The sequence below is a fragment of the Coffea eugenioides genome, chromosome 6 (assembly GCF_003713205.1).
Source record: "Coffea eugenioides isolate CCC68of chromosome 6, Ceug_1.0, whole genome shotgun sequence".
NCBI lineage: Eukaryota > Viridiplantae > Streptophyta > Magnoliopsida > Gentianales > Rubiaceae > Coffea > Coffea eugenioides.
In genome coordinates this window covers 7716565-7995690 of record NC_040040.1, presented here as the reverse complement: position 1 = coordinate 7995690, position 279126 = coordinate 7716565, and the positions used below count along the sequence as shown (strand labels likewise).

Here is a 279126-nt window from a genome sequence, read left to right as displayed (position 1 = left end):
CAGAGGTTGGGGCTTTTTCATCAAGAACTGCGTTCCCTCACTACTGGGAAATTGATGTATGCCCAATCTCGTTTTCTCAAGTTGACTTGCCCGGTTAAGCGTTAGTAATTTAATTCTGATTTCTTCGTTAAAAGTTGAGTTGCCTGACGGGATTCAAACCATGAAGCTGGGCTGGATTCTGGAAAGGCACCACCCCCCAACATCAACAAACACCAAGACAAAAAAGGAATTTTCCAAATTCGGCCTGCCCAACCCCCAAGAATCTAGATTGCAGGTGCCGTACCATAAGCAACTAATGGGGCAGAATAGTAGTACCATAAATAAAATAGAGCAAGCAAACCTATTGTATTGTCTTTATACCATCCAACCCACGCCAGGACAAGTGAAGGAGTTTTTTAAACAAGTTGATCTTTATCAATGAAGACTACATTGAATCTGGTCTTTCTCAATTCCAATTCCTAAATTCAACAAAACCCATTTGACCAATTTAACGAATTCCCGTGTCTTCAGCAATTGTCTTTTGCCATGTACATTCGTTGAAAGCCCCTCCGCTCCCTCATTATCTAAGATAATCCTTTTATATTTGCACATATATATAGTAGTGTATTTTTGCAAAGCTAATTTTGTTTTCTGCCATTTATTTTTCTCTTCTTTCACTACGCCATTGGAACCTCTTCTTAGTTTTATTAATGCTCAGTTGCGTGCCTGTGAAATCATCCAGAGTCATACGGATATTATTCTTTTTCAATTTGTGTTAAGTTAGGATCCCATCACATCTTCACAGCAGATTATATTCGATTAGATAGCGATCACTCAACAATTACTTTATGATGTACACAAAATTTTCTAAAAGATCAAAAAAAAAAGTTTGATGCATGCAAGCATATATGGTTTTGAACACAACGTGGATTTAATGGAATTGAAACCTGCAAGTGCAGGAATTCCTATCGCTTTTGCTTTTGGGTTAAGCAAGCAAAAGCATGCATCTCCAAATCCATGCACCATTTCTGACATCGAGATCAACACTCTTGACTTGACAGCTACATATATTTGCCTTGTTCATGGAGTCTGTGAAGAGCTTTCATTTTTTTTTTAAGGTGTCATGGACTCATATGGGGCTGGCTGCGTGTAATAATTAATAATTTTTGTTTTCTATTTTAAAGACCTGCAGCTGAATTAAACCAAACTGAAAGTAACCCTACCCAAAGAATCGAATTAGTTGATAGAAACTGATAGATAGGGGCATTTCCTGTAGTGTTGATCAGATTAAGATGAAATCAAAACCCCAAAAAGAAAAAAAAAAAAAAAAAGGCCAATGCTGCAGTTCGACACATCCAATACGATTGCACGTACTTAACAATTTAATCTTGCCATCAATGCCGCTAGCTGCTGCTGCAATCTATCACAAGAATCATAAAACGGCGTACTGACCAGAAATACATGAAAACGTTTTAGAACGTCAAACTTGGAAGCTGGGGGGGGGTAGTCCGACTTACTTGTTAGCTGCGTTCAGTGAGGAGACCTGGGCAGAAAAACAAATTTTTTTTTTTTTAGAAAAATCAAAGGAATGGGGGTTGCTTCCCATGCATTGCTGCTACGCATCCTATACTAACAATATTGGTCCTAGATTCTTGTAGTCAATCAATCAAGTTTAATGCGGAGGAGCAAATTGGTTCCCTTGCCGGCAAAAATTGCCTGTACACCGGTCATCAGGTGGACAATTTATACATGCAGTTGAACATAAAGGTGCTGCTATTTACGACGTATAGCAAAAGGTTACTTGCTTCGAGCTTTGGTCTAACTCAAATTTGAAAAACTAATTAATTTTCAAGATCCCATTTAGCAAAACAGTCCAAGTTGGTGTGGTTTAAACCAAACACGCGGTTAATCTTTTTTTGAATATCCATCTCGATCAACTTATTAGATTCCTTGAATTGGCCCTCTTTGTGCATAATGCCAATGGGACCACGGTTATATTTTTTAAGATTTACTACAACACAAGTGGGAACTGGTAAGTGATAAGATTTATTAACATTTCGCAGAGCTGCTGCGGTTCCACTGAATCTGAACCATCCTAGCCCTTCCGGTCCTTCTTCTTCATACCTACCTTCCTAATCATCCTTTGTCAGTACTTTTTTTTTTTGGAAAAAAAAAAAAATATATCTGCCCATTTCTTGAGAAGGACCTGTAAGGCTACATGTCATGCCCTGCAGAGCTTACATTCAATGCACACACCATATTCCACAGCGAGAAAATTCAATGGATAAACACGTTTTACGTCACATTTTCTCATACGAAAACAATTGTTCTTTTCTTTAAGGTGAAGCTAAAGATTTGCAGCCTTGTTGCAGGAAGGCGCCCCCGCTTGTTACGGCTTCGGATTGATAAGACTTGGAGGGGCAGACTGCTTTGCCAAACGGACTTAAACTATGGAGAGTTTGCGATGCCCTGAACAAGATTTTGAGATTGCCAAAATATTTTGCCATGTACAGTCAGTTTAATTTATACTAGTTTTTCCGGATACTTTTATTTTGATTTGTTATGAACCAAGGGATAATATTTCAAGAAAGAGATATCAACGATATTTTTACATGTTTATTCTGAGATATTTATCATGGAGTGTATGGATAGGAGATTATTTGGAATAATTACTGTAGTATTTTTTGTGATGTAAGATAAAAAGATAATTAGAAAGATAAAAAAGTGCGTTGAAAATTGTGTTTGTAATGCAAGTAAATAATTTTTTGTCAGATAATGAAAATTGTATTCTTAAAATCTTAATATCATAACATGATAATATTTATCAATAAACTGCAATGTATAGAAAAAAGGAAATGAAAAATTTGCCTCGAGATGATTATTATACTTTTAAAATGATTATACACCTCTAATTACGTATTTGCTTTTAGTTAAACACCAAAAAAAAAAAAGGTGTAGCAATTGATTCTCTCATGAGCAAATTTTCAGTTTTCAGCGAAGTCAATAAATTTAATGATGTAACAATTTAAAAATCACGCGTGTGGACTAGCAAAGTAATTCATTTTTATTGAACGAGATAAAAGTTATTAGAAGAGATAGAAATCATAATAAGTAAAATTAGTTTAAAAAAGAGTTAAATACCAAATTAAATAAAATCCAAATATCTATTAATCCATTAACTCTCTTTAACTAAACATGGCAGCTAAGAAAAAGAAAGCGATTGATTAAATGAACCGATTTCATTTATATATATATATGTACATAGACGTTTTGCCAAATATATATCGCACCTTAAAACGTACCACTTGGTGGCCAATGCACAAATTTGAGCAAATGGGATTACCATTCCTTCTTTCTTCTTATATACATTTGTAAAATAAGCCAAAAGCTAGGATCAATACAGTTTCATGCTTCATGATCATAAGTGGAATCCTACAAGATTCATGCATTTTGGATTTATACATTTTCAACCACATTATTATATGTAATATTTTTAACTGTCTTTCCGCATTCGAAAAAAGTTAATTGCACGTTGATTTGGGCGACTGAGCAGAACTTTCCAAAGTTTGACAAAGTGCTCCAGAATTTGCATGGCAGAGACGATGTACAGCATGACGATGACGAATTTTGTGTCCATGTTCTCACCCTTTTGAATATGTTTGTATGGAAAGAGAGCTCAAATCTCAGGGGCCCTGGATGAAAATTAAGACTGAAAGACTCACTACTGATTAACCATCTGCAAGGAAATTGAATGAAAACGATGCATGGGGTCCAAGTCCAACATGGAGAGGAATCAAGTTCATGAACGAGAGGGATGGGACATCCAAAACTTACCAAGGACGGCGGACGAGTTCAGCTAACATCTCAAAAAGATGGATGTCAAATTCTCCGACTGTTTCTGCTCGCTTGGTGACCAACCAAATTAAGGAGCAATTCATGAATCCCTTAAAAACTGTCACATTAACATATTAATTGCATGAAATGCAGACTACCGCTGCAAGTTGGGTTTTGAGTTTTGATTGATTGGCCTTGACGCGGCGACTTTCATTTTCTCTGGACGTACGATATTTATTGTTACTTCTCTGGACGTACATTCTGACACGTGCAACACCTTACGAGCTGCAAATTACTGTCCTTTTAACTAATTATATGAGTCTTTTACACTAATCATTCGACCCTCATCTTTTAATCAACACAAATTGCGTGGACCAAATTGATCCACCCGACCACACCTTCTTCCGTGTGCTCCAATGCATTTGTTTGTTGCTGACCATATATGTAGCAAGTGTAGAACAGCCTTTTTGTCCCTCGTTTTCTGATTTTGAAACGCTGATTATAGTTAGCTTTAAATTTTGCTGCGTTGATGAGGAGGAAAATAGTAGTGGGTTTATTCAGAGACAGAGTATTATTTGAAATAATTTTTTACTGTAACAGTTTTTGTGATGTAATACAAAATGTGAGATAAACAGACAGTCAAAAATATATAAAAGATAAGTTGAAAAATGTGTTTACGATACAAGCGAAATATTATTTGAAAAAATTTGATATCCAAACAAAGCTGAATTCACCACCAAATGGATAACTTGAAAACTGGGTTAATACATTGTAGGAGTTTCAATACTAATGATGATGACGATGAAGTTGATCAATGCATCAAAAGTGTGAATTAAGATTTGAGAATATATTATATTCTTCAAATAGTATAATAGCTAAGGTAGAATTTGGATGTGTAATTATCGGTTTCTTTATGAACTTCTCAATTACTATTTGGTAGTGAGTTGGTGGGTTGTACTCATTATTGTTGTTGCCAGAATAAATGCTCCGGAGAAAAAATGCTGCTAACAATTAATTAGCCCAAAAGATCCGTACTAATCACTAAGAGTTACCAAGGACAAAGAGGTAAAATTACAGTGTGGTTCTTTGAGAGGTACAATTTTGTCCGGAAAAATGAACAACTACTAGGGCACAAAATTTCCAACTATAAAGCGTAGAAGAAATTGAAGAATTCAAAGGGAAGAAAAGTAAGAGAATGTGAAAATGTCTCAATCAAAACATATCATAGGCAGATACATGATACCAAAATCAGGATCAGGTACGCGTGTAGAGACCGGCTGTCTGAAACAGGAACAGACAGAAACAGCAGCCCACAAAACGTTAAACTTTTTGCCTTTTTTCTTACCCTCCCAAGTCCCAACCCAGCCTGGTACATTGAACATATTATGACCCTCTTATGGCAGGGTTAGTTGCTGCCCCCTTTTCTTTCGTTATTTTCGGCCATGCAGATTTGCAGTGTGGACTTTTTGTTTTTTGACACCCCACCAATTAAGTATTTTTTTTCCTCCTCTCTCAAAAAAAGTGATAAGCAAATTGGCAATTTGATTCATCATCACCAAGTTCATTGTACCATACAAAAACACACACCACCGAAACTTCCTATGTGATGTGGGACAGTTGTTCGTTTCTTTCGTACTACCGCTAGCTAAACCAACTTTTTGTAGTTTTGTCTCACTTCAAACCAACACAAATTTCTTTCTTTCTTGCGCAGGTAGTCGCCTATATAGTACACACACCTCGAGAAAATGGAGGGATTTTGGCTGCTGTTTGGTTTTCTTAAGTCAACAAATCAAACTTGGTTCATTTCATTTAACTGAGACGACTTTTATGGATGGATCATGGATGACTTCTCTGCTGCTGCTGCAAAAAAAAAGTGAGAATTATTTAGCTCTGGTTTTACTGTTCTATTCCCTCGAACCAGACATATGTACGATAGCTCTTCTGATAACTACTCCACTGACTAATAATTCTCTTCTCTTCTCTTCTGGCCGACAATATGGTATTTTATTATTTTGGTTTACATGACTAATAATAATAATCTCGGAGAAGCCTATGTGTTCAACGTGAAACTAGTCGAGACCTCTTCTCACCCCACTACCTAGTCATATACAATTTAATTAATTCATGCCATCTTGATCCGGGTTTTTTAACTTTGCTTGGACTTTTACTCAAGTGGTGTTTCACATTTGAACGTGTACGTCTAATTTTCAGGCAAATGTCTCGACTCTTGACCAACTCAACTCATATGATTCGACAATTTTTGTTTGGATTGTATTTTTCTGAATTTTTTATAGAAAAAATACTGTAGCGATTTGATATATATGAGATAAAAGGATGATCGAAAAATATGTCCCCGAAAAATGTAACAATTTTTCAAACAAACCCTAATTTCTTCTATGAATGTTAATTTTTTCCCCCTCTTCTTCCTGGAAAAGAGACATGTTTATTGGCACCAGACGCTAATAAATCATTGAGTTACCAAGCTGCAAAACTTTTCCCGGCATAAAACGAAAACATATTTCTTTTGTTTCTTTGGACTAGCAAACTTGGAATTAATTTCACACAGAAAAAAAAAAAAAAGGTTAAACAGCATGCTTTTCCCTGAAATTTCAGTCCAGATTCCCAGAAAAGTCTGATGCAAATCTTAGGTTGTGTTTGGATTGCATTTTTCGTGATTTTTCATAGAAAAATTACTGTAGCGATTTGATGTATGTGAGGAAAAAAGGTAATAGGGAAATGTGATTACGGAAAACGACGTAATTTTTCGACGGAAACCGGCAATCCAAACAAAGCCGGCCCAATTCCAGGCCATAAATGATTCGTTTCATTCTCAAGATTGAAGAGTAAGTTAAACGTTAATAAAAACAAATCAAGAAGGGTTGTTAAATGAATTTAAAATCGCCTGATATTAGTCACAGGAGTTGCTGTTATAAAAGGACCAAGTTGCAGACGCGCTTTTGGTTTCGGGGGGACGAATGCGGTGTACTGACCACTTGACTTTACAAGTTGCAAATAGGAAGGCATTTTATCATCCAAGAATGCATGCAACTTCAGCGCGCCATTGCCTGTCAATTATGATTGATTAGGTTACCAGTTACTGATTTATTAGTACCGCTTAAGATTTTCAAGTTGTATAGTAGCTGTAATTAACTTTGTCACGCCCAAAGTTTTACCTTGTAAGGTTGTGGGTTGTGGACACAGCCCACTGATTTGAGAAAAAGAAAAATCCATCAGGTATTGCATCTTGCCGTCCTTATAATAAATATTATGTTAATCTTATATATATATTGATAGTACGTGCACTTCGATTTATTTGAAGACTTTGTGCATAACCTATTGTTTACTTTACTATCGATGGAATTAGGAGCATTCTAACTCATCTGAAACATAAACCCCAATTTCCAATTTTATCATCATTTATTCGGCTGAGAGTTGTTATCAAAATTGCGGTTGAATCTTTCTCTAAGTGACACCTTTGACAACAGCGCAAGTGGAGTCTTAATTCTCTTGGTAAAAACTTGAATAGACCTAGTCTTGTAAGTCGTGTGATCTAAATTTTGTAGTACCAACAATTCAAGAATTGAATTGTTGAGATGGTGTCATAAAATTTGGATCACATGATCTGTATAGAATGGGTCTACTCAAATGTTTGCTGAATCTCTCCCCCTCTCTTTTTTCTTTTCCACCATCGAAATTAAGTTTTTCTCAGTTTTCTTTCTCTTCCCTTTTCCTTTTCTTTTCACTTTGAAGAATCAATATAGTTTCTACATTTATTTAAAAAAAAAAAAAAAAAAACCACGACACCACACCAAAACATGATTGGCAATACTAGCATGCCATTTCTTAGGGGTGGCAATTTTCGACACGACCTAAAAACACGACACGAACCTAACACGAAATTAATGGGTTTGGGTTGAGGTTTCGGGAATTCGGGTCAGAATCGGGTTGGACCCGATGAACCCGAAAAGAAAACAGGTCGATTTCGGGTCAACCCGTGGTGACCTGATATGACCCGATATGACCCGTTTACGAATTAAAAATAATTTAATAAACATAAAAATAATTTTATCTAACTAAACTAAGTTATTCTTTTTTTCAAAGGCATTAATTACTTAATCCTAAATGAATTTATTTAATTTGTGTGAAGTTGAAATTATTATATTTGGACAAATAATATATTATATTATTTTTTACTTTTATACTGTTTTAATTTATTTTATATTTTGTTTGGGATAAAACACTTTTACGGTGTTTAATTTATTTTAGATTTGGTTTGGAATTATTTATTTAAATTTTTATTACTTGATTATGTAATTAGTTTTGTGAGAAATTGATTTTATTAGAAATTACAGTGATAAATTAATAAATTAAAATTAAGTTTCGGGTCATTTCGGGTCGACCCGCCAACCCGTCAACCTGAAATTTTCGGGTTCGGGTTAACAGATTTTCTGACGGATTGACCCGAACCCGACCCGCCAACCTGATTTGGACCCGAATTGCCACCCCTACCATTTCTTGGATTAGTTGGGGTCCTTGGTAGGAACTTGAGCTTTATCTTCAGGGAAGTAAATGAAATTGGTAGGAACTTGACCTCCTTTGTTAGAGCTTCATCTTCTAGAAAGTGAATTAAACGTTTTTACCAACTTTGAAATTTAACACGTTTAACTTCTCCATTGCATTAACTTACATTCAACCTAATAGGCTGGCGAAGTAAATTCGAGTGAATTGGACCACCAGTTTTGTTGATCTAAATCCTCTCCGTAACACAAATTTATCTGTAGTATCCTTTTTCACATAATTTGTGCTTCAAATTCATTTTAATTAAGGGTGAAAAGCAGTATTGAAATGAAAACTTCTAGGAAAGGAAGACCAGCTATTAAAATAAAAAAAAGGAATTTAATATTTTTTTGAAATAGTAACATATTTAAGAGAATTGAAAAAGAAAGTTTCGGAGAAAAATGATACATCATCTTCTAGATGAAAAGTGTGATTTAATTCAAATTACATGGTTCTTAATAACATATAAACCAAATGTCAAAAATTTAAGAAGTTAATATCTTAAAAAATAATATTATAATATTTTTTGAAATGTGATGTAAATATGAGATAAAAGATAATTTAAAAGATGGAAAAAATTAATTTAAAACATATATTTATGATACAACCAAAATACTTTCTTGAAAACAAAAAGATATCCAAACAAAACACTCAACATTAGGCGTTCTAACTACAAAAAGAAAAAAAAAGGGACTTCTAAGTGAGGATGAATTTCCATAGGAAAAGCCAAACAGAGCGAGATGGGTTGCACAAAATAGGGGATGACATAAGAAAAAGAAAAAGCAGCCCGTGGCCGGTAAAAGACGTGGGCAAGCAGGGGGGAGGTATCCAAATTGAACACAAGTGGCAGGCCTCCAGGAATAACCGAGCAATCCGGTTTTCGGGAAGGATTCATTGAATTTGTGTTAGAATAAAGAAAAAGAAAAGAAAGAAGAGGCAATGGTTTGGCCTGGGCTGGCCTTCCCTCCCCAGCAGCAGCACACAGCCTCAACCTCAATAGACTCCATCAATGTATCCAAAGACTTGACACCTCACCCAAAATACAGTGGCATTATTATATTCTTTTCCTGTACTGCTGCTGTTATATTAGCAGCTGTATATATAAACATGACTTCCCATCGATAACTGTTGTGAAGCAAACCAGAAAGTCCTCTCATCCCAAGCTTCTTTCCTTCTTTCTTTCACTCTCTTCATCTTTTTTTTGCCCTACTATTTCGTGGGGTTATTTTTTGAGAGGTCTTCAGCTTTGTTTTTCTGTAAATGCAAGTTTTGGTTGAAGATCTGATCTGGGTTGTGCTCTTTTTGGTGAAAAGTCTCATCTTTTTTGCTCTTCCTCGGGGGTTTTCTAGTGAACAACAACAACAACCATGCCTGCTCTTGTTAATTATGGTGGTAAGTTTCTGAAAAACTTTTTGTATGTGTTGGTTTTGACTCTTTTTCAGCTTTTGTTTCACGTTCCTGTTTATTTGGATGAATTTTGATTCTTGGGTTCTAAGATTAAAATTATAGTCTTGATCTTTTCCTGTCTGGTTTCTGCATTTGTTCTATTAATGGAGTGTGCATCAGGTTTGATTTAGATAAGTAGTATTATTCAGTTTAAGATTGGCTTATCATCTTGTGGATAGTAATGCTGTATCTTTTTGGGTTTTAATGCCTTTTATGTTTTCTTCTGCCTTGTTCACATCACTCATATGTATGACTTGTGATCTAGTTGTGGTTGGAGATAATCTTATTTTGGTTGAGAATCTAGTTTTGCTTTTGAATGATGATGTGTGGTATTACTCTTTTGCTTTTGAACAATTTATGATATGGAGTGCTACTTTTACTGTCAAAATCATATAAAGTTCTTCATGATGGGATTTTTTCCCTGAAGATCTTAGTTAACGATACTTGAACATGGTTTCTGTTGTGACACTCTTTGCGATATGCATAACATAATCTTGGTTGTGTGACCTAATTTTGATTAGCTAAAAGGAACAAAGATTAGTTTTCACTATAATTTAGTATCTGTTTGCTTGTAAAGAGATGAACTAGTAAATGAAATTGCAAATCTGAACATGAAGCTGCTTTGATTGCTATATCCATTTAAGTGCATTTGGAAATTTCTTTATTAGGAAAATTTGATAGATCCAGAATAGAGGTTTTTATAGGGAAAAAATAGTTGATTGGTGGTTGGCCTATTGCTGTAGGTTACTGTGAAATCATAGCTGATATTCTGTTCCTGTTGTTTAGCTGGAAAATTAGCTGAACTAGTTGTCGGGTTGATGTGAAATCATAGCCGATATTCCATTCCTGTCATTTAGCGAGAAAATTAGCTGATAACTAGTTGTTGTCGTGTTGTTGTGCATTAATATCGTAAAAGTAGCTGATATTTAGTTCTGTCATGTTGTTGCAGGTGATGATGATTTCTACGCTGGGCGGTCAATCTGTTCTGCTGATTCAGGGCTCGTGCTATCTATTGCTGATGTTTATTGCCCTCCTAGAAAACGTTCACGTGTTAGCGCACCATATGCTGTTGACAGTCGTTTGTTTGACAAAGAGCGGAACCCTTCCATTGAAACTCTTCCTGACGAGTGCCTATTTGAGATCTTTAGACGCCTTCCTGGAGCACAAGAGAGGAGTGCCTCAGCTTGTGTTTCCAAACGCTGGCTCATGCTCTTAAGTAGTGTCCGCAACTCTGAATTTTGCAGGAGCAATAGCCCTCAGGAACAATTAGCTACTAAAGAAGTGAAGAAAACAGAAAGTGATGTGGAAATGATCTCTGCTGATGGAGATATGGAAATAGAGTGCAATGGTTACCTTACAAGGTCCTTGGAAGGAAAGAAGGCAACAGATGTTAGACTAGCTGCTATTGCTGTTGGGACTGCTTGCCGTGGAGGACTCGGTAAGCTTTCAGTCAGGGGATGCAACTCTGTTCGTGGAGTTACAAATAATGGTCTATCAGCAATTGCCCATGGTTGCCCTTCTCTGAGGGCACTTTCTCTGTGGAATGTCCCAGCTATTGGGGACGAAGGTCTGTTTGAGATTGCAAGAGAATGCCATTCATTAGAGAAACTTGACCTTTGCCAGTGTCCATCAATCTCTGACAAGGGACTAGCTGCAGTTGCAAAGAATTGCCCAAGTTTAAGTGCTCTGACTATTGAATCATGTTCAAATATCGGGAATGAGAGTCTGCAAGCTATTGGAAGTTATTGTCCTAAGCTTCAATCAATAACTATTAAGGACTGCCCTCTTATTGGTGACCAAGGGGTTGCAGGTCTCTTATCATCAGCCTCAGTTGCATTGACAAAGGTGAAACTCCAAGTTCTAAATATCTCAGATTTCTCTCTGGCTGTGATTGGTCATTATGGCAAGTCCATCACAAACCTTGTGCTAACTGGACTTCAAAATGTGAGCCAGAAGGGCTTTTGGGTTATGGGCAATGCTCAGGGTCTACGGATGCTATCTTCTTTAACTATTACTTCATGTAGGGGGACTTCAGATTTGAGCCTCGAAGCATTGGGCAAGGGGTGTCCAAATCTGAGGCAGATGTGTCTTCGTAAGTGTTGCTTTGTGTCTGATAATGGGCTGGTGGCTTTTGCTAAGGCTGCTGGATCTCTCGAGTGCTTACAATTGGAGGAGTGCAACAGGATCACTGAAACAGGAATTCTTAATGCGCTTTCAAACTGTAATTCAAAATTAAAGTCTCTTTCTATTGTCAAGTGCATGGGAATCAAGAGCATGCCTTCAGAAACTCCTGCCCTTTCACCTTGCGAATCTCTTCGATCCTTGTCCATCAGAAGCTGCCCATGGTTTAACAGTACTAGCTTGGCTTTGGTGGGGAAGCTGTGTCCCCAGCTGCATCACTTAGATCTTAGTGGCCTTTGTGGAATAACAGATGCTGCACTTCTCCCACTTCTGGAGAGCTGCGAGTCACTTGTGAAGGTGAATCTAAGTGATTGTGGAAACTTGACGGACAAAGTAATTATAGCATTGGCTGAGCTCCACGGTGCAACACTTGAGTTACTAAATCTTGAGGGTTGCAAGAAGGTTACTGATGCAAGCTTGGTAGCGATAGCGGACAGTTGTTTATTTCTCAATGATCTTGATGTTTCAAAGTGTTCCATCACTGATTCTGGTGTTGCTGCCCTGTCCAATGGAGTGCACTTAAATCTGCAAGTCCTCTCGTTATCCGGTTGCTCCATGGTATCAAACAGGAGCTTGCCTCATCTTAAAAAATTGGGAGAGACTTTGGTTGGGTTAAATCTCCAACACTGCAATTCCATAAGCAGCAGTAGTATTGAACGGCTGGTTGAAAACTTGTGGAGATGTGATATCCTCTCCTAGCCAGGCGACTAGGAGTTTGTAAAGATGTTGATCTGAATGGGTTGCAGAAGAAGTAGAAGCATATGTGACACAGCCTCGTACATCTGGCTCAGAGAGGTAGCAGCATACTGAAACCAGTTTTTAGGCCATCATCAGTGAGACTTCTGGTAGCTCAGTCAGTGGCTTGGTCATTTTCCAGCAAACCATGGCGACTACTTTTCAACCTTTTTAGCAGGCTCCATTTTCTTGTTGAACGGCGGCCTGTTGCAGCTCTTTTAGTTCCCCCTGTGGTCGGGACTGCCTCTTTCGAGCGCCATGGCTTGCTGAGAATCATACAGTTACTGGGTCCTTTTTTCAGGTTTCCACTCATAGCTACATGTCATCTCGAGTTTGAGGTTCTAGGGTTGTAGTCCCCTCCACTCTGCATGTTTTAGCTGGTCATGCGTTTCTCGTCCTTGGTGCTTTGAATAAGATTCCTTTCTGGCTCTTCCAGTTATGAGGGATTCAAGTAGGAGGTCAATAATCTATGTATGTATATGTAATAATGTTAAAAAGCGTCGAGCTCTCTTGTTGGGAGTTCACTGAGTGTGGCAGCTCTGGGGGGCAGGTTCTGGAGCATGAGTGCCTGATTTCATGGGGCTTTGGCAGCGGTAGCTAGTTCATCTTTGTTTGCCGCAACGACCAGCTCGCTGGTTGTTTTTCATCGCCATAGTCCTTGTTTTTTGATAGGGTCTGTCGGGTCCCTATTGTTTTCAGGTTCCTTCCATGCTTATGATCTGTGTACCATGAGTCCTCTATGTACTACGAGACACCGTGCGAATTGTGTTTCAGTCTGTCTGTTTATACAAGTTTATTTTCTTTCAAGTGGTAGTAAAATCATGTTGTGTTCTTTGAATGGTTTCCACCGGCCATGATCATGACAATAATGTTTTGAATGCGAGATTTTCCTTGATGAGCAAATGCGACTACTAGGATCAACTTTTTTTCTCCTTTTTTTTTGGTTTTTGGGGGGGAGGGAGGGGAGAGAAGGGAGTTCTTACACGGTTACTGGTCGGAAAAAGAGTGGCTGCTTTCATGAACGTGAAGAAGATGCCGCATCACAATAAAAATCAAGAACCCGACAACATTAAATTAAGGTTGCTGCAGCAAATTTTAATATTCAAAACTAGGACTGGAGGGCTTGACATTTCTACACCTTCCATATCTGCTTGAATCTGCGTGCCTGCCTGCAGATTCAATGCATTGACGGATATCTCAGGGATTTGTTCAACCAACCTAATCCACTAGTGTAGTCCCCATTTCTTTCTGAGATTACTCTCTGTCTTGTTCTAGCTCTAAGATGTAAAACTTGCGGGCACACAGAGAGAGAGAGAGAGAGAGAAAAGAATATTAAAGACAGTAAGTAGTATTATGCTCGTCATCAAGGAAGGTTCAGGTCTTCCCCAAACGATTATAAAGCATAACTAGAATTTTGATAATCAAAGTCAAATTTGACAAACAAATCCGTCCGAACTCTAAACCAAAAAAGGGACCGACTATAAACGCAATTCTTGCGAATTTGCCTACGGAACATGTTAGTCTAATGCTTATTAAATTTCAAAGACAAAAAGCCATCACTTTACCATCATCTCTCGTTCATTCATCAGCTAGCATCACTTGAACTCAAGACTATCCTACAAAGTACAGAAACGACATCTTAGATTAGCATAAACTTAGCAAATCCTTGCCACACTTCTCAATGACATGATAACACCTTTCTCTTCTACTTCTTATTAAAAAAAAAAAAAACAAAGTTGCAGGAGGGAAAAAAAATGTTCAACTCACCTCTAGTTTCTTAAAGACGTTAGGAATATTTTCATCATCAAATGGGAGGTGCCATAGAGAAGGGCATGCAAAATAACACCACGGCTCCATACGTTCACCTCAAGTCCAGAATATAGATTTCCTGATATTAGCTAGGTACATGATAAACATTATGGTTCTAATCCACTAATGAAACAAAAACACCGCTCACAATAAGAACAATGAAGGGTAAATTATCTTTTAAATTCCCTGTGATTTGGTGCTTTATCACATAACTCTTATTTGGGTTTAAAAACCTATATATCTTTACCCTTTCATTACTTCTTTTTCTCCAAATATAAAAAAGAAGAAATTAAAATGAAAAATAGATAAATAAGAACTAGAAAATACCTTTAAAGATTTAATTTTAAAACCTATAATAATATTTGTAGTCAAAAAAGATTTGGTATTTTTGTTTCTTATTTTTTTTTATTTCCCTTCCATCTCTTTTGCATTTGAGGAAAATTAAGATTTTGTGGGCCATAGTATAGGTTTTCAAAATTATCTCTTCTCTTCCCCCAGAGAGAGAGAGAAGGAAAAAAAAGGGGGGAAAAGTAGTGAAATGATGAATTGTCAATTTATTTGTTTGGCTTTGATTTTTTACTATTGACTATTAGTTTTAATGGAAAAACTAATGGTGACACTTTAACTTAAACCATGAGGGGGCTATATATAGGTTTTTAAATTATAGGGGTGTTATGTGATAAAATACTAAATCACTGGGGTAAAATGTAAATTACCAAACAATAAACTTGGAAATTTCAAGGCATTTTTTGTAAAAATCTGTTGCAGGCCAACAAAAGTGTTTGTTCCTAGTGAAACCTCCGGAGCAGCATAGTTTGGATTTCCACAACTGGCCTTCAGAAAATGACCATCGTGCATGACATTACTTGAGCCAAAATCAGAAATCTTTACATTTTCGTTGGAATCCAAGAGCAAAATTTTTAGGTTTAAGATTCCGATGAGCCACCATGTTTTTGTGGCAGTACTCCACTGCAGGAATTGTCTGGTCTCGCAAAAGTTGCATAAGGTTTTTCGCTTAAATAAAACAACAAAATCCTCCACTAGCTATAGATGATGAATCAGCAACAGTTGCATAAGGTTTTTCCCCTAGCAAATTTCACAGAGTAATCTCCCTATGTTCTACCATAATTTTATAGTAGAATTCGAAACCTGATATTTTCTACTCCCAAAAAGTAAGAACTACTATCTATAATGTAAAATGAAGAGCAGAAATCTATGCAACGTAAATCATGTCAGATTCTTTACCTGCTGAAAAAAGTTTCGGCAAAATGGATCAGCTGGTGTGAATTAGCAGGCTATTTCTTAATGGGCATCTTAACATGGTTTAGAATCCAGACCCAGCAAACTATGGATCTGGAGCCGAAAAGACGTTTGGTGTTTGGATAGGAGATTATTTGGAATAATATTGTATAAAAAAAAAATAGTATAACAGTTTATATGATGTGATATACGTAAAATAAAAAGTGATTGAGAAAATAAAAAAAGTTATTAAAAAACATGTTTGTGATGCAATAAAAAAATTTACAAAAATGCTCTATCCAAACACGCTAATTTCCGTGGAGTTCAATTAAGCACATCAAACTCCAGAGTAATTGTAGAACCGAGCCCAACTAGATTGAATACTGAAGCCAGTCGAGCACAAATAATTCACAAATCAAATTTAGAATTTTTAGCGCATTTCTTGTAGAAGAGAATTCTTTTTTGCTTTTTTTTTTGTTTTGTTGGAATGCTTTATAAGGCCAAGTTTTTCTTCGTAAAGGGATAATTTCTTATACCTTTCCAGTTCAAAGGTAAATTCCTTTTTCATCATCAAAATTTTGCAATTTCAATAGATACAAAGGGAAATTCGCAAGTGAATTTGGCGTACTCTGCCCCTTTCCTCGTACTGCTGCCATTCAATTGTTAAACTACCATTCGTTCATACAGCACTACCATCACTACCTTCCCGCCATACAATAACTTAATATCGTGTTGTATGAAGCATTGAAGCATGGAAGGGGCCAGTTTGAGAGTTGAATGCTAGTAGTACAGTGAAGAGGTACAAAATTCCGCATAGATTGCTTCCAAGAGTCAAAACTCTGCCAAGAGGTGGATGATCCACGAAGCCAACGAAGAGGGTTATGTTCTTGACAGTCTACAAAAACAAAAATCCACATGATAAACCCTAACGAAAATAGTAAAAATTGAACACTACTTATTTCCTGTAATCCAAAGATATTTACATAATGGACCTATTGTTCATATAAAAAGATAGTTTCCTTGCATTTCATACATCACGATGTACACATCTTGAACTGGGTACGTCATTTTGTGGAGGATACAGCTTCTCTTTTCACAATTATGGTTGAAGGAAGCAGCTTGGAAGGGACCATGCAAAGAGCCAGTACGTCGATGTACCGCAGGGCAATACTAAAACAAATCTAGTACCCACACAGGAGGCTACATATTTCACGCTATATCAAATTTATTCACCTGCACTGGATTTGACGCTACATCAAAGCCCAAGCGCCACTTGCTGATATCTTTGTTGTACTTGTTAATGGGGATGGGCTGCTAACTGATTTGCTTCACACCTGCACAACCGGATCGGCGAGTCATAGTTCCAAGCAGAGCAGTGTCTGAAACACCCTCCTTTGTTTTCCAAATAATATGATCAAGCTTAGCACAGAAGTTCTTGTAAAACTGCAACAAATAAGCCATATAAGCAGCATTAACTAGCAAAAACAAGCAAACTTGCCTGACAAAACAAGCTAACCTTATGATACTCAAGCGTATCCCCAGCAGCCTTTCGGACATCCACCATGAAAAGAGACGGTGCAACTTCAAAAACCTTAACATACCAAGCAAAGTTAAATCAGAAAAGAGGATTCAAGCTGCTAGTCAATGGTGGGCCACAGCCAATGGGATGGGCTCCTCAATTTCTCTGGGAGGTTAATGGTGGGGATATGACTATATTCACATCAGAGATTCAGAATTAGTCATGTACACCAACTGCTTGGGTGTGTAGACCATTTTTCTTCCCTTACTGCAACTTATCTAAAATAATTCACTATGCCCAACATCAACCTTCCCAAACAATTGAAGGGGCAATAGATTGGGCCTATGATCCAGTAAGGACCTCATATTGAAAGAAGTTTGAAGTAATTTATTCAGGAATACCTCCAGAACAACAGCAAATTGACCAGCCTTGTTTGCAGATACACCTTCAAGTCTTGTCTGTATAATACAATAAGTAAAATTCCTTGGACCACAGTGAAAAGTTGATTAAAAGAAAAAAAAACTTTGCGAACAGGTTACTTTGCCGTGTTAAATAACAAATCTAACTCTAACTAGCATCAAAATATTTCACCAGGCATTTGTGCTTTTGATCAACTCTGATATCAAAGAACTTGTTATAACCAAGACAAGCACAGAATTCAATAGTTATACTGGTAAATATTGATAGTTGGACTTGCTTATGCTTCAACGTGTACCTTGTAGTTTCGTGTATGAACCTTTAGACCGAATGATTCTCCAGCTGCTTCAATTGTTGCAATTATCACTTTAGCAGGTTGGCGTGAAACAAAACGGGTTTGCCGCTTGACACAGTCCTGTATCAGGTAAAGGTTTAGTCAATTGCTTCTGGTTCATCAATGTACAGCATTGTTAGGGGAATGGAAAACGAAGGCACTGGGATTAGCATGTCAAATAGGTGTACAAAATGAAAGGGTGAAACTTCCTAGAAAATAAGTCAACCCTGCAAATGCAGAGACACACCACACCCACAGAGAGAGAGAGAGAGAGAGAGTGTGTGTGAGTGTAATTGTTTATGTGTTATGTGTCTAACTTCAGAAAGGTGGGGAGGAACGTATCACCAATTCCAACCCAAAGATTCCCCAACTTGACGATTCCACCCTTCAGAAAAAATAGAAGTTGGAGAAAGGACATTCAGGAGAGGAAGAGAAGGAACAGAGCTGTAATCAATTGGGATGTGATTGGTTCGTATCTACCATGGTCAACATTACAAAGGAAAAAAAAAAACAATTAGCAATTGATGAGCCATTGATTTCTTTTGTCTTCTGCTATTGATAATGAGCTGAAGAGAAAACAAGTCTACCTGCTGCCTGTCAAATAAGACTGATAGGTTTAATCCTTGAGATAGAGTAATCATCTCAAATGCGTTCATGAGGAGAGGGCCACTGTCCTTATTTTCAGATTGTTCTTTTACATAGTGATCCTGCATAAATGAAGAACAAGACAACCAATTGAAAGCCAGAGACCTAATAAGCAAGCAACTTTTGTTGGGTCTAAAACAAAAGGTTTTTAAAAGAAAAATCGATAATCTTGGTCCTAAAAGCATCTTGTTATTCTATCTCCAGTAAGTACCTACAGATCGAAGGATGTTGCAACACAAGACAAAATATTGTCGGAAAAAATACCAAAACCGAGACATCACATGAGATGTTCTCAAAGGCGTGTTGAAACCTCACTTATAATTCTCTACCAAGCTACATATTTTGCTCGGTAAATTTATTTTTATCTCATATAAAAGGAGACAACCTCGATGTCATCAAAAACAGCATCAACATCATCCAAATTCACCGCTTCATCTTCTTTGTGTCTGACAGCCACGTAGTTTTTCCGGAACCATCGGTCTCTTCTTATTCCATCAATCTTAATTCGCTGCATTTACAATTGATTCAGTTACAGAATAAAGAAGTCAATCAGATTTCATAAAAGGGAATCACATATTAGAATGATGTCAAATCCAAACACAGGTGACAAAGTTTGGACACGACTTTTCAGTACATAAGAATAAACCACTTCAGAAGTGAGCATAAAATTTGCTGGGTAGGGGCTCGTACTACCAGATCAATTGCATCAAGACCAAAACATGCTGGGACATTTATGAGCTAAACATGCAATACAGACTTGTCAACCATTGTATGGTATGGAGATTATATGAGCCAGAGAAAAGAGGCATCTCTTCATGCTTTAAATGTCTCGTGTCATTTCATCATAAAAGTGTTTTCTGATTACTAGAAGAGAAGGAAATTTGTCAGTGACTTGGGTGGATTAACTTTTCCATTTACATTTGGTAAAACCTCTCTCAGACAATCAATGACACAGAAGAATCATTTCATGAGTCTACTCTATTTTTATCCAAAACCTTTTCATCTACCATGTAACTCTGCAAATTTTGGTACATTTGTCAAACTACCATTGTGTCTTGATGCTTCATCTCAATATAGTTTTCTGCCTCATTTTCAGTTCATCTTAAATTGTTCCACTACTATTATAATGTTCTGTATAGTGATAAATAAAACTGGTATCATTTCTTGACCTTGATTTCGTCAAAATTGTGAAATTTAGAGATAGAATGCATTAATTTCATTGGGTAAAACTTCAAAAGTATGTAATGGTATGTAAAGATTTTCAACAACGCAAGCAAAGAGTAAATACAAAGCAATGAAAAAGGATGCTACTTTTATTTGCTTGTTAAGAAGAGAGGGCCAAATACACAAGAATAAGACAAGAAATTTCCTAGCTTGGCCTATACAAGAGAGCAAGCTTGGCCTATAAAAAATTATTTCACTTCATCCATTCCACTGAGCCTAATTTAGAAGAAACTTGCTTTCTTACTTTCACAAAAAGAGAATTAAAGTTGGTGGCCTTTGTGAGGAACATTTTTCAATTGGCATATCAATGCCCTAATAACAACACAGGATCTTTATTGCTCCAATTTCATTCGATCATTCATAGTAGCCTCTAACACATCTTGACCTTTCTAGCTCTCCAAAATAATTATTTTCCTCGTGAAAACAAAATAAAGTCAGAACAGATCTATTCAATCCTTTTTATGGTAAATTTCTTCTAGCACTACTTTAACATTTTAAAGCTACAAGGACATAAAAGGAATCAACAAATAACGACCTATTAACTTCTGGTCCACCTTAATATTAAATACAAAGAAATGATCTGTATTAAAAGCAGATATGATATCTTCACTCACAGTTTCAGGGTTGGGATCAAGTATTTTAAGTAACAATGCTGCAACACCAGGAGAAAACCAAAATGGACATGAAAATTCTGCAGCGTTGATCTGCATATACAAAAAAAGAAGTCAGAAATTTTACATGCTAGTGCAGACACTAAAACATGTTCAAAATAGTGAAGAGATACCATGGTGGAAGGTATACCTACGTCAGCAAAAACATGGAGAGGGACAGAGACAGAGACAGACAGACAATCAAATGAACATCAAGGAAAAGATGGGCTACCAGACCAACCCAGTCACATACAGGAAATGAGTTTGCTGAAAGGCTCAGACACAGTATATGTGGTTCCACTGCCAACAGACGGACAAGCAGATAGACATGGGGGAAAAGATGGGCTGCCGACTGGGCGCGTACAGAAAATGAGTTTGTCGAAACGCTAAAACACAGTGTATGCGAATCCATTGTGAAACAGTTTTGACTTCCCTATGCTAGGTTACTGTAAAATTTAAAAAACAGTTTCTCAAAGCTATGGTTCAAAGCTCTCTTGATGTATTCACAAAAGCTCAACTTCAACAAAATAAATGAATGGACATCAAGAAGCATGACAAGAGGTGGGGACTTAAGCATGAGATGATAAGCCAAATCAGATCCAGAACAAGATATAAAGGTCCCAAACATACAACGAAGTAATAAAATACAGATCACCAACACTCTTCTGTGTGACCCTCCAACAAAGTAAAAGGCCACGAATTTCAAAAAAATGCATCACAAAGGTGTGTTAGAGGACCTTCTATAAAGCAAATTGGTAAGTTGAAATTTATTTCAATATTACTCATGCATATTTAACGTGCTCAATAGTATTAACAGTAGCTGACCTTTTGATACAAGGTTGGAAGGTCTCTCTCATCAAAAGGGAGGTATCCTGCTGTCAACACATAAAGAATAACTCCACATGACCACAGATCAGCGGCAGCACCATCATAACCACGGTGGCTTAACACCTGAAGAGATAGAATTATTTAACTCCCAGGAGATTACGAGATGAAATGAAGTCTAACCAATAATGCATAACAGTAATATATAGAGATTAAAGAAGAAATGACTGAAGGCACAAAAAAGCAGATATTCTTTTCACCTCCAAGCTCAATTCAAGCCATAAGGCAAACCACAAGTGTTGAGAGAGTTATTAGGTTAGGAAAGACCTAGGAACAAGAATGCGCAGAACAATTTAGATAGGAGGAAAAAACATGTAATTTCTTGTGAAGACGACAAACTTCCTCAAATATTGACTTAGGATTGTCGTAGCCCTTCCCATGAAAAGTTAACAAAATCTGAGTAGGCACATGAAAAGGTTCTATTGAGAAAAAAAAAAGAAGATATACTGAAAAGCCTGCCGCAGCTTTAAGGACCTTGCAAGTTTGAAATTCCAATTAAAAGAAGTTTAAGAAACATGCCTCAGGTGCCACATAATTTGGAGTTCCGCAAGTTGTATGTAGAAGATCAACTCCCTGCCAACGAATTTATGCAAAGGAATAGAACCATTAGTTTAGTTGAATATCCACTGCTTTCTGTGTCCCCCAACTTACCGAATGGAGAAAGAATAAAGAGTTGACAGAAAGAAGCATAGAATATAGAGAAGCTAAAATTGCATCTATACAGTATATATAGGCTAAAATTCAAGAAAATGCTAATCGATTAGGTCATTACTTACTTGTTGAGGTAGTGCACTGAGTCCAAAATCAGATACCTTCAAGTTTCCTTGGGAATCAAGGAGCAAATTTTCAGGCTAGAGATCCAAGATACACTTTCAAAAATTAGGATCAAAACCGGGAAAAATATTACTTGCTATATTGAAGTCAAAAAGTGCAATTTCGAACCTTTAAATCTCTGTGGTATACACCCTTACTGTGACAGTGTGCAACTGCATCTATAAGTTGCTGAAAGTACCGCCTGGAATCATCCTCTGAAAGCCTTCCCTGGTGAACCTGTTCACGCAAAAGAACTTTGAGGTAGAGTTGCAGCTGAAAGTTGCCAATCAGAAGAACAAAGCTCTGTGGACCAAAACAACGTCAATAAATTGAAACAGAAACCAGAATAGAGCTTAAGTTCGACTTTAAATTACAGAAATAACAGAAACCTGTGAATCCTACTTGTGAGAGAACTTCATTGGCTGCAGAAATGAATATCCAAATGCATTTTATGCTTGATAGTGTTATTAATTCACGATCCAAGAAAAGGCTTATGCATAATGATCTTAGGCTTGAAGTTTTTGCTTTAACCATGTTATTTTATGTGTCAACTATAGTGCAAAAGGCTTACAATTTTATCAAAGAGTTCTCCTCCAGTAACAAACTCAAGTACAATGAATATCTTCGTCTTGCTTGCTAACACCTACAAAAGAAAAAATAAAATACAAAATATAAGCAGCAAGCCGAACAATGACAGCATCATACACAGAACTCTTAATTTGTGACAAAGAAAGAAAGAGAGATAGATAGATAGACAGAGAGAACGGTAATCCGGTAAATCATGGAAAGTTTAAGCTTACCTCATGAAGCCTGACTATGTATGGATGTCTTACTATCTTCATTATTGAAATCTCTCTTTTTATCTGGTAAAGGAGTAAGCAAGTCAGTAAATTCATCCACCCTGAGAGGAAGAGACAAGTTAAATATTAAAAAAAGAAATCTTTCACAACGTTGATTCACCTCAAATTAAGGTGGAAGAATTATCAATTTGCGACTTACTGTTGTATGCATAAGTCTAGGTAAATTATATAATCCCAAGTAAAAGAAAATGAATTTCCTCTTGGGCTCTTACTCTCACTAAATCTTCTTCTTTCACGTAAAAGTTGGACAAGAATATCGAAATATTTAACTTTTGGAAGGCATTGCATGTATATTAAAGAATGTCTTCCTTTTCTTATCATTTTCCGCTTTAATGCCCATAAAAGTCCCATAAATGTGGAGTATCTTTTCTTCGAATCAAAGCGCACACACATATTTAATCAGCTGATATTTTACTTATCTATACAATAATCCGAATATTCAACAATGGATTCTGACACCAACTGGAAAAAGTAAAACTCTGTAATTTAGGGATATGCAGCTATAGCCATTTTAAGAAATGCATCATCCCCTTTCAAGGTAAAATTTTGAAGAGGAAACCGAAATTGGATACCTGATCAACCATTTTGTGCTTGAGAATAGTACTCTTGGCCAAGACTTTGACAGCCACGCTCTCGCCCGTCTCGGTGTTCTGTGCAAACTTAACCTTTGCAAAAGTTCCTTCTCCAATGGTTCTTCCCAGCTCATACTTGCCTAGCTTTTTCTTCACCACCCTCTTCATTCTGTCTCAACGCTCATTTCCTAACTCCCACCACCACCACAACAAATATCTCAGTTCTCAACCAGCATATAACACACCTCCTTAAGAATCCGTAATAACTCCAATATAAAAAAAAAAACTAAAATAAAAAATAGGTGAATAATTCCCCCGAGCCCCCAAAAAAAAAACACAAAAGCCCCCAGAAATTCACATGATCACGACATAAATTCCCCAAGAACAAATAAATCGCCATATAAAATGGTCAAATACATGTACAGACGAAGAACTCTTAGCACGTCCATTCACAGAAGCATGTTTATAACCTCGCAAAAAAAAAAAAAAAAAATTGCACGATAAACATATCAATCTAATTACTGTCATTTTTTAGAAGGAAGGAAAAAAAAGAAAAAGAAAAACCAAACACAAAAGCTTAAATCGACATCATTAGGCTAACATCAGCTAATTGAAGAGACAGATACATGCCTGTATAATCAACGTCGAGCAGATGCGACCATTGCGTGTTTAAAAGAAAATGCGAGAGTATTATGGAATATTCCGGCGAGAATTTTTTCAGAGAAGGAAAAGATTCGACAGAATATATAGCACGGAGGCAAGACTCGATCGTCGGGCCGCAGCTGAGTCAGTCAGTTGGATGCAGCTGGACGTGGGCGGTCATGTGGAACTGGAAACTTGAGAGAGACCCGGAGAGGTCGGAGATGGATGGAGATACTCGGGTTGTTGTCTACTTTTCCTTTCTTCTACTACTCTTTTGAAGATTTAACTTAACCGCTATTGAAGTACTCGTCATATAATATAAGTACTCCTACTTGTAGTATTTATGGTAATGCCATAAAAACTGTCAAAGTTTCTGTAAGGTTTGATGCGACTCTAAACAATTGTCAACTTTGTAGTCTATTCATTTGAATATGTTAAGAGCATTCATTTGTCAATGCATTAATAATCTTTTACGTGTCATTTGTTCAAAACTTAATTTCATTAACCGACGTATTTGTTACAAAATAAATTAATTATTTGTTCAATTACTAAAAGTTTCTTATCACAATCCTGAATCCTCCTTATGGGTTTCATGCAATTCCTCCAGAAGAAATTTTTTCTGTCAAATTGCAAATAAAAACAAATTCTCATAAGCTCCAAGTTTTTGTTACCTTTCGTGATGTATATATAATTTTTTCTATTATAAACCAGGTGCAACGCGAACACAAACATGTAAATCCCGCACACTTGATCATGAGTCTCACATGTTTGTCCCATGGTGCAGCTGTGCACCAAGTCACAGCAGATGTTGGATAAATGATGGATTTTCAAGAGGTGGGTGGCATAAAAATTCAACTTTAGATGACGTCAGTTATCAAAATTTGCATGCGTTGAAAATTTTACTACAAAATCATTTCAAAACTTTAAGGGACATTTTACACTCAAAAAGAACAGTTAGATAAATTCCTGAAACTATTTTTGTGAAATAGCGTACATCCGTTAATGGAAGATGCTCGAGTTGTCAACGTCGACTAATTAATGGATTACTTGCTGACTTGGCTACCCATCCATATGGAGAAATAAACCTTAGTCGGTCATCGACGTCACGAACAATTTAAGCGTGCAATATATTTTCTTCCTCTTATATTTACTGTCTTTTCTGTCTATGACACAAAATGCATCAATGTCTTTGCTTTTTTTTTTTTCAACTCACTAGCACCAAACAAGAATGTCTTAATACATTAACCAAAAAAAAAAACAAGAATGATTTGTATGATACTTCATTATTGCTAGGGAGGGGGATGAAATTTTTAATTGCGAATATGTTTTTAAATTTTTTTAAAAAAATATTTTATTCATTCTCTCGTCAAACATATATCATGTTACAAAAAATGGCTACAGTATTATTATAATTTTTAAAAATAATATTCTATTTAAATTTATCAAATAATCTTCTATCCATACCCGCTTTGTTATTTGGCTTTTATTATTAACCAACTCAGATAGTTTCCGACAGTCGGGACCCTATGGCATCAAAAGTACTACTACTTAAGACCAACAAACAATAATTAAAGTTTAGATTCTTTTTAAATGAACTTTGAGCAAATAACAATCAATGGAGGAGATCTCATCATTTCCTCAATCCTCAAAGATAGGGGTGTCAATTGAGCTTTTTTGAGTCGAAGTTTGGCAAATTCAATCTCTGACTCACAAATTATATGGATTTTTGGATTTCAGGTTTTGGGTTCATATTAAAAGGGTCGAACTCAACTCACATTGTTATATGAGTTTCGTGCTCAAATCTGTTTTGGCCCAAATTCATAATTAAATACATAATTAAATATAAAATATATTATATAGTTATGAATAAATACAAATTTATATATAAATTATCAACATTTTATGTCGTAGTATGTATAATTTCAAATTATAGATATTATTTTATATAATTTACATATATATAATTATACTCATATAGGGGCCGAGTTTATTCGGATTTGAATCGAATATGACCAAAACTCAACTCATATTAAGTTCAGGCCTAACATTTAGGTTCAAACTCTGTCCGAACCAGTTAAAACTTAAGCTCAGTGAGCTTTTCTTTGGATGGAATGGGTCTGAGTTCGAGCTGAACCAATCCCCTGAACAATCCTACTCGAAGGTTTTTGCAAATTGCACATAAAGTGGTTCCGTCCGTCCAAAAGAAACATTGCAAATATGCTGGCATGACAGTTAAAGGTCCACTTGTCTCATCAGAGAGAACCCTTCACAGAAGAAGTATCTGAAAGGCCCCAAATTGAGTGCGTTTCTTCATGCAACTAATCCTTGGCAGGCCTGGGGTAGGTTTAAATTTAAAGGGTCTGATGTCCAATCTCTCTTTGTCATTTCTGTTTTAACCCTTTTAATACTCCAGCAGGTCTGATGTCCAATCTCTCTTTGTCATTTCTGTTTTAACCCTTTTAATACTCCAGCAGGTTTTCAACTTTGTCTCATGTTAGTCATGTAGTATCAGTAGTACATCTAAAGTGTTGATCAAAGAAAGTCTTGATTAATGATGTTAATTAATTTGCTCTCTAGTGGGTTGCATTAGCATTTCATTCAGATGGTTTAAGAACTCAAAAAGTCACAGCCAAAACCATCAATATAAGAAGAGGTATTGAACCAGGACAGTAGACTGTGAAAAGCCTTCTCGTGCATATGGGTATCTGGTTCCTTTTGGCATTTTCTTGCAAGAAAATTTCAATCAATGCGATGGCCCATGCATAGGGTTGTAATCGAGTCGAGTCGAACCCAAGTATCGCCATACTCGAGCTCGACTCGACATAGAGATAGGGATGCTCGAGCTTGAGCGAGTAGTATTATTGGAGCTCGAGCTCGAGCTCGAAACTTGCTCTCAGTACTTGAGCTCGACTCGTGGGCTCAAGTCCATTTGAGCATTCGAGCCTTATCGAGCTCTATCGAACTCGAATTATTAAATTTCATTTTCTTGATAATTTTTGAGTGAAAAGTCATTATTGCCCTTTTAAAATTTTTATATAATTTGAAACATTTCGTAAATTCGACAATTTTTTTAGGTATAATGGTAATTTTATATATTAAATAATATATATAATTTTAATAATAATATATTAAATAATTAAATTTAAATATGCTCGATAAGGCTCGTCAAGCCTCCGAGCATCTCTTCTGGATGCTCGAGCTCGACTCGATGGCCTTATCGAGCTGCTCGAGCTCGACTCGAACTCGATTTGACCGAGTTCGAATCAAGCAGCTCGGTTCGATTACAACCCTGCCCATGCACGAGGGTTGGGTCTGCCACTAGCTTCGAAATCCAAAGTATGTAAAAAGACGTGACTAGAGCGGCACCTGTCTAATCCACTGTGGAGCTGTTTTCTTTTGACATTTTTGTAGGGGATGATTAAGATTTGGCTTGATAATCCGCTCAAAAGGAAAAAAAAAAAACCCAAAAAAAAAACAAAGAGAGTATAAAAAGGTAAGAAGAGAAGAAGAGATATATGATATCACCTTTACTCTGATTAAGTGAGAATGAAAATTAAAAATCACATGGTCAACCTAGTTATAATAATAAATATATCAACGTGGTTCTTATCAACAAGGAGAGTTAAGGTTTGAAGTAATAAAAAACCTAAAGCTTTGAACAACCTATATATGCATGTTGCATACAATTTTGCATCAAATGGTGTCAGCAACTCAGCATCTTCCAATTCATTTGAGCGCTTGAAGCATCCCTTGAACAGCAAAATGAGCTTGAAGGTGGAAAATGAACTAAACTGAGGTTCGTCATTTGCTCTCCCTCCCTCAATAGTGAGATTGTCTTAGTTTGGTTTGCTTCTTTTGAATTCAACTGTTAAAAATCTGTTTTTGTAGAAAGTTTGATTTACAATAATCAAGATATGAAGAATTTGAGAGCTAGCAGTTGAATTTTAGACTTCTTAGGCAAATCAGAGTTGGTCTGCATGCTTATCAATGATAATAAAATGTTCTATTCCTTTGAGGCATGGATAACCTTCTGGCTGCCAATAATGCTCAAGGATGTCACCATCCAAACCAGCTTCACCTGCCGAGGGGACCTGTGAAACAAAGACTAATAGGAAACTGCAGAGGCCCCATCCTGGGCCTGTACACGTGGCAGCCCAGGGTCGACCCGAGCTAGGGCTTGCACCCCGGGCCCGCGGGGAGCCAGCCCAGGGTGCGCGGCGGCTAGGGCTCCGGGAGGCTCCCTAGGGCTACCCCGCAGAGGGTGCGAGGAATCCCCCTCAGTGCGGGGCTGGGAGCTATCCACGGCAAGTCCCGGAACGTACGGAGGTCGGACTCCTCAACAGGTATAAATGGTAACACATACCTACTGTACAAGGTACGCTCACTATTGGCAACTCACCCCGACTGCTTTACCGTTAGTCCTTCTCTTGCTCACCAGACAACTAACTTGACCGTCGGAGTGCCCTCGGGGCCCCCTTTATGAGATCACTTCTTTCTGTTTTGCAGGCTTGGGACGAGCTCTTCCATCAGCACCCCGAGCTTACCAGGTCAGCTCGGCTAAGGGAAGTCCCGTGCTTCTTCAGTTGGCGCCGTCTGTGGGAACCGAGGATACGAGTATTTGTGTTGATGGCGAGGACGCGTTCCAAGCGAACCGCGGATAACACCGATCCTGGAACCGGCGAGGGATCCCGGCGGCTGGAGACCGAGGCAGCCCGAGGCGCCGGGGGCTCGACCCTTTCTGGGGAACGGAAACAGCAGATCTATCAGTTTGTGACCGAGAATCTCCCCATGCTGGAAGATATAATCCGGCAGGCGAAGGAGGGGGGAGAGGCTGGCGGGGCGCAGACCTCCAAGGCGAAAGGGAAGGAGAGGGGGCCGCACCCCATCCCCTCAGAGGATGAGTCGCGGGACCAGCCCCCCAGGAGGAAACGACCGCGGACTCCTCCCAGGCCGCAGGCCTCGATGGTCGGGGACAGCGAGAGGTCTTATCGCGACCGGTCCGCCGGGGGTCGGCTGAGGAACCCCTCCTCATGGAAGCTTGCACGGAACGAGTAGGAGCGCTCCCCCGCCCGGTTAATCAGGAGCCGTCCGCGGGACCTTCCCCAATGGCAGCCCGTCCGGGACGAGCTCGAGCAGATCCTGCGACCGCAACCGTACGAGGACAACTACGCCGCCTCGCCCTTCACTCGTGAGGTTGAGGACTACCCGTTACCTCGGAGGTTTAAGATCCCGAACATTGAGCTGTACGATGGCTCGACTGACCCGGAAGACCACCTCTCGGTCTTCCTGACGCACATGCGCCTACAAACCGCCGCGGATGCCCTCCGTTGCAAGACCTTCCCCATGTTTCTTAAGGGAAAAGCACGGCTCTGGTTCCAGGGCCTGGCGCCGGGGTCTATCCGGAGTTTCACCGAGCTGGCCCGACAGTTCGCCGCCCAGTTCGTCTCCTCGAAAACCTACTCGAAAAACGCGGCTCACCTGATGGCCGTCAAGCAGAAGCCGGACGAGTCCCTAAAGAATTTCATGATGCGCTTCAACACAGAAAGCCTGCAGATCAGAGATAAGGATGAGAAGGTGGTCATGGCCGCCTTCATGAACAGGCTAAGGGTAGAGGAGCTCTACTACAAGCATGTCGAACAACCCCCGAAGAATCTGGGAGAGCTCCTGACCCGGGCTCACGCTGCTGCTAACGCAGAGGAGGCCGGCCGCCTGAAACGAGAATCAGATCGGGAGCTCGGGGACCGGAAAGGACGGGCAAACCACCCTGAAACCAAGGATGGCCAAGCCAGGAAGAACGTCTTCGATCGCCTCTCCAAGGATAGGGCCCCCGCTCCACCGCCGCTCCCTGAAAAAGGGTACACGCCCCTAACCCGGCCAAGGGCGCAAATCCTGGCTGTCATGGAGACAGAGGGCCTGGGAGACCGGCCGCCCAAAATGGGCACACCTCGAAATAAGAGGAATCAGGACCGGTACTGTGCCTTCCACAGGGACGTCGGGCACGACACTGAGGGGTGTTGGGCCCTAAAGAGGGAGATCGAGGACCTCGTTCAGCGCGGTTTCCTGGGTCGGTTTGTGCGGCAAGGTCGCCCCGGCCAGGAGCCCGGACGCGCCTACCGAGGAGAGAGAGTCGAGGGTCAGCACCGTGACCGACCTGATCGGCGGGGCGCGCCCCGGGGTTATTCACCCGACCAGGATGCCCAGAACTTGGCAGGGGTGATAAACACCATTGCCGGCGGTCCCACAGGGGGGGACAGCCACACAGCTCGGAAAAGCAAGCGATCTCCCCCTGAGGGGGACGACTCCCTAAAACGCCTGCGCATGGACGAGGAGATCACCTTCGGGCCGAGGGACGCGGTTCCCCTAGCATCTGGGAACCATGAGGCCATCATCATCGATATCGTAACCAACAACTATCGAGTGAAAAAGGTATACGTCGACCAAGGGAGTGCGGTCGACATTATGTTCTATCGGGTGTTCAAGGAGCTCGGCCTGGAGGATGGACAGCTGACTCCTGTGCGGACACCTCTGGTAGGCTTTACCGGACCGCCTGTCCACCCGGAGGGAATGATCAACCTGATGGTCATGGTGGGGCAAGCCCCCAAGTGCCGGACCATCCCCGTCAACTTCGTGGTGGTCAAGCAACCATCCCCGTACAACATATTCCTTGGCCGGCCCGCTTTGAATGCCCTCCGAGCGATCCCCTCAACTCTCCACCTTAGCGTCAAATTCCCCACCCCGGAAGGAATTGCCGAGGTGCATGGAGATCCGGAAGTGGCCCGAACTTGTTACCTCGCCCTGCTCAGGGGGCATGAGAAGGTGGTTGCCCAGACGGTCAGCTTGGAGCCCTATATCCCGGGGGAGGAGGAGCGGCAGCTGGATACTCCGGATGTGATCGAGGAATTCCCGCTGAAGGAGGGGAGGCCTGACCAGACAATCCGTATCGGTGCATCACTGCCGCCCAAAGAGAAGGATGACCTGAAGGCCCTCTTAAGAGAGTACGCCCAGGTTTTCGCTTGGACGGTAGAGGACATGCCGGGGATTCCGACCGACCTGGCGGTCCACCACCTTAACATAGATCCTCGCTTCAAACCGGTGAAGCAGAAGAAGAGAAACTTCACTCCCGAGAGGAATGAGGTGATTAGGAAGGAGGTCGGAAAGCTGCTGGAATCCAAAATTATCATGGAGGTCTATTACCCGACCTGGTTGGCCAACCCTGTTCTGGTAAAAAAGGAGGACCAATCCTGGAGGATGTGCGTTGACTTCACAGATCTCAATAAAGCATGCCCAAAGGACTGTTTCCTCTTGCCGAGGATCGACAGGTTAGTAGATGCTACTGTTGGTTTTGATGTTTTGTGTTTCTTGGATGCCTTTAAAGGATACCACCAGATAGAGATGGCCGAGGAGGATCGAGAAAACACATCCTTCATCACCGAGGAAGGGACCTACTGCTACCGGACGATGCCGTTCGGGCTGAAGAACGCTGGAGCTACCTACCAGCGTTTGGTCAATAAACTGTTCCAGAACCAGATCGGCCGGAACATGGAGGTTTACGTGGACGACATGATCGTCAAGAGTCGGGCTGGACCCCAGCTCGTCCCCGACCTGAGGGAGATCTTGAGCATCCTCCGGGAGAGTCGGATGCGGTTGAACCCGAAGAAGTGCACCTTCGGAGTTAGGTCGGGCCGGTTCCTCGGTTTCTTGGTCTCACGAGAGGGGATCCGGGCCAACCCCGAAAAACTCCAGGTCATCATGGACATGGCCCCTCCACGGAGTGTGAAGGAAGTCCAGCGACTCAAGGGAAGGATGGCCGCCCTGAATAGATTCCTCTCTCGGTCCGCGATAAGGGGGCTCCCCTTCTTCCGGATCCTTAAGGCACCCAAAGACTTTCAGTGGACCGAGGAGTGCGGGAAGGCCTTCGCTGACCTCAAGGCGTATCTAGCCGAGCTACACACCCTGACCGCCCCGGAACAGGGGGACACCTTGTTCCTGTACTTGTCCGCCTGCAACGAGGCCGTTAGCGCGGTCCTGGTACGGGAAGACAGGGGGGCTCAGAGGCCGATATATTATGTCAGCCGAGCTCTACACGGACCGGAGACCCGGTACACACCTGCTGAAAAACTGGTCTTGGCTTTGGTGCACGCCGCCCGAAAAGTCCGGCCTTATTTCCAGGCCCACAGCATCGTCGTCATGACCGACCAGCCTCTACGACAGATACTCACGAAGCCCGAGGTCTCGGGCAGGATGACTAAGTGGGCTGTCGAGCTAGCCGAGCACGATATCGGCTACCGGCCCCGCACAGCCATCAAAGCCCAAGCCCTGGCGGACTTCCTCGCTGAGGGGGCCAGCTTGACACTAACTGAGCTAAGCTCTCTGCGCGAGGGGGTGCAGCCGAAGGAGCCATGGGTGCTGTTCGTGGACGGGGCCTCCAGCAAGGAGGGAAGCGGAGCCGGCCTACTGCTCATCTCGCCAACAGGGGAAGAACTGACCTATACTCTCCGGTTCGACTTCCCCGCGTCTAACAATGAGGCTGAGTATGAGGCCCTACTGACGGGATTGCGATAGCCCACCAGATGGGTATTGCCGCGATCAGAGTCCGGAGTGACTCTCAGCTCGTCGTCCTCCAAGTTCGCGGGGAATATGAGGCCAGGAGGAGGTCATGAGGAGGTACTTGGCCAAGGCGCGGGAGGCAACGGCCCTGTTCGATTCATTTGAAATCGAGCGGGTGCCTAGGTCACAAAACAAGCGCGCAGACGCCCTGTCAAAGCTGGCATCCTCCTCGTTCGCGCACCTGAGCAAGGAAATCCTGGTAGAAGTTGTGAAACAGAAAAGTATCGATCAGGTCCAGGTCCTGGCTATAGACAGCTCGGCCACCTGGATGACCCCTCTCGTACAATTCCTCAGCTCGGGTGCCCTCCCCGAGAACAAAACCGAGGCTCGCCGGGTCCAGCTCAAAGCTGCCAAATACGCCTACGACGGGGGGACCCTCTATAGGAGGTCTTACTTGTCTCCCTGGCTAAAGTGCGTAACCCCCGAGGAGGGCGATTACGTCCTCCGCGAAATCCACGAAGGGATATGCGCGGCACACGTGGGGTCCCGGGTGCTGGCCAAGAAGTGCCTTCTTCTGGGCTACTATTGGCCCTCCGTCTTCCGAGATGCTGCTGAGCTGGTTCAAAAATGCCGAGCTTACCAGGTGCATGCCCCGCTGCGCCACCAACCCGCCCGGGATATGGTCCCCATCCACAGTCCTTGGCCTTTTGCTCAGTGGGGGATAGACCTCCTGGGTCCCTTCCCCCGAGCTCCGGGCAGGTACGAACACCTCGCGGTTGTCATAGACTATTTCACAAAGTGGATGGAAGCTGAACCCCTGGTCACTATCTCCGGGAGAGCAATACAGAAGTTCTTCTGGAAGAGCGTAGTCTGCCGCTTTGGAATCCTTCATGTCCTGATATCCGACAACGGGCGACAGTTTGCTGAAAATCCATTCAAAAGTTGGTGCGCAGAGCTCGGGATTAACCAGCACTTCACCTCGGTCGGGCACCCTCAGGCCAACGGCCAGGTGGAGAATGTCAACCGAACCATCCTGCAGGGACTGAAGACTAGACTGGAGCTAGCCCGGTCTAACTGGTTGGATGAACTTCCTGGTGTCCTTTGGGCTTACCGCATTACGCCCAGGACGGCAACCCATGAGACCCCGTTCTCCCTAACTTACGGAGTAGAAGCGGTAGTACCCGCGGAGATTGGTCTACCCTCGCCCCGGACACAGAACTTCGTTGCGACAACCAACGAGGAAGAGCTGAGATATAACTTGGACACGCTGGAGGCTAAGCGTGAGGAAGCAGCTGTGCGAATGGCTAAGTATAAAAGTCAACTCGCCCGCTATCATAACGCCAGAGTGAGGATCACACAGTACCATCCAGGGGACCTTGTTCTACGGAAAAACTCGGTCAGCCGGGCACATGCCTCCAACAAGCTTGATCCAAATTGGGAGGGGCCGTACAAGGTCTTGGAGGCAAACCGAGTTGGGTACTGCAAACTCGCGAAGATGGATGGATCCGAGGTACCCCGCATTTGGCACTTCTCCAATTTGCGACTGTTTGTAGCATAGATTAGACCAGGATTGTCAGTTGTCTGATTCTTTCGAATTCCAGTTACCTTTGCAGTTATTATTTCATGTGTATTTGTTTGTATTCTAAGTTTTAATCTTACACTAGCCCACTTAGCGTTCCCTCGCTAAATGTCCTAGTGGGGGGCTAGGGGGTAAGACGAGCGGGAGTGCTCGGCCCAGAAGGTCGGCACAAGTGAAATGTACTTTAAAGGATTCTGAAAGTTTAAACGTTCGACCCAGGAGGTCGGCGTGCGTGATTGCCTTGGCGAAATGTTTGTTGCTCGACCCGAGAGGTCGGCACGTGTTTTCGGCAACCTGGTTCCCTCTAATGATTTAGTTATTAGATTAACGGGGGAATGCATCTGGTGCTCGACCCGGGAGGTCGGCACCTGGTTTTGGTTGTTGCAGGGGGTGCAGGAGGAAATGGCAAGGGAATCTATTTCGAATTTCATATATGTATTTAAGGCCTATCTATTACAAAATTTCCGAGCTTGTGGCCCGGCCTGTCTATTACAATGCCAACCGAAGAGGATGGGAAGGGTTTCGGGAATGGCCGCCTAGACTACCGGCTCCTTCCCCGAAACTCTACCCGGGTCCCCGTCCTCCTCCAGGGGCAGCTCCTCAAGGTCGGCCCCAACGTCCTTCCTGCGCACCAGCTTTTTCAGGGCATGCCCCTTGCAATACCCGTCGAAGAGCCAGTCCACCTTCTCCTCGGCCTGGGGGTCGTACTCCTTGAAAGCGTCCAGGTCGAAGCCAGGCAGGCCGAGCACCTTGACCTTGTTCAGGGCTCGCGCGAAGCCGACCTGGGCGACGGGCCCGTTGAGAAGCGCGACGTCCTGGATGAACTGGTTAGAGGAGATAAACTCCCGAATGGCCTTCTTACGCTCCCGGCTGACGGTGCCCGAGAGCTCGATGGCATGGTCCTCCCTCAGCTTTGCCACGCCGGCCTTCTCCTGGTCGAGCTCTGACCTTGTGGAGGCGAGCTGAACTTGGGCTGTTTCCAGCTCTTTCTCGGCCTTGCCCAACTTGGCCGCGAGGGAGTCCGCTTCCTTGAGCTTGGCCTTGAGGGAGTCCGCCTCCTTGAGGGCCTGGGTGAGCCTCTGCTCCGCCTCCCGTTTCTGTTTCTGCAACTTCTCCAAGTCGGGAGATAGCTCGGAGAAGCGGGACAGCAAGGCGGCTCCAGCGGCATGGGCCTGAGAGAAGAAAGGAGTTAGCATTATGCGCGGCCGAACTGGGAGTCAAAAGCGAGGATGGCCTGGAGGCCGGAAAGCCTACCTGGGCCTGGGCGGTACAGAACACTTCTTGGAGCTCGGAGGGGGAGGCTAGCTCCATCCACTTCCTGTCCCGGGGGAGGACCGAGCCTGTCACCCACTGGCGAGCCACCTCGGGGAATTGGGCTCGGTCATTGATGGAAAGCTCCCAGGACGGGCAGAAACGCCGGGGATCGTGCATTGTGGGGGCCTGCCCCGGCTTCAGGGGGGCCACGTGGCGGAAGTGCCACGAGCTCGGGGGAGTTGCCTGCAGGGCGTGCTCCTCGGCAGAGCCGACGCCCAGGTGAACGGGACCCCCCGAGGACATCTGGAGGGGAAGGGGCTGTGCCGGAACCAGCGCGAGCCTCTTCCCGGGCTGGGAGGGCTCATCAGCTCGGCCCCTCTTTTGCCCGGTCGCCTTCTTCTTGTTGTTGGCGGCCTTCTTGGAGGGGGAGGAGGTGTCTTGCGTTTGTGCCTGGGGGGCTTGGCCTCCCCCCGAGGTCGGGGCCGCCCCTGGGGCCTCCTTGGCCGCCTCCAGCTGAGAAGCGGGGGTGTCCTCCTCGGTGGGCAAGCCCAGCAGCTTGGAGAGCTTCCTCACTGCAGCAAACACAGCCAAGTCAACAAAAAGCAGGACAGTTTAGGAAATTACGACATGCTGTAGATACAACAGGTAACAAAGGCAAAGTCAGCGTTACAGGTGTCGAGGTTGGGCTCGGGGGTCACCACCTCCCCGGAGGACTCGGACAACGTCCCCATCAGCCCGGCCGCGGAGATCTGCTTTGTAGAGAGCTTGGTGGCATCAAGCTTCACCTGGGAGCCCGACAGCTGGCTGAGGGTTTCGTAGTCCAGGTCCTCCGGGTAGGAGTCGGCCTGGACCTTTCCAACCTTCCACACGTTAGGGGGAAAATGTGTGGACTTGACAAAGAAGAAGTCCTCCTTCCAGTTTTTCACGGAAGAGGGGACTCCATGGAACAACTCCTGGGCGCCTTTCCCTCCCCGGGTTTGGGGACCGCGGCGGGAGAAGTAGTACCATCCAGGGAGGGCGGCCTTAAGGATGAAGGCAGCCCGGAAAAGGGAGAGAGAGTAGGGGATATCGCAAAGCAGGCAGTAGATCAGGAATCCGGTGATGATCCTGATGGAGGTGGGGTGGACTTGAGTGATTCTGAGCCCCCAGTAGTTCAGAATCTCGGTTAGAGCTGAAGGAATAGGGAGACGGAGCCCTGCGATGAGCTGCTCCCTATAGATGGCAACGAAGCCGGGGGGAGGTCGGCAGGCTCGGTCGTCGGGCCCGGCCGCCCTCGGCTGGTAAGCCGGAGGAATGGAGTAAAGCTTGGCCAGCTCGGCCACGGCCTGGGGCGATAGGGTGGCCTCCTACAGGTCAGGATACTCGTAGGAGAGCTCGGGATCCTCCCCCTGCTCGGAAGCAGGGGTCCCCTCGGAGGAACCCCTGTCCTCCCCAGCTCCACCCCGAGCCAGGGGAATCGTTAGGAGACTGGGGGGAAGGAATGGAGGTGGCCTGCCGCTCGATGAGGGAATCGAGCTCGGCCACCTCCTCCAAGAGCCGGGCGGAAGGGGAATGAGTAGAATGAGAGCTCATGATGACTATGGGGTCAAGCAGATCAGGGTTGGAAGCAGAGGATGAAGAAGGAGAAGGAGAGGGAGACGATGAAGATGAAGACGAAGACGAAGAGGAGATGAAGATTCTGGTGGCTCTACAACGGATTGGAGTCTGGGAGGCGGAGGAAGTGACGTCAGAGAGGCCCGACATAAAATATAAAGGATGGCAGGGGGAGGAAAGAAAATGTGCAAAGAAAGGGGGAAGGACTTACTAGCGGACAAGGAGTGTATTGGGGTTGAAGCGGAGTCGCCGGAATCTGGGTGCTGTTGGCCGAAAATGCACTACTGGGAGTTGGAAACTCGCGAGAAAAGGGGAAAATGGCAAATAGAGTTAACCGAAATTTGGCAGCCACTACTTATAGGGAACCAAAATGGGGGGAAAACGGTTACTTGAATTTGAACCGTCCCATGTGAACGCATTAAATGGGGGTACGGAGACCGAAGGGACGCGACAACTGAAAGGACGCGGGCGTCACTTCCCAATGTCAGCACTGCACCGGGGTGACCGCGGCAGAGCAGTGTGATGATGGGCTTCCACGTGGCTACATGGTAGATCAGGTCTGCCCGGGAGCCTGACCTAATCTGGGGGGCTAGTGCAGAGGCTCCATCCTGGGCCTGTACACGTGGCAGCCCAGGGTCGACCCGAGCTAGGGCTTGCACCCCGGGCCCGCGGGGAGCCAGCCCAGGGTGAGCGGCGGCTAGGGCTCCGGGAGGCTCCCTAGGGCTACCCCGCAGAGGGTGCGAGGAATCCCCCTCAGTGCGGGGCTGGGAGCTATCCACGGCAAGTCCCGGAACGTACGGAGGTCGGACTCCTCAACAGGTATAAATGGTAACACATACCTACTGTACAAGGTACGCTCACTATTGACAACTCACCCCGACTGCTTTACCGTTAGTCATTCTCTTGCTCACCGGACAACTAACTTGACCGTCGGAGTGCCCTCGGGGACCACCTCGGGGCCCCCTTTGTGAGATCACTTCTTTCTGTTTTGCAGGCTTGGGACGAGCTCTTCCATCAGCACCCCGAGCTTACCAGGTCAGCTCGGCTAAGGGATGTCCCGTGCTTCTTCAACGTGGTTTAGTTTTTTCTTTATTATCTGTAAACGAAAATTAGATTTTCTCTCACACAATTCTCTTTCAATAAAATCCTGGAGCGCCCGATTCATTCCAACTTCCAACAGAGCTACCATCGATGGAAATGGCCTGTGATGCGTGGAACACGTTAAATGGTTCCTGGTTCCTTCAAGGATATGACTCCGCTGCCCGATGGGAAATGGTTGGCGGGGACCTGTCCAATCTCAGTTGGGCCATTGTAGAAGCCCTGCCAAAGTAGCTTTCCAATTATCGTCCCAAGTAGGGCTGCAAACCAACGAGCCGCTCGAGTCAAATTCGATCTCAAAATATTAAGCTCGTTATATATATATATATATATATACATATATATATTATTTTTTATTTTAATAGTAAAATTACATATATATATCTTTAATATTTTATTATTTATTAAGAAAAAATATGATTTTATTTATTTTTTTAAATAAAATAATTATTTTTTATTTTTTCGAATTCGAGATCGAGCTCGAACTTTAAATTGTCAGCTCGTCGAACTCGAGCTTGAGTTCGAGTTCAATAAAACTAAGTTAAGACTCGACTCGATTAGACCAAAATTCGATTCGACTCGACTCTTTTGTAATCCTAGTTCCAAGCCAATGCAAGTCCCCAGTCTTCACTCTTCCACTTTTTTTTTTCCCCATTTTTTGGCGGTCAAACTCCCTCATCTTCACCACTCCCCCCCCTCCCAAAAAAAACCCAAAAAAACACCTTTTACCCAAAAAAAGAAAGTGGATGAGGCCATCATGTGTAGTTTCAATGCGAGACAAACATTGGCATTGCACAGACGAATGAAAAAGTTGCAACAAACCATTAAGTTTATTTCCCCCCCTTCTTTCTTGGGGTTTGCAATTGTAGCAAATAGAGTCAACGCTGACTTTAAAAATTACGACTTGATTTAAATTTAGCTTTCGAGAATGAGAGGCTGGAGTGGTAAATTCTTGACACAGCCCACAACCTCAAAACACTCCTAGTCACATGCAGATAAAGAAATCAAATTATCCAAGTTTGAAGGAGGAAATACTGCAAAAGGCCCAAATTAAGCCATAAGCGAACAGGTCCAAGAATGAAGAAACTATATAACTCATAAAAAATTCTGCTACGTAAAGTAAAGATGCATTTGCAGAAAAGACTAATTGCGTTATGCAGTTCGAGATTGCATTCTTCCATTCTCTTTCTTATGCTTTCTCTGCTTGCTACTTGCATTCGCTTCTTCCCCCTTCTTATGCGTTGGCTTTTGTTTTCTAGAATCGAGAGCACAGAGCTAGGGATAAAATAGCACAGCCTCGTTTTCCAAAGCCCACTCCTGAAGGCCCACTATTAGGAGCAAAGTTGAATCACTTCATAAGGCCACATCATCTATGCCCCCCTTGGCCCCACATAAAGTAGACAATCTAACGCCCAGTGGAGCCTGTAATAGCTGGAACGAACATGTTTCGGTAATAAGGGAAGAGTAGGGATGGCCTGTTCTTGGCCTACAAACAGATTTCCGACCACAAATTTGCGTGTTGTTTTGTGACTTTTTTTTCCTCTTATTTTCATCTTTTTTTTTTTGATAAATAAAAGTTTGGAGGATATTAGTTCCAGTCACTACCACAGATTAAGGCATGTTTTCGGACCATATTTCATTTATAGCGGTATTTATAAATTATTCATCAAAACGGTTCACATAACGATAGCCAAATTTAAACGCACACTTTTTTTTTTTTTTCAGTGAAGTATACTTTTCATAAGAAACTGCTTCTTGGGGCTAAAATTTGACCTGATAACTAAATCTATTCTCGTTCACACAAGTTACTTACTTGATTATAAAGACTCAGAAGCTTTCCCTCTCCAAGTGGTCCAAAAATGATTTTCACTTGAGTAGTTCTCAAAACTTTTTTGTTTTCCCCCATTAGTATATAGGCGTAGACGGAGGTTGACATTAAAAGCTGAAACTCTTATCCATTGATCAAGTTGGAGCTGCAGATTGACAATCATTTCCAAACTACGAGCTGTTAATGTTTGAACCATTTAGCCGTGCGATGGCAAAAAAAAAAAAAAAAAAAAAAAAAAAAAAAAAAAAATATATATATATATATATATATATATATAGAAAATGATAAAAAAAAACTATGATTTTCCTTTTTTTTATAGTATTCTGGAGTCGGCTAATGAAATAGTCCACTAGTTGCTCTTAACTCCCAATTTCTCCCTCGTAGAAAAGAGTTTGCATTTCCTAAATCAATTCTAAATAGCGAGCCTACACCACCATGACCGCCTAGCACCTTGGCCTAAAAGCCTTGAACACAATTTTTAGGAAAAATATCTTCTTCTTTTTTTTTTATCAAACTTTTGAAGTTAGTTAATTAAATCTAATCTCAAATTTAACCCAAAAAATCGGTAGGAAAAATATCTTTAAAAGTATGAAAGGGACAATCTTTCCCAAAAAAAAAAAAAGTATGAAAGGGCGAATCTTTCCCCTCCCAAAAAAAAAAAAAAGGGGTGGCATGAAAGGGACAATCTTAGACCTTGACGGCCGGACGCTTTAAATTGCAAGTTGCAATTGTCACTTCCTATGAATAAGACAAGATATTTGGATTGGGCCAGCAAAAATCTGCAAGGAGGAATGCAATCATTTACGCCCATAAATAATTTCCGTCCCGTGACACCTCCAAATAACCATGATTAAATGCGAATCCTGGACTTGGAACAAAATCTCCTACGCCCACCGTTGAATCCACCCCTGGGCTCCACCACTTGAAAGTAGGTTTTCCAATGTCGAATGGGGTTCATCAACAATTTGGGACCGCTAATATTCAGGAGTGGCAGCCACGTAAATACGACGAACAAGAAGACCTAACTGGGGATTCTCATTTAAGTTACACTAGGAAAAAAATTTCCATGTCTTCATTTTCAAGCCCTCAATTATTATTATATATCAAAAAACGGGCGTGCCAACAGTTTTGGAGGAGGGTCATCACGTGACTCGAGGAATCAGGACCGTAGAAGTAACTTTTGGGGTTCGAGTGGAGACGGCTTTGGCGGGTCCATCCCATCCATCAGCACCTGATTCAATTCGACTCTGGAGGTCCTAATTCATTCAAAGTTGATAAAGTAACCTGCTAAATATTTTGACCAAAAACAAAAAGGTAAAGAAAAAGCCTACATAGTTGATTGAGATACAAAAAGGTTTAAGGAAATCCGCACATGGGATCAAAAATTACAAAATGTGCTTCAATGCTTCCTCTAGTTTGGCTGTCCTACGGTCTGCGTTATTTCTTTCCGGATCAAGCCACGGTCTGCATTTGTCAATCCACTTACTTGTATTTTGAAAGAATTCAAAAATTTTTTTTTTTTTTTTACAGCTGATACAAGGCCAAAGATATTGGGGGAAGGATTGGGTTGGGTTGGGTGATAAAGTAGGAGGGATTATAAGTAAGAGATTTTGGATTCAAATTCTTTCACTTGTCAACCAAAAAAAGGCCGGAGATACACGTATCAACGTAAATATAAACACATGAATTAGTAGTTTCATAAATAAACTTTGTCTCAATAAACTTTTGTAGGGGAGATGAATATAGATACATGAACTTTTTGTATGGGATGAATATAGATGTGCATGAATTTAGTAGTTCCACAAACGATTTAACAAATCAATGTACCTTACCGTACCAATCAATTTTGTAGAAAGATGATTTTGTAGGGGAATGAATATAGATAGATACATGAATTTAGTACCAATGAACTTTGTGTTTTGTGTGTGTATAAATATATATATATAAATTTGAATTTAGATAGACAAATATATTGATAAACTTTGCAGGGGATGATTATAATAAATACATGAATTTAGTACTAATGAATTTTGTAAGGAGAGGAATATATATAGATATATGAATTTAGTAATTTCACAAATGAACTAACCAACTATAGGAGATGAATATTCCAATGTACTGTCTCTTAAGGAGATAGAAACAACATCCACACTATTGAAAATCTGTCTCATTCCAATATTGCGTGCAACATCCAGATGATCCAATATCGACAAGAAATAAAAATTTTCAACCAGATGAGCAAATTGATGAGTCAATTTGACGCGAACTTGTACTACAAATTCAATCCAATCATGACGCAACATATGAATACATACACATATTGGCCCACATTTAGAAAATATTCAACGCATATTTGCCTACATCTTTTCAAATTTCACAGGACTTCTTTTTAATCTTTTTAGGTGCTGAATAAATTTTACACGCTCACCCTGGCTATAAAATGGTGAGCAAAACAATTTCTCCTCTTGATAGTTGATCCATCCATAGAGGGAGGAAATCTCTCACTCGCCAGACTCAACCCACAACAGAAAGGCGCGAAAGAATCTCACTCTCGCTTCCCAACCCTTTTAGAAAACACTTTCTTAACTTAAAATTACAGCTCCTACAAGCTAGTTTCACATCATACGATAAAAAAAAAAAAAAAAATCATCATCATCATCATCATCATCATCGACAATCAGAATATTCATAGCCAAAGGCCAAGAAACTATAATAAATAAAATGCTACTCCGAAGCTCTTCAACGCCACTGCTAAACTCAAGGCTTTCACACCACTACTGCAAGGACGTCTTCTCATCAGCATCGTCGTCGCCGGAGCCAGAATCCATACTGCACATCATCAGATCATCATCATCATCATCACTATCATCTGATCATGGTTCCATCAAGAAAATGTCAAGAACCCTTTCTGAAAACGATCTCAAAGATGTCAAAAATCCGCCGTCGAGTACTGCTAATAAGTCAAAGTGCATGCGCATGCATGGCTTACTTTGGGGTGTTGCAGTTGACGAAGAGAAAGATGATGAGCTATTGGTGAGCGATGAAGTGGGACGACTCACGGATCAGAGGTTGTTGTTGTCGAACTCAGGGTTGGATTTAGAAGAGGGGTGTGAAGCTGGGAGGCTGGCGGAAGCTCTGGCGGTTGGGGGTGGCAGTGGAAGTGGTGGAGGAAGGATTTGTCAGGGTGGCGAAGGAGGGTCTTGGGGTGGCGATGGAAACGACAGCGGTGGTGGTTCGGATTATTGGGATTCGGATCATAGACATGATAACACCGACGTCTATTACCAAAAGATGATTGAAGCCAACCCGAGAAATTCTCTGCTTCTTAGCAATTATGCAAGATACTTGAAAGAGGTATGCACTGTATATTATAAGTTAAAATTCGTCCATATTTAACTACTAGAATACTAGGCATTTCAATGCACTATCTCACTGTATAGCGCATTTGTTCGATAAAATATAAACTGCCAGATTTGTGACCTATTTCGCAGCTGGCCTTAAATATTAAGGGTGCATTTGATAAAACTGAAACTTTCGCAGTTGGCCTTAAATATCTAAGGGTGCATTTGATAAAGTTGATAATTAAAAATTGAAATCTGAAATTTGAAGTTCGAATTCATTAAATTATTAAATATTAAATTTAATATATTTGAGTGCATACCACATTCAAGTGAATATCTAGAAAATTTTGTGTAGAAAATTCAATGTCACTTAATTAATTCAGATATTTAATTTTTTGTTATTAAACGGTTTGAATATGTTAAAATCTAATTTCATTATGTTTAAGTGCTTAACTAGATTATCAAACAGGATCTAAGTGATGAAAGCAAATCAATTTTTGGACACGACTTTTCAGTTTTGTTTATTTAATGGAATAATTTTAGAAACTTCTCCTAAGGTTTTTGACTTTTTTATTTCACTGGCTTCCCTTTAGGTTTTAAAAATTACACTAATCTCTCTTGAGATTTATTATCTTGTAACATCTAGATCCAATCAATTATTAAAAAATGATATTAAGAGAGAGAAGATAATATGATTCTATTATTGTCTCTCATCTACTAAATTGTTTAATTAATCGAATACCCGTCCAAATATTAAAGAAAACATTAGAATTTGCTATTTATCATCAGAAATTATATTACATATGGCATCAAAAATAGTATATTATTTTATATTTTTTACTTAATATAAGATGTAAATTGCTTTTTTTCGGTTACAAATTTATTATCAAACATAATCAACAAAAAATAATCAAAAAATCTGTAACCAAAATATTATAAACAGTGAAATTTAATACCATAAAAATTTCAACAGCTAACCTTAATACGTTGAGTAAAAGATCAAGTTAATTGGAAGCTTTCTTCCGCGGTGCTGGTTAATTTTACTTTTCGTCTCACTGGAATACTACTAGTTATTATTAAGCAACTGTAACGCTACAGAATATATACAGTAACGAGTGGAATAGTACAGTATATGATTGCAGATTCATACCATATCACAAGTCACTTGTGGAGCAGGAGCATATAGTTCTACTAGTTAATTCTTGCGACTATATATTTATATTGTGAAATACGGGGGAACAGGTTCGTGGAGACTATGTGAAAGCAGAAGAGTATTGTGGAAGAGCGATACTGGCCAGCCCCGGCGATGGAACTGTTCTGTCATTATACGCCGACTTGATATGGCAGACGCATAAAGATGCATCCCGTGCTGAGACTTACTTTGATCGGGCACTTCAAGCTGCCCCTCAAGATTGGTACGCTACTTGACAGAAGTATCTTACTGAAGAGTAGGATTTTTTTTTTTTTTTTTGTTTAATAAATATGGGGATCATCTTTAATTGGTTCCAAGTATAATCAAATAAACTACAGATTAGAAAATTAACTTTATGCTTAAGGCCGGCTTGTTAATAGTAATATATCCCATATCTAATTAACATGCATGTTCTTAAACTTGATTGGATTTTGTTGTGGTGGTGGTCGCAGTTATATTATGGCTTCATATGCTCACTTTCTGTGGGATGCTGAGGGCGACGATGAAGATGAAGAAGAGTTGAAGGACAGAAATGATGCTAACAAGGGGTCACAACCAAGAAATATCTCCTTGGGGATCAACGGTGGTGCTCCGCCATCAGTACCTCCTCCTATAGCAGCCGCTTCTTAATAATTTGTAGGCTATACTGCTAGTAGTATTTGCCTGATCTGATCCTCCTCCTCTGCTTGGTGCCCTCTTAGTTTCCCCGTTCTGTTCCATTCAACTAGTCACAGCTGCTAATTTTTGTATAACCTAGAGATTTTGTACTGTACCCGACTCTGGAGCTAATTAGTTAGCAACACGTAAATAGGAAATCATTTCACTAGATGAGCATTTTTCTTCAACCCAGTTTCATTCGATTTTAGGCTCGTTCTCGTATCTTTTGAAACTATAATAGCACAGGTAGATTGGTGCTTACTAACGAATGCATGTAAATAGTAAGGTATTGGTGTTTTCAGAACATTAAAAAAAAAAAAAGATATCTAAAGCCCGAAGCTATTAATGCATATATGCTATGTTTCTTTATTTGCACGTAAAAATAAAACACCACAGATGATAGCTGATCAGTTATAATGGGAACATTTCGTACAACTAAATTTACCACCATATATCCTCCGGTCGCCACCCCGGACAGAACCACTGAAAACCTGATGCTAAGGATCAGTGGCTACTTGATGCGAATCAGGTCTCAGAAGCATCTAAATAAGCCAGAACCAGCCGAGAACTGAGCCTGCAACTAATCCTACTCCGAGGAACACCACCATGACAATAGCAGCTATTTCTGCCTCTGGAGCTGCCACTGCTTTAGGAGCAAGAATCATGATACAGCTTGTCAGATATCCATTGGTGAGTCCAAGCATTACTGTCAAAAGAGCCACTGGCACCTCAGATTTTAGCCATTTGGGCCCATGTAAGCAGACACTAAAGAGAGGATAGAACAACAGCCTTGCTATACAACCCCATGTAACCTTTCCAATGCCTTGAACAACAAAAATTGCAGTGAAAGACTTCCCCACTAAATCAGAGATGTTGTATAATGTGATTAGCATAATCGGATACCAATCCCTTAAAAATCTTGAGTCGATGTTTTCTGCTAAAAATCCCGGAAAGATGGACAAAGTCACGGTGTAAATCATGAAAACTCCCAGAGCTGGCCAACGAATTATTCTCGCAACTTTCCAGAACTTTGGCGTCGAGTGCGGTAGAACCTTTTGAAGATGCTTGTAATGCTGTTGCATAACTGGCAACTTGTCCAATAGGTTGCTACAAACTATGCAACCCGTTAAAATTATTGTGCTGACTATAAAATATAAATGTGCACTGGTTTTAAGGCCTTTAGGCGTGTGTGGAAGTGAGGCCTTTGTTAAAATCCTCAGCACTGAAACAAGAACACCTGTTGGAAAACAGTAAAGCTAGTAAGAAATTAGGAAATAGGGATTATGCACCCTATTCTTCTACCAAGATTTCAGTGTTTAATCTTGAGGGCTGAGCACATGTAAGTGAATATTGCCGTCGATATTTCTGTATCTAATTGCCAATAAGAACTTTTGCTGCTCAGAATGTCAAGGACACTATTTCAGTACTTGATTTGAGACTTAAGTAACCTCTGCAGTTTTCTTTCCCCCCCCCCCCCCCCCCCTTCCAATGTATACCTTTTAGTACTTTGTGAAAAGTACCACTATAAGCCACATTCTGTTTCATTAGCGCATGGATTAGACAACCATTTTCTTTTTCTTTCTAAACCAACAATAGTACACCATGAAATGCAAAGGTGAGTTAGAGTTGTTATCCTAACATGCGAATCTTGGAAAACCCGTGTTTTTTTAACCAAATCTGAAATATCTTACTTCTTGTGTCATGGATCACTTTGTTCATGATTTTAGATTGAATCTCAAAGATCAAAGCTAATACTAGGCAGCAAACCAAATTGTGGAATTTACATCGTCATATTAACTTTGCCTTTAATTTCCTGCTCTGGGAAGGAACATTTAAAGGTATAGTAACTTTTTACATTGTGAAATACATGCAGGCATTTCTGGTAAAATTAAATAAAAATATGTACACCTCTGTTAAATGAAAGAAGAGAAGGTAAAAAGTTGCTAAAAAGTGTAGTAGAAATATGTATACCTGAAGAAGCAGTTCCAGCAAAAATTGCTTGCATGTATCGTTTTGGCAGCTTTCCTGCAGATCCTATCAAGCTTCCTGCTATCAAGCCATCAGCCAAGCCACAGATCACAACTGATGAGACAATCATATAGTAGGACACACTTGAATTCACCTTCGTCCCATTGCTGTGTCGAGTCCAGTCCATTGTAGGGGTAACCATTAGGGAGAAAACAAACAAAGAAAACCCAAGGCTCATTCTGAATCTAAGATTAAATCTATTGCTCCATTTACCCCAGCTCAGCATCACAACTAAAACTAGTACAGAAGAGCTCATGTAGGCCACAGAGAAGACTTTTTCTACATGCCTGTTGGGATAAATATAGCTATAATAATCAATAGCTGTGATTAGTGTGTTCCACGGAAGCAAATTGCCAGCACCAAGGAAGAAGTGGAGAATATATGCAATTCTATATGTGTCCCTCGGCTCAGACTGATCATTGTTACCCTTTGAACTCTCCATTTGACCTTCCTCCATTGCTCTCATGTTGCTCCAGGCTCAAGCAGTGGTCATTTAAAGCATTCCAAAGTGGGCGATTGGACATCCTGAAATGATTTGTGATTGAAAATACTCAAATAAGCCGAGCAAAGCCACTTTACGTCAATGGTAATGCGTAATTTAGCTATGCAGAGTTACTTGCATCACAAAACCAGAGACCCCAGCTTGACTTGACAAGGAAGGAAGCTGAACCAGTTTTGCCTGTTCAAGCAAGCAATCAGTTGACATGGATTTGATAGATAGATTTGAATTTCAGAATCAAAATGGAATTTGCAGGCAGCAGGCGGATTGTGCTTTACCTGTAGGGACAACTAACGGATGGGTGTCATTTGAAGTACCAACTGGCTTTATTGTTCGGCAGAATCATAAAAAGCAGGATAACTCTTTGATGTATCATATAAATATAAAAAAAATCAGTTAGCAATTTACAAGTTAATTCCTCCTGTTAAGTTACTCATCTCTTCACCTTTATGAACATAAAATGCTTGCGGTAGGAAACATAATTGTACTCTTGTTGATAGCAACATAACCTTGCCTGCGAGACTCTAGATCAGATAATGCATAAAGAAACCAAATACAAGTCTTGAGCCTATCAAGTACAAAATTTTGTTCTCGCAAGTCGCAATACTTTGAATACGATGGAAATGTTGACAAACTCATTTTGTTTTTCAAATGATATTTGGACTTTTGGAACAAACCAATGCTTATGATGCGAACTCGACCCAGTAAGAATCTGTTTTGAAGAAGCAAGTCGATCAATTAGCGCAAAGATCTATCTTAACCAAATTATGGAACAATAACTAATGTGCTAGATTTCAAGAGAACTCGTCTCTGAAAATCTAGTGGATTGGTTATTGGTCTGAAAGAATAAGATATGTGATCATCTTGTTTTAAACACCACAAGTATCCAACCTAAATACTTAATACAGTTCAAGAAGGACCTCACGTTCCATCAAGAAACTCTATAAAAGAAGAACAACTCACTTTTATTAATTCATCTCTCAAAAGTTTATTACTTTACTGTAAAAAACGTTGCAAGGAGCTATATTTGTAACGTTACAAGTCACGCAATTAACCAAACTCAACTTGAAAAAGATTAAACAAGACACAATTTTCTAACTAAACATGGAAACCCTATTTCGGCCCTAACTTGAGACTTAACTTGGCCTCTTATTTCACTACTAACTAATAACTAAATTATCATTAAAATAATATAAAATAACATAATGATTCAAGACTTAGACATCAATATAACTCCGGCATTAAATGTGACTCCTCCACCACTTGAATGAGATGAACACGCTTCCAATCTTCATTTTCAAGTCCTTCAATATGTTTGGGGACAATTTCTTGACTTCGAACCAGGCAAACCAGAAGACTTCATGCATGTTAGACGTGTCCACATCTAACTCAGTTTAATAGACCCTGTACTCACATCAGTTTATAATTATGCCTCAACTAGGAAATACTTTCTAAATACTGATCCTGTGGCACATCATTGACTCTCTCCCATTTTCTTAACATGATGAGGTAGGCTGAAGAGCAATATGAGGGTTGAACTCATAGTAAACTAAGTACAATTCTTAAGAGCATTTGGCGTTTTGAGGGGGAATCAAGGAATCAATTTCAGGGTTCAACAAATCACTTTGTACCGTAAAAAAAAAAAGAAAAAAGAAAAGGAAGTTAAAGGGGAAAAAAGAAAAGGTTGGGAGCATGTTACATTTTTTGATGATCAATAGCACTATGAATACTGCAGTGCAGGCTGGCACTAAATAGACCATTGAATAGACCTTAGATGCAGCACTTTCTTACAATCGCATCGTTAGCCCTGACCATTCACAAAAAAATTAGCGGGGAAGACAGAAAGAGAACAATGCCAATGCCCACCAGCATTACCCGTTGCTCCTTTAGGCAGTGCCTCTATTCCTTAATCATGCAAACAACACTAACAAAACGCAGAAAATGCAGAATTAGCTTGAACTGAAAAGTGATGAATAGATTAAAGATTAGGAACCTCGTGATACAACTTGTAAGTAACACTTCGAGGGTAATTTATGAATTAGAGTGCCATTCTTTTGAATTACGAGATAAAAGTGATTTACATAAGATCTTTTATCCCGTGTAAATTTGTAATACACATATTACCCTTGTGATTGTAGGGATGAATAATAATGAATGTGCTGGTAATGATGTGAAAACGATTGGCAAAATGGACGGCTTTTGGCCACTCAGCTCAACCATTCCATGTTTTTCGGGGGTAACTCCAAATCTGTGGAGCCAAACCAACTGGCTATTGCTCAGGGATGTAGTTCAAGAAGATCAAATTTCAAAGGAAAGGACGTGTCATGTGTTATGGTGTGACCAAAAGCTTGTCTAATTCATGAACCATTGGAATGTGGAACTTGATTCTTTCTTTCATCAATTATCAGTGTAGCACTGCTACTACCAAAGGATCTAGGAGCTATAATTATCCCCTCATTGAAAATGTGTCATTTCAGCTCCTGCCTTTTGCCTTGGGATGGTATTTGCTTGTCATGACCTTCCACCTAACGACATTCTACTTTGGGCTTTTGAGATTTTGATTTGAGGTCGTATTAATCTTAATTCTCAACTTAAAGCCAGCATATCTGCACCATAAATATGATCTGTCCATATTTTTACTCCAATCAATCTGAAGATTTAGGAAAGTTACTGGTTAAATGCTGGATTGTGTTGAAGGCCAATTTTCAAGTTAATTAGCTACCTGTACACATGAACCGTAGAGAAGAATTTACTCCATTTTACTAATTCAACTTTGTTTGCTTAAAATACATCAAAATTACAGCTTTTTGGAGTCTAAACATTATTGCCTATCACTTACATCTTATGGATACCCTAGCCGTAATGGGAGGGGAAAAACCGGCTCTCAATTCCTTAAATCCACATCCTATCCAAGCCTTGGTGCCTGTAAATACGTAATTGAGTCGTCCAGGAAATTTTTGAGATAAAAACACCATTCCAAATGTCTGTAGAATTCAATCTTTATTAGACATGTCTAAAGGGAGACCTCAAAACTTACAAGAGAAAAGTAGAAAGGAACCTCATGGTCACCTAACGAATATTCGTACTCGTTGAACTGGGATTTAGGGTCTAGCTATCAGCTTTCACTATTCTATGGACAAACTAATTTTGCTCCGCACGCTTGTAAGCTCCCCAGTAAGAGAAAAGAGTTGAACACTATAATACTCGTCACTTAAGTATCCTTTGATCATTTTTCTGCTGCATTGTCTGCCAAATCTAGGTGAAGAAGAACGTATGGGGAAAAAAAAAAGAGATGTCCATCATTTTCTTCGGTAGGACCTTCTCATAGTTCCGTGGCGATGCTTCTGGTCCATTTGCGTTTGTGATGGCTCCTGAGGAGCTAGAAAGTCTTCCAGCTACAGGAAATCAGGAATATCATCATGACTTTAGCGATATAAGGTGCAAAAGAAGCGGCATGTAATGTAATAGAAGAAAAATGGTATCATGTTTAAAGAGGCTGTTGCACGTTCCCCTCATTCAGTCATTGGATCCTGAACATTAGTTGGCAGCGGATGGTTACGTTATACTGTAGAGGTGTCTATCCATACCGACAGAAAATGCAGATAGTATCTAGTCAAGTAGCTGGAGATGCAATGTTCAATCTGCCAAAATGAAGTTTAATATACCACATACATATTTGAAGTTCTGTACCTGGATTCAGAAATGTGCATCTACCGGCTGGGGACACGGTGGTTGAGCCATCCTAAACTTCCAGGCATGGTTTTTTCCCACATAGCTCATAAAGTCTTGCCTTCCCTTCAATACCATAACCTCGAGCATTCTCATCCAAGCAAAAAAGCTCACGGTTTGAGAGCGTAGCACTTGCAAAATGCATCATATCCTAGATGCATGAGGCATAATACGGTGCAAGTGTAACCAATAAAAGGAACTGCAGATTCATCTGAGACCACGTCATTTTGTTCCAAAAGAACTTTTTTTAAGTCTAATTATGAAATCTCATAAAAGCAGCTTGAAAATTCTGATTTTCATTCATCGAGGAAAAAAGATACATTTTGTCACAGCTTCTCAGCCCGGTATAACAGCAAGAAATCCTAATTTTGCCAGTTGAGTCAGTCCCTGAACTTACCTAACTTATGATTCCAGAAAATAGAAATAAGGCATCCTGATTCTTCAATTGGCATCCTGATTCCCTTTTAGCAATTCCAAATTTACTTTGTACCCGATGGACATTCCAGAAATTTTCTCCTAGCTCCCTTCCAAAGGCTATTACTCCGTGGGTGGACTAAAAACTTTTAGAGAGAGGACTATGCTCTCCCATTCAATTCAGGAGAGCGTTTCATTTGAAGATGAACAATGACTGCATTCATTCAAGAATGAACTAGTTGAAGTGCATCGCAAGCAATTTGTGTGTCACGAATTAGGTTTATGTTGCTAAAGACGAAAAAAAAGAATAATCTTTCAGATTAATTCACACCTAAAAGTGATTATGAAAATTGTACCTTACATGAAATGATGAAATCTTCCCTAGAACTTAGGGCATGTTTGGATGCCTTGTTTTTGGTCCAATTTTTGATAGACAAATTTTTTACAATTTTTTTACAAAGTTTTTAATATACACACATCAATATATAAAAAAACACACAAAATTTTTTTAATTTCCTTTTCCCCTCATTGTTCTTCCTTCCTCTTCCCCTCCCCAATCTCAACCCACTATCCTCTATCTTTTTTTTCCTCTCCTCCTCCCTCCCGCCTTTCCTTCTCCTTCTCTCCCCCCTATTCTCCCTCTCCCTCTCCCTCTCTTCCTCTCCTCCCCTTCCCCCTCTTGGCACCAGAAGAACCAACAACCATGGAATTTTTTTTTTGTTTGCTTTTTCTCTCCCCCTTTTCTCCCTTTCCCTTCCCCTCTCCTCTCCCACTCTCCGCCCTTTTCTTCTCCCTCTCTCCCTCCCCTGCCACCCTCACCCTTCCCTGGCTGCGATATGGTCACACGACCAGATCTGGCAGAGGGGAAGAGGGGAGGGGAGGGAAGGGGAGGGGGAGAGGAAGAAAGAAAAAAAAGGAGGGGAGGACTAGATTGGGCAAAGGGGGAGAGGGAGGGTGGTGGGGGAAAGAGAGGGGAGGGGAGGAGAGGGTGAGAGGGAGAAAGGGAAAAAAAAAAAAGAGAAGGTTAGCACTAGAATCAGAGCTGGCAGAGGTGACCGGCGCGGGAATTGGCAGCGGAGGGGTGGCCGAGAACAAAGATGGTGGTGGGTTGGGATGGGGGAGAAAGAAGAAGAAAAGAGAAAGCAAAATTTTTTTTGTGTATTAGGCATTTTGAAGTATGTAAGTTAAAAAATTTGATGATTTTTTTGGATTGGGAGACAAACTTGGCCAAAAATCAGTTATAGTAAAATTTATTATAAATACTTAAAAAATTCACCATCCAAACAAACCCTTAATTAAAATATACCCCTGCCTCTCCTTATTTTCCCCCGAATGAAAAAAATGGATAAAAAAAAAAAGGAGGTGCGGATGGAGATTGGAGAATGACAAGAAAAGTAGGAAAGAACTTTCCATCCTGCGGGGACCCAACAACAATAATTCACATGTTCGGATCACCGGCTCAGATCTCTCCATTTTTCCTCAATTAATTCAACGCATTCTTAGGCGGACCCACTTGGGGTGAAAAACCACCACTACCAGTAGTGACTCTGGACTTTACGCTTTCCTCGTCCTACGGCTGACTGACTACTCATGTTTGGGAGTGCTGCGTGTGTGTGTGTGTGTTTGGGGAGGGGAGGGGGGGGGGAGTTGGTGGTGGAAGATGGGGTGCAGTTGAAGTAGGTTTCTATTCTTTTTCTACTAATAATAATGTATAATTAGGGCTTAATAAAATAATAATACAACGCAGATCAAGCTAACAAATTAAACCCCTGCCCCACCGCACCCAACATCCTAGAGGTGCTAGAGCTTGAGAGAATGGAGTCCAAAACGACAACGACGTCCCTGTACGGAGACGGTGATAGTGAGAGAGGCGCCGGGGGAAAGCTTAGAAAACCGTCCACGAGGAAGTCCCAGCCCACTCCCTATGCTCGTCCTCCTACGAATCAGCTGCGCCCCAGCCGCGCCGCCACCGGAGGATGGTTTTCCAAGATCGTCGACCCTGCCTACCGCCTTGTAGCTGGCGGCGCCACCAAATTATTGCCTTTCTTCTCCAAAATCCCCGCCGCACTTCCTCCCCCTTCTGAAAATCCAGGTAAGCAACTCCGGGGGTTGTTTTCATGATCTTCCTGCCAGTCAAATTGTTAAATGATTAGCGTAATGTTGGATACATGAAACACGAATTACTCTCCGAGCATTAGTAATTTTCTCCTCCTTAATCTGCTTCTTGCTCTTAAAATCTTTACAATGTCGATAAGTTATTGAAAATCTCTCAAGATTAATGACAACAACTCCAGTATCCAATAGACCGCAAAAGGAGGAGGGTTTTTGGGAGGTAACTAAGTTTAACGATTATCACCAGAGAGTGAGGTATATACGAGGTATTTATCATGGTAGATGTGGTCACTGCAAATTGTATCAGGGTAGAGTGAGGTATATCACTGCAATGAAAGAAGAGATGAGTATAGAGGTGATAACCGTCAATTTGTGATCAAGTCTCTTAGGATCGAGTCTGGCTGCCAGATTGCGTCAGGTGTTTGAAAGATTTCCAAAGCTTTTCATAAGCTCTTCATCCATACATTAGATAATGCGTAGAGCTGTTAACCTTGTGTATCACATAGAGAATGGGTTAGAGAGTTGCTGGAATTAGGAGCTCTAAGTACTAATAAGTTTAAGTTAGAACCACAGATTAGAACCACGCATCCATGAAAACATGTGGCCTTCCTAATTTGATTCGACTCAGAACTGAAGGCAGATTTGCCGTCAGGAGTTATTTTCTCATTTGAACTTAGGGTGAAATAATGCACCAGACTTGTCAGTAAGTATTATCAAATTTGAAAATGAAGGGGCTTGTAGGGTGTTAAGTGTGACTGCTTGGTCATTTTTCAATTGACTCACTTCTGTCCTTTATTCTTGAAACTATTGAATATTGACAAGGCATGGACATTTGGGGGTAGCAGAAGAGAATGTAGAGAAGCTTTAAACTTTAACTGAACTCTCCATACGTGAGAGCAATTCTGGAGCCTACCGTACATAAAACATCCGATTTGTCCCTTTTCATTGTGTGTAATTTCATCATCATGGAATCATTTTTATTTTCTACATTATTTTCCTGTAATTTTTTTCCTAAAATAAACATTTGATTGGGAGCTTTGTACTGTGTTCTCCCTCAGTTTAGATTTCATTTTGTAAACTTGGTAAGCATTGTTGTTGACAGATATCTTGGACGGGGTTGTAGCAACTATTGCTGAAGCCAATGAAAAATACACTGTGAGTGCCAGTTTGTTGCCTGCCTTTATATTTGAGTGGGTCCTTTTTTTGTTTCTTTCTTTTCTTGGTTGATGGTAGGTGGAACCAGGCAACAATTTTTTCACAAAAACAAACCTAAGCCGACAGGAAGGACTTGGTGTCCACTGAGACCATGCAACAAAGGGTGCTTATTGCAGGATATTCTTCTTCTTCTTCTTCTTCTTCTTCTTCTTCTTCTTCTTCTTCTTCTTTATAATCTGGTTGCTTTGGTGTGTTCATTATCCTATGTTCAATGTAATTGTGAGAAAGGAAGTGTTTTGGAATCATGCAACGAGAAAATGAGAAAAGATTGACAAATCATATTAACTTTGAGAAGACAAACATTGTCATAGTTGAAGACTGTCTTGATGATATAGTTTGTGTTGGTTTTGCCTCTGAAACCTTTTGATTTAAAATTGAGCACTTTAGTGGCTGTTACTCCTGCTATTATGGTATGTGGTTCTAATAGTGATATAGAAGTGGTTAAATTACTATCACTGCTGCTTTATTGCTACAGTGAAACTGTCCAAGTGCATTGAATGAGAAATAATGTTGTAGCTTCATCTTTACATACTCCCATTTTGAACTTTTGGAATCATTTTGATGTAGAATGATGTACCCCAGTCTAATGAAAGACCTGGTCCAAATGAAGTAGCTGCGAATGGCTTAAAGAGAAATTGTCAGAGTGACACGTTTGGACAAAATAAGCCAAAGAGCTGTGACAATGATTCTCAAATTTCCAAAATTGAGCAGCTCATAAAAGGGAAAACTTTTTCTAGGTACGTTGGTGTCTTTTTTGTGTTTATCTCCAGTTATTTTTGTTCCCTTCATTATTTTTTGTTCTCCTAGCTCTTCCCTTAATGCACCATTATGGTAGCCTTACATGAAATATTTCCCTTCTGAATTTGGCTGCTTTTTGAAAGTAACAATATTAGAATGTTGAATTTGCTTGCAAGTGAACATTGAAGAAGATTTTATTTGAAAAGGTAGAAACTTATCGGTCTTTATCAGCAGATTTGCTATAATAAAGTATGGTAAAGAATATTGGGAGAAATATTTACTACATATGTTGTTCTTTCCAACTGCCAGCTCATTGAGGAAATTGCAGTGAAAACCTTGCTTATGAGCCTACTTAAAATTGTTTATGTCTTTAGAGTCTTCATTTGATTCCTATTTCTTCCAGTACAAAAAGTTGCAACAAATGGCTTAGTAAGCAATGAGCTTGTCCTATCTTGCTTTCCAAGTAAGCCTTCCGTCATTGTCCATGAAGCATCCTGTGGATTATTCTTCAGTATTTGATGTATGCAGACATTATAGTGAATATGTATTTAGTTTGAAACAGCATGAGTTCTAAATAATTTAAGGGCCTAGCTTCATATTTTAGACGTTTGCTGATGATGAAGAAATTTTGTTGATATCTCTGAGTCATCATTGTAGATGCAAAAACTCTTCCAGTCCCATCCATCTTTCATACATCACTTTTGTGGGAGCTGTTAAATTTTTTTGCAGATGCTCTGCTGGTTACATGTCTATCTATAAATTCAAGTATATATGCATCATCACAAGCATAGTTTGTCACTAGTTGTGGTTAAACCATCTGCATAACTACTCTTCAATCCATGTAGAGATGAGATCAACCGATTGATGGAGATAATAAGCTCTAAGGCCGGTGATGTTTCAGATGTGGAGAGGCAAGAAAAGAACGAAATCCTGGCCATTGCAGGACGTACTGAAGGAGGTTTGCTGGCCCCATTTCCAAAGATGTCAGATGAACGAGATCAGGGGGATATGAAGACAGCTATCGTAAGAACTGCGACAGTTTCCCCGCAGCCGAGTGTGAGTATAATGACTCTTTCACTAGTCCTATTTGCAGCATGTTCTTGTTGGTAAATAACCTGTTTTAGGATTAAAATTTCTGTTGCAGAATGAGCTTCTAGTTATTTTAATGGAGTTAGCAAATGCATGTGCCTGCAAAAGTTTCAATAGTCTACAGCTTTACTATCATCTTCTTATTTTCAATATTACAATATTTGCTGAATTGTTCCAAATGAATTCTGTAGGTGCAAGATGAAATTGGCGCATCACCTATAGATATTGCTAGAGCTTTTATGGGAAGTCGACTATCAGAACGGGGTGGTGTTCCTTATTCTGTAGGTGCTCGTCAAATTGGTGATGAATTTGCATCAAAGCACTTTATTTCTTCATCTTCTCCTCGGTTATCAACTTGTTGGCCAGGTGCCATGGCACAGGAAAAACATCTTTATACAACACCAAATCACAGAGGAAGACATGGACTGCATGATTTTCCTAGAACCCCATATTCTAGAACTATTTATTCAAAGTCCAGGGCCAAGGTATATGTGAGTTCATTAAAGTTTTGAACTGATGTAACTTTTCATTTTTCACTCGAAATGATTGCTTCTATTTTCTCTTTTATGTTGTCAGCTGACTCAGTCACAAGCTGATAGCAGGTACCTAAACACTTCGCCAATCTCCACGAAGCAATCTCAAATGCCGATCTTTGGACAGGTATAACTCATTAGTGGGTTATTATTGTTGCATCACACATTGCGATCTTTTTCTTCTGTAAAATTCATCTTTCTCTATAGCGACCTATGGTCAACTCTGTAAGAGATGCTTGTAGAGTCAGTGGTGGTCTATCCTATCTGAAACGTCAGATATTGATTGAGCTCTTCTTTGATGAGTCGTATAGAAGTAGATTTAGTATCCAAGCTGCAATCCTTCTATCGACTATCATGACTCAAATTGCTGTAGCATTCTTTATGTATATATAGAGTAGTTTGTTTTACTGTTCTTTTTTTCTGTTTTTAAGGTAAAATCAAGACATGATGTGCTTGATAGTGGCTATGGATCAGTTGGACCAGTCCGTCGCATGCGAAATAAACTTGCTTCAGACGCCAGACCAAGAGGGTCTATTCTTTTTAAGCCTTCTAAAGATGCTCCTTCACCAATTCAACAGCCCATTGCCTTTCAAGGCCTCCTGCCTGATTTACAGAAGAATCTGGAACCTGGTGAAGCTAGTACTTCAAGACAACAGCAAGGCAACCATGCGGGAAAGGGCGTTGGGAATAACACCCATGTGAACCCATCATGCAGTCAGGCAGTAAAAAGAATATTGGAGCAGCTTGATAGTCGCAAGCCCACACCTCAAGAGAAGGCAGCAGAGATACGGCTAGCTACTGCGTGGAAGAGATCTCCTCCTGGGGCTTCCCATGCTATGCTGAAGGAAAATATCAGCTTCTTAAATCCTGAAGAATTTGGTTCTTTAAAGCAAACTGATTTGCCTGATCCGAAACTTATTTCTGAAGGAAATAAACTTGGAGGCAATTCAAAGAATCAAGTAGAATCCCAGGAGAGAAGTAAAGAAGCTAAAGATGCTATAGTCGCAAGTAGTCAACCTCCTGGCATAAACGATGGTGATGCTACAGTGCAAAGTGATACCAACAGTGGGTCCTTGTTTTCTTTGAAGAGTACTTCTTCTCAACTAAAAAGTTTCCAGGAGGTATGTAATTCTTTGTGATCATGTTACGCTTGTGTGGTTGCTTTTCATGGTTCATCAGGTTATTCTTTTGCAGTTCGTATTGAGCTAGATGGATCTCACACTGTGACTTCGTAATCTTAAAATATTATCTCATGATAATGTATGTCTGAGTTTGACCTGGCATTAATATCATGAAAGATTTGGATAAAACATATTGTGAATAGTAATAGATCACATGTTGGACTAGTGTGCCAGTTAGTTTTAAGCTTGAAAGAGAGAGACTAAACATGCGAGGCCATTACATTAATTCTTGAAGTAGTTTGTTGATTGGTAGTGTCATTTGAAGGGAACGGAGGGTAGAGTTGCCTTAGTGATGTGGTGGCCTTCTGACCAGCTGAATCTGGTTACATGGAGAAACAGGATCCATGCTTGCTGAATTGATTCGGTATGACTATTGTTGAATATTCTGTTGAATCAAACTCTTAATGTCTTTATGGCAGAGGTCGAGTCTACAAAACCCTTCCCAGCATCAGAGTAATGGGAAGCATGTCAGAACGTCACAGAGTGAATCAGGCCTTGAGCCATCAAAGAAGCCACCACCACACTCATCTGGGACAAGGCCGACTTTGCCACAAATTTCTGTTGGGAGGCACGATCTGAGTCGTGCCGTGTCATCTGATAATGGCTCTGCATTTGCCTTCCCTGTATCCGCCTCGTCCAGTATATTGTCAGAGCCACCAACACCCTCCGTCATGCCATTCTCTTCGAGTGAGGTGGTATCTCAGCCAAATGAATTGCCTGCAGTTCCTGCTTACAGTTTTGGCACTAAGAGGTCAACTCCAGCGCTTGTGTTTTCATTCCCATTCCCCTCGACAAGTAGTGCCTCTGCTCAAGTTGATGCAGACGATCTTAAGTTCAGCTTCGGATCCGACAAGAAGACTAGGCTGTCCTTCGGTTCGTTAGGGAAAGATGCTATCTGCTACTAAGATGGCGATATATCCATAGTAAGAGTTCCTCTTTCGTTATTGGGACGATGCTGATTTCTTTTCTTTTAAATATTGATTCACATTATAAATGTTACCTCTCAAATGCGCTCAATTTTAGGAATCGGTTAAACTAATTTTCCAAAAGAAAAAAAAAAGGGGCATTGGTTTGATTAATATATCGAAATTGATGGGTTATCTGTTTTGAATTTATGTGCCCTTTTTATCTACAAAAACTGGGGGCTGTTTGGTCTAGGGACATGGGCAATATGAATGGGTATATCAAAATATATGATACCCATACATGTTTAATAAATCACAATTCTATATGAATAAGAGCGTGAAGATCTAGGTTTCAAATTAATGAATACTGAATGAAACCGATTAACGTCAACAGAAATTGACTCTCTTCGTTTCTAGCATAAGGATCAAGGAGAACAGCCTGTTCGAAGAAACGTGTAAGATACATATGGTCCAAATGTATTTGGTGGAAAATGCATCCTTTACATAGGCGATGGGTGGATCAGCACATAAGTGTTGTAATTTTTCTTGACACTCGAGTAAATGAGCGTTTAGGGCGAGGTGGAAAGGATGGGCGTTTAGGATTGATCAGCCAAACCCAATCTGTAACGACAATGAAAAAGAACTTTCCTAACCTTTGATCTCAAATCAGAGTCTTGGCCGATGCCTTTAGTCGGATTATGATTATGATCATGACTAGTATTTTGGTAATGTACGAGAACATTAAAATATATTTTGATTTTTTTTAAAATTATTTTTGGGGGGGGGGGGTGTGTGGATCGGATATTCGGATTAGTCATCCAGCTACTGATGCCGTTTGAGGCAAGTGGATCGTGCACGCATCTATTTGAGTCCCATGGCGACGAACGTCCCAAGTGTCCTTAGAGGCCCAAAGTGTGGCATCTCCCACGATCCATGTCCGCCTGGAGGACAAAATAGACTTTTGGATTTAGCAGCCAGCCGGTACCTTCCCTGACACGACCGACGGCCAGATCTTTTTCTCAGCATTTTTTTTTTAACGCGCACTGTACTAGTACAACTACATCCATTCATCATTATCCACCTACCTTCTTCTTCTTCTTCTTCTTCTTCAAGCAGCTTGTCCGCCTTTCAACATCGAGTTAGACAAATTATTTCGGCATTCGAAGCCTCAAATTAATATTATGGCTTCATACTTTCTTGCCTTCTTGTTTTGCAATGGTCAGTTAACTGTTCTCAACGTCTCATTTTAATCACCTCAAAGCGATCATCCAACTATGGAAATTGAGATAGTAGCAAGTGTTAACTCCATGCAGCTCCATAGGAAATAACACGATCGAGATCAATTAAATTATTTAATGTCATTTAATCCTACTCTGATCCATAGAACTCAATTAATTAAGAACCAAACAATTAGGGGATTAGCGGAACCGAAAGTCTTCATTAATTAGGAGATTATGAGGAAAACGAGAGACAATTTACATTATGCTGGTTCAAAGGCAAGCCGCCTAATATATCTGTTGGCTTTCACATGGAAAGATGCAATGGAGGATCAAAGAACAATACTAGAAGAACATATGCCATTGTTTTATTTCCATATCCATAATCCATGGCGTCAAGAGTAAGCGACAGCAACACGTTCCTCAATACCCTCCCTAACAACCCCCCCCCCCCCCCACACCCCACACACAAACAACAACAAAAAAAAAGAAATTTTTTTTTATTTGTTCCTGCATTACTACTATATATTTTGTTAAAACCAGCTGAATCACATGAACCCCCCCAACAACAAAAAAAAAAAGAGATGAGGTTTGACTTAATTAAAACCGACTCAGACAGTCTCACATGATCAAAGGAACTCTCTCTGATAAAGCAGACAACATTGTGCTGCTGCTACTACAGTATCAGAGCGTAGCTGCTAGAAAGTTGTTGAATGAATGAGTCTCGCTTACACTAAACTCTGCTGTACAGTATAGTAGCCTGTGGATGTTCATTTCGGATGGAGACGGCTGCTCCTATATAGGCCTCATGAAAGGAAGAATATCATCCAGTAACCAATCCACGCCATTAACTTCTCAGCTTGAATTTCTTTCCTTTTTCCTTTTCTTGATTGCTTGGGAGGGGGTACCATCGTGTGAGGACTCTGAAAATACTGGTCGACCGGCAATTATTCCTTCAACATGTGAGAATGCAACATTTCGCATCTCAATATGCACAAAGAAATTGCGTACGTAGAGTCCTTTGAGGTTATAACACATATGATATGAGCCGCGGTCGATTGGTAAGTCCCATCCACGTCCCGAATAATGGACGTCACGACAGACGCTGCTAACTATAACTGTTACTCATCCAACTATGTTTTCGTCCCAATCTCTCTAGTCTCTAGTCTCTCACTCTTGACTCTTGACTCTTGAGAGAGAGTGAGTGCAGCACATGTATAAAGCAGTACAAACATGAGCAATATATATTGTGATTCCTCTCTTCAGATAGAAAAAAAAAAAAAAAAAAGGGGGGGGGGCAATTATGTCAGAAACTTTTGGGATTTAATGTGAGAAGAGAAAAGGCATAGTAATAATTTGCTTCGAGCTATACATTGCTAGATATGTTTATTAATTCATTTCTAAATTTCGGTGTTCATTTCTTGTCTGACTTCTTTTCATTTTTTTTAATTATTGGGAAGAGGTTTGAAGGGCCAATGTGTTAGTTTTTGACCACTAACAATGTACATCGAGTAGAGTGAGCACACAATCACTCGAGTACGAACCCAGCGATTCGTTCTCCACATTAGAGAAAATTGCCATCATAAGAAGCGCTAATGCATGCAGCTATTGTTGGCCAACACATATCAGATTAACTTGTGAGCACGGATCATTTCTTTGCAAAAGGTCCGCCTGTTAGGGTTCTACTGTGGATTTGAGGGTTACAATTTTTACTGTAGACTTGAGGGTTATAATAGTAAGTGATCTATAAGCAATCTTGTGAGTAACTTACAGTTTCGGAGACATGTCTTGATTCATTGGAGCCAAAACCATCCAATTCTTATCAAAGGAAAAAAAATGCTGTTGTTGCAGATGATCTAGTCCAAAATACATTATCGGATTGAAATTAAGTAATAAATTTGGTTGCTAACGAATTCCTAGCTTAGTTTTCTGGTTCAAAAAGAACAGAACCAAACTAGAAAGCTAACCAAGAAAGTTGGTGCGACGATGTAGTCAGTATTAACAAAGAAAGCTCATGAAAAGACACACTGTTCGAGACATCTTTTAGGGGGTATGCGGATCAGTCTCATCAGCGAAGGGAGGGGCACGCCTTTCGCTTTCTCTCCGTTTTTATTGTTCCTTGGCTATAAATTCGTTAGCCCTTTTCATGTTTCTGATTCGTTTCTTCAGCGCATAAAGGGAAATAGTAGTATAACTGAGAAGTAGAAATAGTAGGGTAGGAAGTAGGAAGTGCAATTCAAGACTGCGGCAGAATCAACATCTGTGAATATGCTTGCTCGCAGGCCAGCCTTGTTAGCAGGAAATAGTGGCTTCTGCGTCAGTGTTGGCTTTAGTAGTTGTAGTTGTAGTAGTAGTCGTCTTTTTTCTCAATCCTTCTATAATTCTCAACTTTGGCTTCCCACTATTCCAGACATGAGGCTCCACCAGGCAATAATGTTTGTTTGGATGATTCTTGGCGATTTTTCAATTTTTTTTTTTCAGGTGTCTCTAAGTCTCTGCTCATCTTGGAGCCTATAATACATCTTGAGGGAAAGCATTTCAGAATGTGGCAGGGGGGCAGCAAATAGCAATGCTGCCGCAAAAAGTCCCTATTTTTTGAGTTTTCATCCAACTTTTTTCTGTTTGGTTCGGATTCTCTTCAGAACTCAATCTTAATGATCCTACCATTCACCCCATAGCCCTTATTTTCTTTCTTTCTTCTTCTTTTTTTTTTTAAAAAAAAAATTCTTTTTTCCCCTTTAATTTTTATGGCCAGGACTGGAGTAGTAGTGGTTCAACTCCTTGTTAGTTCTAACCATCTACTCTTGCTATGATGTATACTTTATGCATGCCGGACTCTGGTAACTAGAAGTAGCTAAAAATCAACACCAATTAAAGCGCAGCCGTGAATTTCATTCTTGTTCAAGGAAAACCAAAACTTAAGCAAGTAGGAGGGGATTATAAGCTTCTACCATCAAGCTTTCAAAACTTCAGTTTTAAAACGATGAATTCATTTCTCAGCCTGCAAATTAAACAAAGTTACAGCTGTGGGGGTTACAGTAGAAAACTAGAACCTATATATGGACGAGGGGAAGTACGTAACCCCTTAGGCACTTCCTGCTCAACTTAGCAAGTATGTATGTATATCGTCCTCTATTTAATTTGGAATATGGAACAGTATATTGTCGGCGTTAACAATCGATTTGGATACGCAGGAAAATTTGTCTGGACATCAATTTATCAACTAGCAAGTGTCTATTTGTACGAGTATCATATGAGATACTCTAGCTAGTATACATGTGAAAATTGTGTGCTTCCATAACCAAAGAAATCCAAAATAGTTGTATCCATTGCCCCATGGTGAATCCAAATCGCAATTACTTCGTATTTATACGTGCCACGATTGAAAATCCAGGTCTTCCCAACCGACCATGGATAAGAAATCCAATGTGCACCATAATATATATAGGTTGAGGTCCCCCACTCTCCCTCTCCCCCTCCCCCTCCCAAGGAGAGAAAGATCAAAGAGGGGGTTGGGTGATTCAATTTTTTTAGCTTTTTACTTTTAAGTGACCCTATACTATTCAAATCCATGGTTTAGTTGATACTGATTTTTTTAATTACTTCTAATTGACTTTCTCTATTAATGCAAGTGTTCAAACGTCCACATGGATAAGCTGAGATAGAATTTCTGCATATTTAGTGTACTTGAAGTCAAATGTGTCTGAATTAAGATTGCTACTTCGATCTACACTTTCGTTAAACCTGAAAGTAACAAAACTACAGTTTCATTTTGTCCTTTCAGCTTCTTTTTTGTTTCCGGGGATCCATGACTGACAACTGTTGCTCAGCATTCAGCAAGTACCTTCCAAAATCCAAGGTTGAAAGTAAACAAAACACACACATTGAGGACGCCCAAGGAAGTTATGCCCAAAGCGATTACGTTGTCCCAACAGTTGTGGTAGATTGATCAATAGATTGCTGAACTACAGGTAGATAAAACTACAGGTAGATAAAATAGTGGTGACGGATTTAAGACAATTAAGGTCGACCCTTGTCTTAATCGAGTCATGATCTAGTTGGTCGCCATATAGTTTAGACAAACGGTACTACTAAGTACAAAATCGTTTATGCGCTCATGACAGATTCATTTGTGGTTGTGGTTGAGAAAGAAAAAGAAGATCTTCAATGTATATGTGATGCTCAAGAAGAAAAAAGAACACAAATGATACCTACAATTTGGTGAAACAATGATTAAACTTCAATTTAAGCCTTAAAGGCGCCGAATGAACACATTGCAAGGACTTCCATGAAATAACGTACAAGACCACTAGCTCCAACTGAATAACAATAATCCCCCCCACCCAATTACCAACCTCCCAAAAAAAAAAAAAGAAGGGAAGAGAATTAAAAAAAAAATTGAGGCATTGAGCCTCTTGTTCATGCTTATTTATTACTCCAGACATGGAAAACGACCAAAGCTCAGCAAGTTGGGTCAGCCGACGGAGAAATCTTGATAATGTTTTGGTTTTTTTCATTGCTCATGCTATCTAATAGCTCTGACAATTTCGTCATCTTCAACATTTTAGTTGAATGTGAACACGGAGAACAGCAGATTTAGCTATTAGAGTTACAAAATCGCAGCCCTGACATTTTAGCCGAATTTGTTGTGCTTCAACACGTTGAATGAATTGGACTATTTCCTTCTTCCTTTTCTTTTTTTTTTTTTCATCATTGACGGAATGCACTCTTTTTCTAGACATGTACAAACTCATTGTTCATCCCAACAAATCTTTGTGTTAAGGAAGGGTACGGAACGAAAACTCAGAGGTTGTTTATTCTCTTTTGGTTTCATTTTCGGATGGTGTTTCCAATGGAGATTTGTAAAATTTAATCCAAAACTAAACTATTGTCTCACTCCTAACTAGAGGTGTCAAAATGAGTAACTCAAACAGGTTTGGGTGGATCATAATTAGATAATGGTTATAATTTGATCAACTCATTTATACCTATTTAAATAAATGGGTATAAATAGGTATCAATTTATATCCATTTATCAGTCACTTAAATTTCTTTTTTTTTTTAATTTGTTGCATGTTGTTTGACAAGAAATAACAGTATTTTATTGTTATTAGATTGATAAGAAATTCAAATTTATTTGTTTGTCACTTGCTAAAAGTTCAGTTTAAATGTATAATTAATTTTAAATAGGTATACATGGGTGAATTGAGTCAGCCCACTATCTACCAATTAAATGGCTTTAATGGGTACCCATTTAGACCCATTCAAAATTAATGTGTGGGTTTGGGCGGATTATTGATCCATGGACGAATTTGGACAAATTAATATAACTAAATTGTAATTGATACCTCTACTCCTAGGATGGCATTTGTCTAGAGAAGAGAGGAATGAATTAAGCTAATTTTGGAAGGAACTTATTAGTTTCTTTTTACTATTGCTATGTTTATGTACATATAAATTCAATCAAAATATGACAAATGATATTTGCATTCCAATAAAAGCCTCTAACACTCCACTCATTGTTTCATGTTCATTGAGTTTCAAAAGTGCCCTCCATCATCTATTATTCATGGCACTTCTTCTACTCTTGTTCATGTCTCAATTCATGCTTCTTATTTTTCTAAATCAAAATCATTTTTTTTCATCAACTCACATAGTTTTTACCTCAATTAATCTCTTTTTCATATTGATTTTATAGTGTTGCTTAGAATCTAAACCAATCACTGTCTCGAAATTTAATTTAGCCACAGATGCATCCAACTATCATAAAAAATAACCTTCAATTACAATGTAAACTATCACTCTTGCAAACAATCAATATTGCCAAGCTTAACAAAAATCCATTTTGCAATACATAGATTATTCTCAAAATCTTTACTTGACCATAAATTTGAAAAGAAAAAGAAACACAGCAAATACTTGTGCCAAAAAAAAAAGTGGAGGATAATTTCGTGCATTAAATCGTAATTTGGCATCGTAGGAGTACTAGAAACTTTTTTAGGTGTGCCAATATTATGCGTCTCAAAGTACTTAGGTTATCTGGTCTATGGATCAATAGAGAGACCAATTCCGACATACAATAATATATGGCTTATGATGATGTAAGAGAAATGCTGGTGAATAATGTGTGATGATGATATAAAAAAAGTCCATGTGACTATTGTATATTGCTATTAAAGTTTTAGGTCGCAGAGAAAACTTGCCTAAGTATTTGACATTTAAGTTGTACTTTCCTAGGTAATAGACATTAAAGTTTACTTTTCAACTCCTGAGATTTCAGATGACCAGATGGATATTTCCTTAATTGTAGGAATAATTAAGTAACGAAAGAATGGTTAAATTTCAGGTGGTTAAGCAGTAATTTGACCATATTGTAAATTTCAAAATCACAGGCTTCTAGGCCTAGCTATCAATAATGTATGTTCTACAGCTATGTGTAGGTGGTGTTTATTAGAGATAACCTCCTCAAGAAATCAAATAACAGGAGATCACAACTGCGCGCTTTTGTTGGCTCCCCTATTCCTACTAAGCAATAGAGATGGATTCTGACATAGAAGTTAAAATTTTAATTTGTCCTCTACGTGAATGAATGCTGAAAATTAAGTGATTTTTGTATAACTCAAGAACAATTTTATATGAATTCTTTTGACGAATTGGCGTTTTGCAGATCTTGAAAAAGAAAAGTTATATATAACACATCAACCAGTAAAGTATCATATTATTTGGGTCTCATATTTTATTAGCTAGTGTTAGAACACTTCTTCCCTTTGATCAGTGTACTAATTTACTGGTAAAGTTTTGCAGAAACACAGTGGCCTGAATAGGTAAAGATCATGGGCATGTTTAAAACTTTAAGTAAAGATGTAACTCTCCTTTATAAACCCCTACTCAACTCAACAGGTATTTGTTGATATGGTATCATGTTCACCAAATTGAAAATCCACAATTACATGGTCACAAATCATTAACTATAGGGTCTTCGTATATGGATTCTCATTCGTCGTCAGTCATCATCATCATCGTGTTCACTGTGGATTGTCAATAAAGGCTCCAACATTGTGCATCACTAATTCCTTCAAGAATAAGTACAGAATGAAATCGACAAAACCACCAAGTTGGTTCACATATTTTGGTCAAGGACGTCTAGTAGTCATCTTACAGTTAAGACATTTATATCAGGTTTAGCGAAAGCCCAGGTATAACTTGTTCCGTGAAACATTGCTCTAGCTAGTTCACTGGTTACCGGCTAATGAAATTTGTATTCTTTCGAACAAAAAGGGTTTTTATCGCTACAATTCGACATCAACTCAAACAGCGGATGAGCGTCCTTAATCAAACACCTTGTTAGTCTTGTTGCCTTCTGTTTTTTAGGAAATAACATTACTGTATTACTTTAGCAGAAATGGACAAAGTAGAATCCTCTAAGATTCAATTCCTGGATAAGTGAGTTACAGTATACTATATGAAAAATATCTACTCTTTTTTTTTTTTTTTTGAGACTACGAAGTATATCTACGTTAATCCAATCAGATTCGGGCCCTAAACTTTTTAAGTTCAGTTTTAATTGGTCTATGCCGGGTAAGGCTGCAAACGAGTCGAGCCGAGTCGAGTTTTGGCCTAATCGAACCGAGTCTCGACATAATTTCATTGAACTCGAACTCGAACTCGAGCTCGAGCTTGACGAGCTGAAAATTTCAAGCTCGAGCTCGAGCTCGAAAAGAATAAAAAATAATTATTTTATTTTTTTAAAAAATAAATAAAATAATATTTTTTTCTTAATAAATAATAAAATATTAAGGATATATATGTAATTTTACTATTAAAATTAAAAAAATATAAAATATATATATACTTAAAATAAAAAATAAAAAAAATGTATATATATATATATACTCGGCTCACGAGCTAACGAGCTTAATATTTTGAACTCGAGTTCGAGCTCGATTTCGACTCGAGCCAACTCGAACTCGACTCGAGCTCGATATTGAGCAGTTCGGTTCGTTTGCAGCCCTAATGCCGGGAATCCTATCTATATGGATTTATTTTCTGCGAACATGTGGAGGCCGTGTAACTGAACCAAACGCTAAAGATGCAGTAGCGACTCTCTAGTATTTGGTCTGAATCCTATTTAGTTTCTTCAACTAAAGTTTTTCTTCTCTTTTTTTTTTTTCAATCAGTGAAGTCTCTCAATCAGAGAGAGAGAGAGAGAAGGGGGAATGGAGAAATGCAATTTTAGTCCCCAATATTTATCCCTCATGCAGTTTTAGTCATTAAAATTTTGATAAAAAGCAAATCTAATTCTCAACATTTAGTACATGTACAATTTTATACCCTAAAATTTTGGCAACAACAAATTTAGTCCTCAGTGTATCCAATTTAAAATAGATTTAGGACATTTAAAGAAATTTTCCCAATTAATAATACAATTTATTCATGTCTAGTCATATGTCTGTTATAATTAAATTTCAAAATAAAGAAACAAACTAGTAGCTAACTTTAAGCAATAAAATTAAGAATTGATAACTTAATTTTTTTTCATATAGGTTAACAAATTTCCTTTCTTTTTTTTTATTTCTTGGTTAATTAGTTGCTAGAGTGCCATGACATGAGTTATTTTTATTGTTCAAAATTACTTGCTATGTTACTTCTTCTCTAAGAAGTTTAATTCAACAAACATGTGACTGTACATGAATGATTCCACCAATATTTGAGAGAATCAATCAATTGTCCTAAATCTACTTTAAATTGATAATATTAAAGGCCAGAACATTTTTGCCCAAAGCTTAAGAACTAAAATTGCACCAAGTATCAAATATTTGGGACTAGATTTGTTTCTACTCGAACTTTATTGACCAAAATTACACAAATACCAAGCATTGAGAATCAAAACTGCATTTCTCTCTAAAAACAAACTAAACTTTGTTCACATCTAGCTTGATCAATTAAAAAAAAGTGAACGAACTCTTATCAAAATAATTATCATATGTCGATTATTTTTTAGTCTTAAGGTGATATTTATTCTTTGACAAATTGAGAATGTTGATACTAGCTTCACCAATTTACTCAATTACTTATTTGTTACACATAAGATAAACTATTTATTATCATGGAACAGGAATTAATCCATAAAAGTAAGATTTCAAAAATGGTTGAATCAACCTATAATTCAACTTCAACTAAGCATTTGTTAAACAAAATTTTTAAATTTACTTGATAGAACAAAAATAGAAGAATACTTATTTTTTATGAAACTAGAATTTTGTTGTTGCATCCCAGATTTATTATTAGGCAATGGTCAAAATGCAAAATATAACATTTGTGCTTAGGAGTGGATTATTGGCAGTCATAGCAGTGTACGTTAATTGCACAAGACAGTTAAAAGATAGTGAGGGGTTGATTTTAAAGGAAATACATGACACTGATTGTGCAATATAACTTACAACAAGAGACAAAGTTTATTGTATTTTTGGATATTACTTGTCTTAGAATGCATTTGATAAACCTAAAATTTGAAATTTGAAATATTAATCTACTAATTTATTGAATTATTGAGGAAGAAATCTGATAAAACTCGTTATCTGAATCCAAATATTGAATACAGTATGCTTCTTTGATAATTGTAGACAATTGTATACTAAATTTTATATATTTTACAATTTTGTCCTTATTCTAATTTATTCATTAATGATGCTATTATATATTATATATTTTATTTTATTTTAAATAAGAATTAATTATTAAAATAAAAAAATAATGAACCATAAAATGAAAAAAATATTCATAACAAAACTATTTGAGGAAAAATAAAAAAGCTAGTCGATATATGTGTAATCTAGAAGATGAACAACAAGAAAAGAAAATAACATGTTATTTTGTGGGTTATTTTTGTCATATAAAAAAATACTTAAACCTTAATATTTGATCATATTTTATATTAAGTGATAAGTGAACAGTTTGTCTAGACAATTCAAAGTCACTTAATTATTAAGATGCCCCATTTTTAGTTATCAAACAAGTATGAATATATTAAGGTTTAAATCTATTAAATTTAAATACTGAATTAAATTATCAAACAGGACTCTTCTATTTCTATTTTACAATCATTGAAATTCTAGATCCTTTGTGCAAAACATTGCCCAATAAAGCAATTTGAGTGTAAAGCTGCAAGGAATTGAGGTTGAAAATTGCCCTTCCACTTCACAACTTTGATTAAATCATAGAATTGGCTTACAAAATTTTCGGTCCCATCATATATATTAAAGTTTGTAAAATTCCCTCTTTTATCTATGTTACCTCCCTAAATAATTCAATATAGTATTGGACGTACTTCAAATAAGACAGAATACCATTTTAGCTAAGAAGAAAACTTTTTTTTTTGTTCTTAAATCAATTCAAATATATAGAACGATCTTCTTTCTGAAGTTTTATCATTAGACTCAAAAATATATGTGACACAGATCTCTTTGAATCAATTTATTCGCGCTCTAGTCTTACCAAGATTAAGAAAATATTTTTATAGAATTAGAAGATATATAGGTTTTAATTGGTATTTCTAAAGTGTAGATTGTGTTAAATTACAAGGGATGCGTGATTCAAGTGTATGAACATGAAACAAACAAAGAGATACGCATAAATAGAGTATTGAATGATGGGGAAATTTCGCCCCCCTCGTCCGCTGCGGTTCTGAAAGCGGCCAGCAGGGGATGGGGAAAGGGAGTGGCCACACTTTTACGTTTTGCCCACAGTGGCTAAAATCCACCTATTTATGGACTCATTGGCTAATGCTGCCAAAATGCCCTCTCCTTCTTTTTTTCATGAAAACCCTAGGCCCCTTTTGGCTGGCAAATATCAGACGTTTAAGAACAACTTTTTCAGCTATCTAAAACCCATTTTGTTATTATTATTTCTTTTTTCAAAAAGGAATTTTTCTCAACCCGTTGAACCGGTCACCCCTCATCTTAATTTCCTGCAATATCTTTCCCTTTCCGGTCCAGCACCTCCTGGTAGCCGTGGCCACAGCTGAACCCAGTATTCTTTTATTGCACATTCCCTATTGATCACTGCCCTTCTCTCTGTGAAGCCACTTTGGATCCAAACCCTACTTTTCTTTTTTCTTCCCTCTCTCTTTTTATCCCTCCCTCCAATTCCTGTATTTTTTTTTCCAATTTCTAAGGGAAAATAAAGATCCCTTTACTGGTATACTAGTACTAGTATAATCTTCTTTTCATATACACGCAAAAGTCTGGCTCTACTGTTGTGATACACATTTACATAGAACTTCTTGAAAGAGAGCAAGAGAGAGAGAGGAAGAGAAAGATAGATAAAGAATATATCGTAGCCTTTTTCTCTCGTATATATTGCTTGCTTTTCTCTTTTGTGTGCTTGCAGGAGAGGGTCTGGAGAGTTGGTTTTATATTTATCTTCTTTCTTCTTCTTCCTCTTCGTTGTTTGTTTTTTCTAGCTCCATTTTTTGGTGAAGGACTAGACAGTCATGTCGAGCTGCAGCGATGTTTCGCCGCCACCACCTGAGCAACTCTGCTACATCCCTTGCAACTTTTGCAATATAGTTCTTGCGGTATCCATCAATTAATCTCTGAAGCTCTTTTGGCTAGTGGGATCTACTTCTAATATACATCCTCAAACTATCTATCCATATTTTGTGTCATTTCTTGCACGATGAGTGCTTCTTGTTATTCCCGCCGGGGGGGTGGGTGAACAAGAGAGAACATCATAGTTGCTGGAAAAGGCTAGCTTTTGATGCAGAGAGATCAGACTATTTGGCGTTATTATACCGAATTCCATTAATCTTCTTTTGTACAAATTTTTGCTTGGTTTTTCTTACGGACAAGTCTCCATCGTTCGGACTTTCCTTTTCCCTTCTTTCTTTTGCAGTCAAAGAAAAGTCTTACTCTGAGGTCTTAAAGTTTCAAAATGACCAGAGAGAATATGTGAGAGGGTGCGAGTCAGAGAGAGAGCGCGCGAGTAGTGAGAGGTTTTACTGTATTGATTTCCTTTAAATGTTTAATTTGTCGCCAAAGTAAGGAAATTTTGACGATAAAACTCTGATGAAGACAAGTCTTTGAGCCTTGGATTTCCTCCCACTGTGCCATACCTTTCCTTCAATCTCTACCATCAGCCCAAGAGCAAGGGAAGCATCCAGAAAACATATTATTGTTTCTGTGGCTGGTGGAGAGGTGAATTTACTCACCTGCCGCTGGTTTTATATGGAAAACTCCAGCGAATAGCAATATAAAGAACAATTACTTCCCCTCTCTCCATTTTAGGGTTTCTTTTATTATTATTTTTGAATCAAAGAGGTAGCTATATTTTTTTATTAGCCCCCTTAAACCCTTTAGCTATTCAATAGTTAGCCCTCAATTCATTGGGAAAAAAATCGCTGCTTTCTTTTTTCTTTTTTTTCGGGATATGGATTTATATTGAGTAAGAGGGATCTCGAGGTAGAAAATCGTATGTTTCTTGACTTTCGGGACTGGTAACTTTATAACAGCGGCTTCTGAGAAGTCTATTTTGGTGGTTTTTGTTGAAATTTTCAGGTGAGTGTTCCATGCAGCAGCTTATTTGATGTCGTGACCGTCCGATGTGGACACTGCACCAATCTATGGTCCGTGAACATGGCAGCTGCATTTCAGTCGCTGTCCTCCTCCTCCTGCTGGCAAGATGTTCAGGTCAGCACCCCATAATATCTTCAGTATGGCAGGCAGGCAGTAACAACATTGATCAGCTCAATTTGTGGGCGATCCATCTACTTAGGCTTCTGAAATCTAGGGTGGGAGGGGTGATTTTTCCTTCTTTTGAGGGAATCAATCTCAATTCTCTTCTTCCCAAGTCTTCTCCATTAACAAACTTGAGATGCAATCTTCGTAGATCGAGTCTTTTCTTTTTTTTTCTTCCCCCCCTCACTGCGAGCTTTTATAGCATCTCTGAGACCTGAGACAGAACCCTAACAGCCGCCAGAATAATTTTTTCTAGTCTTTGTAGGCCGTATTTTTGCGGCTAGACAGTGTAATTAGTCAGGCAGTGTCAACCTCCTGCCCCATTAAAGTAAACTAGGATTATATATCAGGGGATATTTTATTTTGCTTTTGGATCTGCTGATTTGATGTTTTGATTGACATGTATGTTTTTGTTGGTTGAAGGTTGCTAACTTCTTTCTTTCGTTCGTTTTTTATTTTTATTTTTGCCACCCCATGATCTCTTTTCCATCAGGGCCTTGTCCTCTACTGCGGAAACACAGCCCCATATAATCCCGCATTTCCTTTAGTGGGGGGGGGGGGGGGGGGGTTTCACTTCTTCTCTGGGTTCCATTCTCATCGTCATATTCCTAACTAATGTTGTGATCCTCTCCTTTCTCTCTCTTTTCTCTCTCTCTCTCTCTCTCTCTTTTAAATGTCTCAGTCAACTCTCCCTTCCTCTCTCTTTCTCACACTCAAAGCACCCAACGCCAAGAAGATTGACCCCCGCCCCATCCGGCCTTCTCAACTCAGCAGAGTGCAGACGTAGTAAATGAGTGAAGAAGTGAGGGGCCAGCGAGCAACAGATGCAGAACTCCTGTCTTTCACATTTGCTGATAGTATTTAATTAATGATGCTTATGAACAAATCAATCCCGGCCGAGTGTTTCTTCATTAACTTGGTAACACGGGGTTAATTTCAGGCTCAGAACTCCACTCCACCTGATCAATACAGGATCGACTTTGGTTCCTCCGCCAAAGGTTACAACATCAAGCCAGCAACGCGACCATCCATACCAAACCGCGCTGAGGAAAGGATTGTGAATCGACGTGCGTGCGTTAGTAACTTGAATAATTTTATTTCCCCAGTTTTCCCTACTTATGCATGTTTTTAATCTCTTTCTTTTTTAAAAAAAATTATTGTTTCTCCCATTTTGTTCATCATATCATACGCACGAGTTCCTTTTTTCAGCTCCTGAGAAGAGACAGCGAGTACCATCTGCATACAACCAGTTCATAAAGTAATTGCACCTGCGCCTGCCTCAGTACTCATCACCTGAATTAATACTAGCCACTCTTTAATCATCTGTTTTTCTTGGGCATTGCCACATGGAACTTATTAGTAGCAATAAGTGATCTATCACTTTCATTACACCAACTTATTGATGGGAGAAACAAAAATACGTGCAGAGAAGAGATTCAGAGGATCAAAGCCAATAACCCGGATATTAACCACAGGGAAGCTTTTAGTACAGCTGCCAAGAATGTAAGTGTGCACGTTAATCTTAGCAAACTTTAATTGTCTCGCCTTTTCTTGGATTGCACAACAGCAGATATCAGAGCAGTAATACTACTTTTGTTGAATTTGGCTGATGATGACTTGTGAACTTTGAATTCTTGGCTGTAAAAGTGGGCGCACTTCCCTCACATTCACTTTGGGCTCATGTTGGAGACCAATAACAAACCCAAACTAGGCGAGGTACGTAACTCCAAAAAATAAATAAATAAAAAGACTATTTTTCAGCTTCTAATTATTATTTGTTTTGCTCTCTCCGAGTTTTGGGTTTATGCTGCAATTAAAATTCATAAAAGATCGTCATTTGGAGCCTCTAAAGAATCATAGCCAGCTTGGCCCCCTTAACACATTGAGTAATTGAGAGATCATGGTATATTTATAATTAATCAACAAGGTTGTGTGTATGAAGTAGATACTAAGAGATACATCAATTTTTTATTTTTTATTTTTTGAGGAATTTGACTAAAAATTTTTCTTTTTTGACTGAAGCAAATAGGGGTTGTTAATTTACTGAGTCGGCATGCGAAGAACTATGGATGTGGTTGCATGCATGCATAATATCCCAAGCTTTTCCCAGCCAAACAAGAAAAAAGAAAATTAACAAAGAAGAAAAGAGTCGGAAGTTTATTTTTCTTCTTAGAGATGCATGATACGTACTTTAGCTGTGTAGGTTTAAGTTTTCTGACTTATGTACTGTCCATCGTTCTGGCGAAATGCCTCTTGTCACTTGTCACCATAAGTATGCAAATCATGAGTAGCTATTTGATATTTTAGTCTGAGGATAACTTGATCAAAAAAGAGAAAAAAAAGAGCAAGAAGGAAAGAAACGGAAAAAGTACCATGTCAAATTTAGGAGCTAGCAAGGGCTATAATCACAGCATCCACGGTTCGGGAGACATAGGGTTCTTATGGTTTTATGCATCTGGTTCTCAATCTCTTCAAATGCATGTGATTAACTAGCTAGATGCGCATTCTGCTTCAAAATATAAAATTGAGAAGATTCTAATCTCAATTCTAGTTGCACAATCATTGCGAAACAAGCCGATTAACTTTTTTTTGGTCTTTATATTCGAGGTTGATGACTTTTAGGTTTTCCATCTTTGGCAGGATTCTGAGAAGCGCCTAACGCCAAGGACTGCACTATTGAACAAATGAGAGCGCCATAATTCCCCCCCCCCCCCCCCCCAAAGCTTGTCAGTGATTTCAGAGATCTTCAAATGAATTGAACAAGACTTGTGACACTATTAAGCTTTTATTACTATCACAATATCCCAGTCCTGCGTTGTACTTGTTACAAAATGCTTTATGGAAGATGCTACCAGTGTGCTGTTGCAGTAAGCTACTTTCTTTTGCTTATGTATTTATGGAAGTGATAAAAATAACTCTTCAATCTGGCCTCTATGGATACCTGATCCCTTTTCTTTGTTTGTCCCTTGTTTTACAAGTTTGTGGGAGGTATATGTCTTTAGGAAAACATTTTACAGAAAGTATATTCCGACTAATCATCTTATTTGATGATATATGCAAAATTTGATTGCTCCTCTTCGCGATTAGCACAAGAAAATGTTAATAGTAAAGTCCTTTCGGTTACAACTCTAGTAGTGTTTGTTGGACATATCCTACATTATTATTATAGAGATATAGGCAGTTTATTCGATGGGCATTTATAATATCTAAACGAGAATGATAGTATCACTTGACTGCACAGGCAATTTGGATATTACGCGGGGCACTGAAACAATTGACATGGTAATTTAATAAAATTTGGGCGATCATCCTTGATTTTGCTTTCAAGTATCATACAATCCTTCCTGAGCCTTGTTTCTTGCCAACAGCTAATGAGGCATACAAATCCATGACATGCTCAGAAACCATCCTTTCAATCCGCCAACAGCTTGCCTCATGCCATCTTTTAGGTCTTGAATGCTAACATTGGTCGTCGTCTCTAGCCACTAATAATTTTACCTTTTGGGGTGCTAAAATCTTGCTCTAAGATTACCTAATGGATATTAATATAGAGCATCGTTTAGGTGTTATATACATGTAAGACTAATTGGTAAAATTTTCGAGTTTTCATCTGAAATAGGGACATGAAGTTTATTCGATCGACCTCTATCTAAATTTTGTAAAATACCACTGAAAATAGTGAGTTTGTAAATTCTCAAAAGTTTTCATTTCCTTTTGCGTGACTTCCAGCCCTTTTAAATTAGCAATCAACTAATCATATAAGAGAAAACCTGTAACAATGTCTCGATCTTCCAAGACACAAAAATAGTTAGTGTTGTATGATAGCTTTCAATTGTTCTAGTTTCGTCAAGTTTCTTGTTATGACCAAGTAATTGGCATCTTTTGCTTGAAGTAGAAAACGAATTAAGAATGAATTCATGGCAAACTTCTACTTTAATTACCAGCTTTGATACGTGCATTACGCGTACCTAACTTTCAAAGCTACAAATTGGATCGTGTTTAGAATGGATGGACGAGTGCGGGAAGTGAAGGTTCAACATCAACAAAATTGAGATTCTACTCCTGTGATAAAATTTTTACTAACCTTATCAAATGTCTCGTCGATGGTACTTTCAGTGTACAACTTTAACCAAATTTAGCAAGGCAAGCCACTAGCTTTTGAGACATTGAACCAGAAGGGAATCAGGAACGTAAAATTCCCTTTTCGAGTGGGTGGAAAGAGAAAAAAAAAAACTAGATTGAGAAGTCACAAAGTTCTGCATTTGGTAGAATGCTCTAGGCTTTTTAACTCTATCTCCCTATACTCTTTGTAACCCCCCTATCATTTTCTGGTGGTCAAGGAGAGGGAAGAGGGATTTTGATTAAACAGCTAGCATGATCTCAGGGCTTTGAATTTTTGTGGGGAGGGGGGAGAGATGGCGGTGAGGGTGCTTGAAAGTTAAAACCCAAATTCTGGTCCCCTGGTAGCCTTTTACCAGATTATACTTGGTACCATGCTATGCCAATCTAGCATCTGTAATGAGCAAAATGCCATTGGTGGCAAAAGCTTTTTGCTTTTCATTTCGCTATAGCTGAAAAAATATATATATATAAAAACAAGGAAAAGACCTTTTGCGTCAAAGCATAGGTACAAACGCATTCCCACAACACATGTAATCCTGGTGATAAAAAGGAGTGATCGATGGACCACCATTTTAGTCATCTGGCATCCATCCATCATATCACACTCCTCTACGGCCAACGCAGCAGACCACTAAAAACCAAATACTACTTTGCCAAGCCAATTTGGCTGCATTGTTTCAAACAATATCGCCCATTTCTTTGTTTTTCAGTATTACTTGATGATATTGAGAGAGCAATTTCGCAATTAGAAAAAAGAATCAGAGGGTTTCATACTTACATTCATCTGTTGTCCAACAACAACGGATTCATGCAGGCGTTTCAAACAGTTTTGATGTACGAGATATTAATAGTGAATGCTTCTTTTATTTGTTGTAACAAAAATAAAAAGGTGTATAAAAAGAAAATTAGAGCGGAAGCTGAAATCTAGGAAAACTGTGTTGTATTCTACAAAAAAAAAAAAAAAAAGGAATGAATCAAATCAATGTTGGTCCTTGGGATCTGAAAAGAGGGTTGTCCTACAATGTACATTACAAGCTGGCAATAAATATTATGTTTTCTCCTAGAAAATAACCGTACACCGGGAAACTTGGGGAAGCGACGCCAGTAGGATGCTGGGGCTGCTTCTTTTTCTTTTCCTTTCTTTCTTATTAAATTTAAAAGAGCTGTGTCTGTGTGAACGAAAACGGCTGGGACAGAATCTGAAACGTCAAATCCATGACTGTCAAGCATTCATTGCATTTCTTGTCACTTCATCTCTCTGACTATGGCCCGGCCGGCGGCACCCACTCAGCTCTTCGGCCCTTAAAAGCACAAAATAAATAAGGGATAATATCAGAAAGCTCTTCCAAGGTTTCCCTTAGTATTACTTAGCGCCTCTAAAATCTTAAAAACAGTCGCTTGGTTCTCTTTATTTTGTTATTTTTGTGTAACAAGATTTTTAAAAACTCTGAACTATCCTTTTGCTCATATTACTAAATAAAAATACTCTTAAACCACTTTGTTTACTCCAAGAAAAATCACAACATTAAAAATTATTTTTAGCAGCACCACAACATCATAAAACTATAGTTCATAAAAATATAAATTTAAAAAGTAAAAATAGATATTTGTAAAGAAATACACTAGCTCCAATTCAACTCTATATGCTAGCTCAATTTCTCATGAATCTTATCTTTTTTTCCCAACCTCTTCTCAATGCATGATATAAACCTTTAAGTTGCACTAAATCATTATAAAAATTTATTCAAAATAAATAAAGAAATCATATCCCACTCTATCATGATCATAAAAAGAAAAAAGATAAACAAAATTTAATTACTATATTTACAAATAAAAAATTACATAGTCATCCAAAAAAATGAGTAAGAGAAAATGTTGGAAAAAAGTAAAAGAAAAGAAAGTGTATTCTTGTTTCTTTTTCCTTTAATTTTTTAAGCTCCATTTATTTGACATGTGAATTATATATCTAGTAAGGGATAATATAGTTATTTTGCAATTTTGAGAATGGGACGTAAGCGATACTTTTAAAATTTTAGGGGTGCTAAGCGATATTAGAAAAAATCTCCGGAGAGGTTGAGATTTTTTATATTATCCCAGTAAATAAATAATACTAAGTGAAAATCACTAAAGTTTCTGATGCCACATATTCTTGGGTCGGAGAGCATCCCTACTCCTATATCAGTAGGGCCATATTATCATCAACTTACCCCAGTTTGAATCCTTTTTAGCCTAGGGTGAAGGGTGAGTAATAAGGTAGCAGGCCAGCTATGGGTAGAAGTCCCACCCCAACCCAAAAAAAAAAAAAAAAAAAAAAATCCCATGGAGAATATGTTGTAACATTTGGAGCACTACTAGTAGTGTTTGGTTGCATGTCATACAACAAGTTAAATGCCCAGAGAATTTTTTTGTGAATGTGAGACCATGCAACTCATATTTCAACAGAATTATTGTGCCACGATGATGAAGCTCTGGTAAACCAAAAATGTTTTTTTTTTTTTTAAAAAAAAAAAAAAAAAAAATCACAAACGTGGAAAGTTGTGTATAATTTCAAGTAAGTACGTCAAGAACGAGCCCTAGAAAAAAAAAATGGAAGTGAATAATTGAAAGCTGATTTGGAAGCTGGGTGAGTAGCACATTTAATCGAGAAGAAAAGGGAAAGTATAATATTTTCAGTGCAAACAAAAGTGCTAACCAAGATCCTAAATTTTCTCCTTTTAGAACAGATTATATTAACTATAAGTAATGGAGTACTTCATTGATATGTTCAATTAAATCAAAGGTCAAGAAAATACTTACTGCCAACAACAAATAGTACATGAAATATATAGATACAAAATGAATAAGCAATGTCTGGGGACAGAGACCAAGCCCTTTCTATGTTGGGCTAGTAGTTAGCCGATTGAGGACTGTGAGCCCAAAATATGGGGCTCTTAGATTATTACCCTTTAGTGGGCTCTGCAACATGGACATATCAAAGAGTCCGCAGCTTATGGTTTTTGTTACCTCAACGTTATGAGCTACCATTGCATTTCCATTTCTAATAGTATTTATATTTTTAAAAAATAAATAAATAAATAAACCTTGCCAATTTCTGGCTGAGTGCCTGATATATCAATTAAGCACGACAAGTTGCAATTTATTACTACTACTAAACTGGTCCAAGTCAAAGAAGAGGATAAGGATGAGGTCTTTAATCTGCTTAATTACAAGTGTAAAAGTAGAAAAAGAGAAAAATTAATAATAATGATAATGATCCACCGCACGAAAGGATAAACAATGAAGATAAACCAAAGACACTAAGAAAGGCTAAATGAAATGAAGTGAGGTGAATGTGGCACAAATCTGATCTCATTAAATTGCCTCCACAACGTGTCACATTTGGCCATTGCTCTCCCTCCAATTTTGCAAAGCGTACAACCATTTCCAGTGCTTGGCACTAAAATGAATCCCAGTGTAAAACATCGTCAGATTAGGTGGTTAAATTTCGGGATTTACCGAAAAATCCCAAGAATAAGTAGGCAGAGAGACTAATAAAGGTGGCTAAGATTACTGGTAGTGCTAAATATTTACTGGGACTTTTTTTATTTTTATCGTTGTTATTATTAGGTAAATACACATACATACATACATACATGTGTGGGTGCAGTTAATATATGGTTAAAAGTTAGTTGGTCCCGTTTTGTTTGTGTGCGGGTCTGAGTCTGGTGACTCTCTCACTCTATGACTCGCTGCTCATTATATATTCCCTTTTTATGCTATTAAAATATTCAAGTAACTTGAACTCTGGAAATTGAGTTGGTAAAGAAGAGAAATGGCGAGCTCGGTTGAGGAAGCCAACGAATTCGTGTGCTTGGAACTCCCTGCTCCTTCTGGCTGGAAGAAAAAGGTTACCCCTTTTCAGAAAAGTCCTCCTTTTTCTCTATTTTCATGTATTTGTGTGCTTTTTGATTGGGTTTTCTAAAGTTTGCGTTCTTGTGGTCTTGTTTATTTGAGTTTTGCGTCCTTGAATTCAATTGGACTTCGTTTAATTCTGTGCAATTATGTTGGTTTGAGGTGGGATTTACAAGACTTGCGATGTATCACCTGGGGTTATATGAAGTTTTGTTTTTTTCGGGTTTATTGAGGTTTTTTGGGATTCATTTTGGCTTGTTTGGGGTGAACTGGGTTAGGGGCATATTTCCATTTGGTGTGGTTATGTGGTTTCTGAAGTGGAATTCGACCAACTACGGGTGTTCATTTGTAAATTTTGAAGCTAGGGTTGAGAAGGCCATGGTAACTTGTTTAATCGGTCTGCGTCATTTTGTTGTTTTTGGTTCTTTAATTGTTGTTATTCAGCATGAGTTCTACTCTGTGTTTGTTGGACTGGGATATGGATTCTGCTGGTGATGAAAAGGAAATGAACTTAATTTCCATGGTGATGATAAGTAAGCTGGGGCATTATATAACGACGTTGCCGTAGTTAATTGTACCTTCTGTTTGCATTAGTCGTACATTCAATTTTATCAGTTGGAGTTAGGTTTTATTGTTATTTACTTTCATGTGTATTTTAAGATACCATCTAGGATTTCCTAACAAGACTGTGGAGAAGAAAGTGCAAGTTGAATTGAGTCTGTAGTTTGGCCTATAGCTTGTTGCCGTAATTACTAGGGTTGGTTTTGTCCAAATTACCTTTTTGGTTTCTGCATTTTCAGCAACTGGGATTGAGTTCTAAATTCTCGAAATGGTTTAATGATTTGGGCTTTGGTCAAGAATTAGGTTACACACTAGCAATTTCTAAGCTCAGAATTTTAGGAACATTTTTCATTTATGCAGTTACTGGTTGAAGGTTGTTTGCTTGTTTGTACTTGATTGGTAGCATGCCCTGTTTAAATGTTTCTAAACTTTTGGCACAGTGTATTTCTGGTTTCAAAGCTGGCAAACCCTGAGTTTCATAGAAATGACTTTTTTTGGTCTTGATAGTTTATCTAAGAGTGGAAAGCGTCTAATAAGGCAATGCAGCTCTTGAAATGCTATGTTGTATTCTGCTGTGTACTTTTGAGATTGTAATTGCTACCAAATCAGCTGCTTCAATTTATGGAGCACCTGTAAGTTTCTCTTTTCTTCCATATATTTCGATTATGAAGTGTGGTAAAATCATAATTTCGTTCCACTAAATAGTTAGCTGTAACGTTTAAGATTTGGAGAGCCTTTTTTTTTTTCCTTCGGCTTGTATATTGCTTTTTGATAAGCTATATGCTTGGGAAAGCAGTTCTGTAAAGCAACTCAAGAAGTTGTTGGTTTTGTATGTCGACTGGGCTTGGGTTGTCAACTTATCATCATCACGATTTAATTTACATGAGATTGAGGTTAGAATTCTATTTATGATTTTCCTTTTTTCTCATGGAATTTTCTGTTACTGGCTTTTTTTTGGGGTGATTTGCTGTTTTTTGTTGTCACTTTCTTCTTTTGTAAAGGACTAGATCTTGAAGTATGCTTCCATCTCATGATGTACTACTAGATTAAATTAAATAAAAGACCTTCTCTTCGGTAAAATCCCAAAATTGATGGTTGTCTTCCTGTTTCCCAAGTGAAGCAAAACCGCATTAGGTAATGGCCTGTCTTAATTTGATACTTACACCTTTGGTGCAATTTTTGTCTATATAGAACACCTATATTTAGACTATTGCATAGGCCATGCCAATTTGTTCCTTCAAAGACCACTGATTTGATGGTTTAATTTCCTGTATATCTGCTGAATTGAATTCGTGTTGTTTGATTTATTTGCCAAGTTTTATCATTTACTTGCTTCCCCAACCTAATTTTCTACTTTTCTGGAAACCTGATAGTGTAAATGTTTAGTATGCCTAACTGCTGCTGGGGCATGTAATGTCTTTTATCTTGATGACTGGTATGACCAGTAGTTCAATTATTGTTTTGACTGCTATGGGAATTTAATACCTGGTGCTTGAGGTCATTATCTGATGGATCACGACTGTTGCTGACAATCATGGTCTGATATCGGTGTTTGTGGCTGCGATGATAGAACTTTTTAAGTTGTCTTTACAGTTCTTTGTGTCCATGCATGAATTCCAAATTCTACTTTGTACAACCCAGCATATTCAAGAACTTAAAATTTATAAATGCATTAAAGAGTTTCAATGTTCACATTCATTAATGTGAGCAAGCACAAGGCAGCTGAAGAGGCAGTGTTATATGCATGCCCATGTGCCATTCATATCATGATGTACCGACTGTGCTGAAACTTTTTAAGATGAAGAGATCTTTATTAGTAAATGAAAAAACATGGGATGGTCAAACTTTATAAATTTTGTATGGAAAAATGAGACCATGGATGTGAATCCAATATTTGCTTAAAGGATACTATGATTTGTTTTTATTATTCTTGAAGGAAACACTGGATGCCCTTAAGGACTAGCTTGAAGTATACTCTTCTATGCCTATACCTTTAATGTGTCTTTCATCATCGCCATATCTCGCACAATAAGTTGAAACATGAAGCTTTGGCTAAGCTTTTTAGGTTGAACATGAGTGGAAGGAAGATTGCTGGAGCCAATCTTTGTCAAGTTGCACATGCTTCAATATCAACTTGTAGGACTCCCTTGGTTTAATGCACCTTTCCTAAACATATTGCTTATCTCGTTGTCTGGGTTCTTGACTAAGCATCAAACATAAACTCCCACATTTTTTTTAATTTTAAGTGTTGTTTTATTGTGCAATGTGAACTCTATAATTCTCCAAAAATCTGGATTTATGTTCCGAAAATTGTGGAACAGGCTGATTGCTTGTCTTGGCTTACTGTTTTAGCTTTTTGTTGTGGATCTAGTCTTTCCTTATCATGGAATAGTTATTAATTCATCCTGTCTAGTCTTGATTCAAGCAGGATCCTTAGGCTATTTCTGATCCTAGATTTATGGTCCTAGTTCTGGATTTCATTACTTTCTGAATTCTTGTCCTTGAGGAACTAGCTCACTTGGCATTCATCTGTAGTTTACACAATCCCAATGCATCTGTTTTGGTAGTTAAAAGCCTTCAAGTTGGGTTCCCGTGGTGTCGTCTTTGTGTTTTTACACAATCCCAATGAAGTATCTTCCTCTCATGCAGTTTATGCTCAAAAAAGGAGGTACACCAAAGAAAAATGAAATCATATTCACAGCCCCAACAGGAGAGGAGATCACCAGCAGGAAGCAATTGGACCAGTACCTCAAGACCCACCCTGGGGGTCCTCCAATATCAGAATTTGACTGGGGAACTGGTGAAACCCCAAGAAGATCAGCAAGGATCAGCGAGAAAGCAAAGGCAACTCCGCCACCAGAGAGAGAGACTCCGAAGAAAAGAAGCAGAAAATCTTCTGCTTCAAAGAAGGATGATAAGGAGAAAGAAGCTCCTGAAGGAAGTGAAGCAGCACAGGATGTCCACATGGAAGAAGCAGAAAAATCTGTGAAGGATACTACTGGTACAGTGACTGAGAAAGATGTTGCAAAGGAAGGTCAAGATGAGAAAGGGGGTGAAACCCAAACAATTGAAACTCAAGCCACTGATAAAGATGCTGTAAAGGAGAGAGAGAATGAAAACAAGAATGAGACCCCAGCTACAGATTGCAAAGCAGAAGATACTGAAGAGCAGGAGAAGAATGTTGAAGCTGAAGTGGTGGATTCTAAAGAGTCCCAGGTTGGGAAGGTATCTGATGGCTCTGAAGATGCCAAGGACAAAGAAAAACAACAGCAAATACCACCCATCGAAGCGGAGAAAGAGGATGGGACTGGAGAAGGAGACAAGCAGGTAACTGGTGCTGAAGAAAAGAAGCAAGAAGTGGAAGCAGAAGAGAAAGTCGAGCAGAATAGTGAAGCAAACAGGAGCGCTGATGGGCAAAGTAGCTTGGTGAGCGAAAAGGCTGAGGGAGGTGTGATACAGAATGGCGATCGTGCAGAGGTTGACAAGTCCAAGCCTTGAATTTATCAAACATAATGCTGTTTATGTAATATCTTGTTCTGACCTTCATAGGCTGGTGGCTTCTTTTGAATGACAGTAGTGTTGTTGTTGAGTAATAGATACTCCGATTGTTCATGAGACATCTGTAGTATGTAAAATCATAGATTAGCAGGTTAATGTCGCTGCTGTCTTTCGTTGAACGTGTAGTGACTGAGATCTTTGTAACATTACTACCTTACATTATAGAGTAGGCCTTCAACATTCCAACCTTCCTTGCATTGAAGGAATTGTAGGTTGCATAGATCTCTGTAACATGTCGATCAGAACTGTGTCTATGTAATGATATAATAAGTCATCTTCAGTTACTCGAGTTTCCTTGGCTCGCAAGCTTACGGATATCAGTAGGTTAGTTGTTTTGCAGCAGTTTTTTGAGGTGATTAAGATGAGCTGGCTCCTCTTTGACAAGCTTCTTCAGGCAGTCAGCATCGCTGTTTCAGTTAAAGTTTTGATACCAATGGGAGATGGGTGTCTAAACGTTGCAGAAAGTGTTGAGCTAGTTAAAAGGCCATGAGATGCATAGCGACTGAGTGCCCAAAAAGAATTGGTCCCCCACTTTTTTGGGGTATTACTACTTGATAAGACTTTTTTTTTTAATATACAAAAAATTTGGATGGTTCCACCCTAGTAGTCACCATGGATTAGGACGCACCGCATATAGGAATTCTTACGGATGGTCCACCAACATAAAACTTACATTGCATCGTAAAATTTAAATACGCAATCTTTCGTAAAGAAGTGGTTCATCCCTTAGTTAATCATGCAAAAGAGAAAGGCAGTGACTGTCAACATGCGCCATTTATTCCAAATTTCCGTTCAAGGTTGAGGCGAACACCAATTAGTCAACGGCAAAAGAAAAAGGAAACAACTTCAATAGAACCAAGGTCATTGAATCGCAAATATGTGAAATGATTCAATTAATTGCGTGGTCGAGGTGGTTTCAAAGAATAATTACATCTAAATTTTCAATGTCATTAACACTTAACCATAAAGCTGGAGAAGTTAATACAGCTCATGGAATTAAAAGAATTTTGCGATCATTAATGACAGCAGTCAACCAGCTAGAGTTAGAGCCAGAAGCAAGCTAGTGAAGCATTCTGGGGGTATTGCTGGAACTCTCTGGCCAGATTGATTTTCTTCAAAGCCCCTTAAGCTTTTCAACCAACCCTGTTAAGGTTGTCCATTTTTCAAAAGCAGATGCTGATGCCACAAATGCTGTTTTAGATGCTTCAATATCATTCTTAGTCACTGCAAATTACAGATCAATTGCTCTCTCAGAGCAACAAATGAAACTATTTCACCACTCAATATTAATTGCATGCACAATGCAAACTAGTTTTCATGCATAAGTCACAACCCTTTGCTGGGAACCAAGATGAACACGCTTGCAAACACACAGAACATACCTGATGAAATTAAAGAATCAAGTGCGGAGCTAAAAGTCTCTACTTCGGATTTCTCCTCAGGGCTAGAGCTCAACTGCAGGAAGATAGGCAATTAACGCATGGAAATGCATATAGACAAGATCTACACAGTAAGGCATGTACAGTATTATTATCTATAGGATACCTTCTTGAAAGCTGACTTAACTTTTTGTACCCAATCAGTATCACTGCTTTGACCAAGAACTGACCTAGCCGTTGAAAGATCATTCTTCTCTATTGCCTGGCCTACTCTGCTGAGCTTGTAAACGAGCTCTTGCAAGTATCCTGCAGCATTAAAAAAGAATAGCTAATCAATTCCCAGAAATGACAGAGACCAAAAGCTCAGAGCGTAATGCGACATTCAGGTCATGCTTTAAGGGCATCAGTTTACTTCACGCCAAGGACTTAATTCAAGCTAAGAATGAAGATAAGCATATTAGGAGCACAATTATGTGCTAAAACAAAATACAAGGGGCATGGGCAAAAGGAAATTTACATCAAATAATAGAATCCAGTTGACTGATGTAGCAACTATGAAAGCTATTCAGATCTTGGCTAATAATATTACTGGCATGCAGCACTATCCCTTGAATGAAATTTATGTGCCTGCTTTCATGAGGGACAAGTAAACCCACAAACGGTAATCTTTGATCATAATTTTCAACTCCATGAAGATAGTAACATAACCAAGAGTGGCACGGTTGTTATTGATAAGTATCCATTAGATCTTAGAATGCATAGTTAAACACAGCCAAGCTTTCTCATGTTCACTGGTGATACATGCCAGTCAGTGAGAAACCAGTTCAGCTGGGGTAAAAGTTTCTGAGTATTTGCGCTTACATCATGAGTGAAAGCACTTGTGCCAAACGGCTTCAACTAACTAGATTTTCCGTATAAGGGACAGTAATTCATATAAGTTGATTCTAGATCACTACTATTGTATAAGTCATTAACAAAATAGATCTGGTACATTAAATAACTAAGGGATCTCTGTCGCCAGGCTTGACCTTTTCTCTATCATGTTTATCTGTCAGTGCAAACCAATTATTTCCATATACAGGTGAATTCCAACCAAAAGCAATCTAGGAAGGCAAATAGGTTCCCCCGCTCCCTCTTAATTACACGCAATTGTTTTAGCTTTTATGTTATCTTAGGGCAGGCAAACAGCATTTGGTAACTTAAAATTTTCTTGAAGCTTGATTTAGTAAGCCCAAATTATTCTTCTCCAATGTTCCATACTGAACTTTCCTAGTCATTCTAATCTGCAATCCATAAAATGTCACAGAGAAACCAACAGGAAGCATATAATATTTGCAATAGATGATCATAGCTAACCTTTAGGACAAAAATTATCCTTTTTTACTGCCCAGCAAATTACTTAAGGTAATTGGATCCTCGTACCTCCAAAGTTGGTTTTATTGCAGTAAAATCTTGGAGAAATTTGCAGTGTAAATTATGCTATGTTCGACAGCATAAATTTAGGTTACAAAAGTCAGGATTCTGCAGAAGCTTGTAATTACCCTTCTTCTCACAACTATACTTGCTGAAGAGATTCTTGCAGATTGCCAACTGCCAAGAGGTAGTAGCAAATGCAGGCTAAACTGTAATTCACCACCTATGAAAGTAACCATAATCAAGTCTCTCCACATTCCTACCCCAATTTTGAGTTTTGCGATGACATGAAATGTTTCAATAAGAATGACTAGGATTCAATAGAAGCCTCTTAAATTCGAAGAGGAATCGACTTCATGCGGCATCCAAAAGCAGCCTAATTACCAGCAAAAACGAATATTTCAACTGTTTGTTGATCTATGAGAAAACTAATTTGTTAACTCAATTTATCTGTGTTAGAAAAACAGAAACGATCTCCAACCAACTTTACCATAGCCTTAAAGACTAAAGTCTTTTAATCCCTTTACCTTGCAGTGTCAATTCAACTGATATAGAAAAGAAAATCAAAACTTTACGGAAAGAAAAGAATAATCGAAACTTTATCCAAAAATCAAAAGAAAAAAAAATCAAGAAGCAAGGTCAAAGAACTAAAGGACATGAAAGTCAAAGTAGCAAATACTTTCTAGAGGCTACATTCCAAGGAAATATTGGGAAGGATTGTTGACCTGTCTCTTGAGCAGCTGAATTGAGGACACCCTGTCTCTCAAGCCTCTTCTTTCTATCCTTCTTCACCTTTTCCAACAGCTCCTCATCATCATCCGGTTCTAATATAGCTGCATTGGCATCAGAACAACCTTTCCCAGAGAGAAAGAAGAGGAACCCTGTTGTGAGGCTAATGGAAAGGCTCCTCTTGGTGGTCAGAACAGAACAAGAAGAAGAAGAATCTTGATTCAATAGTGCTGACTTGCATGAGGTGGGATGAGTCCTAACGATTTGTTTGTGAAGGTGAAGTGATGTTAACGGTGTTGAGGAAGATGGTGATTGGAAGCATGGGAGGAGATTATTTGCATTTGAGAGCAGCACTCTTGCCATTTTTACTCTTTCTAGTACTCTTTTCTCTTTTTTTATCTTTTGTTTCAGTTTGTTTTGGTGGCAAAGAGTCAGATTTAGCGGCGATTTTGGACGTTGGGAAAAATAGAGGATAAGATTACGAGATTTCTTGCTAGGCTATGCTGTCTGGTGTCAACTGAACCATTACTAAAGAGTTCGAGGGCATTGAAGTCATTTAATAAAAAATGTAACCTGTACGACAATCAAAATAAGAGGCAGCTTTCAACTTTGGATTATCAAGTATATGTCTTATATTTTTGCACTGCAAAGATGAAAATAATTTTTTATATACTAACATGATATAAATCGGGAGTCTGAATGCATAATAATCAATACCTATTTGATTTTGATTTGAATTTGAATTATAACTTTTACACGGGTAACATGCATTCAAATACGTTGCTATATGTGGTGTTAATGTAAAAAATCTGACTCCAAAAAGATATTGAATAGCAAGTGTGAAGTATAAATTCAGAGGTGAGTATAAATCTATTGAATAGCAAGTGTGAAATAGGGTTGGGAATTGTAGCGCATGCTCTCGCCAGGTACGATTAGGCAAGGGCTCATTTTCTCCCTCTGTTGGACAGGGGACGAGGGATTAAACACCCGTTCTGTCACCTATCTAAAATACATATATATATATATATATATAATATTCAATATTATTAGTTATCATAACTACATTGTTAGTTATAAATATCAAATTTTGTATATGTAATATAATTAATATTATTAGTTATACTAATAATTATATATTATTACTAATACAAATTACTGATTAGTTATACTAATACATTTATACTAAATTACTAATTACATTTTTATTCTTTTACACTTCACATTTCACAATTCACGACTAACCCTAATTTCATTCTTCCTCAACTCTTCACTCATTCCCAATTAACAATTCATAACTAATTACACTTTTATTTATTGCTACTTGAGTTATATTTGTCTCATAATGCTGGATTATATTCAAATAGTATATATTTGTTTATTTTTTTTGGATTAAATATTGTAAAATTACGATGGATTATATATTCACAATGACTTGGTGATGTGTTAGTGTTTAAAATACTTGATTGTTAGAAGCGCTTCCTCATGTTTGCACTTTCGTGGCCAATTGTAGGACTTAGCCTCATGGATTTCAAATTAGACTTTAAAATGTGTGTCCACGCAGGCACATCTCCAAGCAAATTTAGATGTCGAATCTACAATAGTTAACCACCAACTGAATTAGATCATTTTTTGTTTGGAGACATTTAGCGGGTTAAATTGGGGAGACCCAATTAACCTCTATTCTTTGTAAATATTAATACTTCATTATCTACCAAAAAACGGTGCATATTCATTCTATCTACTCCTTCCGTTCTAATATTGGAGTCTTTTTTGGGAATTCAACTTTTTATGGAGATATGGTAATCATTATGTCTAGATGAGATGGCATTAATGACTTTATATATGTATCATTTGAATTTAAAATATTCTCTTAATGGATGTATATTAAAATATTAAGAAGTTACTCTTTCAAATAAAAACATGATAATAACAAAACAAAGGACGGCTCCAAACGTGGAATAAGTGAAAACCACAACGATATTAAGACAAACAAATTCCTCACGCATGGCAAAGGCGAATTAAAATGCGTAGTTTCAAGCAATTCTCGGGAAATGGTAATGGTCTACGACACCCGTGGCTTTTAAGCCTTTTTAGGACCTAAACTGGGCCTTACTTATTATTGGACAAAAGTGTTTTCTCTTCAAAGCCCATACTTGTAGCTGTGATTCTTGTGAAGCTGATATGAATGACAAAACGTTCATGGATGAGCTTGATTTTTAAATATGTTTATCTACTTGTGAAAATAAAATTATCGACACAAACAAATTATTGCTCAAAAAATTAGTTAAATAAGTATAAAAAAATGAATAGATAAACAAAGAGAAAAATAATGGAGAAGATCTCAACCCATCAGCGGCCGATGTCAGTGGTGTTATTAAGTTCTGGGCTGGGCCTAGTTCTGGTGCAGGAGTTCTTGAAAATCCGGGTATTGTATGACAGTCAGCAACTTCTGGGAAAATGTCTGGATCAACTTTATTAAGAAAGTGTTTGTTCTTTTTTTTTTTTTTTTGTTTTTTTTGTCGAAACGATAGATGTCCTATAACCTAATCTAGCCTAGTCTAAGGGGAAGGGGAGGGGGTTCGATGTGAGTACAGACTCCATCGATGAAGGTCAATTAAGACCGCCACAAATCGTGGCAAATTTGTGGGAGGCAGGGATTGAACCCCTGACCTCCAGCATCAACTTTAATGGTGATGACCACTGGACCAAATGGCCAGTGGCAAGAAAGTGTTTGTTCCATTATGGTTTTATTTATAAGTTGTAACAGCTGAATTATGTATTACTACATGAATTAAAGCTCCAATCTTCCGTAGCCAGCATTAAAGGCGTTTCTTTAAAGTCGGACGTTATTCACTAAAGTTTTCAAGGATCTTTTTCGGCTCATAATCAGTCCATCGCTGGAGACGCAAAAGCAAAAGTACTATACATCCATCCATCCACCCTCGTGGTTAAAACTTAAAAGAAGCGGAATCATCTAGTGGACTATTCTAAGCTCGACAGCTTAAAAGGTCTTCCGACTTTCCACTTCGTTTTGCGACGAATTTTACCACTTGTCTGATCCACTTTATGGAATATGTATTAATAGTGGCAAAACTTTGAGCGTGCTAAAGTACCCATCCACCCAGCCGAGCATTTTATCACCATATCTTTTGATTTTTTTGCTTTGATTTGGTGAAGGGCTGTTCTAATATTATCTTATGTTTACACGTATAGAAATTCAAGATCACCTACCTTTCTTGCTTACCCAAATAATTCCAATCAACGTTTAAAGCGACGATGGTAACAGATATGATTAATGCTTCGCCAATAGATATTCCAAGGCGTCTTGTCTTCATGTCCGAAAACGCAAAAATGTTTGGTAGACCCGTGGGATTCTTTTTCAGTTTTGCTGTCACCAAATGATGCCCCTCTTGGTGGTGGGACGGTTAAGTTAGATGATAAGTCGAAAGGAATTACAAGTGGATGGTTCAGGTTTAGAATCTCTTACTTACGTTAAAAAAAAAAAAAAAAGACGTGTTTGACATGTATGATTAAGAAGAGGCATGATTAATTTTAGGGTTAAAAACAAAAAAATCTCCTGTGATATATCTAATATACAGAAAAGTCCTCCGTGATTTCAAAACATACAAAACGACACCTCATGTTTTGAACTAAATTGTAAACTAACAGAATTCGTTAAAATTAACAAAAATGATGGTCTCAACTGTTAAATTTATTGGATTCCGTTAAATTTATCGTTAAGTTTACCAGATTCCGTTAAATTTTCCGTTAAATTTATCGGATTTCGTTAAGTTTAACGAATTTTGCTAGTTTACAATTTAGTTCAAAACATGAGGGTGTCGTTTTGTATGTTTTAAAATCACGGGGAACTTTTCTGTGTATTAGGTGTACCACAGGGAACTTTTTTGTTTTTAACCCTTAATTTTACAATTAAACTATAGCAAGGAGCTGCAGCCCTTTACTGCTCCCTATAGCTAAACAAAGTATACATACACGCTAAGATAGTATAACTCTAGTCATAGTGCTAAGTAATTACCCCAATGAAACTTTAGAGGTTGGCCAACTTGTACCAACCGCGCTAACTAAAATGATTGTTCAATGTGGAAAGTTGCCTGACGCGCTAATCTTGTTTATTACTCCTACATTCTTTCCTTTTCCTCCTATATTGGGAGCTTAATTCGAACCTTAGGAGCTAAGATATTCCAAATCTAGGAACGGAAGTCGGAAAAACTCCGTACCCAAGTCAACCAATTTCTTGAGCAAGTCTCCGGGTATTGTAATTGACAAAACGATGTGATCATGCAATTGTGATAACCTTTTTCTATTGTTCTTTTTATCAATTTCTCCTTTGAAATACTACTTTTGAGTACGAGAGGTTTTAGTGGTTTGACGATAATGACTTGCATATTCTTGAATCTTTTACACGAACAAAAAGGATCGATGAAGGATCTGTCTGCAACGCGTAGGATTGGAGTTACGTGTCCCATGCGTAATTCTTAAAAGCGTAGTCTGCTGACAAAAAAGTAGTCTGCTGACAAAGGTTTTCGACTCAGCCTCTTCACTAGGAAACATCGCGTTCCATGTCATGCAAGCAGGAGACGCAAACCCTATATCTTCGAATTTTCCACTACTTTATTCGTGTTGGTAAGTTTTTTTTTTTTTTTGGGTCCTTTAATTATAACCATTTATTTAGATTTTAACCAGAGTTACGGAACTGCTGCTACAATAAACAGCTACGAAACTTTAAGAAATCGAGCAAAACTCTAAGATCTTTTTTTTTTAATAATTTTTTTGAAAAAAATTTGTAGTGTACTCTCTTAGTATGTTTTTTAATTTTTTATCATATATATATATATATATATATATTACGTTGCAAAAGAGTATTACAACGTTATTTTTTAAAAACAAATATTTCCAAAAGTCCTTGAAAATACAATAAAAAGGGGAGCTATAATTTGAATAATTAATTAGTGGGAAAAAGAAAATTCAATTGCGAAATTGCATTATTTAAATCAAAATTCACGGAAGGCGAGACGAAGATGACTCGTTGGAACTTGGAAGTTGGAAGGATGGGACGAGGTCAATGTCGTGCCATGTCACATGTGACAGGGCAACGGGCAGTGGGGGACGGGGATTGATAACGTCGTTTGGAAATTGGATCATAGGCTCACAAGTCACAAGGCTCGATAGAATTGGTGCGTGTGGGAGCCCAGAGAACAAATTGACAACATGGTACAGTCTTATTAGTAGTATTATGCCCTTTTCAGCCCTTTTTTTTTTTTCACTTAGGGTGTGTTCCAACTTTTTTTGTCCAGACTAATTTTCCTAAGGCCAGTAGAGCCCTATCCAAGGTTTCCAGCAATTTTAATACAACGGGGTCGAACACGGGATCTTACGTAAAAATGAATTTACCAGTCCCGTTTGAGCTACTCGTGGGGGCTCCTTTTCAGCCTTTCAATCAGACAAATTTTCTAAAACTGTATAATGTCTTGTCTTAAAGATGCACAGTATGCCTCTCTAGTTGTGTAACTTGAATTTTCTCCGATTCAAAATTAATTGTCATAATTCTTATAAAATTTTATAAAAGTTCATATAATTTAGATATAAGCTTAAATTTATAAATCATATAATTACAATTCACCATTCAATTAAAATTATATAAACTTATACTAAATATAATAATAAAAATAGTTTTACAAACCAGTTATAGAGGTTCGGATTTGTGTCTGTCACCACTGTCGCGTTTATTATTACGCCATGGAAAGTGGGGAGTCGTTGTGTTTGTCGTAGCTCCTAAGGAACTCTACAAATCGTCCAATGACTAATGATTAAAATTTAAAAAGGGTTGATTGCAGTCCTCACAACTTGATTGTGGATGGTTGGGCTCCATAAAGTAAATCAATTGAGCTTGGATTTGTTTGGCAATAGCTTTTTTTGTTTCTTTTCTTTTTTAAACATAAACATTTTCCCCTAAAAAAAACATAAATCTTACGTACTAGTATAAGGTCAAGCTAAAGTAAAATCTTTATTCTCCCCGATCAAACCGAAAAAAACGGTAATCGAGGAAAATGTAGCCTACTATTGAGCGAACAAGTTCCACTATGGATCATCTATAAACTTTGACACATTCCATCATTTTTTTTTTTTTGTCGACATAGGGGTGTCTAGGTTAATCCTTACAGGGCCCGACTAATCCCCTGCGGTCCGGGCCCGGCGCCCCAGCCCGACCCAAGCACGATATGTACGCCGAGAAATCCAGCAGAGCAGAGACTCGAACCTGGGACCTAGGGGTCACCGGTTGGAGGTGCTACCGCTGGACCATTCACGCGGGGGTATTGACACATTCCATCATCTTTTCGATTGATTAGATTTGAGTAGTTTATCAGATTTCATGTGCTAATAGGTGGGGTGTTTGTTTCTTCATCCTGCTCTTTATTTTGTTCAAGGAGTATGGATTTTTTTCTAATATTATTTAGGATTAATAACAATTTATACCCTCAAGATTTACCTTAACTTTCACTTTACCCCCTAACCTTTTTTAATGGTCACTTAAACTCCTAAAAGACAAAAATACCTCTCTATTATGCTAAATTTTAATTTTCAAACTATCTACTTCCTTTAATCATCAAATTTTAACCTACGATATAGTTTTGACGTGTGACAGCCCCACCTTCCCCTACGGCGAACCAAAGGGGTTAGCGGACTGCCTGCCCAACTCTCGCCAGGACTAACGGTGCAGTTTAGAGCGGTCTATCGCGTTCCGGAACTTACAAACGCGCGTAAACGAGTCAAAATGGCAAAATAACCCAAAATAAAAAAAATAAATCCGGAGTCGGTCATGAATAGTAACCGACCCGTCAGAATCCAACCAAATAGCAAGCATACATTCACATCTTGAACTTTAGCAATTACAACCCAAAGTGGCATACAAAAGTTTTCAAAAGTTAATATATATACGGTTTGCCAAATTGAAAGTGAAAACGGCCCTAAAGATACATTTAGGGTTTCACTTCATATACAATACAAAATACATCTAGTTCATTCGGCAACCATCTATCAAGATTCATTCCAAAAAGAGTCATATTCCTGTAAGGAAAACAAAAGGAACGGTGTGAGCTAATTGCCCAGTGAGATACTATCACTTACGCTACCAAGTGCATATAAGCATCAAGCTTTCATTCAATATAGTAAAATTAAGCAAAGGCACACGTCAAATATGGTGATAAAAGGATACAGATGGCTCTCAAGAGCCCTTTCCTCGTTTGCATTTCTTGATCGGACGTCATTGACTCTCCGTCAATGTTCAAAAGTAACCAACCGTAGACTCCACTTTACTTCCACTCCTTCCACCTAACATCCCCCTACCGGGCCCGAAATCCAAACACTTGCACTTTGGTATTACTCGAGTATACCGGAATCGAGAGTCTCGCATACTACAAGATTCCATATAACTTTACCCAAGGTTCATTAATTGGCACGACCAAGCTCTCGCCGGCTCGATTCAATCAACTACTAATGGAGTTGAGCTCAATGATAACATTTGTAGTCGTTGGATACTCGTCCAATCGACACCAAGTCAAGTACTTTCATTTCATGTAACATTCCAATAACATGACAACAATGATATAAGGCATATAAGTGAGAGTGATAAAGTACACTTTCACTTCAATCAAGTCACATTCAATTCACTTCAAGCAATTTACATTCAAAGCCATATAGTAACACACAAGTGAGTAGTACACTCACCAAGCTCGCAAATGTGGTTTCATGCACTTCCGTCAAAAGAACGTTGTGCACCACCGTCACGCCCTAAAACATGCAAACAAGTATAAATGAGACTCGATAACGAGTCATAAACCAAGGCCAAACATGACCCCAAACATTAGAGGAAACCAGAAAATTTGGAAATGCAATTAGTTTTGGCCCTGAAAAAAATAGTTTTTGACCTCGTTTTACGTTAATGACACCAATTTCACTACGATTATCGGATGAAGGTGTACGATACACCGATTCGAAGCTAAAAGACAGGGCTACAACATCACAGAAGGTCACTCAACCCAGTTTTGAGTGTAACCATGTCAAAAATGCAAGATACTACACCAAAACCGTAAAATAGATTCACAGAACGCATTCTAGCGGAAACATCATAACTCAGGCTCTCCAAGTCCAAATCCAGAAATTCCAAAACCAGCTGAAATCTAAGAAACAGGGCTACATTTCATCAGAAGGCCTCAACAATCAATTCGGAAGCAATTCCAGCCAAAACAACCAATTACAGGCGCAATTCTTACATTCGGGTAAAACCAGAACAGCAATAGTAATTCAACTTTTCTCATTCTACACTACTCCGATTGACCTGAAATTTTGTAGACACCTCTAAAATGTCATTCCCTACAACTTTTATGTTTTAAACCAAAGCCAATTCGGCCTCTAACTAGGAGCTATAAATTCGGACAGAATGTTCCCACTAAAACCCTAATTTTCTGAAATTTCTTCCAAACCAGAAATTGGTTACAATTAATCACTTTTTCCACCTCCTAGAGTCATTATATACCATTTCCAATCATCATAGATAGCCACACAATCATGTTCATAGTAAAACAGAAAAATCCCCAAAAATAATAAAACTTCATCACTTCAACCACAAATCAAGAAATAATCCATAATATTGCATCTCATGCTACCACTAATCATGATTTAAGCATCAATTAAGGGATGAGGGTGGTTCTTCACAACTCACCTTAGAAACAAGAGAGAGAGAGAGCAATAGGTCATCCTAGCTTCCCAAATAACTCCACACAACAACTCACAAACACTAATTGAAGAGGTTTTATGGAGAAATTGCAAGTTTCAATGGTTGGTTTTGATGATTTGGAGCAAACTTGAAGAGTTTTCTTCCTTGTGCTTAGAGTAAGAGAGAGAGAAAGAGAGAGCCGGCCACTTATGGAGGATTTTTGATGATTTTTGGTCATTTTTGGTTTATTTAAGTCAAATGGTAAGACCATGAATAGTTTTTCTAAATTAAACCCACTCAAATGGTGACACTTGTCACCTTTATTAAATGCTTACCTAACTTGTCTCTCTTATACCAATCCACTTGGACTCCTCTAATTATCTCTTAACACCCGATAAATTAATTTCAGTATCCAAAACTTAACCTAGTTGATCTAATTTTTCTGAACTTTTTGCACTAGTGGGTCCCACGTCCGGTATACGCTCTTAATTTCGTAAAACCTATTCGATACTAGAAAAATCATCTAAAAACTATATCTGCTCCTTAAAAATATCTAGAATTTTTCCTACTCACGAAAATGCAGAAAACAAGCCATGAAAAAGAATAAAACCTAAAAAATGGAAAAAAAATACGGGTTCTCACATGACGACTTTAATTGATGGTGGGTAAAGTTTTGCATAAGATCAGTGCATATATTAGGAAATACACTATCAATTGATTATTTTTTTAAAAAGGCCAAAAAATGAGATTTTAATTAAAAAACTCATTATAGGAAAAAAAGTCTAGCGTTGACAAGTGAATGTGAGATTGTAAAAGTGGATAATTAACTGTGTATAGTGTAATTATAAGGAAATAGAATAAAAAATTTTCTTAAATTGGAAAATAGATTAAATTGATATGTAATATATATATATAATTTTTCAGTCGGTAAATTAGATAATTTTCATCCTAAATTTTTTTATTAGAGAAATTTATTATTTTCTTAGAAATAAAATTTTGATAAAATAAAACCAATTTGAAATAAAAAAAGAGAAAAAGCTGTGCAAAATAAGAGAAAAAATTATTTAGTAGAGGGATATTTTGTCTCTAAGGAGGTTAAGTAACATAAAATAAATGTTAAGGGGATAAATTACAATTAATCCTATTATTTAATTTGCATCATTAACATATTTTTAAGTAACTTTTTTTTATATTTTTAAATGTCTTTTTTATCTCATATATATTATATCACAAAAAATATTGCTTGGACAATTAATCTCCTATCCATACATGCCAATTATTATTTTACTTGGACAAGAGGCGTGATTTCATTCTATTTCAAGAATTAAATATAAGTGTATTCTAATAACTACATGTTAGTTTTCATTCTACTATTTGTGAGTTATTACCTATAATAATGGCCAGTTATAATTTATAAGTGTGTTTGGATCAAGAATTATTTGCAAAAAACATTATTTAGTTGCATTATAAATGCATACCTTCTTATTATTTCATAGACATAACTAGGGGGAGTGTCCGCACAACGCGCGGGTGTTTGGTGCCTTCCATTTACGGTCTGCAATTAATAAGTGATTTCCATGATATCTACTCTGATTTTGGTTCCCCAAGTCAGCACAAACAAACTCAATATGGTTTTTTTGTTGAACAAACAATAGTACATTGTGAGAAGAAATAAAACTTAGTATGAAAAGATAAACGATATAATCAATCAATTCACACAGCGTTCCAATAAAACTATGTGAAATTGAAGGTCGTTGATAATGCAGAAAGGCGAAGCAACACAGAAAGCTAACCTTATTCTAGAATCCCCACCGAGAGATCTTTATTGCTGTTTTTCCAAATCTATAAGATTATAATCAATCCAGACTAATTGGGGTTAGGCAACGCGAAAAATGCTATCTTGCAACTAGGCAACGCGATAAGAGTCGCTAATTGTATGTACTAAGAACACACCGACAAAAATTAATGGAGGAACTGAAAAATTGGGGGGGTGAAATCTAACCTCATGCTGATCCAATAGGAGTAGTTGGGGCTGAAGAGCATTCTGAGCTGATTAGTATGAAACCAGGTAGAATTTTTTCAATTCTAGAATGCGAACAGGGAGAAACTGATAATCAACCGTTTAAGCATTAACATACCAATGGTTTGACAATTGAATTGGGTGTAATTAATGATGAAATAATAAGTAATTTTAGAGTTGAGCTCGAATGGAAGAGAAAACGATGAGACAAATCGTTATAGACAAAGGCAAAAAGGGAAAACTTAACTCCTGAAGCTGAAAAAGGATAAACTGACCAACGTTTGTGGCTCATAAATGCAGATTATAAATGATAGAGAAATGAGTTCCTACCATTGATAGAGAAATCGTTGGCTCATTTCCTAAATCCGATTGTCATTCAAACGTTTCAGATAAAGCAACATCTCAAACGGTTATCTGCGACTGAAAAGGGAAATTATTGATAGTTAAGAGATATTCCGGTAATTACACCAACATACAAGCATATATGAGTTGTACAAAATGCAAAAACGGTTGTACACTAATTACACATTCCATCAATACCCAGATGGCTCATTAATGACAACTTTAAATGTATTAAAATGGGATTATTTCAGTAAACATACCCAAATATATACTTTCTTAACTTGTACCTAAAACTTTTAAACTAATACACAACATTTCACATTCCTAGAAAGCCCCCACCTATACGGTTGAAATTCAACCTATTCTTTGACCAAAAATCAATCTTATATAATATAAGGATCTCATAAAAAGTGCTATATTATTTCAAATGATTTTTTCAAGGGTGACTTGCTAATAATCATATTAAAAGAATCCCATTAGTTCTCCTCCTCAAAACACCGAATTTTATTCCCTTGAAAAGAGTATATTTGTCTCTAAAAAACGAGGAAAACAAAAAAGTAACAAAAGTGGGCCTTGTCAACATGACTTTGTGGGAAGGGCGTGGTGGCCACTTGAAGGATAATATATAATTAAAAAAAATGGCAAGACGGATACATAGTTCGACTGGACTGGTCTTCCTTTCTTTCGTTTTGAATCAGCGTTTTAGTAGTCTTTTTCGCACAGACAGTTCACATATTCAAATAGTAAGTCTATTCTACTGTTCTGGCACAGCCTCAACAATCTCCATTATCAAGCTACAATCACCAAAAAGAAAAAAGCACAACCAAAATTCCAAATACAGAGAGTAGACACGACTTAAATTCAGTTATTAAACCCAAAATTATTTAAAGTAACAGCCGAGACTAGAGAAAAGAAAGCCACCCCTAAACCCATCACCGTGTCCCTCTGCCGCCCGTCGCCACCGCCGCCGCTCAGTCTACTATTTCTGGGAGTATCTGATTTATTTTTTAGTTATTGTTGGATGTGAAAAGGGTCTGGTTGAAAAGCTAACCAAAAGACAAGACAAGATGGAGCTAAGAAAAAAGGTCGGCACTGATTATTGATGGCGCCACCATACTATTACTGCTTGTCAAGAAAAGCGAAAATTAGAAAAGGAAGGAAATTTTGGTAGTGGGTTAATGGCATGGTTGAGTAGTAGGAGGAAGGATTGTTCAATTGAAAGAACATCAGTAGCACCAGCAGGACAAGACAACAACAGCGGGGACGTCCTATTGGGGTTTCTTGGTTACGTATCTCAATGAGGATCCTTCAATTTTGCGTGCGGTTCATTTCTCTGCTCTTGGCCTTCAACCTTTTCACCGGTAATGGTACGCTTCAGTTGTTCTTGATTACAGCTTTTCTTATTCTTGATTTCTGCTTCTGCTTTTTTCTGATTTCTAATTGTTAAAGATCAGTCCAAAGAACAGTATTTTTTTTCCATCCTGCTGGTGCTGCTGGTGAAAACTAAGTACTCTTTTTCGTTTGCTTTTCCCAATCTCTTCATTTTTAAATTGGAAATTGGTTTTTATTCTTGGTGAAATTTCATCAGTTGGCTGCTTCTTCTTCTCATTTATTTTTTGTTTGTACGACTTAAGTCTGTAACTTTCAATTGATTTTGAAGTTCTAAATTGTCTGCATGGCACTCGTAATTTAGATTCACATGTTATGAGCTGTGCGCTTAAGAAGATATCAGCAGTTGATTGGGCAGTATATTTACTCTTCATATGCTACTCTTGTGCCACAACTATCTAATTGCGACATTGGTGGCCTATGGGAATGTGTGTGTTGTGTGAGCGCCATTTGACTCCGTTGAAATGGTAACTAGTATTGAGACTTGGGGGGGGGGGGTAATAATATGGTTCGATTTGATTAAAGATCTTATATAATTATGTGTAAACTTTTGTTGGCCATTGGTCTAATTTAAATCTGTGTTTGTTGCTGACTGTATCCTGGGTTGAAAGACGAAGCCTTTGCAAATGTACGAGTTTGTATTCAAACTATTCAGGTTCATGGTGTCACGGACAGTTTTCTTTCTTGGTTACAACTGTTTCCTTTGTTTTTCATTTCAGCAAAGCTCACAGTGAGAGCATTCACGGGAACTTATGGAATCAATTACGGGAGAATTGCAGATAACCTTCCTCCACCAGACGAAGTTGCTAAACTCCTTAGGGCAGCAAAGATAAAGAATGTCAGAATTTATGATGCGGATCATAGTGTTCTCCAGGGCTTTAGTGGCACTGGACTTGAGTTAATAATTGGACTTCCTAATGACCATGTGAAGGAAATGAGTACTAACGTAGATCATGCATTGACTTGGGTCAAAGATAATGTGAAGGCATTTCTTCCTGATACGCATATTGTTGGGATTGCTGTTGGTAACGAAATTCTGGGAAATGGTGCTAATTCCGATCTTTGGGGATCTTTACTGGGTGCAGTTAAAAATCTCCATAATGCAACCCAAAAGTTGGGGATAGATGATATTGTTCAGATCTCCACTGCTCATTTTTCGGGTGTTTTCGACAATTCATTCCCTCCTTCCAACTGTACTTTCAAAGAGGGTGTTTCTCAATATATGAAGCCGCTCTTGGACTTTTTTTCTCAAATCAAGTCCCCTTTTTGTCTAAATGCTTACCCCTTTCTGGCTTACACCTATGCCTCGGACAAAATTGATGTAAACTATGCCCTCTTTCAGCCAAATGAGGGTATATACGATCAGAAAACCAACCTTCATTATGATAATTTGCTTGATGCTCAGATAGATGCAGCTTATGCTGCTTTAGAAGATGCTGGGTATAAAAAGATGGAAGTTATAATTACAGAGACAGGATGGGCTTCTCAAGGGGACCAGAATGAGCCCGCTGCCACACAAAACAATGCTAGGACATACAATTATAATTTGCGGAAAAGGCTTGCTAAGAAGAAGGGAACACCTTTGAGGCCAAAATCTGTGTTGAAAGCATATATTTTTGCGTTGTTTAATGAAGATCAAAAGCCTGGTGCAACTTCTGAGAAGAACTATGGACTATACAAACCTGACATGAGCATTTCATATGACATTGGGTTTCCTGGACTTAAATCTTCATCTGCAGTTTCTTTGAAGGTATCCTCATATGCCTTTATTGTGATTAGTTATCGGCTATACCTCTTGAACTTTGCCTCCTCTCAGGTGTTCTCTGTAAACTTTGACATAATTCTTTGGATTTTGTTTAATTATTATCTTTAGGATTATGATAGTTACACTCATAGCATATCCTTTTTGCGGAATTGGGGTAAAAACTTTGAAATTGTTTGATGAAACAATTGATGGTAATAAAGGAGTAGTATGAAGATGGGATCTAGCTTTTCTTGGGGCACTGAAGATAGTAGGTCGTTTTAACTTCAGAGGTGCAGAAGCTTGTTGGACGAAGACCCAGCTCCCTTATTGGTTGTCTAATCAGGCATTCAGGAGTTTGAGGATAACATATGTGCTGAAGTTCAAATCATTCTTGACCATTTATTTACCGGTCTGGTATTTCTTGACCATTTCTTAACCAGTCTAGTACGTAATAACAACTGTTGGCTTGCAGAATCTCTACCCTTATGAGTTCTCAAGATGTCTAAAAAGATTTTGACCTTTTCACAAAACAGCATCCCTGCGATTCCACACTACCTATTACTCTCTTAGAGATTGTGAAATTGCAAAAATATCCTTTCTCTATTGATAAAAACACTTGTAGGAAAGGAAATCACCTGTTATGCTTTCAAATTCTGGAAATCATTAATTGGGCAAGAACCAAAGGAGCCACTTCTATGCCCCTATAGTGTCTTGGAACAGTTTTCTCTATAACATGAAAACAGTTTGTATGGCGAAGTGTGCATCTTTTGCTATGCAACTCTGAAATCTTTGAACAGAAAAAATTGTCTTTCTCCTCTGAGATATCAGCATACTGTGTCTTTTAAAATTTCCATTTACAAACATTTCAACAGAAATATGCAATCAGAGGATGACCTAAATGCTATGGCTCTGACAGACTATATCGCTTCTATTTTGGATAAGAAGATCATTCTTAGGTATGGGGTTAGGGTATGGGGCTGGTGTTTTCTAGAAAAGATGTTGAAGCCTAGGAACGAAGGAGTTAGCCTTGAATAACATCTTTTTTAGCTTAGCAAATTCAGTGTGTAATAAATCATGTTTGCTAACCTATCCTGGATCTAGGAAGTATGTTAATTTTTAGGTGCTATTGTCTGATATGTTATTGTAAGCAATTTTTGCAAGAATTCATGGGCTAGAGTTAAAGATTCTTAGGATATGTTTTTTTTCAGGTGATTCTGTCAAACAATATCCTCTGAGTTTGAAAGTCTTGTAAATTTTTGAATCCCTGAAAATGGATATCATTCAAAGCACCACCAAACTGTCTTTTATACTTCTTATGCTCGACCATCTCATTCTCATGAGCTTATATGTTGATGGCACCTTTTATAAATATTAGTATGTGATTTTGCACAAAGTTTAATTTGAAAGAATAATCAATTATGGATTTTGAAGGTTTGTCTTTTAAGGTTTCAGTTCCTACATTTTTTTACAGATATAATGAGTTGAACTTTTTGTAAATCCTTGCAAAAAGAAAATTCCTATTGACAAGTGTTCTCAATGTTGACGTTGACTTCCTCTTTTCATGAATGCATAACTAAATTTTGTAATGAGTAAGCAATACTCTTTTGATATCTCATATACCTACTTAATTCTGATCAAAAGGTCTTGAACAATTTCGTAATAATCATGTTGTTCAATACTATGCTAACTTGTAATATGCTGAACCTTAAGTAGAACACTTTTGCAACACTATCCCCTTTTGGAGGTCTATTGATTGAAAGTATGTGCAAATGAAAAGGGGCTTGCTGGATGGTACTGGTAGGCTTTTTGAAGACTGAGGTGTTATCATAATCTAAATTGTCTAAATACTTTCCTCACCTCTAACTTCTATACTTGACCACCCAAAATAACTGAGTTCTTCAGATAATTTATGATAATCTAAATTGTCTAAATGTTATAATGTGTGGGGCCAAGGCATGGGAGCATGGCAGATATATGACCCAGCCATGGATTTTTATCTATCTACCAACCTAATTATTGTGTAATCTGCTTTTAGCTTAATGTTTTACGAACTCCCGGTCATTTTAGTCAATTCTTAAGTTAAACATTACCTCAATTTAACTGGAAAGGCAAAATTTTTTGTTGTTTCCTGGAATCCTCTAGTTTATGCAGATGCATGTGAAATGGAGGTAAAATTGTTACTCATTGTCGTCTCGAGTTTGTGTTGTTCTTGACTTCTCGAACTGTCAATTCAGTGTCCTACTCTCTCACTGACATTATAAGCCACAGCTTTCGCCTGGCGTTGGAGAAAAGATTATGCAGCTCTAATTTTTTAAAAGTAGCATGAAAAATTATCATTTGGGCAACTTGTCTCAATTCATCTTAGCAAGATAAAGGGTTATGTTTTCAAATGTTTCTTTCTGCGTTTTCAGTTCTTGGGTATCACCAGCATATGCTATACAATTCAATGTTTGGTTCAAAGTGATGGGCTTTTTCTTTTTCTTTTTTCCCTCCGTCAGCCAGAGACTTGAGCAAGAGATTTTTTAAGTCCTTGTCATGTTTCTATAGTTTTGATTGATTCATAGTTTATCCTCCTATCAATATTAAATTTGATGACGTGCAATGTTACAGGAAATCCAAGGTGGAAGGAGGTTTGGGTCCAAAACGTTGGTATTAGCAGTCTCAAGTGTAGTCTTTCTTTTGATTTTGTAAGTGGGTGGATGATTGGAATAAAACTACACCACCATTTTTTTTTTTTCGGTTGGGGGCCAATGCTTGAATTTTCACACCAAATTAGCAGTAGGAAAAATCTTTATACTTGTAGATTAGCTGCCATCAAATGTCACGTTCAGTGCATTAAAAGAACATATTACTTCTTTTTCCTCTTTTTTCTTTCGAAGTTGCTGATCGTTTGGAGTATTTGTTTTGCCAACTTCTACATGTCTATGTCCAATAAACTTGGTGTCTAATTTCTTGTCTATGTAGTTCAATTAAAAATCTCCTAATTATTATTATATTTTTTTTTTCGGTTTTTGGTGTGGCCGGGGCAGCCGAGGTTAATCTGGATAATAAGTTAGACTTAGTGCCCTGTGCTTGAAAAGACAAAAATGGTTGACTGGCTTTTGGGATTTATCTGGCTTCGGACTCTTAAACGCGGTTGTCCGGATTATGGGAACGGCAATGTCGGTCGTAAAACGGCGACTTCGAAGACTTTGAATCTATGGATTGATGATATTAACGGGGACTTGACGTAATGGTCTTCTCTTCCATCCGATAATTGCCGTCTCCGAATTGACTTGACTGTGTTACCCTTTCCGTCGGGGCTCGAAATTGATATAAATCGGAGCCTTAACCAAATAAGTTTTGCTATGTTAATTGATAATTTATCCAAAGGAATATGGGATCCGAATCACTTGCTTACCTTTGTATGGGCATCCGATGCTTCGAGAGTTTACTGATTTCTGAGTGCCATCCGGTTGTTCAGCAAAGTGTAAAGCCGACAATGATCCAGGTGATTGAGGCTAAAAAGGAACCAAATTTGACCCATAACTTCAAGAAGAAACTTTCTAGCATTGGTTTGTATTCTTGAGCTTTTCCATTTTCCTTTTTGATTCTCCTTTTGTCTTCCAAATTTGGTACGCAAGGAACCAAAAAAGGTGAGAAAAAGAGAGCTGATTATTAATTAAAATGGGTAACATGGACGGGTTAAAATGGGTAATGGATATAAGTGAGTCAATCCATTTATACTCATTTAATTAGAGGATATAAGTGAATAAGTCAAAAAATGAGTTAGTAATCCAATTATTCATTTGCAATCCATTTATTTTAACTTTTTACAAACTCATCTAAATTTATTATATACACTAAATTATCAATATGAATAAATTTAGTTAAATGGATTTGTTTGACACCTATAACATTATCAAAGAACCTTTGAATTCTAAAGTTTCAATCTTAATCATTAAACAAAAACCTCTAAATTTATCTAAAGAACTAATACTTGAAACTCCTCTAGAAAGTAATACTTAAGACCCCTCTTAACGGCGGCTCATTAGGCACCTGTTAACCAAACCATTCTTTATTTTATTTTCGTCGTATTAGTGATCCCTATAGAAAATTTACCAAAATTTTCTATAGGGAATTAAAAAAAGTATTTTTTATTTGTTAGGACTAAAATACTTTTTTTGGTCTTTTGTTGCCTTTCACGTCAAATTTTGGCCTAAATAAGTTAGAACATTTCACATGGTCAATATTTAAATGCTAAATCAGACAATTTACTTAATACAATTGCTGACTTATGGTCTGTTTGATAACATAAAAAAGTGCTGAATCTGAATTTTTTCAGACATTCAGATGTTTGATAAATGAAAATCTATTTGCTGAACTTGTTAAGCAGTGCTGAACCTGTATGTATTTTTTTCAGTACAGGAATCCTGACTGAATGCTTAATTCTGATAAGAATCAATAGAATTATTTCAACTATCTTATCTTATCTACCAAATCTATCTTTGTTTGTTAATTATGTTCAAAATTCTCATCTAATTAAACAACATAATATTCTTTATCTAACGATTTTTAGTTCCCTTTTCTATATTTTTAATGACTTTCACATCTTCTCCATACTCCTCATATAATATATTTCATTTTTTATATTAATTTGATTTAAAAATAAATATTATCATTTTCATACCTAATAATTTTAAACTAATTAAATCATAGATTCTATTTCTTTTTTGAATGAAATGATATAAGGGCAAAATTATCAAATTAAACTTATTAAGCATTCAGCTATAAATATTTATCAAACAGTATAAATAAGTTTAGCATTAAAATTCAGACATTCATATATTTTTTTCAGTGCTTAAAATTTAGCAAATTAATTGTTTCAGTATTCAGATTTCAGATTTCAGAATTCAGACTTCAGAATTCAGATTCAGTTTTATCAAACGAACCTTAATCTATCATTTTTCTAAATTCTTCTCCATCTAAACCCTAATTTCACAAACTTGAAAATACATACATCCATTTTCATCTTTCACCACCGTTTTACTTCCATCAGCACTCTTGATTCTCTTTCACTCCTTCTCCTATCACCTACTCCCTCCGTCCCACTTTGATAGTCTTGTTTTCCTTTTTCGTCTGTCCCAAATTGTAGTCCACTTTCCCATTAAGAAATGTAGTAATCTTTCAAATTGTCTAAAATACCCTTATTAAATATCTTGTTATTAATACATTGTTATTAAATACTAACCCACTACATTGAATACATTGAGTTTTCCAATGCATAGATAAATGAAAAGTCTATCTTAGCATAAGGGTAGTTTAGGAAATTATTAATCTAAATTTATGTTTCCAACCAAATTAATTACACTTTCTTAATCTGTGTGAAAAAAAAATCAAGACTAACAAAACGGGACGGAGGGAGTATTTTTTTTCTCCCTCTATTCTTCTCTTCTTCTCCCACTTTATCATTCTTTTGTCTCATTTTTTTTTCCCTGCCACTCTTTTTTCCCCTTTCTCCTTTTCTAGTGCCTCTCTCTTTCCCTCATTTGCAACACAACCAAATCGTTGGGGAAAAGGGGAGTATGGAGAGACAAAAGTTAAGAAGAAGAAGAGAAAGAAGAAAAGAGAAAGCAAGGAATAATGGGAAACTAAAGGAGGAGAGAGTAGGAAAGAAAGAGGAGGGAAGAAAATAAGAAGAGGTGGCAGGATGAGTGGTGGTTGGAGAAAAATGAGCAGGGAGAAGGAGGAGAAGACTAAGAAAGAGAGAGGTAGAAGGGAAAGCGGTGGCAAGAAAGGAGTGAGAAGAGGTCAAAGGTGACAGTAAGTGAACGTGGGAATAGTGGGGAAGATGATGGTAAGAGTGGGAGTTGTGTGTATATATTTTTGGATTTGTGAAATAAGGGTTTGAGTGAAGAAAAATTAGGAGAAATAGTAGATTAAATGAAAATTTTAAGTTAACATTAAGTGGGTTATCAGAGTTGCCTTTTAAATACTGATCACGTAAAAAATATGTGAGTTTTATTTATTAGGAACTAAAATTGGTCATTTTAAATTTGATGAACTAAATTTATCATCAACAATATGTGAGAAATAATTGGTGTAATCTTTCCTTTTTTGCCAAAAAGAGAGCAGCATAAATATATACATATGGATCTCCAAAAATAATTTCATCTTGACTTGGGTTGGTTGGAGATGATTAGGAAATAGATGTGAACGGCCTCTTCTTGTCTTTCTTTTATGGGAAATAAATAGTGGGTGAATTATTCCACCTGATACACCTTTTTTTTCTAAAATTCTCTACAAAGTAAAAATATGCATTGATTCTAATTGGAAGGTGTTGGCAGTTTCCTCAATTGCCATCTGCATAGAGAGGTGGACCCCGGGGAAGAAGAGCGTCGAGTTTCTATTGGAAAGGAAACCTTTTGATCGTACCCCAAAAGCCAGTTTTGATAGCTAATGGCGTATTTAATTCCTCTGTACGTGTTTAATGGTAACAATTCCTCCGAATTTTTGAAGCTCCATTTTTCTAAGCCTCCTTCTCCATGTTGATATATCTTATCTTAAGATGTTCCATTACTTCAAGATCGCAACGGATCTTCTGTCCTACATTTTGTGCCACTTTTTATTATATTGCTATTTCTTTTTCATAAACAGTATGTTTTAATTCTTTTTTTGTTTCCTTAAGATCCTATAACTATTAATTCAGTAAAAAATAAATACAACAGCTTCAAAAAAGTAATATATAATAGAAAATTAAAAAATACAGCAGAAAATTCATAAAAAATCTCATTTTTTATGCATTTTATTTTTTGAATTTGTTAAATTTTGTGTATTACTGAATTAATAGTTATTGGATTTTAAGAAAACAAAAAAGAATTAAAACATGCTGTTTATAAAGGAGAGATAGCAATATAATAAAAAGTGGGACAGAGAGTGGCACATAATGTGGGACAGAAAATCTGTTGCGCTTCAAGATTATCTTGACACAACGTAATTCCAGCGAAAATATATCCATTACTTTTTTAACCATAATGTCAAACAAATAATAGGGGATTTCAACGTAGTAATTGGTGACACAAAGTAGACTTTTGTAGTTGTACAAACTTTAAAGGATGCAAGCAGAATTGCCCTCACTAATTTTCCATTGTAGGAGCACTTTTTCTCCTATAGAATTTGTTTTTGCAGTTCTCAATTTTCGCTTTAAACAACTATAAAATAAACTTTTTTTTTTTTTTAAAGATGCTTAAAGGCTAAAGCTTCAGATGTCATCACTTTTTACTTTTATTTTTTCAAATAAAGAAATGAAAAGAAGATCTTTTTCTATAGGATGGAAAATGCCATTAATTTGACTACGCCAATGAATCAAAAAACCCGCCCCCGCCGCCGGGGGGGAGAACAAACATCTTTTCAGTTTTCACCCCCACCAGGCTTAGCTCCCCGGCCCGCCGCGCATAAAGGCATGGCCTCAGTGCCTTCAACTTGATGGCATGTCCGATTTGTATTTCTTGGTTCCTTCATGGATGTGGACTGTACATCTTTTATGGCTTTTGGTCATTGCCAGAGAAAACACTACCCAAGTCCTTGTCAATTGGCCTACAATGATATGTATATCAAGAAATTGGACTAGAAGGTTTTCTTCGTTCAGTTTAATACTTCACGTTAATGGTTGTTACGTAACCATTGGGCATTGGTCCAATGGTCGAGGAGAGCCACTTTAAATCTCTCCCGCGCACTAGGTGTGAGATTTAAATTATGTCTAGTGCATCATAAAAAAGTATAATAGTCTGTTTAATGCATCACAAGGAAGTATAGCAATGCACTTAATTGTTGTAGTTCAAAAAAAAAAAGTTATATTTGTTATGTGTTGATGTATTTAGATATCTCTTAGCAGCAGGGCACCCTGTGGGGTTTTCTATCCCACATCGGTTGGGGGGTTGGGATGTTTGGGTAGATAAGTCCCTCGCAGGACTTTAAAAGTTGCCGGCTTAGCTTTTGAAGTTACTGTGAGGATTAGGTTTATTTGCAAAAACATGCTTACTTTCTGTAAAGACAATGTATTGGAACAAGATATTTCTTACTAAGCTCATATTGCATGAAATGATAAGGAAGTATAGCAGTGCACTAGATTGTTGCCATTGCAAAAAAGCAAAAATTATATTTGTCACGTATTGATTTATTTAGATTTTCTTACTAGACTCATATTATATGAAACGACTCCATAAGAAACAAAAAGATTCCGTATAAAACAATAAAAAAAAAAAATCAGTAGTGCTGTAGATTGTCGCTGTTGCGAAAAAAAATTAATATTTATTATATATTGATGTATTTAGATTTTTTCACTAGGCTCATATTGTATCGTATGAAACGACTCCATGCCAAACAAAAAAGAAGTGAAGAGGGGTTCCTCAGCCAACCATCTTCGGGACAAATGGTGACCCTTAAGCCATTAGATTTCGTTGACATTTCAAAGGGATAACACACTCTTATCTTCTCGTAGTTCAGTGTCCTTGTTTGGATTGCAATTTTCCGTCGAAAAATTACATCGTTTTCCGTGATCACATTTCTCTATTACCTTTTTTCCTCACATATATCAAATCGCTACAGTAATTTTTTCATAAAAAATCATGGAAAATGCAATCCAAACACAACGAAAGCGGTAACCACTGAGCTTGGGTTTTAAAATCCTATTTGGACCGTTAGTGGGGGTTTAGATCCCATTCATAGTAAATTAAATTCTAAAAATTAAGATAAAATACTCTCTTAATCTAGTAAAATTTGTGTATCTATTAGTTCCCAATACAAAGTTTCCCTCTAATCTAAGATAGATAAGTTATATAATACAGTAGGTTTGTTTGGATACCTTAATTATTCCAAATAATATTTCGCTTGCATCATAAACACATTTTCCAACCCACTTTTTTATATTTTTAACCACCTTTTTATCTCACATACATCACATCATTAAAAATGTTACAGTAATTATTCCAAATAATATTTCAAATAATACACTGCCCAAACACTGTAAATTATCAATCGTCGTCTTTCGCCAAAAAAAAAAAAAAAAAATGTAGAAAGCGGTCGGTCTGTGCTGACTTCTAAAGTTTGAACCAGTAAAAACGCGTGGTGGGCCTTGATCACCACTTTCATAAAGGCATGCCGACCGACGGCAGACTAACTCCAAATACTAGAAAAGTCACGCTTCCCGGTGAAAATACAGTACTCTCGTACCCCTTCATTACAGGCTACAGCCATGCCCATCAGGTGGCATGCTATGCTGTCTATTCCGTTCTCCACCCAGGATTTCTTCTTGAATTTGCACGACCATATCCGTGGTTGATATTTTTGGTCAGAGCAACTCCACGCCTGTGAAGATCGGACACGCATGTGCATTAGCAAATGATGATGATATTATCACGGTCGGAATTTTGACTTCTTTTTGCAATCTTCGTTTCATTTTGACTTGAAAAAAGACAAGCTTCGTATTTTATTCAAGAATTAGCAAAATTTATAGATTATGACACTAACACCGCCCGACATTCATTAGGCACTTGAAAAATCAAAGGCCTCTTTTGCAAATTAATGTTTGTGGGCAAAGCATTTTCCAACCCCTGTCAAACGCACCAAACCATGAACAGTTGAGTTGGAAGACCACTAGTTGGAGCAAAAATCTCCGTGTTTCTACCGTTTGCTGAATTGCTGATGCGGGTAGTCGTTCAGCAACAGCTCAACAATTCAATAGCCAATCCCTAGCTACCACTGACGCACTATTACCACTCCACGTGGAATCTATCCTTTCGAGACCCCCTATATCCTCTTCCTCCTCCCACACACTTCCAAGGAAAATTCAGCCTACTCGTCACACGTCCTTTTCTTTTTGTGTTTCCTCTCTCTCTCTCTCTATAATCTATTATAGTATTTGATTTCCCCGGTTGAAACGGAAGGGTTCTTGTTGAACGCTTGAGCAGGATCCCACGATTAGCAAAAGCTTAGAAAGCTTCAGGCAGGGGTCGACTTGAGAACACATAAGTAGCCCCTCTAGCTAGAGGAAAATATGGCTGCAAGTACCACCTTTGCAGCAGTTCCACTTTTGGTAATTCTAGCCGCTGCTATTCTAGGAAACACCGATGCGGCAACTCATGTGGTCGGGGACAGCTTGGGCTGGGCAATCCCCTCCAGTTCTTCGGTCTATCCCAACTGGGCTTCTCAACATACCTTCAAAGTTGGTGATATCTTAGGTACGTACGAGATATTTATGTACCCTGCCCCTACATCTTTGTCACAGGGCACGCTGAACCCTGAATAGATTTGTTTAGCAGCTTTTCTTGATTTCGTTTTTGTTGGACTTAGAATGGATCGATGCTGCTATGAAACTAGTAATATAAAATTCTTGCATAATTGGCATCAGATTTTTTTTTTTGTGTTCAGTTTGATGATACAGGTTAGGATTTCGAGTGTCTTGATAAATGAGTAGTGAAACTTTGTAAATTGTTGCAGTTTTTAACTTCGCAACTGGGGCTCACGATGTGGCCGTAGTTCCAAAGGCAAGTTATGACGGATGCACCTCAAGCAATCCCATCTCACTACAAACTGTTGGTCCGGCAAGAATCAATCTAACCTCCCCAGGGCAGGCATATTTCATTTGCACCTTCGCCCAGCACTGTTCCTTGGGACAAAAATTGACCGTCTCCGTTTCAGGAGGTGGTGCAGCTCCAGCTCCAGCTCCTAAAGCCACCCCTCCACCAGCATCATCGCCACCATCAACACCTCCATCAGCATCCACACCTCCACCCTCATCCACACCTCCGCCAGCATCAACACCGTCAACTACACCTGCACCACCGACTTCGGCACCAGCACCAGCAAAAACACCAGCAGCAGCAACACCAGCCCCAGCACCAAAAACACCAGCGGGTCCAGCACCTACTCCAGCATCAGTGCCAGCACCATCTCCAGCATCAGTGCCGTCATCCTCACCAGCTCCTGGTCCCGGAGGAGCTTCTACACCTTCAAGTGCTCCTGGTCCCGGAGGAGCTTCTGGTCCCGGAGGAGCTCCTACACCCACCTCGCCCGGTGGGGCACCTGGTGGGGGTTCGAGCTCTCCTCCGCCAAGTTCTGCCCCTGTCACGGCCACAGCTACAGCTACTTTATTAGTCATGCTTTTGTCATTTGTCATTGGTATTACGTGTTAGGTTTCTGGGGATATTTTTGGTGTACACTGTCATCCTTTTAGTGGTTGATACATATGTTCGGTGTGACTTGATTTTGATATTTTTTTTTGGGTGTGATTATATTGATTGACGGATTATAGATTTATGGAGATAAATAAAAGTTGCCCTATTTCAGCTGCATTTCTTGATGGATTCTGTGTACGAATTTTAATTTGATAATGTGGCAATTCTTGAGCAGAAATGCGAAGAACCATGGTACAATGGCCATGCCTCTCTTGTAAACTGCCCAAATCGCAGTAAATTGGGGTTTAGGAAGAAGATTGGGATTAATTTCATGCATATTACAGTTTAGGGCTAAAGTTCCAAGAGACATTTGGAAAGCAGGTAGCAGTCCAGCATGTGGTTGTCGACAGTTCATCTTCCACTTTGATTGACCTGATAATTAAAGCAATACGACGGGAAATGGGATGAGGTTGGCAGAAGGCGTTTACTTCTGTACGCCGACTCATTAATGAACCCATGCTGCCTCTTGCACCTTTTCTACCCCAGTCTTTTTTTTTTTTAAATTAATAAAAATGTAAAAAAATCGTTCAACATGAGATATGATTTACATTTCTATTCTAGTAATAGGTTAAACTTGCACTTGAAATAATTTCAAGAAATTTGCAATTTCATAACAAATATAATGGATTTAAATTATTTTAAATAGATCTGAAAAATATATAAATTGCTGTAACTCTTTTTTTTTGCATGTTTCAATCGTCAGATATATTAATTAATGGGTTCAAACTCCAATAATTTTGATGAGATCTTATGAGATAAATAAATCGCTCTAACTCTGTTCTGGGCATGTAATCAATGGGTTCAAGCTCCTTGATGAGATTTGTTGAGATACACCATAAACCAAAAAAATTTCAGATTTGACAATTAATTCTGAAATAAATTCAGATCAAACAATAAAATAATGATAAAAACAAAAAATTCTCACTAAAAACTTCTAGAAGAAACAGAAAATTCTCACTATGAACCTCTAAGAGAAACAAAAGACTCATTAAGAAAGTTTAGGAGAGATTTTATTGAAAAACACAATAAAACGAGATCCATGGAATGGACCCTCCCAAAGAGAAAGACCGCCCGCGAAAATGAGAAGTATTAGATAGAAGTCAGAGAAAATGAGAGGTAGAAAGAGAGAGCTTTTTTTTTTTTTTTTTTTTTAAATTTAAATAGGTTTTTTCCCCTAATCCTGGCGGAGTCGGACTTCATAAACTACTGGAAATTATTAGTGAAATTCTTTGCACGAACAGAGGTTCCAATTGTGATAAATTCGTCAGATTAAAATTTTGGAACGAGGCGTCTCATTTGGTATGAAAATGAAACAGCATAATTGCAGGATTTAGTGTTGTGATTGATTGGGGTAAAAATGAAAAGCTTTGAAGTTAATCTTGATTTGATGTGATCTGAACCTTTTTTATTAATAGGATAAATTACACTTCTTTCATTGTTGTTTAGAACTTTTTCATATAACTCTTCTACAATTTCAAAAGTTACAGTAGTCTGAATTAAAGTAACAAAATGATGAAACTTGTCATTCATAACGGGGCTGATTAAAATATCTAAAATATCTCGATGCCAAAATAAAATTTATTTGTTAACCATAAAGGGATCATTTGAAGATTTTAAAAATCATAAGAAAGTTATTTGGAAAAGCATTAAACTACTTGAGGTAATGTACAATTTACCCTTATTTAATATGTTGAATCAAAATATCGAACGGTGCCGACAAAACTTTGGTTGTCTTTACCAAGAGCACCAAGAAAAGTCAGTCAACTAGTTACCAAAGTGTCAGGCCAATGAGTTCAATATTACTGAGCAAATTAACTAATACCTGTTGGTAACCCCAAATTTCAATCCTTACCTTCCACCGTGCTTGCAACTTAATTGTATTTGCCACCTTCGTGCGACTTCCTCTTATAGGGTTTTCCGTCGATTATACTCTCCCTTTCCCTAGACTAGGTTAGAGTAGGTTATACAACTGTTATTGTTGTGACAAAAAAAAAAAAAAAAACTAACATCATGTTTGTATGTGTGGGATATAATTCTCATAATCAGTGGTAAAAACATGGGATTTTTTTTTCTTTATTTCGATGTTTGGTTGAAAAGATTGGTTAAAATGATAAAAATATTGATTGCTTAGAGATGTGATCCAAGTCCGACAACATGCTTGAAAACAGCAGACTTTCCATATTAAATTATGGTCGGTATCTCCGGAAGTAATGAATCAATCTGCAACGTTTGTTAGTAAAAGATTTTGGTTGGTGCTAATTGAAATAGTCGTGGAATTCACTGGGCCTTCGTCATACAATATAAGCAACATAAAACCTAGGAGATACATTCTCGATGCCACCGAGTTGCCTTCCCATCATGTTTTCAGTTCAACCCCAGATCAATTTTTTAAGACCCTGGCTACATACATTATTGTTTGTCTATGCCCTAATAAAAAGTGATTCATTCAAGGTAAAGGGCAATAATATCACACAGACAACCGATCAATACTACTCGTTCTCTTCACTAACTGCAGATAATAGTAGAGCATCATTGAATTGTTACAAATCTTTGAATTGTTCCAGCGATTACTTAAATGGATGCCCTCCCCATGAGTTGACATCTGCCGATTGCTGATCCAATTGCTTACTCCTCATTTCGCAACAAACGTAGGCCAACCAAAGTGAATTATACTATTGCATTACGTATCCATATTATGGAGGCATTTGTCAATTGACGATGAAATGGCCCTCCCTACCAACTCCCCATGACTACGAGGCTTCTTTATCCTTGGATTTCGTCCTATATAAAGAGCAGGCACCAATGAGTAGTTTTACAGTCCTCAACTTTCAACATAAAGAAGTAGGGTGGCCGGAGGACGCAGGGAGAAGCAAAGGATGGCCGGAGCAAAGGATTCGTTGGTGGTAATGGAGATCCTGGTGGTGGCAGCTGCTACGCTAGTAGTTCACACCTTAGCAGCCACCACGTACCACGTAGGGGACACCTTCGGCTGGCAAGTCCCCTCTGGTGGGTATAACTATTCCAACTGGGCTGCCCAACACACTTTCGTTGCTGGGGATAGTCTGGGTAAGTTTTTTTGGCCCATCTGAACTCCTTGGCCCGGTAGAAGTAAGATTGAGTGTTTGTATATTTGTATATTCCGGAGTCCGGATGGCTGCTAAAAAAATTGGAAGCAAACCTAACAGTCTGAGAAGAGTTCGATCCAATTAGATTCGTTTACAAAAACTATTCGTGAATTATTTCTTGTGCTTGTTCCAGTCAACTTAAATTTTGGTTCCTAGACCTAGTGGAAGGCTGGCTGGAACTTAAGCTGTAGCATGTAGCAGCGTAAATTGGTAGCTTTTTGTTATTTCAACCATTTTCGAACTTGATGAAGTCAATGATAACAACCAGTAATTGAAAAAGATTTGGATCTTTTTTCTTTTCTTTTTTTTTTAAAATATTGGGGGTAATAATAATCTGCTGTTCCGATATGCTACATGGGTTGCAGTGTTCGACTTCACGACCGGAGCACACACCGCAGCCCAAGTTGTACAGAACGCTTACGACAATTGCAACACAGCCAATACCATAAGCAATCAAGTAAATGGTCCGGCCACCTTCACCCTGGCCGCTGGGACATCTTATTACATATGCACCCTCCACTGTTCTCAGGGGCAAAAGCTAGTAGTCAGCGTTGGATCTTCCGCAGGATCACCCTCCGGCAGCCCCGCACCTCGGTCGTCCCCCGGTAGTGGTACTTTCTCGCCTCCACCGCCACCAAGCTCTGCTACCCCAACTCGGGCCGTTGCTGCTGCTTCTTTGATTTTTCTGTCCGTTTTCGCGGCTTTCTTTTGCTAGTATTCACGTACCATTAGCACGTCTAATAAGTAATGATACGATTGATTACGTTTGCTTGTATATGTATCTAGTTCTAATCTTATCAGAGTATATGTCCCGTCGCTGTACACAGCTCACACTACTCTTTGTGGACGCCACTGCCAGGAGTAGTTGTAGTGGTGCCGGTAAACTATGACATCGGAGTCCCTGTACTTATTCGATGAATGATTGCTGCGCAGTTTTATTTTATCTTAATGTTTCTCTCAATAAATCCTTCATAAATACCTTCTTTCTTATCTGAACTATTAAATATTTTTCTCATTTCTGCATAAGGGAACTAGACACAGCGGAGAAATCAGAAAAGTTGGATCTTTCATTTGAAAGCCAGAGTCAAGTTACACACCAGTCAAACAATACTAATACGGAGCTACTATCGTCCACGTAGTGATCTTTTATTTTGAGTACTAGTAGAAGATACGGTATTCCCGTTCCCAAAACGAACAAACAATAGCTCCTAATTACTAGATGGCTGAAGGATTAGTCCGGCCATATCCTTCGAATGAATTGGTTAAGGTTGGTCTGGTGGTTTTTTTTTTTTTAAACGTAAACTTCTCGGTGTCCGGTGACTGCATTCGACTCGATTAATCTGAAGTTGAACATTATCAAATCTCTTTCAGGATTGGCTCTTCCAATGTTATTTTTTTCATCCACAAATCTCGAATGCAAGACTTTGTTTAAATGGTATCAAACCTTTTTTTTTAATTGGATCAAGTAGGCAGAGGAATGGTGTCAAACTTATTACTACTTGATCTAGTTGGTGTCTAGTTATTATTTTTTTATAAGGATAATTTCATAAACTCTTTTTAAGTTTCTAATAATTTCACTGATCTCTTTTGAGATTTCGAAAATCACAATTATCTCCTCTAGTTTGACACTTTTGGTAACCAAACCTTAGATTTGGTCAAAAATTTGAAATAAATTCCCTAAAATGCTATCAATTTATGAAGTTTATATTACTTTCCAAAATAATTGTAAAATATATAGCACAAATATAAGGAAAAAGTTCAAGTCTTTAATACTTGTATTTATTATTTGATAAGCAATTATTACACTAATTTTATCGTGATCATAAGCAACTTCACATGATGCATTAGTGGTATATACTAAATTTTTTTTTAAATTGGAGAAGAAAGTATCATCATTATCCTTTTGGAGTATGTAGATTTTTGGATTATTGGAACTATCCAAATCTAATAGTAGTCTTGGACAGCTTCTTTTTTAAGTTATTATTGATTTTGATACATAAAAAAAGGATCAACTAAAAAACTGAATCACATTCAAAATCGCAACTAGGGTTAGCATTTATAGTTTTGTGGTTTTACTCTCAAAATATTAAAAAAAAAGGCATAAGGAGAGAAAATTATAAATCCCATTCTTTGTGTATACATACATGACAAGGGAGTTTTATTAAAATAGTAAGATTAATATTATCATTTTAGATGAGTATAGGAGACAGGTGTAATTTTTAAAATCTTGAGAGAGTTCAGTGAAATTGTTTTTGAAGAGTAAAAATTCCAATAGCAATTTTGACTATCCTTGCTTTTCAGTTGGAAAAAAATGTGTCAAGGAACATAAGTCAAAAGAGAATATGAACACCTCAAAACAGCTTTTTTAGTTGTAGAATAATCATAATAAGTTAAACTTTCATCGTCTAATAACAAGCCGTAAATAAGCTACCTAGCTACGTACGTAGGTTTGAGTATGACATTTAACTAGAGACCTTCTCTCCCAGGCTGGGCTTTTACCCATTCGAACAGTAGAAACTATACCAAAATAACTCACCTGTAGCTGAATAGTTTATTGTAAATTTGTAACCGACTTGAAAAAAATATATCATGAAAACGTCATAGATGGCATGACAAAGCTTACTCAGCTCGCTAACAACTCTTCCACTTCCGGGTCGTGGTTGACGAGGTAAAAACTATGGTGGAGTCTATAGACTATACGCGTGTGCCTGTCCCAGAAATTCCCATATTTTTGCCCACTTCTTTAGACTTTTCAGATGAAAACCGGTGATTTTATATCATACCCAGATGCGTCCTTTTTTGACAATTGGCTAACTTAATAAGAGTATTACCTTAGAAAATGGATATGTGTTTACTAATCACCCCGATAGAGATTGCAGGAGATGAAACGTAGCCCTTAGGCGACTTCTCAAACTATATATCTTTATCGTATCAGTTATTTCTGGCCAACTTCGTTTAATTTGAAGCAGTAAAGGACTCATCACAAAACTCTAGAACTTGATGCATGGTCGGAGACTTAAAGAGTACCAAGACATGTAGGATGTGCAATGGAAGAGCAACTGTACCTTCTTTATGAAAAATTTGGGGAGGCGTTTATTCTTCATGAATGAATGTATGCTAGAAAATTTTATATTTCTCCCAACACGAGTAATCAACTGTTGCCTTGAGTCTTTGCCGGAAGATGAAAGAAAAATCATATTGATCTAGACGTCAAGAAACACATAGGGGGATTCAGAAGAGGCTGGCCAAAGATTTTCTTGAACCACAATCCATTAAACTTTTCGTTGATGATCTAGAAAAATAAATAAACGCGAGGAATTTGACTTATTTTACGACACCATTTTCAATTTCGTCACAAAACGTGCTAAGCTTTTCTTCCACCAAATGTGGAAATGTAAGCCATCTTTTTGTGACCCAAAAAAAAAAAAAAAGAAGAAGAAGATTCATTTCGGAATGCTTTGATTGGTGACACGCGGGGTCATTGCGAACCTTCCATGTAGTCGTTCAATCAAAACCCTCTAGAGTCGAGGGAATGAAGGTCGTCAGAATGAGTGGGATGTTGCATGGTTAGTCATTCAATAATTTCGGGGAGTTTTCAGTTCATGTCTAGAAGTTTGGTCAGCTTCAAAGTAGTTGGACACAGTTTTCCCTAATTAATGTTATAACTGAGCTGAGGTTCATCATTCTGCGCTGCCAAATTTGGCCTGATTGATTAAAACCAAAAGAAAAAGAAAGCCTGGTATGTGAACCGATACAGTCGTGATTTTGATTTCAATGACTCAGTCTCTCGCTGCTTGTCAGATAATTAAAATTTCCTTCCTTATTACGCCAATTGATCAAAAAGTCTCTAGGCAGTTCAAATGTCAGAAAACAAAAGCCAACAATCGTGACCCAGTACCCCTCCAAGTCCAGAATGTAGACCCCTCGGCAGCACAAAAAATGTCAGCATAATATCATTACTTATAAATCAACTTTCTCTGGTAGAGTTGGCCACCAAATGAATTATGGGATGTGAGTTCTAAGAGTTTAAATTTTACCTTCTATTAATATGTATGTGATTTTTTCTAAATTCATACGGGTGCATCTCCGGTCAGATGATGGTTCAGTCCTCGTCGGTTCTCTCAAATCAGTTGAACCACCCTTAGAATAGGTTATAATAGGAATAGAAGTAAGTTAGGATAGATATGCCGTTACGCAATAAAATCATTACTTATAAATTGGTTTCGGAGAAGTTACATATGTTTCATCAGCGCAGAGAAAGAGAATTAATTAGAGAAACTTCTAAAGTCTGCGGTTTCCTTTTCTTTACTTATTGGAAGTCAAGCAGAGCATCTCTATAAATACAGAGCTGAAATATCTCACATTTCAATGTCACAGTCGCGCCCTTAGTTATAATCACATTTCCAAGTCACTTGTATCGAACCAAAACCATTAGCATCTTCTCTACACACCATGAGGAATAACAGGTTGGCATTATCCGCTATAACGGTTGCTATGATAGCATTAGCATCTTCTCTACACACCATCGACGCCCAAAGAGTTCATGTTGTTGGAGATAGGTTAGGATGGATAGTACCTCCAGGAGGTTCCATTGCTTATTCCACCTGGGCTGGCTTGCAAGTCTTCTCCGTGGGAGACATTCTTCGTATGTATTAATCAAAAGAACTGCTTTTTGCTTTTGATCATTTTCAAGCTTTTCTCTTTTGTGATTAGTTATGTTATGGACATGCATGGCGTGGTTTTAATAATTGGTAATGAATTAATTAAATCTGCAGTGTTCAATTTCACGACTGGGCAACAAGACGTTGCTAGAGTTACAAAGGAAGCATTTGATGCCTGCAATTCGACCAACCCCATATCGATTCAGACAACAGGTCCAGCAAATTATACTCTTAGCTCGGCCGGAGAGTACTATTTCATAAGCACCCAAGACGAGCACTGTTTCTTCGGGCAAAAGTTGGCCATCAGTGTAAATCAAGCATCTTCCGGGCCAAGTGCTAGTCCTGCCCCTGCTGCTTCCAGAACACCAGTCACCTATATCGTTGGAGATGATCTTGGGTGGATTGTCCCTCCTGGTGGTAAAATTGCTTACGAGACTTGGGCTTACGACAAGATTTTCACCGTGGGAGACACTCTAGGTATAGAACATTCATTGTCGTTCTTCTCTTTCTGTGTCTGAATGCAAAAACTGAAACCCATGACTTCCCTTCTTAGGCATACGCCGAGATGTCAATTAAGTTGAAAAATCTAACTGAATTGAGATATCGGTTATCTAGTGCATCTGAATTTTAGCTTGAGATTTGTGCATGATCATCGATCACGCCGAAGTTTGATGGGTTTGTCAAAACGATTTTTTATGCAGTGTTCAATTTTACTACTGGAGAACAAGACGTTGCTAGAGTGACCAAGGAAGCTTTTGACACATGCAATTCAACAAACCCTCTATCACTTCAGACAACAGGTCCGGCAAGTTACACTCTTAACTCCACCGGAGAATACTACTTCATAAGCACCTTGGACAGTCACTGTTTCTTAGGGCAAAAGTTGGCCATCATTGTGACCAGTGGATCTCCTGGACCGCCAAGCTCTAGTCCTGTCCCTCCGTCCCCAAGAGCGCCGGTCACCTACATTGTCGGAGATCTCCTTGGGTGGCTTGTCCCTCCAGGTGGTCCAATTGCTTATGAGACTTGGGCGTATGACAAGACGTTCGCCGTGGGAGACATTCTAGGTACGCAACTTTTTTTGTCCTGAATGGTTGCTTCACTTGTAAAACACCATTTAATCAAATTTACCAAGTTATCTTGAGTTGCATGGTCTAGCTCTTCTAAATAATCAATTCATATTCATTAAGCTATCCAAGTCGCACCTTTTTTTTTTTTTAATCCACAGTCAACACTAGGGGACACACAACCTCAATCACGTTCTAGAAGGAATGAATTTTTCAAAAACAAGGAATTTACTTAGGAATAAGACTACTGAAGCAAATCCAGCTTAGCAAACATAGTCAAATGAATTTAATTCTAGAACATCACGTAGTGCATTATAGTCATTGGTCTATTAATTTATGCAAATAAAATGTAGGAGTAATATCAGTCACGCAATAATCGGCAAAATTTGAAGGGGAAAAAAAAAACTTGATTCTCTCCTTACCAACGAAAACTTGATTCTTTCCCTTTATACAGTATTCAACTTTGCCAACGCAACGCAAGATGTGGCTGAGGTGACCAAGTCAGCTTATAGCGGCTGTGACACCAGTAGTCCTCTCAGAGTCATAAGCACCAGTCCGGCGAGGATCATATTAACTTCCGCCGGCGAACATTTCTACACGTCCACATACTTCACGCATTGTAGCCTGGGACAAAAGCTAGCCATTAACGTCACCGACTCTGGCTCCCCCAGCATAGCCCAACCTCCATTAAATGCACTTTCTCCTGCTGGAGGACCCAATGGGGCTCCCGTTCCCTTCAACTCAGCCTCCCATCATGCCGCCTTGGGCTTCTTCGCCTCCTTAGCTATTGCTTTCGCATCCCTCTTCGTCTTTTAGAACCTATATATGTTGGATTCTTAGTATACCCATTAATTTTTCTTTGCCTCGATATTGATCTTGATCTGTGTATTTAGCATTTTTATTCTTTTCTTTTTTTTTTAATACACGGATTGGTGAGGTATCATTATTCATTAGACGATACAGTTTGTTTATCGACAATAAATATGTTTCTTGTTGATTCCTTGTACCTGGATTAAACTTCGAAATTGCGGTGAACTCCATGAACATATCAAACTAATAAACACCATGCAACAAAATCTGTTCTCTTCCTCTTTTTTTTTTATTTGTGTTTTATTGCTCAAGCATTGGTAACTTGGTGAGGAGAGATTCTTCTCCGGCACACGTACGTTTATGTTGTGCTAAATGCTGCAGGCGGAGCCAAACAACAAAGTCTTCCAAACAATTCAAGCATATCGCTGTTAAATGAACCCGAATTAAACAATTCAATTCCGTAGAACGAAAAACTTTGACGCAGAAAGTAGAGGTTTTCATGAGTAACAGTACTGGGAGTAATGCTCAAACATCAATGTACATGTGCACGATAATGCCGTAATTTGGACTGACTAAACTAATGAAAGTCTTTTCGTGAAAGAAAGGAAAAATAAAATAAAGGGCATTGCAGTATTGACTTATCATTGTGTTTCTTGTTCAATTGTTACTATTAAACTTTTTCTTGTGCTATTTGGTCCCCAATCTGGCACATTTGTGGAAGGGTGCTAATTTCTTGATTAATGAGACAACCAAAAAAATAAAAAAAAATCATGGTTAGGGTTGAATTTTTCTTTTTTGTTTGTTTTTGGACGCGACTTACTTGTGGCCGCATAGGCACATGACTTCATTGGTCAAGAACTTGGACACAAATATCTGGCACAATTACCAAATTTTTTTATTAAATCTTGAAAATATCAAGTGTTATGGACGGACCTATGGTTGATTTGAAAAGAAGTTAACCTATACTATGAAAAAGTTTCCACTTTGTAACTATAGAATGCCAGATGCACTATCAAAAATCAAAGCAACTATGGGCAATGCCCTATTGTACTGCCAAAGTCCAATTTGCACCAGTAAGCAGAACTCTCCTCCATCCAGCTACTACATCTCTCATAAGGCCTGAAGTGTGTCTCCCTTGAAATAGAGCCAAGTTTCTGACTCGCCATATCTGATACACAATGCACGAAAGCAGTAACTGTTTCAGACAACTAGCAAAGAAATTGGTGGTCCAACGAGTAAATAACCGCTCAAGTCCAACAGACCAGGGGAATAGATGCTAGTTGCTACATGGGCAGGCTCAGTGAATAAATGCTATGACCCAAAGGTGGAAGAAGCCACGGCAGTCAGATTAGCGCTAATAAATGCTAAAGATGAACAATGGCAGAAGATTGAAATCCAATCTGATTGCAAAGCTGTAATAGACAAAATCAATGAGGGATCGATGCTCAGGAGACAACTCTGCATTGGAACAATTTTGGAAGATTTTCAGCAGATGAGGAAGGGTTTTAGTCAATGTTGCTTCTCATTTACTAGACTAGAAGAGAAGGCAACTTTGTCAGTCATTTAATAGCAAAATTTGCCTGTAATGAACTTATTTGCAAGGTTGACTTCCCCCAACTGGCTCATGCAAGCAGCCAGGGACGACATTAGAGCAGTTGCTCACAACTTGTAATTATTGTGCTATTAATGCTTCCTGTGTTTTTTTTTAGAGAAAAAAAAAAAAAAAAGAGACCAGGGAAATACTCCCCGATAGACAGCACAAAAGGACTGAAACTTATGTCAAATTGCAGCAGTAAAAGATTAATACATATAGAAGCAGCGGACGTGTTTGGTTGTTTACAAACACCTTTGTATACTCTTTTTCTTGCTAATCAATGGAAATTTCATACTGCCCAAAAAAAAAAGAAAGAAAGAAAGAAAGAAAAGATTTTATGTTGACTTTTCATACGTAAAACGCGAATTGTCACATGCATGTGAGCATTATGCACGGTACATTATAATGTAGAAACGTTTGTGTTCATCTTACGTGTTTCTGCATTAGAATACAAGTCAATTAGGTATTCATCTCCACTTAAGAAGTTCTTTCCACATGGAAGAAAATGAATTATATTTAACGGAATGGTAAACAATGATACTCTACATGTGAAAATCTCTAAATGAAAGCATCTGCTATTTATTTTGTTATATCAAATTTTAACTTATAAATTGTACAATGATTAGAAATGAACTTAACAAAAATATAATACACTATGATATATATATATATATATATAATCCTGATTAATCCTCTAATATATGGTTTGGCGATCAAATTTTTAACACTTTGTAACACCTCTTTATCTAATATGTTCGGATCTTATTTGATTTGTAGTTTTCTAAGAAAAATTTTTTCGTAAACACATTTTTTAATCATTTTGTCATTTCACACACATCAATTTAATACAAGCCTTTTTTTTTTTTTTTTTTTACAAAAATTGTAAAAAAAAATAGCAATCCAATTTGCGGCATTCTCATTGGGTGTTCAAACTTGCTTGAAACCATTAATAGTGCCCCATAAAGAAAACGACGAAAGATAGATAGTTAGCTATTCTACCGTGCGACTGGGTAAGTGGAGAAGACTTTGACTCCAGAATTTCCCAAAGTTGAACCTGTCGTAATTATTAAAATATATTAACACGATTGCAGTCATTCCAATCAATTACTGCATCAGGATTATGTATTTCTAGAATTTCCCCGAGTAGGAAAGACCGAGGCCGCCTTCACAAGATGGGAGAAAGTATGTAGTAGTAGTTTAATTTTCAAAATTCCTCCAACTTTGTTTTCAAAAATTCTTACCTTGACTCTGTTAATTAAAAAAAAAACGTAGAAGAAAAGAAAAACGTCCCACTTTCATTCACTCCAATCCAGATAAAAGGAGAAACAAAAATAATTTCATTATTTGAGATCAGGCGAGTAACATTTTATTAATAAGAAAGCAAAGATTAATCAAAACTAAGATTCAAAGACAATGACCGAGTAAGAGAGGATCCAAAAAGTCTCAAGAAAGTTGGTAAGCATTTCACCAGTTCCCACTGTTCAGGCGGCCACAAACTAAACGAGCGATCTTTCTAGGACACGACTTGTTATTTATTCCCATATGATATGATTCCCGCGAGAAGAAGAAAAAAAAACTCCTTCAATGCGAAATAGTCATTACTCATTAGTCCCAAAACACGGCCACCACCCGTACGTGGACCAGTTTGGCCCCCAATCTAATTAAAGAATGACTTGGCTTTTTATTAAAAAAACACTAAGAGTCAATCTCAACTACGTCCATTAGTTGGCTCTGTTCTTTCTTTCTAGATTGGTTCGAAATTTCGCGTGCCTAAATTCGCTAGGGTGGGGGTGGGGGTGGGGGATGTGATTTTCCAGTTTGTGAGGCTACGACACGGCTTCTTGGAGGTACGACCTGGTGCAAGAGTCCCTATAAATACCGGAGGAACAAATTGTCCACCTCCACAAACTTTGAGGCTCTCTTCACATAAAGCAAGAGAGAGTACCAAATCGGATTTGGAAGTGAATTCAAGTAGGGGCGATCTGAAGTTCAAGAACACAGCAAAGGGCAGGCAAAATGGCAGGCAAGTTTAATATCATACTGCTCGTTGTTGCAGTTCTAGCTGCTGCATTACAGTGCTCAGTAGCACAAAGAACACATGTAGTCGGTGATTCATTGGGTTGGACATTCCCACCTGGCGGCGCCGTCGCCTACACCACCTGGGCTGCCAGCCAGACTTTCACCGTCGGAGATGTTCTCGGTAAGCACCATCTCCTCCGACCACAACCATTTCTTTTTCTCTTACTAAACACAAACAACGTGACTAATTTATAATCATAGTGTTGCACTGCATTTAATACGCATCTCATGCTTGTGTTGGATATTAATTAATTGTGCAGTGTTCAACTTCACGACGGGATCACATGATGTAGCCCAGGTGAGTAGGACATCTTTTGATGGATGCAACACCGCCAGTCCCATCTCCCTCGTCAGAAACGGCCCAGCAAACGTCACCTTAAACACTACCGGGGAACACTACTACATTTGCACCTTCTCAGGCCACTGTAACTTGGGAATGAAGCTGGCTATCAATGTTTCTGCCGCTCCTTCCACCTCTCCACCACCTCAATCCCCTGTTCCTGCACCCTCCCCCAGCTCTACAACCCCAAAAACTTACGTCGTTGGAGATAGCTTGGGCTGGACTGTCCCTCCTGCTGGCTCCATTGCCTACCGAACTTGGGCAGCCGGCAAGACTTTCATGGTTGGCGACATTCTAGGTAAAGCAAATCCATTCCAATCTTATCAGAACCAAATAAAAACTACTTGTATAATAACACGAATGACTTGAAAGCGTTGATTTTTGTTCCTTATCTTAGAACATATGCCAAATTTTATTGGTTACTGACATGCATATATTTCACAATATTGCATTAATAATGCAGTGTTCAACTTTACAACTGGAGCTCATGATGTTGCTGTGGTGACATCAAAGGCAGCCTATGATTCCTGCAACACCTCTGCCACCGGAGCCACAATTAACACCGGTCCAGCCAGAATTACCCTGACCACCCCAGGTCAACATTTCTACATATGCACCATCCCTCGACACTGCTCACTCGGCCAAAAGCTAGCCATCAACGTCACCGGAACTGCTGCCACTCCATCACCAACTCCAGCCCCCACCAGGCCTCCATCCGGCCCTGCCTCTGCTCCTGCTCCTTCATCGACCGGCGCAACTCCGCCTTCCAGCTCTTCCACCCCACCACCCTCTGGCTCTCCTAGCACGTCACCTTCTGGCTCTACCACTCCATCTCCGTCTGGTTCTCCAGGTGGTGTCTCAGCTCCTCCTCCACCAAACTCTGCTCCATCTTTTGCAGTAGCAGCGTTGCCATTCACTTTCTTGTCGATTGCCTTGGCTTTCTTGTATTAGATTTAGCTAGCGACCATTGACGACTTTTATTGTTTGCGATTATTTTATTTTTGTTACCATTTTGGCATTACTGCTATTGTTATTCAGATTGAACCATTTTGTATACCAATAAAAATAGAATAATTACACTGAATTCCATATTTTTCAGTCATCCGTTGGGTATTATTCCGTTAGATTGATTGTGATATTTCAATTTTTCAGCCATTGATTTGATTGATAAATTGTGTAATTGAGAGAAAAGGTGCGTGCATTTGACTATTTGTCTAGCTTGTGCCAAAATTTCCAAATGCAAGGGGAAAAACAGACCACCTTGACCACCCACCCGCATCATCTGACTATTAAGCCAATAACCCATTTGGATTGGAAGAAAAACAAGAGATTTGGAGGCAGACTAAAAAACTCTTTCGTTTGCAACTCCAATGAAGGTAGAAAAGAGTGGAAACGTGAGTTTTTTGGATATTCAACAGTCCATATCCTTAATTAATAACCAACTTTACTCACAAACCTTTACAAGAAAATCATGGTGACAAATTATATTCTACCTGGTTCCACTTCTTTAGCATTTAGCAGTTTTAAAAAGAAAAAAAAATGTTTATGGTCTCTTAATTTAGATTTCATCCTTAATTTTGTTTTTCTCCCTAACCAAATTGGCCTAAATGCTTTGGCACATAAGTTATTAGAAAAAAAAAGATGTTTTCTTTAAATATGACTTGTAAAGTGTATGGAAGATGAAGACAGCGCTTGGATCATCAGGAGACTATCCTCGTCACTTCTAGAAGATTAATCTTTTCTTTCAATTTGCTCTCTTTTCTCGTTTTGATGGCTGGAAAAATTGTACCTCCGCCACTGTATTGCATGCAGCTTTATCTGTTTAAACGAATTTCTCATGAAGCAGTCCCAAGGCCACTGGCCATTTGGTCCAGTGGTCATCCCCTTCTTTGGGATGCTGAAGGTCAGGTGTTCAACCCCTACCCGGACCGTAGGGGATTAGTCGGGTCCCGTAAGGATTGACCCAAATACCCTTGTGTCGACAAAAAAAAAATAAAAATTGAAGCAGTCCCAAGACCACTTGGGATCCTCGGTTACAAGTACCCAATGCTAATCCAATGTCACCTATAGTATTGTGCCAAGTGTCCTGTTATTATTTACATTTTAATTTTTTAATAATTCAATTTGGTTTGGTTTAACACAAATTTTCTCTATCCTCTAAAATTTTGAACCAAAATTAACCAACCAGTCTAATTCCATTACCAATACTTTCATCATTGAGTGCCTTCGAACAAAATTGCACAGGAACTCTTGGCACACGTTGATTGCTTTGAAAAAACCAAAAAGAGAAAATAGCAGCATAAAGTTGCTAGAGTTACAAAGGAAGCATTTGATGCCTGCAATTCGACCAACCCCATATCGATTCAGACAACAGGTCCAGCAAATTATACTCTTAGCTCGGCCGGAGAGTACTATTTCATAAGCACCCAAGACGAGCACTGTTTCTTCGGGCAAAAGTTGGCCATCAGTGTAAATCAAGCATCTTCCGGGCCAAGTGCTAGTCCTGCCCCTGCTGCTTCCAGAACACCAGTCACCTATATCGTTGGAGATGATCTTGGGTGGATTGTCCCTCCTGGTGGTAAAATTGCTTACGAGACTTGGGCTTACGACAAGATTTTCACCGTGGGAGACACTCTAGGTATAGAACATTCATTGTCGTTCTTCTCTTTCTGTGTCTGAATGCAAAAACTGAAACCCATGACTTCCCTTCTTAGGCATACGCCGAGATGTCAATTAAGTTGAAAAATCTAACTGAATTGAGATATCGGTTATCTAGTGCATCTGAATTTTAGCTTGAGATTTGTGCATGATCATCGATCACGCCCAAGTTTGATGGGTTTGTCAAAACGAATTTTTATGCAGTGTTCAATTTTACTACTGGAGAACAAGACATTGCTAGAGTAACCAAGGAAGCTTTTGACACATGCAATTCAACAAACTCTCTATCACTTCAGACAACAGGTCCGGCTAGTTACACTCTTAACTCCACCGGAGAATACTACTTCATAAGCACCTTGGACAGTCACTGTTTCTTAGGGCAAAAGTTGGCCATCATTGTGACCAGTGGATCTCCTGGACCGCCAAGCTCTAGTCCTGTCCCTCCGTCCCCAAGAGCGCCGGTCACCTACATTGTCGGAGATCACCTTGGGTGGCTTGTCCCTCCAGGTGGTCCAATTGCTTATGAGACTTGGGCGTATGACAAGACGTTCGCCGTGGGAGACATTCTAGGTACGCAACTTTTTTTGTCCTGAATGGTTGTTTCACTTGTAAAACACCATTTAATCAAATTTAGCAAGTTATCTTGAGTTGCATGGTCTAGCTCTTCTAAATAATCAATTCATATTCATTAAGCTATCCAAGTCACACCTTTTTTTTTTTTTAATCCACAGTCAACACTAGGGGACACACAACCTCAATCACGTTCTAGAAGGAATGAATTTTTCAAAAACAAGGAATTTACTTAGGAATAAGACTACTGAAGCAAATCCAGCTTAGTGCAGAGGCCCCGTCCTGGGCCTATACACGTGGCAGCCCAGAAAGGCTTGAGTTGGGCTTAGACCCCAGCCCCATTTGAACCGTCTCGAGGCCCTTCGCAACTAGGCCTCCGAGGAGCTCCAGAGAACAATCCCGTATAGGTCGGGATTGATCCCCTTCAATGCGGGATTGAGACTATTCCGAGTAGGTCCCGAAACGTACGGAGGTCGGACTCCCTCAGGAGGTATAAATCATAACACACACCGACTGCGTAAGGTACGCACACTATACGCCAATTACTTCCTACTGTGTTACTTCCCGTGAATCTCACTCACCGGAAAACTAATTTGACCGTCGGAGTGCCCTCGGGGACGACCTCGGGGCTCCCCAATTAGATCACTCTCTTATTCGCTTTGCAGGTTTGGGACACGCTCTTCTCATCAGCACACCGAGCTCATCAGGTCAGCTCGGTCCGGGGAAACTCAGCGCTTCTTCAGTTGGCGCCGTCTGTGGGAACGAAGGAAGGTACGAGTAGTTGTGTTGATGGCGAGAACGCGTTCCAAGCGAACCATGGAGAACACCGATCCCGGAGCCGGCGAGGGGTCCCGGCGAATGGAGAACGAAGCAGCTCGGGGCGCCGGGGGCTCAGCCCTTTCAGGGGAACGGAGACAGCAGATCTTTCAGTTCATGACGGAGAACCTTCCCATGCTAGAGGACATAATTCGGCAAGCAAAGGAGGGGGGTGAAGCCGATGGCGCACAAACCTCCAAAGCGAAGGGGAAGGAGAGGGAATCACCTCCCGTTCCCTCGGAGGATGAGTCACGGGACCAGCCCCCCAGAAGGAAACGGCCACGGACTCCCTCTCGACCGCGGGTCTCAGTGGTCGGGGATAGCGAGAGGTACTCTCGCGACCGGTCCGCTGGGGGCCGACCAAGGAATCTCTCCTCGTGGAAGCTTGCGCGGAAAGAGCCTGAGCGCTCCTCCGCCCGATCTATCAAGAGCCGGCCGCGGGACCCCCCCAGTGGAAGCCTGTCAGGGACGAGCTGGAGCAGATCCTGCGGCCGCAGTTGTACGAGGACAACTACACTACCTCGCCCATTACCCGAGAGATAGAGGACTACCCGCTACCCCGGAGGTTCAAGATCTCGAACATCGAGTTGTACGACGCCTGGACCGACCCGGAAGACCACCTCTCGGTCTTCCTGACGCACATGCATCTGCAAACCGTTGCGAACGCAGTCCGCTGCAAAACCTTCTCCATGTTTCTGAAGGGAAAGGCCCGACTCTGGTTCCAGGGTCTGGCACCGAGGTCCATCCGGAGTTTTTCCGAGCTGGCCAGACAGTTCGCCGCCCAGTTCGTCTCCTCGAAGATTTACTCGAAAAATGCGGTTCACCTGATGGCAATCAAGCAGAAGCCGGACGAGTCCTTGAGAAATTTCATGACCCGTTTCAACACGGAGAGCTTGCAGATCAGGGACAAGGACGAAAAGGTGGTCATGGCCGCCTTCATGAACGGGTTCCGGGCGGAGAAGCTCTACTACAAGCTCGTCCAGAAGCATCCTGGAGGCCTAGAGGAGCTCTTGACCAGGGCGCACGCCGCCGCTAATGCGGAGGAGGCTGCTCGCCTGAAGAGAGAGTCAGATCGGGAGATCGGAGATCGGAGGGGACGGGAAAACCCCCCCGAGAACAAGGACGGCCCGGCCAAAAAGAATGTTTTCGATCGGCTCTCAAAGGAGAAAGCCCCCGCTCAACCGCTTCCGGAAAAAGGCTACATCCCCCTAACTCGATCCAGAGCCCAGATTCTGGCCGTCATGGAGGCGGAGGGCCTAAGGGAACGGCCACCTAAGATGGGGACACCCCGGAACAAAAGAAACCAGGACCGATACTGTGCCTTCCACCGTGATGTTGGGCATGATACGAAAGGGTGTTGGGCCCTGCGAAAGGAGATTGAAGATCTGATCCAGCGCGGCTTCCTGGAGCGTTTCGTGCGGTACGGTCGACCAGGCCAGGAGTCAGGACGCACCTACCGTGGAGACAGGGGCGAGGGCCAGCGTCGCGACCGCCTGGAGCGGCGAGACGCTCCTCGGGGCAACTCCCCCGACCAGGACACTCAGAATTTAGCAGGGATAATAAACACCATTGCTGGGGGCCCCATGGGGGGGACAGCCATACAGTTAGGAAGAACAGTCGGCCTCCCCCCGTGGGGGATGACTCCCTGAAACGCTTGCGCATGGATGAGGAGATCACCTTCGGACCAAGGGATGCGGTTCCCCTGGCGTCTGGAAACCACGAGGTCATCGTGATAGACGTCGTGACCAATAACTATCGGGTGAAGAAAGTGTACGTCGACCAGAGGAGCGCAGTGGACATCCTGTTTTACCGGGTGTTCAAGGGGCTCGGCTTGGAGGACGGACAGTTAACCCCTGTTCGGACACCCCTAGTGGGCTTCACCGGACCGCTCATCAATCCGGAGGGGATGATCACCCTGATGGTCACGGTAGGGCAGGCGCCCAAATGCCGGACCATCTCCGTCAATTTTGTAGTGGTCAAACAACAATCCCCATACAACGTGTTCTTGGGACGGCCCGCTTTGAATGCCCTCCGAGCTATCCCTTCGTCTCTCCACCTCAGTGTCAAATTCCCCATCCCGGGAGGAATAGCTGAGGTGCATGAAGACCCAGAGGTAGCCAGAGCTTGCTATCTGGCCATACTCCGGGGACATGAGAAGGTGGTCGCCCAGACGACCAGTCTGGAGCCCTACATCCCGGGGGAGGAGACCCGACAGTTGGGCACCCAGAACGAGATCGAGGAGTTCCCCCTGAGGTAGGACAGGCCTGACCAGATCCTCCGTATCGGTGCATCGTTACCTTCCGAGGAGAAGGAGGGTTTGAAAGCCCTGTTGATAGAATACTCCCAGGTCTTCGCGTGGACGGTAGAGGACATGCCTGGGATTCCGACTGATATGGCCGTCCACCACCTCAACGTAGATCCCCGCTTCAAGCCAGTGAAGCAGAAGAAGAGAAGTTTCGCCCCCGAAAGAAATGATGTGATCAAGAAGGAGGTCGGTAAGCTGCTAGAATCCAAAATCATCCTGGAGGTATACTACCCGACCTGGTTAGCCAATCCCGTCCTGGTGAAGAAGGAGGACCAGTCCTGGAGGATGTGCGTGGATTTCACAGATCTTAACAAGGCCTACCCAAAGGACTGCTTCCCCTTGCCAAGGATCGACCGGTTAGTAGACTCTACTGTGGATTTTGACGTTTTGTGTTTCTTGGATGCCTTCAAGGGATACCACCAGATAGAGATGACCGAGGAAGATCGGGAAAAGACTTCCTCCGTCACCGAGGAAGGGACGTACTGCTACCGAACAATGCTGTTTGGATTGAAAAACGCTGGAGCTACCTACCAGCGCCTGGTCAACAAACTATTCCAGAGTCAGATCGGCAAGAATATGGAGGTCTATGTGGACGATATGATAGTCAAGAGTCGAACTGACCGGCAGCTCGTTCCCGACCTGAGGAAAATCCTGAACATCCTGTGGGAAAGCCGGATGCGGCTGAACCCAAAGAAATGTACATTTGGGGTCAGGTCAGGAAAGTTCCTGGGATTCCTGGTCTCCCGAGAGAGGATCCGGGCCAACCCGGATAAGTTTCAGGCCATCATGGCCATGGCCCCGCCGAGGAACGTCAAAAAGTCCAACGGCTCACGGGAAGGATGGCTGCCCTTAATAGATTTCTCTCGCGCTCCGCGGTAAGGGGGTTACCCTTCTTTCGAATTCTGAAAGCACATAAGTACTTTCAATGGATAGAGGAGTACCAGAAAGCCTTCACCGACCTAAAGGCATAGCTGATTGAGTTGCCTGCTCTGACCGCTCCGGAACAGGGAGAAACCCTGTTCCTATACTTGTCTGCTTGCAACGAGGCCGTTAGCGCGATTTTGGTGCGGGAAGACAGGGGAGCTCAAAGGCCGATATACTACGTCAGCCGTGCTTTACAAGGGCCGGAGACGCGGTACAAGCCGGCGAAAAAATTGGTCCTGGCCTTGGTGCACGCCGCCCGGAAGTTTCGACTTTATTTTCAGGCTCACAGCATTACTGTCCTGACGGATCAACCCTTACAACAGATACTCACAAAACCTGAGATCTCAGACAGAATGTCCAAATGGGCCGTCGAACTGGCCTTGCACGACATCGGCTATCAGTCTCGCACCGCTATCAAAACTCAGGCCCTGACCGACTTTCTCGACGAGAGAGCCAATTTTTCAGTGACTGAGCCGAGCTCTTTGTCCGAGGAGGCACTGCCGGAAGAGCCGTGGGTACTATTTGTGGACGGAACCTCGAGTAAGGAAGGGAGCGGAACCGGCCTACTCCTCACCTCGTCCACCAGGGAGGAGCTGACCTACGCACTCAGATTTGACTTCCTGGCATCAAACAATGAGGCGGAGTACGAGACCCTGTTGACAGGATTACGGATAGCCCACCAGATGGGCATTACCGCGATCAGGGTCCGGAGCGATTCTCAACTCGTAGTTTACCAAGTCCGTGGGGAGTACGAGGCCAAGGAGGATATAATGAAAAAATATTTGGCTAAGGTGCCGGAGGCGATAAAGCTGTTCGACATTTTCGAGATTGAGCGGGTGCCGAGATCACAGAACAAACGGGCGGACGCCCTGTCGAAACTGGCGTCCTCCTCGTTTGCCCACCTGAGCAAGGAGGTCTTGGTGGAGGTAGTTAAGCAAAAGAGCATTGGTCAGGTCCAGGTCCTGACTATAGACAGCCCGGCCACTTGGATGACCCCCCTCGTGGACTTTCTGAGCTCGGGTGCCCTCCCAGTGAACAAGACCGAGACTCGCCGACACTAGCTCAGGGCTGTTAAGTACGCCTACGTCGGGGGGACCCTCTACAGGAGGTCGTATTTGTCTCCCTGGCTAAAGTGCGTAACTCTTGAGGAGGGAGACTATGTCCTCCGAGAAGTTCACGAAGGCCTGTGCGCTGCACATGTGGGGTCCCAAGTGTTGGCCAAAAAATGCCTACTCCTAGGCTACTACTGGCCCTCGATGTTTCGGGATACCGCAACTCTTGTTCAGAAATGCCGAACTTGCCAGGTGCACGCCCCGCTGCGCCACCAACCCACTCGTGAGATGGTCCCCATCCACAGTCCTTGGCCCTTTGCCCAGTGGGGAATAGACCTCCTCGGTCCTTTCCCCTGAGCTCCTGGAAGGTACGAACATCTCGTGGTGGCCATCGACTATTTCACAAAGTGGATGGAGGCCGAACCCCTGGCCAATATCTCCTGAAGGGCAATTCAGAAGTTCTTCTGGAAGAACATAGTCTGCCGCTTCGGGATCCCGCATGTCTTGATATCCGACAACGGGTGACAGTTTGCTGAAAGTCCTTTCAGGAGCTGGTGCGCCGAGCTCGGGATTAGCCAACACTTCACCTCGGTCGGACATCCCCAGGCCAACGGTCAGGTAGAGAATACTAATCGAACCATTCTGCAAGAGCTGAAGACTAGGTTGAAACTAGTCCAGTCTAACTGGCTAGATGAACTCCCTAGTGTCCTCTGGGCTTACCGCACTACGTCGAGGACAGCCACTCATGAGACCCCGTTTTCCCTGACTTATGGGGCGGAAGCGGTGGTGCCCGCGGAGGTTGGCCTCCCTTCGCCTCGAATACAGAATTTCGTGGCATCAGCCAACGAAGAAGAACTGAGGTGTAACTTGGACATGTTGGAGGCCAAGCGTGAGGGAGCGGCGATACGGATGGCTAGGTATAAAAATCAACTCGCCCGCTATCACAACACGAAGGTGAGGAATACGCAGTACCGGCCAGGAGACCTCGTCCTAAGGAAGAACTCAGTTAGCTGAGCTCACAGCTCCAACAAGCTTGATCCGAACTGGGAGGGGCCGTACCAGGTCCTAGAGACAAGTCGGGTTGGGTACTGTAAGCTTGCGAAATTAGACGAAATAGAGGTACCCCGCACTTGGTACTTCTTGAATTTGCGGTTGTTCGTAGGATAGGTTGGTCCAAGGTATCTTACTGTATTCTCCGGAATCTTCATACCAGTTCATCATTCAATAAATGTTCGATTTTCAAGTTTTAAATCCATTCCAATTATCAATGCCGTTTAACTTTTCGCTTCTACACTAGCACACTCAGATAATGCTAAGTGTCCTAGTGGGGGGCCCTGAGAGATCGACGTTCGACCCAGGAGGTCGGCATGATTATCTTTAAAATTTTGACGCTTGACCCAGGAGGTCGGCATGAATGGTAACGAATGGAATGCCCTTCAAATCTGAGAAATCGACGCTCGACCCAGGAGGTCGGCACGATTATCTTTAAAATTTTGGTGCTCGACCCAGGAGGTCGGCGGCTAAGGGACGAATTAAGATAATGAATCAAGGGAATGCCTTTGAAGTTTAAGAATTGATGCTCGACTCAGGAGGTCGACAGGGCTTAAAACTTTAAAAGTCTGAGAGTTTGATGCTCGGCCCAGGAGGTCGGCAGGACTGTCTTTAAAATTTTGCCGCTCGACCCAAGAGGTCGGCGCAACTTAAGAGAGCCTTTGGGTCTGATGCTCGACCCAGAAGGTCGGCACGCCGCCCAGGTTGTTGGAATTTGGTTGTTAATTTAGTTTGATCATTTGATGGGACCCCAGTTTGTCGTCCTTTGGCAAATTGGTTGTAAGCTTATAGTTTGGCGGATACTCGACACAAGAGACCGGCACGCTGCTTCAGTAAATCAGGTTTGACATTCGACCCATGAGGTCGGCGAAACTTAAAGCCTAAAGGTTTGGTGTTCGACCCAAGAGGCCGGCACGCTGCCTTGGTGGATCTATTTGGTGCTCGATCCGGGAGGTCGGTGTGCCTATTCGGCGCTAGCAAGGATTGAAGGTCAAAATCAGATAGTTTCATTCAAACATCATTTCATGTATGCATTCAGACCCTATCTATTACAAAGCCTACCGAGCTATACAAGGAAGGGAAAATCTAGCTATGCCTTCTTCTTGCTGGCGACCTGTTTGAGGCGGGAGTTGAGGGTACACCTTAAGCATGTTGAGAGGCGTATGGTAGGGTACACCTTAAGCATGTTGAGAGGCGTATGGTGAAAGCTATTCAAAAAGATATCTATGGAGATCATGAACTGCGGGGCAGGGCCACATCCTTATAAGAGGATGGAAAGGGTTTTTGGAGTGGCCGCTACCTTAAGCCACTGGCTCCTTCCAGGAAGCCCTGCCTGGAACATCGTCCCCCTCCAGGGGGACCTCCTCCAATTCGGCCCCCACATCGCTCCTGCCCACTAGATCCTTCAAGGCATGCCCCTTGCAGTACCCATCGAAGAGCCAGTCCAACTTTCCCTCGGCTGTAGGGTTGTAGTCCTTGAAGTCAGCCAAGTTGAAGCCGGACGGGTTGAGGCCCTTCACCTGGTCCAGGGCACGCGTGAAGCCGACCTGAAGGATGGGCTGGTTGAGGAGAGCGACGTCCTCGGCAAACTGTTCGGATGAGATGAACTCCCGAACAGCCTTCTTGCGCTCCCAGCTGACGGTGCCGGAGAGCTCGAGGGCGTGGTCCTCCCTCAGCTTTGCCACGCCCTTCTTCTCCTGGTCCAGTTCGGACCGGGTGGAGGCGAGCTGGACTTGGGCCGTTTCCAACTCCTTCTCGGTTTTGCCCAATATGGCCTTAAGGGAGTCGGCTTCCTGAAGGGCCTGGGTAAGCCTCTGCTCCGTTTCCCGATTCTTCTTTTGCAGTTTCTTCAAGTCGGGAGACAGCTCGGAGAAGCGGTAAAAATTAGCACATCCCTAAGGAGAGAACAGGGACCCAAGTGGCCAAAGTGGAAGAAGACTTACTTGGACCTGAGCGGTGAAGTACATGTCCTGGGGCTCGGACGGGCTCGTCAGGTCCATCTACCTCCTGTCACGCGGGAGGACCGAGCCCTTGACCAGCTCGCGAGCCACCTAGGGGAACTGGGCTCGGTCATTGATGGAGAGCTCCCAGGACGGGCAGAAGCGGCGGGGGTCGTGTATAGAGGGGGTTTGGCCCGGCTTCACGGGGGCCACATGGCGGAATTGCCACAAGCTCGGGGGAGGCGTCTCCCGGGCATGCTCATCCGCGGAGCCAACCCCCAGGTAGACAGGGCCCACCGACGTCAACAGGAGAGGGCGCTGTGTTGGGGCTGGTGTAGGCTTCTTCCCGGGTTGGGAAGGCTCGTCCCCTCGGCCCCTCTTCTGCCCCTTCGTCTTCTTTTTACCGGCGACCTGCTTGGAGGGGGATTGAGATTGGGAGGCCTCCTTCTGGGGGGCCGAGCTGCTCCCAGGAGTCGGAGAGGCCTCGGAGGCCTTCTTGGCCGCCTCTGGCTGCGTGGTGGGGGCGATCTGCTCGGGTGGCATGCCCAGTAGCCTGGAGAGCTTCCTCACTGCAGCAAAACACCATCAGGTTAGTAAAATCAGGGTCAGTGAAAGAAGGAAGAAAGCAACGGGCTGCAGAAGTACAGAGGTGACATTACAGGTGTCGTAGTCGGTGGGGGAGGGCTTCACTCTTTCGGGGGACCCGGACAAAGTCCCCATCAGCCCAGCCGCTGATATCTGCTCGGTGGAGAACTTAACCGCATAGAGCTTCACCTTGGAGCTCACCAGCTGGCTAAGGGTTTCGGGGTCCAGGTCCTCCGGGTAGGGGTCGGATTCAACTTCCCCGACCTTCCATACATCAGGAGGAAAATGTGTGGATTTAATAAAGAGGAAGTCCCCCTTCCAGTTCTTCACGGAAGAGGGGATCCCGTAGAACATGTCCTGGGTGCCCTTCCCACCCCGAACTTTGCCAATAGTTCGGCGGGAGAAGTAGTACCACCCAAGAAGGGAGAGATTGAGGGTGTAAGAGGCTCGGAAAAGAGAGAGAGAATAGGGGATGGAGCAGATTTGGCAATAGATCAGGAACGCAGTGATGATCCTGATCCAGTAGCTCAGAATCTCGGCTAGGGCCGAAGAGATGGGGAGTTGGAGCCCCGCGACCAGCTGCTCCCTATAGATGGCTACGAAACTAGGGGGAGGTCGGCTAGCTCGGTCGTCGGATCCGGCAGCCCTCGGCTCGAAAGTCGGAGGAATGGAAAAGGATCTAACCAACTCGACCACTACCCCGGGTGAGAGTGTGACTTCTTGCTGGTCAGGTTGACCGTAGTTGATTTCGGGATCATCCCCCTGCTCAGCAGCAGGGGTCCCCTCTGATGAATCCCTATCCTCACCGACCCCACCCTGGGCTGCGCCAGGGGAGTCAGGTGGGGACTTGGGGGAAGGAATGGAGGTGGCCTGCTGATCGATGAAAGCATCTAGCTCGGCCGCTTCCTCCAACATGCGGGCGGAAGGAGAATGGGCAGATGGAGAGCTCATGATATCAATGGGCTCGAGCAAATCCGGAATGTGAAAGTTGGGATTAGAAGCAGAGGAAGAAGAGAGAGGATGAAGACGAGGATGAGGACGACGACGAGGAAGAAATGAGGATTCTGGGGGCTCTACGACGGGCCGAAATTTGGGATGCGGTGGAAGTAACACCGGAGCGATCCGACATAAAATACAGAAGGTGGCAAGGAAGGAAAAAAATGCGAAGGAGGAGGAAAAAGAACTTACTGATGATCGGAATGGAAAGGGATGGAGGAACCGCCGGAATCTGGGTACTGATGGCCGGAAGTCTTGCCGCGAGAACTTTTGAGAACGAAGAAGAAATACGTGAAGAAAGGAAAATGGCAAATAGAGTCTGAGAAAATCTGGGAGTCCCTATTTATAGGGAGCAAAATGGGGGGAAACGGCTGCTTGAATTTAAACCGCCCCATGTGAACGCATTTAAGAGCGGTACGGAGACCGAAGAGACACGACAACTGAAAGGACGCGGACGCAGCTTCCCAATGACAGCACTGTACCGGAGGTGACCGCGGCAGAGCAGTGCGACGCCGGGCTCCCACGTGGCGAGGCTATAGATTAGGTCTGCCTGGAAACCCTACCTAATCTAGGGGGCTAGTGCAGAGGTCCCGTCCTGGGCCTATACACGTGGCAGCCCAGGAAGGCCTGAGTTGAACTTAGACCCCAGCCCCATTTGAACCGTCTCGAGGCCCTCCGCCGCTAGGGCTCCGAGGGGCTCCAGAGAACAATCCCGTATAGGTCGGGATTGATCCCCCTCAATGCGGGATTGAGACTATTCCGGGCAGGTCCCGAAACGTACGGAGATCGGACTCCCTCAGGAGATATAAATCATAACGCACACCGACTGCGCAAGGTACGCACACTATACGCCAATTACTCCCTACTGTGTTACTTCCCGTGAATCCCACTCACCGGAAAACTAACTTGACCGTCGGAGTGCCCTCGGGAACGACCTCGGGGCTCCCCAATTTGATCACTCTCTTGTTCGCTTTGCAGGTTTGGGACACGCTCTTCTCATCAGTACACCGAGCTCATCAGGTCAGCTCGATCCGGGGAAACTCAGCGCTTCTTCACTTAGCAAACATAGTCAAATGAATTTAATTCTAGAACATCACGTAGTGCATTATAGTCATTGGTCTATTAATTTATGCAAATAAAATGTAGCAGTAATATCAGTCACGCAATAATCGGCAAAATTTGAAGGGAAAAAAAACTTGACTCTCTCCTTACCAACGAAAACTTGATTCTTGCCCTTTATACAGTATTCAACTTTGCCAACGCAACGCAAGATGTGGCTGAGGTGACCAAGTCAGCTTATAGCGGCTGTGACACCAGTAGTCCTCTCAGAGTCATAAGCACCAGTCCGGCGAGGATCATATTAACTTCCGCCGGCGAACATTTCTACACGTCCACATACTTCACGCATTGTAGCCTGGGACAAAAGCTAGCCATTAACGTCACCGACTCTGGCTCCCCCAGCATAGCCCAACCTCCATTAAATGCACTTTCTCCTGCTGGAGGACCCAATGGGGCTCCCGTTCCCTTCAACTCAGCCTCCCATCATGCCGCCTTGGGCTTCTTCGCCTCCTTAGCTATTGCTTTCGCATCCCTCTTCGTCTTTTAGAACCTATATATGTTGGATTCTTAGTATACCCATTAATTTTTCTTTGCCTCGATATTGATCTTGATCTGTGTATTTAGCATTTTTATTCTTTTCTTTTTTTTTTAATACACGGATTGGTGAGGTATCATTATTCATTAGACGATACAGTTTGTTTATCGACAATAAATATGTTTCTTGTTGATTCCTTGTACCTGGATTAAACTTCGAAATTGCGGTGAACTCCATGAACATATCAAACTAATAAACACCATGCAACAAAATCTGTTCTCTTCCTCTTTTTTTTTTATTTGTGTTTTATTGCTCAAGCATTGGTAACTTGGTGAGGAGAGATTCTTCTCCGGCACACGTACGTTTATGTTGTGCTAAATGCTGCAGGCGGAGCCAAACAACAAAGTCTTCCAAACAATTCAAGCATATCGCTGTTAAATGAACCCGAATTAAACAATTCAATTCCGTAGAACGAAAAACTTTGACGCAGAAAGTAGAGGTTTTCATGAGTAACAGTACTGGGAGTAATGCTCAAACATCAATGTACATGTGCACGATAATGCCGTAATTTGGACTGACTAAACTAATGAAAGTCTTTTCGTGAAAGAAAGGAAAAATAAAATAAAGGGCATTGCAGTATTGACTTATCATTGTGTTTCTTGTTCAATTGTTACTATTAAACTTTTTCTTGTGCTATTTGGTCCCCAATCTGGCACATTTGTGGAAGGGTGCTAATTTCTTGATTAATGAGACAACCAAAAAAATAAAAAAAAATCATGGTTAGGGTTGAATTTTTCTTTTTTGTTTGTTTTTGGACGCGACTTACTTGTGGCCGCATAGGCACATGACTTCATTGGTCAAGAACTTGGACACAAATATCTGGCACAATTACCAAATTTTTTTATTAAATCTTGAAAATATCAAGTGTTATGGACGGACCTATGGTTGATTTGAAAAGAAGTTAACCTATACTATGAAAAAGTTTCCACTTTGTAACTATAGAATGCCAGATGCACTATCAAAAATCAAAGCAACTATGGGCAATGCCCTATTGTACTGCCAAAGTCCAATTTGCACCAGTAAGCAGAACTCTCCTCCATCCAGCTACTACATCTCTCATAAGGCCTGAAGTGTGTCTCCCTTGAAATAGAGCCAAGTTTCTGACTCGCCATATCTGATACACAATGCACGAAAGCAGTAACTGTTTCAGACAACTAGCAAAGAAATTGGTGGTCCAACGAGTAAATAACCGCTCAAGTCCAACAGACCAGGGGAATAGATGCTAGTTGCTACATGGGCAGGCTCAGTGAATAAATGCTATGACCCAAAGGTGGAAGAAGCCACGGCAGTCAGATTAGCGCTAATAAATGCTAAAGATGAACAATGGCAGAAGATTGAAATCCAATCTGATTGCAAAGCTGTAATAGACAAAATCAATGAGGGATCGATGCTCAGGAGACAACTCTGCATTGGAACAATTTTGGAAGATTTTCAGCAGATGAGGAAGGGTTTTAGTCAATGTTGCTTCTCATTTACTAGACTAGAAGAGAAGGCAACTTTGTCAGTCATTTAATAGCAAAATTTGCCTGTAATGAACTTATTTGCAAGGTTGACTTCCCCCAACTGGCTCATGCAAGCAGCCAGGGACGACATTAGAGCAGTTGCTCACAACTTGTAATTATTGTGCTATTAATGCTTCCTGTGTTTTTTTTTAGAGAAAAAAAAAAAAAAAAGAGACCAGGGAAATACTCCCCGATAGACAGCACAAAAGGACTGAAACTTATGTCAAATTGCAGCAGTAAAAGATTAATACATATAGAAGCAGCGGACGTGTTTGGTTGTTTACAAACACCTTTGTATACTCTTTTCTTGCTAATCAATGGAAATTTCATACTGCCCAAAAAAAAAAAAAAAAGAAAGAAAGAAAGAAAAGATTTTATGTTGACTTTTCATACGTAAAACGCGAATTGTCACATGCATGTGAGCATTATGCACGGTACATTATAATGTAGAAACTTTTGTGTTCATCTTACGTGTTTCTGCATTAGAATACAAGTCAATTAGGTATTCATCTCCACTTAAAAAAAAAGCAATAATAATAATCAAAGAAGAAAGACTGAAGCAGAGCTAAGTTACATAAAGGAAACACTGGGGTTTCATTGGTTATCAAAGAGCCGCAGAAATAGCCGCAGAAAGTTTCAATTTGAGTAGCTATTTCTGCGGCTCTTTGATAACCAATGAAACCCCAGTGTTTCCTTTATGTAACTTAGCTCTGCTTCAGTCTTTCTTCTTTGATTATTATTATTGCTTTTTTTTTTGGGGGTCTCTTTTGGGAGGTTGGTTGGTGGTGTTTGAGGTTTTAGTCCTTACCGTGGGATTAATTTTTCGAGCAAATTCAACTGGGCATCAGCCGGGCACTGCAAACCTGGGCACCAGATTTACGTCCTCCTTTGAGAGAAGGTACATTTACTTGGAGCATTGTTATCTTTCTTAATTGGTTTCTTCACCTTGCTGCTCCTTCCAGAAGGACGACGTCGTTGAAGTGTGGAGCTCATCGGAATCAGCGAACAATATAGCTGAAAGAATTTCCAACAGCGGTGCGAGTCACCCTTTAGGAATTTTCAGCACACTAGTTTCAGGAAATTTTCTCTTTTTGGTTTTTTCAAAGCAATCAACGTGTGCCAAGAGTTCCCGTGCAATTTTGTTAGAAGGCACTCAATGATGAAAGTATTGGTAATGGAATTAGACTGGTTGGTTAATTTTGGTTCAAAATTTTAGAGGATAGAGAAAATTTGTGTTAAATCAAACCAAGTTGAATTATTAAAAAATTAAAATGTAAATAATAACAGGATACTTGGCACAATACTATAGGTGGCATTGGGTACTTGTAACCGAGGATCCCAAGTGAAGACCACTGTTGCATTTTCTTTTCTTGTTTTCACAGATTTATGTCGAATTTAAAAAGAAGAACAGTCAACGTGGCAAATCTTTCGATATATGATACTTTTGTGACGTAAAATATATTCAAGTTGGAAGTTTTGGCTTAGGAAAAAATAAATAAAAGTCGGATGTTTTGAATGTTTCAGATAAAGAAAGTCTGACACAGACCTTGGAAAAAGAAAGAGGGACTTCACAACCAATTAATCTTTCCTTCAAAAAAAAAAAAAATCAATTGATTTTTCACAACCAACTTTATTTTTGCTTCAAATCAGGTCGTCATGACATATTTCAGGATCTAAGAGATATAACCAGAGTTTTTTCTTAGACTTTAACTCTCAGAGATATTTTGCGTTTGGGCTTGCGTTTAAAGAATATCGTAGGCTTCAGTTTCGGTGAAACGATTTAAAGTAAGGGGGAGGTTCTTTTCTTTTCCTGATTTACCTGCTCCCTTTGGAAGGTTCCCTCAAACGCCATAACTTTTCTTTGAAGATGAGGAGTGGACACATTCAAGATGTTGAAATGTGAATTTGGTAAAATGCAGAGTAGGTCAATATTGCTAGGCTAACTCTGTCAAGGACTTGCAAAAGCACAAAATACAAAATATAAAAAACTCAGTGATCCCTAATTCACAAGTTTATGCTACGTTACAGAGTATATAAACGCAGAGTTTTGTGTAGAACATAAATGAAAGGACGAAGTTTATGTAAGGGTGGTTATCTAAATTTAACCACTGGTGAAAACCATCACCTATTGAACCCAAGATCTATATGGCGATTATTAAGAAATAAATAATCGATAAAATAGCGGAAGCGTACCTGAATCCATATTGATAAACTTGATACTTGAATCCCTAGAGATTTGGGGTGGCCTTCCAGGTCAACAGGTATTCACCGATCCTTTGAGAGAGGTCTTTAGTTTCTCTCTGGTATCTTTCCTGACGATGGGATATCAGGGAAGAGGTATTTTGTGGTATTAGGGAATACGACAACTAAAACGATACCTGTGACCTGGGGACCATAACCCTATTTATAGGTAACATTCCTGTTACCTTTGGAGCCCTATTTCAGCCCATCATTGAAATAGGAGCCCATAAGTTTCTACACACAAAAGGGCCCACATCCTATTAGATACATTAAACCCAAACTATATTTGATCACTTTAATTGGGTTTAACCTTAATTGACAGTTTGCAATACATAATTATTCACATATAAGTCCAATGTTGGATTAAGGATCCAACAATCTCCCACTTGGACTATATGTGTAACCTTATAATTATATTTTGCAATTAACCGTATGAGCTCAACTTTACTGTCATTATCACAATGTATCTGCAACCAATTCGGTCCATCAATTACACCAATATAGGATCAAAGCGGCCTTTGTTACAATTTCGTAACTCGACCCATCAATGGTCACATATATCAATGCAATTGAATGACATGAATTATGATGTGGATGTGTAGCATGAAAATTTCATGTAATGTGACCAAAACATGCCTATTTCCAACTGGTCCACCTTAAATTTTATGAGATCAAACCATACCAAAATTAGAGTGCAAATAAATCCAAACTTTATTTATGCATAAAATATCCTTAAATCCTTAATAACTGAAAAATATCATAAGAGCATTTAATATAACAAACTCCCACAAAAACTATACATCATTTAACACGACACCCATATGAGCAGTATGCTCATGAAACATTTTGGGTGGCAATCCCTTAGTAAGCGGATCCGCAACCATGGAGTTTGTCCCGATGTGCTCTATTGATAACTGTCCATTCTGCACTCTTTCTTTAACAGTCAGGAACTTGATATCTATATGTTTAGATTTGGTCGAGCTCCTATTGTTGTTGGAATATAAGACTGCTGACTTATTGTCACAGAATAATTTGAGTGGTCTTTCAATGCCATCCACTACACGTAATCCTGTGACGAAATTTCGCAGCCAAATTCCCTGATTGGATGCCTCATAACAAGCTATAAACTCTGCAGCCATAGTGGAAGATGCTATGAGGGACTGTTCAGCACTCTTCCAGGATATGGCACCTCCAGCCAACAAGTAGACATAGCCTGACGTTGACTTCATAGTATCTTTGCATCCAGCATAATCGGAATCAGTATACCCAATGATCTCCAACTCATCTGACTTCCGATACGTGAGCATGTAGTCTTTTGTTTTCTGTAGATACCGTAAGACCCGTTTGGTTGCTTTCCAATGATCTAATCCAGGATTACTCAAATATCTACCCAACATTCCAGTAATGTATGCAATATCCGGACGCGTACATACTTGAGCATACATTAGACTCCCTACTGCTGAGGCATAAGGAATCTTTTGCATCTCTCTTTCCTCAAAAGCATTCTTGGGACACTGCTCAAGACTAAATTTGTCTCCTTTAGCCACAGGGGTGTCACCTGATTTACAATTTTGCATGCCATATCTTTTAAGGACCTTTTCGATATAGCCCTTTTGTGATAGTCCTAAAATACCCCGAGAGCGATCACGGTGTATCTGTATGCCTAACACAAAAGATGCATCACCAAGATCTTTCATCTCAAAATTCTTAGTTAGAAATTTCTTGGTTTCATGCAATAGACCAATATCGTTGCTGGCAAGCAAAATGTCATCAACATACAATACCAGAAAAATATATTTGCTCCCACAGAACTTATGGTATATACAATCATCCACTAAATTCATCTCAAAACCAAATGAGATGATCACCTGATGAAATTTGAAATACCATTGTCGAGACGCTTGTTTGAGCCCATAGATGGATTTTTTAAGTTTGCAAACCATATTCTTTGGATCTCCTGATACAAAGTTTTCTGGTTGCACCATATAAATCGTCTCATCAATGTTACCATTGAGAAACGCTGTCTTTACATCCATCTGATGTAACTCAAGATCAAAATGTGCCACTAATGCCATAATAACTCTAAAGGAGTCCTTTGAAGAGACTGGAGAGAAGGTTTCTTTATAGTCGATACCTTCTTTTTGTGTAAATCCCTTAGCGACAAGACGAGCTTTGAATCTTTCCACATTGCCTTTCGAATCCCTTTTGATTTTAAATATCCATTTACAACCAATGGGTTTCGCACCTTCTGGCAATGGGACAAAATCCCAAACATCATTGTCCTTCATGGATTTAATCTCCTCATTCATGGCATCGATCCACTTTTGAGAATTTGAACTTTCCATGGCTTGACGGAAGTTGATTGGATCATCTTCCATCAATCCAGAGTCATCCTCATGTTCTTGGAGAAAAACAATGTAATCATCTGGCACTGCACTTCTCCTTTCTCTAGTGGATCTTCTTAATGGCACTGGTTCTTGAAGAGGAAGAGTTTGTTCTTCTATAACAGTTTGCTCTTCGACATTGTCTTGATTTGTTGTATCATGATCAAATTCAGGAATAGGGTCCTGAGCAAGAGTAATGACACCTGTGGGAATATTAATATATTCCTCTTTAAAGACAATGTCCCTTACTGTATGTTCTCCCCCAAACTCGACATCCTCAAAGAACCGGGCATTTCCTGTCTCAAAAATTGATTTGGCTGTGGGATCATAAAACTTGTAACCTCTGGATCTTTCAGAATATCCAATAAAATAACAACTAATCGTTCTTGAATCCAGTTTCTTTTCATTTGGCCTGTAAGGCCTTGCCTCAGCTGGACACCCCCAAACATGCAGATGCTTTAAACTGGGCTTTTTCCCTGTCCAAAGCTCATAAGGGGTTTTGATAGTTGCTTTAGTTGGAACTCTGTTAAGAATATATGCTGCAGTCTTAAGTGCTTCTCCCCAGAGTGACTCTGGTAAGGTGGAATGACATATCATACTCCTTACCATGTCTTTAAGCGTTCTATTTCATCTTTCAGCTACACCATTCATAGTGGGTGAACCCGGCATAGTGTACTGTGGAACGATACCGCATTCCTCTAGGTATTTAGCAAATGGTCCTGGACGTTGTTCACCTGAACCGTCATATCTACCATAGTACTCACCACCACGGTCAGATCTGACGCTTTTAATTCTTTTGTTGAGTTGATTCTCAACTTCGGCCTTAAAATTTTTTGAACACGTCCAGTGACTGTGACTTTTCAGAAATGAGATATATGTAGCCATATCTTGAAAAATCGTCTATGAACGTTATAAAATATTGTTGACCATTCCAAGCAGATGTAGGAAATGGTCCACAAATATCTGTATGTATAAGTTCTAAGACGTCTAAGGACCTATTGGCTTCAAATCTCCTTTTATTGGTTTGTTTCCCCTTTATACAGTTAATACAATCATTAAAATCTGTAAAATTCAAGGGGTCGAGAATTTCATTTGACACAAGTCTTTCCATTCTCCGTTTGGAGATATGTCCTAATCTCTTGTGCCATAATGCAGCTGAATTCTCATTGGCTAATTTTCTTTTAACTCCTCTAGTACTCAAATGCAGAGATTCATTAAATGAGACAATTGTGTCAATTAAATATAGATTATCGTAGTGCATTAAAGAACCAGAGCCAACCAATTTTGAATCATGAAACAATTCAAATTTTCCATTTCCAAATGAACAGAAATAACCAAATTTGTCCAAAGCAGAAATAGAAATTAAATTCCGTCTAAATGACGGTACAACAAATGTCTCATTGAGATCCAAATAAAATCCGGTCTTTAACAATAATCTAAAAACTCCAATTGCCTCAACTTGAACTGTTTTGCCATCGCCCACGTAGATATATCTTTCACTATCATTGGGCTTTCGGCAATTCAGGCAACCCTGCATAGACACACTGATGTGAGTTGTTGCACCGGAATCTAACCACCATGTGTGTCTAGGTACCGAAGTTAAATTAACCTCAGAACAAACCAAATTAAGAAGCATACCTTTCTTAGCACGCCAAGCGTGATAGTTGGTGCAATGCTTCTTTTGATGCCCTTCAGCCCCACAGAAGAAACAACTATTCTTTCCCTGATCATTTGATTTCTTTTGTTGTTTCTTTTGTGGCGCTGTACCTGCAGCTCCTTTTTCCTTCTTTCTTTTAAGTCCCTTACTTTTATTATTAGTGGTTGACACCAGATGAGCACTTTCTGTCTGCTCTTGCTTCAACCTTTCCTCTTCCTCTACACAGTGTGAGATGAGTTCATTTAGAGACCAAGTCTCCTTTTGACAATTGTAACTCACCTTAAATTGGCTAAATTGTGTAGGAAGAGATATTAAAATCAAATGCACTAGTAACTCTTCGGAGAGTTTCAACTTAAGTGCATTTAATTTCGAAGCAAGATGAGACATCTCCATGATATACTCTCTGATATTGCCTTTACCACTATATTTCATTGAAACCAGGCGTGTCAAGAGCGTACTAACTTCAGCCTTTTCGTTCTTGACAAACCTTTTTTCAATGTTCTGAAGGAACTCTTTAGCGGTTACAGTCGTTTCTGACATTGTTCCCCTGAATGCTTCTGGAACGGCCTTTTTAATGATCATCAGACACAAGCGATTTGATCTCTCCCACCTCTCATTATTTCTCTTTTCATCAGAGGTACTTTGATCTGTAAGAGGTGGGGGAGAATCATCCCTTAACGCAAGGTCGAGATCCATTACTCCAAGTACTATCAAGAGATTTTCTTTCCAGGACTTGAAGTTTGTGCCATTCAGCATAAGAATATTATTGATGTTGGAAGTAATATTTGTAAGATCATTCGCAACTGAACAGAAAACATAACATAATTAAAACAAGCTCACATAAATCAAAACAATAATAAATTTAAATAATGGTAGTCCCATCTCAAGATACCGATATTCCATTAATATTTCGTCTTTGGACAAAAATATTAACTAGTGAGTGATATCTTGGTGCAGTAATAAATGCTGATAATAATAACATGTCGAAAATAAATTTTCCTTTGGGCCAATTTATAAATCACATGTAAAATCCAAATAATTATCACGCATTTATTACCACAAGTACACATGTAATTTCATTAAATATTGACCTTCCTTTGGGCCGATCAATATTCATAAAATTACTAGTGCCCAACTAATTATATTTTAAAATAAATTAATTTCCATAATAGAGGTCACTTTGGTGGCATATTATTTCAATTAATTTATTCCAAAATATATATAATCATACCAATATTCAAATTTAAAATTATCCAAATAAAACAAAAATTTTGATCAAAGTCAACTTTGGTCAACTTTGGTCAAAACGTGGTCAAACATGGTCAAATCAATTAAATTAAATCATGACTTATTGGACCAAAGGTCCATATCCATAATTTGACCCAAAATTAACATTTAAACCCAAAAATTTTCTTGAAATGTACTTTATAAAAAAAAACATATTTAATGGGCCACACATATGAATTTTATAGGGCTTAAATGTCCTATTTAACTTTATTAGGGTTTACTTAAATTAAAGAAACCCTAATATCTTTAACATAAATATAAGCATATTTGTTCTTAAAAAAAAAAAAACAAATCAAAGAAAATTCAAGTATTAACCAAATCAACCTATAAAGATTCAAATTAAAGTCCGGATCTTTATACAAGGTTTTATATCCAATTTGGTTATAAAAAAAAAATTGACTATTAGTACAATCAATTATAGGTTTTACTCGGTGGAACCCGCATGACTACTACAATAGCAATAATGGCCGAAACATGAAACTAGCAATAATGATGGCAGGACATGAAACAATGAATCAGCAGCCATAGCAAAGCAATATATTAATGCCTAACAATTCGTGGAACCCACTAATTGAAAAGTTGACCGAAGACCAAAAGCATCAATCCAGAAGCTATTTTGGTTCTGAAGCATCAATTCGTTCTGAAGCTATTTTGGTTTTTTTTTTTTTTTCGGCTTTTAGCATAGCAAAACAATGGCCCACAGAAGCTTTCTGTTTCGGCTTTCTACTGTACAATCAATTAAGATTCCGAAACATGTGCCAACTAGCCACCGTATGCTAAGACAAATTCTTCGGATGTAAAGGTCAATCGGCCATTATATCAAACAAACTGATTGGATACAAATAAACTTAAGAAACATCATAGTTCTGAATCCATGTATCGCAGCAGAAGCAACCAAGATCTTGCACATATATGATCAAACCAGTGAATCAACAAGACTTGAACACATAACGGTCATATATTTAATAGCATCAAAGTCCGCAACTAGCAACCATGAAAACAGAACTAATAGTAATAAAAACTATGAATTACTAAAACAAAATTATTTCCTAATAACCAACCATATGGGCTCTGATACCACTTGTAAGGGTGGTTATCTAAATTTAACCACTGGTGAAAACCATCACCTATTGAACCCAAGAACTATATGGCGATTATTAAGAAATAAATAAACGATAAAATAGCGGAAGCGTACCTGAATCCATATTGATAAACTTGATACTTGAATCCCTAGAGATTTGGGGTGGCCTTCCAGGTCAACAGGTATTCACCGATCCTTTGAGAGAGGCCTTTAGTTTCTCTCTGGTATCTTTCCTGACGATGGGATATCAGGGAAGAGGTATTTTGTGGTATTAGGGAATACGACAACTAAAACGATACCTGTGACCTGGGGACCATAACCCTATTTATAGGTAACATTCCTGTTACCTTTGGAGCCCTATTTCAGCCCATCATTGAAATAGGAGCCCATAAGTTTCTACACATAAAAGGGCCCACATCCTATTAGATACATTAAACCCAAACTATATTTGATCACTTTAATTGGGTTTAACCTTAATTGACAGTTTGCAATACATAATTATTCACATATAAGTCCAATGTTGGATTAAGGATCCAACAGTTTACTGTCACTACAATGTTGGAATTCGGCCATGTTTGTGCTGTAGTTTTCTAAAGAAAAATTTTTACCTTTTTTTTAAATACATTTTTCAATTACCTTTTTATTTCATATATATCAAATCGCTACCGTTTTTTTTTTTTTTTTTTACAAAAACTCCTAAAAATAGCAATCCAGATGGTCTAAAGGTATTTTTTGAATTGTAATTTTCTAAGAAAAAATTTTTACATTTTCCCTGAACATATTTTTCAATCATATTAATTTTTAACTCATGTATATCAAATCTCTATAGCGTATTTTTTAAAAAACAGAAACTCCAAAAAAATAGCAATCCTAGATTGTTTACCGAGACCAGGTTGTTAAAAGTTGGACTTTAAGGATCTCATATAATTGACATAGGAAAATGCCCAGTGCCCGAGATGCCTTTCTTTGGTATTTGGTCTTTTGGTTTGGCAGAAAATCAGTGGAAGAAAGAAGCCTAGCAGCTTATTATACGTACAGAAGTTCTTTATGATTAATGCGTACAGATTACAGATTACAGAAGTTCTTTTTAGCTCATGAAACTAATGCGCGTATGGTATCTATACGCGTTTTTCCGCACACAATTGTTGATTCCATGATCCCATCTATAGTCTCCCAGTCTTGTGTAGTTGATGCAAGCTCTGTTAATTAAATACTACCAAGAATGGGTAAAAGAAAAGCCACAGGAGGATGACCCCTGTCAGCCTCAAACCCTCTAGAATTTCAGGTTCCGGGACCAGACGTTTTGTTTGAAAGATATGAAATTCTTGTCCTAATTGAAAGCTTCAAAATCTAACACTAATATTTGGTCTTTGAAAGGCACAATCAATTAAGCATCCACTTTCTCCAACTCCATTAATTTTCTATAAGAACCAAACGTTACTTGCGTCTTGCCTCGACGAATCATCTCTTTAGCTACTGGTAGAACTTTACAGGAGAAGAAAAAGCAACGCAAGCACTGGCGGGCGACCTGCTGAACATATAATCTATAGAAATTCAATGGCCAGTCAGAAGATGGTACTATTCGGTTACTTGATGGTTGCAGCAGCACTGCTTATTGGAGCAACTGCAGATACACATACAGTTGGAAACAGTCTCGGTTGGACTGTCCCTCCTGCTGGTTCTGTTGCATACAAAACCTGGGCTGGCACCAGAGACTTTGCCGCTGGCGATACCGTAGGTAAGTAACAAAAAAGCATGCATGAATACTCGTAACATGTTATCCTGTACTGATCAGAAGAGGGTTGATAAGATGATCGTGCTAAGCTTACCATTCTAGCTCCGTTGATCAGCTCAGTAGTGTTTTTTCTGCTTTATCAGTTTTCCAGTGGAGTAACACTCACACCGTAGCCCAAGTGAACCAGAGTGGCTATGACGCCTGCAGCGCAACAAATGCAATTGGTGAGATTCACACAAGCAGCCCTTATAACTTCACCATTGCTTCAACCGATCCTTACTACTTCATCTGCTCCATTGACAACCACTGCAAGTTGGGAATGAAGGTCAAAATCCAGGCTGGGGCTGCATCCTCTCTAAACGCTAGCGCCTTTTTCACTATTCTCGTGGCCCTGGCCACCTACTTCTCAAGTCTCGTGTGAAATAAAATCTGCGTGTGCTCAAAGAAGATCTTGGGCTAGCCTGCTACCTTTGCCCTGCTGTTCTTTTTGTTGGCTTAATTTGTTGCATTAAGAGTTTCATGAGAGACTTGAATTGATTGTATTTTATTAGCCCAATGGAGTAATTGCTTAAGCACGATTTTTTGCAGTCAGTGTAAAAGATAGCACGGCAATAAATATGAATTGGTTTTTAGCGTAAATACGCTTCGACAAGCCCAGGTGCCTGACTGATGTTAGAAGATTCTATTCGCTTTTTACGCTCTATATTCGGGGAAAAGTTGCATGCCTTGATTCTTTCCAGATTTGCTTCTCTGTTAATACTCTGGGGTCAGCATGTTGGGCCTCTGCGCAAACTCGTCCATTGCATTTACACAGCGATGAGGTCTGGTACATGCACTCATTATAATCAACAGGTCTTCCTTGAATTTGTCCAATGCTTGATAAAGAAAGCTAGTGATGGAATTTCCAGTCATGAATCTGATTTCCAGTTTAACAAAAGAACTTTAATATTCTTCTGTCTCAGTTCTAACAAAAATTAAATCAACTAATAAGGAGAATCTTCAAATTTCATATTTAGATATAGTTGTCCATTTTGTGATAAAAGAAATAAGGATAATATCATACCACGTAATATTGGTTTTGTATCTTTCACGTGCTTCGTATATGAAATGATAATATTTCGTCCCTCATATAATGACTTTGTAACTTTTACCTCCCTCACGTATAAAATGATGATTTTTTGTCTCTCACAAATGAAAAACGGATGATTTTAATCTCTTAGACTCATATCTAAAAATTCACGTCAAACTCATGCTTCACAAACTTCAGGGAAAAATTGAAAGATCGCATAGAAAAAGGGAAAGACGTTCCTCATATTTCTACGTTTCTTTTTTCTTCGTTCTATTTTCCTAGCCAAGATTGTGGTAATAGGCATGGCTGCCTTCAGCCGCAGTGTTGGAGGCGTCGCGATCGGCCACCACCACTTTTAGTTACAAAATTTTACCAAAATTCAACTCCCTATGTAGCTTTTCACATAGAATCTATTTCGATATTTTTCAAAAAAAAAATTAACAAAAGGGGGTGCAAAGAGAAAAATTAGTGGCAGTAGAATGTGCCATAGCTAATATAAAAAAAAAAAAAATACGCCAGTAATTTTTCTATCAACTGCATGAGTTTAGAAAAAAATGCTAAATTAATATTGAAATTAGATTTTATCCGCCAGTTTTTTTTTTATAATAATAATTTTCACCCTCATTCATTTATTTTTGGTAAAAACTAATATATATTTTCCATTTGTGATAAATAAAAAATCATTATTTCTTATGTGAAGGATGTAAAAGACATATAAAACTAATATGTAAGGGATAAAAAAAAAATTATCATTTCATACGTGTGATGATGATGATAGACGTAAAACACATACAAAGCCAACATGTGAGCGAGCGATCGACGACTACATTTATAATTTCGCTAAATACCGCATCCGGCAAAATTTTGGAATCATACAGCCGCACCAATAAAAGGAAAAAAAAAATGCAGCACCAGCAGCAAATAATCTACGAGCGTAAAGGGACAGTCCCAAACTAGTTGCAGGGTTGCACCTTTTCAAGAGGCCCCTGAAAGGCACGTTGCACCCTCAGCAGAGGGTCCCTCCATGATTTTATCGAAGGACCCAAAAGCGGAGCAATGCGTACCATGAATAAAAAGGCAACGCACCTCGGCCCCGGATCCGGACGGGAGGACCCAGCTGCTAATGCCATTCTCCTTTCCCTCCATTGCAGTAACAGAAAGAAATGGAAGGAGGAACGACGCAAGATGATGAGAACTTCCATGCATACATGATTGATGATACAACAACAGTTAAATCCGTTATCGAGCACCATCTATGATCTAACGATAAAATCTTTCTTTTCTTTATTATTATTATTTTATTTCTAAATCTCAGACATGCGAGGAGGAGTCAGCGTTGGATTGGATGCCCACAAGGGACACAGCTCTGCCTTTGTTGTCCCCTGTCAACAAAGCCCCCCCAGTTGTTAAAAAACACATCCAACTGTCCATGCAATAACTGACAGTCATATCAAATGCTCTTCTTGGCGTCTCCTTTAACCTTTTACTACTATAGTTGCCCAGGCGGCGGCATCTGCAAGGATCTAGGTCGCATCGCATGAACCATATGTTGGATCCCCAGTAAAAATTTGTTGTTATACACTGCAATAATCTGTAAAAAGGTATTTCACAGGTTCTCATTATTGTCTTTTTAGAAGGGTCGGTCTTCAATTCCCCTCATTCGAGTCGCAGTTAGTTGCACTACCTCTCATTCCTCTCTCTTCTTTTTCTTTTTCCCTCTTTAATCAACTGCTGAACAAGAACAAAATAGGAACGAGTAAAGACATTGAATTTTAGCATAAGCGGCAACTTTGCTATCCTCCAACAGCAGTAAAATTTGCAAGAAGCTGCAATGTCAAATAAATACTTTTCCCCCCGAAAAGAAAAGTAAATTACTACTAAAACAAAAAACAAAAAAAGGAAAAAAAGGCGGTGGTGGTCTATGAAGTCTGCTTTTTCATTTGATCAGCAAAGTGGTGAGGAGTTGGCTTTAATTGCCATAATATTTGCCTATTGTCCGCACTGCTACCAAAAGGCAGCTTGCGCTTTCTAAGAAATGTTTCGACATTCTCACGACCTTCACCCTCCACATTGTACCTACCAAGACAGAAGCTGGAGGGATCATTAGTGGTCTCTAGAGAAAAGAGGGAAAAATCCTTCTCTCTAGATGATGATGATACAACCTTCACCTCACCCATTTCACTAGGATTGGCTGGATCTATTTTATCATTAACAAGAGTTGTTCCCTTTCCCCTGCACAACATTGAGTTGGAGAAAGGTCCCAGCCTCAAGGACAAGTCGCACTCTACCTCAGGTTCCTCCGTCATTTTCTCCCCAGCATCTGCTTGCTTCGGCGCAATTGAATTTGCTTCATTAGCCAACAGCGTCCTGATGCAACCTATTTCGGCGGGCTTCTCAACAGATGCAAAAATTGGTCTACCAACAATTATATCTTTCGACACGTGCGGCTTTTGGGAGCCCGACCTAGAGATATCAGGCTGGAAGCTGGTGCCATAATACAAGGGATAGACCGAACCTACGTTGAATGAAGCCTTGCCATCCTTCCAGGCAATCTGACTATCGGTTGGAAAATTTAAATTCTTGGATGATGAAGTAGAAGGGCTGTTAACATTTGGCACTAAATGCCTGTTAGACTCTGAAACCAAAGGCTCCAAACTCCCGGTGGATCTCTCGAGGTTCGACTGATTACCCGAGTAGGGAGGTAGTAGACTACGATTTTGTACATCAGTATTTCCACCTGAAACTTTTGAGGCTGCGTAACCGCCTTCTTGAGTCCTGGGGCTCAGGTAAGTTCTAGGATTATTGTGCCGTTGACTTCGGGATGCTCTTTCCGGCACACAACCCAGATTAAGAGCAGCTGGAGTGTCGAATTCCATTTGAAACAGAGATATATGTGTATACAAATATCAAAATCTCTTCCATTAGCCCAAAATAATAAGGAGACTTTAAGTAATTAACAAGTATTCAGCTGAAGCAAGTAAGCTGCAGTATTAACATTACATTACTAGCAATAAATTGAATAGCAAATTCTCATAAGCATTTCAGAACCGAGACCCTGCAACAGAGTAACTACTATAGACAAAAGGGTACCTTCAACACAGGGAGGCAAAAGCTCTCCAGTCTCCGTACTCTCATCTCTCCGAATTATTGTATCAATAGCATCATTAACCCGATCCCACACTGTTTCAAGATCCATATACTGAGCCTAAACCACAAAAAGCAACATAAGAGAAATAGTAGTAAATGACTGGGAAGAAAGGGGGAAAAGAAAGAAAAAAAAAACACAGCATTCAAGGATCCCGTTAAACTATGAAAGAGAAGAGAAACCAACCTCAGAATCAGCTTTGGAATACATGATTTCCTCAGCCTTCAAGACCACAATAGGCAATTTAGCTTGCCATTCCTTATTCTTCTTGGTTACAGCGCCGTGTCTTTCATAGACGAGCCTGATCAAACAAGTGGTGGCCAATCAGAAACTGAAGCTACAAAAGCACAGAAGAAACACTAAAATAAGCACACACAAAAAAAAAGGAAAGACACAGTACTTGAAAATCCGTTGGATGATTGAACCTCTGATGGGTTGATGCCTATCACTATGCCAAGCTCTCCTCACGCACTCATAAGGCCTTGGCCCTGGCCTAGGCATCTTTACTTCTTCTCACTTCACCGAGCCTTCCCCCCTCTTTGTTTTTTGAGGATATATCATCTCAACGACCGCAAACCCATCGACTAAATAGACAAAATGGACAAATCTGCTTTAGGTAGAAAGCAATTACTCTACTTCATTGGGGGGCCTGAAGTGACAACTGAGGGGGGTCTGGGGGCGGGGGAAGCGATTCTCACTTCTCACTAGTGCAGTTGCGCTGCTGCTGCTGCTGCTGCTCACAATGCTTTGGACTGCCCCCCACCCCAAGTTGTGTACTTTTTGCTTCTCTAGATTGAGGAGGGGGGGACTGGGATGGAGGTTAAGGATGCTTTATCTATTTTCCCCTTTTCCTTTTTGCAAAACTGTGCAGTTGGGGGAAAAAAAAAAGTACAATAATGTAGTGGAGGGTTTACACTAGTTGATAGCTATGGCTATGGGGAAGCGGGAAGAAAGGGTGGGGTTGGTGATAATGAGTTGTGCCCTGTCCCCCTCACAAGTCACAAATTGCAAAAACCCCACCCTCTAAATTTGCTCGTACAAATGCTTTTCCTGGGTAAAGTTTGGGGTCGCAGCATGGCATGTGGGAGGGAGGGAGGGAGGCCGGGCAGGTTTGTTTTTTCTGGTGCCACGTTACAGGTTATGATATATGGGCGTCTTTATTTCTGATTTTGCCACAATTGAATCACAAAATGTTAAAAGTAGTTAGTGCGGTTTGGGATTCAATTCAAAGTTTATGATACAATGATCAAAAGTTAGCTTTTATTGTTGAAAGCAATGAGGAGATTATTTTGAGAGCACCCCAATTTCAAGTTCTTGTACTAAAGGTGGTGTTTTTGAAGTTTTTTTTTTTTTTGTCGACACAGGAGTGTCCGGGCTTTCGACCCGACTAATCCCCTGCGGTCCGGGAGAGGGCGTCCCAATCCACTCCGAGCACGTTGGTGTTTTTGAAGTCGAAAGCTCTATTTTTTTACTTTAGAGAATGATGCTAATAAGGAAGCATTTAAAGTACATTTTTAGTAAAAGTATTGCACTAAAAAAAAAAGAAGAAGAAGTTACGAACTCCCAATCCAACTCATTGCGTAGTTGATACTTTTAACTTATAGTTTGTGCATGACATCTAATTAGCCAAAAAGAAAAGAAGGTGTTTGTGTTGGTGGCGTGGGGGAACAAAAGTTCAAAGCAATTTCTGAGACTCCAAACAATACACTTGGTTTGACCACAATATTTATTATGAATATCACTTAGATGGTACTTTTCATTAGAATGTTCCGATTTCATAGGTAGTTTATCATCGGATGTCCTCGTCCAACCTCTATCTATGTTAGCTGCCTTCTACTACTTGTCACCCAAAAAAAAAAGGGTGAAAAGAGTGGAAACTACCAGTACATTTGAATACTGTACGGTATACTTTAAAAACAGCAATGGAATCAGAGAGAGCTGGTAGAACTTTGAAATAAGAGCACGCCTTCACCTACGGTTCTTTAAAGTTTGGCGTCTCTGAAGCCCTCAATTTAGTGACTCAACTAAATTCTCTACATAAAGGATTGGCGCAACACTACTTAATTTTCTTTGGGTGTCTATAGATCCTTTTGATCCTCATACCATCAATTTATTTATTTATATATTAAAAGAAGATAGATACATATATCCTGATGTCTACAGGGGTGGACAGAAGAAAGACGCGAAAATTGTAATTCAGGATCGTACTGAAAAAAAAATTTTATTTTTTTGGTGGGAAGTTCGTACTCAGGTTATAACAACCCTCTCTTCTATACTGCAATTGCCAGTTGCCTCGCACGTATGAGGTATCTACCATCCACTGAAAACGACTATAAAATTCAAAGTCTTCAGTCATGCCCTGCAAAGCAAGCCACCGAGTCATGCGTCAGCTTTAAGATTAAGTTGGTGTACAAACTTTGAGCGTGGATAGTTCATGATATGCCCGTAAAACATTATTTTCCCCTTGCAAAACCCGCCGGAATACGAAGTTCAGAAACCTTGTAAGAATTTAATGGTCTGAATTGCACATGCAAGGGTCAGATGATTACACTCCATGCTTTTGAAGAGCGACAAATGATAAATCAAGAAGAGACGGTGGTGTCTTCCGCAGTTGTAGTAGGAGCTTGATTAGTGTCATCCATATCAACCCCGCCCATTCGATCAAGGACAAGCATTAAAGCCATCATGAATGCACCATCAACCAAAGGTTCAAGGCACAACAAGAAAACATCCTTTCCCAACATCACATTTGTGTCAGGATCGACTTTCCTCTTGATCTCAGCAACAAGTTCTTTCAACTCGCTACCTGCTTTCAGATTGTAGATGGCACATGATCGCTGCAGAAAAGATGTGGTACTCCAAAACTGGATCATGACCACAGACCTCTACTAATAGATCAAATTTTCCGATTATGTATGATTTGAATATGCTAAAGGCTGCCTGCTGCTCATCCTTCTTCTTCTCTCCTGAAAAATGCTTCCCACCTTTGATGAAGGCTTCGTTTCTACGCTTTAGCCCAAACATGTTTGGAAGAGAAAAGGAAAATGTGGTAGGGATTGGAATGAAATGTCAATAATGTGATTTACAAAGAAGACACTAGTGGAAACGAATGTGCTTGCATTTCATGATACATCATCATTAAATGCAAATGCAGTTGCAATTAGGGCCACACTGAGAGGGGAACCGTTACTAGCCCAATGTCCGGTGGGTTGAAGGTAAAGAATTAAAGATTCGCAATGCCATTACTCAATTTTTCAGTTTGAAGGCGATTGGCCGACAACGTAGTAATCTTCATGACCCATTTACATGAAAGGGGAACTGCGGTACAAATTAACACTCCTAGTTGATACTCCAAACTCGGAAGTTCTTGGCTAGGTACTGTGCACCCGTCCTAAAGGCATCAATGATCAAGGGCAATCAAATCTCGTTTGATAGGTCAAGAAAAGCATTTCAGTGAAAATTTTAAGAAAAAAAAAAATCCACCCGGTGAAAATCCGTCAGTGGGGACGATTGGTTGGAAAATTTGTCGAGCGACTCATTTAAGTGGTGGAATTAAAACTTTAGACTAACATTTGCCAACAAAAAAGCACTCGTCAGTGCTCAAGCCATTGTTTCACGATAAGCTTGGAGAATTCTTTCACTTGCGTAACACATCAGTTGGACAAGACACCGCCTCATAATCAGTTTTCATTCAGCACAATCATATTTTTTTACCACCCCCCCCCAAAAAAACAAGAGAAAGGCAAAAGAAAACGTTTGGGTAAGGTAATTGCTTTGGATTAATTTTCCTCGAACCGTCAATGCATACGCTAATAGACTAGATTCATGCCTGTGCCCGACTGGTGTATACATCGACTCTGTTTAATGATTTATTTAAGCGTTCCATCACCCATGATTGTCTTCCGCGATGCTAATACAGAGTAATACCGCAGTATTCGATAATTATGACAAATTATTTGGCACCTCTAAAAGTGGAAGTTTATGACGAGGGTGGGTGGGAATTAATCAAATGATAAAATATTGAACAATAGTAACAGTAAAGCTGTCAAAATTGGAAAGTGGCGAATAATCAAATAGTAGATGTAGATGTGCACCGACCTTGCGGAGGAGGGTGACGAGAGATTTGCCGGAGGAATCCATCCATGAGAACAAGTTCATCTTTAGAGGCAGAATCTGGACCGTAGGAGTCAACTCGGAAGGTAATTTCCCCGGTGGGATTATACACAATGAACCCATCGCCGCCGCCGGGAACGAAGATGGAAGTCCTGTGAACTGTGAGATGGGTTTCTTCTTCAAAGCAAAATATCTTATCCACAATTAGACTTCTGCTGCTCATCTGTTCAGCAGCTATATAACTGCCACTTACAAATCTACCAAATTTGAACTACTACAAAGCAAGTGTTGGTTTCTTCCGGCTTCCGGTTATAGAAACTCCAGAGGGAAAGAAATTGGATGCTGAAACTGTTACTGGTTTTTATCTTTTATGTGAAGAAGCAGATCAGTACTGTTGCTAGTTTTATTATGTGAAGAATCTGTAGGTCACTGAGCAGTAAAGGAATTATAGTGCGTGCGTTTTTCTTTTCTTTTTTTCTTTTAATGAGTCCAGTCACTGTCTTGCAATTGCTGCTCTGAATACCGTGTTCGTTGGATTGATTGGGTTGAAAATGTTATAAAAATTTAAAAAATGAAATATGAGAGAAAAGTCATTTTTTAAATTTTAAGAGCACCTATGATCAATTTGGTTGGGTTCAAAATGTAACAAAAATTTGAAAAAAAGAGACAAAAGTGATATTTTTTGAATTGAAAATAAGAGAAAAAAGTGATTTTTTTTTTGAAAAAATTTAAGAGCTATTTTTAGAAACCTATGAAATTTATATAGTGTTTGAATCTTGAACAAATATTTATGACTTTCATATTCAAAATCATTTCACTAATTCTCAAAACTCCCGAACAATATAAGAATTTCTTCTCTTCTCTAGTAACTTAAGTTTTTTCATCTTTTTTTTTTTCCTTAACTCCCAAACTATATGTGGAAGAAAAGGTGTATAATGATTACTTCATATTCAAATAAAAAAAAATCATTAATCACTACATGTGATTGTAATTTTCTAAAGAAAATTATTACGTTTTTTCGTGGACATATATTTTAATTATCTTTTATCTCAAATATATTAAATCGTTACAATAATTTTTTTTTACAAAAAGTTAAGAAAAAGGCAATCCAAACAAGCCAATACTACTTATTCTTAACCATATTTCAGTTCTTGTGAATTTCATTTATATAAAAAAAAAACTACTGGCAATACACCTCATGACAGGTCACCTATTCATCCGCACACTGTCCTCCTGCAGCTCTACTCAATTCAACGCTTTTGAACATGCAGATTTGCTCCGGCGAAAATTCTCAGCCACCTCAGAACTCCTCCTCCATCCCCTAGTCACCAGTCGCCAGTCCCCATATTTCAGTAGTAGCTGAAAAAACTAACAAACCCATCATCAATGAACCTCAAGATCTCTCAACACAACTCCCCATCCTTCCAATTCATTCCATTCAAAATTTAGTATCACATCATCTAATACTTCTCTCTCTGATTCAACGAGGATCATGGCATCAATTCCGCGACCCTTAAATGAATCTTGGGATAGCATGCTTCCCGGTCCACCTTCTCGCAACAATGGCGGTGCCGCCGACCTATCTCCCGCCGGTCTCCTTGCTTACGCCGCCGGCAGCTCTGTATCCATTGTGGATACCCATTCTATGCAGTTAGTCGCCACAATTCCTCTCCCTCCTCCATCTACTGCTGCTACCTCTGCTACTCCTTCCCTCTCCCCTTTCGTCACCTCCGTCCGCTGGTCCCCGCAGCCTCTGCCCCACCAGCTCCTCTCCCCAGATTCTCTCAACCACCTCCTTCTCGCCGTCGGTGATCGCCAGGGCCGCATCTCCCTCCTCGATTTCCGCTCTAAATCCACCATCCTTAACTTCGAAACCGATGCTGCTACTTCCAAGCTCGGTATCCAGGACCTTTGCTGGATCCAGACCCGAATTGATTCCTGGATCCTGGCGGCTCTATCCGGACCCTCTCTGCTCTCTCTCTACAGTACCATTTCCGGTCGTTGCTTCTTCAAATATGACGCCTCCCCAGAGTTCTTCTCGTGTATCCGCGGAGACCCTTTCGACCGTCGACATTTCTGTGCATTGGGTCTAAAGGGATTTCTTCTGTCTGGAACAGTTTTAGGGGACACCGAAAACGATGTAGTTGTAAAGGAGCTTCAGATTCGTACGGAGACCTCTGAATTGCAGAGGCTAGAAAGGGATTCCAGTAGCGGTGCAGGGGGGAATGGGGCTCCCGCGTTGGCCGTTTTCCCTACCTATATGGTGAGATTCGCATTTTCATGGCATTGGAAGCATATACTGTATGTGGTGTTTCCGAGGGAGTTGGTGGTTTTTGATTTGCAGTATGAGACAGAATTATCTATGGCTGCATTGCCCAGGGGATGTGGGAAGTTTTTAGATGTCTTGGCAGACTCAAACATGGAAGTGTTTTATTGTGCTCATGTTGATGGTAAAGTGAGTACATGGAGGAGGAAAGGGTAAGTAGTGGACTGAACGTAAATGATTTGGATGTCGATCAATTGTTTTTGATGAGGAAATGGTTTTCATTTTAGTAGTACAACTTTAAAATGCATCAACAATTGAGAGTGGATGTGTTGTTTCCATACTAGTTCTAAGAATATTTGCCGGCTTAGATGAAATGGTCAGCTATTCTGCACGAGCAAGAATGATAGACCAATAAGGTGCCTTCGAGAAATGAAAAAAAATTAAGAATTCCAGATAATTGCATAGAATCTATACGGACAATTTCTTGTGACGTACTTTTTTAGTCATTAAGCTGCAGTAGTAGAATAGCTAATATTTTCTGTGTCAATATGTGTTTAGAAGTAGAAAAATTGAAAGATCTTGTAGTCCTTCATACTATTTCATCATCTCAATGTGTTAAAAAAATACACTTTGCTTTGGTGAATGGCATTTTGCCGGTAATGCCTGGGTGGTATTTGGGCTTAATTCTGCTTTGATATTTTTTTCTTAACATAGACTTCAGGCCACGCATTGAATGCCTTAGTTCAAGTTAGAGGTAAGCTGCGGGGAAGATTAGGAATAAAGGGAAACTGCTATGAAATTGATTTCTCTGTCAGCTATGAACATTGGCCAGTTAAATTAGCTTCTCGATAGGGTTTGCTCTAATTTAGTATTTTGTTCTTTGTTGTATGTGTTCTATTTATTTTCCTTGTTTGCGGCAACTGAAACCTTTGAATTTCAAATAGTGTCGCTATCTTTGTCATGTATTTGATGAGCTGCACATGTATAATTGAGTTTGCTGGACTTTAGGGAATGTACTTACTTTAATACTATAATATCACAGAGGAGAGCAGGTGCACATCATGTGTATGATGGAAGAATTGATGCCCTCAGTCGGGACACCGGTTCCTTCTCCCTCAATTCTTGCAGTTGTGGTCTCCCAAACAGATTCCACCCTCCAAAATATCAGCAAGCTTTGCTCTGATGTACACAGCTCATTTGCTGTGGATTTTAATAATCCCTTTGATTTTTGTGATGAATCTCTCGTTATCTCAAAGACAAATATGATATCCATATCTGATGATGGCAAAATATGGAAATGGCTCCTAACTGCTGAAGGATTTGGTGATGGATCAACTAATTCAGGCCCTGTCAAAGACAAAGATCTTCTTGAGGCAAATGGTGGGACAGCAGCGCCTTCTGCTGATGATGATCCATTGAATGTGGTTGGCCCATCAAATGATGTCAATAGCCATAGGATTAGTCCATCTAATCCAACTATCAGCCAAGAAGAAGTGTTATTAAAGGTTTGTGTGCAAGTGCACTTCTTTATTCTCTATTATGTACTGCATGCTTGGTTGCACTTTTCTGTTAGAAATCATACCACACTTGGGCACTAGCAGCATGGCTGTTTCACAAAAATAATAGTTGGAATCCCTGATTGGTACTCTATTTATTCCTTGTCCAGTCTATAACCAATAGATTTGAAATGCTGTATGACTTTCTACTTTCTCTGTTCCTGCTTGTACACTTTTGAATTTATGATTTAGGTTCAAATTCCTGTGGTTCTTGTTCTCTAGCTTAAATTTGGGTTGACACCCTCATTCATCACTATCTGCTGCCATTTTTCAATTTAAGTACTAGGTTGAAGGTGACAACTTTGGACATAGTACTGAATGAAGACAAGTTTGTTGCTCATTCAAGGCAAAATGAAAAGGAGCAAATAAAAAGTTTTATAGCTAATGGTGATAAGTGACAAGTTATGTTGCATCTGATGTTGAACTTATGTTTGTTGTTTTGAATTTTTCTATATAATGAGATACGCTAAAAATGAAATCTGCTTCAAGAATTGTGGGATTGTTGTAAAGATATGGAGTGCTAATATGTAATAAAGTATAGTGGTGGACTATAGTTCTGAGAGACATAATAGGCCTGGGTAGCTTTTCTTTAATTGTTTTCGAGTAGTTGTGTTTTCACCTTTAGTTTCTCAAGGTTTTCTGTCATATGGGGATTTTACTTGAACCTGATAGATATTACTTAAACTTAGTTGTGGAGATAGGCTTAGGTTTGATGTCTTCTTTCCTCCTACACTGTGCCCACTCCCACCCTCTTCCCCTTTTTCTTGTGTGTTCCATGTTTTTTCTGTCCGTGTACTCTGGATGGTTAGGGATGATTTTCCAATTGAACGCATCTGCAGCTAAGTTTTAGTTTTTCTCTGAGTTGTCAGTTTTTGCTTCCTAGGAACTTGTACAGGTCCTATAGGAGTAAATTGCTGGTTTTTACTAGCAAATATTGTGGTTGCGAATTAATTGCCTCTTTTGAGCATTTTCTTGTCTGTTTGTAGATATACATTGTTGGCATCTAAAAGGTTATGCAATAGCGTGATGTTAGATTCATGCCTAACGAAGAAAGTGTTGTGTTACTTCTTGTAAAATTCTTTTGATGATCCCTATAACTTATAAAGTCAAACATTAATGCAGATTAACCTAGTTGGACAGCTTCATCTCCTTTCTTCAACTGTTACCATGCTTGCTGTGCCATCCCCTTCCTTAACAGCCACTTTGGCACGTAAGTAATTTCTTTAGTTTATTATGTCAGTAAGTTTTTACAGTCAGTTTTTTCCAGTTGTCACTTTTCTCCTGGAATAACTGAACTGATACAATTTATGAAGGTGGTGGAAACCTTCCTGCTGTGGCTGTTCCACTTGTTGCTTTGGGAACCCAAAGTGGTTCTATTGAGGTCATTGATGTCTCCGCAAATGCTGTAGCTGCTAGTTTTTCTGTTCATAACAGTGTGGTTAGGGGATTGCGATGGCTTGGAAATTCTAGGCTGGTATCCTTCTCTTATATCCAGGTATGAAGTATCATGATGGAGGCTTGTTTTAATGGCTTTGGAAGATATTGTATTCGTTATTTGGTAGTTCAGATTTCATATGTTCTTTCATTCTAATTGGTTTACGGCAATCAGTTCTCATAATTTTCCTTTACTGGTTGTATATGATGATTTCTGGACTCAGGGGACAGAAAAAACTGGAGGCTTTATTAACAAGCTTGTTGTGACTTGTGTTAGAAGTGGCCTTAATCGAACATTCCGAGTGATGCAAAAGCCAGAGCGTGCACCTATAAGAGCTCTAAGGGCATCTTCTTCTGGAAGGTTTTCTTCAGACTTGGATTCCCTGCATTTTCATTGGAAAGCAGTTTTCAGCATTTTCATTAGACATTGAAAAATTCTCTTGGCATTAATTTGTTTTGACTCAATCATTCAACTGAGTTCTAGAGGATTTTTTCAACATCTATTCAATGTATTATTTTTTCTTAAATTCCTTACAACCTGTAAGTTACTTTCCTTTAAGTTGCTGGCATTAGAACATGTGATATGGTATTTCATTTGGTTGCAGAATGATATGAAACACGTGTTGCCAAAGTAAACTTGTGCAGCTACTACTTTTGCTGTTTGAATTGGAGCATGTTTTTGTGTACCAATAGCATATGGGATCTTTTAGTAGTAAGTCAAATTTCTTCTTTCCTTTTAGGTATCTATTAATATTGTTTCGTGATGCACCTGTGGAGGTTTGGGCAATGACTAAGACTCCAATTATGGTAAATTGGCCTGTTCCTTTTCCCTGTGGATGTTTATCATTTCTCTCTAACAGTTTTACTACACTCCTATTGTGTTGGCTTATGTCCTGAAGATATTTCAAAATGTCATAGTAAAAGGAGTAAAATTTGCTATCTGGAATGTTTGAATTTCTTTTTTTTTTTTTAATTTAATGAATAAGATAGTTATGCATGTCAAAACATATCAGATACATGTCTTTGTCGAGTTCAATTTTTGTGGAAGAAAATAGAATCTGGATGGTAGGAGTGTTTATTTGGTGTTATGTCTATTCCATTGTTCATTTTACTCTTTAAGAGTCCACCTTTATTTATCAGGTTTGAAAGTTAAATATTCTATACTATACTCTGTTTTTCTGGGTTTTCCTTTCAAACCAGTTTTATTCTTGAATGAAGAGAACTGCTTCCGAATTTTCCAATGGGACTAGATTAGCATAACCTTTTCGTATGATACTGCTGTGGACATTACTAATGTAACCGACTGAATGAAGAGAAAATACATTCTGCTTACAAGTGAGGTGTAGGGAATGGCTTACATGACTTCAGAAGGTTTTGCTGCAAGAAGCATCCTTATCTTCAATGAAGAAATGATTACCTCTATAGGATGCTCAGAACTCCATAATGGCCTAGTTGTGTTTCTGATACAAGCGCTGACATTTCAACCTTGCTTGATTAATAGTTCACCATTTTGCTTTGGACTTGATCACATTCATTTCATCCCATAATGCAGCTGAGGTCATTAGCTCTTCCATTTACTGTAGTGGAATGGACACTTCCAACAGTTCCGAGGCCAACTCAGAATGGACCATCAAAGTCCTCGTCAGTATCATCCAAAGACCAGGCAGCTATCCTGCCAGCTGGGACATCTTCCCCTATGGCATCTTCTGCAGAATCCAGTGAGCTTCTAAAGTTCTGATGTTGTTGGATGTATGCTGTAGTTATTTATATTTGGATTCTTGGGTTGTCTTCTTAGTTCACATAGTATGCGAGAAGTGTTTCACTGGTTATCCTCTTAGCTTCCTTCATCATCCATGACGAATTTGCATTTTGGTTGCAGAGGGAGCATCTGCAGATGGCGCTCAAGATGAATTTTCAGAAAGTTTTGCTTTCGCTTTGGTAAACGGTGCACTTGGTGTTTTTGAGGTTCATGGCCGAAGGATCCGAGACTTTAGGTTTGGTCCTCCCTGCATTTCCACAAGATTTATATCTTCCGTGAAAGATAACTGTGAAACTTATAAGTACATAACCAGGAATGCAAGTAACTTTAATAATGAAAAGAACAGATTGTTTAAATTGAGTTTTCTTTAATGATTACATCCTTGTAACTAAAAGCAAACAGCCTCCAGATTAACTCCAAGAGAAGCGAGTCTAGTCTCCCTTTCGCTTCACAAGGATCATGATCAAATGAACACACATTTAGAATCTCAATATATAATCTGCATTCGATTGTAAGAGCAATGGTAAAATAAAAGTGAAATGCGTCACCATTAGCTTCTTAAAGCATTTGGATGGGAACTGCATGTATCTGATTAGGTTTCAAGGTATATAGCCTGTGTATACATGAAACAAGAAACTGCTGTGTTTCCTTCTTGTTATCTTTTGTTGTCAATGATTTGGTATATGCTGTCCATTTTTCAAATGAAATATCAATATTTATGTGGTTTTTAGTACCTTATCCTTTACCTTATTGGACTTTGACTTCTTTCCAGACCAAAGTGGCCTACTTCTACATTTGTGACATCTGATGGGTTGATTACAGCAATGGCATATCGCCTGCCTCATGTTGTGAGTATCTACTTTGGTTTACCAGAAAAATCTGGCTGATTTATGGTAAATATTGAGTACTATTGGAAGAAGTGATGTATTTATTTCTCAGGTCATGGGGGACAGGTCAGGAAACATTCGTTGGTGGGATGTGACTACTGGCCAGTCATCGTCATTTAACACTCACAGGGAAGGAATTCGCAGGATTAAGTTTTCACCTGTTGTTCTTGGAGATCGTAGCCGAGGACGTATTGCTGTTCTCTTTTATGACAACACATTTTCTGTATTTGACCTTGTAAGCAAGATGGTTTAGAATGGTTAAGTTTTGTGAATTGAAGCATTTATACGTGAATGCTTAGCTGCCATATTTGATGATGAACTATATTCAGTTTATCAGGTTTTATGTGTTCGCTATCTCTAGTTACTCATGGAGCAACCTGTACTTTCACCATTAGCAGAGATGATGAATGCATTTATGCAATTTGTTGGCATTTAGCCTATTCCAACCATGGAGAATAAATTGCTTCTCTATGTTTGTAAAACATTTTCCTTAAATTTGCAACTTTGCCATATTTAATCAACTTAACTAGTCTCTCTTTTATAATGCTGTTCCGAGAGGAAAAAAAAAAAACTAGTCTCTTTTATGTTCAGTTTATTTCTTCAATGATTCTAAACTTAATAATTTGCGTTTCTTGTCTCAGGATTCACCTGATCCATTAGCCAATTCCCTTCTACAACCTCAATTTCCTGGAACACTAGTTTTGGAACTGGACTGGTTGCCTGTGCGGATTGAGAAGAATGATCCGCTAGTATTGTGCATTGCTGGAGCCGATAGCAGCTTCCGCCTTGTGGAAGTTAAATTGTATGTGCCGTAACTCCTTCAAGTTTCTTTTTGGGTTTTTCATGTTTTAGCCAATGAGGCCTAAGTCTAGTAGCTAAAGTTGAGACCTTGGGACATAGAGGTCCTGGGTTCCCTCCCCTGCTAGAAAAAAAATTAAAAGAAAAGGTTATTTATGTTTCAATATCATGTGTTTACTGAGCACCTTTAGCTTATCTCATTAGACAGGACAGGAATTTGAATTAGACTTAGAATTCTTTGTATCCAATATTTTTGAGTTGTTCTTAAACTCTTGAACTTTTTGTTTTGCCTGTGACTCAATATTTTGACCCACTAAATTTTTTACTTCTGTGTCAAATTACGGAATAAGAGATTTCACAAAAAAAACCCTAATAAGAGAATTCAATCTAATTTCTGGTTTGAACTGAATTCTATCCAACTTATGGTTTGAACTTTGAAGCAGCATCTTGATGAGATATTTGATGTGAGATGCAGCCTTATACGTATCTGTAATTGGAATTAGCTTAATGGTTTTGTAATAAGAACTCAGTTTTGGTCAAATTCTATTCAGGGAGAGAGAGAGATGTTAAAAAAAGGGGTTCTAGTCAATCCATCTTCCTGCTGTAACCTCTAACAACCAAGTCTTGGTCTGGATGTAGATCAAACTATGACCAGTGTGTGTATAATACTCATCATGTCAAATTGAACTTGGTCTAAAACTGGTCTGAGCACTTACCAGCCAAATATACATGAAGTTATGCTGCTCTTTAATCTGAAACATCTTGAACACTATTCTTGATATCTAAACCACTTATCTTGCTAATAAGCATTTTTGAACAATAAAGCTTAAAGCTTTAAGTTGCTGTCTTAGTTGTTGGATATCCTTGATTTTGTCTGTTTTAGGTTTATCCTCATCTATTTTGTTTTACAGATTTAAATGGGTCATGTAGGCATAATTTGTTTTGCAATATAGTAATTTGATGAATGTTGAGAAGACATTCTTCATGAAGATAAGGACCTAAGCATGCTGTGGAGGGAATTTAATCATTTTTGGTTTTATGTTATTGCTTATTTTCTGAAATCCACGTCTTGAATGCCACCTTCTGGCACCATTCTTGTAGAACTTGCGCACAATCAAGGTTCAAGAGCAATTTTGTTCCAAGATATTGTAATCTTGTATCTTTCATGTTTGGCTTTTCTATGATCATTTAGAAGTCAAATCCTTTGCAAGTTTATGAACTCAAGTACTATATTTTATGATATTTCTCTTGTTGATGCAGAAGTGACAGAAAAGTGGGCTATGAATCCCAGAATCGAAGTATTAAAGAAAGATTCCGTCCTGTCCCTCTTTGTTCACCCATATTGTTACCTACACCACATGCCCTAGTAAGTTTACGTCTTCTTTAATTATTCTCATGACATACTAATTTGGTGTAAGTTATTCCTAGACCGTATCAGTCAATAGATTCCTCCTGGTTTAAGCTTTATTAAATGAAAAATGTGGAGTATATGTAGTATTTGAAGTGTGCAGGAAATAGCCATTCTTCTAATTTTCGTGGCATTTGTCTTGAGGCAGACTTTTGTCAATTTGCAATTTCATGGTTCAGGGGTGATTTTTTAAATGTGAAGGGTTTGCATTTAGTAAACAGTTATACCCAATTGCAATGTGAAGTATTCAGACACTCAGATTTCTTTTTCTTCTTTTCTGGGGAATGCTATTATCCTAGTCCGCATACAAAGAGCATCTTCGACATCTGATGCCTACTTTTTAGGAAATGTAGTTTGAGTGTTGTTGTAATCATCAGTTCGGCACTTATCCTATCTGTAAAAGGCACATGTAGTTTAGAGATTCGCAGACATATGTTTGGTAACCATCTTCATGGTTGCATGTTTGTCCCTTCCTCCTGGGTTGTGAGTGATCCTATAGTTGGGTGAAAACCTTCATGGTTCTATACATTTTGTACAGCTGGCAACAGTCAATACTGGTAGAGGAATTGTTTCAGTTTCTTGTTCATTTTTGCAGGCATTGAGGATGATCTTGCAATTGGGTGTAAAACCCTCATGGTTTAATGCATTTTATTCAACCATGGAAAATGCAGATTACCATGTTCAAACTCCGTCAACTACAGATCTCCGTAGCTATATGATGGATTCACCTCGTGTAGGTGACTCTGTAGTGCCAGAGATGCTCCTAAAGGTGTTGGAGCCTTACCGCAAAGAAGGTTTTTTCTAATTTAAGGCAATCGGTTTTTGGGTGTTTGGTGCTGTTTCCTTGTCGTACATATTTCTAAATTTTTTTTGCTTTAGGCTGCATACTTGATGATGAGAGGGCAAGATTATATGCTAGTGTAGTCAACAAAGGTTCTGCACTGCGGTTTGCTTTTGCTGCTGCAATCTTTGGCGATTTCATGGAAGCACTTTTCTGGCTGCAACTTCCCAATGCCCTTAACCACTTGATGAATAAATTGGTAAAAAAGTCTCCAACAAGAGTCCCAGTACCATCCTCGACTTCGACTGTGGAGCTCGATGAGGAATCAATGCTCAGCAGGATATCCTCAAAAGGGAAATCAGTACCTGGAGATGCAGGAAAGGTTAGTTATTTATTGTGTATAGATGTTAACACAAATTTTTCTTAGACCATTTAGATTCCTGCAAGTTCTACTCCAACTATTCTGAGCAATGGGATCCATGTTAGTCTTTTGGAATAGTGTATACTGTACTTACTGTAACTACTGTACCCATCAGTTCCATGTGAAGTTTATTACCCCTTAGGTGGCTATTTTCTTGGCAGACAAAAGGTCAACTAAGGTTGATGGCTTTTGAACAACAAGAATTGTGGGATAGTGCTAGTGAGCGTATCCCTTGGCATGAGAAATTGGATGGCGAAGAGGCCATTCAGAACCGAGTACATGAGTGAGTTTTCTACCTCATATTCTTCTTTTACAGAAGTATTTCTTTTTTCTGCTTGATACTTTCTTCTGGATTACATTATGATCCATTGACGGCTTAAAGATAAGCAATGTGAATTCGTGTGTACCTAACTCTAAAATTATCCTATCTGGTTGTGATTCCAAATTTTTTGTGTTTTGCTTGTCAATTATTGGATCAAACATCAGATATTTATGTATGGTATGAAATATGGGTCGACAAATATGATTGATAACTTTTTTTTCAATATGTTAACTTCTTTTTTCACGTATAGTGCCCCTTAGATCAGAAGTAAGCATTACAAACATATATGTTGAAAATTCAAGATGATCAGTTGTTCTTTTTGCTTAGCAGCTATATATTTGATGTTGGTAATTCACAGACTCGTCTCAATTGGCAACCTAGAAGCTGCTGTCAGTTTGTTGCTTTCCACTTCTCCTGAGAGTTCTTACTTCTATCCAAATGCTCTGCGTGCTATTGCTCTTTCATCTGCAGTGTCAAGATCTTTGCTTGAGCTGGCTTTAAAGGTATTTGTCACATTGAGCTGTTCTAGTTTTGAGCATAAAACTTGCAGTTCTTTGTGACATCTGATTTTGCTATTCACTTAAAGGTTGTTGCAGCAAATATGGTCAGAACAGACAGGTCATTGTCCGGAATGCATTTGCTTTGTGCTGTTGGAAGGTATCAGGAAGCTTGTTCCCAGGTAGTGTTCTGCCTTGTGTGGCTGTGGCATCTATGGTCAAATTTTCCTTTACTAATGAAGTCATGGGTTAAACCATCTACTGTTCCATTACAGGGTACAATTATTCTGTTTTTAGTTGGGTTAAGTTTTCTCAGTATGCAGGAGAGTGGGATTTAGTTTGCTAATGCTGAAAAACAAAAGTAAAGGTTAAATTAATACATATTCCGTGGCTTAGAAAAGTAGGACTTACAGATATGAGTACATGTGATTGTAGATACTATGATCTATAGAACCAAAACAAATATAAACACCAATATATACCCAAGAAGCTCAGCATTGGCCAATCAGGTGCAACTATTGCCAAGTAGGAAATGGAATGTGAAATTATGTAGAGAATGATAAAATTATCATAGGGTGGCTGAAAAGGAGGATGTTTCGGATGACATTTGATTGGCATGAGCTTGTTCATGGAGTTTGCGATATTAATCTATTTATCTCGTTAAGTCAAGCAGATGAATGTGATGAGTTGATTCATTGCTGCTGCTTCTCTATGGAGACACAGTTATTTCAGTCCAATGGGTGACTAATGGTTGACAAGGATGCATCTTCACTTCTCTTTTGCAGCTACAAGATGCTGGGTGCTGGACTGATGCTGCAACACTAGCTGCAACACATTTGAAAGGGTCTGATTATGCAAGGTTGACTATATTTCAACCCAAAATTTTGTGAAAATCTTATTGAGCTCATATGCTTTACAATAAGGAGTTTTTAGAAGGTTTTGCTTATGAATGGCATTATACTTTGTATACAAGCTTGAGAGTGCACAGTAGTTCAAATCCAGACATCAAATTTTCTGCCCAGATCCATTCATAGAGTGAAAAAGTTGAACTAAATTTGTTATTTCTTGTATGTAATTTCCTCTAATAATGTTCGAAGATTTGCTACAATAGTGGATGTTTTGATTACATTTCTGACCTGGATAAAACTCTATAGTGCCTCATTTGTTTTCTAGTCACCAATCTCACATATTTGCCAAAGACCAAATCTTATTTGGTATTTCTGTCTCTCTTCATAATTACCTGAAGATGGTGTATGTGCTATTTTTATTGCAATGCATCAAATGTTTATTGATCAATAAGCTGTTTGTTTCAAGACTAAGCTAAAAAAGGTAATTGATAATGATGGGATTTTGTTTGGCTGTTTTCTGTTGGCTGCCAAAATGACAAGATGTTCATCATCTATACTTTAATCATCCAGGGTTCTGCAGAGGTGGGCTGAACATGTTCTTCGTGCTGAACATAAAATTTGGAGGTAACACCCTTTTGTGTCTCTTCCGTTTCAAAAAATTCTCTATGTATGTAGTAATATTTATCTTGACTTGTGCAGGGCTCTGATTTTGTACGTTTCAGCTGGTTCATTGCAAGATGCACTTGCAGCACTTCGCGAGGCACAACAACCAGACACAGCTGCCATGTTCATTCTTGCATGCCGCGAAATTCATGCTGATTTCATATCCAGCTTGGGTTCAGATGAAGAATCCAGTTCTTTGATGAAGGATAAATTGCCTTACCTGCCAGGATTGAATCCCGAGAATGAAGATGTTCTTGCAGTTGGTGAATATTATGGACAGTATCAAAGAAAACTAGTACATATGTGCATGGATTCACAGCCCTTTTCTGATTGAATGAACTAATCTGGCATCGGTTTTTCTTCATCTCTTGGATGACTGACCAGAAAGATTATATCCCCGGTTAAGCAAGTTCTTTTGCATGATAAGGTGGTTCAAATCATAGTGCCATTGTGCTGGCTCCACTGAAGCCGGAGACTGCAAAATCTCAGCCAACAGATCAAAGATATTGTGTGCGCTTTACTGAAAATTTCACCTGAATTATGGGAGTCGTTCTTAAGCAGATTCATTGGTTTCACCAACAAAAATCATTGGTTTGGTTAAGAGGGCATTATTGTTCTAGCCCTGCAGCCAAGAGCATTCATCTGTACCATAAAAGCAAGCGCCTGTATGCCAAAGATGTAATTATTCCGGTTAGGTTGTCAGAGAGGATGTAATTTTTTACCGACACTTTGTGAATACTTTTAAATCTATCAAGTCATACCACCGAGTTTGAACCGCGCATACAATTGTATCAAAATTTTACTGTGATCGGCAGTATGGTAACCCCTGAATGAAAGGTCCTATACTGCTGCATCTTAGTTTTACATGATCATTATTTTGATTTTTGCCAGTCCGCAAATCACTGCCAATTATTGTTGTAAAACATCATTGTCATATACATACATACGCATATATGTACATGTTTGTGTCTATATATATATATAATCTTTTACCTGTTGCCTTTGCTCCACGTGGTACCATGGCAGCCGGAATGGTGAACAGTGGAGACATTTATCGAATGGTGAATACATCTGTCCGAGCGTTTGACACTTGATGTCCTTGGATTAGTAGTAGATGTCAAATCCTCAATTTTTGTTAACTCGATAAAATCAGATGTATGCTCCAAGTTACTTAAAGGCCAAAAAAAAAAAAGTGTCTGCTCCAAGATTGTGTTAATTCAGAGTGTATCTTATCAGATGTAATCAGGCGCATTCGAAAACTCAAAAAGTGATTTTTAGGTCATATGCGCATGAATCTTGAATGCAGAACGCCAAAAAAGATTGAGAGAAAATCCTTGAAGAATGCTCGGACCCGAAGTTTCCGCCTAACAATAGGAGATATTCATATACGAGAACAAGCACGACTTCATGATTTGCTCTGACTACCACCAGAGTGCAAGAGCGACTGCGGCGTTTCCAGAATTCAGACCACCGTCTGATGCGCTACGGCGGGTTCTCCTCGAGCGTAAAGGCTTCTAATGAAGAAAATAGCAGCAACTGGTGCTTTACAAGAGAGAGAACCATGTATTCTTTCAGGTTGAAGCCTAACAGCGCTCAACCAGGCGAAATGGTCCTGTCATTCCATATGCCTAAACTCCCTTCCCCTTCGCTTGCTAATGCAAAGCCAACTGACTGTCCTGAACTGACACAAGAACCCCATGTCAAAAAGAACCCATCTTGAAGCTCATTTAACATTATTTTAGAAGAATTGAATAAGCAAACTCTGGTCAAAATGAAACTTTAGAAATTTCTGTTTTGCACAATCTATTTCAGAATCAAAGAATCAACTATAAAAAAATATATAATTTGGACACAACTGATTGAAATCAAGAACAAAAAATGAAGACAAATTCAAAATAGAGCGGAAAGAAAAGGTAAGACAAATTCAAATAAAGGAAGCAATAGGCCCACAAGCAAGTTACTTTCGAAGACAGGAGAACGCTTGCAGTAATGACAATTTAACTCCTACCATCTGGCATAAAAATATGGCTGGATGCAACAAGAAAACTGCACATCCGCTTCTTGCTTTGCTCCATGCTTTTCAGCAAACCGTTGCTTTGACATTGACCACGATGAGATAACTAAAGGCATGACAACTCACAGTGCTGCTTTCAATTAGATCTCTGCAGAAAAACAGCAAAATTTAGCCATTTCTCCTGTGCTCCTGTTTCTGAATAATCCAACAGGAGAGGGATAAGACGGCATGACCAAAATTCATATAAGGGACGTTATGAAGAATTTCCAAGCAATTATTCCAAGCAAAAATAGGCATTTGAGAACAACATAAAGTGCCAAAACAGAATATTTAAGTATTTCTGGAGCATTATCCGAATTCCCTGAGCCGACTTAACACACCAGATCGCGATCATGATCAGAAGAGCGTGAAGTCCAATCCTATTTTGGTTCTTTAAAAAGAAAAAAAAAAAAAAAAAAAGGGCCACATATCCTGTGTCTCAAATTGCCCACTTCCATCCATTAAGCAAATGTAAATTAACAACAGGTGCCCAAGGAAAAAATCGCACAAACTCTTGCATCAACCAGGGAACAACACAAACACGAGGTTCCTGATCCCTTCTGTTTTGTCAATTCAATTATAGCAAATCTGAGGCATGCCTTGTTATAGGCTAATAAAATAAGTGGCCAACAAGTCACAACATGCTGACTGATAACAAGTCAGAGTGAACATATAGAAATAAAGGGAGACCGAACCATATATCCTGGCAGGCAGTGGTGCCCAATAAACAGGAGCTGCGAGTCACAATGGAGCAACAGCAACCATTGACCATTTGACTGATTGAAGTAAGTTGAACCAAATCTATCACAGTTGATAAATTTCCATTGTATTAAAGTAACGAAGGATGCTTAGTTTGGTTCCACATCTATAACTATAAAAAATTTTGAACATATCAAATCAAGCAGACTACCAAAGAGGGAAAAAAAAAAACAAGTATTTCAATAAAACAATACCATTGGAATCTCCAAACTACCGAAAGAATCTCTTACGGCACCGAGCAGAACCCAACTCCTCATATTCAGCCTTGGTAACACACATTGTTTCAAAGTCAGGACTTGATGCCAAAAGTGATCCCCCCCGCCAAACACCTAATATAGGGCTGTTACAGCAATTGGTGTTAAAGCTAACAAAATACGTAGCATGGTTAGTCAAGGTAGACACTAAGGGATGAGATTATTACTCTTCTTGACTGGATATTTTCACTTCATATGCATCTGGGACAAGTGGTCGAAGCTCCCTCTCTCTGCATGAAAAGATATAGTCAGAATTTTAAAGTAAGATCAAGAAACAAAAAATTAATGCAGGAAGCTTAAACTCACAATCTTTCAGCAAATTGGGGGAACAGTGTGCTTCCACCAGTTAATATAATGCTGTCAAAACCAGAGTTGCAACACTAATGTCAGTTTCGAGACATCACAAGCACCCATTTAAGCATTTATCGTATGAAGCCTTTAGGCTTTACAATCTAAGGATGCATCTGCAGCACCTTTGATATAGTATAGGATGAAGATAAGGATGACAGGAATTGACAGCTCGAACAATACATTCTGCTAGTCCTGCTTGGTTCATTCCTGTGGACCACCAATGCATCAATAGCTAGTACAAATTAGGTCAAAGAATCCCAGGCTTATTTAGATGTTACCCTAACCAAATCAAAACCTCATAGTTTGAAGATTTTAAAACAAAATATTATGGTATCTCTCAACTTATGATGTACTTTAATCCAATAAAAAACTAGCAAGTGTATCAAAAATATCATTTATACACCGACCCAAATCAGCTGGACGGAATAACATCTCCGGCACAATAAACCGCTCATTTGTCATGCTAAACTCCTGTTAAAAGGGGATAAAGATTAGATTCACGAGTTCTGGAGAAACAATTATTTTGAGAATAAAAGAAGCTAGTACATTTTTTGACAAGTCAATTGTTCTTCTATCTTCAGGTTTTCCAATGATGTCTGCTCGGTCTGTTTCATCCTTTTCCAAAGAATCCAGTGAAGCTCCATCATCCAAACCCATGTACCTCTTTGCTTCTTCCGGGTCTTTCACATAACCCCTCGTATGTGTGATCCCGTCAGGCAGCACATATGTACACCTGAACAAGTTAGTCTTCCCACGTCTCCTGTAAAGTCAATTGTGATGACAGAGGAAGCAACACTAGCTTCAGTTACCAAAATCAGTACCTAAAACAGAAAGAAAACATCTGGACCAATCATTCAGAAGTCACCAGTCATAAATGAGATATTGTCTAATAACCAGGCCTCAAATGAAAAAAACAAGATAACTCATTGCTGATGCAGTTTACATGATTCTAAGCATCTAAATGGTCAAAATCCAGTGATGCTAATGCTCAGGATTCAGTTCCTATAATCACCCATGATATTATTATTTTATCACCTTTTCCATTAGGTGCTCTTTTGTTAGTAGTTTTCTGCTATTATCTAACTGATATGATATCTGAAGGCATTAGTTATCCAAGATTCAAGCTTTCTTGACCAAGCAGAAATTTAATCAGGAACCCCAACTATGACTGGCTATACTTTAACAAAGGAAAAACGTGAAAATTTTACATGAGACGATAACAATACACTCCATTCAATATATCAACAATATGGTTTCAGGAAAGAATTTTTTTTTTTTTCAAAAAAAGATAAGAAGGGATCTTACCTTGCAATCTGCAAGTCCCTGTCAACATCCAAAGAAACAAAGCATAACTTTTCTTTGACATCATCTATAATAAAGCTTTCATCCATCACATTAACACTCCTATAACTAACTAACTCTTTCAAATAATTTGTCAATGCTTTCCCACCAAGATCCAATCTTTTCACTCCATAATTCAAAGTAAAGTTCTGAAACACCGGGGCAGCATGAGTAAAGCTGAACCCACTATCCACAACCAAGCTACACTGGGCTTTTGAGACCAACCCATACGGTCTTCTTGAAGCCTCGTACAAATGAACTAAAGAGGGACTATCAGCCACAAAAAGGGCCTTGAAATTGAATTCTTCAAAGACCAATTCGTCAACTGAACGCTGAATTGATGGCAGGGTGAAAAGGGGTTCTGTTAAGAGAAGGGAGCACTGAGAAGGTGAAATTTTCAGGAGGTTAGCGAAAATATGGGCCCAGAGAGTGGATTGGAGATCCGGATTTGTCAAGTGGCCGCGGTCGAAAGGGCGGCGGAGGGTGGCGGAAGTAAGGTCTTCGGTCGGGGAGAGGAGTTGGTCAGCTACTAGCCATTTTTTGGAGGAGAGAGGGCGAGCTGTGCAGTTGGGTACCACAGCGGTTGGGTCCCTCTCGCCGCCTATGCCTGCTTTCATTAGGCCGCCGCCGTTGTCTAACACCACCACGTTTGACATTTCCTGTTTGTGCGTGTAAGATTGGTGACCGGTGCTGCCGCCGGAGTGTGGTGACTGTTCTTTGTTAGCACTATATGCTGTGAATGCTTTTGTTTGGATTTGGTTTCAGGGTTCCAAGCAATTGTCAAGTTTAGGAACAAATTCCAAACTGAAGATTGATTTCTATGCCAACGCGTAGACGAGGGAATGCTGGGATTTGGAGAGAAAAGAAGGAAGTTTTTCCTTGTTTGGGAGCGTTAACTGTTAACGCGGAAAGAACAGAAGGGAAAGTGGAAGGAAATAGAGGGATAGATTGGTTAAAAGAACTTTCTTCCCAAAGTGGGAAGAAATGGAGGGAGAGTTCCACTCATGTTGTTTGAATAGAAAAATTATTTAGGATAATTTTTATAAAAATTATACTACTGTATCAAATTTTTTATCTGATATATGTGAAATAAAAATGTGATTGAAAAATGAGTTTATGATATAAGTAAATAAATTTATGTAAACAATTTGTAAATATTATCAAAATGTCAAATTTACCCATAAAATATTAAATAATAAAATCATAATACCTAATATATCCAAAACCATTTCTTTTCTTTTCTAAACTCCCAATCAACTTGAAAAAAATCATAATTTTTCTCTTCTTTTATTTTCTTTCCCAACTAGTCGTTTCTTTTTTTTTTCTTCTCTCCTAACCTCCCATTAAACTCTCTTCCAATTAAGCTGTTGTTAAAAGTTTTACTCATGCCTCATGAGTCTTGAGTTAAGCCATAATGGTTTAATGAATACTGGTCGATTCAGTTTTTGGACAGGTTGATTGTAGTGATTAATTTGGATTAAGGGCCCGTTTGATAAATTTGAAATCTAAAATTTGAAAACTAAATTCCAAAAATTAAGTACTAAAAGTACATTAAGTTGCTGAACTATTTAAGTCATATGTGTTTGATAACTAACTGAATTATAATAATAAATTAAAATATCGCACAAATATTGTGTTTATATTTTTAAAAAATGCATTTATTTGTGTATGTGGAGAAAAGAAAAGTTTGTGCGTGTGGTTGAGAGAGAGAAAATAATGAAATAATTTAAAAATTGTGTTTAAATATGTGTATTTGCGTGTAAAAATGTGCGTGCATGCTTGTGTATTTATATATGTGTCGAATATAAAGACAATAAATGTATATCATGTGTAAGAATGATACGAGAGTGTGTTATGTGTGTGTGTGAGAGGTATAATATGTGTAGTCTATTTAGAAAATTCAGTGAAAATCTTCACTTATAATTTTATACACAAATTAAGCCATGCTCAATACATTAGGTGGTAAGGAATTTTTGTTATGAAATATGCTGAATTCAAAAGGTTTCGAATGAATGAATTTTTAACATTAAGTAGAGTTATCACACAAGCCCTAAGTCTTGTGTAAAGAAGGCTAATGTGAGCTTTTTATTGAGGTGAAATTATAAAAGTATTAATCTTGAAAAAACCAATCAGGCATCGATTAAATACATTACATTTTGTATCTAAACAATATTTTGTCACTTATCCAAGTTTTTTTTGTAGGCTTTAGTTCTTCCCTTGCCATTTATGATCTCATATGTTGATAATTAATTTCAACATTCGCATTGTTTGTTGAAGGTGACATCAAACATTCAGAAAGAATACCCTTTTTAAGTTTTTTATATGTTGAAGTCTCATGGCATGCACAAGCACAAATTCTCTTCTTTGGGATATAGATATAGTAGTTGAGAATCGATGTTTGAGAAGCTATTAAATTGAATCTGTTCAATGCGGAAGTCTTAACTCATGGAATCTCATTCATCTAGAATGCCATTTAATATTCAAGTTGGCTGAGTCAAGATGACCATGTTAAGCATCGTCCATTTTCAAAGTGCCAAAAAATCCACACGTGGCAGTCCGTCCAATCTGATCAGCTTAGCTTACCTCGTCGGCTCGTCCGCTTGACGGGTTAATATAGCAAGTAGTAATAATCAAAATCCTATATGTTCTTCTGACGCCTATGTCTCGTATGAACTGGTCAGAAGGCAGACGGAGGAAATTATCCCACAGCTAGGAATTGGTCTACTAAGGCATACAAGTAATTGATACCATCAAATACGTTTCCTTTTCTACCCATTTTTTTCCCCGGGGCGCTGAGGGTAAGGGAAGAGGGGGCAGCACTTTGGTTTTGCATATGGCGCAGTAATTAATGGTCAGACATCCAAGATCCAACCATATAATTCCTTCTAGAGCAGATTCTAACGGAAGAACAAAATAGTGAGAGCTTCTATTAGACATGGTTAGATCTATGAAATTCAAACAAGGCAGAGGAATAAAAGTGCCATTGACCAAGAACAATTATATTGATTGCCTGTTTGAAATCTACTGGAAGTAAAAGGAGGCAGATCCATGGGCCAAGAATAGAGGTGGATCATTGCGAAAAAGTATCGCATACAAAAGCAGCACTGCTTCTCATTAGCAAAATAGTTGACTGCTCAGAAACAAATATATCAGCGCTATCAGATTAGGCCAATAAAAACTTAAAAATAGAAGGAATATGCAGTGTAACATCATTTTTATTTTGCATTGTGGCACGAATATGAAATATCTAGTCCCAATTTAGAAAGGAGCATAGTAGTATCCTCCAGGCTGTCCCATGCCACTGACCTGGGGCTGTCCGTAAGGTTGGATACCAGCACCATAATAACCTGCCGTGCCAGCAATTTTGGTCAAACCCATTTGGCCTTGCATCCCGTTGCTAGCATATTGCTGCCAGAGCTGCTGCTCCTGCATGAGCAATTGTTGTTTCTTCTCCATGTCTGCTATCTGAACGTATGCGGGAGGCAGCACGTATAAAGATGCTGCAAATGGGTCTTGTTGTCCAACTGGTGTTACCGTCCCATCTGGAGCAGGTAATGCTAGAACTGGTGTAGAATTTTGGCTGATTCCAGGCAGTGCTACACTACTTGCGCTCCCACCACTCAGCTGAGTACTGTTCACATGCTGCCTCACTGCCCCTTGATCATACATTCCATTTAACAATAGCGAGTCAAATCCACCCGCTAAATCAGCCTTTTGTTTTGACAGATTACTGGCAGATTCTGCCAGTGCTAATTCCCAGTTTTCTCTCCCACTCTCAGCTGCCGGTGTATGCCATGCTGAAGTTATTTCAGGTTCTCCATCAGATGGAAACGCTTCCCATGAGCCATTTGTATTTGCAGCGGGAGCCCCAGAAAACAAAGCCAATGCCAATTTGTTTCCCTGCTCATCAGCTGAGACTCCATCGTCCTTCAAATTCACCAAGTCTCCAGTTACCTGCTGAGTTTGAAGCTTGGGCTGGGGCTGGCTCTGCGGTGGGGGTGGAGTGAAATTCTCTGGCGGAGGTAATGCTTTTATTTCATTCATTCCTGGAACTTCTTCCTCTTTTACTGCTGATGTACTTTCTTCTGTGCTTTTCTCAGAGACCTTTGGTCTATTTGCCCTCTCCCGTAAAAAGCCCTCCAGTGTCCCCAAAAGCTTATCAGAGATCCTCTGTACCTCTGGAAACTCTGATGACCGTGCCACCCCTATATCCTTGCTCCAATTATAGACTGCCACAAGTTCATCAATCATCTTGGCTGCATTAACATACGCATCAAAAGCTTTCACACAATCAGCATATTCCATCTCTGTAAATCGATCCAACACAACCCCCAAGACCTCACATGTATCAGCATAAAGCCTAAAGCTCTCCTTGACAACAAGGTAGAGTGCTACAAGCACCATCCTACTGCTCTTTGCAGCACCAGTTGGCTTACAAGCCAAAAAACGATCAAGAAGCCGAAGCAACTGATTCAACCTCTCCAGAATCCTCTCCGGTTTCATCTGCCTAAGTGGTGTCACAACTTTTTTCTCCCCTCGCCCTGAGGCATCGTCATTCAAATCATCATAGGACCTAGTTCTTCTCTCCATCCCATAACTAGGTTCATCCCGAAACTCTCCATATCCATCATCATACCTCTTTTTCTCCTCGCCACCATTCAATTTCCTCTCATAGACCATAAAATCAAGCTTCTGGTCCAAATATGATGCATAAGTCCTGACAAACCCCGAGTGATCCCATGAATTGGAGTGAGCTTCATCACGAAAATCTGACATATTCAAAACCCTCATACCTCTACGGCTTGCATACATGATCTCTTGTCCAAAAACAACATCCCCATCGGTCAACAACCTATGCACGAGCATTAAGGCCTTTAGTGCAACAATCCAATCGTGGGTTTTACTCAACCGTTTTGAAATAGCATAAACACAAGCATTGACATATCCTCTGGAATAAGCCATCAAATTCAGTATCTCCCTGATATATTTCTCATCAGCCGGTTCGTTATCATGAGATGTTGCCTTCACAATCAAGACTTCGAGGTCAGGAGCAACATTGCCAGCCACCTTAGCCAGGCTTATACTAGTTTGATCTTTCACCGCCCCAATAGCCTTCCTTATTGTGCTTGGAGCCATTTTTGGAAGAACTTCAGAGAAAAGGTTGATATCACCTCTTTGTCACTAGCCTGTAAGTTCAATTTATGAGAAGACCAGCAAATATTAAGCGCTCTACTGGTAAATCAATTCCAAAATGTACTATCAAGAAAATAAGCCAGTCCCCATTTTCATGGTAAATCTGATCATAGGATCATATTTTTATATTGTATTCCACGTCAAGCAGATATTGATAGTTTCATTCATTTTCCAGAAATATAAAAGTCAGTTTTTTTTTTAATATGAAAAACGACTTCTATACCGAATAAAACTATGAATGTTAAGGAATAAAAATAGCAACATCGGTCCAAACATCAGTTTTGTTTAGTTTGGTCCAGAGAAAGCATTTTAACAAACACAAACAGGGTTAACAATTTCTTTGAAGACTGAAATCCGAAATGCCTTACAAACAAAGTCGGTCACCATCAGCAATTCCACTATAACAGATCTTTTAACCAAAAAAATAATAATAATAATTCTGCCAAACTAATTCTGGTGAATATCAGATAAAAACAACAAGTACCATTAATACATCAGTATGTATATATAGACACACAAAAAAAGGAAGCTTTGGGGATTGAAGAATCACTTTATGGGGTATTGCAGTAGGATCAGAAGCGGGATCCGGGTTCAGAAAAAGTGATCTGCTTCAACAAAGACGGCGATCGGACGGCACCGCTATGTGGGCAGCAGCAGGTTTCCTGTGCAAAAGAAGAATAAAAAAGTGGGGATGTACAAAGTACTGGTACTACTTGTTAATATGCGACGATGATAAACGAGTACTTTGAACGCACATCCATTTATTTCATGTCACCTTCATCAGAAAGAAAGAAGGAAAGAAAGAAAGAAAGAGTCCAACTGTCCAAGCCAAAGCCAAAGCCAAGCCAAGCCAAGCAGCTTTGATGGTGTTGGCGATATCAAGGAATGGAAAATGCCGCGTAGCTCATGACTTCGTAAACGTATGGCATAAGCTTATGTACTAACAGTAGTAACGTCACTTGGTAAAAAGACTTTTAAACCCTTTTCAGAGGAAAGCCCACCAAAAACAGAAGAAATTTTTTTTCCCCTTTCTTCTGCTTTTCTCAAAAGTTTTACTGGGATAAAAAGAAAGAATATGTTCCCTCTATTTGAAGTTTTATCAGGTGCAAAAATTTTTCATTTGTTTTTGACAAATGGGCATCTGCTGTGAATCAATGAAGCAAAACATGCCAAGCTGCAAGTGCTGCCTTTGCCTTACGCTCGAACTTTAAGCCTTAAGCTGCAAAAGACTTTCACGATGAAATCGAACAGAGAGTTTGTTTGGATAGAGAGAATTTGGATGATTTATTTGAGATATTTACTATAGCATTTTTTGTCAAGAGACTGGGTACCAAAGATTTAAATTAATTTCATTTTTTGTCACAGTCTAGTCATGTGTTTTTTTTTTCTTGGACCAGAGGTTTTTAAGGTTTTTATGTCAACAAATTTTACCGTAGTATGTGATTCTAGATATGTGTTTAATAATTTTCAAATATATGTTTCTAAAAACACACCAATTCAAACATTTTTTTTCTTATGGCTAACAGTTCTTTTTTTTTTTTTTTCAAAAACATGATGTTTGAGAGTTTTCCGTTTGGATGCTATTTTTTCAAAATAATATTTTACTTGCATCACAAAATCTTTTTTCAATTATATTTTCATATTCTCAATTATCATTTGTATATTGCATATATTACATCATAAAAAATGTTACAGTAATTATTTTAAATAATACTCGATCCAATGCACTGTATATTTACACTCATAGAAATTTTTATATACATATTTTATTTATTGGGAAAAATAAAATATGTGAAAAAGAGCAATTAAAGATTGGGAAGCAGTAGCAGATTGGTGTGGACTGAGTCTCAACAAATAGAAAAGCCTGTTTGCATAAACAAAAACGAAATCATACGGCGCCTGTGCATCCTTAACGAATACTTTCCCGGTATCCTTTTCAAAATATTCCTTCATTTCGTTCATGTATACAAGCATTTATTCCTCAGACGATATGCTTTGCCTTTAACCACTGGGCCAATGGCTCAGTGGCCACCAGGGAAGTCCCTCCTTGGGTTGCTGGTGAGGGTTCAAACCTCCTCAGTAGCGAAAAAAAATCTAAGAGTTGTGTCATAGCACTCTCTTTGTCTAGTTGGGTCTGTATACCCACTAGCCCCTACAACAGCCTCCTTAGGCTCCCCCTCCCCTTAGATTATGATAGAGTAGGTTATACAAATGTATCGTTGTTGACAAAAAAAAAAAAAGATATGCTTTGCCTTTTATAGCAAGGGGGAGGGGCTGGGGTAGTAGTACCATTTAAACGCCAGGGGTATAAATGAGTCGATTTTAATTAAGTAACTTACGAGTTTGCTTAATTAAAATTCAAGTTCGAACTCGTATTAATCGAATTTGAGTTCAAGTTCAAACAATTCAAATTATTTGACGAGCCGAATTCGATTTTAATATGTAAAGATCGAAAACTCATCGAGTTTAATCAAACTTAGGCTTGATTAAATTCGAAATAAACTCAATTGGCCTCAATGAGCACGAGTTCGAGTTCGAGTAATGCAAAATACATTCGAATTCGAACTCGAGTTCAACAAAGTTGAGTTCAAATTTTTTAACTCGAGTCAGACTCGAGTAGTACACTACTCAAGTTTAATTCGATTCGATTACTACCCTACTAAATACCCTTTTTTTGGGCATCTATATAAAAAGTATACAAGTATAATGAAAAATTTTATTAGTTCATTGTGATTTAGAAGAAAATAGATATATGGATAAATGATTATCAACAGGAGTTATCTCTTCAATGACTGTTTGGGATAATTGACTTTTGTAGTAAATTCACATCAGAAGGGATGCATCCGAATTATCCAAAGGGAAAAAAAAATCTATTATCGCCTCAAATCATGCATCAAATTTTGATACTAGTGGTATTCTCGACGGTTGATTTTCTCCTCTTGCCTATGCTAGCGTACACGGTATTTAACGGCCCAATATCCTGCATGTTAAGTTTCAAGCTTCAACCTTCAAGAGTTCCGAGTATATGGCTGTATATAACTTTTCAAATTTTGCTTAATATCCAGCAAAACTGAATTCATCAATATCTCCAAACTCCAATTCCATGGTTACACATTTTTAATGCAAAACATTCGAAGTCATCACTATTAATACCAACATTCAATGTATTTCATCAGTAAATAATTCAAATCAATCATATTCTCCCTATAGGAATACCATCACCAATAATTGCAAATAAAAAATAAAAACACAATGTAATTATAAATATATCAAGAACATTTTTTTTTCTGTAACAACTATAACAGTATAAATGTATAATCTCCATTTAGTCCATCTTCTATTTCCCATCCTTAATTTTTTATCACTGCTATTATTTTCATCTCTAGTTTGATAATCATCACTAAACTTATCATTTGACAATTTAAATTTGTTAACATCAGTAAAAAATTGAAATAAAAAAAGAGCACAAATAAGCTATTTAAGAGAAATGAGAATAGACACCAAGATGTCATTGGTGTATAATCTAATCTATCCTACATTAGGGGAAGGGGACAGATCTAAGAAGATCCAAGAATAATCCGAAGGGAACTGAAATGCCACCGGATCAAACGGATGCACTACGCACCTGCCCGGATTTTTTTTAAGTCAAGCCACTTTAAATGTCGCATTTGCCTCCCACCGCCAAACGCATCAATTGCACCAAAAGGTGTGAAAGGACTAATTAAGGCCGGGAGGATCGCGTTTGTCCATCCATCCTACCACGAACGATTTTACACCTAGAGTAATAATTGAATCACGAAAAAAAGTCACAACCTATCACCCAAATTAATTCTCTCCCGCTCTCTCCCTCTCACTTTTATTTGTTTAGTATTTATAAAATAAAAAAATGTTCACCCTGCAAATTCACTCCGTCGACTCTCCCCAACGTCTTCCGATTACCGTCACCTCCGCCACTCACGGCCCTAATAGAACTACCGGCGACGCTTTGAACTCTCAGGAACTCAGAGGCATCGCGCACCTCTTCCGCCAACTTCCCCCGCCCTCCGTCTCTGCCACTGCTGCCAACCCTAACAGTACCCCTCCCACCCCATCCACCACAATTGCAAACCCTACGGCCCGCACCACCCAGATCTTCATCGTCGCTGTCCCAAATTACCTGTCTTCCGATGACTTCCTTCTCTTTTGCGGCACCCACGTTGATCACTTCCTAGAGATCCTTTTCGTCAGGTACTCTTTTTAAGCTAAACTCTATTGTTTTCTTATTCTTTAATGGACAATTTCACAACGACGATTTTATCAAAATATACGCCGAGGAGCAAGTTAACGTAGACTTTATATTTCCCTGGCATCGTTTTGTTTGTTTGTTTTTTTTAAAGCAGTACACATTCTAAGAATGTCGGATTATCGTTTTAATAGACAATTTGGGATTTATTAGGAAATAAGCCGAATAGCAAATTAACGTTGTTATGATAGCGAAATCGTAGCATTATTTTGGTCTTTCTTTAGTAATACACATTCTAGCACCAGTACTAGATTCATGTAGCATGCATAGCACTTTGTCCACCACGCTCTTTATTTGTTGGCAGAAAACTTCGAAGTTATTCACAAGATTAAGAATTTAGTAAGGCATATGTTTTGACAGGTACTGTGCATATCTTTCAAAGGTATTAATATAGGCGTTTCTAGGAATTTGAGAGGAGATATATTTTGCCTGTTGAAATAGCACTTGAAACTTTGTAGGAATGTTATTGTCTAGTCAGGAAAACTTGAATGTTACCAGTTGTTTCCAAAATGTGAGATGCAAATTATTAATATCAAAATGTTATACATGTTAAGTGCATTTATATTTTTGTATTGACTAGAGTATATTGCAGGAATGATGCAGTGGAGGATAGATATAGCGTACTCATCAGTTTGGCAAATCAATTAGCTGCTGATGGGTTTTATTGCAGTTTCAATGGGAAAAGGTTTAGACCCTCTGAGGTACTTCACCCTTCTTACCTTTTTACCTATGAACGTGTTTTATGGGGTATATCAATAGCTGGACAGTAATCATTGAATTATCCGGTTGAATTTTCAGGCTGAAGTATGTCATATATACTTTACTCAATCAGTTGAGTATACTGAAGTAGCAGAAATTGCTAGTACTCCACCCCCGGGTTTCACTGAGTTGCCAACTTGTCCTATTTGCCTTGGTTAGTTGCCATGCTGCTTTATGTATCTGTTGGTTTAATATCTAAGTTATTCATTATTCTCATGCAAAATTTTAGGATTTAAATTTTGATATGGTGCAAAGCAGAAAATATGATTGTAATTATATTTACTTTTTTCTGAAGAGAGATTGGACCAGGACACAAGTGGAATTCAGAGTACACTATGTGACCATTCATTTTATTGTTCTTGTGTTTCGAAATGGACTTATTTGTCCTGTCAGGTTAGTTTGTCTAACAACCTTTTGTTCGTCCTATTCCTCCATCCACATGGTGGAGTTTCCTGTAAAGTAGAATGCTGACTTCTTTCTTGCATGCATGGTCCATTGCTTAAAATTTTCTATCTTGGATATATCTAATTCCTTTCACCTCCATCTCCTCATAAGTCATGTTCCTTACTGTACTACTTTGTTTTCAGTCACCCTACATATTTAGTCTTGCTTGGTGGACTGTACTTTTCATTAAGTTGGACCTTAGTGCTTTGTCAGCTAATGTCATACAGTGTGCTATTTTTTTTTTTATGGAGGTGCCATTTTTATGTGCAGGTTTGCCGACTTTGTCAGCAGCAGGATGAGAAACCAACTTGTGCTGTTTGTGAAACATTGGAAAACCTTTGGGTCTGTCTGATTTGTGGTTTTGTAGGATGTGCAAGGTGAAACAATTCTTGTAGTTATTTTGCTTTATTTCGAGCCCTACCTTTAAAACTATGATCTTTACTTTAATGTAAATTCATGCTGTATCTAATTGAATAGCTTCTGTCATACATAGGTATGAAAAGGGGCACGCTGTTAGACATTCGAGAGACACAGAGCATAACTACTCCTTAAAATTAGAAACGCAACAAATTTGGGATTATGTGGGGGACAAATATGTTCACCGATTAAACCAGTCAAAAGCTGACGGAAAATCTGGTGTCATGAATTCTCACTGCATTTCAAACGAAGGAGAATGTGGTACATGTGGGTATGAGGAGGATTCAGGACTGGATGGAGTACTTTTTAGCAGCAAAGTTGAAACGGTAAACTTTGTTTCCCAGGAACTTCTTGAGCATAGAACTTAGATCCTTTGTGTTTGAATATATTTCGAATTCAGGATTCTTCGTGTTTCTGGTTCCCTTTCAACTTTTAAGTTTTATAAGATAATGGAACTTCATCTGTCATTAGGTTTTGAAGGTTTTCAATTGTAAACTTGGTGTAGATTGGCAGGCTAGTTGTATTATTTCCCTTATTTAATGTTGTGTTGCACCAAGTTAGTCTGATCTAACATTCATGACTACAGACTGTTGATGAATACAACCATCTTCTTGCAAGTCAGCTGGAGATCCAGAGACAAGTAAGCTAAAGCTCAAATCTTGATTTTCATGATATATTTGGTGTTCTGCATTCTAAAGGTCAAATCTTGATTTTCATGATATGTTTGGTGTTCTGCATTCTCTGGCCATGTAAAGTTGGTAAGCTTCTTGTTAATCAGTTAAAATGCAGTGGGATTGAAGCATGTAACATTGGAAAATTTGCATGGCAGCAATAATCGCTGAATTTTTTAAAATTTGAGTTTCTCACTTTAGATGTTAGAATATGGATAAGTGGAAATTTGCTGCATTTTGACCTTGGCAGTCACCTTGCTTTTTTCCAAGTCTACAGAAGCAGGATCCTCGGGTGTATGGTTTGTCTTTGTGACTTCTGACAGATTGAGGTTGTCCACATTTGTAAATCAGCCTCTTTTGTTTAATAATAACTTATCTTCTTGAGTATTTAGAATGCTTAAAATTTCTAAGTGAATGGAGAAATCGTCCATATTGAAGTTCCTTAGGACTAAATTTTATGAGATAATGCGCCATACAAGAAAATTCTCTTAAATTGAATTACAAATTTGATTCCTTTTTTGCCATGTTTGCAGCATTATGAATCTCTGCTTGCTGAAGCCAAAAATAGCCAAGATAGCACCATTTCCAAAGCAGTGGAGAAGACTTTGTTTTCAAGGATGCACGATTTGCAATATAGATTGGAGAGGTATACAGAGGAAAAGAAAGCTATTTCTGAGGTGATCTTTTTACTCTCAACCTGCCCCTCTCTCTCTTTTCCGACCTCCCTTTAGTAACCTTAAAAAGGGCAAATCTAGTCCACCGGGTTCTCTCCGGTGCAACGTGTAGCAATTATGGCATTTGTCACCCTACCCATGCATACCTCCCGTCGACTTAGTTTTTTTCATGTTTATTGATTTTTTGAGTATTCAATATGTATGTGCATTCAAGTTTGGCTTAAAACATTATATTTCTGATGATGACGTGTTTTTCCTAATTTTATTTGATGCAATTCTTCTATTGCCATGTTTTGTAGCTAATATGAAACTCGTAATGTTGTCAGAGGAACCAAGAACTCATGAAAAAACAGGAACTACTACAGCAGAAGTACAAGGATATTGAGGCAATGTACGGTCTTGAATTATCTTTTCATATTTATATTTCTTCTTCCACTTCTTTTTGTACATATTTTATAACTCCATTTTAGCTGTTGCATGTAATGGTGCAGTTACATGGATTCCTGCACAGTTGATGGTGTTTTATGTTGATCTAATTGTCTAATTTCTCGTGCATTTCAGGAGTAGTTTAACTCTCAAATCTAAAGATGAAATGGTATTGGATCTGAAAGAACAGGTATTTGTTCTTGTTATCATGAATATGTTGTAATCATCTCAAAGTTCTTGCTACTAAATCATCATGTTTAATTTTTGACTGCAGATTAGAGATTTAAAAGTATATCTTGAGGCCCAGAAAAAAATTGCTAAAATGACTGATCGAGAAGGTGTTAAAGGTGGAACTCTTCTACCGGTGGAGGCAACTTGCCCATCGTCAGGTAATCCAAAAAGGCGAGCAAAGTCAGGTAGACGAAGGGGTTAGAGGACAACAATTTTTTTCTAACATTAGAACTTCAGGTATTTATGGTCTTGACGACCTTACTGTATCAACTATATTGACGGATAAAAATGAAATTTGTGTTGAGGGGAGTTATTTTGTATCTCCTATGATATGTAATTCTCTGTAAATAGTTGTATGTTGGTAATATATGTTTATTGTTGGTGAGCCCAATTCTTCAAAAAAACTTTTATGTTTTTATGCTTAAATGTTTAGATAAAGGACTAGGGAAAAATAATGAGCTGTTTGAAGACCTTGTTGGAGGCATTAAATTGCCAAGGATAACAAACATTGTAAAGCCCTAGCTTTCTTCAATTGACTGTTGTCGTCTGAGCCGTGTTAAGATGTAGTACTTGTTGTCTTGCTTTGTGAAGGAAACTGCAGAATGCTTGAATCAATTACAAATAGGGCTTCCTCCAATGCATGCCTGTACTGCTGGTAGATTTGCCTGAGCTGTTGGAGGATATTGTGCACTACGGCAATTAGCCAGCGTCTTCTCATCTCGAGTACAGCCTCATTGGCCCACTTTAAGTTTAAGGTCCTCTGACGTTCTGAACTCACAAAGTATTTTTGGTTTCAAATTTTGTTCCAAACTCAGAAATTTCTGTAGTTTCAAGTATTTTGAGTAGTCAAAGTGTAGTTTTTTACCTTCTATTTTTAGACCATCACTGGACTAAGCCTTCCGCTGAGCTACAAGTGAAAATCCAAAGTAAACAAAACAAATTATCAATGAGCTGATTCTGAGTAGCAAAATACCTTCCCTTTTTTTTTCTATTTAATCTCCGATGGAATAAAAAGCCATGTCAAAGAACATGTGCCCTTTATCGCATTACCTTGCGGAGTTTGAGGATTCGTACTATATTATTTATTTATTTTTATTGAAGACACTACACTTGGGCCTCATAGCCAATGGACTTGACTAAGCAAACGTTCGGTCTCACTGTGACCGTTTTACTTCTCTGAGTTTTTCTGTTCCTGTTTTCTTTACGTTCTTTAATTCTGGGTACGGGGCAAGGCAAAGGGGATGATTTTCTTTTTGTCCAATTTTTTTTTTTCAAAAAAAGGAGAGGTTGGCAGAGAGGAGAGAGATAAGAAACCGTGCCAATTTTGAGCAAACTTGTATCGGCGCCACAAGATAATTGTAGCTGTATAACAATTGGCAGATACATCAAAATATCAAATGAAAAAAACCGCAAAGCTGTTCCCTAAAAAATAACAAAATTGAAACATGGCCTAACAAACCTAGAACACAAAAATCACACAAAGAGGGAGGGAGGGGGGGCAGTTCAACTATTAAGCCCATTATTCATTTACTGTTACCTTAGCATAAGCCTCCCAATCTCCTTCACAAACCTTAATTTACATCATGGATCAATACTATCTGGTGGAAGCAAGGGAATTAAACAACAAACTGTTGGCATTAGAATGAAATTGCTTCTGCTTTTCCTGACTAATCTACAAAACAAAGAGTGATATCCTACAAACTACCTTATCTAATGTTGATCCTCCTGCTTGGCGAATAAAACCAAAAGGAACACAGCATATCACTAAAATGCAATAGATACAGTTGTCGAATGGTGATGCTCATTGGATGCTACCTCTGTGGTTGATCTGAACTAGCTGCTCCAGAAGTACTAGGCCCAGTACCGTTTTCAATTGGAGGTAAGGTTCCCCACTTGCCCTCGGATTCTAATGGCTCAAACACATGGATTCCACCGTCTGTTAGGCCCAGTGCAAACTGGTTAGGTTCAGATGGGTGAGCAGCAATGACCAGAGGATGGACCCGTAAACTGCAAAACAATATATGGATGATCAGAGAAAATCAAGTCAAGAACCAATTCATTAAACTATTTTCTGGTGATAGTGACACTGACTTCGGGTTGGTAGGCAGGTATGCAGCTGGATTTATTCGACATCTCAATCGAAGACTTGAAGCAGTAAGAACACCTACGCTTCCATCTTCGAAACTGACATAAATTGACTGACTATCGCAAGAATAAGTGGCATGTGTGATGGGGCCACTTGCTTCTCGAGGTACCCACTATATAATGACAACAATTGAAACATTAGAAGCTGCTGGAAAAATGTATATCCTTGTCAAACCAATTTTGTTGAACAAACTTCTAGGATGAAAATATAGATATAAATATCTGAGAAATAAGGACAATATGTACAAGAATAAGCAAGTAATATTGCAATAAAAATTGGAAGAAAGCTTTATTTAGTAACTGAATTTTAAATTCAGATGCTGGACCTGCTTAAGGCATTCCAGTTTTGGTGCCTCATATATGGCTATTTGTGTTTCGTGGACTGCTAGTAAATGTGTGTGATCTTGGTGAAATTGAACACGGGTATCAGCAAGTGGGGCAGCAGCTCGCCCAGCTGGGATCTGCAAATATTTACTTGTTTGCTTCTCCCATGCATCAGTGCTCCAAACACATAGCTGCAACAACAGAAGAACATCACCACGCGAAATAGCTGTGAAATAGTCTATAGAAAACAGAAAAGGTCATCAAGCTAAAACATGGATACAAAATTCTGTAAATTCCAACATTTCTACAATGAGATCAGCCTTTGTCTGGTCCCTAACCTGCTGGTGTCAGCATATATATCATTCCTAAAGCGTAAGAAAATGGCTAAAGGGGAAATACTGCTTTGATATGTTATAGCTTATCTATCCAGAATTATCCAGTTCCCTAGCAACATAGGCAGCATTACCTGAGAATCTGCTCCTGAAGATACCAGCACATTAAAAGCATTTGAGAAAGCAAGGCCTGTAATTCTTTTCTGATGTCCTTTGAGCTTGGTTTTGACCTGTGCCAATGCCAAGCAGAACATTTAGTTTTTTGCATGTTCAACAGTTTTGAATCAGAGACTTTCTGTCTTAAAGGTGTTGGTGTAAACTAAAACGACCTCATCAACCCGAACATTGTATATTTGGATGGAAGAGTCCTCCATGCCTATAGCAATAATATTGTTATCTTGTGGGTGGAAAGCCAAAAATGTTGCAGCAGGTGGAGGTGCCATGAAGGTTGTCATAGTCTGCAAGCAAACAGCAGGACCATAATAAGATCACTTTGCCAGAGCTCTGAGCTTAACACTTACGAGGCCATTTACTGGAAGAGGAGTTACATGAGGCACTTACCTTAAAAGTCATCATATTAAATAAAGAAATTTTCCCTCCAGAAGCAGACATAACATAGGAGTCATTCTTCGAGAGAGCAAAGCATGGAACAGCATCTTCAGGATTTGTGTCACTAATATCATTGGTCATCAATATTCCACTAGCAGGTTGCCATAGTTGTGGCACAACACCAGCAGTTGCCTATTAGAGCATACATTATTGGAAAATATAAATTGACGTCTTCAAAATAAACGAGTTTATCCATTAGAGTAAGCCAGCACCTTTCCAGTTGGGTTGCGGTCATTTCTTGGCCACTTCCAGAGTTTGTGAACAGCGTTGGCAGCTAATGCCAATATAGCAAGCCCTGAGTTTGTGTATATCAATCTTGAAACCTGAATTGTCAAGAGGAACAAAAGAGTACTTCATCATAATTTTGTTAAGACATCAAAATACTTAACAAACTCCAGAAAGGTGCTTGTGCAAGACAGCCCAAGATGGGAGCTCAAAAGTTTTGTGCCAGATGTACACGAGAGAGAGAGAGAGAGAGAGAGAGAGGGAAAGAGGGAGAGGGCCCACCCTCATTGCTGTCAAACTATCTGGCAACCTCAGAGAGCGACACTGTGATGGTTCATTGATCTCCGTCATTTTCCATATTCTAGATTTGTCTGCAGACTCATCCGCTATTCTGGGCTTCACATCACCCAAATTTCGAGTGTCACCATTCTGGAGGAAGTTACAAGCAAAAGATTCAATGACTAAATGCAAAATCCAGATAATCTATCACCTATCTAGTGAATAATTTAATCTCTGTTGCAGAATGAAGTAGCCTTCCATTCCACAAGTAAAACAGATCAATTATAGAGCAACAGCATAGACTCCATGCTAAATTTCATACAGCAATACTCACCATTGAAACCATGGCTGCAATTGGAGCAACTCTCTCCACAATACTGGACCCAACAGCTGCACTACCAGCAGCAAATGTTCCCAAAGGCGGAGGCTGTCGAAAGATGAAACAATTAAGTGAGAAATTCATGTTTGACAAACAAAAAAATTCTTGTTCTTTCTTTTAGTGGGGAGGAAGGGATCCATCAACCTTCACGATAGAAGCAGAGGGGACCCTAGAAGCATCAAATGGACGATTTTCCATACTTCTAAGTAGCTTAAGACCATCTCCATTTGCCAGGATTTTAATGCCATTCTCATTTGTTGAGACGGCCAACAAAATTCCTTCCTTATTGAATCGAATACAAGGAGAAGCCTAAGCAGAAATCCAAGATTATTAAATTAGCTGAAAAATCCAAAATTATGAAGGTTTATACTTGTGCATAATCAGAATTACCGGTAGTCCACCATCTGCATCAGTGCTGGTTAATGAGTTAACATTATCCATATCCCAAAATTTGATGATGAACTCATCACCCGCAGCCAAGAATCTATTCTTGGTAGTATCAAATTGCACAATCCCAGAAGCTCGCTTCCCTAGACCAATATATGTCCGTTTTACTGCACCTTCACTTTCATTCCACTCCACAAGGTATGACTCACCTTCTTTGTTAGTCCCGCAAGAGAACAACCTACACATTATTGCACCATACAGAATAAAATTTAGCCCCATCCAGTGGAGTTGAAAAAAAGTACTTTAGTGTAAAAAAAATAACGCAAACAAACTCATGGAAACAATCAGAGATGGAAAAGAAATTGTGGAATTCACAAGTTTTTAGTCAACCTTGTTCCATCAGCACTGTATGCCATAGTCGTGGATGAATGCCCCGGTGCGTCGTAATCAACTCTTGAACCTATGTTATCGTACAACCAAGCCTTTATTTTTCCATCAGTTGCAGTTGAGAAGATGAACTGGTTTTAGAAGACAACAGAACAATGTCAAAACAACCAAGTAAGAGCATATATAACTAAAATCGGGAACGACATGTTTCTATTCTCAAAATGTTCTCCTTGATGCAAAGTATGGTCATCCTTGAAAAGGATAGTTTAAAAAAATTGTCAATGTCACTCTGGTTTCCTTTTGCCCCCATGACAATCCCAGCTGGGTAAAGAGGAATTATGTGTTCAAGAATAAATCTGCATATTGAAATTCATATATTACTCTTATCATCAACAATTTGTTTCACCACAAGTTAATAGAGCATGTTGATTCTGGAGTTTTGTGCAAAAGACAATTTTGAAAAAAGAGCTCAAAAAGGAAGAGGCTAAAGGACATAAAAATCTATTCTTTAGACGCTTTTTCAGTTGCAGCACATTTTTTTATTCCTTTCTTTTCTGGGAAAGATGTACTTCTAGGGTTTTGTACTAAATAATCAAGAGAAAATTAAAAATGAAACTTAAATCCACCAATTACTTGGAAATTTATGCGGTTTTAGAAGCCACAGTTTGATGCTCTACATACGACAAGGAAAAAAAGGCAAAAATAATGTACAATCCAAGCAAGCTACCATCATTATATATCCCTTTGGGTTGGGGGGGTGGTGCAGAGGGGAGTCTATACCTGAATGCTTTCTTTGTGATGTGGGCATATAGAATATACAGGGGCTTCATGGCCTTCAAATGTGTAATGCTTGTTCCCAGTAACTGCATCCCAAACCTGTTAAAAGTAAAGCCAAAAGAACACAAGTCATGCATGTCCTTTTTCAGTAATAGAGAGCAAAGAACAAGGTGATTCAAAATGAAACCTTAATAAGCTTATCCTCCCCACATGTAACAACGCAAAGTTGTTTGTTAGGATATGAGAAGGCCAGATCATTGACACTACCAACATGCGCTTCAATCTGGGGGAAAGAAAAGGTCAGGATCTTAGTGTAAAGTTCCAGCCACCAAATTAATATAATATTTCACGAAAATTAAAGTGAAGGTATGCATGTCCAAATAAATATCATTATAAAATTAAGTTCCAACCACCAAATGAAATATAATATTTCTCAAAAATTAAAGCAAAGTTCAGCACGACCAAATAAATATCATTATAAACACATACATACAAAGGTACAATCTAAAAAAAAAAAAAGACATGAGAAATATGCAGAGCAAGGACCTCAAGGTGATTTCTTAAATCGTCAGCTCCATGGTAGGAGTATATGTGTACAATGTGCTTCGAGTATGCAACACCTAAGTTAGCAAACAAAAATGTTAGTATATTCATACTCACTATGCAATCTTAATGTAAAATTTGCAAACTCAACCAGAGAGATATACAAGAAAGTATCATCATCTTCATACCAAAAAGAGTGCCATCAGGGCTCCATATGACACGATTAACTGATGCAGTGTAATCACTTGCCAAAGATGTCTAGACATTAACACCAAAAAATACATCGTCACTTTAAAGAAACACAAAATATATTTTTATTGGCACAGAAAGCAAATAGAGGGATAAAGATATATCTAATTCCAGAAACACCTCGTCTATCATATCTAAAAAACAAACCTGTAGAGCCATTGAACAAGCTCCTAGGTCCCACACCTTGAAACTTCTGTGAGCAAGCCTCTCCCTACTAGCTAGCTCCCAAACCATCACCTCTCCTGTGTTTGTTCCGACTGAAACAAAGCGACAAAATATCAGTATCAAAAAGAAATGGACAGGCTATACCACCTCCAACATGGTACCAGAAGTATTACAAGAATTGTAACTTTCCCTAACAAACAAAAACCTAGATAGGGAGGACTAACCAAGCAGTAAAATTTGTTGCACTGGATGAAAATCCATGCTCTTGACGGCTGAGCCTTGATTTAAACTCAGAACAACAGCCTTAGGCAAGTCATCTGATGAGTATGAACTCTGACCATGACTCTGACCACTAAATCCAACTGGCAAGATGTTGACAGGCATGTTATTTGCCTGCAAAATTAGCAGTTTTAACTACTCAGAATCTAAACATAAAAAGCAGGTAGACACACAGAAAAATCATGTTTACAATTTCTTAATTTCATCCTCTCATGACCAATAAATAGTACTGCAAACTTTGAACGGACTGACCAAGAAAAATAATCAAGCCACAAATCCAACTTTAAACACATAGAGTTGGATGTTTGAGGCATGAAATGAAGAATACATAGAAAGACCAATTAGCAGGAAATTTCTTGAAATAGAGCCAGTAGTCAATGCAACCGAATTGAATACTGGAAAGAAACAATAATTACATACCTCATCTGATATTCCAAAAGGCCTTGATCTCTTCAATACATGGTCAGAGTCAGCAGTTTGATAGTCCATAGCTGGATTATTTGCAGGAGGAGTCCTAGGACGCTTAAGCAGAGCTGCTGCAAAATTCAGTCCATCGAAAAAGACAAAAGGCATCAGATGCTGCCAGAAAATAAATAAAAAATGGGAAAGAGGCAAATTCATCACAGAAAGACTCGGTAATTAGAAATTTCAAAATACATACAAAGTTGAGCATAACTCAGGCACAACCCCACCAATTAACTATCATTTGCATCATATTACCAGAAACCAATTCAAAGTTTAACCACCTGGATTATTGGGTGGATTAAAACCAATTGGCCCTGCAGACGCTGAAGGATGCGGAACAGGTGAAGGATTAGCCATCCATCCTGCAATAGATGTAGGCATAGGTGCTGGTGTCGGCTGAAATGGCTTGAGAAACAAAATTATAAGTCAAGCAATGTACGCCTTGAAAAATCTAAGATCAAACAATGTTTCCTTTTCTAATATACTTACACCATGAGCAGTACCCAAAGGAGGGAAAGCACCAGGCTTAGGAACAGCTCCCATTAGTGGATTAGTCACAGGTGATGGAGCACGTGCCCCATTTGGCTGTGATGGCCCACAAGAATGGTCAACAAAAAGGGTTTTTATATCAGGATTAGGCTTCGGATTCTTGCAAAGTTGATGCTGCCAATTCAAGCTGCAAAAATACTAAATGTCAAGCAAGAAAATTAAATCAAAAATGAAAGTAAGCTTCTATGGTAGCAATTCTTAAGAAACAAACCTCTGGTTAATTAGTGTCCGTAACCTTGAGTTCTTCAGTGTAGGAAAAGTTAACTTATCACGAAATAAAGGATTCGCTTCAATCAACTTCTTAAGTTCGGTAAGCATTATTCCCCTGGCAGACTTAGTATCACCATACTTAGATAGTTGTTCATTATCCCTATGAGATAGTAGATTTGTGTTAAAACGTGCAAATAAAAAAATTAAAAAAATGCAATACTAGCAATGACATTAGTTGATGACCAAAACGTTCATCCTTTACCTAAAATTCTCAAGCGTCAGAAGTTGCGTTATTTCTTTAAAAAGGTCTTCATTAAAAGCCGAAAAGACTTTTAAGTCCTTCACGAGAATATCAACAGCTTTAGCACGGTCCTTCCTGAATTCAAGATGAAGAGCTCATCAATCCAAAATCTCAACAGTCACTTGAGACAAAGATTGCAGTGTAAACAAAACAATGTAATATTAAAAACACATAAAGAGGAAGAACAAACCTATCCAATGCTTCAAGATACTTCTGCTTTCTTATCTCAAAAAAGATTTTCATGGAGTATCTGTTGTCATCCACCTTAGTGAACCCGGATAAATACTTCTCCACCTCATCCCAATCACCATTCGTCACCATTTCTTCAAAATGTCTCATATTAAAGAAAAATCCAGATTCTTGCTCCAACCTTTGCCACATCAATCAGCAAAAAATTAACAAAAGACCAGCAAAATAGAAGTGCACCAAATTCCAAGTAAGCCACCTCATTTGCAAAACAAACTAACTAAGCATCACAAGACTTGTCCATCATTTCTAAGAAATAAACAAGCGAACCAATTCATTCCCAAATTCAGACGGCAATAATTGCTTTTCCAAACCAACTTTACAGGACAATTGAGCATTTACTGATATCCGGAAAATGACAAATTTCTGCAGTCCATGAAGCTAACCAACTGGTCTAATGCTGACTAGTGAAGCCAAGAGTTGAATACACTTAGATCCAAAACAATGCAAAACTCCTTTCTTATTTTCACTTTCTTGTCCTTCAGTCAGTCGAAAATTATAAAGAATAGCCAAAAGGAAAATGAAAATGAATTAAACATTTCAGGATCAAATAAAAGCAAGAACTTTTTTGAAGAGGGGAGGGAGGAAATTAAAACCCTACCTATGAACAGTATCCTTGAATTTCTCTTCATCCAAAAATTGGAGTATCAAAAACACCAGCTCCCTGCTCAGGGACGACATGCTCGCTTCCCTTCACTCCCCCCAGGGGCAGCTGCAAAAATAATTGAATTAACCCCCAAAAGTGAACAACTAATCAAACTTAAACCTTAAAAAACCCGAAAGGATTAAATAAAAATTAAACCAACATACCAATTAATCTATGGGAAAAGAAAAACTTAACCCTCACAGATCAATAAAATTTACTAAAATTTCACAACCGCCATCAAAAAAATCCCAACTGCCAAAAAACCTAAAATCCCAACATACGCGTATATAAATATGCATGTATAGCTTACATGTCTCCATATATGAATTTATCTGTTTATATATATATACACATGTCTGCACGTATAACATATATATACAGACACACACAGAGACAGAGGAGAGGAGAAGAGAAGAGAGTACCTTGAAAGAATGAGAGAGAAAGAAACAGATCGGAGGGTTTTGCGTAGAGAGAGAGAGAAAGAGAGACGTACTTTTGATATTTGGGGTTACTAAACCTTCTCTATCTAGAAATACACAGTTTCTCTCTCTAAAAACTAATTCTTTTTTGGGATTCTAAGGAGGGAGAAATCAATCTGTGAGTGAGCGAGTGAGAGAGAGAAAGAGAGATGAGAAGATGTGAAGAGGAGGCAAATGAAGTTGCCCTGTATCAGACAAAATAAATAGTGCGAGATGATAAGTACATTTCAACAGAGGGCAGAGAGAGGCTCTTTGATAGGTTCGTGTGCTTATATCTAGACCGCGACTCTGCTTATACAAGTCACTTGATAACTGAGGTCGCTTTTACCTGCCTTTTTTTCAACACGTCTAAAATGGATTTATATTCGGCTGGATTTGCGGGGTTTCCGATGGAGAGTTGGGAGATGAACCACTGCGGGAATCCACATGAAGACTCCATGCGCTCGCAATCAACACTCGTACCGCACTCTTATCTCAGGGCATTGTAACATTTTTAGAATGTAATCCACATACCACGTCAGCATTTCACTTTCTCCTCTTTTATTACACTTCCACTCATAATAGATTACACTCCACAAGGTGTAATAGTATGGGTCCATAATTAAATCAAATACATTTATTTTAATAATGCATAACTCATATCCCATAAATAAATAAAGTAATTTTTAAAAATAAATTTGTTATTTTTTTAAAAAAAAGTATTAACATTCATTAAATTTTTTACCTTTTGAATTTTTTATTTTCTAAAAATAATATTATTAATATCTAAGTTTGAACAATATATCTTTTTCTTTCTCTCAAAAATAATATATTGTTATTTTTTAAAAAATAATTATGCAGAACATTAAACAGAATGCTGGGCAAAATTTTATAACCTTCAAGTTTGCTGGGCAAAATTTTGTCTGACTGCTAAATTTTGTAACGAGCCCACCCATTATGCTCCCGTTGGAGATGCCCTTATGCACTACTATTATTAATTATTAACGTTCAACTATTCTACTGTTCAATTATTAACCTTTTTATTTATTCATGCACTGACACAGTGGGATGTTTTTTTTTTCTTTTACACTAATAATTATGAATATGCGTGCGTGATTTGAATTTTAAATTTAAATTTATCATGTAAAATATTATCGAGAGCAACAAACAAACAATCGTGAACCGAAAACATATTTTTTTACATGAGTAATTGGATTTTCTATTTTTAAGTGTACGGTCATGCGCGACTATACATGATCTTCAAAATAGGAATCTTTGATCATTGAGTTTGTGCGTTTCAGCCAGTCTCTCCGGTCACAAACAGGTGCTTTTGTTACTGTGCCGCCATCAGATTGTGCATGAAAATCGTGTGTACTGTATACAACAAGTGAATGTGCTCCGTTACAACTTCACATGCGGTTTAACAATTTCCACGAGAGAAGCCACTAGGTAGTAATTTGTACCGTTCCTTTTTCGGACAAATCTGCAGGAGAAATTGATGGATGAGAAATTTTATTTATTTATTTATTTATGATGTGAGATTTAACCCCCAAAAAAAAAAAGTTTGGCATCACCGATGCAATTAATCCACACGTCCAAAATTTGAAATTAACGAAAGCTCTTACTATTTAGAAAGACAGCTTTTCTATCGAATAGGTGTCTAAATGATTTCTTTTCCGCAAGTTATATACCTTTACTGATCAATCAATTAGCATACACCACAAACAAATACTCCATCATATGTACTCTCTATGATCAGCAGCCTATCTGTACAACAACAGCTATGACTCTTTTGCTAATATTTATTATTTACTAAAAACAGAGAGGGAAAACGCCTAGAAGTTGTTGAGTACGTAAAAAATTCCAACTATACTAATGAGTTTAAATGCGCGCCACACTATCTGCACAAGAAAGATTAAGGGTGTGTTTGGATTGCAATTTTTTAAATAAAAATTGTTACGTTTTTCGTGAATACATTTTTCAATCACTTTTTTTATTTCACATGTATCAAATCGCTATAATAATTTTTCTACAAAAAGTCCAGACAGAAAAATACAATCCAAACAAAACGTATAAGTTTTTCATTAAAAAAGAAAACCCTTCTTAAGTCATGTGTATCAAGCACTTGTTGAACAAAACAAAACCAAGCTAAGACTGTACTGCCAAGAGTGTAATTGTGGGACTTGATTTTCAAGTTGCAAATATAAGAAATTAGGTGACAAAAGTCAAAGAGAGGTCACGTTCTTCTTTTTTGAAGAAGAAAATATCATGTGGGACCTGTTAATAGCAGTACTTTTTTCATTTCATTTCATTTCATTCTCCGTGGAGAACAACAGATAAGACCTTCATTAACAGGGCATGGACAAGACCACTAAAACAGGGAAGCGAAGTGAACGTCGTAATAGGGCATGAGGACAATAATAATATTATGCTTCTTAAAGTTTGTCATCTACTGTGTGTGGGCTTACAACGATGTGGTCTGGCAGCATCACTATAATGCATTTCACAAATTAAGCTGATGTAATTAATGGCATGTAATCAACGTAATTAAAAGTAAAGAATCTTTGCACTAATATCATCATCTTTTGTTTTGTCCCGTAGCTTGCACTTTTAGGCAACCACGATCATTTAATGGCATTGGCGGCCAACATTTGCAAGCTTTATTTTCTTTCTTTTAATAAAAGAAGGAAAAAAATGCTTCCATAAAATGTCGAATGAATAACCTAATGTGTACCATGTCCTGTCAAATGAAAACGAGGAAATTTTCATGAAAGCCAGTGGTGGTCATTTCACCGCAATAACATCGACGATCAACGTCGTAGAGACTTTATATTGTGAAGTTGTATCACCCAGATCCACTTGTTTTTTTATGACAAAAAGTATCAACGCAAGTGCATGTAGATAGCCTGGGTTCGATTGTTTGTTTTTTGTTTTTTTTAAATAAAATTAAATTGTAAAGTACAAATAAATAAAAGCAAAAAACAAAATGTAAGTTATAAACTAATGGAGCGTCCCTTGATAAAGTCCTAAATACATCACTTAAAAATGCTTTCGTTTGATCATCTGGCTTTATCTTTCAACGTTGAAATTCATAATCTTTTTTTTTTTTTGTGCGTGCGTCGAAAGTTAGAAAGACTCTTTATTGCATTAAATGGCTGACGATGAATTCATAATTCATTGACATAGAAAATACTCATACACGAGATACAATAATAATATTTCCTAGGTCCCAAATTATTTATCATATTTTGAGATTTCAACTTTTAAATAACAATGGTTTGATGGTGATGCTAGTGAACTTGTTTTCAGAATTGTCCTGAAAATTTTAATTCTGAATTTGAATATAGTATGAAATATAGATAAAAATTGAACTAAATTTGAAAAAAATTGATCAAAAGTAACTTTTTGACTTTAGTGAGATAACAAATATTTTCAAACATACTAAAATAAAAAATATGACATTTTATTAGCAACATTTTATTAGCATGGAGGAGTCATATGAAAAGATTATCTGTCCTTGAGTCCGGTTGCCGATCGTGGTCCAATAATTGCCATTTATTGCATACGAAACCGTGGGGTGCTGTCCTCGCAAACCTCAGCTGAACTGGACAACTTAATCAATCATTTCCAAAAAGGAAATTAAAAAGAAAAAATCTAAATGTCCTATTTGAGGAAAACTGTGTGTATTAAATGCTCCATCCGTCCCATTTTGATAATCCTGATTCTTTTTCACACAGTTTAATAAAAAGTAGTTAACTTTGTTGGACCAATCAATTTAGATAGTTATTTTCCTAAAATACCCTCACATTAATTAGAGTACAACTTTACTGGAACTTGAATTGATGGTAAAAAAAGAATCAACTCTCATTAAATGGGATAGGCTTATAGTAACAACAACTTACATTGAATAAAGGTATTTTAGGAAAATTAAAATACAACTATATTCTTCAATCGGAAAGTGGACTACAATTTGGGACAGACGAAAAAGAAAAAACAGGACTATCAAAATGAGACGGATGGAGTATTAATATGAGTGGGTCCGTTTGGTACGTAGAGACACGCGCTGAAGTGATAAAGGATGATTGCCGACAAGACCTCTTCCGATCCCTGAAAAGGTACAGGTACTACTACTAGTTATAGATGGCGACAAATGTCTCAAATGTCAACTTTTAAGGTTTTTTTTTTTTGAAAAAAAAAACCCGGACTTTCTTAAGAGAATTGAGTCTCCTTTCCTTCTAAACTTGTTTTTTTTATATAATTACTAAAAAATATGAAATAAAAAAGGGAAAAATGCTTGGCAAGTGCAGGCGTTAATGAGTGGAGAGTGCGGATCACGCAGCTCTGGTTGCACGCGGAAAGCAGGGTCCATTGCATGGAAACTGTAGCCATAGTTTACGTTTTTTGCGTGCTGTTGCGCGTTGGGATGGGCACATCATGTCTGGCCACCGAACCTGCGTAGCCTCTTTTAATCCACAACTAGCATTAACTTTCGATAATTGTTACTAAAAATGGTTGTTACTATAATTTTGTCCACCACTAATTGTTCTTAACGGCTTGATGTCACAAATTTGGCCTTGTTTGAGAGGGTAAAGAAGTTATTCTATATATGAGAACCCAAAAGAAGAAAATGTTTATAACTTTATTCTCATTTTGCTTGGTGAGTTTGGGAAAGAAATAAAAGGTGATTAAAGCCTAATCGGATGAACAATCACCTTGTTTAGCATTTGCAGGTTAAGTTGTCATTTAAAGTAAAGTGCCGCTAGCCTTTTCTTCAATCAGCATTTTCACTCCGATTTTGCAGAGAAAGATTTGTTGCTGCTCTTATCATGCAAAAACAGCGTCCTATTATGATAATCGATTTGCTTTTAAGGACAATTTCGTGGTCCATAACTTTTAAACAATATCAAGTGTGTTTTGATTGCATCTTATTTACGCACACGGATGTGCTTGTATCACCAACGTATTTTTTAATTATTTTTTTATCTTGGGTACATTAGATTAAAAAAGTGCTACAGTATTTTTTTAAAAAAAATATCTAAAATAATCTCTTGTCCAAACACGCTACGTTCTTAGTTTTTTCCCTAGTTATCAAGAGTAGTTTTTTTTTTTTTTTGCCCCTAAGCGAAAGAAAATATGCCCTAAAAGTACGCTTGTACTTGAACTCAAGAAAGAAAGAAATTAGTAGTGCTATTACTTTACTGATGTCAAAAGCAACTCGAAGGAAAACACACATTAGACATGCAAAAACTAAGTACAGAAAACGAAAGGGAAAAATAAGCGGAGTTGGTTCAATATTTTCTTATAGAAAATGGCAATTCGTAAGCTGGATCGGTAAATTCTCTATGATATCCAAAGAATCATAGGGTATTATTTGAAATATTATTTGGAATAATTACTGTAACACTTTTTGTGATGTGATGTATGTAAGATAAAAAGGTGGTTGAAAATATAAAAAGGTGGGTTGAAAAATGTGTTTATGATGCAAGCGAAATATTATTTAATAAGACAGTAGTGCTATCCAAACACTCCCACCTGAGGACATTCTATGATATCCAAACTACTCCACTTGTTAGAAAGCACGTTTTTTCGCATCTATGATATCCAAAATAACAAAAATAATATGCCAAACACGGAGAAGCTTTCTTAGTTCTCTGCATGAAGGAATAATACCGATGGGGATGCCCCGGTCCCGTTGCATATATATATTTCCTACGGATTTGGTCACGCACGTAGTAACGGAGGCCTACACACTTGGGATCTATAGCAATTTATAGTAACAATTAACTTCTTACTACGATTTCCAGTCAACGCCCACAAATCGAATTCGTCTGTGCATTATTTTCGCCACTTGGCATCGAGTCTTAATTATCTCATGGTCAACGCAAACTACTTCCTCCCTTTTTTTATAACTGACGTTTAAGAAATTTGCTCTAGTGTACTTTTATCTGTCGTTTTATTATTCCCATACAGTATTAATTATTTTTTCACAATTTTGCCCTTTTATTTCTCTTTTCCAATACAGGGTTCTTAATTACTACTCCTAGTAATTATTGCTTCTCTCTTTGTAACAACCCTAGTAATTATCTGCCCCTCCGTATTCTAGTGAGAGAAAACATGGGTGAATTGAACAATTAATGAGGGTACAAAAAGAAAGTAATGTACAGATTTAAACAATGAAAAACTTTTCTTAATTGGTGTGCAAAACCTTAAACGTCAGTTATAAAAAAAGGGAGGGAGTATATGGTATCAATTAAATTATTAATTTTTTTTAAAAAAGAACTAGAAAAGTAAATGAACATTTACAAATCCCAATCCCTTTTCGCGTATATACTCACAACAGCGGAAAACGATGGGAAAAGAAAATCGAAATAAAAAAGGAAAGCAAAGAGAAAGAGGAAAAAGCGAAAGCGAAACGGAATATATGAAGATAAAAAGTGTGACCGAAAAAAAAAAGTTTTGATCCCAGCTGTGCACAAAAAGATTCGCCATTTATTTCAGAGGACGTTTATTATCAATTTATTTCTCTGCATGACCTAATCATCATCATCATCTTCTCTTTTTTTTACCTAATGATCTTTCTAGTAAGCCTAAACCAAAAAAAAAAAAAAAAAAAACTAGCTAGAAAACAAAATGGTTGGATAATTAATTACTATGTAATCTTGCGGTGATGGATTCATGATACGGCTGCTTTAAGAAACATACTCACGAGCTTTGACTGTTCATTAAAAATGTTTCACGGGCTCAAAATTAAGGGCATTTGCGAGTAAATATGAATGTTGGTTCTACGCTATAAGGCGTTTTTTTTTTTTGGTTGAAAAAATTATCAGACATATATATATATATACTTGTCCTTTCTCGGACTTCAATTCCTACATAAGAAGCCACAGTATATTTCTTCTCTAGCTAATGCAACCTACCTCGACAACAGCATTGTCTTCCAAAAACATAGTATCATTAAGTTGGAGCTAACATCCTAATCACAAAACTCCCTATATTTACCTAAAACTTTACTAATTATTTGGATAGGAGATTATTTGAAATATTATTTGGAATAATTACTGTAACACTTGTTGTGATGTGATGTGTGTGAGATAAAAATGTAATTGGAAAGATAAAAAGGTGTATTAAAAATTGTAATGGTGATGTAAGCAAATAAATTTGGGTAAATAATCTCCTTCCAAACACACACAGATCCGATTCAAAGAAACACGAATCACTTTTAACATACACCAGTCAAGTAATTAGCAAATCAACCCAGGTCGCAAAGATACAATTTATGCAACATTTAATGGTGTGTTTGGATTGAAAATTTTGTTAGAATAATTATTTTAGCATTTTTTTTTGTAAGTGATTGATAAAATTAAAAAGAATTATTGAAAAACGTAGTTGCGGCCAATTCAAGCTTGCTTACGTTGTAAAGGGAAGTATACAGTCTTCTAGCTTTTATTTATTTTTCCTTTTATGATTACTTTTTCAAAGGAAGCTTTTCCGGTGAAATCAGAAAAACACTCAACCTTTTTTTTTTTTTTTTTACCAACTCAACTCCAGTGTTGAAAAAAAACGGTTTAACCATTTTTCCAGCCTACGGACTAATTGCTGTGGGTTCCACTGCGATGATCAGACCGACAATTCCATCCGACGTAACAGTGTAACACGACATTTTTATGTATTTCTTCTTTCTTATCTTATCTTACCCTTTTAAAGGAAAATAAGACTCTTGCCAGACGTCACGATCAAGGGCAGCCATCTGTCTGTTCACCATACTACTGCTAGACTTAGTACGTACTTTAATTCTCGCCCTTTTCGTCAATTTATCGTCTCATCTTTTTACAGTTCTTGGATATTATCGGCCGTAGAAATTCGAATCAGCCCGTTTTCGTGTCCCAAGATGCAAAGAACCACATGTTATGTCGATGTGGCGCAGGACATGTTTTACTCTGCTGAACATGATCAGAATATTGTGACCTCTTGTAGCGGAGAATTAATTAGGTGCAAACAAGTTCCATGGTCACAATGAGCAGGGACAGGCAGTTAGGATTCCTGTGGAGTTTCTGAGGTTGTACTAGTGGAGTATTTTTTTTTTAGTATTCCATCCCTCTCATTTTCATAATTTTGAATTCGTTTCACACGATTTAAGAAGATTTATTTGATTTTGTTAGAAGAATAAATTTAGTCTACTAACTTTCTAAAATATTATTACATTAATATTAGAAGTGTGACTAATCATTATACATTTACATCTATCGTAAAAATTTTGTACATACACTACTACTACAGTAAAATATTTAAAAAATAATTAATCCAAACGGAGCCTATATATTTTTTAATTAAAAAGTAGATTATAATTTGGAATGAATGAAAAAAAAAAAACAAGGCTATCAAAATGGGAAAGGGAGTATATGATTTGATTTGATGTACACTCATATAATTTTATTATTGTACTACTTGCAATTTGTTGACATCAATTCAATATGTGAAAAAAGGTATGCATTAATTTAATAAAAGAATATCACACAAAATGTAATTATATCTGTCCCAATTCCGTAATAATTACTCAACAAAATCACGAAAAATCGATGAGAATTGTACCACTATCGGATCATACAGATGCAAAAGATACTCATATAAATTTAAGAGAACCCAGGTTTAGTAGCAATTGTCAACCAGTGCAAGAGGCACCCTAGTTATAGGTCTCTCATTCTCATCTAGGGAAGCCACCGGCCAAAGTTTTCCAATCCGTGGCCTTTCTCATGGAAATTACGAAAACAAGGTGAAATGACATCTGATCCGGGTTCAGAAGATGCGGAAATGAAAGTTGTTAGTATAAAATTTGAGCATATTAATACCTAAACTATTATGTTATTTTCCATTTTTGGTGTCGATTTATTAATGTCTAGTCAAATCCATAATTCCAACGTGGATTGAAGATCATACACAGGCATAAAAAAGTAGTAGTTGCCTAATAGGTGCATGAACTCGAAACAGTAGTGTCTTGGTTAGAGTGCTTTAGTAGTACAAGATATGAATGACTCAGCAAGGTGGTCCTGGTCTCTAAATTAAAAAGAAAATTTATGGTGTGAAAGCGGCTCCTGGAATTTTGCGCACCACTGGACATATCGCGATACGTTCAACTGGGCATTGCTTAAACAGAAATACCTTTAAGAGAGATTAGTAGGAATCAAATTTTATAGAGTAGTAATAGTCTTGGCGCGACTAAACTGTCTCCCGTTTGGGGGGAATAACTGACGAAGTCGACGCACCAGAATCGGCTCGACTCGATTCGATTCATTTTATGAAAAAAATCAGACGTATAATGTCCCATCTTTCTTATAATCATATTTGTGTGATTATATCCAAATAATAATAATAATAATAATACCGAATAATAATAATAATACCGCATAATCTACAAGTGGACTATTAAGTCAAAGCTACCCGAAAATATTTCAATCATAATGGACTCTACACATTTTAACTTTTAACCATTTTCCTTATGTACGATAAATTTATCTAGATCATTGTAAAATTAAACTTAAAGATCTCAAAGCTTACGGGTGACTAATCGTTCTTTGATGTTATGGATCATCATTAAAATTTTCGACAGACTACTATGCTTATAAAATAAGTTGTTGTACATATTTTTTAGTTTGATTTGCAATGAATCCCTTAACAGATCAACTTGAATGATGTTTTATAGTTTAAAGATTTTATACCAATCTTCCCTAGGCCCCAATGTTTCATTAATATTTGTAGACAATAATAGAAAAGTTTGCGTTACGTAATCGAAGTTAGGCAAGCCAAACTAGTTTCTCCGTAATGGGCTTGCACCCTCCATTAGACCCCAAAAAAAAAAAAGTTTCCTGTAGACTATAAAATTAAACAAATTTAACTAAATAGCTCTTCAAGTTACTGTATGCAATGGATAACAAAGCGTAATTCAGTTGATAAGACGTTTTAGTCGTAATCGACAGATCATTTATTCGAATCATTAAGAAAGATAAGTAAGAAATCATTACTAATTCTAAAAAACAAAGAAGTGCTATATGCAATGACTCTTTTTCGAGGGATCCTCCGGAACGAGACCGCGGTGTCTTTTATGATGCGCGTGGCTCTTTTATCGTGGTCATTCGGTGCTGCTTATTAGTTATTATTATTTGATTTTGTTGTCAATTAGTAATATCGTTGGTCGCTATCTTTTACCTTTTACTTAGTGGATATTGTGCAGATGCATTGGGGAATCCGAGGAAGAGTTTTCTTTTCCCATAACATTATAATTCCTCGTGGAAAAAGAGCAACCCAATTTCAATGGGATGTTTGGAGATGGCACATCTCAATATTCCGTTACCACTTTGTTCCAAATGGCAATGGACTTTCTTACGCAGGATGAACTTTCAACGAAGCTTCCTCATGTTTTTCTTTTTCCCACCTTAGGAGTTCCTTTTTATTCCACCGTTGCTCTTGTTATTCCCGGAAAAATCTCTTCCCCGCTAAGACTCATCATAAAGAGAATTAGCAATTCTTTTTATTTTTCTGATATCAAATTGGAATGTGGAGAAGAAATTAAGAAAGAAGCTAGAAAAACTAAAAAACTAAAAAAAAAAATTCCCAAATATATTCACTCTTCAGTTTGTCCTTTCCATTTATGCTGTGAGACATACTAGACATGCTGATGCAATTCTTGAACCCCCACTTAACCTAACATGCACGGTCTACTGAAATTTATGAAGATTGAAAAGGACATGCACTTTCTTTTTTTCTTTTAAGCTTTTTTGGTGTGTGGTTGCCCGTGGACTTTGCTTATTTTAGAACCTTGTCAAAAGCTTCAGTTTCTAACAATTGATGGCTTGGGATACATTTCATTTCACGTTGCGATAATGTCTCATTAACTTGTAAATTCCAGTACATATGCTTGTTCTCCGATCCCAGCCTAATGATTCTTTGCTCCTTGGTAGTCCGACTAGTTACGTAATCTGATAGTTATTAGCAAATTTCATGATCGACTCCCGTGTATTATTTTGTCTTGTATTCTTGAAGTAAGACTCTACATAAATTTAGGGGATTAGTCCGGTCGAAAGTTGGGATATCCCTAAATAAAAAAAAATATAAATAATGATTCCTTGATTCATTTTAATAACCTGTAGTATATCGTCTATCACAGCGATTGTAGTCAAGCTAACAAGACCGGCCACCTTGTCTATGAAAGTAGCGATATCCTCAGCCGATTGCTAAATATTATTCATTCTTCTGTAAAGTGTAAAACAAGAATCCACGGCACACACAAAAAAAAGGAAAAGAAGAAGAAGAAGAAGAAAATAGTAGAGGAGAGAGAATAAGATTATATTTGACCATAATAAAAAAGAAAAAGAAAAAGATGCAAAATATTTGCACACTTGTCAACTCAAATACATTATAGTTAGTACAATTGAATTGGTGGGTGTGGGGCCTCTGGGCCGCCGGATCATTTGTCGGAAATTGTCAAACGAGCGGCTAATGGGTGGGCTACGTGTAATTGAAAGCGCTTCTTACCGATTGCATTGCGCAGGGTACCATGCTTAACTTGGGCAGTTTTATCTTACTTACATTTCCAGGTTGGATGCGGGAACGAGGGATGTCGAAGAAGACTGTTGTTAATAACAGCCTCTGCCGTCAATGTGAACGGAGGAAATTCATCGGAGGTGAGAGGACGGGAGAGGAGGTGGCTCTTTTTCATCTGGGTATCAAAATTCTGCTCAACTCTGCTGCTCCTTACTCCTTAGCTCCGAGGAGACGTCAATTTTCTAAGAGTGCTAAAATTGACTAGTCAATATGAGTCCGAGTTTGGATCACCGTCAACGAACTTTGTCGGTGGGTGTGTCCGGACAGGAGATTATTTGCTCAAATTTATTGGTTTATATTAGAGGTGGCAATTTGTCCCAAGTCCCAATGGGTTACCCATGTCCATGGGGACTTTGGGCGGGATGGGTATTGGATTTTGATATTGGGTTTAAAATGGGACAAATCCCAATTGTATCCATTAATTGATGGGAATACTTGGGAAATACTTGGGTACCCATTGGGCTCAAATAACAAGGGCTCTGTTTGGTTTAGCTATTTTTTGGGGGTATTTTTGAAATATTTTATTATAACAGTGTATATGAAAAATTTTTACTATAAAATTTTGTTGAAATATTTGATATACTAATATGGATGGGATGTTTTTTGAGTTATTGTATATTACTGTAACATTGTATTTGAAAAACTTATTTTTTGAAAAAATAGCCAATCCAAACGGAGTCTTAGATTCAAAAATTATTTTTAACAATTTTTATAGTCATACTAGAGAATATAATCTAGTAGTTTTCCTAGTCATTGTCCACAAGAATTTTCAACATTTCAGTCAATTTAGACCTGTCATCTTAGGACAATGATGAGGATAAATATTCAATACCTTAAGTACCTTGGCCATCTTGATATATGTTGGAATATGACTGTATATCTATTTTTTCCTTTATTTGTTAATCCAATTTTTGATGGGAATCCTGAGTATAAAGCACTTGCATGTTTATTTAATAAAATTAAAAAAATTAATAAATCAAAAATATTAAAATTATATAAAAAATAAAAATGAATTAAAGGAAAAAAAATATGTAGAAAATAGATTTGGGTATTGGGCGGGATCAATCTAAACCCATTCCAAAGTGATCCCGCCCAACTTAGTCCCAAAACACATATGGGTAAGATTGGGCCCAAACTCATATGACTCGGTTCCATCACAAACCCAAGCAAATCCCGCCCATCCCGCCCATTTTGCCACCTCTAGTTTATATCACCGCTACAATTTTCAATACACCTTTTTATCTTTTCAATTACCTTTTTATCTCACATACATCACATCATAAAAAATATTACAGTATGTTTCGACTAGTTTTAATTTATTCTCTATTATTACTGTCTAAAACACCTTCGTGTGCGGTGTAACTTTTAAAAGCAATCAACAACTTTAAATAGTTAAGATACCTTTTTTTTTTCAAAGTAGTACGGCAATGGAGTTAGCAAGAAGTAAATTTAACTGAATTGAATAAAATTAGTAGTAAAAAACTTGCCCTTTCAATTTGCTACATGTAAGTTGAGCAAATCTCAAATTTGATCGGGCTTGAAAGATGCATATATAATGAATAACTTAGCATGAATTTTTCTTTTAAAATATATTCCATTCAGATTTATTTATAAACGGAAACGAGATAATTGTCTTTTCAACAAAACGTAGCGCGGTCTCTTGTTTTTGAAAGACGATTAATTCTCCTTGTATGTTTTAGAGGAGTTGCTCAGGCATTGGATCCTTGTCATGCTCATGCATGGTTTAATAGCTATCCAACTTCAATCTACGATTTTTTTTTTTGGGGATTATGCTCCGTATAATTACTACTTTTTAAGGTTCGTTTCTTTCACGACTTTGTATGGCAGAACGTAGGCGAGAACGGGCGAGGAACGATGAGGATTAATGACGTCTTACTTACAGAAAGAGAAAGGTAGCCATTGAAAGTCATCTCTTGATTTCAACGTCAAGGAAAAACAATACACAGGCAAGCAGTTCTTTTAATTCTGTGTTTTCGACCTTTACAAGAGCATTCAAAATAAAAAATAATAATAATAAAAAATGTCAGGAGCCTAAAGGACTTGGTCGAGAGTGCCCCAAATACTTGTTCAACAAAATACCTCTTCCATTTTATCAAAATTTTTTTTTCCCATATTCGATATTTCCTCCGACAGAGAGAAGCACATGTTTTACAGTAGTCAGCGGTATAAAAAGAACCCAATATTTATCTTCTATCCTGAGCATAGTGCAAGCCCCCGCCGCTATTATTCCTTGGAAAATAGGGGATCATTTCGCAACCAATAGTTGGTATTAGACCATATAGTCTGAAGATGGAAAAAGAAAAAGATGGAGGAGCAACGACAGAGAAATAGAATACGTTGTCTAATGCTACTCAGTTAAAAGTCTTCAGAAACTCGAGTAGCTTAATATGGATGCCCGGAAAGTAGCCAACCTACCTAAGTGATCACTTCTACCTGTTACAAAAACGATATGGGGTTTAAACAACCCTTGTTTCTTTCCCCCTTGAGAAGGATGTTCATCCTGTTGAGCGAGTACAACCTCCAGGGAGAAGGAATTTGAACTTTTCTGCATTCTCCACCAAGTAAGCAGGAAGATGTACTGCAGATGCTGAACGAGGTACTGAACCCATTTTCTTGATAATTTCCTTAAAAGTATACTCTTCAGGTAACATGTCAAAAAGATCATCTCCTTGACAGATGAGCTTCTGAATCCTGGAGTACTTCAAAAAACTTCTGTGCCTAACTCGGTCTGCATGACTATAGGCAGTCATTTTGAACACAAATTCTCGCAGATACCGGAAGCAAAAGCTACAGTGCCATCCTGCATCGGACAGAATAAAATTGGATTGTCGCGAATGTCGATACCGGGTCCAGGGGTTGTAAATGTGGACTGTAGCACGCCAACTACTATAGTCAACCGGGAATTCGAAGGAATACAGATAGTGCTTCAGCTCCAGATGTAAGACAGGAGGTACCCCATCACACCACTGCAGTAGTTTCACAGTGTGAGGACTTGGTATTTCATCAGTGTCCGACATGATGAGGAGGTCGCCCTCCGAAATACCTGCCCCTTGAAGTAATCGATTCATAGCCCCACGCTGCTCTGCTTCAAGATTAAATGGGTTTTCATGTGAACCACGCCGAAGAATGCGACTGGGAAATACGTCATGGACAACCTTTTCCTCTGCAAATGCAAATCGATCCCGATTTGAAGCAAAAAAGACAGGTTTCGGGACGCCAGTGAAGGTGGTGTTGGCTTCCAAAATTACAAATTTAGTAACATAAGGAAGGAGTTCATGCCACCTAATTTCAAGAATGTCCAGCTCATTGCTAAATATAATGCCATCAAATACTCGGCGCGGCTCTAAGCGCAAGGTCCAGCCATGAAGACGACAGAGTTGGCCCATGGAAATGTTCTCTGCATAATAATGAGGTAGGCGTTCGAACTGTTCTGGAGGTCGGTCCCAAAGTGGGCGGAAAAAATAGGAGATCTTCTGGCCATGGTTAAATATTCCAATAATGCTGACAGGAACAAGTATCAAGAGTATTATAATGATATGTATATTTCTAGAAGGGCGTCTAGAGCTGAGGCGGAGGGGTCTTGGGGCCATAGTGCAAAAGATGCTGAGCAGGAGCAGTGCCTAACATGGCTCCATGGTTGCACCTACAGTATTCTGTAAGTTACCAAGGGTCAGGAGCCAGAAAGGCCGAAGATTACTACTACATCATTGTGCCAAAAAGTAAACCATTCTTCAAATTCAAGATATTAGGCATCTTAAAAAAACAAACAAATAGTATTCATCCGTATGCAAATTCATAGTGCTTAAGTAGGAGCAACCAATTGTTCAAAACTACTATCCTCAACTTTTATTGATCAATGCAACAGAGAAAATAACAATTTCCAGGATTTGGATTAGTGAAGCTTGGTAAACCATCAATTCAATAAACTCATAATCAGGAAGGCTTTCAGGTAGAGTCATCCTTAATGCCTGTTGTTTTACCTTCACTGGCCCAAATGGACATTATTCCGCAGAATGTGCATCGTTCTGACCACCACAAAGTCTACTGTTTGAGGTGCTGATTTATAAATTAACATCCCAAACCAGTCCGGTCCAGTCAAAGGTGGGTTCCCAATGCTAAGCCAATTTCAAATGCCTAATTTTCTGTACCACATAATCTACCGATAATTTTGAATCATTACTAAATTTTCCTTTTAAATATGATTTTGTCCCTAGAAGATCACGCAATGTCAGCAGTAAAAATGCATTCCTACTAAGGATGCTAAATAACACTTAGCTATGTGATGTTCGATCTATGAAGATAATCAGATGTTACAAAATTTCTCACAAGATGTCCCTCCAGCTGGAGTACTTTAGTCTTGCTTCGGCTTTAATGTAGAGCACATTGAAGGCATCAACAGCTGTCTACTTGAATTAAATTTTGAAGGTTCCCTCTTACCTGTTGGGCATAATTTATGACATTGCTTTCAACACAGCGGATTCTTATTGATCGGAACTTTCACCAAATAAGGTGAATATTCTAAAGTACAAACCCTTCGTTTAAGTTTGGCTCAGCTTCTTCTCCCTTTTCTCGCGATAAGATCTCATCAGTCAGAGGGCAAAAATTGGCCCACAACACCATTAACATGGCTTGAGTTGCCCTAACCAGAACTCAATAAGCTTATCCAATTCAATATCTATTGCTAAATGTTATTCCAAAATGTTGTATCTTTTCTACCCAAATACATTTCAAGGACCTTGTGTTATCTCTGTTGAGCTCTTTTAATTATTATATCAAATAAACTAAGCTGCTTATATGCCCATTTCCATTTTCCCGTTTGAATGATCATCACTTTCAGGACATTTCTGGAAATTTTGTCAGGTAAATGCCAGTACAGAGGGGCTTATACCAACATTCAACCTACAATCTTCAAAGGCTTATTTTGTGATGGGGGAATAGTTCAATTACCATTCTGAAAGCATCATTGTAATGCAAATCCTATACATGCCATTTCTATTTTCCTTGTCCTGCTTTGCTTTTTTTAAGAAGCATCACACACCACATTTTTCTGCAGAAAGTCATCAGCGAGGCAGCAAATGAGCCAGAAGCAGGCCTTCCTATAATTAAACTCTAATAATTTTTCTCTATTGGTTCTTAAGCAGTTAGTTGGAGGAGAAGAAGGCAATAGAAAAGAAGGGATTTTAAACGAGTTTATTCCCATGCAGGCTTTGGGACTGTTTTGAGGTGTCTGCATCCTCAAATGACAATAGAAAGAAAGGGACATTGAAACAAGGTTAATCCCAAGTAGGGCTTGGGACCAATTTGGCAGTGCCTGCATTCTCAAATGGCAGTAAAACAAATGCATTCCATACTATTCTAAAACATCTTCTAATTTCTAGTGATGCTCATTCAATTGAGGCAAATAAATCCATATTACCCTACCTCATCCCTCTTCAAGATGCTTAAACAGAGCTGATAAAGGATTCACATCCCTTGTACTGCTCATATAGCTGCAGAAGCCAACTTTGATGTGCCTACTCTCACATGCATAAAAATACATCAGTTCTTCTGCATTATTGGAATCATACCTCCTAATCAGCATCATCATCAAGGTGCAAGTGTTAACATGCAAACCTTAGTATGAGAACACAATAATACCATCAGTGGGAGTACATTAAGCAAACACACTAGAAGCTTAAAATAGTACTTGCCATGACAAGGGAATGAAGTCCTTCACCATATCTCAGAAGCTCCTTTAGCCAGAAGAATGTAAAATCAAGTCATCATCCAGAATGATCTGACTAGATCAGATTTTATTGAATTTCTTGCTCCAAGGTTACAAAATCAAGCCCGTTAGTCAAAGTCATGGAAACATGACATATACATTCAAACTTAAGAAAAGAATGATGACAATTAAATCTGTTGGGCGTAATTCTTAAAGCAAAATAAAAATAATGACAATGTGTGTGTGTGTATATATATATATGTATGTATGTATGTATATTGAAAAACCAGAAAATTTCCAAATTGCACTTAGTATAAAGAAAATGAATGTCATGTTGTAATTAATGTGGAAATGCTCTCCAACTTTTATGTTTACAAACTCCTGGGTATTGAATGAAGTGTTAAATTACAAAAAATGGGTTTTCATTCCTTTTTCTCCTTCTTCCGTCAATCAGGTAAATTAGACTATCAATAAGGAAAAACCATTGTCCATAAGCCTAGGATATCTCGGTGATTCGTACTACTAGATTGCATTGCCTTAATTTATCCACTCATTTAATCCATCTTAGCAGCGATCAACACTATCAGATACTAAAATCAAGTAAAAGAATAAAATAGGAAACCAAAAGGTCGTCATTGAGTAGAAGTGTTGAAACTTTAATCCCAAAAATTTCCTCCTCCTCGTCCTTAATCAGCATTGATTTCAACACGCAATTAAGGTGTTCAAACCTAATAAAGACATTTAAGTCAATCACAATCTTTGATTAAACGGGAAAGCTAAATCCGAAAACAGACGTAGTAATGTTTTCAACCCTTTATAGTAACAAGGAAAAAGTCAACGACAATAATTCGAATTAAACTGTAAAATCTAAAACAACCAGAAAAAACTATATACACAACATAACCACAAAAACGGAAAGAGAGAGAGAAGTACCTCTCATGAGCGCGCACGATTTTTTTTCCCTTTGGTTTCCACGAATAAAAGAAATTCCTGAAACTATAGCTGTAGTGGGCTTCTTCGTTTGAAAAAGTTAGCAGTTAAAAGCTTTCTGGGGTGACAGTGTTGGATGCAGGTGAAAAGGGGAACTTTTTAAGGATGGGGAGAGGGTGTTTGTGTGTGGTGGGGGGGGGGGGGGCCGGCCGGGGAAGGCAAGAAAGAGCAAAGTTGAGTACGAGTAAAAGTACATAAAGTCAAAGCAGAATGGGATTGGGATGGCTGGGGAAGTTGTGGTTTTCAATTTGTTTTGGAATTGGGAGCTGATTTATAGCTCCTCTTCTGGGACTGAAAACAGAGAGCAGGGTAGGAATGAAGAGAGTGAAAGTGAGGAGGACGACAGGAGGAGGAGGAGGACGACAGAAAGCAGTGCTTATTAACATTGGCGGAAGTAACGGGGATTTGGGGTAGGGTGGATGTAGAGGAGTTTTCCCACAGCGGGAGCAGTGCTTGATGTTGTTGACGTAGCATTGGCGCGGCGGTTTCGCAGTTGGCAGAAGTTGACGTGAGGTGAGTTGAGTTTGCTGGTTACACGTGGTTTCAGATTTCGGAATCATCGACATCCATGTTGCTTGTTTGTGGTTCAATGACACTTTTACCCCTCCTCTTTCGTCAGATCCTTGTTAATCCATTCTATAGTTCTCGTCTCTCCTTGTGAGGTTTAAAATCTTTACTCTTTTTATTCTTTGTTTTTTTTTGCTCACACAAATGGTATCACAGATTCTATTTCATCACAAGAATATTTACAAAGTCGGAGCAAGTGCTCCTACGTCATTTCTGGCCAAACGTCGAGTTAACTGTAGAGGAAAGGAATCCAAGTTTAGGCAATATTATAGCGATTTGATGTATGTGAGAAAAAAAGATAATAGAGAAATATGATCATGAAAAACGATATAATTTTCTGACAGGAAATGGCAATCCAAACAGGACGTATAGTTACCTTCCCTCTCTTCATAAAGGAAAGATTAATCCTTTACTAAAACTCCGCTTAAGTTTTTGTTCCTATTACTGGATCAAACGTACCACCCACCTTGATCTTATTCACAACTTTTTTATCGTCTGATTGAATCATCCAACCTTCCTCTTTGGCCTTCATGATTGCAGTTCTGATTGCATTTGCTTCTTCAATCTCTGCCTGCCTTGCGACGTTTACTCTCATTTCCAACCCAGGTGCTTATTGCTTGCCCCGATTCCCTAACCAACTCTCTCTCTTTTCTGATCTACAGCTACATCAGCGTTTAGCATAATGATGCCGTGCCGTTTGTAGGTGGTGTTCATTTGACCTCAATCTCTAAATTTCTACTTTCTTCTTCTTTTCCATTTCCCTCCCCCATTTGTATAACTCTGTATAACCTGCCATTCTTGAATTGCCTTGCTCACTACTATACCTGGGCATTTTCCTTCTCTATTGAACTGTATGTGATTTCTGGACTTCCATATTTGCCACAAAATATTCACTATCAATGCAATATATTCCATTCCTTCTACTCTCTCATGAACTAAATCTTTACTTGAATAAGAACAAAAAAGTATCTTCTTTACATTGTTCTTAACTACTCCTACTTCCTCAAATCTTCTTAAATTTCAATCGTGACATTTTTTTTATCTATTTCGACGAACAAATATTTGCCTTCCAAAGATCTGAAGTAATTTTTATGAGCATAATTTCATATATAAATATATTTTTTGGTAGAAAAAAGTTTGAATGGATTTGACTCTAATCACCATCACGAATCAAGACGTGCCTCTATAATTATAAATCACTTATAGAGGATTTTTACAAATCACTCACAACACCACAAATTAGGTCGTGCCTCTAGAATTATAGATCACTTACACAGAATTTTTACAAATCACTCACAACACGATCTCTTATAGATCACTCACAACACAATAGTCTCACAAGATTCTTACAGATCATTCACCAATACGGTCCTTACATGCGCACCAATTTATAGTAGGATTCAAACACACAATATTTTTGTAAAAAAGTAATCCATCCTTGCTAATTGAGACAATTTGTGTTAGCTAATCTCATATTCTTTGTTTTGGGTTTGTGTATGTATGCTTTTTGATGCTGTGTGTGTATCCCCAATCCCAGCTCCCCCGCCCAAAGAAAAAAAAAAAAAAAAACAATTACAGCTCTACGTATCCGACCAGTGAGACTGCTACTACATCCAGTTATGCCCTTCGTTTTTGGAATCGAGGAATTATACGTAGCAATTGCAAATGCAAGTCGCCTGGAATGTAATTTGACCATAAGATTGCTCAACTTGGTATTGATAATATGTTGATTAATGAGAGAGGTTGGCATTTCTATTGCCTAGCTACAACTCTTCTTCTCATGTTTGTTTGGTTAATCCAGATTCCTATTCCAAAAGGTTCCAAATAATAAGAGCAACATGTCTACAAGAACATCTAAAGAATCTAAAAACCAAATATCTTCTACACATTCCATCTATTTGGATTTCTTTAAGAAGCAAAAACATTTGCCAGATGACGATCTGTCACTGTTAGGCAACGAGTCGTAAACCACCAAAAGATGCCTATTCCACCTAATTTCATTTCAGTCCCTTTTCCTCAGCAATTTCAGACGTTGCACTGAAGTAATGAAATTTCTGCAAAATCAAGAAAGTCAAAATAGCCATCAGAATCTGTGCTTAACCATATTAAGCTATTGTAATCTGCAAGAACAGAGGATTGGTGCCCCAAAAATAGCCAATAAATTAGTGTAAGAATAGGATTTAAATACCCCCAGTTGACATCTTCAGCTAGTAGCCAATCACCTTCCTTGTCTTGAAAAATGAGCTGGTAAGATTGCACACTTTGCTGACCTGTTTCCAAACAATCAAAAACAAGAAAATCTTATCAGAAATTTCACTAATTAGAGCGAGAAAATATCTTCAGTACTGATTTGTTTGCAGTAGCACATTCTTACTTACATTTACCAAACATGCCAACCAAGGTTTGAAGGAGTGTCTGATAAGAATGATAGAGATTCAAGTCCACCTTTCTAGCTATTCCCACGCCTTCCATTTTCACCTTCACGTACATGGAGTTTCTTCCCCTGACACCACCTCCAGCGTGACCACCACCATTCTCCACCGTTACACAGTTTACAAAACCACCAGGGCGGTTCTGCTGGCAAATCTTCTTCCTCCACGAATTAATTGGAGGCCACCCCACAAACCCACGATCAGCACTGTCAAAAACAACATCTAATTCAGCACATAAACATTGATGCCCACAAGAAAATTTTGTACTGACAATAAAACCTTGTGCACGAGATTAGGACGCCCACAGAGCCAAGAGGAATTACTTGTTAGTCGTGACAGAACTAATCTCAGGCTCATCCACATCATCTCCCTGGTTAGACTGCTCATCCCATACCAGCAAAGCCAAAGTTTGAGGCACGTGATCATCAGCATTTTTCTCCTCAAAGGCTTCAACAGAATTCCGTTTCTTGATGTTGCATTCCTCATTCTTTACTGGGCTTGCCTCAATTTCAGAGAAATTTAAATCGAACCCTTTATCAGGAATGCTGGAAAGTGCAAGTCCCAACTGAAGATCCATATCATCCAAGAGAGAACGAACACAAGCAAGCAAGCAATACAGAACACCAGTCACCTTTTTTCTTTTGGTGCAGAGGAAACAAAACGTCTCGAAATCCGATACGATTTCTGTACAGAGAGTTTTAGCTGGAGAAGTGAATTCTAAAGGATGTCGACTGTAGAACTCCCACTCGTTATATATAGGAAAAGAAGTGGGGGGGGGGGGGGGAATTTTGGGGGACAAGGGAAGGGAGGCCGAGAGAGGCGGTCGTGGACGGTAGCCAACTGGGGACGACATTTTCTTCACTCTGTCCTTCTCATTGCTAGACTTTTAGCCGACCCAATTGCTTCTGATGCTCCTTTTATTAGCCGACACAAGGTCTTCTTTTATCGACTTTCTTTCTTTCTTTCTTGGTTAGCAATTCTACGCCCATTCTTTACTGGTGTACTTCACGCTCTTTATTTTGAGTTTACAACGGCATTGAAACCCCTAACAGAAATCAATTTTCTTTCCTTATTTTTTTCTTTTTTCCTAAATCTAGATTGAAAAGAAATGGATGGATGTTTCTACTTGTTTGGAAATTAAGCCCGCCATTTCATCACCAAGGAAAGCATATTATGTATTATTCTATGCTGCTTGAGAACATTTTCAAGCACTGAATAAAATAAATTTTACTGACTATGTGGAGATGTTAGACTCAAAATTCACAAAAATATTTTGCCCAACACTTTTTTTTTTTTTTTTTGAGAATTGGCGAGTTTTATATAACAAAATAAGAATTTGCACTCTAATCGTCAACTTTCCCCTCTTATCTTCCTCTATAATTCCAAGAAGATCAGGGGAAAAATTTGACTCAAAAATAACTTTATTAACCCTATTGAGATAATTAGCCATAAAGTCAACAGTTTGATTACATTGACGATATACAAAAAATATAGTCAGCTTGATTACATTGCCCAACACATTGAACTGGTGTTGATGAATTGTCTCGTAAGAGAGCTACCCCTTTATTGTGTTATTTGAATACATCCTTAAAGTAGTTGCAGTATTGTTAAAAATTGAAACTTTTAACACTAAATTTCATTCAAATTCAGATAAAATCCTTATTAAAAACACTTAATAAATTCAATACGATTAGCACTGTCCATCACACGAGCAGCCGCACCAAACCCTTTCACAGAGAAAAGGGTTTGTTAATTTTAATTTTTTTATGAAAAGACTAAAATGAAATCTAGATGCTTGGTCTTGGTGTGTTCCAATAATAATAAGAAATAAAGAGAAAAAAAAAAGTAGACTAAAGAAAGAGAGTTGAAAGTAAACGCTTTGTCCGGGGGTGAGGACACAATATGCTTAAATCAAGCGCGGGCTCCGGCTTATTAAAGAAACAGGAGGGGGGGGGGGGGTCTTTGAATTTTGATTCCTCAGCCGCAGTGGGGGGGATACACACCGTTTTGTAGACCAAGCGTCAAACTGAAGGTCCCACCTGTTGGGACATGCTTTGTTCGATTACATTCAGTGCACTCTGTCGTTTCGTTTCCTTCCATTTTCGTCTTTGACTATCGGATTTGTACAGCAAGCAATCCCCGGACACAATCCCGACCTCTCCAATCTTATCCATCGTTTTTGCATGCATGATGCGATGCATTCAGATTTTGTGCACCTCCTTATTTCTTGTGCAGCAGGGATGAATCATATAAATATTGGTGAGAAGTTAGTACTAGAAAGTATATACTATCTTTTTTCCCTCTCCATTCACATGAAGTTCAACACATCACCGTCAAAATATACTGCCCCCCCAAAACATCCCCTCACCAACAAGAATATATATATATATTATGATTTTCTTTTTGTATGGTGTATATCTTGGTCTATGAGATGATGAATCTGTTCTCTTCTCCGGAGAACTGATTCGAGAACGATCTTTATTTCTCCGGACATTATTTATTCTCGTCTTTATTGAAAAAGCCTGTGGTGCCCAGCCCAGATGATAGAAACTGATCGCAGAAATCAATGAACATATACGTACATGTTCCCGATGCCTGTTTTACCTTTGCGAATAAGTATGTAACGCCTGCATCGCTTAAAAGTTAAAACACAAGGAAAAGCTACGTTACAATAGTTTGCATGCTACAGACACAAATTCGAAGACAGTTTGTCGAGGTTCAATTGGAACAATTCATTGTATCACCACAACAGATTGAAAGGCCAAGGGAACAAGCTTCATGTGGATTGGAACTTAAAACTTGAAAGTGATCGAGTAGTACTCCTGGAATCCAGATCAGGGGTTTCATATACATATATGCCTTCTCTTATATATATATATACACACACACACACACCAGTATGACATTTAAAAGATGCATCCCTCAATAATTCCAACAACCAATAAACATCAATAAGCTGTCCGTTTATTTATATCCAGAGAGAGCCCACCTGTTGATCCTTTGATGCAAAAATTAATTGGAGTACTATATATATACCCCAAAGAGCAAATTAATGGCCCTTGCCTGAATGAATATTGTTAGAGGACTTCTTTCATTAGATCTATATATACTGATAAATTATACTACACATTTGTTCAAAGAATCGGGTCATCTGACTCTCAAATGCTTGAGACCCTAAACAGTTATTGTGATTATAAATAGAGGCATTGCAACAAATCACGAGCATTCTGGATTATGATTCAACACAAGTGTCAGTCACATATAGACACTCGATAAACCTGACAGAGATAAAGGACCACCAAGACATTTTTATTGTTTGGACCACTTTGATTGCTGATAAGATGAGCTTAATTAAGATGAAGCTGGTCCTCATAATATATCATATTCTGATGCTGCTCTAGTGGTTTAAACAAGTAGGCACGATGTTGAAATCTGGCTGCAAGATTTTACACCCATTGTTAATTTGTCTTGTTCAAATGAGTGGCTATGGTATTTCAAGAAATCTGATCAAATGGTCCAATTAGGTAAAAATATTATTGTGGGCATAAGCATGTATACATGTGGTCTCCTTTTCAAGAGTCTCAAATAGACTCCTATCCTTCAAACAGGTCCCCCCCCCCCCCCCCAACCTCAGCTGGGAATTGGGATTCCGTTTCCAAAGAAGAAAGGTCCCCTAGTATTGTAAGTGCGTGCTTGTTCATGCATGCCACTATTGCCTATTTGTCCCATCTTTTTTCGAAGAGCTAAAATATTTTAAAGTGAGTGTGAGAAAATGAAAAAGTACAAATATATTCGTCTTTGTCAAAAACTAATGGACATGTACAGCTAGCCATACGATTCTGATATGAAGACAACCCTTTTGCTGGAAACAAAATGTGACCATCCCTCTGTTTTCAAATGTCCAACATTTCCACCATGCCTGATTTCAAATTAGTCAACAAGAAGATACGAGACAGAGAAAATAATTATTAAGTTCCCTGGCCTGAGGACTTGTTCGCATATTTCAAAATTGTGTGCGCGTGTGTGTCTGTGTATATATAAAGCAGATATGAACTGGCTTTTGTTTAATCAGCGTCTGCATAACTGAATAGCAGTTTATTTGGTTGTCTTGGCATAGAAATAGAATGGTTGGCGGCTTGCTGGATCCTAGGGGCCAACTGGCTGCGTTGACTATTGAATGTTGATATTCATTCATTGGCAACGGAGAGACCATATGTCAAGAACTGTTTGGCTCATTGGATTTCTTCCAACTACTGGACCTGGACGGCTGCTAGCGAGTTAAGCTACAAGCATCCAGTTAAGCTACAATTTATGGCTGCTGTTTTTTCCAGACTTCGGATTAATTTGGAGGATTTGCTTGTAATACTCAAATAATTCGGCTTAATGACAAATAGAAAAAAACGAAAAAAAAAAAAAAACTTAATCTACATAGACATTCCTTTTGTGCGATAATAATCTGCTTGTTTAGCTTTTTGTGGTCAAATGGTGTCCAAATAAAGCAGCATCCACAGTAGGACGGGAATGCGAGCCGGAACTTAGATTGGATTTTTCTGTCTGTTTTTGTTCTTTTTGTGGTAAATTACACTCTACTGCTCCTTTATCAGATTTGTCACCTCTAGCCTCTAGGGATCTCTTTTTCAATTGTTTGAAATTACATGGGCTTAAAATAAAAAAGGAAATTACATGGGCTTTTCCCGTAAAATACCCCATCAGTTGGCATAGACTTAACGGGAGAGATAGCGTAGAGAAAAATCATTTTCCATCGGACAGCTTAGTTCTGCACAACGAGCTGAAGAAAATTTAAAATGATTTTAAAAACAGAAGGATGTTAACAAAACCTCAGGAGATTTCAATGCAGTTTATCGTTTGCTGTTCGTCTGTTTGATGTTGATCCTATATGACGTGTTCTTTCTTTCCTTCTGGTTGAATTTATGAAAATATATGGTTAGACACTTGTAAGATTGCAATCGAAGAATAACAACAGGGATGAATGATCATTACATCCTATTAACAGAGAAGTACAAAGTGCTTCGCCTGAGTTTACACTACCGTCTGGTGTGTGCGTCGGACATAAAACATTGACAGTTGAATTTGGCAGCAAAGCTTTTAATTGACATGACTACTGGGTCAAGTACTCGTGTTTCACTAAATCCAAATCAAGCCCAGACAAGTCCTGCTTACACTTCTAAAGAAACAGCAGCATTCCAAACAAGGAACTTGGGTGTCAGACATGAATCTGTGAACCTATTGGACATTTAAAGTTTGGAAGGCTTATGGAGTTGAGGATCCAGAGGAGACGGGCAGGGCTCAAAACTGGGAGTCAGACTGGCAAATTTGTCCACCACTGGCCCTTCTGGTCACCCCCAAGCCTCTGCAGTTCATTAAATATACTTCGATTGTACGATCTGTAACCTGCTCCAGTGTCAATCTAGTTGCTTTACTGGCGAAAGAAATACTCCTACTAGTTTGCAGCATGTGATCTGATCTGGCAACTGAAAAACATTTTTGACCCGTTCCCGATGGAGTGGGAAGGCCCAGTAAGTTCATTTAATGGCATCAGGATTATGATTCATCAACACTTGGCATTGTTGCCCGTTGCCATATCACAATAAAAACTTGTACTAGCATAATAGTCCTTCCCCCCCCCCCCCCCCCCCCCCAAAAGTCATGAGCCGAAGCTTTATGCTCTTGAACTTGAACTTGTAAGCTGGCTATTTTGATGGGCCCGTTCCCTTGTTCCTTGTTTTGTTTTTTTTTTTGCTAGATGTGCACCGACTCAGACGGGTGCACTATGCGCTCGTCCGAAGGGCAGAGTGCAGGTAGCCTGTCACATTTGGTGGCAAATGGTGAAAGACTGTATTAGAATTTTGACCTTCCACCTCACCAAGCCTTAAGGCTTTGGTGATAGTCACTGAGCTAAGCTCAGTCGTTTGCCCGCTCCTTCGTTCAAGGAGATGGATTCCACATTAGCAAAATATGGCTGACTGTTGGTCCATTCAAAGCTGAAATATAAGGTTTCCTCCTCTTATTTCTTTTCCTACAAATAGAAATAGGAGGTGCAAATGTAAAAACCAGAAGCTATAAAGTTTATACGGATTCTGGAACTGTGAGAAGCTGAAAACATTTTTATCTCTCGTCTCTGTGTTTTACTCTTTTGGCAAGCATATGACGACATCTTTCCAATTATTCCTTAATTTCGGTAACACGTTTTTAACAGAAGATTGGTTGAAAAGTCATTGCAAATTCTCTTCGTGTTGGCTCTTCATTTAACAAATGTGCGAGTAAATTAATCATATTTTTTTTTATATGCTATCTGATTCCATCTACTTGCTCACAAAATAGTATAAGAGTTGGTCTATCCAATTTCTAATAAGGAGTCAATTAATCTAATCAGTATGGCATCCGTCAACAGATGGTTCTTGTACATCTACTGTTCCACCCCCGCCAAAGCATCAAACAAAAAGCCCGCTACTTACAAAGGACAAAAAGCCTGCCATTGACAGTGTATTGACAAAATTGGATGAATGTTACGCCATCTGAATTTGAATTTAAACATCAAATTTTGTATGTGACATGCATCTAGATCCGCTAATGTATACACTGTCAGTGTATAAAAAATTTACCCTTACAGTAATAGCAGATAAAGGAGATTAATTTCTTTTTTTTTTCGCTTGAGTTATCAATATATACACTGTATTTAACACGTTATTTAACATATAAAATTTTTGTCTCCACTGCAAGTAATGAAGTAAGATACAAAAGAAAGCATATTTACAATATATCATCATCCTGTTGAGCGTACATAGACGCCTCCTCAACAGGCAAGGAAGGTGGAGTTCCAGGGGGAATGCAAGCTGCCCCATTTTCCCCAGCACAGAGACATAAAGCCTCCGCATCCCTGAGGATAGCATCAAGGTCAATGTGACCACTCAGCTCGTTAATGAATTTGAGTAGTGTATCAAAATCCATCTGCTCTCCCATTATCTTGCTGCGGTATCTTTTCAGGATTGCAACACAAACATAAAGGTGCAAATGCTCGCTCAGATAGTGAGTCCACAATACTTCCCATAAGCGCATTGTTTTCTCATATTCAAGTTCTCTGCAGCAGACACAAGTTATCAGCCACAACATACATAAAACTCAAGATCTACAATGTTCATAGGCAAAATCATCAGGTTATCCATAATCTAAAGAACAAATGATATAACAGATTAAAACTTCAAAAGGTGATAGGTCTATCAAGTTATATATCCCCTACTGGCAGCTGTTTCCGTGTTACCCATTGTCTACCAATACAGAGACATTAAATTTACACATAATACATATTTAACAAACAGCTCCACCACAAGAAGGAAGAAAAGTAATCCCTTAAATGGGACAGCAGAATCTAAATTTCACAATTATGCAAAAGTAAAGCATGAAGACTTCCTCCTATCTTATATTTTTGTCACATCACAAATTCCAAGCCTTTTAAAAACAGATTAATTCCAAACCCATTATTAAGAAAGCAGTCGAGAGATACAAAGCGCTTTGAATGGACATAAGATTATAGCTTCACTTCCAGCTAATTCAATCAATTTTCGTTCTCATGCCAAGTTTAAGTACACTACAATGCAAGCATAATACAACTATGCACATAATTGTTCTGGTTGTACAATATTTAGCCATTTGCAGGCAGCACCTCCATCAACTGACTTGAGCAAAAACTCCCTACCTCAAACATAAAACAGAACCAGTAATGGAAGTTTCAAGCAGGAAGAAACACCAACCAAAAACTACCTCATGCAAAGATAAGTGAGTCAGACAATTAACTTCCCATTTTAGTCTTCATCAAGCATTTCAAATCTATTCAAGCTGTTGTTTCATGAATAAGTGGCCCTTAAAACATCTACCCATGTATTCCCGATAAGTGAGTGAGCAGATAATCACATATATCCAGTACTGTTAAAAGATGCAAAGGAGAATTTAATGCCAAATCCCCAAAGTTTGTAACTATAGTTGAAGCTCTGCAAGCAATGCATCAATTGTGCATGACACGACACGTATAATAGGCCACTAGTGTTTGCCTTCCTAATTCAATCAGTTGTTGAAAATTTACCATCTTCATCCCCTAGATTTTCGGAACCCAGTTGATATTTTGAACTCAAAAAGGGAGTAAAGAATCCTCATTGTGTTTAAAGGTAGCTGCTACATAATTTAAGAATCCTCATTGTGTTTAAAGGTAACTGCTACATAATTTACTCAAATATGAAATATAGGAAATAAAGGGATGCCCTATAGGTACATAGGACCAGACACTGTCAACTGTCATAATAGCAAATTAAATTACAAAGGAACCAAATTTAGATAGCAGAGAACAGTAGATGAAGAAAAATTAGCGCATGTACAAATTAACAAAAAAAGTCTAACTTGCCTTTTGAATTGTATAAGTATCCAACGGAAACAGAAGAAATAATTCAAGCAATCATTCTGGTTGAAATAATTGTGCAATGGGCTGTCCAATATCTCCACCAACTGCCATGACATAATACAAATATTCATCAATATCTTGAAAGAGACTTCATTAAATGTCTTGACAAAATCCTCATTAGCAACAAAGCAACAGGATTAAGTTAAGCTACACCCAGAATATCAACCTATAATTGATTTTCATTTTAACGAAAAAACAATATTCTTAAAGCAAATAACTAATCAGTCTTGAGATGGTAATACCTGGCTCCCCTAAAAAGGAATTCTAAAAACATGATTATTTTCAGCTTAAGATTTCCAATTCATGGTCACCCCAGAAAAATGGTCAAAAAATAAATACAGCATTCTAGTGCAAAACAACTTCCATCTGAATAGTGTTCATACAAGGTTTTGAAGTGTCCTCAATAACTTTGAGACAACGCTTTTTTGTTGTGTTAATATATGAATGCATCATTAAAGCCAAGAAAATTACTGGCTCCATTACTAGAATCATTTATAGTGTTAAGAAGCGCATGACAAACATTCTGCCGTTATCGAATGTATGGTCATAATTTTAAGTTCACTATAGACAACTGTTTTCCCACAATTTATTTTCCTCAAAGACACGTAGCAGAGCAACAACATACTCACTAAGCTGTACACGTTACATGCTTCAAGTTCCATTTGCTAAACTCAGTTGCTATTTTTGACAGATAATCCATCAAGCAGCACACATCTTTCAAGCATCTAGCAATTTGAATTACAACTGATCCTCTATCAGCAAACTGAATGGGAAACAAAAAGCACTCAAAACCACTCTTCTGGTTTGCTGAAGCACAGTGACTACTACTAAATTACAAAATTCATCAATTGGCGTGCATGAACAAAACACAGAGATAGTGTGGGAGTACCTTTGACAAAGCAAAAAGTTGAGAATGCATCCCATTTTGGTCACGATTGAAATTCGGTCCAAGGCGATCCATTAGCGAAACAAAGCACCAGAATGATTCTGATTCATCTTTCATTACAAATAATATTGGAGAAAGAAGATCACTCATACCCTATAAGATCAAGAGAGTAAAAAAACATAAGTAATGACATAAACAAGTAGACTAACTTGCTGCCATTTCTTATAAGACCACTACTCTCTTCAAACTAAACATACTAAACCCAAGAAAACTCCTGATCTAATAATAATGCTAAAGATTACACTACTGAAATGGAGAATAAAATTTTCATTATGAAACACCAATCTCTGATCACAATTTGTGAAGAATGTAAGCAATCTGTGTGAGAATTTAGAGATGAATCGATTGCAGTGGCATTATAAAATTTACAGTCTGTTATTTTTACCCCAATAATAAGTCAATAGAATTTTAGAATCACAAATTGAAATCTTAGCTTTCCAAATACAAGTATTCCTGTTGAGACAGGATTTCTTTCAAAAGTCCTTGAAAGAAAGGTTAAGTACTAATGGACAAGCACAAGAATTTTAAATGACATTATTCCGGGGGGATTTTGCAATCCCACATGCTGAACGATTAGAAATCCCACTAAATTTCAATCCCAATAGAATTTGGTAGATTATTTTAAGATACTGTAATATTAAAAGGATTAGTAGTTTCTTCTACTTTCGATTTGATGCATGCTCTTTTTCAGGTAATATAGAACAAAACTCATATCTTAAAATCCAACGAACCCTTTAGCAGTATCCAGATTTTTCATCTAACTGATCAGCAAATGGTAAAGAAGGTGTCAAAAAAAGATGTTCTTAAGATCCATGCAATCCTTGGAGTGCAAGAAAGTTATCCTACAGCAGTACACGTCGCATAAACACTTGGGATATCTTCAAGTTGCAAAACTAAGGAAAAGAATTTCTGTTGTGTGTTCAATTTTGTTGTTCAATGTTGTTACATAATCTATAAATTGGGTGTAAGACACATTAAATGCACAAAGCTATTGTTAAAAGTCCTCCAGCTATCTCAATCCATGAGGTTGCACCAACAAAATCAATTGAAGCAAAAACTGTTTATCTACCTGTCTGTTGTCACGATCAAAGTTGTAGAATAAGTTAGCAGCATATCAAAAATATATAAATCAGGTATAAGGATTGTTTAGTTGAAGAAACCTATTATTAGAAGACCTAGAGCTATCTATTAAACCATAAGTCGCACCAACAAAACTGATTGAAGCAGAAACAGATAAACTACCTGACAGTACCCAAGATCAAAGTTGTAGAATGAGTAAGTGAGCAGAATGTCATGTAAAAGATTCACATTTGGATTGTCATCGCCATCATAGAATGGAAGTGACCTGTCAGTCCTCACCTTTAAAGCAAAGGATGAGATGATTAGAGGTAACATGCGATAGTTGCTTACTAACACTGACTGAAAAAATTTATGACAAGCAAAAGAACAAGATCAAGCATACCACATCTTTCTCAATGAGGCCTTTCCTCTCCCTAAATTTTGTAAATTTTCTTGCCTGCGCAGGTGATATGCTCTACATAGGAAAATCAGGCAAACATCAGATTTTCCTGTGATACATACCAGCCCAGATTCTTGAACATTATGTGAGTATTAAGTTTCAAGAGATAACAGAAATCAAATGGACACCTTGTAAACAGAAATGGAATTCTTCCCTATCACTCTGTTGAATACAAGCATAAACCTAACAGATGCAATGTTTCGGATCAATTTGTATGGGTGTTCTTCTATCTAGTAATACTCCACAATAACATTTGATCACAATAGCACAAGAGTTTCGAAATATATACCTGATGTATTGACATCACAAACAATACACATCACCTGAAAATATAGCACTCGCTACTCAGTTTACCCTTTCTCTGGCACAAGTATGCAGTTTCCTTTCACTATGTATTCTCTAATGACCCATTTCTCTCTTCAACCAAATACATGGGAACAGAGAATTTTTCAATGTGGATTTCGAGCTGCTTTATTAAATCAAAGTTTTAGATAAGGTTGGAGGTATATCTTCCAGAACAGAACCTAAGGAATGAATCAATATAAGATTCAAACTTTTCTGAGTTGCAAAACTTTTTAACAGTCCCATAATTTAGGTATTTACCTAAGTCGATCAAATTTCACCAAACAACTATAACTCTGAAACCACTTATGAAGAAGGCTGTTAAAGGTTTTATCAGGATTTATTGATTTACTGGAACTTCTCAATAACAATTACAGATCTTTTTCCCGGGAACAGTAGCAGGTGTAGGTTAAAAAAAAAAAAGTAGTGGTAAAATAAGAAACCAAAGAGAACAGAAAAGCATAGGTTATGAACAGAAAAGATAAGAGTTTAACGTTAAAACGTAACCACTTAGTATTCAAAACATTTTCTGATCCAAGGCCCCCAACTTCGTCAGTAGTTTAAATGATTTGCAAACCTGCCATTGGTTTTTTAGAGTTTCATACTCCAACTTCTTAACCGACACAAGATATTCCCTCTCTGCATATGTTGAACCATATGCATGGTACTCCAACAAGCATGGCCAGAGCTGAAATCATGAGAAATAAAGTTAAACTTCCCATCCTGTTTTGACTAATCAATCTACAAAATGAGAATTGATAATTCAATGGATAGCTCTGGTTTTCTATACGGACCTCTTTCCGCAAACTATGCTCCACTCCACCATAAAAGATTCTTTTCTTCAATGCTTTTTCATCCATCACTCGCCCCTCAGAATCCAAAAAAGTTGCCCACTGCAAGTATACTTAAAAAATTAAGAACCCAAAATCTGAACCAAGGAGGTCACCCACAAAGTTGTATGCTGGAATCTATGTTGAAAGATCATACAAGCATTGCATATACAAAACTAAATGCAGAAAAGGACTTATCAGTAAGAAATGAGCCAAAAGTTGAACAAAAGGACTTTGTTCACTATTAAAAGAGAAGGTGCAGTGGAGGAAATCAAAGCACAATTCAATAGAAACACTAGACAAGAAATCCACTAATCAATAGCCACAGAATATGAATAACTTGAACATAACATCTCTCTCAGTATCTATTACTGATGACCAATAATATCTGCCAGAAAGCCTACTGAAGTTGATGAAAGTAGGTAAATCATTAAGTTCTTCATCAATGAAGGCAGATTCTTACGCATGCACGTTCAAGTGATGGTTTTCTAGATTACCAGCAAAACTAAGGACTTCAAAGTGTTTTCAGAAAATACATGTTATATCATAAGCGCCCTAAAGATAATGCAAACAACAACTAGTGGAAGCATAAAGCAAAACCTCACCTCTTCGGGTCCCAGAGGAGGCTGACGTGGTTTTCCCCAAACTAGTGACAATTTGTCTAACTGCCAGAAGAAATTTGTTATTTAGAAATTACAGTCCAAGGAAATTCAAACTTATTACAAATTGACGTTCATAATACCACTAATTGATGTCAAAACATGTAAATCAATAGAGGCAACGCTCATAAATCATTATGTAAGGTACAAAATTATCAACAGAGGAAGTAAACATAAAGCTTAAAAGGAAGATCCTATCACTCTTAAATCATGATAACAATGCTGTCATAAAGACAATCTTAGATAGATCTTAACCATCATAATACTAAATTTGGCATCCGAACTCTGTAAACAGTACATTCCATTTACTCTAGGAAAGCCCTACTCCTTCAAAAGTCATTGTATGCTAAACAACATCATCTCTCTCCTTTAAATTCCAGCCTTTTTGCGTTCCAAAATGAAGGGCCATGTGTATGAGCAATGCCTGCTATAATTAAACTTTTTGAGGGTCCCAGCCCTTTGAAGCTCATAAAAAGGATGGCTCACTCAAAGAAACAAGAACAATGCTTTTAGGTATTGATAAATGCCAAATTAGTCCATATAATCAAGACTAAAATTCAGCGACTGCTTCCTTTCATCCATTCATGAGGACCATCCAAATTTTCTTGTGATTGTAAGACAGGGAAACAGTATCTTCTGAAGATTTGGCATTGAGAAACTTCATTTTTCTCATCCTCCAACTTGCCCCTTTCCTAACAGTACTTACTTGTAATACTCCAACTGCATGTTTTTAGCACATGGATGTGAAGGTTCATGTAGAACACTTAACAGCTTTACAGCTGCACAGATACAAGATGATATCAAATTTTACTGCTAGACTATTGTGATGCAAACAGTTCAGGAACCCCAAACTGGTTCAGAAACCTCCACACAAAGGACTTGTGAGTATTCTATGCGTAACTGAAAACCCTAAGAAGTGATCCACTTCAGGAGGGAATGGAAATTAAACTCCATCCCATCAGCCCGTAGATGATAAAAATGTGGCAAAAGTACCCCAAACCCTTGGCACGTTCTAGAATGATTGTGTACACAACTTAATCTAAAAAACTCAACAATTAAGTCCTACTATAAGGAGGAGGTAACCCAACAAGGTAAAAAAGCACACAGAACTTTCAATAAAACCAAGGGCTCCTTGTTGTACCTCCTTACAATTGACAAGCTCAAAAACTCCGACATTTGTGGCAGCTTCTTCATCACGATTTTCATTCCTATGTGAAGTTTTCTGTTTAAAATGGACAAAGGTCTGCATCAGACAGTCCGGGCGTGGAAGTCTACACTAATCGGAACAATGTACTTCTGGATCACACTCGTAATACACCTTAAACTTCAAATACATTAGGCAACCGAGCATTTGAGTCTTTAAAAATCATTGGTCAACATGCAAACAACCACATAAATTCCTCAACAGAAGCTTCTAAGATCTAGGATTGAGCAACTTGTTTGGCTAGAGAAACTAGAATATATCCATTATATACCTTCCTCCCTCCTCCAATCATTATATTCTATCAACTCCGGAACAAAAACCAATAGTGCCTATGGTATTTTACTTCAATAATGATTCTTGGACAACAAATTGAGAATTCTTTAAACAGTACTGAAGCAGATAGGGAAAAGTAGACAGAACACCTCCAGAGAGTCTGACACTACAGGGACTTCATCAGGAACCTTTGGGGAGTCATTAGATGCTGGAATTTGAGGGTAATCAACCAAAGATTGATCTTGTTTCCTCCTCTCATTAGCAACATAGCCATCCATATGTGCTTCTCGAAATAGTTGTGATGTTGTTTCACGGGCAAATCTGGTCACGAGAGAGAATTTTTCCAGAACCTGGATTGAAAGATCTCGAGCAGGATCATTAGTCTTCTGCCGCTGCCTCCCATTCTGACGGACACCACTAGAGATGCTATCAAAAGCACTCCCGTCAGTCTTCTCTTGATTTCCACTTGCTGGAGATTCATTAGACGCGACAGAAGTCGATGGACTATTTAACACAGAAACAGCCCTGGGTAGCTCCAAGGAAGATAAAGTTCTCTGAATAAAAGAATGTTGACTGTATTATTGTAAGATTAATTGTTCAAATAGGCTATTAGTGATAAAATTCATCTCAAGAAATTAAAAATAAGACAAGAATTTTCTATTTGCAAGCAAAAGAAGTTGCTTGAAATGAAGTGCACCTGAAGGGGATCCTGAAAATCATTCACAACAAACACATTTGCATCTTCCGCTGACCTGGAAAAGCAAATATCTTCTAAGAATCTAGTCAAGTTCAAACAGTAAAAGCTTTCCAAGAAAAACTTGAAAGTAATCCAGTTGCAATCTCCAAAATCAGAATGGGGTCACTGTAGACCATAACAGAAAGTGGTTACATCATCAACAACTCAATCACTGAGGCTGTTACAACCTTCAAGTATCTTTATAATGTTCTTTGCTATTATTTAAAGGAGCTCATTTAAGGCGAACACTACCAGTTAGCTTTTATTATTATTTTTTTACTTCTTTCTGCTCTGCCAGCAAAGATTGAAATAGAAGAGAAAGAAAAAGGAACCAAAGGCCAATGTAACTTCACTCCCATCTATCAAACAGAATGGCTGCTTTATAGAGCACTTTGTGAATTGACTTTGGAACCGCTTAGTTGCAGCAAGTGACCATAATCAAGGGAATAGAAGATTGCTTTAAAGAAAAGAAAATTACCAGACCAGTCATAAAGAAAGAGTACCTACCTCACAAGAAAAGACTGTTGCTTAACTGTTGCAAGAAACTCTCTAACACCACCATTATAGAAGTAAAGAGGAGGAAATGCTAGGCCTGAAAATAATAAGTCCATCAAAATAACTACATAAACGACACAATAATTCCTTTTAAGTGCAGGCACATAGCTGATACTAAGACCAGTAGAAAAATCACTAAAATAAGAACCCGCTTGGAGCAAGTAGCATACCAATTTACCAATTTAGAACATACAAGGTACTAAAACAATAAGATTATCAACAACATGAAATTGCAGTAAGCACCAATTGTGCAGGCAACATTAACCACATTAGTTTGCTCAAAAAGAAAGAGAGAGAAGACGACCCAATAAGAAAGTTCAACTGTGAACCACGTTAGAACAATCTGTAACATAGAGAGGGAGGGAAGAACAAATATTCAACGTCTATCAACTATTGCTACATATGAAACCATTAATTTGTTTAGTCAAGTCATTTAAAGAATCCATACTTTTTGAAGGAAATAAAACCCAAGTAATCGCGTATAAGATGGAAGTATTGATCCAGAGGAAAGACACATCAAAGTTTGTTAGCGTACCTGAAGTCAAAACTACAATAATATACTGCCACCCAATTGTGGGATTGTGCCTGCGAATTGACTTGATGTCCGAGAATGGTACTGCTCTTATAGTATAAAGATTCTTATCTGCAGAAGGCATTCATCAATGGAAACCATGAAATTCAATAACTAACCTATAAGAAACTAACAATCCATACAAACATCTCAGAATTATCAGAAACCAACCACATGATACTTCCTAAAGCTATTTCAATACCTAATTGATGATTGACGTGCTTCAGAGAAAATCACTCAAAAGGATTATTGTCCATAAAGCATTCTAGTAGCTTGCACATTTTATGTTTAGAAGTGTATATCAACCAAGAGAGAACTTTACATGGACAAACAAAAATCAGTTACAAGACTAGGTGCACTCAAAACTCTTATCTAGGTTGCAACAGGACTAAACACACATAGCATCCTTGATCATGAGGCACATTTCCATGTCACAGCCACTATACTAGTTCTATGGCAGAGAAGATGCTTTAGTAAATTATGTTTTCATTCTTCAAATTAGGTAAACAAGCAAAAGAGTCTCAAGCTTCATTACTTGAATACAATTTGACAATTATTCAATATTTCAGTTAAGTCATCAGGAATACTGGTATGTTCAGTTTTCTAAGTACTCACAGTGCATATCAAAGATTTACTCCTTGGAAAATACCAGGATCATAATAGATTTAATAACAAGCACATGCAGAGACTTCCTCTTTTATCCTAATGTTAGGTTGATTGAAACATGTGCAGAATCATCAGGTCAATAAATCCAATTGTTAATTATTGCTTAGTGAAGGGAAGTTGTATTAATTACCAAGAAATACATTTGAACTTGCAAAAATGCATAATCCAACTAGTAAGTTGTACCTTTCTCTGTCAACCTTGCGTTTGAGTTTTGCCCTTTGTATGGGATCCACGTCTAAAATGTAATAAGCACCATCAAAACCAAAATAGAAAGATTCAACCACTTAAAGTAGACAATACATTGGAGATGGGATGCAAAAAACACTGCATCCGATATGATTTCACATTTAATCCACAAACTCTATATGATTAGAAACATTAATTTCATCTCTTAGGTTCAAAATCATGCTCAGTGTCAAAAGCTTTAGCATTTGGAATCTAAGATTGGGGCATAATCATACTCATATTTTAGCAAAACATGCTGTTCCAATTTCAATTCAGTAGCCCCGCTAAATTAAATGCCACATCAAAAGACGCCAAAAAGACTAAAACTAATGTTCAGATATTATAGTGACTTCAATTACAATACATGACGTTCGATTGCCTCCACTAGGTAAATTGACAAAACGCTTTCAAATATGAAAAATAATATTTTGTATGGTGTCAATAAATTTCTAGCTTTTTGCCCTTCTTCCCCGCCTTTTTTCCCTAATTTCCGTTTGATGGAATTCAACTTAGTCTCACAGCTCCACCCAAAATATGCATTTTATCCCCATGACGAATACAAGCTATTTAACACAAGCAGGTAATGTCAAAACATAGAATGTAGATGAAATTAGGAATAAAGCAATTAAGCAGCAATAAATTACCATTACTGTCGACACATGACCACAATTCAAAATTGACAAATTAGTATTACCATAAAGAGAGCAGTCCCTTGCTTAATCAACTTCAATCGGCCGCGGATCCTCTCGGACGCAAATTGAGTAGGATGAATTGTCACATTATCTTTCAAATACACGATCTCAGCACCGTCGGTTTCACCCGACGAGCTCCTTCTTCCACTATCACTCCTAGCAAAGCTTGACGAACCCTAAATTTCACATACGCACGTAAACAACCAAATTAACTCTAAAAAATTGCGCATATAACCTAAGAATACAATTAGACCTAGTTCAAAATCCAAAAATCGACAGTTAAATACAATGGAAAGAACGACAATCCGTGAGAATGATGATCAATCAATAATGAAATAGAAAGTTGTTGAAAACAAAAACTTACTTGTTGCATAGATGCGGCGTAATCGGCGTCGTCGGAGAGATCGTTAACCTCTGTTTCATGCATTACGGTGGAATTCTCACTCTGTGTTATTGGGGTTTGTGTGCGAGAAAGAATAAAGGAACGGGGAGAGACAGCGCGAGAGAGAGCTGGAATTTTATCCCCCACTTTTCCTTCGACAGGAAGGCAGGCAGAGGCGGGGCAAACTGGTGATGTGGAAGAAGACTATAGGCGGTGTTTGAGCGGAATTTTGCGCTGTGTCGTCTACGTGTTCGATTGGATTGGGAAGTGAAACGTCATTTGACCATTTGGGTCCCAATCAAGCGTTGCGAAACTTTTATTTTGGTGAAAAAGAAAAGAAAAATTTAGATGAGCTCGGCTCCAGCTCACCAGTCTTGGGCACTCTATGAGCGCGGATGCAGGGGTTGTTTTGAGTGGAATCTGACTTTTGGCCTGTCAACATTTCGGGTTTAGATTCGGACCTGAATCCAAACCTGTTTACCCTGATAAAAAAAGTGGATCGGATATAAAATATTGGATTCTGACCTTTATTTTACCTGTATCCATTTAAATGAATAATAGTTATAAAATATATATATACTGATTAATATATACATATTATATTATATGTATACATATTAGTAATTATAAAATGTATATACATATTAATATATAATTTCAGGTACAAGTATATTCCGAACCCAATTGGATCCAAATCTGAGAGATCAAATATAAGATTCATTAGGTGTGCAGGTCTAATCCGGAACAAAAATAAATAAACGGATTTGGGTTCGGAATATTCAATTTCAGCCCGAACTTGACCCATTGACTAGTCTAATCAGGGCATGTCTTGAGATAGACCTATTATAGAGGTTCGTGTCGATCTTTTGTGAGAAAGTATACCATATTTGACAATTAAGCCAACTTGTATTGGCATCACAAAACTTTCTTTCTTTCTCAATCTATTAGCATTTATACTTTACCATCATCTTGGAATCCTATCAATAAAAAAAAAAAAAAAAAAAAACTTTGTGTGCACGATCTTCAATTTCATTAGTTTGCTGTTGTTATTGGTTGGACATAAATAGAATGGATATAAGATGCTAACAGTGTAAAACATTCAAATTTAAAGCTTATGATAGAAGTTAAAAAATATTAGCCTTGTTTGGATTGCCACCATCTTGAAATCCTATCAATTATACTTACCATCATTTTGGAATCCTATCAATAATGCAAAAAGCATTTTGTGTGCACAATTCTCATTTCCATTAGTTTTACTATTGTTATTGTTGGACATAAGTAGGACAACTATGAGATATTAACGGTATAAAATGTTCAAAATTAAAGTTTATTAAATAAACGTTGTCCAGATTGCTAGTTTCTATGAAACAATTTTCTCTATACATTTTTCAATAATTTTTTTTATCTTATATATATCTCTATTGTATATATTTCATCAAAAATTTTAAAAACTTACAATTCAAATGAGCTCATACAAATTTGCAAAATGAAATTAGTCCATAAAACTACGACATACCAACGTACCCGCTATTTCAAGGTGCTTTCAAGTTGAAATTTTGAACTTTTGAAAACCAAAGTACACCAGTCCCATCTAATATCCGGTGCACTTAAGTAGGTAATAGAAGAATCCATACAAGCAATTTAGAATCTAACGTGCAACCTTACCAAACATTAGAAATTGTTTTACTTTCGTCAATGGTTTCCAAGACCTCACAACAACTTCTAATGAGATTCATCTACATGTCCTTTTGACACAACACAATGTTAAACAACCAACCTAAGGTTGCAAACGAGTTAAATCAAGTCTAATTTTACCGTAATCAAGTCGAGTATCGATTCAATTACCAAACTCGAAATTGAGCTTGAACTCGATCTCAAATTTGAGCAGAGTCAAGCTCGAACTCGAGTCTACTCGATCTTTTTAAAAATAAAAATAATTATTTTTTATTTTAAAAATGAATAAAATAGTAATTTTTAAAATAAAATATTTTTTTATTTTAAAAGATCGAGTATATAGTAATTTTTGCTAACAAATAATAAAATATTAGGAATATATATGATATTTCTCTATTATATATATAATTATGCGGCTCGCTAGCTAATGAGTTTTCTATACTCGAACTCAATCTCGAATCAGGTTCGAGCTCAACTTGAGAGCTCGACTCTACCTCGATATTGATCGAATTCGAATTGAGTTTTGACCAAGTTGACTCATGAGCGATTTGATTCGTTTGCAACTCTAAGTCAGTGTATTGGTTGGTTTGGTGAAAATAAATCCGAGAATCAAGCCACGAAATCTCATTATTTTTCACTTATTGCTTATATACTCTCGTTTAATACAGAAGTTTCTTGTTGACTTTTAGTTTAATGATAGTCGAAGACAAGTAGCTAATTTTAGTGCTTCTTTCGTCCCACTACAATACTTTCGGCTTTTTTCACATAGTTAAACAAATCAACTACTTTTATTGGAAGAGTAAATCTAATCAATTATTTTTTAAAAATTAATTTAGTCAATATTAGGAGTATGACTAATCACCATATATTTACATTAATTGCAACAACAATACTGATGAAAAGTTGTACCATTCAAGATTTCAATCAAAGTAATTATTGAATATGATAAATTATAATCAAGGGTAACAAGTATATTAAATAAGAATATTTTAGTGAAATTAAAAGTTAACTGCTCCTTCCATCCCACGTTTATAGTCTTGATTCATCTGTATCAAATTATAGTCCACCTTTCAATTGAAAAATATAAGTTAACCTTTAACTTTTTAAAATACCCTTATTTAATATATTTATATAAGTATATATAGTCTACCTTATTTAATGCAGTCAACTTTTTTAGCAATAATTTCTTTGATATATGTCTTGACTGGTGCAATATACCATCATTATTGGTAGTATAATTAATGTAAAGGTGTAGTGATTAATGACACTCCTAATATTAATTTAAGGGTATTTAAAAAAAACACTAAATTAGAATTACTTTTCCAACAAAGTTAACTAATTTTTAAAAAATTGTGTAAGAAAAATCAAGACTATTAAAGTGAGATGGGGGGAGTATAATATTTTAATTTGAAAGTGGATTATAATTTGAGATGTATGAAAAAGGGAAAAAAAAAACCTATTAAACTAGGACGGATGGATTACTGACCACTGGTGTACCGGTCCGTATGAACAGTGTCCAGGAACTAGGACGCTGGAAATTTTGCAATTTGAACTTCCTTATTATGTCGAGCACATTCCCCTAGAAGTGTCGTTAAATTCATTTAGAAACTCAAGGAATTTATTATGCATGACGCTTCACATGATGCATTGAGAACATAACAAGAGAAAGCTTTCTCCAATAATAATGGTAATTTCAACTATAGCTTCCTTGAGCCAAGGGTATTGTGTTCATCTCATTTAGTCCCTGTCATTTTTTGCCCGGAAGCATTTTTAACTAGTCATTTTGTCGTCGAGTAATAGATGTGTTTTCTCTGTAATGTATCAGCAGTGATTCAGCACTATGAATATATGTGTGCACTTGAAATTTTGTCGACAGAATATGTATGTCATCTGCAACTTTTTGTGCTTATGCTTTATAGCTTTATGGGGGTTTACATTTTCCGAGTGTTGAAACATGCTTCAATGAACTTAAAGACAGGGAATCAGAATAGAAAAAGGAAATTCTGATAAGATCCCTTTTACGAGCGACCTGTTTCTTAGAAAAGATTTATCACAAATTACTTGGTTTGACAGCGATAGCCTGACATTTCCTTATGAAGTTCGTGAATTATTTACAGGAGAGGAAAACGTAAATTAGGCGCTGTTCTTCGTGCTCTATGAATTTGAGGTATATGTGCATAAACAAACTCAAACTAGTACATATTTGCATTTGATGCATGGGTAGTGATATACTGAGCCAAGAGGTTTTCTAAGTAAACTGTATCCGATCCAAGCAGGACGATGAACAGGAAAACGATGAGATCATAGAATTCTTAAGCGTACTACGTTTTAGCAAGTCGTGGCTATAAAACCCATGGATCGGATCTTCGTGCTTATAATTCTCGAATTGAATATCTTATATGTAAATCTGTTTGGTCTTTTCGGAGACATAGATTAGTTGTTAGACGGATGAAATAAAGATACGGGATAACACGATGATACTATTCGCTTCTGACTATTGATGCTTCCGTGATTAAGTTGCTTAATCCAGAGTACTAGAGAACTACTGATTCTCCCCGTATTTCTATTGTATCAGGCAAGCATGGTTTGATGTAAAGGAAATTTTAACTTGAGGGATGCACGGGTGATGATGTTCCACGTCCAGAAAGATGATCTCCTTAATAAATTCATGATCTTCGACAAGATCGTGATCTTGTTAGGCCAAATTTTGAAAGTTTGGAAATCGCAAGGTTTTTAACCAGCGGCTAGTTCTGTAACTTAAAAAGACAAAGAACATATACAGCAGCAGCAGAATTGCAAACGGAAGGCAGAAGAGAACTGAAGGGGATTGGAAGGAAGGGGGAGGCATCGGTTAATTAATGATAGGACTCAGGTAGATTTTGAGAGTCCGAGGCATTGTACAAGTGCTCCATGGTATTTGCTCTTGGGAAATTTTGCCTACGATCAAACGGCGGATCCCAACCGTAATAACCGAAAAAATATACTCTCGTACAAAGTTGCGGTCCACTAGAATGCATTGGTTTGGCAGTCTTTTCAGAAAGTAAAAGCCATCTATTCAACCACTAAGGCAAATTCGCAATAAAGCTTTCGGGCTCTTCTAGGAGATAAACATGCCTGCATTTCTGGACAGACTACAGGGGGATCAATCATGCATCCACACACACACGACACAGCTGAAGAAAGTGAGAGAGAGGGCCTTGTGGGGGGTGCAGCAACTCGAGTTCGTGGGCAGAAATGTTCTCAGTGTCTTCGCAAACTGACAAATGACGTTGGCCAAATTGACATGCATGATTGAGACACAACTATCAAGCATCAACTGCATCATAGAATAGCCAAGGTTTTGTTGCTTGAATCCGATTCATTCCGAGTTCGAGTTGAGTCTGTCAATCGGTTGGCGACCTTGTACCGTTTATCAAAATATATAGATCGTATATCTCAGTCCTCAAGCCAATTGTTTGCTCTCTTTGAGATTGAAATAGTACGGTGTGGTGAATGAGGTTTCATGCAAAAAGGCTACTGGTGGAAGTTTATGCGGTGAAAAAATTTCCGGTTTAAGTTTTATTAACCAAGGAAAAGTAAATCAAAGTTGGTAATTATGATATTTTTATCGTCAATCCAACTTCGTTTCTTGACAATATAATTTGCTTTTGGGCTGACAAAAGAAGTAGAAGCTTGCGTACGAAGGCTGAAAAGCAAACCAGACAATAATTTTACTGTTTATAATACCACTACTAAGCGGGACTGAGACAACGTAATCCCGCTAATTGAATTAAACGAAAATGTTTAGTATGAAGAGAACAGCTCGCCTAAACGCACTAACTAGCTACTAGCAGTATGTAACTTTGAAAACGATGCAAAAATTGGGTTGCTTCGTTTTTCTCTCCTTTTGGTTTCAACTCCCATAAGAGGATTCAACTATCCCCATAAGAATATATCGTACTCTGAAAAATTCAAAATTTCAACCCATTCCTATCGTGAAGCTGCCAAGAATTGTGTCATGTTCTCCAGCAGAATTGAAGGGCCACCATGACAAACAAGAATTTTTTATTTTTTTTTTCAGAAATGAGAAATCAAAGGGAAATAAAAAGGCCCACTAATGTTAGAAAGAAATCTTTGGTGAGAGGAAAACAGGGATATTTCTTAGTCCACCACTTTGATTAAGATTTAAGCATTATTAGAGCGCACACAAACTGGTCATATGTTGCTCTCAACATGACATGAGACAACAAAAATAAAGACAAGACAATCCATTACTAGTAAAATAAAAAGGCAAATGTAAAGCCATACAATAGAAACAAAGCCAACTTTTGACCATCTTTTCCACTTCTAGTCTTTGCAAACACACACACAGAATGAGAGAGAGAGTCCTTAGGATCAGGGGTTGAGAATAGTAAACCAAGTTGATGAGGTGCAATGGCTTAAGGCGTGGGGGAATCTGTTTGGTTAGTGGCACGCGAACTTATCTACAAAAATCATGAGAGAGAGAGAGAGAGGGAGACAGAGGAGGGTACCTGGGTAAGATTTGAGGGTAAGGAATTTCTAGAGAAAAAGATTTCATGCGAAAAAGAAGAAGAAGAAAAAAAAAAAGAGGCTTTTGGGATTTCCCAAAATCATCATAAGGGAAAAAGGTAGAGACCCGACGAGGATGAGGAAGCCAGAGGGCAAACGGAAAGGCCAAAAGGGTAGAAATTCAAGATGATTGTCCCCCAGTGCAGGCCCAAGGCAAAGGCTTCTTTAGCGCCGGTGTCCCCGCTTTGGCTCATGCAATCTTTAGTGATTAGAATAGGTGTTTATTAATTTGTGACTAAAATCATTAAGTTATTAAGATTGTGTCTCACATATTTGTTATTTGCAAATAAAAAGGGTTTGATGTCACATTGCAACTTCGTACGTACGCAGCTGCAGCTGCAGCTTCCTTCCGAAACTTCTTTGTATGTAGACAATCCTACGCTGACATTCTGCACTCCTGTTCCCAAGGTATTTTTCTCTTTTTCCCTTGTCACCTTAGTGCTTTTGCTTCCTTCTACGTAATAGTTACTAGTATATTGTCTCTGCTCCTAAGCTTGTTGGTCTTTTGATAGATGACTAACGTATAAAAAGTCTTGCACGGTACACGGCTCTATCTCATTATTCTATACATAGCGTCACTACCATAAATTGATAACTTTTGTTGTGCAAACTACTCAGCCGGCCACCCAACGACGAAAACGAAATAAATGAAAACTGAAACCAAACCATTGATGTAATTAATGCAGGATATACCATGTATATACTACTGTAAACTTTTACTCCTATAGTCGCATCCCCTCTGCCTCTGGATACTTGAATTGATTTACCTATAACAAAAGAGGTCACTTTTACCTTAAAACAAAAGCGAGAGGTTTTTTTTTTTCAAAAAAAAAAAAAGGGATCGGATCAAAGAGGGTACACATAAAATTCTTCAAAATGGTAAATTAGAAACCCTCGTGTTCCCGCATTTTGAGATCATATGCATGCTATGCTGCTCATGCCAAAGAAAAAAGTTAATCAGTGCGAGGACTATGAGCAATCATTAATAGAATGTTGTACAGAAAGCAGGGGGTTTGCAAATAAGCCAATGTAACGATCTCATTCTCTGGAAAACATCGTTAATTAAGTAGAAGCATGAGCATGGTCTAAAAGTGGGGAGCTTAAAATAACAATAGACAGAAAGTTGAGGTACAATGAAAAGGGGGGGTTGCCTGGGTTGGTTTTTTTGGTGGAGAATATTTTTTTCAGGTGCATGCGCGCGAGAGAGAGAGAGAGAGAGAAGGGGAGTCTTAGTCCAAGTGTTTGATTTTTACTCATTTGAGTGCAAACTAAGCATGACGAACCCTAAAGTAAGCTGCTCCCCTTAGACATCATTCTCCTCACCTTCTTCACCTTCCCATCCCGAGGCAAACCCTACCATTATACATTCTCCCCTTCTTCTCCATCCTTCTTCGCTCTCCTCAGTAGTCCACAATCCTCAAACTTCTCCCCCTCTCTTTCCTTCACAAGATTCAGATTACGATGTCCTGCATATGACCAATTAATGTTGTCGTTGCAGGTTTATTCTTGCAAGTTTGTTTGCAGCCACGTTCATGATTATGCTATTTGCCCTTCTCGATTGATTCCTTTCTTTCTTGACCTAAAGTAGAGGATATGTACTGTAGCGGCTACTTATTCCTTAATCAACATTCTCAAGCGTATGTTTTCCGACAATTTTCAGTGTTACTATTCTGTGTGAAACTGGATGAGGCTCTAGTTTATCAAGTTCTTTTTTCTTCTTTGAATGATCTTCAACCTTGGTCTCCGTTTTGAAGTTGGAAAGGGATTATGATTTTCATATCTTGATCGAACTTGAATAAACAATTTTTTTTTGCATTTTTTCTTGACGTTAGGCTTTTATAAACTATATATACGTGCAATATAAAATTGTTTTCACCTCAAAAGTCCAGAATTTACTAGGATATGTAAATCATGATTTGACAGATTTTATGATCCCTACTTCAGCATTAATGCCACCACCCAACCACCAACATATATAATATATATGCATTCGCCCACATCTTTTACTCCAACGTTGAACTCCCTCAATTAATCAAGCCTTTGTTGGATCTTTCCATCGTAAGTCCCCACATCTCCACTTAAACCAAGCACTATACATCATGTTGTTTTGCTATATCCGACCATAAGACCAATTCTTTCAACTTGATTGATATGCCTTTTTATGTTCCTTAGCGGGTACCGGGCGCATGCAGCTGAAGCCAGCTTCGTCTGGGATGCGACCACGTACGTGGTCATTTGGCGCAGCAATGTTTATGAAGATACAAGCATGGTAGCTAGGTAGCTAGAGAGCATTATTTCGTAATCTAAAGTAGTTGAGGGAGCAAAATGGGAAAGCGATATTGGTGAGGTTCAATCCGAAGACGGATTTACGCAAGGTTTATCGTAAACTCCGATCTCAGATTGAGCCGCGCCAATATCACTTTCTGTATGTGATGTGATGATCATCTGTTATTCCATTTGCACTCCAGACTTTAGAACCTTAACTATTGCTCTCTCTCTCTCTCTTTCTCTCATTATACTCTATACAAATGATCAGGGGACTATTACTGTTTGATTGCTAGAATAGTCGCATGACTCCTCCATTGTTGCATCTTTTTCTACATGCCACCCAGTTTTAGTTCCTCCTCGAATTGATACTTTATGATCTGTTGCAGTGTTAGTTGCAAGGACACAAATCATGCAGCTGTAGTAGGATTTGCTACAAATAAGCACCCAACTTTTTGCCTAAGCTGTTCTTTTGCATCCTAACCTTAAACATACTTAATACTATATATACTAGCTTTCATCAGTCTAGTTAAGGACTTCTCTATATATTATCCAAGTTTTTTAATGTAAATTTTATTCATTTATTGCCTCAATGAATAAATGGACGGAACACTTGATTGTGATCCCTCTTCTCTCCCATATTAGTACAAAAAGTTTATTGCTCAAGGTATAGCATCAGCATGTGGTAAATTTAATTAGATAGCTGCAGGGATGAAGTCCCGGAGAAAGGAATTTTTTTTTTTTTTTTAAATAATTTTGAGAGCTGAAGAAAGCGAGTTGAACCTAATATAGTGTCGTATGATGATGCTGCAAGAGCGGCCCACCCCGCTTGTTATTTATTTTTTTCGATTTAGTTCAGCAAACCACTTAGCCAACGTAACATTTCTTTTTGTATCGTTTAAGCATATTATTATTTGCTTGAAAAGAGGCAGAGAAGTTAATTTATGCGTCTTTCTTATTCCCCCATTGTCTCTTATTCGAATGTACAGATCAAAATCAATATTTGCTTAGTCATCAGCAAAGCAAGTCGGTCAACTTTCTCTTTGCTGTTCATGCACTAATCAAACGGAAGACATTTGATTAGTGCACCGTATCAGGTGCATGAAATATATATATATATATATATATATATATATATATATATATATATGACTCCAGGTGAGCTATATATCCGATGACTTTATTTTGAAGAATTCCAGTTTCTTTGGACGAGTTTACCTCAGTGCAGATCAAGATTGACCTGTAAAATTTTTATGCCTAAAAATGAAAAGCGCTCAGGGAATACAGTAAAATATCTTGCATGGTTTATGTGCTTGCTTTCCAATTCATCTTCTGATACTGTAAGTATTTTATTTTCCGAGTAATTGTGTCTTTGAATTAGCATCTTGCTTCTGTCTTTCAAATGAAACAGTTCGATCCAGTTTACAAGTGCGGAACCCGTTAGAAAGCATTAATTCCCTGCTTGATTTTCCTTTACATTATTGATTGCGGAGACCGCCCCGTCAAACGCACGGTCGAGATGAAGTCAAGTGGGCAGAAAACTTGGGCAATAACCTAAGCTGCTGATCAAACAGTTTCCAACTTACTAGAACAATATGGAGGAGTTTGAGAAGAGAAGCTAATTAGATTGAATTGTTTCCGCATGCTGTTATATATATATCCTACTACATCTTTTGTCACCGAAAAGTATTTCTTCTTTTTTTTTTTTTTGACCCACCCCAACTTTAATTTATGGAATAGATTGAAAAATCCAGAGCAGCCGCATGTTCTTTTTTTTTTACTTTTGCTATTTTCTAAATTTAGAATGTGTGATTATATATTGAATTATTCATTTATTTTTTTGTTAATGCTTTGTTGAAATTAAAAAATACTACCTTTTTAATATGATTACAAGAAACCCATCACACAAATGAAATGATGGTCAGCAGAGGAATAATAATAATAATATAATAACATCACAACAAATAACTCATATATATGTTGGGATGAAAACCAACATTAGTCGTCTCTACCTATTGCCGAATTGTTGTGATCGATCGATCTAGGATTTAGGAGTAAAGGCCCTAAAGTCCGTGGGGACATCACGTAAGTTTCTATTTTCCTTTTCAAAATTACCTTAAGATTCAAAAAAAAATATTTTCATTTTTATCTATATGAATTCCATATTAATTTCTTTGAAAGTTTTCTAGGTTTTAAATTGGCGCTTACTTGTGATATGAATTCTGGTACCCTTTCTAGCTCAACTAAATTCCCAATAAAATCGGGGGTGCAATTGTAGAACAAAGTAAAAATCTTGAAATCTGTCTTCTGATTTTCCTTTTCTTTGTTTGGCTACAATCAAATACCTGATCCATAAACTCTCAAAGAAAGTCCCTAAACAGAAGAACTGAGCAGTAAAATAATATCGTTAAATTCCAAATGCTGCTTGCTGCTAAAGGCCCAGCCATAAAGCTCAGAAAGTCCAAACTGCCACAACCAAAGTTTGAGTTTCCAGACAGAAGTCATAGCTGTGTCGTTGTCGCTGACAATATGGGCCGGTGAGTGATTTATAAGAATTCTATATAAGTCTATGATCTTGAAGGTATTCGTTGGTTTATGATGGCGATCGAAATTAAATTTATTTAAATTTTTTTCTATTAAAAATGAAAAAAGTCATAGTTGTATCCTGGAATGAATGGAAACTTTTCTAAGAAAAGTTTCCTACCACTCCCACGGAATCAACTCAGCTCCTCCAAAAAAGTAAGCTCTAATATGATCGTCACTCTTTGCCATTTGCAATTCGACTGGATACTGGACTCATTTTTCGGGAGACTCGTCGAACACTTCACCACGGCAAGTTATTAACACTATTTGCTTTGTTTGGATTGCCATTTTTTTTCCAAAAAAACTATGTTTTTTATGAATACATTTTTCAATCATCTTTTCACTTCACATACATCAAATCACTACAGTATACTTTTCTATAAAAATTTTAGAAAATAACAATCCAAATGTGCGCTTAAATTCTAAAAGCAGGCTTAACCATGATATGTGTATGCATGATAAAACATCCATGTAAATTCTAAAATGATAATGGGTTTGTTTGTGCGAAGTAGTGGATTGTCCATTTCTTTGCAGACAAATGAAGAAAGAAAAATCACCCTCAATTTCAATTTGTTGCAAAGGATAAGTTTGTGGCTTCTGCATCAGCTAAAAATATGGCATTCTCAAGAAAGATACTATAAAGTCTAAAACTACTCCGTGGTTGTGACTTTTACCGGCCATGTAAGGTAAAGTTAATGAATTAGATAAAATTTAAAGAGAACTGGTTATCTCATCAAGAATATGTGGTTAGGTCAATGTGTAAAGTATACCAGATTCTATCTTGAGCTTGACAGACACTCGAATTTTTAAAAAGATGAATTTTCATGGATACGGATGTAGTTGCTGCCCGGTTGGTGGTGTGTTTTCTTCAAGCTACGCAAGCATATTCTTGCTTTAGACATGGTGTGTGTTTTCTCAATGATGTTAGGAATAAAAGCACTGGTGTTCCATGAAAAGCACAAATGACCTCTGCATTTCAATTTAATTAATTTGCAAGATGAACGTTAACAACCTGAAGCAGGTAGTACTCAAAAAGCAGCAAACAACAATCCCGGAAAAGAGAGTTTTCTGGCGACAATGGTATTTTCTAATTACAAAACACAGGGACTAGAAGACATTCTGCAAATCAAACTGTTAGATCTCAACGCTAATCAACCCTGAGCATCTAAAGAAAAGGAAGATAAACCACCTCCCCTTCTGCATTAACCTCATAACACATATTCTCATCAACATTCTACCACGGCCTTCGTATGAACTTGTTGGAGGCTTTGATCCACTTGAGGCAGTTCAGGACCTACTGTTATTTACCGTGCTGCTTCCCAGAATTCAATGGAGAATCTCTGATACTCCTTGATTGGCTGCAGCTGAGTTGGTGAATTCCATCATTTTTCTTCCTACGCCTTCCTGGTTGAGAAAAGCGAGAGTGATAAGATAGTATAGCAAGATCATTGAGGTCTTGGAGTGGGGTTAGAACTTTCACAACTTCATCCATTGACGGGCGGGATTTAGGATCCCTGCTTAAGCAGTTACAAGCTAGCTGAGAAACCTTTTGGACTCCTTTAAGGGAGTAATTAAGTTCCAGACGGGGGTCAACCAGTTGGTAAACCTTTCTCTTGTCAGCTAAATATGGCCGAGCCCATGTCACAAGATTTTGTTCTCCACTAGGGCGCTTTTTGTCCATAGACCTCCGACCCGTCAAAATCTCCAAGAGCACAACACCAAAGCTATAAACATCACTCTTTGAAGTCAAGTGCCCTGGTGGAAATCAAAAGCCAAAATTATATTGGTCTTGCAAATACCAAAACCTCTTTAAGAAGGAATGTTTTGGGCTATGTTATTAGGTAATCTAAATTACATATACACTACAATTTGGGTGCTTAAGTGGTAAAATCATTTGGGAGTGAAGCCAATTGCCAACTTAACAAACATAACAATGCACTGTTCTGAGATATTCAATGTAGTTTTGAATGAGTCACTGATTTCAAAATCTTAGAGTGCCTGATATAGTGTAAAGATACTTTTCAGCGTGTGATGAGCAACAACAAGATGCAGCTAAGCAAGTTGAGTGAATCCCAAGGAGCTAAGTTTCCTTCCCCCCCCCCCCCTCTCCTTTCCCACTACCCCAAAGAGGGGAAAAAAAATGAAGTAAAATCCCCTGAACATAATGGAATGGGGAACAGTGAATAGACGTGTTTATATACATATGAAAATTCAAATCTTTGTGTGTATACCTGTCATTACATACTCTGGTGCAGCGTAACCGTATGTTCCAACAACCCTTGTAGAGACATGTGTTTTGTCTCCTTGAGGGCCTGCTTTTGCTAGCCCAAAATCTGAAAGCTTTGCATTATATTCCTGTGAAATCAATCATACTGTCAGAATGTAATTTATGTTCTTGATAAAGCAAATTGTCTTTTACAATTTTGAACACCTACCGAGTCAAGCAGAATATTAGATGTCTTGAAATCTCTATAAATGACAGGTTCAGGGCCTCCATGGAGAAAGGCTAAGCCTCTTGCCGCACCAAGGGCAATTTTAATCCTGTTGGACCATGGGAGAGGTATGGTCCCTTCAATTATTTTCACAACAGCATTTGTTTGATGAAACAAATTAGGATCAGTTAGAGGTACAATATGGTAGTAAGCAATGTCAAGAGTAATTTATGCACGGATCCCTATAGGTAAAATTCTTATAATAGAAGATTTCTCCACAATCAGAATTAGGTATCAGGTCAAGGGTGGCAGAGAAATCCAATTGGGAATGCACCCTAGCAAGTTCAGTAAGAAGCTGCAAAGAATTCAAAGTCTACTTTGTCAATGGATTATGTCTGTGCTGCTTTGACTTTCATATTCATTTTAATATAACTGTTTGATAGACATTAGCACAACATTCCAACATGTTTGGATCATCAGTCTTGAAGAGGAATAAGAACAATTATAGTGCCCATATTCATGGAAATGCAATCAGCTAGCACACTACACATTACATTTCATTATCATGTTAAATGAATCTCCCATCAGTTTCACATGTTACATTTTTTGCCAGATGTATAGACTACAACTTGAGATATTCTACTTAACCGAAAAGATTTCAAGTAATGACATAACTGTACGATAAACTTTAAAATATATCCACGCTTACTTCTAAAAAGATGATTTTCAAGGCTTCCCCGTGTCATAAACTCATAAACAAGCAGCCTCTGATCATCTTCTATGCAATATCCAATGAGTTTAACAAGATTAGCATGATGAAGCTGTCCAAGGAAGTCTACTTCAGCCTGCATGAACAAAAACTCACTTGTTGTATGTGCCATTTTGGGATCTTAATTCTTCAATTTGACATTATTCTACTAACCACGACCAGATAATCTACTAACCACCCATTCTCTGTGGCCTTGCAGTCCATCTGGCTTCAAGCTCTTGACTGCAACAGTGGTTCCAGACCCAGGTTTGGCTGGAGCTGTTCCATTTTCCTCTATCCATCCTTTGAAGACATACCCGAATCCACCCTCACCCAAAATGCTATCTGGTCTAAAATTTCCTGTTGCGGCTTTCAACTCTTGGAAGCTAAACTGAAGCAGCTGGCAAGGTGCCTTATTCTCTGTTGGCAGAGGATCAGGATGAGGATTATTAGAAGAGTTTTGTGCTTCATCTGGAGCACACATCTCGCGGTTGCTAGCATTAAGGTATCTTGTCTCTGTAGCTGCACTAACAGAATACCAATGGTAAGACAGCAAATCCGGTTGATTTTCTTGATATCAAGAGACAAACATTAGAAAGAAAGAAATTATCTGTATGAGTCCCAATAAATGAGAAGAGTAGAACAAACAAATACAATAAGCTGACAGGTAGTTAAACTTCAGTCTAATATCATTCAGCAGAGCATCAGAAACATTTTCGAGCAGAGAAAAGAAAACCGTCGCATATTTTTATAGATATATACTTTCGTCCTGGAACTGCTAAACAGGAGATTTGGATGCTAATGTATCCACTTATAAAGTGCTCAAAGCTGAAAATTGACGGATATGCTTTTACATTTTCAGTTCCAAACTACAGCTTCAAATGGTCTTGATAAGCATATACGTGGAAGTCAAGAGAGCAGTTCATCGAATTGTGTCAGACGGCGAGGGAGAGAAAGACAGAACCGGTCAAAAGAATTGATTAGGTAATCTTTTGCAGTAAATTAAGGCAAGCAAAACATGAAACAAGATTAATGGCAAGTAAAAAGAAAAGGAGACCCTTTATGATAGCAAGAATTTGGAAGAGATTTATGTTATTGGGCTCAAATATTGAACGAAGAACAGGAAATAGGAAACATTACTGGACAGAATTCAAACAAATCACTTTTTACACAATATAAGTAGTATCAATACCTGCATCATAAACAAGACTGGTCCTTGGGATGGAATTAGCAGAGTTTTTGGGATCAGAGGACTTGCAGGCACCACTAAGACTGAGCCTCAGAGCAGCCCAGCAACCACACTTCTTCTCCATGGTATCTTACTGCCTTAGCATTTCATGACGTCTAACTAAAATTTCTTGAAATGTCTAGAGAATCCACAAAATGGGCAAAGATTCAGTATGCCCACATATGGGGGAAAGCGCGGTACAGAGGACCAAGAATAGGAGTGCAGGAGCCAAAAGAGTGTGAGGAAAGGGGAAGAGAGAGAAGGGAATTGATTGTTATTGCGGTTGCTTTGGGCGATTGTAAGCATCATCATCACCATCATCGCAGTGTGTACAAAAAGAACTTTTTTCCCACCACTTTTGCTGTGGGGAATGCCAATCTCTCACTGAGAATTTTCTCAGTTAAGAATATGGAATTACCAAAAGGGGCGGTGACTATTTGATTTTAGTGAATAAGGTGATTCTCTATTGGAGCATGTGCATTTATTTTTAGGTGTTCCATGTTAGCTCTAGAGGTTTTCCTCTGAGACTGAGAGTTTGCTTTTTTGTTTTTTCCCTCACAATCAGCATTTTGGTAAGCCATTCCCTTTCAAAATCCCTTACTTTTTGCATAAAAGAAAATCCCGAGTTCTTTTGTGTTTCGGAATAATCTGGGAGTCCTGTTTGCTCACATTGCATTTTCATCTACAAATTGCTCATATGTGCCATTGCCAGCTAGTTTTCTTTATGTACGTTCATGAATCCAAGCCAGTTTTGATTCTTTTCTCATCTCGTATCAAATTGTTCTTTCCGTCTCAATAGCTTAAGCATGACCAAGAAAAAGCGAAATTTTGCGAATAATAAGGAAATTACTTGCAGCTCTTCTTGAGAATCTTTTATTTATTTTATTTATAATAGCATCGAGTTGGAAAAATTCTGCCGTAGGGATGGCAATAGGGCAGGAGATCCCTCTCCCGTCCCGTGCTTTTAAAATTTTTTTTATTTATAATAGCATCGAATTGGGAAAATTCTGCCATTTGATGGCAATGGGGTGTGGGATCCCTCTTCGATCCGATGTTCTAAAATCTCCCCGGCCCAGTTCCTCGCTTTTTCTATCCATATACCCTGGCTATACACCTACGGGTGCCCTCACTATTGTGTAATTATACTTTTTATATATATAAAACATTGATAACAACATTATAAATTATTTTTTAAAATTCTTAACTGAATATTCAATGTAAAATCAAGGTTAAAAATCACTTTGATCTTTTTTTAATTCATTTCTCTACTTTTAATAGGAAATCTAAACTTACAATCATTATGTTTAAACAATAATGTAAAAAAATTGAAGTAAACTAAAAAATAATTAAATAATAATGTGTTTATGTATATATGTATATATATATATGTATAAAACAATATATAGATCATTATTGTATTTTTGTTCAATTTTTATATTGATAACCTGCTCCGTTGAAATGAGGGGAGAAAAATCTATCCGGCCCTGCATTCCTATTCTACCGCTAGTTATGCACTTGACATCAAAAGTAGAAAGAAACTAACGACCAATAGAGCAAGGGAATTGATTCATACAGAGACATGTCCAAGTCATTATGTTTGTCCGGCATTATCATTATCTCCTTTCATCAACATTATTATCATTGCCTTTGTTCTCTTTTTGAGATTAAATTCTGAAAACCCGTCAGTAACAAGTTATTGCAAATTGGAAAACTGCGACGTTTTGTAGTGTAAATCAAGGCATTTCATTGGCGTAGCTACGCTCAGCTGAGGGAATGTTACATATATCAATTGCCTCTTCTTATAGTTTGGCTAATTATTCTATTGCAAAGAAAATCTTTGGTTATTTTCTTTCTTTTTTTTTCCTCCTCCTCTCTTCCCCGGAACCCAATTTTGTTATTTATAAAGTTCCTCTCTTCCCACGTATTGCCTCTCTAAAAAAATCGAAACATGCTTGCTATTGATCACAAAAAAAATTATAAGAATTCCAAATAGTGAAAAGGTGCCACCAAACAAAGAAAAATGTATAAAAGTTTTTTAAACCAATGGAATAATATATAAGGTTTGATCAGAATGATTTTTTATTCAATCGATAAGAATTTGGATTCAAATTTCACTATTAGCTAAACCATCATTATTCATTAGCGAACAATTTGTAAGAACGATTGTGAATTGGGTGTTTTTGGATTGCAATTTTTCTTGTAACAAGAAAAATTGTTACGTTTTCCGTGAACACATTTTCCAATCACTTTTTTACCTCACATATATCAAATCGCTACAGTAATTTTTCTACAAAAAGCTAAAAAAAATGCAATCCAAACAACTCATGTAACCAAAAAAGATCTCATGTTTTTTCATCGCCCAACTTTTTACTCTCAGCTTTTGGGGTTGTTGCTAAATCATGAGGCCTTGGTATTGATATCTCACATTATTTGCACACAATTTGGAATTTGTCTCAGCTAATCCTGACTTTTCTGTATGTTATCTACGATGTACCTCAAAGAATTGTGTTAAGAGAAATGTTTCTTCTAGCGATTGCCAGCATATGGTGCAGATGGGCAGCTCTGATCAAAGATCTTTTCAAATTATTTGAGACAATTTTGCAAAGAAAATATTATAACACTTTTTTTATGTGATGTGTGTAAGATAAAAGGATAATTGAAAAATGTATTGATGATACAAATAAATCAGTATGTATGAATAAGATGTAAATAATGTGTAATCCAAACAAAGTAATACTGACTTTAGGTTGTGTTTGGATTGTATTTTCCGTCATTTTTCATGGAAAAATTACTGTAACAATTTGATATATGTGAGGAAAAAAAATGATATGAAAATGTGATCACGAAAAACGACAATATTTTTCGACGGAAACAAGCAATCCAAACAAGGTTTAAATTTGGGGTTATTTAAGTTCTCTAACCTGAAGAAGCCAAAATATATATATATATATATATATATATATATATATAATTGTGTGGTCAAACCCACGGAACAATAATGGTCAAGAGCATATTTGAGTGCAATCCCATCAATCCCTCCATCTCGGCTCTTTCTTCCCCAACACTTTAAGCATATGTGGAGTTTTTTAATATTATTATCATACTCCCAAATAGGAGAAGAATGGGAGCTTACGATTGGTCAGTTTCTCCTCAAGGTAAAGGGCTTTCGAAAAGGAAGGCAGATACAAACATGCACGCACCTGTACTAAGGCGGACAAACAACCTGGTAAGGGGTCATTTCATCAACCACCATAAAACAACTTGAATTTTATGATGCTTGGAACGAAGAAAAGTTCCGTAATTGAGAGATCCCACTATTTTTTTAGGGGTAATATCAGAAATCTTCCCCAAAATTTTTCTTAATATCACTTACTTCCTGCACTTTTGCTATTTGTATAATAAAATTTTTAAAAAATCCTAAAGTATCCTTTTGCTCTATTTGCTAAACAAAAGTACTCTTAAAAGTCACCATCTAAAAATCAATTCTTATGTACTACCACCACATCATCAAGTCATAGCACGTAAAATTACAAAATTGAAACAAAAAGATACTTATAAATAAATATATTAGCACCAGTTCAACTTTATATAATCAAAACTAATTTTTTATGAATCTTGCTTTTTTTTTTCAACTTCTTATCAACTCATGAGTCAAGCCTTTAAATTATACTAAATTGCTATAAAAATCAAATCAAAATAACCAAAAAAATCATACAGTACTCCATGACAATCACTCAAATAAAAAAGATAGACAAAATTTACTTTACGATCATTTACAAAAAAAAAAAAAATCAAATCTCATGGTCATCCAAAAAAATAGACAAGATAGAATGTTAGAGAAAGGAAAAAGAGAAGGAAATGACTTGTGTTCCTTTTCCTTTAATTATTTGAGCTCTATTTATTTTATCTGTGTTATGTAAGAAGTGAGGGTTATTTTGTAATTAATAGGGGAAGTAAGTGATATTTGTAAAAAGTTAGGGGGCTAAGTGCTATTAAGAGAAACTTCAGTGGAGCTGTTTGATATTATCCCATTCTTTTTAAACCTCCTTTCTCTTTCTTGGTTTATCACGTTGCCGACTGCTCTTGCAATTAGTAACTTGACCGTGCCTTGCTGGAAAGGTGACGAGTGATGAATATTTGCCCCCACTAAGTCGTAGGACCAGTTCTAGGCCCCACCCCATGCCGGACAATGTACTGCCTGGGGATTTTTTGTTTTGAAAAGAGAGAGAGAGAGAGAGAGAGAGAGAGAGGAGGATGCATCCAGCATTCCAGCTGCATGGTGTACCCAACTTAAAGTTGATGGTCATTTCATGGCAAACAGGATTAACTCTTGGAGGTAAAAAGTCTCGGAACCGCGTGTATAATTGGATAACACTCCAGAAATCCTGCAAATTTTGTAAAGAATGTTGTGATAGTCTTGCATTCAATTGAATGACCTTACTTCTCGTTCAGCTAATAGCATAAAATTTCTTTCAAGCTTAAACTTTTTTGTTACGCTAAAAGCCTAAAACATATTTATTGTCTATTTCCATCGGAAAAATTACCAAGTCCATCATACGTTATGACTTCTCAAGTACAGTCACCAGCATGGATAAGGTTTACATGTTTCTCCTTATCTTTTTTGTGTATTATATTAGACGTATGTTTCATTTTATCTTCCAAAATATTGGGAGGCTCAAGAAAGAAAGAACAAATTAAATGTTGCAAGCCAAATAGTCGAATTTGCACATGTATACTTTGAACAGATGAGCATTACAACTGATCTAATTCTGGGAATATGCATTTGATGTGCAGAAGTATCATGCATTTGATAATCACTCTTGAACGGTTTAACACTGCATGAGCCATAATAGTCGAATTTACGACGAATTTTTTTATACAATTTTCTAATAATTGTGATGTTATATTTAGTTATTGTTTATGTAGGCCTGTTCCTTTTTTTTCTTGAATGAATAGAGGAATTAAGTCAACAACAAACAACAAGGCCTTGTTTGGATTGCCGGTTTCCGTCGAAAAATTACGTCGTTTTCCGTGATCACATTTCCCTATTATCTTTTTCCCTTACATATATCAAATTGCTACAGTAATTTTTTCATGAAAAATCACGGAAAATGCAATTCAAACACAACCGAAGCAATTAAGGGTTATTGAGTACACCCATCCAAGTTAAAGCTAAGCCCCTACTAAAGAAATGAGGGGGGATGGTGGGAAGAGGCGGATAAGAAGAACATCTTGCTCGTTGTACTTTGTCAATGAGTCTGGACAAGGGTTGGCTTCCTTATAATTATGCTTCAACGTGGTTTGTCGGAAGTACTCCATCAGTGCTTTTAGTATTTACAGGTATAATAGTTGTCTCTCCTTCTTTCTAACTTGGGAGGCAGATTACTCTTAACTCGTGCATGTTAATTGTACTAGTATCCTGCAACGTTTTGAATTTTACATTTTGAACTGGCATCTTAATTGACATATTTTAGATTGACAATCGCTTCGAAACAGTTGTTAGTAACAACCGTCACTTGCCTTCAACCTTGCCATTTTACCACGCTAATGCTTGCCTGGTGACTCGAGCCGTCGTTGCCCAAACTGAAGGGTGGTCGTATAAAATTTGTTCAAAGATTCCATAGATTTGATGGGCAGCTAAGAAATATCTTTAGGTTGAGAACTTGTAATTTGATTTAGATGCATATTGTCCACGGTTTGATAGTTCTGAGTAGTATTAAATTTAAACATCCTTTCCGATTTTCCCCAAACGATTTTCGTAGAGTAAATAAAAGTGCAAATGAGAGTCTACGATTTTGGTAGAGTAAATATTGTCCACGATTTTAGTGGGTTTAGAAGGGTGACCCTTTTATTCTTTTTTCCCCTCTTTTGAGAGTCCACTTGACTTGATAAAAATAACCGTTAAAATATCACAAATGCAAATTAAATTAACTAAATACGATAATGTTAGATTTTTTAGAAAAATCATTAAAAATAGAAAACATTAATTTTTACTATAGTTATTAAACTCGGCCCAAAGTTCAATCCGGAGAGGTGATCGGATTATGGGCTATTGGTGCAATCGCGAGTTGTATAATAGTTATATTACATAATATAATAATAGATTTTAAATTATAAAAAAGTAAAATGTTTAAGTTAGTGATTCAGTCGGCGATTTGATTGATAGTTTTTTTTCAATTCATCGATTAAATCGTCGTATCGTTGACTAATAAACGAGTCTTTTGCTTAACTGGTTTAATTAGCAATTCAGTTCGCGGGGTTGATTGATTCAACATCGAATCAGATCGAGTTTTTATATAATATATGATTTCTACTAAAATATCGGAGAACCCATGGGATCTAAATAAAACCATATAAATTCCGCCACATTTCTTCTTTATTCGGCAGCCATTGAACTCGAGGATCTGTTTCTTAAAAAAACTTCGACGATTTCAACAACCAAAAACGTAACGCCAAAAACTAAGCCAGGAAATCCCACCGTTATCCTCACGCAGGCTTCCGTAACCAACCAATAGACATCAAACGTGTTTAACAAAACAACCATAGTTAGCACCTCCGTGGCACTTTCTTAGTCAAAAACTGCCGTCACTACCCAAACAGCATGTCACTTTAATCACCCGCGTCTCGTATATAAACTCGATGTCACAAAGTTTGATAGGTTCCGAGTCAGAATCCATGAATCACTGCATGCCTAATCTCTCACCTACTTGACGCCAAATCATTTCTAAGTATCTGTAATTTATGAATTTAATTTGTTCTTTGATTCCTGATAGTAAGGAAAAAATAGGAATACAGAGATTATGTGGTAAAAATTAAAAAAGGAAAAAAAAAGTATCAGTACTAAAAAGCTGTGAAATTTTTAGGGAAAAATTGGTGTTGGTGGTGGTGGATCTGTAAGAATCTGCTGCATGAGAGAAGAGGGGGAGGAGGAAGAGGCATAGGTTAGGAGAGGTGAGAGCAGAGGAGTAGGAGTAGAGTTGAGAGATTGAGGCGGCACAACATGTCTGCAATATTGTGCGGCAAGAGATCGAATTTCTTTGAGGATTTGCAATCGTCACCTTCTTCGACATCGCCGCCGCCCGTTTCCAAGAGAATTCGCTGCTCATCTTCTTCGCCTGTTAGATTTTCTCCGCCTCGGTCCACCGTCGCCGGAGGAGCCTCCTCTTCCTATTTTTCTGCTAATTTATTTACAGGTGTTTCGTTTAATTCTTCGGCCCTTGATCATCTTATTGGCCTCTTTCCCGATATGGACAAACAGGTTAATTTCCATTTTTTCCTGCTTTTTTTGTCTGTAATTTCCAAATGCTTTAACTTAAAATAACCTTTATTTTAATATGTAATTTGGCTTAGCTAACGAGTACTAGCTCTCATCATTGCTGTGATTCCTAACTTAGTTCGTTCGTCTCATGATAATCAGATTTATATAGGTGTTAATTAGTGATGTGAGTTTAGTTAGAAGGTATTGCCAGTCATGATTGGGAGCTACAAATATGAGGTGAATACATCGTTGAACAAAATAGAGATTTTTTCATTAGTATTTTTGTTGATAGGGAACTAGCTTAAATGCTTCAGACAGAGGCTTTTAGATTCATCTAATGCACTTGATATGCGGAGATGATGCTGAAAGATACTTCTGTTTGGAAGTTTGTGAGGCTGGTATGTTCAACTTGCTTTTTAAGGAGACCCTGTGCCGGGAAATGTGTCTTGTAAAGGATTGCACTTTCTAAGCCCACTGCGTTGGGAAGCTATGATAAGAGGTGTGGAAGGGTAGTGGGGGATGCAGATTAGGCTGGGGCCTTCACTCAATGGAATTGGAGGACCAAGGATGGAAACATTTTTGTCTGAGATTCTAGCTGGCTGTGATTTGTTTTTTTAGTAGTGGAGTTTTAAAATCGCATGCTTTTGTTTATCACATCCCTTGTAAGTTATTGGATTACAAACAATACATAAATTGCTAAAAATCCATATTATACCATGCCCATGCCATTCTACTGAGTGGTGGAAGTTTGTGAATTCCGGATAGCGAAGCAGCTGGGAAGTAAGAGTAGACTGGTCCCAAATATTTGGACGACCATTGACCAACGTGTCCTTTAAGGTTTTAACAAGCTCTCATGTTGCCTCAAGTTTTTAAGTTAGATCTAGGACCAATAGTGGTAATTGAAGTGATTATAGTGGTGACTTCTTGTGCATGTTAAGAGTACTTCTAATAAATTGAAGATGGAAATATTATGTTTGTTGCTAGAGGACATCCTTTTCTACCGTGCAACTACTGTGTCAAAGTAATGCATTTTTTTCTTTTGCTATAGCAAAAAGTTGTCCAAGTTGAACGGTCGAAGGAAACTACTTGTGGGATTTTTTAATTTCTTAAGCAAAATAAGTAACATATGGTAATTCTAAAACCTAACAAGTTCCAATCTTTCTTGGAAGAGATTGTTGGCCTAACGAATGCACATCTCACACTTTTGTTTCGATATGTCCCTAGAGAATGTTTAAATGGCATAACCAACTCAGATCAATAACTTACGATATAGGCGCAGACCCACTAAATAAGAGTCACACTTTGTGCTCAAGGATGAAGTTTTTACATGTTATTCACTGTTACTTGAACAATTCCTAATTAAGAAGTTATTACCATTTAAAGTTCTTATGATGGTATTTAAGTTTAATTGAACCAACTAAATCTTTTGACAAATGAAGCATTCTCTTAAATGAAGTTATTGAAGCTTAAAGCAGTCACACTACTTTAGGAACTGGATATGGTGAGAAATCTTATGATTTTTGCATATATAATGTGGGTTTTGCAACAATTTATTAGAATTCTCATTGAATGTTACCTTCAAAGTGGATTTTTTCTTTTAGTTCATGTACTTTAAAGATATATTTGAGTGCCAATGGATTGTTTGAGGTAATGGATAGCTTTTTGATGTTTAGGTTTCAGAATGGTCTCAATTTATTGTTTGATGACCACGTTTCATTCTTTTGGGGTTTGTAGTATAATTTGGTTTTAGTTTCCTTACTGCACTTGCACTGTCTTTTTTCTTTTTGGTTTTCTTGTTTGACATCTGCTCGCATTAACTCTTACACTTTGCCAGCAGAATATAAGATTTTAGGGTGTTGCAACCAATTGTTATAGAAATGACATGAAGTTCAGTGCATTGAAATGATACACATTATATATTTTACAAGTGCCATGTATCTATGTTGTAAGCCAATCTTTAACAAGAAGCATTAGCAAGACCTTATTTGAATTTAGTCTGACAAATTACGAACATGGCCAACCCAATTATCTGCAAGTTTGTTCTGTACTGAAATTTAGAATCTGTTAGCATTCTGATGACCCAACTTCTAATAATTGATATGCTAGTGTTCATAAACTTCTAGCGCTTGCTGTTTCAGTTGTTGCTGATACCTGTTGTGTGCCTGGTTGTTTAAATTTTATTCCATTGCCAGAAGAGTAAGAGCTTGGTCATTAGCAACTAACAACTTCTTGTTAATGCTTTTAATTGACAGCTACTTGAGCGAGCACTTGAAGAATGTAGTAATGATTTGGACTCTGCTATTAGGAGCCTAAATGAGCTTCGGTTGACTTCTATGGAGAATTTGGAATCTGCTGCAAGCAATGATGCAAAGGAGGTCCATGTCCAACTCCCAGATAAATGTAGGTCTTGATACTTGGTATTTTTCATAACAATTTACCTAAAATCCATTTTGTTTCTCCCAAAGGCCCCCCCCCCCACCCCTTAACGGAGGGGGAAAAAAGCCCTATTGGATCTTTTTTTATTGTTATTTATCACGTTGATGCCAAAGAATGTAAATCTTGTAAGTACTTGTTTGTGTCCAGCTAATTTTTTTACCTATATTTGTACTAAACAGTCAAAGACAAACACAAGAATCTTCCTTGCTCAATCATAGAAGGAAGGCTCACACTTAGTAGACCCGGTCTTTAAAGACCCAATGGCCCAGATTGTGCCACACCATCTCACCAAGTGGTGTGGCACAATCTGGGCCACTAGGCCTTTGTAGACCAGGTCTACCCAAGTTTTGGCCTAGAAGGGATATTTATCATGCATCTTCTTTTGCAGGTTGTGCAATAAGCAACGGGGAGGCTGCCTCTGTGCAGGATGCATCAGCCTCAGAAAAGCACTCCATTGACAAAGCAGAATGGGTTGAGCACTTTGTTAGAGAAATGATGAGTGCTTCAAACATAGATGATGCTAAAGCTCGTGCATCAAGGACTCTCGAAGTTTTGGAGAAGTCCATTCGTGTACATGCAACTGTAGAGGCAGCCCAGAGCTTTCAGCAGGTGTTTTATCTACTTATGCTTACTGTTGGATTGTCACTTTCTTGTTCTGTGCATTCTTTGGTCTCAGTTTTTTTGTTCTTGCAAGTAGACATTTTAGGCTGTGGCCTTTTTGTTTTTTGCTTCATTTCTTTTAATTGATTTTGTTGGCCCACAGATCTGTACAAGTAAATTATATCTGGTTCTCAGACCTGTTCTTTTGCTTATGTGATGCTGTAGGAGAATGTTATGCTTAAGCAACAGCTTCAGGCACTGATGCAGGAAAACAACGTTTTGAAGAGAGCAGTTTCTATTCAACATGAGCGACAGAAGGAGTTTGATGACAGGAGTCAGGAGTTGCATCACTTAAAGCAGCTGGTGGCTCAGTACCAGGAGCAGCTCAGAACACTAGAGGTAATTGCAAAATTCAATAATTTTGTGTATATCGTCCAATTCTGTGTTTAACTGCATGAAGCCTTTATCGTGTGCGGATTGCTTTGTTGTTTAAAAAGTGAAAGTATCTCTAATTTGTTTGGCATGAAGCAGGAGCAACCCAATATTTTGAAAGACTACATATCACCATCTGTTTACTAGAGAGTTTTTCCTCCACATGTTTGTTAGAGACAAGCTGTTAACTTTTCCCTTTTTTTTTTTATTTTTAAATAATTAACTTAATTAGAAGGAAAAAAAAAAAAAGAGTACCCCTCCTTTCCTCTTCCCCTTGTAGGACAGTAGACACTGCTCCTTCAGTTGCCGGGTGGTTTTTCCCTCGCTTATCCGAAATAAGCATAGAGCTACAGTACCACATATTGCAATGATAAACTTTCTTTTGCTCTACAAACTCGGCTAGCAGAAAGCACTTTACCTTACCTGGTGTTATCCAGTCTATTGCTCATGGAAATGAGGGCCGTGCCATCTCTCTGACATTAGTCAGAAAAAAGTGGTAAAAGAAACTTTCTTTGTGAGCACAAATGTTTCCAGACTGCAAGCCACATCTATTACATCTTAAATGTGATGATGATTCTATAGAATAGTTGCGCCACTTCAAATGTTGGCTACGATGAAGCTGGTTATGTGTTGGTTCATCACTTTACTTTGGAACAGTAAATAATCCTCGACATGGAGATTGCCCAACTTTTTGTATTGGTTTTAAAAAGTTATTACTTAAAGTATCCGGAGCAAAATTTCCTTTAGAATCCCCAAAATTAAGAATAAAATGAGAAACGCATGCAGTTACTTTTAGAGGGAAAATTAGATTGTTTATGTTCAAAACTTTTTCTGCAGGAAATCTTTTAACCCAAAATTTCCTTGAACTTGAGTCCCACATGGTTTCCTTGAAATAAGCTTTTACCTGTGTTCTTATGCAATTTTGACTGCATAGTTTCTTGGTTGTATCTTTGAATTGTTTTCTGCTGTTGCGTTTCTAGCGTACTGAGGCTTAGTTTCATTTTGAGGCCATTTGAAAGTTCTCTGATGGTTTCATGTTCATCAGGTCAATAATTATGCTCTTTCAATGCACCTCAAGCAGGCTCAGCAAAATAACTCAATTCCAGGACGCTTTAACCCTGATGTCTTTTAAAGATCTTTGTCACATTTATTTGATTATGTTGTGAGAAAAAGCAGAGGAAGGAGATGTACTCCCTTTGTGGAAGTTGTAGATCGTTTTCCTGAGATTGTTTTAATAAGATCTCGACATTATTTTCATTTTCCTGCAAGGGCCGTCTTTTTAATCTCTCACAATCTGAATTTGTGTCATGCTGGTATGTCCGTGTGCGTCTGGTAGTTTCTTCGAACAAACCGAGGCTAAATATGTGATCCGATAATCTGCTCATTCGACGAGAGCTGGTGAGAACTGCTATTTGTTCTCGGAAACATTTGATGCACGTGCGCTTGGCTCCTTCAATCTCTATTTCTTCTACTGCTTTTCTGAATTTCAATCATATTTATTTATTTTTCTTCTTTTTTTTTTTTTTGGGACCGTTGCTTGAGTTCATTGGTTGTTGGAACTGGAATCCTGTTGAGGATCGCACGGGGGTCAGTTGTACTGGCTAACAGCCTTGCAATTCCACCATTGGTTGTTAGATTCTTGGCTTCTTCTCATGGTAACTGATTTTATTCCTGAACAGCGTATGAATTCAACCACTTTTTGAACAATATGGATTCGGGGTGGTTCTCGATGAGAACATATTCTATCTCCAATATCTGTTGTTGGAACTAAAGATGCTTTGCGTCCTAGTTACTTCCTAAGTAGCTGATAGGAAAGAGCAGCGGAAAAAGCGGTGCACTGCTAAAAGCCCATCCTGGCTCCCAATCCTCACCCAGCTCCTCAGTTCTTCAGGCCATCAGCGCGAGCATGCTACAACTCCGACCGTAGAAATACAAATAGAGCCCCCCAGGCGCCGGCGCTGCAACAAGTCAGCAAGAATGACGGTTGCGTTAAATTAAACCAGATAACAGACTGTGTGTTTGGATAGGAGATTATTTGAAATAATTACTGTAATACTTTTCATAATGTAATAATGTACGTGAGATAAAATAGTGATTGAAAGAATAAAAAAGTAGGTTGAAAATTGTATATTTATGATAGAATCAAATAATTTGGAGCCAAATATTGAAGCGTTCTTGGTTAACTTCCAACTTGATGCAGTTCAAGTTCGAGAGAACAGATGTGGATATGGGGGTGGCATGCTATTATAATTCAGAGGCGGAGGTGGGAGAAATCGTTTGACACGTAATTGGAGTAGGTTGTAAACGGTAAGATTTGACCATTTATGCTATAACCGACGCTCGTTGTGGATTAATTCAGATAGTTTTGGTCTACGGAGTTCTGGAAAAACCGACATCTTTGTTGTTTGTACTCACGATTTTAGCTTATTTGTAATGGTAGTAAACCGCCAACATCAGCCAAAGAAACAAAGAATTTACAGATATCAGATGTTAATTAAAACCATGACTTAGACAGACAGACAGTGTTTCAGCAGAAAGGAAAAACTTTCGAATCTGGATAGAGAGGAGAAGCAGAGACTTCAATGGTGATCCATCCAACTGCCATGTGTTTGCTAAACTTGATTCTTCACCTATGTTTCAAACAGCAAACTCGGCAGTAGGTATTGCTAGAAGCCTAAGTGCTAGTGCTAAAACCTAACCGTAAGGAGGATGATATACGTTCAATTACCTGTACAGTCTTGAGAAGAAAAGGAGGGGTATTGCAGTTGAGTGATTTTGAACAAAGTTAAAATTCTTTCCTAACCTTGATGGATTTAGGAGAAAGAACAGAAGCAAAGACTCATTCTTCAGGAAGCTGGAAGAAGCCGATGACCAGCTTTCATCATCCTCTTGAACTCGTCAAAATTAACCATGCCATCTCCATCCACGTCTACTTTTCTAATCATCTCTATACAATCTTCCAACTTCTTCCCCTCTTTAAACCCCAAGGAGGACAAGACCAGCCCCAGTTCTTCCACCGTTATCAACCCATCTTTATTTCCATCAAAAACAGCAAAAGCCTCCTTCAAATCATCCTCCCTACTCACCTCCTCATCCTCATCATCATTGGCGTCTCTCTCCTGCTCTTCCTCGTTCATTTCTCCTCTACCGATCAACGAATCAAAAGACTCACAGAACTCTTCGAGATCAATCAATCCATCCCCATTCGAATCAACCTTTCTAACCATATCTGCAATATCACTCTCAGTCATGCCCATCCCAATATTGTTAAGTGAATCTTTTAGCTCTTGCTCTGTGATGTATCCATCATTGTTCTTGTCAAAAGTAGCAAAAATACTTCTTAGCTGAACCTTCTTGTTATCAGCACCACTTCTTTTATCCACTTTCTTGCCAGACTTTGTCTCCAAAAAGTCAAAGCTGTTTGCTGCATGCGAAGAAGGGTTTCTGATTTTGGCACAATAAGATTGAAACCATGCAAGAAACATCTTTCTATTGAAGTTTGTACTGATCAAACCAGCAACGAAAAGAAGCACTAATAGCAAGATAGCAGTCCACATCTTCTTCTTCTTCTGTTTCTTCTTCAATTTGGATGCAACAGAAGAAAATACTACTGTATTGTTGAACTAGTATGACAGAGAAGACGGGCGGAAGAAGAAGAAAAATGAGAAAGAAGGAAGACCAGAAAGAAGACGATATGGCCTCGGTTGGAGAAGCGAATTTTGGGCATGGAGGAAATTCTGGATTTAAGTATTGGAGCATTAAACAAGTTACGCGTCATTCGGTGGCGAGAACCTTTTGAGTCTTTTTTTTCTGATGATCCCACAAACCGCGTGAAACCGTATTAACTGAAAATTAAATCTTGATGCGTACAGAGCCGTATAAAATAATGCCCTGTGTCTGCTGTGATGCTGACAATTATCAGAAGCCAATACGTACTTTACATTAAATGTGGTTTCCTCAACCAGAAATGAAAAGGCAAAGATCCGACAGAATACGGAAGTTAATACACACATAATAATCAGTTACACAAAAACTAAAAATATAAAAATTCACGCATATAACGTGTGATGCTTCGAGCTAATTATTGTGTACCATGGACTGTACTACTTTCTCATTGTGCAGAGGGTATGGTTCAAGATGTAATTAGTCGTCGTTTGTTTGGTAGACCAAACCACTCCTCGAGACAATTTGCCTGCAAATTATTCACTTTTTAACCCCATTGAGTCCTTACAAGACCTTGCCACAATAGGGGGGCATATATTATTAGGTGAGAGTAAGAAAAGTTTTAGGGTGGAGACTAGGGTGCGTTTGGATTGCATATTTCCAAAAAAAAATTGCTACGTTTTTCGTAAACATCTTTTTCAATCATTTTTTTACCTCACATATATCAAATCGCTATAGTAATTTTTCTACAAAAAATTCAGAAAAATACAAGCCTTCTAAATCAGATTTCAGATTTCAATCAGGCTCTAAATTTTCAAAGAATTTCAGATTTTAGATTTCAATCAGGCTCTAATAAGTAATGCCCCCTTGGCCTAGCTTTTGTTGTCCCCTTTTGGAATTCCAAAATATGTATCACGTTAAAAACAAAAGGGAAAATGTACATCCGAGCTTTGTGATTCCCATGAGTAGAAACGGATATACTGTCCACTTATATTGATCCTATTTGTAGACAGTCTAATACAAGATAGAAAGAGATAGCCAAGAAGATGGCAATGAGAAAGCGTTAAATTACTTTCAACTAAGAGGTTTCGTACTAGAAATATACATATATATTGCACGTGAAAACGAATAAAAGACAAAGCAAAATTTAAATCTGAAGGGTCAAAGGCAAGTTACCTTCAAAGGTGTATTAGTCATAAAGCAAAAGAATCAACAGGAAATACCAAATGATTTAAGAAATGATATATTGTTTGCCAATAGTGGCCGAATGAAAACAGCAGTATTTCATAGAATTATTTTGGGATTCATCTTTTGACACTATAGAAAAATAATTTAATAAAATGCATAGAAATACTACGAGTACTTTCTACAATATTTAGATGCAAAAAGATGATGACATGGAAAATAATTAAAAGACAGGCACTATTAGTGAAAATGAGAAGGTTTGGGTTTTGACATGGAGAGAAATTCTCTAGCCAAGCACATTTTCTTCCCTGTAGCATGAAATAAAAATATTTTTCGATTTGGAAGAGATAATATACATACATATATATATATATATAAAGATCAATCAAGGCTTACGGAGGTGAACGGCAATTGCAGTTCCAAACTTGCAATAGAGAATAGGGTGCAGATTAATTATGAAGGAGAGGTGTGAATGAATTGAAGCTAGTCCTTAAGTTTTACTGTGCCTTCTATACGTATATATGCAAGGCCTTTATATATATATATATATATATATATGTACCCTCAAGCCTTAACATCAAGGTTTTTCCAAGAACATGGGAATCATCATGTGGTGATCAGATGAAGAAGTGTTCTTTCAAGCTAACGTAACCCCAGGGCCTAGCTCCATTGAACATCCAGAAGGCGTGTACCTCGTACCAGTGCTAAAATGTGCTGCACGTTTGGTTTGATGATTATTCAACACAAAATGCTTTGTCGTGCAACCTGAAATCGAAACCCCTTGACATACTCTACTGTGTTGCCCTTAATCCTTGTGTCCATGAACATAAATAAATAAATGAGTTCGTTCTCCAACAATTTGATTAACACAAGTCAGTAGAAAATGGAGTACTTTGTGGACCTTGAAAGCTGCAACAAGCAAGCTACCTTCCTGCTGCAACAAGATATGTGGGTGCGGGTGAGCTTTCTAATTCTATCAGTATTACTATTATCCTTTTTTTTTTCCCGTATTCCTATCTATATAGACTATACCCAAGATGTCGAGTTTCTTGAATATGTATATTAGCTTTGTTTGGTAGGTACAGTGGTGAAAAAGTTTGGATAATATTCCAACGCAATGCAATGCATCTCACATATAGACTATAGGATAACTGTCCCAAGAAGATCATCCGCGCAAGGCATTGCATCGGATGCTTTGCTTTGGAAATGCATATGTGAAGGGTGGATTTCTACGTGTCTTGGTTTGTGGCCCTCCAAAGGGGAGATTCGGCTGGCAAAAGTGATTCCACTGTGAAGGGCGCCTAGTTTCAGTTGAGTCGGTAGGAACTAGGAAATTAAGGTTCCTTTTATCAAAGCCTCTATATTATATACGAGAACAAACTTTTTCGATGGTTGGTGTTAAAACTTAAAAGGGATGCTTCTCAAAAAGTTCAAATAATGGATTATGGACCGTCGTTATTTGGATCAGATAGTTAAGAAGGTTTATTAGGCAACTATGCATATGATTTAGATGATTTTATTAACCACTTCATGATAATTAATATGATGCTCTGTGTCAGATAAATAAACACAAAATATAAAAAAGTGAGGGTGAGAATTTTTGCGATATCATATCATATATGTCTGCATCAAATTTGTTGGTTGTCTGCAAAGCAGCAAGAATGGGCCGTCGGGTACCCAATTTTCGCTCTCTTTCTCTTTTCGAATCTTATTAGAGTCAGTGGACTTCTCAATGAGTGGGTCTCTTCACCTGCATGAGCCCAGCCCAATTTTTCCCACCGAGGTGTTTACTTGTCTTCTTGGAAAAACTTAAGGCCCAATAATGGAATTCTTCAATTTTAATGAGAAATTTTGTTTCCCATGCAGAGGTAATAGAGACGATGAGTTTGAGCTCAAATTATTATCGGATCCTCCTGATGAGATTCGGGCTTTACTATCCTCAGATTGTATCAAATTGACTCATCTTCGGGCTATAGCCTCCATCAGAAACGGTAGGGCAAACTTGAAAGGGAATTCAGACTTGATTTCCAATGAACCCTGTCAAAATGGCTCTCTACGATTAAATTTTAGTACACTCAACCTCGAAAGAAAAAAAAATAAAAGGGGAAAAAATGGTAGTAATAGCTAGGGAAGATTTTGATTTTTTACTCTTTTCATCAAAATTAATTGACCAAGAAGTAAAATGCTTAAAACGTTTGAGAGAATCCAAGCCCGAAGTGACCAAGAAAGGATCTTAAAGTACGGTGCATTTCTTAGAAAACCCAAGGCGAGACCACGGAACTTGAAAACCAACTAGGCCGGCCAGGGGAGGGGACCAATTGCGTGCTGGGCCTTACACGAAAATACAAGAAAGCCACCTAAGAAGCAGAGTTTGGTGCTTCTTCGGCTAGTCTGAGCCCATTTTAGTAGGTACCAATAATTCGACCCTCTTAAACGGCAATTTTTGTGAAAGATTTAGGGGAAAAAAAAAAAAGAAGAAGAGAGTACCAATAATTCGACAAAAAAAAAAAAAGAGTACCAATAATTCGAAACAAGAGCAGTAAGTTCACGAAAGATATGGTTGTCTCAATTTACATATGGGTGGGGATTGGGTGTCCCTCTGTGCCCTGTACGAACAGGAAAGTTTATCAGATTGTACCCAAAATTAAAAGCCCAATCATTTTGTCTCATTTTCCAAATTTTTATCCGAAGAAAATAACCCAAACACCAAGGTTACAAAAGCACCCATACAGTGCTACTCAAGAAAATATTTTTATCCTTTTTAATACGGTCCTTAGAGGCCTCGGAAATTATGAGTCCTGAGTACAAAAATCTCCCTTCTCCCTCCCACCTTTTAAATCTCGCCCTTCCTCCACTTTGAAAAGATAAACCCTAAACCTAATCTTGGTTCATTTCCAAAATGTCCTTTCCTGACCTTAATTCAATCGTTGTTGGATCAAGGATACGCATAGAAATTTTTGACAAATATCATATTGAAGATTTTTTTTCTTTTTCTCATTTGATACCTAATTCAACCCGGTAATTTTTTACCTCTTTTTTTTTTTTTTTTTGGGAGGTGGTGGGGGGAGATAAATATACTGGTGACAATCTTGGCAGTTCATGGTCCATGTAAGGGTTGTATTGACTGGACTTTTCAGTTCTGCCACTGTCGCAGTAGGATCCAACTATTAGCACGGCCCAACTGTTCCTACTATAGCAAAAAGTGGAATCCGCGGCCCGACTATCGACCCCATCTGCTTCTGGACCCAATGGAACGAAGAAGACGACACTTGCAAATTGCAATTATCATTTCCGTCCCGTTGTTAGTACAGCGTGATTCTTTTGATGGATGACGCCAGCCAGCGCATATGCAAGATTTTCAAAAGTTGGTGTTCCATTTCTGGATCATGATATCCTATTTTAGGTTGTATTTTAGGATATTGAGATCTATAAAACTGTCAAAAGCATATACTTTTTATACTTGTTTAAGTTAATTAAAACACGTGCAAAGAAATTTAGAGAGTGCAACGCTAATCCAAAAGATAAGAGGTTCCTCAATCATGATTATAGGTTTTTATGATATGACAATGAAGTGCAATTTAATTGATAAAACGACTCACCTGTAAATGATAAGTTGCGAATTCGAAACATCAAGAGAATAAGTGAGTAACCACTCTTGATACCCCCGGGGCTAGATCACGCGGTCTGTGGCTGCTTCCGGCACTCCCAGGTCGTGGGTCGAACCTCACTTAACGCCTGGGTGCAGTTGGGGTGGTGCTGTACTCAAGGCGCAGAGGATTAGTCGGGCCGCCTTCGGGTCTTGACCCGGACACCCCTGTGTTGACAAAAAAAAAAAAAAAAAAAAGAGTAACCAGTCTTGATCCTC

General features: G+C 38.4%; 28 protein-coding genes across 44 annotated transcripts; 15 read left to right on the top strand and 13 right to left on the bottom strand.

The window, feature by feature from the left end:
* Positions 1-9328: 9328 nt before the first annotated feature.
* On the top strand, positions 9329-13570 carry LOC113774784 (EIN3-binding F-box protein 1-like). The gene is made up of 2 exons (XM_027319401.1): positions 9329-9762; positions 10766-13570. The coding sequence occupies exons 1-2, from the start codon at positions 9738-9740 to the stop codon at positions 12694-12696; spliced, it is 1956 nt and encodes a 651-aa protein (XP_027175202.1). The 5' UTR covers positions 9329-9737; the 3' UTR covers positions 12697-13570.
* A 3008-nt stretch (positions 13571-16578) lies between these two features.
* LOC113775724 (CBL-interacting serine/threonine-protein kinase 24) lies at positions 16579-24619 on the bottom strand. Of its 3 annotated transcripts, XR_003468924.1 has the most exons (16): positions 24330-24619; positions 23700-23887; positions 23068-23130; positions 22839-22910; positions 22397-22504; positions 22231-22305; positions 21974-22027; positions 21395-21520; positions 20534-20623; positions 19081-19203; positions 18638-18757; positions 18015-18131; positions 17701-17757; positions 17297-17371; positions 17014-17223; positions 16579-16675 (listed from the first exon to the last, which is right to left on the bottom strand). XR_003468924.1 is itself a non-coding variant. In XM_027320715.1 (15 exons), the coding sequence occupies exons 2-15, from the start codon at positions 23865-23867 to the stop codon at positions 17095-17097; spliced, it is 1377 nt and encodes a 458-aa protein (XP_027176516.1). In that variant the 5' UTR covers positions 23868-23887; positions 24330-24619; the 3' UTR covers positions 16579-17094. The 3 variants fall into 3 exon arrangements, 2 of the variants coding, with proteins under 2 accessions (XP_027176516.1, XP_027176517.1); XM_027320715.1 differs by having other exon boundaries at positions 16579-17223; XM_027320716.1 differs by lacking the exon at positions 24330-24619 and having other exon boundaries at positions 16579-17223; positions 23068-23168; positions 23700-23779.
* Positions 24620-42906: 18287 nt separating this feature from the next.
* LOC113776193 lies at positions 42907-45567 on the top strand. Its single transcript, XM_027321300.1, has 3 exons — positions 42907-43594; positions 44824-44996; positions 45226-45567. Exons 1-3 carry the CDS (start codon positions 42962-42964, stop codon positions 45401-45403), a joined length of 984 nt encoding a protein of 327 aa, XP_027177101.1. The 5' UTR covers positions 42907-42961; the 3' UTR covers positions 45404-45567.
* Positions 45568-45807: 240 nt separating this feature from the next.
* LOC113775975 (equilibrative nucleotide transporter 8) lies at positions 45808-48292 on the bottom strand. Its single transcript, XM_027321038.1, has 3 exons — positions 48236-48292; positions 47402-48137; positions 45808-46667 (listed from the first exon to the last, which is right to left on the bottom strand). Exons 2-3 carry the CDS (start codon positions 47922-47924, stop codon positions 45973-45975), a joined length of 1218 nt encoding a protein of 405 aa, XP_027176839.1. The 5' UTR covers positions 47925-48137; positions 48236-48292; the 3' UTR covers positions 45808-45972.
* A 5476-nt stretch (positions 48293-53768) lies between these two features.
* On the top strand, positions 53769-60079 carry LOC113775029 (nuclear pore complex protein NUP1). 2 transcript variants are annotated; one of them, XM_027319743.1, is made up of 8 exons: positions 53769-54192; positions 55315-55367; positions 55995-56164; positions 57011-57221; positions 57446-57739; positions 57831-57914; positions 58219-58908; positions 59388-60079. In XM_027319743.1, the coding sequence occupies exons 1-8, from the start codon at positions 53916-53918 to the stop codon at positions 59871-59873; spliced, it is 2265 nt and encodes a 754-aa protein (XP_027175544.1). In that variant the 5' UTR covers positions 53769-53915; the 3' UTR covers positions 59874-60079. The 2 variants fall into 2 exon arrangements, with proteins under 2 accessions (XP_027175544.1, XP_027175545.1); XM_027319744.1 differs by lacking the exons at positions 53769-54192; positions 55315-55367 and adding an exon at positions 55388-55530.
* A 12023-nt stretch (positions 60080-72102) lies between these two features.
* On the top strand, positions 72103-76788 carry LOC113774973 (axial regulator YABBY 5). The gene is made up of 7 exons (XM_027319649.1): positions 72103-72665; positions 73645-73776; positions 74765-74891; positions 75034-75082; positions 75252-75327; positions 75472-75540; positions 76465-76788. Exons 1-7 carry the CDS (start codon positions 72582-72584, stop codon positions 76510-76512), a joined length of 585 nt encoding a protein of 194 aa, XP_027175450.1. The 5' UTR covers positions 72103-72581; the 3' UTR covers positions 76513-76788.
* Positions 76789-81648: 4860 nt separating this feature from the next.
* LOC113774521 (methyl-CpG-binding domain-containing protein 10-like) lies at positions 81649-86247 on the top strand. The gene is made up of 2 exons (XM_027319051.1): positions 81649-81832; positions 85048-86247. Exons 1-2 carry the CDS (start codon positions 81758-81760, stop codon positions 85894-85896), a joined length of 924 nt encoding a protein of 307 aa, XP_027174852.1. The 5' UTR covers positions 81649-81757; the 3' UTR covers positions 85897-86247.
* A 570-nt stretch (positions 86248-86817) lies between these two features.
* Positions 86818-89932, bottom strand: LOC113774677 (thylakoid lumenal 16.5 kDa protein, chloroplastic). The gene is made up of 4 exons (XM_027319275.1): positions 89474-89932; positions 87502-87641; positions 87339-87411; positions 86818-87180 (listed from the first exon to the last, which is right to left on the bottom strand). The coding sequence occupies exons 1-4, from the start codon at positions 89838-89840 to the stop codon at positions 87071-87073; spliced, it is 690 nt and encodes a 229-aa protein (XP_027175076.1). The 5' UTR covers positions 89841-89932; the 3' UTR covers positions 86818-87070.
* An 11315-nt stretch (positions 89933-101247) lies between these two features.
* LOC113775635 (glucan endo-1,3-beta-glucosidase 14-like) lies at positions 101248-106581 on the top strand. The gene is made up of 3 exons (XM_027320587.1): positions 101248-101940; positions 102682-103712; positions 106317-106581. The coding sequence occupies exons 1-3, from the start codon at positions 101871-101873 to the stop codon at positions 106395-106397; spliced, it is 1182 nt and encodes a 393-aa protein (XP_027176388.1). The 5' UTR covers positions 101248-101870; the 3' UTR covers positions 106398-106581.
* A 6752-nt stretch (positions 106582-113333) lies between these two features.
* On the top strand, positions 113334-115044 carry LOC113773164 (blue copper protein-like). Its single transcript, XM_027317726.1, has 2 exons — positions 113334-113923; positions 114183-115044. Exons 1-2 carry the CDS (start codon positions 113740-113742, stop codon positions 114875-114877), a joined length of 879 nt encoding a protein of 292 aa, XP_027173527.1. The 5' UTR covers positions 113334-113739; the 3' UTR covers positions 114878-115044.
* A 2415-nt stretch (positions 115045-117459) lies between these two features.
* LOC113775905 (umecyanin-like) lies at positions 117460-118963 on the top strand. The gene is made up of 2 exons (XM_027320956.1): positions 117460-117985; positions 118410-118963. Exons 1-2 carry the CDS (start codon positions 117796-117798, stop codon positions 118757-118759), a joined length of 540 nt encoding a protein of 179 aa, XP_027176757.1. The 5' UTR covers positions 117460-117795; the 3' UTR covers positions 118760-118963.
* Positions 118964-122446: 3483 nt separating this feature from the next.
* On the top strand, positions 122447-124789 carry LOC113775880. The gene is made up of 4 exons (XM_027320923.1): positions 122447-122689; positions 122820-123182; positions 123407-123772; positions 124227-124789. Exons 1-4 carry the CDS (start codon positions 122497-122499, stop codon positions 124586-124588), a joined length of 1284 nt encoding a protein of 427 aa, XP_027176724.1. The 5' UTR covers positions 122447-122496; the 3' UTR covers positions 124589-124789.
* A 3283-nt stretch (positions 124790-128072) lies between these two features.
* LOC113775151 (blue copper protein-like) lies at positions 128073-129700 on the top strand. The gene is made up of 3 exons (XM_027319910.1): positions 128073-128376; positions 128516-128893; positions 129059-129700. The coding sequence occupies exons 1-3, from the start codon at positions 128193-128195 to the stop codon at positions 129544-129546; spliced, it is 1050 nt and encodes a 349-aa protein (XP_027175711.1). The 5' UTR covers positions 128073-128192; the 3' UTR covers positions 129547-129700.
* Positions 129701-130365: 665 nt separating this feature from the next.
* Positions 130366-143298, top strand: LOC113773480. The gene is made up of 4 exons (XM_027318126.1): positions 130366-130503; positions 130894-131233; positions 131458-131823; positions 142736-143298. Exons 1-4 carry the CDS (start codon positions 130366-130368, stop codon positions 143095-143097), a joined length of 1206 nt encoding a protein of 401 aa, XP_027173927.1. The 3' UTR covers positions 143098-143298.
* Positions 143299-154801: 11503 nt separating this feature from the next.
* Positions 154802-155609, top strand: LOC113776326 (mavicyanin-like). The gene is made up of 2 exons (XM_027321460.1): positions 154802-155035; positions 155176-155609. The coding sequence occupies exons 1-2, from the start codon at positions 154855-154857 to the stop codon at positions 155451-155453; spliced, it is 459 nt and encodes a 152-aa protein (XP_027177261.1). The 5' UTR covers positions 154802-154854; the 3' UTR covers positions 155454-155609.
* A 2407-nt stretch (positions 155610-158016) lies between these two features.
* Positions 158017-160111, bottom strand: LOC113775139. Of its 2 annotated transcripts, none has more exons than XM_027319894.1 (4): positions 159647-160111; positions 159433-159547; positions 159192-159306; positions 158017-158958 (listed from the first exon to the last, which is right to left on the bottom strand). In XM_027319894.1, exons 1-4 carry the CDS (start codon positions 159745-159747, stop codon positions 158021-158023), a joined length of 1269 nt encoding a protein of 422 aa, XP_027175695.1. In that variant the 5' UTR covers positions 159748-160111; the 3' UTR covers positions 158017-158020. The 2 variants fall into 2 exon arrangements, with proteins under 2 accessions (XP_027175695.1, XP_027175696.1); XM_027319895.1 differs by having other exon boundaries at positions 159433-159583; positions 159672-159749.
* A 1254-nt stretch (positions 160112-161365) lies between these two features.
* LOC113775689 (protein LURP-one-related 12-like) lies at positions 161366-163777 on the bottom strand. Of its 4 annotated transcripts, none has more exons than XM_027320669.1 (2): positions 163345-163777; positions 161366-161605 (listed from the first exon to the last, which is right to left on the bottom strand). In XM_027320669.1, exons 1-2 carry the CDS (start codon positions 163580-163582, stop codon positions 161595-161597), a joined length of 249 nt encoding a protein of 82 aa, XP_027176470.1. In that variant the 5' UTR covers positions 163583-163777; the 3' UTR covers positions 161366-161594. The 4 variants fall into 4 exon arrangements, 2 of the variants coding, with proteins under 2 accessions (XP_027176470.1, XP_027176469.1); XR_003468915.1 differs by lacking the exon at positions 161366-161605 and adding an exon at positions 161612-162255; XM_027320668.1 differs by lacking the exon at positions 161366-161605 and adding an exon at positions 161612-162212.
* An 806-nt stretch (positions 163778-164583) lies between these two features.
* On the top strand, positions 164584-177889 carry LOC113773296 (WD repeat-containing protein 11). 2 transcript variants are annotated; one of them, XM_027317910.1, is made up of 20 exons: positions 164584-165837; positions 166668-167130; positions 168304-168391; positions 168495-168676; positions 168840-168976; positions 169356-169422; positions 170168-170333; positions 170495-170609; positions 171147-171222; positions 171314-171496; positions 171903-172063; positions 173323-173425; positions 174063-174261; positions 174347-174630; positions 174831-174952; positions 175350-175494; positions 175578-175670; positions 176274-176347; positions 176907-176960; positions 177036-177889. In XM_027317910.1, the coding sequence occupies exons 1-20, from the start codon at positions 164852-164854 to the stop codon at positions 177331-177333; spliced, it is 3996 nt and encodes a 1331-aa protein (XP_027173711.1). In that variant the 5' UTR covers positions 164584-164851; the 3' UTR covers positions 177334-177889. The 2 variants fall into 2 exon arrangements, with proteins under 2 accessions (XP_027173711.1, XP_027173710.1); XM_027317909.1 differs by having other exon boundaries at positions 173320-173425.
* Positions 177890-178107: 218 nt separating this feature from the next.
* LOC113773297 (actin-related protein 6) lies at positions 178108-182666 on the bottom strand. 2 transcript variants are annotated; one of them, XM_027317911.1, is made up of 9 exons: positions 181722-182666; positions 180963-181176; positions 180824-180887; positions 180539-180623; positions 180372-180422; positions 180233-180295; positions 180006-180151; positions 179008-179161; positions 178108-178680 (listed from the first exon to the last, which is right to left on the bottom strand). In XM_027317911.1, the coding sequence occupies exons 1-7, from the start codon at positions 182411-182413 to the stop codon at positions 180022-180024; spliced, it is 1299 nt and encodes a 432-aa protein (XP_027173712.1). In that variant the 5' UTR covers positions 182414-182666; the 3' UTR covers positions 178108-178680; positions 179008-179161; positions 180006-180021. The 2 variants fall into 2 exon arrangements, with proteins under 2 accessions (XP_027173712.1, XP_027173713.1); XM_027317912.1 differs by having other exon boundaries at positions 178108-178675.
* Positions 182667-184729: 2063 nt separating this feature from the next.
* LOC113775134 (putative clathrin assembly protein At2g25430) lies at positions 184730-187812 on the bottom strand. Of its 2 annotated transcripts, none has more exons than XM_027319888.1 (3): positions 187706-187812; positions 187501-187612; positions 184730-186943 (listed from the first exon to the last, which is right to left on the bottom strand). In XM_027319888.1, exon 3 carries the CDS (start codon positions 186891-186893, stop codon positions 185016-185018), a length of 1878 nt encoding a protein of 625 aa, XP_027175689.1. In that variant the 5' UTR covers positions 186894-186943; positions 187501-187612; positions 187706-187812; the 3' UTR covers positions 184730-185015. The 2 variants fall into 2 exon arrangements, with proteins under 2 accessions (XP_027175689.1, XP_027175690.1); XM_027319889.1 differs by having other exon boundaries at positions 187726-187775.
* A 2960-nt stretch (positions 187813-190772) lies between these two features.
* On the top strand, positions 190773-195807 carry LOC113775062 (BRCA1-associated protein). Of its 2 annotated transcripts, XM_027319794.1 has the most exons (12): positions 190773-191177; positions 191825-191933; positions 192031-192145; positions 192287-192384; positions 192706-192812; positions 192929-193178; positions 193439-193492; positions 194057-194200; positions 194524-194588; positions 194759-194813; positions 194898-195091; positions 195446-195807. In XM_027319794.1, the coding sequence occupies exons 1-11, from the start codon at positions 190837-190839 to the stop codon at positions 195054-195056; spliced, it is 1497 nt and encodes a 498-aa protein (XP_027175595.1). In that variant the 5' UTR covers positions 190773-190836; the 3' UTR covers positions 195057-195091; positions 195446-195807. The 2 variants fall into 2 exon arrangements, with proteins under 2 accessions (XP_027175595.1, XP_027175593.1); XM_027319792.1 differs by lacking the exon at positions 195446-195807 and having other exon boundaries at positions 190774-191177; positions 194898-195239.
* Positions 195808-196340: 533 nt separating this feature from the next.
* On the bottom strand, positions 196341-204983 carry LOC113773856 (topless-related protein 4-like). Of its 2 annotated transcripts, none has more exons than XM_027318460.1 (26): positions 204774-204983; positions 204307-204417; positions 203650-203829; positions 203421-203534; positions 203160-203318; positions 202889-203075; positions 202681-202804; positions 202355-202470; positions 201880-202048; positions 201638-201747; positions 201430-201499; positions 201245-201318; positions 200886-200981; positions 200702-200797; positions 199925-200052; positions 199538-199772; positions 199292-199456; positions 199103-199195; positions 198772-198918; positions 198477-198587; positions 198217-198396; positions 197985-198113; positions 197790-197885; positions 197326-197514; positions 196946-197112; positions 196341-196861 (listed from the first exon to the last, which is right to left on the bottom strand). In XM_027318460.1, exons 2-26 carry the CDS (start codon positions 204384-204386, stop codon positions 196666-196668), a joined length of 3411 nt encoding a protein of 1136 aa, XP_027174261.1. In that variant the 5' UTR covers positions 204387-204417; positions 204774-204983; the 3' UTR covers positions 196341-196665. The 2 variants fall into 2 exon arrangements, with proteins under 2 accessions (XP_027174261.1, XP_027174262.1); XM_027318461.1 differs by having other exon boundaries at positions 202355-202467.
* A 13734-nt stretch (positions 204984-218717) lies between these two features.
* On the bottom strand, positions 218718-223619 carry LOC113772981 (beta-1,4-mannosyl-glycoprotein 4-beta-N-acetylglucosaminyltransferase). Of its 3 annotated transcripts, XM_027317493.1 has the most exons (3): positions 223063-223619; positions 221847-222228; positions 218718-220078 (listed from the first exon to the last, which is right to left on the bottom strand). In XM_027317493.1, the coding sequence occupies exon 3, from the start codon at positions 220013-220015 to the stop codon at positions 218921-218923; it is 1095 nt and encodes a 364-aa protein (XP_027173294.1). In that variant the 5' UTR covers positions 220016-220078; positions 221847-222228; positions 223063-223619; the 3' UTR covers positions 218718-218920. The 3 variants fall into 3 exon arrangements, with proteins under 3 accessions (XP_027173294.1, XP_027173295.1, XP_027173293.1); XM_027317494.1 differs by lacking the exon at positions 221847-222228; XM_027317492.1 differs by lacking the exon at positions 223063-223619 and having other exon boundaries at positions 221847-222320.
* A 1895-nt stretch (positions 223620-225514) lies between these two features.
* LOC113776386 (auxin-responsive protein IAA29-like) lies at positions 225515-226787 on the bottom strand. Its single transcript, XM_027321529.1, has 4 exons — positions 226442-226787; positions 226065-226324; positions 225875-225956; positions 225515-225740 (listed from the first exon to the last, which is right to left on the bottom strand). Exons 1-4 carry the CDS (start codon positions 226693-226695, stop codon positions 225689-225691), a joined length of 648 nt encoding a protein of 215 aa, XP_027177330.1. The 5' UTR covers positions 226696-226787; the 3' UTR covers positions 225515-225688.
* Positions 226788-232814: 6027 nt separating this feature from the next.
* On the bottom strand, positions 232815-244390 carry LOC113775307 (TBC1 domain family member 15). 2 transcript variants are annotated; one of them, XM_027320125.1, is made up of 16 exons: positions 244171-244390; positions 243809-243982; positions 243073-243124; positions 242188-242295; positions 241605-241689; positions 241059-241113; positions 240511-240915; positions 240026-240106; positions 238831-238890; positions 238190-238288; positions 237973-238083; positions 236997-237068; positions 236777-236893; positions 235478-235627; positions 234532-234632; positions 232815-233217 (listed from the first exon to the last, which is right to left on the bottom strand). In XM_027320125.1, the coding sequence occupies exons 1-16, from the start codon at positions 244231-244233 to the stop codon at positions 232890-232892; spliced, it is 2061 nt and encodes a 686-aa protein (XP_027175926.1). In that variant the 5' UTR covers positions 244234-244390; the 3' UTR covers positions 232815-232889. The 2 variants fall into 2 exon arrangements, with proteins under 2 accessions (XP_027175926.1, XP_027175927.1); XM_027320126.1 differs by lacking the exon at positions 240026-240106 and having other exon boundaries at positions 244171-244389.
* An 11832-nt stretch (positions 244391-256222) lies between these two features.
* On the bottom strand, positions 256223-259968 carry LOC113776253 (probable serine/threonine-protein kinase PIX7). Of its 2 annotated transcripts, none has more exons than XM_027321369.1 (6): positions 259652-259968; positions 258656-258981; positions 258421-258556; positions 257715-257848; positions 257511-257634; positions 256223-257034 (listed from the first exon to the last, which is right to left on the bottom strand). In XM_027321369.1, the coding sequence occupies exons 1-6, from the start codon at positions 259770-259772 to the stop codon at positions 256580-256582; spliced, it is 1296 nt and encodes a 431-aa protein (XP_027177170.1). In that variant the 5' UTR covers positions 259773-259968; the 3' UTR covers positions 256223-256579. The 2 variants fall into 2 exon arrangements, with proteins under 2 accessions (XP_027177170.1, XP_027177171.1); XM_027321370.1 differs by having other exon boundaries at positions 258656-258986; positions 259652-259718.
* A 6332-nt stretch (positions 259969-266300) lies between these two features.
* On the top strand, positions 266301-271805 carry LOC113775934. The gene is made up of 5 exons (XM_027320987.1): positions 266301-266945; positions 269198-269345; positions 269770-269990; positions 270207-270380; positions 271459-271805. The coding sequence occupies exons 1-5, from the start codon at positions 266688-266690 to the stop codon at positions 271543-271545; spliced, it is 888 nt and encodes a 295-aa protein (XP_027176788.1). The 5' UTR covers positions 266301-266687; the 3' UTR covers positions 271546-271805.
* Positions 271806-272057: 252 nt separating this feature from the next.
* On the bottom strand, positions 272058-274159 carry LOC113776014 (calmodulin-like protein 3). The gene is made up of 2 exons (XM_027321080.1): positions 273217-274159; positions 272058-272371 (listed from the first exon to the last, which is right to left on the bottom strand). The coding sequence occupies exon 1, from the start codon at positions 273968-273970 to the stop codon at positions 273260-273262; it is 711 nt and encodes a 236-aa protein (XP_027176881.1). The 5' UTR covers positions 273971-274159; the 3' UTR covers positions 272058-272371; positions 273217-273259.
* Between the last annotated feature and the right edge of the window lie 4967 nt (positions 274160-279126).

Bases quoted from the DNA above. Each gene is read 5' to 3' on its own strand.
- LOC113776193 (XM_027321300.1), top strand. From the start codon at position 42,962: ATGCTACTCCGAAGCTCTTCAACGCCACTGCTAAACTCAAGGCTTTCA. The intron at 43,595-44,823 runs GTATGCACTGTA...ACGGGGGAACAG, and splicing joins ATGCAAGATACTTGAAAGAG to GTTCGTGGAGACTATGTGAA. The intron at 44,997-45,225 runs GTACGCTACTTG...TGGTGGTCGCAG, and splicing joins CAAGCTGCCCCTCAAGATTG to TTATATTATGGCTTCATATG.
- LOC113776253 (XM_027321369.1), bottom strand. From the start codon at position 259,772: ATGGAGAAGAAGTGTGGTTGCTGGGCTGCTCTGAGGCTCAGTCTTAGT. The intron at 258,982-259,651 runs GTATTGATACTA...CTGTTAGTGCAG, and splicing joins CAGTCTTGTTTATGATGCAG to CTACAGAGACAAGATACCTT. The intron at 258,557-258,655 runs GTTAGTAGATTA...TTGTTCATGCAG, and splicing joins AAGGCCACAGAGAATGGGTG to GCTGAAGTAGACTTCCTTGG.
- LOC113775724 (XM_027320715.1), bottom strand. From the start codon at position 23,867: ATGAAGAGGGTGGTGAAGAAAAAGCTAGGCAAGTATGAGCTGGGAAGA. The intron at 22,028-22,230 runs GTAAGTAATGAC...ATTCGTTGGCAG, and splicing joins TCAGTGCACTACCTCAACAA to GGAGTTGATCTTCTACATAC. The intron at 21,521-21,973 runs GCATGTTTCTTA...CTATCTCTTCAG, and splicing joins CAAATTATGTGGCACCTGAG to GTGTTAAGCCACCGTGGTTA.
- LOC113773296 (XM_027317909.1), top strand. From the start codon at position 164,852: ATGGCATCAATTCCGCGACCCTTAAATGAATCTTGGGATAGCATGCTT. The intron at 171,497-171,902 runs GTAAGCAAGATG...TTCTTGTCTCAG, and splicing joins CATTTTCTGTATTTGACCTT to GATTCACCTGATCCATTAGC. The intron at 173,426-174,062 runs GTAAGTTTACGT...TCATTTTTGCAG, and splicing joins TACCTACACCACATGCCCTA to GCATTGAGGATGATCTTGCA.
- LOC113773480 (XM_027318126.1), top strand. From the start codon at position 130,366: ATGGCTGGAAAAATTGTACCTCCGCCACTGTATTGCATGCAGCTTTAT. The intron at 130,504-130,893 runs GTGTTCAACCCC...AGAAAATAGCAG, and splicing joins TTTGGGATGCTGAAGGTCAG to CATAAAGTTGCTAGAGTTAC. The intron at 131,824-142,735 runs GTACGCAACTTT...CCCTTTATACAG, and splicing joins CGCCGTGGGAGACATTCTAG to TATTCAACTTTGCCAACGCA.
- LOC113774521 (XM_027319051.1), top strand. From the start codon at position 81,758: ATGGCGAGCTCGGTTGAGGAAGCCAACGAATTCGTGTGCTTGGAACTC. The intron at 81,833-85,047 runs GTTACCCCTTTT...CCTCTCATGCAG, and splicing joins CTTCTGGCTGGAAGAAAAAG to TTTATGCTCAAAAAAGGAGG.
- LOC113776014 (XM_027321080.1), bottom strand. From the start codon at position 273,970: ATGTGGACTGCTATCTTGCTATTAGTGCTTCTTTTCGTTGCTGGTTTG.
- LOC113775151 (XM_027319910.1), top strand. From the start codon at position 128,193: ATGGCAGGCAAGTTTAATATCATACTGCTCGTTGTTGCAGTTCTAGCT. The intron at 128,377-128,515 runs GTAAGCACCATC...TTAATTGTGCAG, and splicing joins CACCGTCGGAGATGTTCTCG to TGTTCAACTTCACGACGGGA. The intron at 128,894-129,058 runs GTAAAGCAAATC...TTAATAATGCAG, and splicing joins CATGGTTGGCGACATTCTAG to TGTTCAACTTTACAACTGGA.
- LOC113775689 (XM_027320668.1), bottom strand. From the start codon at position 163,582: ATGAGCAGCAGAAGTCTAATTGTGGATAAGATATTTTGCTTTGAAGAA. The intron at 162,213-163,344 runs GTCGGTGCACAT...AGCATTTTTCAG, and splicing joins TCGTCACCCTCCTCCGCAAG to GAGAGAAGAAGAAGGATGAG.
- LOC113775975 (XM_027321038.1), bottom strand. From the start codon at position 47,924: ATGAGAGCAATGGAGGAAGGTCAAATGGAGAGTTCAAAGGGTAACAAT. The intron at 46,668-47,401 runs GTATACATATTT...GTTTTCCAACAG, and splicing joins TGCTGGAACTGCTTCTTCAG to GTGTTCTTGTTTCAGTGCTG.
- LOC113775134 (XM_027319888.1), bottom strand. From the start codon at position 186,893: ATGGCTCCAAGCACAATAAGGAAGGCTATTGGGGCGGTGAAAGATCAA.
- LOC113775139 (XM_027319894.1), bottom strand. From the start codon at position 159,747: ATGCCTAGGCCAGGGCCAAGGCCTTATGAGTGCGTGAGGAGAGCTTGG. The intron at 159,307-159,432 runs GTTGGTTTCTCT...TTTGTGGTTTAG, and splicing joins ATTCCAAAGCTGATTCTGAG to GCTCAGTATATGGATCTTGA. The intron at 158,959-159,191 runs GTACCCTTTTGT...TCGACACTCCAG, and splicing joins TTTGCCTCCCTGTGTTGAAG to CTGCTCTTAATCTGGGTTGT.
- LOC113775635 (XM_027320587.1), top strand. From the start codon at position 101,871: ATGAGGATCCTTCAATTTTGCGTGCGGTTCATTTCTCTGCTCTTGGCC. The intron at 101,941-102,681 runs GTACGCTTCAGT...TTTTCATTTCAG, and splicing joins CAACCTTTTCACCGGTAATG to CAAAGCTCACAGTGAGAGCA. The intron at 103,713-106,316 runs GTATCCTCATAT...GCAATGTTACAG, and splicing joins CATCTGCAGTTTCTTTGAAG to GAAATCCAAGGTGGAAGGAG.
- LOC113773856 (XM_027318460.1), bottom strand. From the start codon at position 204,386: ATGTCGTCCCTGAGCAGGGAGCTGGTGTTTTTGATACTCCAATTTTTG. The intron at 203,535-203,649 runs GTTTGTTCTTCC...TCTTGAATTCAG, and splicing joins TATCTTGAAGCATTGGATAG to GAAGGACCGTGCTAAAGCTG. The intron at 200,798-200,885 runs GTTTCATTTTGA...TACTTTTAACAG, and splicing joins GGGAGGATAAGCTTATTAAG to GTTTGGGATGCAGTTACTGG.
- LOC113772981 (XM_027317493.1), bottom strand. From the start codon at position 220,015: ATGGCCCCAAGACCCCTCCGCCTCAGCTCTAGACGCCCTTCTAGAAAT.
- LOC113776326 (XM_027321460.1), top strand. From the start codon at position 154,855: ATGGCCAGTCAGAAGATGGTACTATTCGGTTACTTGATGGTTGCAGCA. The intron at 155,036-155,175 runs GTAAGTAACAAA...CTGCTTTATCAG, and splicing joins TGCCGCTGGCGATACCGTAG to TTTTCCAGTGGAGTAACACT.
- LOC113775307 (XM_027320125.1), bottom strand. From the start codon at position 244,233: ATGCATGAAACAGAGGTTAACGATCTCTCCGACGACGCCGATTACGCC. The intron at 240,107-240,510 runs GTGTTCTGTCTA...CATTTTAAACAG, and splicing joins TAGTGTCAGACTCTCTGGAG to AAAACTTCACATAGGAATGA. The intron at 237,069-237,972 runs GTTTGCAAATCA...TTTCCTATGTAG, and splicing joins CTCTAAAAAACCAATGGCAG to AGCATATCACCTGCGCAGGC.
- LOC113775934 (XM_027320987.1), top strand. From the start codon at position 266,688: ATGTCTGCAATATTGTGCGGCAAGAGATCGAATTTCTTTGAGGATTTG. The intron at 266,946-269,197 runs GTTAATTTCCAT...TTTAATTGACAG, and splicing joins TTCCCGATATGGACAAACAG to CTACTTGAGCGAGCACTTGA. The intron at 269,346-269,769 runs GTAGGTCTTGAT...CTTCTTTTGCAG, and splicing joins TGTCCAACTCCCAGATAAAT to GTTGTGCAATAAGCAACGGG.
- LOC113774784 (XM_027319401.1), top strand. From the start codon at position 9,738: ATGCCTGCTCTTGTTAATTATGGTG. The intron at 9,763-10,765 runs GTAAGTTTCTGA...ATGTTGTTGCAG, and splicing joins TGCTCTTGTTAATTATGGTG to GTGATGATGATTTCTACGCT.
- LOC113774677 (XM_027319275.1), bottom strand. From the start codon at position 89,840: ATGGCAAGAGTGCTGCTCTCAAATGCAAATAATCTCCTCCCATGCTTC. The intron at 87,642-89,473 runs GTCAACAATCCT...TTAATGCTGCAG, and splicing joins TTCAGCTGCTCAAGAGACAG to GATACTTGCAAGAGCTCGTT. The intron at 87,181-87,338 runs GTATGTTCTGTG...TGTAATTTGCAG, and splicing joins TGATTCTTTAATTTCATCAG to TGACTAAGAATGATATTGAA.
- LOC113775880 (XM_027320923.1), top strand. From the start codon at position 122,497: ATGAGGAATAACAGGTTGGCATTATCCGCTATAACGGTTGCTATGATA. The intron at 123,183-123,406 runs GTATAGAACATT...TTTTTTATGCAG, and splicing joins CACCGTGGGAGACACTCTAG to TGTTCAATTTTACTACTGGA. The intron at 123,773-124,226 runs GTACGCAACTTT...CCCTTTATACAG, and splicing joins CGCCGTGGGAGACATTCTAG to TATTCAACTTTGCCAACGCA.
- LOC113775905 (XM_027320956.1), top strand. From the start codon at position 117,796: ATGGCCGGAGCAAAGGATTCGTTGGTGGTAATGGAGATCCTGGTGGTG. The intron at 117,986-118,409 runs GTAAGTTTTTTT...CATGGGTTGCAG, and splicing joins CGTTGCTGGGGATAGTCTGG to TGTTCGACTTCACGACCGGA.
- LOC113776386 (XM_027321529.1), bottom strand. From the start codon at position 226,695: ATGGATCTTCAGTTGGGACTTGCACTTTCCAGCATTCCTGATAAAGGG. The intron at 226,325-226,441 runs GTAATTCCTCTT...TGTTTTTGACAG, and splicing joins AGTTCTGTCACGACTAACAA to TGCTGATCGTGGGTTTGTGG. The intron at 225,957-226,064 runs GTAAGTAAGAAT...GTTTGGAAACAG, and splicing joins GGTTGGCATGTTTGGTAAAT to GTCAGCAAAGTGTGCAATCT.
- LOC113773297 (XM_027317911.1), bottom strand. From the start codon at position 182,413: ATGTCAAACGTGGTGGTGTTAGACAACGGCGGCGGCCTAATGAAAGCA. The intron at 180,624-180,823 runs GTCGGTGTATAA...GGTGGTCCACAG, and splicing joins ATTCCGTCCAGCTGATTTGG to GAATGAACCAAGCAGGACTA. The intron at 180,296-180,371 runs GTGAGTTTAAGC...CTTTTCATGCAG, and splicing joins CCCCAATTTGCTGAAAGATT to AGAGAGGGAGCTTCGACCAC.
- LOC113774973 (XM_027319649.1), top strand. From the start codon at position 72,582: ATGTCGAGCTGCAGCGATGTTTCGCCGCCACCACCTGAGCAACTCTGC. The intron at 72,666-73,644 runs GTATCCATCAAT...TGAAATTTTCAG, and splicing joins TTTGCAATATAGTTCTTGCG to GTGAGTGTTCCATGCAGCAG. The intron at 75,541-76,464 runs GTACGTAACTCC...CATCTTTGGCAG, and splicing joins ACAAACCCAAACTAGGCGAG to GATTCTGAGAAGCGCCTAAC.
- LOC113773164 (XM_027317726.1), top strand. From the start codon at position 113,740: ATGGCTGCAAGTACCACCTTTGCAGCAGTTCCACTTTTGGTAATTCTA. The intron at 113,924-114,182 runs GTACGTACGAGA...AAATTGTTGCAG, and splicing joins CAAAGTTGGTGATATCTTAG to TTTTTAACTTCGCAACTGGG.
- LOC113775062 (XM_027319794.1), top strand. From the start codon at position 190,837: ATGTTCACCCTGCAAATTCACTCCGTCGACTCTCCCCAACGTCTTCCG. The intron at 192,146-192,286 runs GTTAGTTGCCAT...TTTTTTCTGAAG, and splicing joins AACTTGTCCTATTTGCCTTG to AGAGATTGGACCAGGACACA. The intron at 194,201-194,523 runs GTGATCTTTTTA...TAATGTTGTCAG, and splicing joins AAAAGAAAGCTATTTCTGAG to AGGAACCAAGAACTCATGAA.
- LOC113775029 (XM_027319743.1), top strand. From the start codon at position 53,916: ATGGAGTCCAAAACGACAACGACGTCCCTGTACGGAGACGGTGATAGT. The intron at 54,193-55,314 runs GTAAGCAACTCC...TGTTGTTGACAG, and splicing joins TCCCCCTTCTGAAAATCCAG to ATATCTTGGACGGGGTTGTA. The intron at 55,368-55,994 runs GTGAGTGCCAGT...ATTTTGATGTAG, and splicing joins AAGCCAATGAAAAATACACT to AATGATGTACCCCAGTCTAA.